A 249,176-nucleotide genomic window follows, 5' to 3' on the forward strand; every position below is an offset into this window, starting at 1 on the left:
CAGGCTCCCCATCTGTTCAGTCGTGTGAGGTATATCTTAGAGGTCTTATTTAAATAAAGGTATGACTGGTAAAGTTAGGATGTTTATCTGTTGTGTTTTGAAGTATCCTGAAAGTTGATATGTCTTCATATACTTCCTTGGTTCAAGTCCGTGAGTGAATAAAATGGAGGGACTTAAAAGCAAAACATACAGAGAGATTCATACATGGAAATGCCTCAGGGTTGCTGTGATGAGGAAGGAGACCCAGTAAAAATGTTCAGTGAATCTGCTGGTGGTGGTGTTACCTTGACAGTTGTTCCTACTCCTATTCACACCGAAAGGCCAGTACCATGAAAGAGTGAGATCGCTGGGCGCATGGATAAACCTCATGCCTTGGGAACGCGGCAGCGTATTTTCTGTGGAGGGAGATACTGACACCGTCACAGACTACTGGCAGCTTTGTGAGTAAGGAGCTGTGTGGACAAAAGACAGACCAGGGAACTTACTTGTGTTTTCAAAAAGCATTTGTGCAGGTTCCTCACAAAAAACTATTCAACAAAGTTACCATGGAATAGGAGTAAATGTCCTGTTCTGAATTCGGTATCTGCTTGAAGGATGGAAGCAGAGAGTATAGTTTGATGGTTACTTTCCAGGGTGGAGAAAAGTCAGCAACGCTCTCCTCCAGAAATGTTTGGGTTTACTGATGTTTTACGCAACAATCTTGGATCTTCATCAATGACCTCGAAAAGGGGGTGCGCACTGAATGACACCTGGATGGTCTGTGTGTCGTACTGTCAGCAAAATACTTATTTTGTGTCAGTATTTGGAGTCTTTCTCAAGTGTCTCACAGCCCTCAGCGCCCTGCGAGACGTGACATTTCTCGTGGGAGAGTCCGAGTCCGCCCTCGGGGAACGCGGCCGGCGCTTGGAGGACCGCGCCCAAATGGGACCGGGTGCTTGCTGCTCCCTCCTGCGGGCAGAACGTCGGTCCTTAGCACCTTCCGAACTGTTTTGTGAGGAAACTCCCCGACAGCGCGTCTAGCTGAGCCGCCACACGGGCGTGCGAGGAGGTCTCGGCGCGGCGTGCCGGCTAGCGGGCGCTGGGGAACGGCGGCTCCATGCTGCCTCCTGCCGCCCGCGGCCCCCTCGGCCTGGCGGCGCCGCCCCCGGCAGCCGCGGGCCGCTTCCCGCCTCCCCGGGCGCGGAGCGGCCGCGGGCTGTGGGCCGGGGCCGGCGGGGCGGGGGGAGCGGCGTCGGACGGGCTCCCTCCCGAGGGCCGCGCTCGCCGCTCCGGGCGTTCGTCCCGAGGGGAGCTGGCAGCGCGGGGTGCCCCGCTCCCACGGCGGGACGGGGCGAAGGGCCGGCGTGCGGGGCATGGCGGCACAGCGGCTGTCTTCGCGGCTACGCGACGGGTTTTGCGGCTGCCAGAGCTGCGCGAACGTTGAACTTTCCCGCTGGTTTGTGGGCGTCCGCGCTCCCCCGAGCAAGCGCTCCGCAGGGGACGGGCGTGTTCCGCCACCGGAGGTTCTGTGCCCGGGTAAGCCCAGGCAGGCGGCAGTGGGGGGACTCGGGGAGGATCGTTCATAGAATCATAGAAAGTTTTGGGTTGGAAGGGACCCCTAGAGTTCATCTAGTCCAACCCCCCCTCAGCGAGCAGGGACACCGCTAACTAGATCAGGTTGCTCAGAGCCCTGTCCAACCTGGTCTTGAATGTTTCCAGGGATGGGGACTCCACCACCTCTCCGGGCAACCCGTTCCAGTGTTTCACCACCTTCACTGTAAAGAATTTCTTCCTTATATCTAGCCTAAACCTACCCTGTTTTAGTTTAAAACCATTAGCCCTCGTCCTGTCACTGCTGTCTCTACTAAAAAGATTGTCCCCATCTTTCCTATAGGCTCCCTTTAAGTACTGAAAAGCTGCAATCAGGTCTCCCCGCAGCCTGCACGAAACAGTTGTATCCCTGGCTGCAAGCGCAGGATCCTTCCCAATAACAGCTAATATAAAATGGTCAGATAAAATATTCCTCCCTTTGCTGCCCATGCTGCAGTAGTTTTGTTTTCAGCGAGAGCGGGACAAACACGATTCACCCAGAAGCGAAAACAAGGGGGGGGGGGGGGGGGGGGGAAGAGGGGCTTGGGGCCCAAAAAATGTATTTTATGTAGCAGTCCTGCGATTTATCCTGGTGGGATTGGCGCAGCCGTCATCAAACGATGAGGATGTAGTTTAAAACCTGAATGCAAAGAAGGCAAGCTGGCTACAATGTGTTGGCAAGTTCAGCAAGCTTGAGGAAACTTACTTGAAGGTTTAAAACACGAGTAGTTACAGTGCCTTGGCTGAGGTGCCGTTGGAGTAGGTTTCTCACACTGGACAAAGCCATGAGACTACTTCAGCAGATCTGCTGAGTATGATTTACGTTTTTCAAGTCGTAACACTCTAAACACTTCCATTTTCTTCCGACGCGTCGTTCAGCAGTGTAGCCTTTCATCTGCGGCCGTGGGAAGGAGTCGCATCGCCCCCCTGCCCGCGTGCTCCTCCGAGGGTGCCCCTGAAACCCTCGCGCTCACCGGAGCGAAACCGGAGGGTTCGGTGAGCCGTTCCTGCTGCGCTTGCTGCTCCTTCTCCGCAGCTAAGCGACCCGATTCCTTGTTGCTTTAATAATCCTTTATTATATCCTCTCTTGGGGGAAATTATTATTTTGCCATCCACACGGCGCTGGCTGCCGGGCGGCGCGGCGGGCCGGGTCGCGGGGGAAGCGGCGTCCGCGGGCTCTGTGACCGGAGGGTCCAGCGCTGCGCGGGCCGGCAGGGGGCGCTGCCGCCCCGCGCTGGCGCCGCTCGCCTCCCCCGGCGGTTCCATTGGAGCAGCCGGAGACGAGTTGGCGCCATTTTGAAGCCGACGGGGGGACCGGGGCGAGCTGCGGAAGGGGAGGGGGTTAGAGGCGATTGGCTGCGGCGGCGGCGGCAGCTCCTCTGCGAGCCCGGAGCGGCGGCAGCGCGGAGCGGACCCGCCTGGGACCAGCGAGGAGAGGCGGCTGCGGCCGGGTAAGGAGCCCGGCACCTCGGCCGCGGTTACCCCCCACCCCGTCCCCGCTCCATTTTCCCTCCGTGTGGCGGGGGCGGGGGGCGCCCGCTCGGACCGAGCTCCGCGGCTGGCGCTGGCGGAGGGGGAGCGGGGGGGGGGGGGGAGACCTCCCCTTGGCCCGTGGCGGAGCCTCTCCCCCCTTTCCCATCCCCCTCGCCCCTTCCTTCGCGCGGCTGCTCCCCTCCCCCCTTCCTCACAAATTAAATTTGCCGCCCCCCCGGGCGCGGCGGGGCCCGGCGAGGGGGTGACCTTGGCGGGGGTGCGCGCTGCCCCTCGCTCAGCGCGGGGTTTGGGGCTCGCATTCACCCCCCCCCCCCCGCCCCAGCCGGCTCGGTGGGCGGCTGCCGGCGGCGGGGCCGCTCGCCCGCCGCGGTGAGCGATCGCGGCTCCCCGGGTGTCCCCTCCCGGCCCCGTGCCCCGGCCTAGTCCCCGCTCGGGCTGCGGCGGGGCTCCCGCCGTCTCGCGCGGCCGTCCGGGCTTGGCGAGGGGACCCGCACCCCTCCCCGCACCCCCGCCCGGTTCGGTCCCTCCGCTCTGCACTTAGCGGTGATCCGCAGCCGGGAGCAGGCGGCGGCCACCGGGGACCCGGGCTTGGTGGGTCCCTACTTGTGCCAGACCCCTTTCTTTCACGCTGGCCTTTTTTATTCTTTTTTCCCCTCTCCTCCCCTCTTCTTTTTTTTTTTTTCTCCCTCCCCCTTTGCACCAGGCTCTGTTAGAAAGCACTCGGGAAGGAAGGGGGGGGGTGGTTGCCGCCGCCTGGTAGGTGTAAAACTATGAATTTTACATCTGAATTGCCAGATGGAGAATGGTTAATTTATAGGTTATATACTGTTTACGTTGAGAGCCTCTGGTCAGGAATCTAAGTCTGTAACTTCACCCCGCTGCAAATAAATCACTATCTGCTCTTCAACAATTAGCGATAGTGAACAGTCCTGGGGAATTAAACGTCTGCAGGAGCTGCAGACCTGGATTTAGTTGTGCAAGCCTTGTTCTGACTTTTATGTTTGCTTCCTGCACGGTTGCTTACTGGGAGCTGTGATTATTTTGTTAGATGTTCTTTTTTCCCGTTTAACACAACTGCTGAAGTATTCTCGTTTTGGTCTTTGTTTTTTTGTGCTTGCTGGATAGGTGCTTTCGCTGTAACTGATTTTGCTGGATGTGGAATAGAAGGAGTGTTGAAAATCAGAGTGGCTTTATAGTTGAAGGCGGGTGTCAAATCACATTTTGTGAAGGAGATAAGATGACGTGCATTCCTTCCCCTTCCAAACTAGTTCAGTTTTCAGATGATAGGAATTGTGCTTGGTGTGTTTTGTATGTAATATAGATATGCCCCAAATATTACATTTACTTGTGTTGAGTAATATCTCAAAAAGATGCGAAACAGCTGAATGTGTGCTATGCTCAGACCACCCTAAAAGAAAACTGATAGTGACAGACAATTGGGTAAAGATAGTTTAGCGGAGGTGTATGTATCGTGTTCGTCACCGGCATTTGAAAGCGTCCGCTACTGCAGAAAGTAGTTCAGCACTTTAATGCTGTAGTACTTGCATGACATCTTAAGTCTGCATTTTGAAGCAAGGTTGTACTTTATTGCTGGGGGGGGGAGGGGCGTGGTTGTGTGTGTGGCATTTTGTTTGGTTGTTTTTTTTGTATAGTTCTTATACGGTAGTATTTGTCTGTGTGTCTCTAGCATTCCCTTTACTAGCTGCTGTACAGACTGGATAAACTGTAGTTCAGTTTTTGATGAAACAGCTAAATAAATTAAAATGGAAAAACACATGTGTAGAACACTTGTATGCTATTTTTTCTTGGGTGTCATATAAATGTTTGGTTTAAGCTATATCTAGCAAGCTTATGAACTTAAATTGAACAAGTCAGCCAAGTCATTATTAAGCTGTAATTAAAAATATAAAAACCAACAGTCATTGCTAGCATTTAGAAAAGCGTAGTAATGAAATATGGACATGACCTCAGGCATTATCCATTTCTGACTCTAGAGCAGGAGGCTCTGTTACCTTGTGTAGATCAAGAAAGATGCGTTTTCTTTTGGGGTACGTTGCTCCCTAACAGGCTCTCAGGTTCTGCTTTTTTCCCTCTGTGTCTATTTCTTTCTTCAGTCACACAGTTTATTTTCATGCAGAAGAGTAAAAGATTGTGTGGGTGTGTGTAGGGGTCTTTTAGTAAGGGATTTGCATTTAAAGATTTTTGAAGTAAATGTGTTTTCTTTAAACCTGAGTTTGGAAGAGGTGATAAAAGCTACTTGTTGCTCAAGGAGAGTTTTCATGGGAGCAATGAATAAGAAAATGTGAAGGTGACCAGTAAAAGCATGCAAAGTAGGAAATGGAGGAAAACATGATACTACAACTTGTTATTTTTCCCTACCAGTTTCATTCTAATACCAGTTTTTCTTAATGTTACTTAGCCCAAGTACATACCTTCCTCTTTCTTGACACAGTCCCCCCGCCCCTCTTCAGACAAGTTCCTTCATTAAAACCAAAAAGTCGTTCTGGTGTGTGGTACTGACAAGTGGTAAGATAATGTATCATACTCTTTTTAACATGTTTCTAAAGTAAAAGTGTCTTTACTGTTAGCACAAAATGTCAGTACTGTACCCTGAAGTAATCTTTGGAAAGACGGAGAGAATTGAAAGCCTCGAAACTAACCGGTAAGGGGGAGCTGAGGAGACTCTTTTTTAAAGGGGCGTGCTAGTGTGATGATCCTTGGTGGCGAAGTGTTGCATTGCTTTACCATTTTTGTAGATCCTCTGGACTATTTGAACAGCATTGACAGATCTGAGAAGGAATCATGTTCAGGCTTTTAAAGACTTGCAAAATACATGCTTTAAAAAAATAAACAACCCAAACCTCTCCTTGTCCTCAGGGGTTGAGCATCTAAAAGTTAAGACTATGCATGTATGTGAATGACATACCTATTGCTCTTCTGTTGGCGACATCTCCAGTTGAATGTAGTCACAGCTCTTTAGAACATTTGCGATATCATAATAAAAATGCTATTAGTGGGAATAGTTATTGTAACACATCTAACTTGAAACAATTTCCTGAAATACAACTAATATTTTAACTTAGTTATGAAGAATCAAAATGTTAACGTCACCACACTTTTTAAAGGTGATTGCTTCTGTCTCTGCATATACTGCTTTTCAACCTTTTCTAAAGTGCGAGGCAGTCCTTGAAGTAGGTTCTGAGGATGAAGATCTCCTTTACTTTGTCCCCATCTGTGGAATTTACTTGTTCACATCCCATTGTAAGCACTGGAAAAAACATTCTGCATCATTTTGCTTGTTTTATACTGCCTGATCTTCAGCTCGGTTACTTCAGCTCATGACAACTTTGATATTAATATGCTTCAAGAAATAATAATAATTTAAAAAGCGCCATACGTCATTGGGAACAGATGGGTATGTTTGTACTAATCACCTTGTGTCTGTCACCATTTATATGGTAGTACCGTAACCAGGGATCGGGACCCCATCTGGGGTTTTCTAATTTAGACTCTGTTCTTTAAAGATCGATTCCAGACAATACTAACTGTGTGTACTTTTTCTCTGACTTAATTAGAAATCCTGGTGGATGTTTCTGCTGCTGAAATGAGATGCTTCACTTGCACATTTTTTAATGGACAAAAAAGACACAAAATTAGCAATCGAAAGTGTTATTGTCTTAATTGCTTCCATTGTGTAGTCAGCTAAGCTACATTTTGTAGCCCTTTTAAAGAGGACTGGATTCAGCTAAAGCATAGTTGTTAACCATTTAGAAAGTAACTGTTGAGTGAGGTTTTCCACCTTTTGTGTAAGTATGCCAATTGGTTGTCCACAACTGCTTTCAAAGCAGCCTCTGGTTCTCTCTGAGACATCCCCTATGTATCCACATTGTAGCTCAGTTTAACAGCAAGAGTCAAGATTCTGAAAGTCTTAGAAAGGGGGGGGGGGAAAACCCCAAACCCAGCAACTACTTAAAAAAAAAAAAAAGTAAAGAAAATGAACAGTTATCCACACTGAGTGCAAACGTATTGCTCATGAGGGAGTATTTAAAAAAAAAAATGTACATCATACCTTTCTGTATGTAGTCTTTGAGCCACCTTGAGTTTGATTGTTCTACTTCTGTTGGTACTGCTTTGATACTTGGATGTAGAGTTTCAGTGAAGACAATCAGATTTCTGGGAAATCTTTGTTTGGCACGACATTTGTTAGGTTTCTGTTCTTAAAAATTGAGATGAGTTATCACTTATAAAAAGTGAGCAGAAGATACTTTCTGGAAACTTTATTAACTGTAGGATTCTCCCCGCCCCCCCCCCCCCCACCTACCTATTGAAAATTTGAAAGAGTTTTCGTGGGGAAGATGTACAGAGGTGGTAGGTGGTTTACTGTTAGGTGTGGTACTATCTCTGGTAATTATTTTGTTGTTTGATAATTCGGTGTGAAGCATTGTGTGTAGTTCATTCCTGTGTGTAGAAATGTAGAATCGTTAAGGTTGGAAAAGACCTCTAAGATCATCAAGTCCAACTGTCAACCCAACACCACCATGCCTGCTAAACCATGTCCTGAAGTGCCACATCTACATGTTTTTTAAACACCTCCAGGCATAGTGACTCCAGCACTTCCCTGGGCAGCCTGTTCCAATGCCTGACCACTCATTCAGTAAAGAAATTTTCCAGAATATCCAATCTAAACCTCCCCTGACCCAACTTGAGGCCATTGCTTCTTGTCTTATCACTAGTTACCTGGGAGCAGAGACCAACACCTGCCTCACTACACCCTCCTTTCAGGCAGTTGTAGAGAGTAATAAGGTCCCCCCTCAGCCTCCTCTTCTCCAGAATAAACAGCCCCAGTTCCTTCAGTTGTTCCTCATAAGACTTGTTCTCTAGACCCTTTACCACACTTGTTGTCCTTCTCTGGACACACTCCAGCAACTCCGTGTCCTTCTTGTAGTGAGGGACCCAAAACTGAACACAGTACTCCAGGTGCGGCCTCACCAGTGCCAAGTACAGGGGCATGATCGCCTCCCTACTCCTGTTGGCCACACTATTCCTGATACAAGCCAGGATGCTGTTGGGCTTCTTGGCCACCTGGGCACACTGCTGGCTCATGTTCAGCCGGCTGTCAACCAACACCCCAAGGTCCTTTTCTGCCAGACAGCTTTCCAGCCACTCTTCTCCAAACCTGTAGTATTCCATGGGGTTGTGACCCAACTTGGCCTTGTTGAACCTCATACAGTTGGCCTTGGCCCATCGATGCAGCCTATCCAGATCCCTCTGCAGAGCCTTCCTACCCTCCAGCAGATCGGCACTGCCGCGCAGCTTGGTGTCATCTGCAAACTTTTGAGGGTGCACTCGATCCCCTCGTCCAGATCGTTGATACAGAGATTAAACAAGATTGGCCCCAAAACTGAACCCTGGGAACACCGCTTGTGACTGGCCACCAACGGGATTTAACTATGTTCACAACATCTCTCTGGGCTCCGCCATCCAGTCAGTTTTTTACCCAGTGAAGAGTACATCTGTCTAAGCCATGAGCTTCCAGCTTCTCTAGGAGCATGGTGTGGGAGACAGTGTCAAAGGCTTTGCTGAAGTCCAGGTAGATAACATCCACAGCCTTTCCCTCATCCACTAGGCAGGTCACCTGGTCAGAGAAGGAGATCAAACTTGCTGTATGGAAGAGACTATAGCATTTTACACCATCAAGTTGTGAAAGCTTTTGTGCGGGATGATGTCTGTGGACACTCTGTGTGCCACCCAGAGCTTTTCAAAGGTCCAAGGGAGACAAATTGTGGATACCTAATTCATGGTATGTAATAAAGTTTACATTGGGTTTTCTTCCTCTGAGAGTATGAACTAGTCAGAAGAAGGCTATAACATTTTGCTTTCCTGGTTTTTGGAAAACAAAGAAAGAATGAATAGATAAACTCTGCAGAAGATTTGTGAGGGATTTTATCAGCGAAATAGCAAGCAGGAGATGTATTTCCCTTCAATTTGCCCAGCTTAGATAATGCAGTCCTTAGTTACTGGAAGCATTTCTGTAACTGAGGGAATGAAGAATAGAGATTTTCATGCATGCATATTTTTCAGAAAAAAATATTCTGTGCTCATTTTTCACGACTGGTATATCTGCACTTTGAGAACTCAAAACATTTTGAAAGTCTCCTCCAAGCTGCAAATGTTGGCTGTATAAGCTCTTCATCAGGGTCTTCGTACGGTGTTCTATATGATGAGTGCATTCAGAGGAACTTCTTATTTCTTAGTGGATCATTGACCCCTTAATCTTCTGTATTACATACAAAAAAGCCTTCAACCAGTATTTAAATTGCAATTTCTCTTTAAAAAAAGGAAACAGTTTTAATTAATTTCTGTCCTCATAACTACATGTTATGGTAGTCTTTAGTGATGATGATTTATATGTAATTTTTTTCAACTTGCTGTGTTTAGGAGTTGGAGCTGGATATCAAACTTGGCTGGCGTATTTTCCAAAAGCTGGAAAATGTGAAATGAGTTGACAGGTGACTGTGGGAAACGAAAGTGATTCGGTGATTTTGTTTATTGAATGTCAGTTTGGAATACTGGAATTCTTTCTTTCTGTCAGTTTCTTGTGATCACAGATAAGTCAGTTTAAAGCAAACTTCAAGAGTCGCTTAGTAGTGTGTTGATTTCCTGGGAGACAGGCTGTAGACCCTGGTTACTTCTGCTTGGCTCAAGAACAGCTTGAGTTTCTTCCATAGTGCTGGATAACATGGCGTACTTTAAAAAGTTGTGCCCGAGACTTCTATGTGTAGGCAAAATTGGTGGATAGTTCTTAAATTTCAGTCTGTAACTCGGGCTACTCATCTATAAATTGGGAAGAATACCGATTTTTATGAATAGTTTTGTGGAAGTGTTGTGAAAACAAGTTAATTTTTATGACATGGCAACGTGTTACAGTGGTGAGCCCTGTATGGAAGCCCAGTAGGAAATCAAGTCTCTTCAGAGTATGGTTTAAACAGGGTGTAATAAGGGACACACATTAAATTGCAAGGAGAAAAATTGAGTAGCTGCTTTGCTTTGAATGAGAAAGAAGTCCTGTGGTGTGGAAGAAGGTAGTGAAGGATCAGGTAGATCAGCTCCTTTGTGAGTATTCTCTTTAATACTGTATAAGAAATCTTAATTCTGATGTTTCCTAACACTTAATAACTGATTTTGCAAATATTTTCATACTCTTGCTGTTCCTCTCTAAGGAAATTCAGTGAACAGATTCACTGTGTGGATGTGCTCCTGTGTGAGTCATTAGGTTGTAACCTTTAGCTATGTGTAGCTACTACTAATTAAAATAATGGAAGGCTATTAGTAGTATTACGTTTTTCTCTGTTAAGTGGGATGAGGTGCAAGAGCTTTTCAGTGGATTCTTGCAAATACTCATTATTGGTAGAAGAGCAGTGTTAACGTGTGATGATTGCACGTTGTACTGCAGGCCCTAGAAAGGATGGAGTTGTGCTGGATGTGTGTTTCCCTCCCACCCCACAGCTGATCTTTCTGCTCTGGTCTCTCTAGTGACTTCTCTGTCTAGTTTGTCGTCTTACCTCTTCAGCCTTCTGATTCCAGTACTTCATTGTCCAGGTAAATTCTACTTCCTCTCTCACCTTGATCAACACTTCTTAGACTTCCAGCCTTCCTAAACTGTGGTAGATAGGGTTTGTGAGGTTTTGTGTGGTGCTTCCCACGCCCTGCCCCCGCTTCCCCTTAACTTTGGTTCTTGGTTGCATGCCTTCTCCCATAACCACGTAACTTTCTAATCCATTTGCCTGATGGAGCTTGTTGGTCCCTGCAGTGGAGATGGTAAAAGTGTGTCCATACGTCAGCTGTTTCCATGCTAAACTGAGCTTTTTGTCTTAAGAACCTGGATTAAGATGGACTGCTGTCGAGCTGAGAGTCTGGCTAAGGTGTGGACAATTCCATTTTTTTTCTGCTAAAGAAGGAACAACATCTGGCTGTGAGCAGACAGGTAGATTAGTGATGGATGCAGTTGTCAGCAGGATTTACAAGAGATGTTTGTTAATCTCGAGCTTTGGCTGTGTTGACTTTCTAACTTTAGGGGAATCAGGAGACAGCAACCTATAACGTGCACATGAACAGTTCTTCAGTTCTTCCACCTTAAGTAATAGGTGGAAACTCTCTGAACTGTCTTACCTTGATTGTATGGTTACAGTCATAGTGCAAGCAGCTATATCTGTTTATTAATACTTTAAAGCTTGCTGCTTTCAAGTGCAAGCCCCGTCCTTTTAACAATGAGTAAAGATTAATTTCTATTGTTTTTTTGTGTTTGTTTTTTTTTTTTTGAACTGTTATCTTCTGTAGGTGTTGCTTGTGTTCCTAACTGTTTCGGTGTATGGAACATAGACCAGTAGGGGGATGTGTAGGGCTTTTTGTTGTTTTGTTAGTGCTGATGTGCTTTAGTTTTCTCTCCTGGGTAGATTTTTGTCCTTCTTGGGGGCCTGGAGTGTATTGTAAGGTACAATTGTACATGGTATTGTAAGGAAGTGATCCAGTCTAGTAAAATAAGGTGTGTGGCCTTACTGCGTATCAGCACAGATCTGAGCATGAGTGAAAGCATGAACTACACACTAATGCACACAAAGAGTTTGGCTATCACTGTGCAGTGAATATGTCATAAAAACATAGGATATTTGAAGTGGGAAGGGACCCGTAAGGATCATCGAGTCCAACTCCCTGCTCCTCACGGGACTGCCTATAACTAAACCATACAACTAAAAGCGTCATCCAGACACTCCTTGAACTCTTAACAGGCTTGGTGCTGTGATCACTTCACTGGGGAACCTGTCCAGTGACTGACCACCCTCTCAGTGAAGAACCTTTTCCTAATGTCCCATCTGAACTTCCCCTGACACAGCTTCATTCCATTTCGTTGTGTCCTAATGTGACTGATGAGTTGCAGCTGAAGGATAACTAAATATTAAGCATTAACTTCAAACAGGAAGACAATCCATGGAGTTTGAAAATTTACTATTAAAAAGGCTGGCATAGCTGTAACAGTACGTACGCTCCTGTTTGTACCTAAGTGAGGATTAAAATGTGTCAATGTATGTAAAGTTCTGAAAGGAGGGTGCAAAGAAGGTAGAGCCAGGCTCTCTTCAGTGGTGCGCAGTGTCAGGAGCAGCGGCAGTGGGCACAAACTAAAACATGGGAGGTTCCCTCTGTACAGGAGGCGTCATGTTTTCACTGTGATGATGGGCAAGCACTGGCACAGGTTGCCCAGGGAGATTGTGGAGTCTCCCTCCTTGGAGATGCTCAAAAGCCATCCGGATGCAGTCCTCAGCAACTGGCTTTAGGCGACCCTTCTTGAGCAAGGGGGTTGGACCAGGTGACCTCCAGAGGTCCCTTCCAACATCAACCATTCTGTGAAAACACAATGCTGCAGGGCAAAATAATGACAAGAGATGGATAACTATTAAAAGAAGTTACAGGAGCATATACATTATTGGCAAAGAGAGCTTACCTGTTGGTCAAGCACAGAGATAGATGTCAAAGGCAAGTTAAGATTTTGCAGATTGAAACATCAAAAGAGTCTTCAGTGTCAATTTTTATTTTAGATGATCTTACTGGTAGGTTAATGTATGATAGCAGATGACTAGACTTTGTCACTTGATGTTTCTTCTAGTCCTGTGGTTTTCAAAACCTGCCACTAATGCACTTAATTCACCAGGCTGTGGTAAGTCTTCATCTAATTTATACTTTGTAAACACAATTATGGGTGGTTCTTCTGTCTTCAGGGACACAGTTATTTTTTTAGTTGGTGGCTTTCTGTCACAGTTTTGCAGAAAGCAAATAAAAATGTTCTAGTTGGAAAAAAAGTTAGACAGATACAAGCCATCTGGGTAGACAACTTCTACTTGTAAAAGACCCAGTTGAATGTGATTTTGGCACTAAGATTGGTGTGTCCTGTCCTAATATCACAGAATGTTTGGGGGTTGGAAGGGACTTCTGTGGGTCATCTAGTCCAACCCTCCTGCCGAAGCAGGGTCACCTACAGCAGGCTGCACAGGACCTTGTCCAGGTGGGTCTTGAATATCTCCAGAGAAGGAGACTCCACAACCTCCCTGGGCAGCCTGTTCCAGGGCTCCGTCACCCTCAGAGGGAAGAAGTTCTTCCTCATGTTCAGACGGAACTTCCTGTGCTTCAGTTTGTGCCCATTGCCCCTTGTCCTGTCACTGGGCACCACTGAAAAGAGTTTGGCCCCATCCTTCTGACACCCACCCTTCAGATATTTGTAGGCATTTATAAGGTCCCCTCTCAGCCTTCTCTTCTTCAGGCTGAACAAGCCCAGCTCCCTCAGCCTCTCCTCGTAGGGGAGATGTTCCAGTCCCCGCACCATCCTCGTAGCCCTCTGCTGGACTCTCTCCAGTAGCTCCTCATCTTTCTTGAGCTGGGGATCCCAGAGCTGGACACAGTACTCCAGATGGGGCCTCACTAGGGCAATGTAGAGGGGAAGGAGAACCTCCCTCAACCTACTGGCCACACTCTTCCTAATGCACCCCAGGATGCCATTGGCCTTCTTGGCAGCCAGGGCACACTGCTGGCTCATGGTCAACCTGTCGTCCACCGGGACACCAAGGTCCCTCTCTGCAGAGCTGCTCTCCAGCAGGTGCGCCCCAAGCCTGTACTGATGCATGGGGTTGTTCCTCCCCAGGTGCAGGACCCTGCATTTGCCTTTGTTGAACCTCATCAGGTTCCTCTCTGCCCAACTTTCCAGCCTGTCCAGGTCACACTGAATGGCAGCACAGCCTTCTGGTGTATCTACCACACCTCCCAGTTTGGTGTCATCAGCAAACTTGCTGAGGGTACATTCTAACTCTTCATCCAGGTCGTTGATGAAGAAGTTAAACAAGACTGGGCCCAGTACTGACCCCTGGGGGACACCACTAGTTACCGGCCTCCAGCTAGACTCAGCGCCGCTGATGACAACCCTCTGAGTTCTGCCATTCAGCCAGTTCTCAATCCACCTCACCGACCACTCATCCAGCCCACACTTCCTGAGCTTCCCTAGGAGGATGTTATGGGAGACTGTGTCGAAAGCCTTGCTGAAGTCTAGGTAGACAGCATCCACGGCTCTCCCCTGATCTACCCAGCCAGTCATGCCATCGTAGAAAGCTATTAGATTGGTCAGGCATGATTTCCCCTTGGTGAATCCATGCTGACTACTCCCAATAATCTTCTTTTCCTCCACTTGCTTGTTGATGACCTCCAGGATAAGCTGCTCCATCACCTTTCCCGGGATGGAGGTGAGGCTGACCGGCCTGTAGTTCCCTGGGTCCTCCTTCTTGCCCTTTTTGAAGATTGGAGTGACATTGGCCTTTCTCCAGTCCTCAGGCACCTCTCCTATGCTCCAGGACCTCTCAAAGATGATGGAGAGTGGCTCAGCAATGACATCCGCCAGCTCCCTCAGCACTCGTGGGTGCATTCCATCGGGGCCCATGGATTTGTGGATGTCCAGATCGCTCAAGCGATCCCTCACACAGTCCTCCTCGACCAAGAGAAAGTCGTCCTCTTTGTAGGCTTCTTCTCTTACCTCCGGGGCCTGAGATTCCTGAGGGCCAGTCTTAGCACTGAAGACTGAAGCAAAGAAGGCATTCAGTAGCTCTGCCTTCTCCACATCCTCCGTCACCAGGACACCCGCCTCATTCAGCAGCGGCCCCACATTGTCCCTAGCCTTCCTTTTGCTGCTGATGTAGTTGAAGATGCCCTTCTTGTTGTTTTTGACATCCCTTGCCAGCTTCAATTCCAGGTGGGCTTTGGCCTTCCTCATCGCATCCCTGCATGCTCTGACCACATTCCTGTATTCTTCCCAAGTGGCCTGTTCCTCTTTCCACATTCCATGGACCCTTCTCTTCCACCTGATCTCCACTAGAAGCTCCTTGTTCAATCTTGCAGGTCTCCTGCCTCCTTTGCTCAGTTTCTTTCCTGGGGGGATGCACCGCTTCTGAGCATGGAGGAAGTGATGTTTAAAGAGCGACCAGCTCTTTTGGACCCCCCTGCCTTTGAGAGCCCTGGCCCACGGGATTCTTCCCAGTAGCTCCCTGAAGAGGCTGAAGTTAGCCCTCCTGAGGTCCAAGGTTTTGATCCTGCTCATCACCCTGCTTCCTCCACGCAGGATCCTGAACTCGACCATTTCATGGTCACTGCAGCGGAGTCTACCTCCAACCTTCACATCCTCCACCAGTCCCTCCTTGTTTGTTAATACAAGGTCCAGCACAGTGCCTTTCCTTGTTGGTTCCTCCACCATTTGCATCAGAAAGTTATCACTGATGCTCTGTAGGAACCTCCTGGATTGTGCCTGCCTAGCTGTATGGTCTTCCCAGTTGATGTCAGGGTGGTTGAAGTCCCCCATGAGAACCAGGGCCTGTGACTGTGAGGCTGCTTGCAGCTGCCTGTAGAAGGCCTTATCAACCTCCTCCTCCTGATTAGGTGGCCTGTAGTACACATCCACCGTAATGTCACCCTTATGAGCCTATCCCTTAATTAATATAAATATTCCTTTATAAGTCATATTGATTAGGAGTGGATGCAGTGTTATTTAGCATAGCATCTGACTTTGCAGTGCAATACCGATGCTTTCTTTTAGCTCTCATAATTCAATACATCCCATTAGCATTTTTTGTTTCATCTGTAGTAATTCTGTATTAAATCATTTGCAAAAGGGTGTGAGGCATTTAATTTTGTATTTTTTAACATTATATACAAAGTTAGAAATGATAAGGAGTGTCAGTTATGTATACAAATTCTGACTTGTTACTAAAGCAACTTTGTGTTGGTTGTCCATCTGCAAAATTTTGCAAAATGTTGGTTTGCTTCTGTGGTACCATGCTAGTATTCTTAAGGTTTTTTTGGGGGGAGGGTTGTTGTTTGGTTTTAATTCTTACAAAAAACTCCAACAAACTTTCGTGGTAAGGCTCAATAAGGCATTTTTTTACCAAATAAATGGTATGCTAAAATAATACGAAGTGTTGTTTCTTCCCAAGGGGCAGTACAATGATTAAACTTGATTTGTGTCTAACGTGTGTCTGTTGTAGTTCCCCAGTGCTGCTTTTGGTCATGTTCCCCAATGTTCGCCATGACTTCCGTGCCATTCTTGCATGTTTTCTTTTCTCCTTTTGTGTAGAAGTACTACAGATGTTAGCCTTCTACAGTTATGTAATGCAAGATGTCTGAAGCTTCTATGACTGTTTTTTGTTATGCTGTTTTGAAAATAGAGTTAATGTAAAGGGATAATAATTCCTGCCTCTACCTCCCATTCCTTTCCAATTGTTGGAGGAAGGAAGCAAATCATTCTTGCTCTACTAAATCTTAAAGTAGCTTCCCTGCTAAAAGAGGGATGTGCAAAAACTGTGGTCGTAGACTAGCGATATTGTGAAATTTTGATACCTAGGCTGGTTGTTAGTTCTTCTCTTGTTTTAGTGAGTACCAGTCTAAGAACTTTCTGCCAGTGTTTCTCATGATTCTGGTAAAAGAAGTGTTTTGTATAGTGAAAGATCTGCTTTTTGAAATAACTATTTAAGTAGCCTACAACAGCAAGATACTAATTTCCTTTGTGTACTGATCAAGTTCCTGCTGTGTTCTAACTTGTATATGTTGTTTCAGTTATCGGCCAGAATGTTGTTCCTTAACTTTAATTTAAAAACTAGAAGTCTTCCTCTAATTATCAGGTTTTCTTCAGTGTAAGCTCTTTATCTTTGAGCTTTTGTGTTATGGTGGTTCGTTTTCTTTGGGTGGGATCTTTCAATATTTCTGGTAGTTACAGTGTTTTCTGCCTCTCTTCCACCGATTCTTCTGACTGTCTCGTTGCCTATGTAGGTACGCTCTTCTGATGTAGTAGACTTTGTGTGCATGATGATAGGTGCTGGTAGTTGTACATAGTATTCGGAGCAAGTTCTTTTCAGTGCCTTAAACTCTATGTTAGATGTTGAGATTTTGGTATTGTGGCGGTTGGTTTGTTTTTTTGGAGTACGTTGTCTAGAAATAATGTTCCATAGCACTAGTGTGTAGTCTTGCAGTGATTTTCTATGCCTGTACCTAGGTAGAGGACCGCCCCTTTAACTCCCTGTTTTTCCCTGAACAGTTGATTTTCTTTCAGATTTATAGCTTATATTCTTGTTTGAGCATTCAAATGCAGTCTTTATACTTATAAACATTTCTATATCTTTAATATTTTCTTTCAGTGTTTTACTGAATGACAATCTGATCCATCTCCACATCCATCCGTCTATGACTTTCACTTTAATACTTACGTAACAAATGATTTTTGGTGCAAGGAAAGTGCAAATTGTTTTATCACAGACTGATCAAACATGAATTGTCCCAGGGTAATATGATAACTTCAGAAGTTACATTTATCCCTATATTTAAAATTCTGACTTTAGCATGCAGATTTTTTCAAAACTCTTCAAATATTATTGCTATCAAACTAGTTCAGCTGTAGTGGCAGTATTACTATTTTGCTCTGCATTGTTAGTGACAGTGCTCCCTTTATTTTCTTCTATTACACCTTAATTTTTAAAGTGAATTAAAATTTTTGAAATTGAGGTGCAGTACACCTTGATTTTTAAGTAACTTTAAAAAGTTTTGCATACTGCATTGGTTCATGACTTTTCAGATGGTGTCTGTGCAGTTGCTTTGATTTGGAAATGTGACAGTCTTAAGTGTAGACACAGTAACTTCTGACTGAATATACCTGTTACCAGTTGTCACAAGAATGAAGTTTTACCTGCTGTTTCTTTGAAAATGGGTGTTCAGCTGACTTCAGGGTTGTTCAAGATCTGCTTGATATCCAATCATTACTATGCAGCAGTACTTTTTTTTTCCCCTTGGTTTTAGCTATTGAAGTGCAATTTTTTCTTTTTTTAGTTTGTTTACAGTGGCCATCTCGGTTTGGCTCCAACTCTCTCTATTTCTGTATTTCCCAGTCTTTGTGGTGCAACTCTCCTGTCTTGAGGGCTCTGATTACTACTTAAAACTTATTACTAAGTGGTTGTTTGAGTTCATTTAGTAGTAGGAAAACTTTCCTTGCACCCTAATCAAGGGGACATACAGCTTAAAACTCAGTTTTGTTCCTTTGGCATGGACATTGCCTGTGACCACAGTGTGGGAATTGTATACATCTCCAAATCACTTCTGCTTTCAATTTGTGCCTTGCAAGACAGAGACCTTATTTATGCACTACTTGTGTCAATTTAATATAAACATTCATCGTCTCTAAATGTTGGCAAAAATACATCCTGTCGGATTCCATACTTGTGTGATGTTGTTTGTGAAACTTAAGTTTTTGTCACGTGTGTACAGGCTGGAGAAAAACCTGTATCCTGACTAAGCGTGACATAGAGGGTAGTTTTGGTAATCCGACTATGTGCATGAGGCTTTCTTGACAGAAGAGGCTTTTTATTCCAAGTGTCTCACTCAGAGCAGTATTCCTAGATGCAGTAATAGTTAATGAGGAGGCTCATACGGGCAAATTTCACTGCTTCTCTTCAGTTTTGTATAGCTCCGATGTACAGATGGAATGTTGTGAACACTTCTTACATTTCTGAAAACCACCTGTATGGGTAATGTGGGTGTGTGCGATAGTTTCATGTGGTGGAGTGGAGGCAGAATTACCCTGCAACTGACCCATGTGCTATTGGTTCACTGTCTATGAAATGCCAAAAGATGTCCAGTACATTTGTGTTTATGGTCTCAACTGATACTGGTAGTTCATTGAGTTACAGTTTCCATTTTTTCTGGGGGTATAAACAGGATTGCAAGTGTGTCCCTAACAAATGTATTTTGAGCACCAGAATATCAGATTTCTCACCAGCACCAGAATGGCAGAGTATCCCCTAAAGAAGCCAGGTGAATACATCAGGGTGAGGTAACATATCAAATGAATCTTCATTCATCAATGGTTATCTTAAAGAACTTTTGTGAGCTTTACAATCTTGCATAATTTTCCCCAAGTGTCATTTGTAATAATTAAATTACCATGCTTCATTCTCAAATCTCATCAGTATTATTTCAAAGAAGTGTGCCTTCACACAAAACACTCGTGTTTCAGTGTAGTGCTGGTTAGTTTGAGTCTTCTGTATGAGCAACCAAGTTAGCTTTTTAATTGTTTTATTTTTATTGTAGTCATAAGGTTAACAAGAAGGATGGGAGAAGTCTGATTTCTTGAGTTAGGTCAACATACGCACTTAATTTTTCATCTTGCTTAGACCATGCCCTTATTGTAGACTCCAGGTATTTTTTTTTTTTTTACTGTATTCTTTCCTAAACTCTATTAAAACCTTCCTAAAGTATAGGCTGTCAAGGCATGGACGTACTCAATAATGACAAGTTTTGTAGGCTGTATTATTAAAATCAAGAGTCTGTATAGAATATGTGTATTTTGTGGCTTTCAGACGCTTTGGGCAGGTTTTCTTGGGGGCAAAGAATATGCTATGATAGTCTGCTGCTAAAGAGTACTGTTTTCCTAAATTTGTATTTGTATTCTAGAGGAGAAGGAAACTACCATCTTTTTAGGTAGCTCTGTCAGATTTGTGATACATTGTTTAGTTTACTTCATCTTGGATTTATTCTTGGACACGACTGAGTCATTAACATTCAACTGAAGATCCTTTACATAGGATATGTCATGTAAGTATTTAGTCAAAGCTGAAGTGACTGATTTTTTTTTTTTTAAATGGAGACTGTCAAGAAAACTTAGCAAGAAGTGTTAGTAACCTCTCTGGTGTAGCTAAACTTCATAGTGTTTGCTAGTATGTGAGAAGTTTTCATCCTTTGAAGGTCAAGGTGAAAAGGCCATTGTCAAAGACTTCATGGCTTTTTCTCAGACTTAATGAAACTTACCTCTGTTCTCTGCACATGCCTTTCTCCCTGCTTCTCCTCCCCACTGGAAAAGTGTTGTCTTTCACAAAATCCTCTGTATCCAAGCTGTACATCCAATACTCCATTTCTGATTTTGTGAGTATAATGACATCCTGCCTATTTGCAGCTCCTCCTATGCATTCTTTTTCCGTTTCCTTAAGGAGCTGTGTTTTTTTTGTGGAGCAAAATCAATTACTTAGTACAGGACTAGAAATGTTTAGTAAGTGTATGAAGTGAAAACTGCCATGCTTCTGTCCAACCAAATTTTAAGTTGAAGCCACTTTGAATGACTGACTTCACTTTTTTTGCAGTATTGCCATTTTTGTAATTGCGCATACTTTGCATTGAGTGTTTAATGCTCTGAGGACTGGTCATAGTCTGCTTGTTATGCACTTGCCCCTCTTTAAGCTTTTATATAGTATGCTTGCATAACATGACCACCTAACAAGCAATCAGGTGGAATGTTTTCCTTAGTATGTGGCTGGAAAATATATTGCAGATGTCTATTTTACTAACATCATATTTTGTCAGTCTACACTCTTTTCTACTTTATGAAACAAATAATTATACTTTTTTAATCTTAACCAGTATTTCTTTGTTCAGTTGTGGTTTTGCCTTTTTCTTTCTCTCTCAGACTCTTTTGCTGTAGTCTTCCAATTTTTATCCACTTGTCATTTCTTTTCGTGCAGCCATGGACAGAAATAAGAAATTATAATTGTAATGCTTGCAGTCTATTTTACTTGGTCTCAGGTAGAAGTATGAAAGCTGAGATCCCACAATAACAGGGCAATTTTTTTTTTCCTTAGGCTGTTGATTGGTTCAGTGGTCAATTCAGTTACGTCGTTTCTCATCTTTTTTTTTTTAATTTTAGACTGGGTTTATTTCAGTGACAATACTGTTTCATAATGGCGAAAAAGAGGCAATTTTATTTTTGTCATTTTTGCTTTTGATCACATCTGAAAAAATGCTGAAATTTACAAGTTGGGTCACTTCCGTCTTGTGGAAGCTGCAAGTGTCTGCAACACCACTGGAGAGAGCTGTATGCAGGGATAAATTCATACTCAGTATTGTCTACTTGCTTAATCTTTGGGAGGCTTTCTCTAATGAAGTTAGAAAAAAAATCTTACCAGCAGTAATGGGGAGTTGCCTGGGATCATTTCCTAACTGATTTCAAGGGAGAGTACTGTATTGTAAGTAAGTTGCTTGAGGTTTCTTAGCATGCATATACTGACTTTGGTGTCGTGGCTTGTCTTACTGTTTTGTGCTTTGTTATTATGTGTTAATTCTTTTCCTGAATCCTCCAAATCCTCTGTACATTTATTGAAAATACATCCTCTTGCACAGTTACTACCTGCACATCTTTTCATCTTCTGCAAAGTGTTTAGTGTTTACTTAACATGTTAATGTAGAAACTTAATGCGCTTTGCCGTATTTTCTAATGAAAGGTTGAAAAACAGCATTTCCTAATTTAAACAGGTGTTGTTACTTGGGTGTTGACTATCAAAGGATTGCCATTAATGAGACTTCTGTAGTGAAACCCAGTACTTTTCTTGTCATTTGCTGCGCTGAGTGTGTTGCCTTTGCCTTATAATGTGGTTCTTCATTCCAGAAGACCTTTAATTAGTGGTTTCTGTAAATTCTTCCTGTATCAGTACTTAGTATATGTAGTGCTGCCTTACAGAAATCGGAAGCTAACATTTTCTTGATACTGTGCATAATACTAGTATCTTCATTTAATGATAGTTAAGTAAATAGTATAATGTAATATAACATTTCTAAAAGAGAATGGAAAGTATTCATCTAGACATTGTATCTGAATCAATATGAAAAATTACTTGGATTTACACAAGTGCACTTGGTCCAACACTCAAGTTCTCTATTGTACTCAATAGCAGAAAATGAAGTGCCAAGTTTCAGCTTGGAGCAGCTTTTTATAGCCAAGTTATAACTCCTTAGCAGTAGATTTATTACAGTAATAGATTTAATTTAGTGGCACTTGCATTATGTAAGTCTTTAACACCTAAGTCACTTCTCATCTGGATCAATTGTTGTCAATCGGCTATACACAGCAGGAATTTACCAGGACGTAAAAATTTTCTGTAGGTGGCTTAAATCATTAAATTATTTGTGTTTTATTAATAGTCGTGCTGAAGTCGGAAGATGCCTGCCTCTTCCACTGCTGTAAGTTGCTGAGTAATCTCTTCAGAGTACCTTGTTATATATTTTGTGGAAATTACAGCTTGACCAATTTATTCATACGTGCTATGTAGTTGAAGCAAAGTTAGTGCTCTCAAAGTATTTGTAATGATTATATTTGTTCATACAAGAATGGTACCTACTGAGGGCACAGAAATAATGGATATTGATAATAAAAAGGAAGTGACAAACAGCATGTTGACAGACGAACAGAACTTTGGAGTGAACTCTGTATTGTGGTTTATGAGATCAAAAAGATTTGACTTCCTCACAATATTCCCTGAGACAATTTAGGGAAAATGTTCTTGGGTCTTCTAAACCATCAAGAATACAAGTTCTCCATGGAATGGCCTATGACAAGGAGAGACCACTGATCGTACTGCTTGATTGTGGAGAATGAGTTGATGAATATTGCAAATCCTGTTTCTTGGGTACCCTTCTAGTTGGAGTGATACGTACTGTGTAAACACATATATTTAAATCTCTACATGCAGCAACTTTTATCCATGCTAGCAATTTATTGAATTCACTTAGGCTTCTGATAGCTCTGCGAATGTGAAGAAAGTGTTATTCCCAGCAGCTCATTGTAAAATGTCTTGCAACCATAGATTTAAAAGTGTGAGTATTTGATTAGGTCAGATTTATGTAAGCTTTCTTGTATGTGGCAATGGACACTCGCAGCCCAGAAAGCCAGCTGTATCTGGGTCCCATCAAAAGCAGAATGGCCAGCAGGTCAAGGGAGGTGATTCTGCCCCTCTACTCCGCTCTGGTGAGACCCCACCTGGAGTCCTGCATCCAGCTCTGGAGCTCTCAGCAGAGGAAAGACAGGGACCTGTTGGAGCAGGTCCAGAGGAGGGCCGCAAAATGGTCAGAGGGCTGGAGCACCTCTCCTATGAGGACAGGCTGAGAGAGTTGGGGCTGTTCAGCCTGCAGAAGAGAAGGCTGGGGGGAGACCTTATTGCAACCTTTGAGTACTTAAAGAGGGCCTACAGGAAAGCTGGAGAGGGACTTTTTACAAGGACACATGGTGACAGGACAAGGGGTAGTGGCTTCAAGCTGAAAAGAGGGTAGGTTTAGATTAGGTGTAGAGAAGAAATTCTTTACTCTGATGGTGGTGTGGCACTGGCACAGGTTGCCCAGAGAAGTTGTTGATGCCCCCGTCCTGGAAGTGTTCAGGGCTGGGCTGGATGGTGCTTTGAGCAACCTGGTCTAGTGGAAGGTGTCCCTGCCATGGCAGGGGGGTTGAAACTAGATGATCTTTAAGGTCGCTTGCAGCTCAAACCATTCTATGATTCTTAAATTTTGTATACATAATTTAAAAATACTGATCTCAAGATGTAACTGCATTGTCATGTCCTGCCTGTGGCAGGGGAAAAGTGACTTAGGTTCTGTGAATCCCCCCGGCCTAAATTAAGGTGAAACTACATCAAAAGATCAATTTAGGCATTTTATTTATAACAGAGGTACCTTGGAAAACATGGAAAGCATTGTCAATGTGCGTTCTTATCAAAAACGTTCCATGAGAAGGAGAGTAAAAGAAACAGAGGAAAAGAAAGAGGGACAACAAAAAAAGATACATCACCACCCTAGGATACCGTGATGATGACAGGCATGACATCTTCTGGTGGCGGGCGCGTGCGCCAGGCTCATTGCACATGTGTCTTTTATAATTCCATCTCTGCCCTTAGTCACACCTCTTGGTGACTTATATGACAATTCTTCCAGAAAGTTTGGGATCTTCTGCACAGGTGCCAGTGGGGCGGAGACATTGTGATGGGTCTCAAGCCACTTCCTCAAATGAACTTTTGTATGACTTCTGGCCATATTTGGGTAAGGCACATCAGAGATGCGGAACTGTGCATCCTCCAGTCCGCCCTCCCCATCCTCTGTTATCTTGTTTGCAGCCTGATGTTGCTGGCAGACCCCCACTGCGTGTGGGCACTGTCCTGCCCGCTCAGGACAGCTATTTGAAGGACTGCCCTGGGGCTGAGGCAGCTATTTTACCACAATGTTTGAGGCATTAACGCATATTAACCCTTTTAGTCTCTGACATACGTAAATAATTATGTATAGTTCAGTGAAAGTTCTGAAAAATAAGAATGATGAAGTTTGTGAAGTTGATCACTTTCTGGTGATCTTGTATGTCTTAATGTTTGAATTCTGGGTTTTTAAACAGGAAGCAATAGGATGACAGGAGACAGGCTTGCAAAGAATATAGTAATTGACTTGTTAAATGTTACTTCATCTCTTGGAGAAGTTTTCTACAAAAATATCTGAAGGAATAAGATTCAAACACGTATGGATCTGTGGAAAAAGTACTGTTGACATATGACTTCATGTATGTTAAGGCATAGTTTGTTTAATGGTTAGCACAGTTAATTAAATCACTGTGAGCAATATGAACTGTCACCCAAACAAAATACAATTAAATAGACAGTGGTTTAAGTCCCCCTTTTAGATTAATGACTCACCATCCTGTAATGATACTTATTGAAAGTACTCCTGAAAGGAGGTTGTAGCGAGGCAGGTGTCGGTCTCTTCTCCTAGGTAACTAGTGACAGGACGAGAGGCAATGGCCTTAAGTCGTGTCAGGGGAGGTTTAGGTTGGATATTAGGAAAAATTTCTTTACTGAAAGAGTGGTCAGGCATTGGAACAGGCTGCCCAGGGAGGTGGTTGAGTCCCCATCCCTGGAGGTGTTTAAAAAACATGTGAAACTTCAGGATATGGTTTAGTAGGCATGGTGTTGTCGGGTTGATGGTTGGACTCGATGATCTCAGAGGTCTTTTCCGACCTATGATTCTATGATTGACCTACTAAATATATTGCATAGGTTAATATGCAAGGTGTCAGTCTTTTTTTATTTGCACGTGTGTAATATTTTTTGCCTCAGTCTTCACTGGTAACCTCTCTCCTCACCCCTCCCGAGCTGATGGACCACAACATGCGGACCAGGGGGGTAAAGTCCCTCCCACTGTAAGGGAAGATCAGGTTCATGACCACCTGAGGAACCTGAATGTACAGAAGTCTATGGTACCTGATGAGATGCATCCCAGAGTCCTGAGGAACTTGGCTGATGCAGTTGCCAAGCCACTCTCCATGATATTTGAAAGGTCATGGCAGTCACGCGAAGTCCCTGGTGACTGGAAGAAGGGAAACATTGTGCCCATTTTTAAAAAGGGTAGGAAGGAGGACCCTGGGAACTACTGACCTGTCAGCCTCACCTCTGTGCCTGGGAAGATCATGGAGCAGGTTCTTCTAGAAGCTATGCTAAGGCACATGGAGGCTAGGGAGGTGATTTGAGACAGCCAGCATGGCTTCACCAAGGGCAAGTCCTGCCTGACCAACCTAGTGGCTTTCTAGGATGGAGTGACTGCATCAGTGGACAAGGGAAAAGCAACAGATGTGATCCATCTGGACTTCTGTAAAGTCTTTAGCATGGTCCCTCACAAAATCCTTCTCTCTATATTGGAGAGATATGGATTTGATGGGTGGACTGTTTGGTGGCTAAGGAATTGGCTGGAAGGTCACAGCCGGAGGGTAGTGGTCAACGGCTCGATGTGCAGATGGATGCTGGTGACAAATGGTATCCCTCAGGGGTCTGTACTGGGACCGGTGCTGTTTAATATTTTCATCAATGACATTGACAGCGAGGTCGAGTGCACCCTCAGCAAGTTTTCAGATGACACCAAGCTGAGTGGTGCAGTTGACACGCAAGAAAGACAGGATGCCATCCAGAGGGCAAGCTTAAGAAGTGGGCCTGTGGGAACCTCATGAAGTTCAACAAGGCCAAGTGCAAGGTCCTGCACCTGGGTAGGGGCAACCCCCGCTATCGGTACAGGCTGTGGGGTGAATGGATTGAGAGCAGCCATGTGGATAAAGACTTGGGAGTGCTGGTTGATGAGAAGCTCAGTATGACCCAACAGTGTGCACTTGCAGCCCAGAAGGCCAACCGTATCCTGGACCGCATCAAGAGAAGCGTGGCCAGCAGGTCAAGGGAGGTGATTCTGCCCTTCTGCTCTGCTCTGGTGAGACCCCACCTGGAGTCCTGCGTCCAGCTCTGGAGCCCTCAGCAGAGGAAAGACATGGAGCTGTTGGAGCGAGTCCAGAGGAGGGCCACAAAATGATCAGAGGGCTGGAGCACCTCTTCTACGAGGAAAGGCTGAAAGAGTTGGGGCTGTTCAGCCTGGAGAAGAGAAGGCTGCAGGGAGATTTTATTGCAACCTTTGAGTACTTAAAGGGGGCCTACGGGAAAGATGGGGACAATCTTTTTTTCAGGGCCTGTTGTGACAGGGCAAGCGTAACGGCTTTAAACTAAGAGAGGGTAGATTTGGACTGGATATAAGGAAGAAATTTTTTACAGTGAAGGTGGTGAAACACTGGCACAGATTGCCCAGAGAGGCAGTGGAGTCCCCATCCCTGGAATTATTCAAGGCCAGGTTGGATGGGGCTCTGAGCAACCTGGTTTAGTTGAAGATGTCCCTGCTCACTGCAGGGGGGGTTGAGCTAGGTGACCTCTAAAGGCCTCTGCCAACCTAATGCATTCTGTGATTCTATGAATATTTATTTGATACTGTTGAGCAAGTAGAGTATGTGTAGTTAAACTATTCATAAAGAATTACATACTTTATAGAAACCATCCGAATATCGAATACTTTAATATATGATATCATGGTCAATAGGCTTAGCTGGAACTCAGTAGTGACTGCGTCCTGCTAATTACATACAGAACTACTAATCTGTAGTTTGTTTATTTGAGTTTGACCAAATTTTGGCAATGGTATTTGTTACTAATTAACTCTGTTTAGGGCAGTAAATTTTCCCATCTATGGTGTGGCTGATAATCATAATTTTACGTTAAATATGATCTTCTGTTTAACTTTTGTCACAGGAGGCTGACGACTTTAATCCACCCTGTTTTAATGTTCAATAAATGCAACTTTCCACTTTTTTGGCTTCTTCCATACTTGAATTTTCCTGTTATCATTGTGCAAAGAGTATGTATTTTGTGGTCTTTCTTTTCTTTGTTTCTTTTTCTTCTACTAGCTTCTTCAATCACCTCCCCTGTATGATTTAGTTTTTAGTTTGTCAAGCTTTTCTATACATACCATTATTCCATGTACTTCTACAGACTTGCTCTTGGTTCCTGATTTCAAGTCTTTCAAGTTACAGTTGCAATGGTGCTGCTGTGTTGAAAGAAGCAGTGCTTAGACATCTGAAGTCCTACTGTATCATTTCCTTCTGTACAAGGAGTGGAATTCATATTTAAAATACTGCATTGGCTTAAGGTATGTTTATTTTCTGTGTAGTTTTTGAATACTTGAGTTAGCTTGTAGTACTGCATAACATAACCAAAGCCCGATTGAATCGTGATTTTCGTTCCTATGTATTAGGATTAGCATTTGTAGGTTATATATTTGTTGAAGTTTCTTGTAAGATTTTCCTTCTTTGTTCTCATATGTCAGTAGAAACAGTGGACATCTTACCAACTAGTTAATAAGCTTATATTCTGGCTGGTGCAAAGCATCTCATTATCCCAAGTGTTTTCTTGCCTTCAAGATATCCATGTGAGTGTTTTTCTTTTTCTTTTCCTTCTGATGGTGTATATGGAATAATATTGGATTTCTGAAAACATTGTGGAAAACTTCTAAAGATTCAGTTGTTAAAAAGTAAAAAACAAGTCAGCTGAGTCTCTTGTTGATGAACCTCAGAGAAACTTTGAAAGAATTGCCTTTTTTCAAAATACTTGTCATCCTCCAGTATATTACAAAAGAAGACAGTACATCTTTAAAAACAAATTTAACAAGCTTTTTGAAGTTCAGTCATTGGATATCACCTCACTGGCTTATGGACTTTAATACTCAGACGTGTTCTAGGTACAGCTGGCCTTGAGGCTGCTGTTCTTACCTGTCACTGTCTTCCTTTTGCCTGACAAAAGTTAACTGAAACAGCTGGTGTAACTGTTATGGGAAATCGCAGAGACTTTCATTTGGCTAGAATCAGGTTAAAAATACTCCTTCCCCCCAAACCCAAACAACAAACCAAAAAAACCAAACCACCTAGATCCTGCTAAGTGTTCAACACAGATTATTTTGACAGAGCAAGCTATCACAGCTATTGCTGCAGTCCAGAAGAGCAGAAGCTTCTACCAGTGGGATGTAACAAGCTAATTAATTCTTATTTAGGTAATGGTTGAAGTCATAACTGTTGTGTAAAGGGGTAGTGTAGTATTGAATTTTCTCTTGTTGAATGATAGGTTTTATTTTTTACTATTTCTTTTAAATGATATTCACCCCCACCCCACAGTACAGTTTACTGTTAATCCTCGAAAACATTCAGGAGTGATCTGCAAATTTTTGTTACACAGGAAGTTTAAAAGGTTATTTATTCTGTTTCATGGAACCTTTTCAAAATTAATTTTTGGCCCTGTAAGATTAGATGTATTAATTTTATAGAAAATTAATTCCTATTTAATATTCTCTGTGTTTCTGAGAGGCATAAGCTATGTACCCTATGTAACTGTAGGTTTGTCAAACTTTATCTTTGCTGTAGCTGCAAAATGAAGTTCAAATGACACTTAGCCTCTTGCCCGGCACCTCTATAAGTGTATTCTTACCAACAATCCAACTTGTATAACCTATAATAGGTTTTCCAAATCTCAGACGGCGGGGGGAAATGCAACTCTGAACTGATGAAGATTGCAGTGCTCCAGAATGTGGTAATACTCTGGTGGTCTAGGTCCTGAATTTGTTACTTCAGAGTCCATTTGAAAAACAGGGAAAATTGGTCAAAGTAGTTTTTAATTTTAAAACTGCTGACCGTTCCTCCTGACTAAAAAGAATGGTTTGTTTTGATAATTTGTGGTTGTAACAGCAATCTTTTTTTCATGGAGGAGGAAAAAAATCTTTCCAGGAAAAAAATCTTTTCCATCTTTCTAGATGGTGTTAGATGTTGGGATGGATTAACCTTGGGTGGCTGCTAGACGCCCACCCAGCTGCTCTCTCACTTCCCCTCCTCAACAGAGCAGGGGAGAACATAAGATGAAAAAGCTCATGGGTCAGATAAATACAGGGAGAATCAGTTACCAATAACTATCATGGGCAAAACAGACTTGACTTGGAGAAGATTAATTTATTGCCAGTTAAAAATAGAGCAGGGTGGTGACAAAAAAAGGTAAAACTAAAGGCACCTTCTCCCCAGCCCCCTTCTTTCCAGGTTCAACTTCACTCCTTCCTTTCCAACTCTTTTATCTTCCCCCTTCCCTGTCGAGCAGCACAGGGGAGATAAGAAGTTGTGGGCAGTTCATAACCGTTCATCTCTCCCACTCCTTCCTCACACTTTTTCCCCCACTTCAACATGGGTCCTAACCAAGAGATGGAGTCCTTCACAAGCTTCTCCAACGTGGGTCCTTCCCATGGGCTGCAGTTCTTCAAGAACTGCTCCCGCATGGGCCCTTCTCATGAGGTACAGCCCTTCAGGAACGAACTGCTCTAGCGTGGGTCCTCTGCAGGATCACGGTCCTGCCAGGAGCCTGCTCCAGCGTGGGCTCCCTTCGGCAGGCTGCAGTGTGGATATCTGCTCCAGTATGGTCCTCAGTGGGCTGCAGGGGGACAACCTGTGTCACTGTTGTCTTCTCTGTGGGCTGCAGGGGAATCTACTCCAGTGCCTGGAACACCTCCTCCCCCTTCTTCTTCACTGACCTTGTTGTCTGCAGGGTTGTTTCTCTCACGTTTTTCTCATTTCTCTCTCTCTCGTAGCTGCTGTGCAGCATGTTTTTACCGTTTCTTATATACGTTATCACAGAGGTGCCTGATGGGCTCAGCTTTGGCCAGGGGTGAGTCCATTTCGGAGCTGGCTGGAACTGTCTCTCTCTGTCCTGAGGGCAGCCCTTGATGTCTTCCCACAGAGGCCATCCCTGCAGCCTCCCCTGCTACCAAAACCTTGCCACATGAACACAATACAAATGTTCAGTTTCAAACCCAGACCTTGGATGCCACTCAGGCTTAAAAGCTTGGTGGCATGTCAGTTGGACATACCAACTGGACAGTTCAGCTTGACTATAGTCTTTGAATTATTTTTATGATGTGCTCCAAATGGGACTATATCACCATGTTCGAATGAGGTTTCCACTGCAGTTGATCTGATTTGACAGCTATCCACCATGGGAAGGGGGAGTTTTGTTCCCCAGTTCCCTTATTTCCTGTTCCTTGCCTTCAGTTAGCTTTGATGCTTGTCATATGTGTTTCAAAACCAATTAGGCTGTTTTTTCTGAGTTGGTGAGTTCAGTTGGTCCAGCAAAGCATCTGATGCTTTTACACATTCTCATATTTGCCCCCTCTGCTCTGCCCTAGTGAGGCCCCATCTGGAGTACTGTGTCCAATTCTGGGGTCCCCAGCTCAAGAAAGATGAGGAGCTACTGGAGACAGTGCAGAGGAGGGCTACAAAGATGATGAGGGGACTGGAGCATCTCTCCTAGGAGGAACGGCTGAGGGAGCTGGGCCTGTTTATGCTGAAGAAGAGAAGGCTGAGAGGGGACCTTCTAAATGCTTATAAATATCTGAAGGGTGGGTGTCAGGAGGATGGGGCCAAACTCTTTTCAGTGGTGCCCAGCGACAGGACAAGGGGCAATGGGCACAAACTGAAGCATAGGAAGTTCCGTCTGAACACGAGGAAGAACTTCTTCCCTCTGAGGGTGACGGAGCCCTGGAACAGGTTGCCCAGGGAGGTTGTGGAGTCTTCTTCTCTGGAGGTGTTCAAGACCCACCTGGACAAGGTCCTGTGCAGCCTGCTGTAGGTGACCCTGCTTCGGCAGGGGGGTTGGACTGGATCACAGAATCACAGAATGGTAGGGGTTGGAAGGGACCGCTGTGGGTCATCTAGTCCAACCCCCCTGCTGAAGCAGGGTCACCTACAGATGACCCACAGCGGTCCCTTCCAACCCCGAACATTCTGTGATTCTGTATTAAGGGGAGCAAAACTCCCTTTTACTGTAATGAGCTGTGAAAATGGATTTAGCTGTGATATATAACATCATTCCATCTGAAAGGTAGGATGGAGGATCTACGTCAAACAACAATAAGAGTAAACTTGGTTACATCTTCTGTGCATTTTTGAGGAGTTCTGGACTTACTGTCATGACGGTGCATTAAGAAATATAACTGGGATAAAGGCGGCATCATATTTTCTGAGAGTATTAGAAAAAGTTACCTCAATGAGTTTTATTGTGTCCCAGCTTTCTCATTGTCTGTTTTTACTACAACTGCAAGTATGTAGCACTTGGTTCAGCTGCTGTGTATACATAAGTACAGAGGTGACAGAAACTGAGTTGGTTTTTCTGTCATGCCTGTTGGATTACATACGATTATATTCATTCTACTCATATTTTCCCCATTTCCAAAAATAAAGATGTTTTTTACTATAGGTGTTCATTAGAAAAGTTATTTAAACGTCAGTGTTAACTTTTTGTTTTGTAGAAGATGAAGCAAAATCTGTAACTTGAGTTGTTCCTGTGAAATGTGGACTGAAGAGTACAAACCACTTTGGGATATTTTTTCGGGGTGGGTGGATGAGTGTGTTTCATGGTCCAGTTTCCTTCAATGTAGAATGCCTTGGCTTGGGCCAGTAAGTCTCAATGATGGTAGGTTACACCATGCTGTTAGGGAGCATGCTTCTAGCCTATCTCTTCTTGTGGGTTCTGGCTGATTTTTATGTCTGAGGTTATAGTTCTGAGATGTTTGAAGTGTACGTAGGTCCTCCTTGTACAGGATGTCAGTAGGAAGAAAATGCTTGATGTGGAATTCACAGTTCCGGGAAGTGGTGACTGTGAAGGAAGTGTTTCCAACTTGTAAATAAAAATATGAAGACAAATGACGAAGCAATTTTAGTTTCCTTTGTTTTTGGTGTTTTTGTTTTGTGGGTGTTTTTTTTGTTTGTTTTGTTTTTTGTTTTGTTATATTCTTGACTTGTAAGTGCCCTGGTAGACTCTTTTTCTAAACTCCTAATTATCCCAACACATGTTGCCTGTTTTTTTCACTGTCTTTTGTATTAATTGCTTTTGTGCAAGTAAAGCTTGCAGTTCAGCTTTGTTCTCTACAGCAGTGGAACTTTGTATAGGTTAGGATTGGTTAGGTGGCAGTCTGTATTTGCATTCGTTTAAAGGGACTGAGTAACTGAGTTGTTTTCATAGTTGGAATTTAGCAAGAAGATACTGTTGCTTATCTGTAATCTTTTGCTTAAAAACTTGGCTTTATGGCGTAGAGGAAAGACTTGCGTCTGGTCTGCACTGTTCTTGTCCGTACTTCGTTCTCTATCTGCTGCTTGTCTGGCAGTATTCGCAAATTAAAATTAGTGATGTGTGGCACTTCAACAGCACAGCTATTTAGACTTTTGGGGAAATTGTGCTCTAGTTAATCATCTGGAAAACACAAAGTCCACTTCAGATGTCTGTTCTCAGAGAATCTAAAAATTCAAACTGCCTAGTATTTATTATTACCAAGTGGTTATAATAATTCATACAAGAAGGTAAGATGATGCTTGGTTGCATCTCTAAGTGTGAAGACCAAATACATTCAGGAGTGGGGGGTTTTAGCTTTTCTGTTGCGTACTTCTTGAGAGTTTTATTGTAGTATAGGACAATCTGTAGGACCTGAATATCAAAACAGTTGCTGTCTGGCACAGTGTAGATCACTGAAAATGATCAAAGTCTTCTGTCCATTTTTTTTCTTTATGTGGGTTTTGTCTGTATATTTCTAGTTGAATTTTGTTTGTGCAGGGCAGGTAAGTTAAGCAAGCTAAACAACATTGATTTCTTAATTTCTTTCCACAGCTTTAAAATCGTGAAATCATGGCTCATTCAAAGACAAGAGCCAATGATGGAAAAATCACATATCCTCCAGGAGTCAAAGAAATCTCGGATAAAATATCTAAAGAAGAGATGGTGAGAAGGCTGAAGGTTAGTGAGCAAGTAACTGTTTGCAGGTTGAAGTTTCTTGTATACAGCATTCAGTGATCCTATTTTCTATCTGAAAGGATTGTTTTTTTTCCTTTTGGGGTTTGTCTTTGCTGTGCTCAGAGGAGGAACTTGTTGGCTACTGTGCCTTCTGTTCTACCACTTTCTTGAAGTGAAATGTCAAAAAACTATTAGATGAGTTAAAAAATTACAAATGGAAATAAGCTATATTAATTTCAAATACTAGTTAAATTTTATTTCAGCTCCTACAGCAAATCAGTGCTTTTTAGAGGTGGTGGTACTGGAAAACTTAAAGAGAGTCATAATTTTGGCAGTAATATGGATGCATCAGAATAAATTCCTTTCATGCATTTGTGCTTTTTGAGTTGTTTATAAACACCACTGTATTCTCATTTTTTTTACCCTGTATTGTAATGAAAGTCTTTGATTATACTGCGTATTTCTCTCTCCTGAATTTCTTGACCACTTTATTTGGCCTAACTCTGCAGGGAGGTTGGAGACACTTAGGGGATAATTATGTTACTACAGTTCTTTATCTATTCATATACTCTCACAAAAGGGCAGGCCTGTTAGTATTGTGCAGAAGGAATACCGGAAACTTGGGTTTGCCCTGTGAAACAGGAGGGAACAGATGTGGGAGAGGAACCTTAACTGTTCTGACAGCTGGAAGAGCTTAATTTGGAGGTTTTTTTTTCTTAAGAAGTAGTTTTAAGTCGTTTGGAGCTACTGGTAAATGAACAAAAACTAATAAAACTCCAGAACACAAGGATTCCTGTCTAGTCCCTTCTGTTCTGTCATCTTCATCAGGATGAATGATCATGATTACAGGAGAAGTATACTTTGCAGGATGGTCCTGTATTTCTTGTCAGCTGTTTATTCTGGGTGTGCATTCATCGGTAGGCAGGCAGAGAGAAAACCACACAGTGTTTCTTTTATGAAGGATTGGATGATTTAGGCTATACTACAAGTGCATAGACCTACACTGTAGACAGTTTCAGGTGCTAAAGAACAGTAGTTAATGAATAGGTGAACTATTAGCCTGTTTGTTTCCCTGACTGCCAAATTCATATAAGTAATAAGGAAGAAGCACTTCTGTGTGGATTTTAATTTACACAAGCTGGCAGGCTGCTGTTTGTTAATAACAATATATTTATATAAACAAGAATTATTGGGAAATTGAGAATAAAATGGAAAACATGCTCAGTGATTTTATATATTAGCATAACTTGCCTCACGAATCTACGCATTTCTGATCCACACCATCTCCAAGTTACAGTAGTTTGGAAAGGAGGTAGAAACTAAATGGTTGGAGTTACAAACTAACACTGGAGACAAAGAAGGTGATAAATATTTCAAAAGATCAGTAGTGTGGGAAGAGCCGTTTTTTCCAGTTTATCTTCATACACAAGAACCAAGTCATCATTTGATGAAATATATTAATTTTTAGACCAGCAGTCTAATAACATATTTTCTATATGTTATAGAACTAAATTCCAAAGCTTATTACTGTGGAAAGATGTAGGAGCCAGAAATATTGAGTAGGTTAAGAAATATGGGCCACATTTGGAAGATACAGCTCCAGGAGTATGAATCATGGTGGTCTGGGTGTGATTTCACACTCAAGAATCCTCTAACCCATTGCTTTGCAGGATGCTAGGAGAACTTGTTTGTTTTTCTTTGTTTTTTGTTAAACCCTGTGACAGACTGCTCTGGAGACAAAATGACTGATTTTGTTGTCCTGATCAGTATAGAAATTCATGTTGTCAGGGAAGAGAAACTGACCATTCATTTCTATAGTAGGCAAAAAACCGTAGTTGTTGCAAGAACTCTTTTTTTTTAAATGAAACAAACTACAGCAAAGTAAAACAATTTGTAGTGTTTTGAGGTTGTGGGAGTGTTTTATGTTTTGTTTGTTTGGGTTTTATGTTTGGTTTTGGGTTTTTTTTGTTTTTTTCTTTTTGTGAGGAGCTTTACTGATATCATTATTCTTGAAAAACATCTCTTCATGCACTGGTGAAATAGATGGGAGTTTTGACTTTAATTATGAGGGTTGTGTAATTAAGTCTTTATTGCCATTTTGTTAATTTAAATGAGAGTTGAACCCCTTAAAATAACTCTGTCTCTGTGATTCAAATAAGAAATTGGACAAAAACGTAATTTCTTTGCTTTGTCAATAGGTTTTGCTCCTCTAAACAGTTTTTTGAATGTAAGAATCCTCACTAACTAGCAGTTATTAATTATGGCTTTTCTTGTTTTTTGTTCTGTTTAGGGTGTTAAGTACTTGGTGTCCCTGATTTTTTTTTTTTTTTTTTTTCTTCTTCTTCTATAACTTTAGTCTACTGGATTTCTAGTAATACTAATGGGTGTTTTAGTCCTGTGAGACAACGCGCATGCTGCTGAGCTGCACTGGATTTATATGTGCTTCCACTGAAAGTGTGTACTCTGCTTGTGGGCAGCACAGGGGATAAACTTGTCCTCAGAGCAGTGGGAGAGGAAAAACCTGAAATTGAAAGAGAAGAGGAGGAAAATAAATTGTAACCCTAAATACTTTAGGGAGAAATAAACATTTTGCATAAAGTTTTGCTGTTTTGAAATTTTTTCAGTGAATGGCTGTAACGGTGAATGTTGTTGTATTTTTTGAGTTGACCAACTTGATTATATGGTTTATCAAAAAGATATGTGAGGTACTACAAGCCAGGCTTTCAGTAACTCTTAACTCTGCTGAGACTTGTGTGTTGGGACAACTGACAGAGGACTTGACTAGGTCCTTCCTGTACCCTGAATAATAAGACACTGGTTACTCAAATGAGTACTGCTGCATTGCTAATACTGCTTCTGGTGGAAGTTGCACAAAACCAGAAAAGGAATTTTCAGTAGGGACTGAAAATTCAGTACGTACACAGAGTATGTAATTTTATGTACTGATGTCTGTCTGTCTTTTTAGATGGTTGTGAAAACTTTCATGGATATGGACCAGGACTCTGAAGAAGAAAAGGAGCTCTACCTAAATCTTGCTTTACATCTTGCTTCAGATTTTTTCCTCAAACATCCTGATAAGGATGTACGTTTGTTGGTAGCATGTTGTCTTGCTGATATTTTCAGAATTTATGCTCCTGAAGCTCCATACACTTCACCAGATAAACTAAAGGTAAATTGAATTAATCTCTTTTTCCACACCAGGTTTTTAAACTGAATGATTGATATAATTGATTAGAACTTCCCCCCACCCCCTTTTATTTCTGGTTCAGCCTAAGCAATCCAAGGTTTTCACTTGATTCTTAGATAGGGTTGTTCAGTCAGGTCAAATGTTCATTAGATAAAGTGATATATAGTGCGTCTTCAATACCTTGTAGAGTTTTGCATTTATATTGAAGAGAAATGTTTTATTGAACTGTCACTGGGATTTGCAGATAGTGGTCTGTTACTTTAGGCATATTGATGTTTCTATAGCTTTTATCATAATCTCTTGCCAGCTAGCTGATTCCTTCAAAAAGGAAAATACCCTTGCTGTTTCCAGTTGAACTAGGAAGAGATGATTACTGTATTTTTATAGATAAAGGCTCTACTGAAACAAAGAAAAAGTATACAGAGGATAATTATTTCTGATATGAACTGGAAAATTCTGCAACTACAGACATCACTGGTCCCACTAGATGGAGATGGTTGATAGAGAGCTGCCGGGTTTGAACAGATCTGCCCTGTTTGTTTCAGAAAAATTTTATTTTTCAATTGCTTTGAGGTTTTTCTTTTTAACTTTTTTTTAATAGAAAACTAACTTTCTTTCTAACTCACAAAATGAAACTACTTCCCATACACAGTGTGAATCTAGTGTGATGATCTGAGTCTTACAGAAAATTTTGCAGGGGAAAAATAACACTGAAAAATGCGTACGTTTTTTTCTTTCCCTGACTGAAGAGTGTGTGTGGGCTTTTTTGTTTTGTGTTTTGCTTGTTTTTTCCCCAGTAGGATGAAAAGATGGTTGTGGTGGAAGGTCTATCTATTACAGTGGAAGAAATCACTCAATTTCTGATGTAGTGGTTGCACCAGAAGGCTTCATTAGTAGGGCAAACAGTACGGTTTCAACTGTAGTACATCCTTTTGTTACCAGACATACTGGGAACTGGAAACTAGGGGTTTCTGTATCTGAAAATAGATGTATTTTCTTAATTCTGAATTGTTGTGCCTCTGGTTACACACTCCCTAGTTAAGTGACTTATTGATTACACCATCTTCAGCTGGAGACAAACATTACTTTTCTCTGCCATGTTATGTTTAAGTCTGGGTTTGAGCTGTTGTGATTTCTACTTCAGTTTTGAGTGTGTGTTTTCCTTTGCTTGTTAGGCTTAGAGGTTTTTTTCTCTTTTTCTGAGTTGGGCTGACAAATGATAATGTTTTTCCTTACAGAATTTTATCTATCAAATGCTACTAAGTTTCGGATTTATAGTATATGGTATTGGAAGATTTACATTACTGATCTCACACTGCCAGTGTAAACATACTACTACTACTTGGGTAGAGCTCTGAATAGACTAGGGACTTCCACTGTCAGCATTCAGTTCTGTAACCTGTGTAGATTTCAGAATTCAGTTTCTTGATGCAGATTTCTGAAAAGTTTTTGAGAAATAAAGAAAGAACAAACAATAGATCTTTGCTTGGCGCTACTGAGGTAGGTTTTGGCAAACCAGTTTCTGCTGAACACAGCGTTTGTGGTTGCAGGACAATCTCTGATACAAATGTTGAAGAGTTCCCTCCACTTCATGACAAAGAGGTAAGAGGAAGAATGCTTGCTCTTGGATTATATCTTGGCAATACTTTTACCCAGTATTTAATATCCTATCCATGCTACAGCTTTGAGTCTCTTCTAGTATTTTTAGCACCAAAGCTGAAGATGGAAAAGGGAAGTGCTGAAAAGGATCATTTCTTCAGAGGGGAAAATGTAAATCGCCCTTGCTTCATACTCTTCAGATCTCTCCGACTTATGCATGGTGCAAGCAAGATACTGAGAGAAGGGATCAGAATTTGAGATTTCCCTCTCTTTTGTCTGTCCTTAGTAGAAGTCTTGCATTCCTTGCTGAATGTTGAAAGAGCTTTGACAACAGGGATGGAAAATGCCATGAATAGGCTAAAAGCAAAACTGGAGCAGGATTGCTCTTGTGGGACCTGGAAACTTCTAACTTAAGTCCTCTTCAGTCTGGGGAAAGCCTAGAGCCCAAATCTAATCTTCTGGGAGGAAGATGTTCTGATCACTGGTATGTGTGAAAGAAAACCACTTGGACAAATGGACTGTGTGCCTGTCTGTCTGATTCAGCTGAGATGGAGATGTTTAAGTGTGTATATGATAGAACACATTCTGGTAGTTGAAGTTCTGCTGTGGTAAAAGCCATTGCTCTGATGCTTGCTGTAAGCCGTTACATGGTTAACTGGTATCAAGGCAACAATCCATAAAAAACATTCAGTGTTCCTCCTGAAGCTGAAGTGCTTTTGTTTTTAGAGTCTGGGTTCTAATGTAGATTTGCTTTATGGAGTCTGATGTGAAACCATATTGCCCACTTTGTGATAGGGCTGCAGCTAAGAAATAGCAATACAAGTTTACTTCATCCTGTGTTCTGCATTTATAAATGCATTTTCACATAGTATGTTCTTTATGCTCAAAAAAGGGAAAACCTTTGGGTTGTATTACACTAGATATTAAAAATTAGTAAGTACTTTTGAGTTTAGTCTATCTTGCTTCATTTAAAACAGGAATTGGAAAAAATAAATAAAAGTAAATTATTACTTTTTTAAGTGATGCCATTATTTATGAAGCATTCAGATGTCAGACATACCGTATATGTATGCCACCCATTAATATAAGTATTCATACAACATACAGTGATGTGTACTGTATAAAAATTAGGAAAATCAGTTTTCATCTCAATAGAGTCTTTGAGTCACGTTCAGTGAGTAAGTGTTGCATACTGAACTAAAGGATAAAAAGTAAAGATACTGTGTTAAAATGAACTGATTGAGATTTATCTGTACAGGTTTAACGGAATAATTATACCTAGGGCATGAGTTCTAAGATGAAGTGGTTCTTGTGTTTGGCATTGGTCATTCTCTGGGATGCTCCCTTTCTTCTTTAGTTGAATCTTATTCTTCACTGAGACTTAATTTGTATGTCTTCTAAACTTCACAGCGTCTTCTGGTGTACCAGTTTTTTAGATGATGGAACTCATTCTGGATGGGCTGCTGACCTGCTAACAACAGGTGGTTCAGGCACTAGGTTTTGAGGGGGGATTCTTCAGACTGGTTTTTGCCTGTGGACTGAATGCTCTTTAGTGGTTGGAGTCTATTAGATGTGTCCTTTGAACTATGTCTTCTGGTTTAATTTCAGCTCAAGAGTCTAGTTCATATACTCTGTAACTGATCTGGAGTGTGAACCAAACAGTGATTCTTCTGGTCATCCTTACTTAACACTTCAAAGCCACTATCTTGATCTAAATTCAAACATTAACGTAGCTGTATCTCTGAACAGTGTGCCTGCTGTGCTTTTTTACCAGGATTACCTAGAACCACAACAAATGCTTGGCTTTATTATTAAGACTGGATTTTGTGGTTGTAGCCGTAGAAAAAGGGAACCCCGTTCTCATCTTTTGTCCATCTCATTATTCTTGGGAGGGCGAGGGGAAACAGTCGTTTGAAAATGTTGCAGAAAAGCTTTCTAGAGTATTTCTAGGATAGTTTTTTTCAGGAGTAACTGTAAGGCTTTCTTGTGTTTATTATGGCAACTTTATACCTTTTGGAATTTGTTTGATTTATACCTAGATTGTTAGATAAAATATTATCGATACAGTTGAGGTTCTGAACAGTTTCTGGTATTACGTCCTTCTGAATCTTTTGGTTTAATATAGTACTTATGAATTTCCAGCTGTTAGTTACCTGAATGTAAAAAGGATTTAAAAAAACAACTTGAGTGTTTCCATTCCGTTCATAATCAGCCATTTTTTCTTTACAACCTGCTTGAATTTATTCTGGTGTGACTTTTTCTGAAGAAGTCTTCTGGTGCTGAAAGTTGCTAAAGCAAGGAGGAGAAACTTGGTTTATTGGTTTTTGCAAGAGACGTGATCTGTGTCAGTGTCATGATGATCGAGAAGTGCACAAACAATACAGTATAAACATAGTAATACTCTGAAGAAAGCTGCAGTTGCTGACTGCTTTTTTTCTCCTTCTTCTGTCAAAACTTACTGCGGTATAAAGTAAAAATGTAAATTCATTGTCCTTCTGAATAATCTTTTGACTTCTGCAGCACATCAGCCAGTTGTAGCTCTGTTTGTAAAGCTGAATGTTTTTCTGTGGAAAAGAAAAAAACTTCTGCTACTGTAGAAAAAGGTTACTTTTGCAACCCTTTAAGAAACATAAAGCATTTTAAAATTACACCTTGACATTCTCTGTGATGTTTTGTAGATCATCTGCTTTTGGACAGTGAAATAGTGTGTTTGTCATTGCTGTGTATTTTGTAGTGATGAATGATACTAGTCATTTTAGAAAGGTGATTATTTTAACTTTGGAAGTTTCATTGCAATTGATTAAACAACTATCACTTCTTTCTCTTCAGGATATATTTATGTTCATAACAAGGCAACTTAAGGGTTTAGAAGATACAAAAAGCCCCCAGTTCAATCGGTATTTTTATTTGCTTGAGGTAAGCTTCATAACTTACTTCATAAGAGCTGTTAAATGTAGTTTTTCAGCTTAATCTTGTATTAACTACTCCTTTTATTTTTTCCTGTCCAATACAGAACATTGCTTGGGTCAAGTCTTATAACATATGCTTTGAGTTAGAAGACAGCAATGAGATTTTTACACAGTTGTACAGGACGCTGTTTTCAGTAATAAAGTAAGTATTGTCATCCCCAGTTGTAATATATTATTGCACAGTTGAGCTCAGATGTTTTAAACCTAAGTGTTGAGTTTATTGTGTGACGCTTAGTTTTGTAATTCAGACTAAAGGTAGCCAGATAAATATAACAAGCTGTGAGTTTTGCCTGTTTTAATTAAACAAGAAACACTGCAAATATGTTTTCTTTTTCCCCCTAAGAAACTTACTTTGATTGTCTTTTACTGTGTTTATTTTGATTCTTGAAATTGAAAGCGAATGGTGCAATATGCAGTTCTAAGAAATTTGGAGGATTATTGCTATAAAAATGTGAGTCAGAAAATAGTGAACACTGGAAGGTACTGCTAGAGATTGTCTAGTCTGCCCCCCTTGCTCAAACCAGGGTCAGCTAAAGCAGAGTGCCCAAGACTGAGGACTGTAGCCAGTTGGATTTTGAGCATCTCCGAGGATGGGGATTCCATGGCCTCTCTGGGCAACCTTCTAGTGCTCAATCACCCTTACATTTAAAAAATTTCCCTTTCTTATGTTTAAATGGTATGTCCTGTATTTCACCTTGTGTCCATCATCTCTTACCTTGTCACTGAACACTACTGAGAAGACTCTGGCTCTGTCTTATTTACTCCCAACATCAGCTGTTTAAGCGTAACGATAAGTTCCTACCGAAGCCATCTCTTCTCGAGGCTAAAAAAAGATGTCAACGCTCTCAGCTTCTCCTTGTATGAGAACTGCACCAGTCCCTTAGTCATCTTTGTGGCCGTTTGCTGGACTGACTCCAGGTTGTCCATGTCCTTTTTGTACTGGGAAGTCCAGAACTGGACACAGCACCCAGATGAAGTCTCACCAGTATTGGGGAGAGGGGAGGGATGTTCTAATACACTGTCTTTTCATGGTAGGAACAGATACAGTCCTCTTACTCTTTTAGAATGATAGTAAATGAATTGCAGAATAGAATCATTAAGGTTGGAAAAGACCTCTAAGATCATTAGGTCCAACTGTCACCCCAACACCACCATGCCTACTAAACCATGTCCCGAAGTGCCACATCTACATGGTTTTTGAACCCCTCCAGGGATGGGGACTCCAGCACTTCCCTGGGCAGCCTGTTCCAATGCCTGACCACTCTTTCAGTAAAGGAATTTTTCCTAATATCCAATCTAAACCTCCGCTGACGCGACTTGAGGCCATTGTCTCTCGTCCTATCAAAAAGGGGGCATGAGATTCAAGAACATTTTGGATAGTAGTATATGCAGCCAAGGGACTTCAGTATTTTAACTTCTAAGACAACTTGTGTTTTAATTATTCTGTTCCTTATTTGGCATCAACATAGGGAGTAGTCTGGATGGAAACTGTATTTTATATGAGTAGTACACTAAGAATTCTTGTTTTTAATTTCAGCAACGGTCATAACCAAAAAGTACACATGCACATGGTTGATCTAATGAGCTCTATCATTTGCGAGGGAGATACTGTGTCGCAGGAACTTTTGGATACAGTGTTAGTTAATCTAGTGCCAGCACATAAGGTAAGACTTAATAGTGGCTTCTTTTTGTGATTTGTTGAACGTATGTATTAAGATACTTAAATTCCATTGAGAGAATGGCTGGAGCAAATGTGTTCCTGTTACTTGTTTGTTTTTTTAAGCAAACAAATAATTATTTAATAGGCATAAAATTCTGTAGTGTTTCATTGCTTTGATTCACTTGCCATAAACCAAAGTATCAGTGGTCATAGTCATCTAAAAACTTTAATGTCATGTGAATTTATACACTTTTTTTTTAATATACAGTCAATACCAGCAGAAGTTTATGTAAAAGATACATATATCATTTGGAAAGTTTTTAATTAGTGTAATGCTGTATCAACAGTCCTAACCGCTGCCCAAAGTGTGTGGGGGGGAAGAGTTTTTCTGACTGCTGATTTGTAGTTGGCTCTGGATTTCAGAAATGTTGATTTGATGTTACTGAAAGCACATTGGTATGTTTATGATGCAGCCAGAGAACTATGTTCAGAAACAATGGTGCCTGAAGAGCCCAAGTGGTAGCTGTCTTTCTTTAATGAATAATGTTTTGTCAAAAAAAAAGTGCCCTGCAAATGAACTGAGGAAAAATGTCAAACTTTGAATGTGTTGTGACACTTAAATGTTTAAAAAGCAAAAGTAGCTGGGTCCTACAGCAGTCTCTTGGGCTACTGTGTAGAAGATGAGTTAAAAGTTGTGTATAACAAAAAAAATCTGAGGAGTTGTCGAGGAAATGTGTACTTAGCTGGATTTTGGACAGTTCTAGCTAACAGCTTTTTTTTTTATTTAAGTGTGTTTAGGAAAGGGCTAAATTTTCTTGTACTTTTTAGAAACTACAGTAACATAAAGTGGGTGTTAATGGAGAAATTTTTGCTTCAGAATGCCTTTTTTTTTTTTTTTTAATAGTGGTGCAGTGGTGTAGCTGAAGAAACTGAGTAGACTTTTCATAAGGTGCTCTCTGAAGAATATAGCAAGTAATGTAACATAGTGTGCCTTACCACAAGCCATCAATTTCAGTAAATAAGCAGCACATGAGTTATTTTTCCAAAGACTGTCAAAGACTAAATGCTTAGGGTAGATCAATCATTTTTTTTCACTGGAACTGTTTTAGCTGTGTCCTTCAAGGGGTCTAGTACTTTTGTGCCAGGACCAGAATGAAATTTGTGTGGCTGAAACTCATATTTTTGAAGCCTTGGAATACAAGAAACAAAAGCAAGACTGTGCAAAATACTGCAGTTTGTATATGCTCAGTTGTTAAGCATCTGTTGTCACCTGTGTTCAACTTGATTTGACTGTACGGTTTTTGTGATTTGTGTTTCATAAACTGATCTTGAGTCAAAGAATTTGCATCCTGTAAGATTGGCTATAGCGTTGGAACAATTCTGTTTTGTACTGGATTTAAAGTTATTGACATCTTAATAGAATAAGGTACTTGGGGTTTTGCATTTTCTTCTGCTTGTTTTAATCAGACTGGCTCTTTGGATAGGATGCTAGTTAATAGCTTGTTTTCTAACTGAAATAGTTTCATAACTTTAAACCATATTCTGAGTACTTTTGCCTTTGTTTTCCTCTTTTTAACCTTTTTTTGTACTAGTGGAAAGAAGCTTCTAATATTTTTCTGTTTAATCTCAATAATTTCATCTAGTGTTTATTTAAAATTTTGGAGCTTACACAGTCATCTAACCACTTTCTGTGGTTACTAATGCCATGTTGGAAGTGTAATGAATTCAGAGTGAAACTTTTTCCACTTGTGTCCATTGAGCACAAAACTACAAGGGGATTAAGGACCACCATAAAGAGCAACTGTGTCTTGGCTGACCTAGTCATTAAGCTGTACAGGCTGTGGGAAAGGGAAATTGAAAAAATAGACTGGGAACCAAAAATGGCAAGTATTGGTGTAATGGTGAGTGGGGAATCCTTATCTAACCAGATTCCCTGGGGACCAAAAGATTGTTTTTGATGAAGCAGGAGGAGCATAGATTTATTACTAGTTCAGGTTTGACAGTGATCAAATCAAGAGATTGTTGTAAATATGACAGCTATGTTTGTAGCAAGTGACATAGGCAAGCGATGTATTTTTAATACAGCTGGATGGAAGGTTGTGCACGTGAGGGAATGTGGCGTGCCCTTGTGAATTGAATGACTATATTCCAGCGAATAATGATGGAGCTAGTATGATTTTTGGTGTATCAACAGTTGTATTAGATAATACTAGGTTAAAGACTTGAGGAGCTTAATCGGTATAATTTATCAAAGGAGCAATCTGTAAGTGTGTATTGGGAACAGAAGGTTCAAACAGCTCCTTTAGTTTTGGATCCCGTTTCCTGGTGGCTGAAATTCAACACTAGACAGATTGATGTGAAAATTATATGAATATTTTTAAGAGTTGTAGTAAGTAGTAGAACAATTTACCAAAGGTTAATTGAGTGTTCTTACCTCTGAAAACGAAGGTCAGTATGTTTCCTGAGAGAAATGCCAGATATGGTCCATAGTCTTGAGTAGTAAGTCCAATAAGCAATGGTGCTAGCAGGACGACGGCAAAAACCCAGGCATAAGGAGCATATACTGCAGGCATGACGTACTGTCACAATGTCTGTCTGCTATAATTAGTAGTCACTGAAGTAGTCTAAAGTGCTTCAGCTCACTTGAGTTTGTCATCCATCTGACTTGCCCATAATAAAAGCTGTATTGATGTAAACCAGAATGAAAATGGCTGATGCTAGTATCTTAAAACAGGTATGTTAGAGTATGCACAGACTTGCTAGAGTAGAACAGCAGGTACCAGATAATTCAATAAAACAGTAAACTTCTCTTGTCTTACCATGTGCTCAGCCCTTCATTTCTTTAATGTTTTTTTTTTTCCTTTTGTGGTTTCCCTTTTCTTCTTTGCTGTGAACTCTACTGAAATCCTTTTGATAAGATTATATTAAGAGGGAATGAAATAAATAGTGAACTAAAGCAAGAAAGGATCAGAAGCAAGAGAGAGGTAGTCAACATGAAAAGGCAAGAAAAATTAATAGTTTTCCCTTTTAATTGTCTTTTAAAATTAAAACGCCTTTATGGCAGTACCTGTAACCAATGTTGTGTTTGTGCAGAGTGTTAGAAGGCAAACTGTACTCTCTTTCCTTGAGTGTTTGCCAGAGTGTTCCGTTTTCAGCCTCAGGAGTACTATGGGGAGTCCCACATTGCACATCCCACATCCTTTACATGCTTATCTTTTTGAAAAAGTGATATTGACAGTTAAATTCCTAACTGTCTCTACTGGGAACTTGCTTAATAATTACTGTTATCTATCTTGGCAACACTTCAGCTGAGCTTTTTCTTTGTCAGCCTGCCTTTAAAAACCTGTTTCCATCCCCCAGCATAACTAGAGAATCTGTTAAAACTGTTTTGTCAAGTGCTCTTGGATACAAATTCTGCTGCTGTGCCATTGATGATAAGAATAAAATTGAAGACCCTTTTCAAATGCCAAGAAAATAATATGTTAAAAAGTATGTTTTTTTTAAGAATATTTGCTCTAGATAGAGACTTATCTGATTTTACTGCTAAAGTTGTAAAATTAAGGACTGGATTGATGCTAGCTAGAAATTTCCTTTTTGAAAAAATAAGTGAGGGACATGCATATTTTCTGTAGTCGGTTTGGATTTTTTTTGCTTTTTCTTTTAAAGGATGAGTACAAATTATTTCACTTTTAATTTATTTGAGCTCTGTTAAATTGGACACTGAGAAACAACTGGAAAAAGTAACTGAAAAAAATCAGTGAGTATGCACTTCCACCACTGACAACCCCATTGTACCAGTGCAACTGATTTTTTGCTCTGTGGTAAACTGTCCTGGAGAGCACTGTCTATCTATACACAAAAATGTCTGTGCCATGCTGCCAGAGAGGTTGCCACTGCTATTTGTGTCTGCAGTAGAAGTTTGTCAAAATTTCTAGAGAACAACAGGTATGAAAAATGAGTTGACAAAATTCTTGATGTTTTCAAGAAGTGTAAAAAGCTTGAAATGCTAGTACTATATACACAGAAATCATTGTGGAAATTGAGATAAAGGAGAGAGCTTATGGTTGACCAAGATGGTCTGTCTTGATGTATTACTTCTGAAGGTCTTCTAAGCATTAAAAAAAAAAACACCAAAAAAAAACCCAAAAAAACAAAACCACGTTCTTTTCAGTAACATTTTTTACTGAAAGCAAACTAGAGGATTTGGGGGGAAAAGGTCTGTCTGTGGCATCTTGCAAGTCTTGTGCTAGATGTTAAATGTAACTTCTCAGTTATCTTGCAGATCTGTGTTCTGCCTTTTCATGGGTGGTTCTTTGGTTTGTCCTTATCAATCAGTACTTATTTCTGCTTTTTCCTTCATAATGATCACTTTAAACAGTGTTGCCAGCTGATGGCTTAGTTACTACCTGATTCACGATTCTCAAAAGCTCATCTCCACTGGGTGCTTACATGCTCTTAGAGGCATCCTGATGAAGGTGATATTTCCCATCAGTAAGGGCTTTCTTAAATCATTTAAAGGTCTTGAAATGCATGTCAATTTTTTTTCCTCAATGTATAGAAAGATTGAAGAGAGGATAATGATACAAGAGTTTAGATAAACACAGAGAACAAATTTGTTAAATTAGGTCTTATAAAATTTCTCCTTCAGGCAAAGTTTAAAGTATCATTGTGGCTATTAAATTAGGCAGAAAGATAGGTTTGACGTTTTGTAAAAGATCTTTGAACCTGTTTGGTAATGGCCTGGGTTGCTCCTGTTTTCATTTCAACTAAGGCAGTGCTACTTTTTCTTGTTTCTACTTTTATCCTGAAGCTGGAAAAGGGAGAAGAAAACTTTCTTGTGTGCTTTTAAGACTTCTTTGACATTGATATTTTCAGAGAGTTTGGCCTCTGGACATTTGAGGGCCCTGGCTATCGGCACAATTAAATCAAGTGCATGGGGCATGGAAAAAATAGCCAACTTTCCTTAGCCAGTTGTGATCTAGACTATTTTTTCTCTTTGCAGCTTTTTTTAGATAGAGTGAAGTGTAACGTAAATACATTACTCAGGGTTGCATATAGCTTCTGCTAGCATTTATCTGGGCAAATAATAAGGTGTTGGGAGATCTTTTGCCTTATTTGGCTTAATTATGAAAGGTCTCTGTTCTTTCAGACTTGCTTTCCTAAGGATATGTGTGAGCATTTATCTTTAATTTTTTAAACTAGTTGTGTAGATGAATTACGGCAGCTCTTTTAAAATGAGCTGCAGTGTGAAAGATACAAGCTGGAACTGTAATTGATGAGAATCAAAACATACCTGCCTGTTGGAGCTCTGCTGCGCTGTTCGGACTTGCTCCGTATGTAAATTGGATCTTGCTTATGATCTAGGGTTCGCTTTTACCCAGGTGAAAGCAGTTTTCTTTGTTTTGGTGGAGGTGAACTGTAGAAGTCAAGAAGGATCAGAGCAAGAATTGCAAATGGCATACATTCCTTGTTATGGTAATTTGTGACTTTTACTTTCTGAATGAACAGTTACAACTCCAGCTAACTAAGAGAAAACAAGTGCTGCAGGTGGAAAGGCTTTTTTGTTTGTTTTTTGTATGAACTATGAAGAGCAATCTGACATGCAGAATCTTCTCTTTTCTGGGACATAGAACAGCTGTACAGTTTTGTAAAAGGACTGCCGATGTTGACCTCTATGTCTTGATTAGATAAGGGAAGAGGAAATTACGATATTAGCATCTTCTGTAAGCATTCAGGTATCTTTCCAGAATTGGGATTTTTGTTCACCTACTGTAGTGGCTCTGAGTAAAATGGATACTTCATGCAATGGATCTTCGTAGTCTTTTGACTTCAGTCACCTAAATTAATTCTGTCAGTTAGCAAGTCAAAGACTTACTTTGTTTAATATTAACAGAAAATGTTAGGCTGTGCCCACTGCTGTCTAGAAGCCTATAGTTTAACATAGTTTTTGAAATTAGACAACACTCTCCATCTCTTTGCAGATCTTCTCTTTTTGAGTCAGATAGCCACAAAGAACAAAGCACATGCAGGCAAAGAAATACCCTGGGTGTGGCAATGCATCTTGTGTTTGCTTTTCACTATGCTAAAAGGAACATTTTTTTCTTTTTATGGATGAGATGTATTTTAAAAAAAACAACTACGAATTGCGCCTTTATACTGTTGTCTTAAAAATACCCAGCATATTCCATTTATAAATTGCAAACACTAATCAAAATTTGGGGAACTATATTTTTACAGAGACTTTACCTATTGAAAGACTATAGATTTTCTGGTATTGAAGACTTTTCCTTCATTCTTCTGTGTTAATCAATTCTGTAGTGGGTGTCACAAGGGCTGAGTTGCATTTTCTTCCAAAAACTTTGGAAAAACAGTTGTGATATAGAAATCGGAGAAAGGACATAGCAACTACAGGGTGGAGAATGTGTGCTGGGAAAGGAAGAAAACAATGGTAGAGCAATAACTCAATTAGACATATGGAAGCAATGGGCACAAACCGAAGCATAGGAAGTTCCGTCTGAACGTGAGGAAGGACTTCTTCCCTCTGGGGGTGACGTAGCACTGGAACAGGCTGCCCAGGGAGGTTGTGGAGTCTCCCTCTCTGGAGATATTCAAGACCCGCCTGGACAAGGTCCTGTGCAGCCTGCTGTAGGTGACCCTGCTTCGGTAGGGGGGTTGGACTAGGTGACCCACAGAGGTCCCTTCCAAACCCTGCCATTCTGTGATTCTGTGAATATTGTGGGTGGTGGTTTTTTATTATTTTTTATATTAGAGTTTCATTAGTTTATATTCTTCACCCTTTTTGCCCATGGACTAAAATTCTAGGTGGTGTTTTCTCTGCTATCTCAGTCAAACAGACTGAAAGTATCTTCAGGAGATACTATGGAGAGGCTGGGATGGTGGTTCACAGATAGCTGCTTGATGCTAGCACAGAATTGTACTTTATACCACAATCCTGTTCAGTGTCTTGCTTCTGTGGTGACTGCAAATGCCTCTGTTGCTTTATATTGGTTTCCTGTTTTTTGGGGAAGCTGATAAGGAGCAGCAGTAAGATGCAGGAACTGACTTCACTCAGTGTCAGGCTTAGATGGACAACTGAAAAGTAAGTCACAATTTGCCAGGAAAGAGTTTCTCAGTAGTATCAGTGGAGATGACAAAGCTCTGTTTAGACTATGTTTGTTTTTACTCTGTTATCTTTACTACTGAAAGTGTAAAAAGAACGGGCTGTTTCTTTCATGATTTTACCAGTACGTAGTAGCTTTAAATTCTTGTATTTATTTTTAAGATTAATGCATGTGCTGAAATTTTTTCTGTTTCTTCTCCCCTCAGAATTTAAACAAGCAAGCCTATGATTTGGCAAAGGCTTTGCTGAAGAGGACAGCACAAGCGATTGAACCATACATTACTAATGTAAGTGAAGACTGCAAACAAATATGGAAATCAATAAATTTTTTAACGGAACTGTATTATAAAAAGAATGAATTGTATATAGTCAAATGGGACTGTAAAATAACTTTTTACAAATTCTCAGTTGTTTTTTTAGAGAACTGTTATTAATGAAGCACTGCATAACCTGTCCCTTTGAGTCTAATCCTTTACTGTATAAAAACTACTAAACTTGTAACAATTTTGATTTCTGAAATACAGTGGATAATTGACTTTCTGCTGTCTTTGGAGACCTTGCACTTCAATCCTTAATGTGACTGGAAGACCAAATGTACTTATATGTATTGTTCTGATTAAAAAAAAAAAAGTATAAACATGTTGTTCCTGTGGCAAAATTATTTTTCTAGTGAGGAGAGGAGACTATTTAGAAGCTAGGAGAAGTGAAGATAGAGCAGAATTTTAATGCCATTGTCACAGGAAAGGAAGACGAAATGGAATCCAAGAATAGATAGTAAGGAAAAAGACCATCAAGTGGATTGAGGGTTGTAGCCCAGTTAAGTGTAGACATCTTAGACATTGCAAGAGAAGAGGGACGAGAGGAAGTAAAGTTCAGACAGGAGTATGCTCTTAATTAAGTTGCACAATAGACAAAAAAAAAATGACACTTTTTTATTTAAAGTAGTTAAGGATTTAGCAGGTCTTAAGGCAGCTATCCAAAACCTCAGGAGCTTGAAAACAATAGAAAATTTTCAGTCTTTTTTTGTTGCTTTCAGACTTGTAACACTTGTGGTACTTGGAAAGCGGGTACCTTCTATGATTTAAAAAAATATTCAGTGAAAACTTCTACTCCAAAACTGTTAGTCAAATCTGCTGTTTGAGAAGGTATTGCTATGTGGGAACATGTTTTTAATGTTCGTCTGTAAGGTCAGATTACGAACTGGGTGATATTTTGTGGGTTTTAAGGAAGTCTGTACAATAAGAATCTTCCTCTTATGCAAAGTATGTACATACAGTCTTCTGTTCTTGGTTTCCCACAAGAGGGAAATATTATGCAGTCTGGTTTCTTTGTTTTGAAAGTTACTTTCTTTCTTAAAACATATTTAAGACACAGTAGGAGTTAGTTGCCTAGCCAGGAATATGTACTTTCTAGGCAACTTTGTGTCCAGAAAGAAAAACTTTTCTGCAAAGACAGTATGGAGTCTTTAACTTGGAATGAAAGTTAAAGCGCTTCTCTGTAATTTTCTAGTTGTTATTACTAGAAACTGATGACTTTGTATTGCATCACCTGTTTGGGTTCACTTTGTAACTTTAAAAAGTGTTAATTTTAATGTTTTTAGTTTCTTTACTGATACGATTAAGCTTGTCAGGTACAGGGGGTTGTGATGTTTATTTGTCCCAGCTTTGGGAATAGGCAACTGAAGTGCCAGTTAAGTGTATTCTGTTGCCTTAGTGGCAGATGGAAATAGTATTAATTTGTTTAGCCACAATTGTCTATTGTTTTAACCCAAAGAGAAGAAAAAATTCCCAAATTATGCCATCGCCCTTACGGGTTGAGGGTAGTATACTCCTATTTAGTTACTTCTTGCCCATCTATTATGAGAGGATATGGTTGAAAGTAGTGTGGAATTAATATATGATATTAGAAAATATTTTCTTTTATGAGAAGTATGAAGCTTCCCTCAAACCTCTGAAGTTTACCAAGAAAGAATAATTGCTTTACAGCTGCGTTATGCTGCTTGTAAATTCAAATTCTGGAACAGTCAGTTATTAATTATTATGCTTTTGCTTACAACTTCTTAACCTGTCAACTGCGTGGTGTAGTAATTAGCCAGTTGTTTCAGTCTTGTTTTAACTAAATGTTAGGATGCTATTAAAGTGATTGTCCTCAAGAGTGAAAGATCTCCAGATATAGTTACATCGTAGAAAGATCCTATGCGCTGGAACTCCTGCAAAGTCGTGTTTCTTATATTATTTGTAGGCTTGCTGTGGTAAACTAAACATCACTTTTTATGTGTTTTCCTTTATGTTTAATATTGAACACAACACATGATATTTTAAGATGGGCCACAAAAATGATCTGAGGGCTGGAGCACCTCTCCTGTGAGGAAAGGCTGAGAGAGTTGGGGCTGTTCAGCCTGGAGAAGAGAAGGCTGCAGGGAGACCTGATTGCAGCCTTTCAGTACCTGAATGGGGCCTAAAGGAAAGAGGGGGCAAACTTTTTAGTAGGGCTTGTAGCGATAGGACAAGGGGTTTTAAACTAGAAGAGGATAGATTGAGACTGGATATGAGGAAGAAGTTTTTAACTCTGAGGGTGCTGAGGCACTGGAATGGGCTTCCCAGAGAGGTGGTAGATGCCCCATCCCTGGAAACATTCAAGGCCAGGTTAGTCGGGCCTCTGAGCAACCTGGTCTAGTTGAAGATGTCCCTGTTTGCTGCAGGAGAGTTGGACTAGATGACCTCTAAAGATCCCTTCCAACCCAAACTATTCTATGATTCTGTGATTTCTACTACAGAATCCTGATCTATGTGTGCCCAATGCTGTCCCCCCCTCCCCCTTTTATTTTTGAGTGGTGAAATAAATGTTGTAGTGTGAGAACGTAGATTTAGTGGTAGAGAAGCACAGGATTTATAAGAGTGTATATGTACTCTTGCTGTTGATTTATAATCTGTTTTATCTTCCAGTTCTTCAATCAGGTCCTCATGCTTGGTAAAACCTCAATTAGTGACCTGTCAGAGCACGTGTTTGACTTGATTCTGGAGTTATACAATATCGACAGTCACCTCTTGCTTTCTGTTCTACCACAGCTTGAATTCAAACTTAAGGTAAACACTTGTTATGTTTCCTATATATTTGAAATGTGTGTGCTTTGACTTTTAATATGATTTTTTAACTGACAAAGTCATAAAATTATTTGGCATATGTTTTACATACAAGTATTAGTATTATATCATCTCTTGTGTTGTTTGAAGAAAAACTCGTGAAAGCCCTCATGAAAGTAATTTACTTCAAATATATTAACGTACTGTGCATGTGTGTCCTGGTTTAGACTGGGATAGAGGTAATTTTCCTCAAAGTAGCTGCTGTGTTGTGGATTTAGTATGAGAAGAATGTTGGTAACACTGATGTCTTTAGCTGTTGCTAAGAAATCAAGGACTTTTTTCAGTTTCCCATGTCTGGCTGATGAGCAGGTGTGCGAGAACTGGGAGGGAGCACAGCCAGACAGCTAACCCAAGCTGGCCAATGGAAGTTTTCCATACCGTAGATGTAGTGCTCTGTATATAAAAGGGGTTGGTTGGGGGGCAGGAATCCTCTTTTCTGTGAATCTCCTCTTTTCTGTGAATCTCCTCTTTTCTGTGAATCTCCTCTTTTCTGTGAATCTCCTCTTTTCTGTGAGTTTAAACTTTTCTGGGAATTTGGTCTCTTCTGTGAGTTTAGTGAGTTATGCAAAATTTGTGAGTTTGGTGACATCCATGAAATTTGTGAGCTCCGTGAAACCCCTGGGTTCTGTGATTGTTGCTTGGGCACTGGCTACGCAATTGGTTGTGGAGTAGCGAGAAAAATGAATTGTATCGTGTATAGCTTGTTTTACATATTTGTAATTATTATTGTTAGTAGTAGTATTTCCTTTGTTGTCTTATTAAACTGTCTTTATCTCAGCGCACAAGTTTTACCTTTTGTCCATTCTCCTCCTCATGCCGGTGGGGGGAAAGGGAAAAGGTGAGCGAGTGGCTGTCTAGTGCGTAGTTGCCAGCTGCCAGGTTAAACCACGACACTGTTAGGCTTTTGATTGGTTTGTTTTTTTCGACTTGCGTCTTTCAAGCAATAACTGATTTTTTTGATGACATGAGAATCTGATCTGTTGTGTTCTTTGGTTTACTTGTGAAGGGCTTTAATATGCTAAGTACCTTGTGCTGCTCGCTGTGCAGAGAAACTACATCTGTTCAGAACAGTGAATTTTGGCAGGGAAAAGTTGGGCTCTGTGTGAATGGAAACTGATGTACTGACAATTTTGTGGAAATAGGAGGTGTGTGACAGATGGAAACAGAGCACTGGACTGCATAAATATGTTTTGTAGTCATTGCTACAATGACTTTTATGATTTTTCAGGCTTATTTTTTATGTCTGAAGGATAGTTTGTGCTAGCTATGTATTTTAATAGTGTTTTTTTTTAACTTTCTGCCATTTCAGAGTGTTTCCATCACTTGGAGATATTCAGTATAACAGCCAGTACTGTCTTTATTCTGCGCTACTTTTATTCTGTTTGTCATTCTACAGGGTTTCTGTGGAAGTAGGGGATTTGATTAGTTTTATAAGTTTGAAAGTGATTAAACTTGAAGGCTCATGTGTAGTGGACAACTTTTAAATTTGTGTGCATTTTTATTATCAAGGACAGATTTTAGGTTTATAGAACCTTTGGCCTGTTCTCACTGCAATATTCATTATCATAATGGCTTTTTCATGCCTATTATTTTTTCACTAATGTTGCCAGGCAGGCACACAACACTTGTTGGATGAGTTGGTTTTTAGTGGTTGTATCTTTTCATTCACATGTCTGAAAGTAGGATTTAATTTACTGTTTGCTCTCAGTGTCTTAAAAGTAGACTTTTATCAGCCCTCAGTTCCTGTTCTTACAGATGTTGAATAGTTATAATTCTTGCTCCAATAAAAACAGTACTTCTGCAGCTGAAGCTGTTATTCAGAAGATTTAATCTTAACTGCTGCCACATCCTTTTTTTTTTTCTTAGCCATAATTGCAGTAAGCTTTCCATCTTTAGGTCCATTTGAAACTGAAGGTTCTTGAGTTGTCTTCCTGCTCCTTCACTGACTCTCATATTCCACTGTTTCAATATGAACTTCTTTTTTGTGTCCTATTTTACCATTGGAATCCGCAAGTTTAGTGACGCAACACTGTCGGCTTCTGCTGTCTGCCTGCCTCCACCTGCCCCAGAATAACTTCTGGTCTCTTCCTTCAACTGGGTGATTTCAGCCCTAAGTACTTCCACGTTTCCTTTGTACCTCTTGGTTTACAACACTTATTTTTTTTCACGGTTGCATTTCTGTTCCTTTTAGAATACTCTTTCTAGATGACAAACCTGTATTTTGTTGCTTTGTATCTCCTTGATCCTTAGTGTAGTTTTCTCTGTGGTCTGAAACCTTGAGCATAAGGTGTTTCACCTTTAGACGTTTGCAAGATCCAGTTTAACAATGTTTTCAATAGACATGTATATTTTGGTAGTTACATTCTTACTGCTCTTATTCCTCCGTGTCTTGTTGAACTCAGTACAGTTTGTGTCTGCTCAGACAGCATGGTATGGCTTCTGTTTGAATCTGCTTGTTGCTTTGGGTGTGTGGTTTTGATGCCTTAAGTAATAAGGACAAATATATGGCTCTTTTGTCCTATCGGCTGTCAAATGTAGTTTACCCCATCTTTTACAGGACAGCCCCCCCCCCCCAGTATTAGGAATAGGATAATCCTGGTTTAAATCCTGAAACACGGGAGCAGGATGCCTAGGGAAGCTGTGGATGCCTCATTGCTGGAAATGTTCAGGGTCAGGTTGGACAGGGCTTTGAGCAACCTGATCCAGTGAAAGATGTCCCTGCCCCTGGCAGGCGGTTTGTACTAGACAAGCTTTAAAGGTCACTTCCAACCCAAACCATTTTATGGTTATAAAAGGAGTTGAGAGGTCTCTAAAATCGTGCTTAAAAGGGTATTTTGAAGTTGAATGTCCTGAAATATTCATGAAATGTGGCCAGCCTCTGGTTTTTCTGAGATCAACACAAGTTTGTTCTTTATGCAGACCTGCCAGCAATGATTACTTTCCGCTCCCAACAATAGCTGTGGCTTTATTCTAAACAGCAGCAGCTAGTGTCAAGCGTTTTTAATTCGGGTCCAGGTAAGTAGTATGCTAGAGTGTTGAGAAGACAGTGTGATTTCAGTGAAACTCGGAGTGCTTATGGTAGAAGGCAGCTAATATTTGGTGTTTTGAATGAGAAGAAACTGGACAGCAGTATCGCCATTAGCTTGATGAAGCCTTGGGTCAGGTGGGTGGTGAGGGAGAAAAATACGCTTGGCAGTCCATACTGAAATATGGGAGAGGAGAGATGTCTTTTTGAATAGAGGCTGATTAATGTTACAATAACCATAGACTTCAGTGAGTTCTGCATATCATTCAGAGCTCGACTAAATGGCTTGGAGTTTTCTGAATTTGGTACATAGTATTGCATCCTTTTCCATATGTGTTGTTTAAGAGCCATGCTTTCTGAGCTCAGTCACCATGGACTCTCTAGTAGGTATTTAAGTAGAAGTTTGTGGAGTATATTTGGGTCAAATGCATAGTTTCACAAGGATGTCCAGTTTTTGTTCCATGAAGTTGTCCGATATGGCTGTTGAATATTCGGATGTGACAATAGAATTCAAATACTAGTGGAAAATACTCAAATAATGGTTGTGGGGTAAGTGGGACCGTTACTGTTTCCTTGATCTTGTAAAGCTGTTTTGCTGCTAGAAAGGTTTGTATTACTCTTAATGCAGATGATGTTGAAGGAAAGCTGTGACTGTCTCAACGTGGAGTTGTCAGCTCAGAGAAGTGTAATTGTCAGAATGATCTCAACTTGCATGCGTTGAACACATGGAAGTGGATGTGTGATCTGTGCTTTTTAAAAATAAATTGAGTAATTGTTCTCTGTGTTTTTGAAAATGTGCATTTTCTTTATAATTGGTTTCAAAAGCAATGAGTAAATAAAATTTTGGCCAGATGGAGTAGACTCATAGTAGACTTCCTCTGAGCAAGACACCAAGTGTTCTTGCTCACTTTAAAGCTGATCCTTTAAAAAAAATATTTTTCAGGTGCAAACTTGGCAAATTTTGCATGAACTCTAACAGAATCCAATATTTTTGATCATTTCAAGGAAATTTAATTAAAAAGAAATAAATCAATTTCTTAAAGCATTTTCTTATGTTTTACTGTAGTTCGAGCTATTCTTATATAAGAGCTGTTATTTTTAAATTCTTTTGATGTTGTCTGAAAAGCCTTTTTGCCAGTGCAGAATGATAAATGGTTACTTTCATAAAGATGTTAAAGAATTTTTAAATTTCTTTTACTGGCACTGCCATGTAAAACCTGAAGAACAATGAAGGTCAGCTCAGTAGGGCACAGGACTTCATATTAGGAAATAAAAATTAGACTTCCATATTGTCAAGTGAGCTGGGCAGAAGACCAACATGGCTGAGCAGGGAACTCCTCGTGGAGCTCAAGAGGAAAAAGAAGTTGCATGATCTCTGGAAGCAAGGTCAGGCTTCACAGGAAGATTACAGAGCTGTGGTTTGTATATGCAGGGAGAAGACATGAAAGGCCAAAGCTTTGGAAGAGAGTTCCAAGAGTTGGAACTGGCCGGTGTTTTGTCAGAGAACAAGGGCTTTTTAAAGTGTGTTAATAGCAAGAGGAGGTCTAAAGAAGACATCGGACTGATGCTTCTTGTTAGATGGTCATCTGACTAACAGGGCTGAATTAAAAGCAGAGACCTTCAATGCTTTCTTTTTGCCTCAGTCTTTGATAAAACTGATAGACCTTGGGCTGCCCGGTCTCCTGAGTTGGAGGACCGCGAGTGTGGGAACAAGGACTTTCCATTTGTGGACACTGAAGTTGTAAGGGACCAGCTGTATCAGGTGAATGTTCACAAGTCCACGGGGCCTGATGGGATTCATCCCAGGGCACTGAAGGAGCTAGCAGATTTTGTGGCAGGACCACTCTTGATCATCTACCAAAGGTCTTGGGAGTCTGGAGAGGTCCCCACTGACTGGGAGCTAGCCAACGTTATCCCAGTTTATAAAAAGGGTGTGAGGGAAGGCACAGGAACTACAGACCGGTTATCTAACCTCAGTTCTCAGAAAAATTATGGAGAAGATTATACTGGGTATTACTGAAAGGCATTTAAAGAATAATGCAGTCATCAGGCGCAGTCAGCATGGGTTCACAAAGGGAAAGTCCTGTTCAATTTGATATCCTGCGATGAAAGGAAAGTGGTGGATGCAGTTTTTCTGGATTTTAGTGAGGTGTTTGATGCTGTCCCTCACAGCATCCTTCTGGACAGGCTGTTCTGCGGTGAGATGAGCAGGTTCATGGTGCGCTGGGTGAAGACCTGGCTGAAGGGCAGAGCTCAAAGGGTTGTAGTGGATGGGGCTACATCTGGCTGGCGACCGGTCACCAGCGGTGTCCTCGGGGCTCAACTCTAGGGCCAGTCCTGTGCAATGTATTTATCAACGATCTGGATGTGGGAGTTGAATGCACCATTAGCAAGTTTGCTGATGACACCAAACTGGGAGGTGCTGTTGACTCTTTTGAGGCACAAGAGGCCTTGCAGAGGGGTCTAGATAAATTTGAAGCATTGGACAGTGATTAATGGCATGAAAATTAATAAGTCCCAATGCCGGATTCTGCACTTAGGATGGAGTAATGCTGGACACAAATATAAACTGGGAGATGAATGGCTGGAGAGCAGCCCTGCAGAAAGGGACCTGGGGGTGCTGGCTGGCAGCAGGCTCCACAGGAGCCAGCCCCGTGCCCTGGCAACCCAGAGGGCAAACTCCACCCTGGGGTGCATCAGACACAGCACAACCAGGTGGTCAGAAGAGGAGATTGTCCCACTATGTTCAGCATTGATGCGGCCTCACCTTGAGAGCTGTGTGCAGTTCTGGGCCCCGCAGCTTGAGAAGGATGTGAAGGTCCTTGAATGCATCCAGAGAAGGTCAAGAAAGCTGGTGAGAGGGCTGTAAGGCATGTTCTGTGAGGAGCAGCTGAGGGCTTCAGGCTTGTCTGGTTTGGAGAAAAGAGGCTGAGGGGTCACCTCATTGCTCTCTACAGCTTCCTGAGGAGGGGAAGTGGGGAGGGAGGTGCTGAGCTCTTCTCCTGGTATCTAGTGACAGGTGGTGTGGGTACGGTTCATAGCTGTGCCAGGGGAGGTTTAGACTGGATGTTAGGAAGCATTTCTGTACTGAGAGGGTGATCAGACGTTAGAACAAGCTTCCCAGAGAGGTGGTCAATGCCTCAAGCCTGTCAGCATTTAAGAGGCATTTGGACAATGCCCTTAATAACATGCTTTAACTTTTGGTCAGCCCTGAATTGGTCAGGCAGTTGGACTAGATGATCACTGTAGGTCCCTTCCAACTGAAATGTTCTATGTTAGAAAAGAATGATGTGATGTGGGATTTACAAAGGCAAATTGTATAGAACTTCATTACTGACAACCTGAAAAAAATTTCTTCACTTTTTTGGGATGTCATTTGGCAACAGTGGGAAATTATTAGCCAAACAAGAGAAGACAGTAACTCCTGTAAGAATGATAATATGGTTAAAGACTTTGAAGGATCGTTCTTGAGAAACTCCATCTATGTGTTCTAATGGTGTATGTATTTTGCTTTCTGTTACTGAGCGCTTAAAGAGAATTATAGTTTAGTTCATTCATCCTTTCTTCCTTCCCTTTTACTTGAGATGCATCAAGAAGACAGATGTTCTGGTCCTGGAGCTGTGTGATTACTGACAAATCTTGTTTGGTGAATGGGATGAGTCCATTTACACTGAGGGGAGCCTTTCCAGCTATGCTTCCTCCACCCAAAGCAAAATGGTCATTCATATCAATGAATTTATGATAACATTGCTGAGACCAAGATGTATACCGCCACCATGATGTTCTCTGGGGCAACTTGAAATACTGAGCTGAATATAAGATAATGCTGATGGAAAAATATTTCTGTGCCGCCTGCCTCTGTGGTTCTGTGCACACATTCCTCCTGTGATTTGGCAGTTTTCTAGTGTTTGCCACTGCTGTGAGTTTTTTCACTATACTTATCTTAAGGACAGTAGGTGCCAGAGACTTAAGTATCACACCTTGCTCTTATCTTAACATCATTCATTTCTAGAACTTAGTGGGCTGCTGCTACCACCACAAAGCATTATCAGCCGGTAACATCTTTGGATGGAATGGATAGAGTTGTTCTGCAAGTCTTCTGGTGACAGATCAGCTTTGGATAACCTGTTGCCTTTTGGACAAGTGGGCTGAATTGTCTAGACATGTAGATCACTTTTCAGGAATTTTAAGGGCATGCTGCAGAACTGGTGCACATTTCTGTGGGAGAATGCAGAAGTGTGATGCTGTTTGTGGACGTGCTGTGCTATCAAGTCTTCTGGACTCTTTTGAGTCTGGCTCGTCTGAGTTGGTCTCTAGTTGTCTTGTGCAATGGAGACATAACCATCTTTATCAGGTGCCAATGGAGATTATCTGTATGCCGTTTTGGTGCTGTCCTTTTGATCATTTCTACATAAGAAAGCTTAAAAGTATGTCTCTGATATGGTGTAAATGGCACATTTTGGTTCCACTTAGTACTTGGAAAACAAGATCTGGTGATTCACTGGGTCAAGTTGCTGAACAATTGTTTCTAATGCAAAGATTCATAGCTAGAATGCTGTGCGTGGTCTTATAGTGGCCATATTGGAAAAACTATCATTCTGTCTTAGAATCCATGCTTCAGTAACGCTTGCTTAAGAAGGGGTCTTTGCTGTCTTTTTTGATGTTTGTGTGGCTGTGGTGATAGACGACTCGGGAACCATTTAAAATTCACAGTGGTGCAGGACTGGATGTCAGTCATGCTTTGTTGAAACTTCAACAGCTTCCAAGAGTATCTTATTGTGGGCACTCCATATGCCCAATGTCTCCCAACTGCTGACCACTCCAACTGATCATCTACAAAGAACTGTGACTGTGCTTATTGGGAGATCATGTCCAGGCTGCTCCCATAAATGTGCTTGGCTTATGGTGAATCTGTATTGTGCTTGGGCTTACGAGAATTACCGAGTTCTGTCTGAGGACAGACTGAAATCTGTGAAGTCTGATGGATGTACTTCTGCTTCATGATTCCTAGGGCTGCCATGCTTCCTTCCATAAATTCTTGTTAGAGTGAAGGGGGAAAGTGCTCTTGATAGTTCCAGTTTTGAGGACCTTCTCCTGTTCTTGGAGGATGCTGAAAGCTCTCTGTGTTCTTGACTTGTTCTTTCAGGGATTGGTCACATGTTTCATCCTGACGTTGGGGTACTCAGTATGACAGTGTGGGTGCTGGGTATTTCTCTCTGATAGTGGTCTTGTTTCTCTAAACTGATTGTTCCTGGTGTCAGCAACTTTTCCCCTAGTTGTATGTTCTGTACATGAACCAGAATTTCCGTGTAGCATCTTATTTCTTTGCTTCTAGGCATTTTGTGATATGTTTTGAAAATGAAGTGGTCATGGATTTCTCCTAACAACCAGGGAGCTTCACTGAGCAATCTCCACTGCTTTCCAGTTGATTGGGCTGCCTTGTTCTCAGCCTCTGTGGCTGACAGAGGTTTGAGGAAGGGAACAAACATCTGTGTGTCTGACTCATTGGCTGACAGGTTCCAGATCTCTTGCTTTCCATTTCCCTGAATTTCTTTTGTGCTCTTCATGTCAGGAAGCCTCTTGATTTATCTTCATGGGATCAGGGTCTTCTGGAAGTTCTAGACTGTCTCTTTGAGTGTGGGAAAAATCCATGGGCTTTCCTGTCAGTGGTCAAATAATTTTTTGACCATATATGGCTGAGTTATGAAACTATTAGTATGGGGCTTGTGAGGGAGCTTAGGTGCCTCAGTAACACGGTTGTGCATGTTTACTATTTTGGATCTAAGCAGTGTGGCCACCTAGTGTTTAGGCACCTTGCCATTTTGATACAACCAGTGACCATGCAGTTTGGTCACGGTGCTGTGAGAATTGTATGTGTTGACTTGGATGAAGAATGAAGGGTTGTTGGCAGTAACCGGTATTCCCTGAAATGTGCAGCTTTTGTGTGCTTTACTCCCTCCGTTGCTTTTTCTGTCCAGTCTATCCCAAGAATCTTTTAAGTATGTTTGAAGAGAATGGATGGCAGGGGAGTTGGAACTAGATGATTTGTAAGGTCCCTTCCAGCCCAAACCATTCTATGATTCTGTGAAATGCAGTCAGGTGTGTGCCGTGTTATGCCATGTACCAAACAGAAGTGGACAAACTAGTTATCCTTCTGGATCTGGCTGGGATGGAGTTAATTTTCTTTGTACTAGTCTGTATAGTATTGTGCTTTATATTGGTGGCTAAAACTGTTGATGGCACAGTAATGTTTTGGCTGTTGCTGAACAATGCTTTGCACAGGTGGAGGCTTTCTCCCACCACCACAGGTAGGCTGAGGCAGGGCAGGAAGTTGAGAGGTAACACGTGCTCAGCAACAGAAGCTCAGGGAAAGGAGGAGGAAGCAGAGGGTGTTTGTGCTCGTGGCGTTTGGCTTCCCAAGCAAGCGCTCTGTGAGCCGAGACCTTGCTTTCCAGCAACTGGCCAGACATCTGCCTGCCGATGGGAAGTAGCGAGCAAATTCTTCAGTTTGCTTTGCTTGTGCATGCAGCTTTTTCTTTATCTGTTAAACTTTCATTATCTTGATCCATGAGTCTTTTCACCTTTCTTCTTTTTCTCCCCTTCCCCTCTCCGTACAGGAGAGGAGAGTGAGAGAGGCTGAGGGGATGTTTGGCTTTTGGCTGGGGTCAACCCAACACACCTTTATAGATGTTATGAAGAAAAAGTTCCTGTGTTCTCAAGTGGCAGAAAGGGAGTATTGTTCAACTCTAACACTCTGTGAGAGCTGTGTCAAATCATGGTTGCTTCTTACTAATATTTTTTTTTTACCTGATTTTGGAAAGGAGTCTGAGGGATTAACAGGAGAACACACACTGAAATTCATTTAACTTAACCTCTTCTGTGAGGGTAAGTCATCTGTGCCTGATCTTGGTATTACAAGGTGGTGTGTTTAGAGATCTAGCATAGACACAGACGCATTATTGGTGCAGAAGAGAATAGAAGTAGGAATGTATTGCTGTGTAGGTCAACTTGTAAAGGAAACTGATATTTCTTGATTCAAATTTGATATTTGAATTTTAGAAATTTGTATTACTGGAAGTGAATACCATTTTAAAGTTTAGGAGAATGAAAAGCTCATGAATAGAGTATTTAGGAAATAACCATTATGAGTCTTAAGTATGTATTTTACCATCCTACTAAACCAATGTGATGTAATGAATAAAATCAGTAAAATGTTGACTTCTGTTATTGTAGAGCTGCCTTGCTTGCTGGATATGGTAGTTAAAATTTTTGCCAAGTTTCAGGTCACATGTCCACTTCTACTCCCAAATCCTCCCAGATCCTCAGTGCTACCTATACTTCTGGACTTATTAGCGATAACAATCTGACTAGCTTTAGCTGTCAATAGTGACAAACCCTCATATGTAGGCAGAAGAGCAGCTGCCTGTGTGTTGGGAGCATGTATGGGGAACTGAAAATATCAGTGTTCAGTGTCAGTTTTAATTGACAAATCATTATGGAATGCTATTAATCATAAAGAGTGTTGGATCATACCTAAGAAAAGAGGTGAAGGATATGATTCTTCAAGCACATAATGTCTCACAGAATGGAGAAGATTAAGATTTTCTTTTTTTTTCCAGAGTTTATGATACTCATTTTTTTTCTCTGTTAGAAAAAGAAGTAGAGATTAAAGTAGAATAAAGGAGAGAGACTGTAGCAGTGATGCATTCATATTTGATAAGAAGTATGGGTTGATTTCTATTACCTTTAGGAGCTTATGTAAGAGTGTTTTAAGGAGACCAACATCTGGGCACAGTTTTGGAAAGTACCAAATACTCTTGGTCCATAGTCACAGATATTCGTTGTTTCTACAAACAGGACTAGAAACGAGTGGGTTGTCTTATAACTGGATTAGTGGCTAATACAGGGAAAGCTCCTTCTGCAGCTAATTCTCTAAGGATATTTCAGTTGGGTTTTTTAACGTGTCTTTTCTTTCTTCTGTATTTCTGGCTGTGTAATTAAGCAGTTCAACATTTAGTGTACTCCTCACCCCTCCACCCTCTCCCTCCCAACCCTTTGAGATGGCTTGCTCTGGATCTGTGTTGGTTAACTAGAGAAATTCAGAGATGCTGAATTTTTAATATTTTGTTGGTTTAAGCAAGCATGGATGGCATGTGAGTAGTGGAGACTGGACTTATATAGGCTACAGAAAAAAAATTAAAATTTTTAACCATGAAGGCACAGAATAAGAATTTGTAGTGTAATGGGTACTTACAAGCTGAAGCTCATCAAGAATAAAAGAGAACATTTATTGTCAATTAAGAGGAGGAAGTTGTAGATGGCTTTCAATAACGCCAATCTTAAGTTTAATTGGAAAAACTGAGTCAAATACAGACAAACGTGTTAATGGATTTACTATTAATGCTGCTGATGCTTAATGCTAAAGTGTATTCAGAAGAATTATAGTCTTTGGTAAAGTAGTCATAAATTGGTGTTAGATTTCTTCATTCTTAACTTCTCTTGCTCTGTTACTTTAAGGATTTTGCAAATGCTTTTACTGTTCTTAGTGAGCTGAATTAAAAGGACATACTGACAAACTTTTCAGCCCATTTGTGGTATTGAGTCAGACAGAAGAAACAGTTGGTCTTTAGGACCGTGGTGTTGTGTTAGAGAACTCTCACAGCTACATTGTGCTCTTATTTCTCATTCACAGTCAAAAGGTGATGTTGAACTAATAAAAATGTCAAAGATAGTAGAAAAGAACAGTATATTAAACAGTCTTTGTCTTTATTACCAGAAGAAAGACTGAAATAATGAGCTGAATAATATCTAGTTAATATAAACTAATTTTAGCTACTCCCATTTCAAGGAAATGTTGCAGCTAGTTGTTATTTTCTTAATAAGCAAAAGAAAAAAATTCATGAGCAGTAAGTACATGCTAATTGCACAAATGTTAGCACACATTTCCAAAGTATGTGTTAAGCTTCAAATACCGTGTGTTGTATTAAACAAGTGTAATGCAAACCAATGATAATAAAAATGTACTGGAGAAGGTCGTTAGTGCTAATTTTAAATATAAAAGAAAAGTATCTGTTGTAACTCATAATTTTTAAGTATTTTTAAGACTTTAAAAACAAGACCAGATCCTGTGCATCTCTGGTCTTGGGTGCTTAATCTGGTGTTCTCTAAAAATGTGTTTTCAGAAAACTTTATTCTTTTTAACTAAACATTTGTAATTAAACACTGTTCTAGAGATCTGTAAACCTTTATGTGCAGACAAATGTAGGAGGAGTTTTGTGGGTTTTGTGTTGTGCTTGAATTTGTGTAAGCTTGTGCAGGCACATATCAGATTTTCTAACAGGATCAGTATCCTGTAAATGAGGGTTAAAAAATTGTATGTATCTGTATTTTTCACAAGGCTTTGTTCAAACTGTTTTTTGTCTCTACATTGTTTCTTGTTAGCACTGCCTTTGTTATTTTGTTTTCTCCCAATAATAGTGAAGGTTTTTGTCTTGACATATACAGTGGTATGCAAGAAAAGTCTGTAAATCTGTGTTATATTTCTAGAGGTGTATAAGTGTATTGGTGTAAAAGCTGTACAGAACAGAACTCTGGTTTTTTTGTGTTTGCATTTTTTTCTTTTTTTAATTAAAAAAGAAATGTGTTAATTTTCCAGAGCAATGACAATGAAGAACGCCTGCAGGTTGTAAAACTTCTAGCAAAAATGTTTGGGGCGAAGGATTCGGAGTTGGCATCTCAAAACAAACCGCTTTGGCAGTGCTACCTGGGGAGGTATATGCTTATTTAGTTCCTTCCTAGGAGGGGAGAAACATTCAATGACGTATAATTCAACTTTTTTTTTTTTTTATTTAAGTGACATACCTAAGTGCGAGTTGTCTCCTGCTGCTTTGTCTGAAATCTGACAGATGATGCTAAAGAGATTATTTTACATACATCTTCTGCATCTGTGTTTCTGCACAGTGAACAATTACAAGTCATCCACTTTTAGTTCATTTTTTTTTTTGCAACTGTCTTTATTGCTATCGTCAAGAAAAAGGAGTAGTTTTATTTTAATTTCTTCACAAGTGAAACTATTCAATGATTGATTAGTTCTAAACCAGCATCAAATGACATTGGCAGTAGCAGGTGATCTTAGAACTGGTTTCGAGGCTTTTATGTACAGTGTTTGTATTCTGGTTTCTGTTTTTTTTGATGGTAGGAGTGCCTTAAAAGAAGTAAGTAGTATTTACAGTGCTGCAAACACACTTAGTCTTTTGTTTTTGAAATATTCTGCTAGTTCGAGATAGAATATAGCTGGAGAAGTCAGGAGAAATTTAAATGTGGCTACTATGATGAAAATGTTTTTGATTTGAGTAAATGAGGATAAATTCTATAAATTACTACAAATGCAATGGTTTATAATTTAGCATTCAATTGTATCAAAACCAGAGTCCTCAGAGAAATGCTGCTTTTAGAAGTACAGGAAACTTAATTAAGGGAAGGCCTTTTGCTTGAAAGTATTTTAAAACATTGCATGTCATCAAAAAATACCAAATCTAACTGGGCCCAAAGGAAAATGCTTCGTTGTGGTAGAATGTAAAGCAATGTGAATACGTGCAATCTGTTTTTCATAGTTAATGTTTTCAGCTAGTTATGAATCACATACATGTATTTACTGTTTTCAAGGGCTTCAGCTAAGTTATAGTAGCTCTGTTATTAAAGGAACCATTCTTAAAATCTCTTGATTTTGAAAACATACCTGATTATTACTAGAACAGTTACTTCTTAAAACTTCTCTGTTTGATAAATAAGCATTTGAACAGCAAAAATGTTCTAAAACCTGATTTTTAATTGATTTAAAACTAAGCATTTTGAGGATAGCTTGAAAATGCGTATAATTTTCAAGAGTTGTTTGTAACTCTCATTACGTCAATAATTATAAAATTACTTATGTCAAAATTAAACATGAGAAAGTACTAGTTTTCAAGCATCAAACTTAATTCAGTGTTTTGAAAGGACTTCATACAGAAGTTGAAGTGATCCATCTTGGAAGAAATTTGTACTAGGCTAGATGCCCATTTGTTTGCTGTCTGTCATACAGTTTAAAGAGAGGACAAATATTGCAGTCTTACAAAACTTGTAGTCACCGATACATGGTTCGTGGTTAAATATGTGGAGCAGTACAGAAAAAAGATAGTTAAAATATATCAGACATCTTTCTCATAAATAGTTGTTGTCTGTCTGGGGGTTTTTCATGTGTATCAGGAGAGGATACTTCTTTTCATGTTCAGAACATGAATTAATAAATGAGTGTAGGAATTTTTTCCAAAGCTAAGGACAGTCTACTTAATGCTGTGAAATCAGAGGTATTTTATGCATGTAACTGTGCATGGGAAGCATAAAAATATTTTCAGAGGTATTGGAGATTGTGTGGAAATAAACTAATTGCTTTGGTAGAAGTGGTGTTTTTGTTGTTGGTGTAATGCATTGTCTTGTTTCTAAATAGGTTTAATGATATCCATGTACCTATTCGTCTTGAATGTGTGAAATTTGCAAGTCACTGCCTTATGAACCATCCCGACCTAGCAAAAGACTTAACAGGTACCAGATTTATCACAACATTAAAATACAATTTTAGGTCTCCTAGAAAAGTCAGGAAGGTTAGTTGTAATCCCAAGTAACGTTGTCAGATGTTGTGGAGGACGTAATTGAGGTTGGAGTGCTAAGTCACAGTGCTGCTTCTCAGGCTAAAGGGCATGAAGAACGCCTTAACCAAAGAGATCGCTCTCCTCCTCTTACAGTATTTGCATTCTCAACTGCTGTTGAAATTAAGCACCATGGGATCAGGCAAAGACAGCCTGGCTAACCTCGTGGTCATGGCATTTATTAATTAGATTGCAGAGCAGAGACTGCAGTTCCACGGAGCCAAAATGTGTAAACATTGTGCAGGCACTGTCTAAAACATGAAAACAGTCTTCCTAACTGACTACAGCCATTGGTTCGTGCTCCTTCAGATCAAACACAGCCTGTGATTCAAGATCTCTGTAGGAAGAAAGCAACTGACGTAGACAGAAGCATTTCGTATTTGTTGCTCCTGATGTCTTAATGAAAAAAGTGTAATTAAAGACGATGGGTTGGTTTGCTGCTTTTTATTCCCCCCTAAGCATATATGGAGACTGTATCTTCCCCTGATTGATAAAATCTTTCTTGTAATTCGTGGAATGTAACATCTTTGTCCATTTGCTCTAAGGAGGGAATTTAAAGGGCTGTTAAGTGCATGGGATTGCTCTCCTGCTTGCTGAGCATTTAAGTCACTCACAAATACAGGCAGGCTAGAGTCATCCCATAGTTATTGTAAAGCCAGGTAAAAAAAAAAAAAGGTTTCTGGACCTTTCCTTAATGGAATGGTAAAGATATTTCCTCTCTGATTATCAGAATAGTATTTTCAAGGGTCGCTTTTTTCTTTTGTACATTGCAAAAAGACTTTGTGCCCCCTCTAATGGTATCCTCTGGGAAATATAATTTTGCTTGCCCCTCCTCTCTCTCCGTGCAGCGCTTATCAAAGTCAAATTGTTGAAAAATTTCTCTGACTCACTGGTGTTTGAGACCAGAATTGTTTTGTGCATTGGCATTGTTCTTCGTTTGTTTTAGTTTATTATGTTTTCCTGTGGAACAAAACTGTTTTTTAAAAAGGTCTTATTTGGATTTAAGATTTCATAACCTCCATAAATGCAAAGCTTTATTTCTTGATGTGCTCTTTCAAGCGCTTGTGCTGATTACCAGAAATGTTAATGGCCACTATGTCAGATGAGACTTGACAATTTTCACTGGTCATTGAACAATAATAAGAGAACAGTAACCTCTGTTTATTTCATTTAGAATAAACTTTGAATTTTCAATGTTTCCTCATGTTCTCAATGTTCTGCTGATGTGTGCTGTGTACAGTGATCTTAACTTTTGTGTGCATTTTCCTACCCGTTTATGCTCCTAAATTAACCTAACCTAATTAACCAGTTCTAAAAAGATGAACTTTGCCATTTTATGCTTTGTTAGCTTGCTGAAATGGCAAGAAGTAGCTAACGTGTTTTGACATTTACAAGCAGAAATCTTGAGATGTTGATAATATATGGTTATTGATACTACCAGATAAGTAGCAATGGGCCAAAATAATATAGAAAAATTGTTTTAAGTTGAATAAACAAGGTTGTGTCTAAGTAAGCGTTATAGCTTGGTCAAGGAGCATGCTTTTAAAGTATGCTCTCGATTTTTGAGTGCTTACATGGCTCACACTGTGGAGTATTCCCAGAGCATGTGAACTAGATTCCTTGTGGGTAATACAGAAGCTCTGGTCAGGAGTGCAACTGATGTGCCCCAGCAGCCAAAGGGGTTGGAGTCCACAGGAAGAGGGTAGTCTCTAGCCTGAAAGAAGACTTTAAAATGTGTATAGTGTAGATATCAAGTTCTCAGCACTGTCTGTTCTGCTCTGAAGATCCAGTTCTGTTGGGTTGTAATGGTTGCTAATGTAGACATGGCCAAACTGTTATAAGAAATAATAAAACCAAAAATGTAGCCCCATAACTCGTATTTCCATAATGCCAGAAATATAAATATTGGGTATTCTAAGCAAGTAGAAAGTTTTATTGACATTCCAGTTAATAGAGAAAACTATTGGTTTCTTACTGTTGATGCTCAAAACAGTAGAAAAACATGTTTTCTGCTTCTGTCAGTGGACTACTGTCTAGAGGAAGAAAAGTAGCTGAAGTTGTGTGTTTACAATGAAATACTTACTCTATTTTTTTCCAGAATATCTTAAAGTAAGGTCACATGATCCTGAAGAGGCCATAAGGCATGATGTCATAGTATCCATAGTTACTGCTGCTAAAAAAGATCTTTTGCTTGTCAATGATCACCTGCTTAATTTTGTCAGAGAACGAACACTGGACAAGCGGGTAAGACATAATTAGTACTAATAATGGCTGTGTGTTATATTTTTCGATTGTAATTCAGCTTTTTAAAAATAAATGCTTCTAAAAAATACTGAACTAATTTAAAAACAACTAATGAAAATCAATGTAATGCAAAAAAATCTGAAGCAGTCCATTTAAAGAAACATCTTTTGCCTCTGACTGGACTGTCACATTTTTCATTGTGCTGTATTTTTGTTTAAGACAGTACGATAAAAAAAAACAGGCTGAAGCACAACAATGTTGTTCCAGTTGTCTAGTTTTAGTAAAATTTTTAAGTCAGATGACACCCTTGTAAAATATTCTAACATTTTTTTGTAAGAGGTTTTGCAAGCATATTTTAAAATGTGTCATAGATTACTGATGGAAAATGTTCCATCCAACGGTAACTAGTTTACCTGCTTTTAGCTGGATCATTGGAACACTGCAGAGCAGTGTAGTTGCTTTCAAATTTGAGGAGTCTTGAAGTTTACTTTAGCTATGTTTCATTATTTGGTAAAATTTGATGTTTGCTGCTTATGTTAAAGCATGGTAAAAAAGGCTGTTGATGGTAAACTTTTAAAATTAACATTATCACCTGATTTTTTTTCATGTGGTGACATGCTTTCTGCTGTTGCACCCATGATACAATTGCAAATACTCAGTATAGATCTGTGAGAAAGGGTGTTGGCGTAAATTTGTGACAATTCGAATTTCAGGAGGCAGACTTGCGTAGTAGGTACTGGTGTTGAAAGGTTTAACATAATAGACTTGATGCAATGTATGTACTAATGGGAAAGTCTTGCATTTAGAACTCAATTTAACTTTTTTTGTGGATTAGATGTAGAACAGGAAGTGCCTGCCAGGAAATTCTGTAGTCTTTTCAGTTTTGAGTTTTGAAGTCTAATCTGGGTACTATTTGTTTTTCTCAAGTGGAGAGTGAGGAAGGAAGCTATGATGGGACTCGCACAGATATACAAGAAATATGCATTACAATCAGAAGCAGGAAAAGAAGCTGCAAAACAGATATCATGGATCAAAGATAAACTTCTGCATATATATTATCAAAACAGTATTGATGACCGGTAAGTCAGTCATGAAAGCTAGATAACTCGTGGATAACTGTGGTAACTTGCTATGCAGGTTTGTTGATTTGTTTTTCCTTTGTGCTTAAGTGCTGACAAGAAAGAGGAGACTTGATAATTCTGTATGTTTTGATCCAGTGCGTGATGTTATACAAGTGCAGCCAAATGTTGTCTTCTATTTATTTTTTATTTTTTCAAAAAGGCCAAAAGTGATTCTATAGGGTGAGAGAGGTTGGAATATTTCAAAATTTTCAGCTGTACTTTACCACTGCTTCAGTAAAGAAGGCTTTTGTTTATATTTCAGTAGCTGGCTGATTTTTATGTTAAAATTATTTTAAAAGATACAAAAAGATTATTTTTAAAATAAAAGATGCTTTAACGAACTTGCTTTAGATGTGCATGTTGTTTCTGTATGCTTTAAAACTGTCTAGTATGTGTAGTGAGAATGGTTATGGCATCTCATTCTACAGAAGGTTAGTTTTTGTGTATGATAATAGCCATGAATTAGAGCCTTGTCCTGGATTTGTGCTGGAAGCGGTGCCTCTGTCTTACCAGCTATAGAGTGTATGTGGGTGTTTGTATTGAAAAATAGGTGGTTGCAGGTGGGGAACTAGTTTGGGAACTACTCTGCCTTGACTAATGAAGACAGTTTTGTTGGCTTTGGAAATGAGCCTTTGGCCTTGACAGCATGATCAGATACAAATGGCATTGCAAACCCATACAAATCCATTCAAAAAATTGCAGCCTCAATCATCTCCAAAATAAGCAATCATTTTACCATGGAAATAGACAGAACTGTCTATCCAATCTCACCCAGTCATGTTTTTCTTAAACTTTGGGATCTTTTTAAGGTGACTTTGGGTTTTGACCACCAATTGTGCATAAGGATTTTCTTCTCATTTTTAGCGTAAACATACATGATTTTTTTTTTACTTATTTACTATGTTCTGTCAATTTGCAAAAGTCATGGGCCTTCTTTGTATTTACGATTGCAACATGGGTTTAGTTTTCCTTTGCTTTTTGCTTGTCAGTCGTTCCTAGGTAACTGGCAGACCCAAACCTTTCTGTCCTCCTGTTTCCAAATAAGGAACTTCTGTGTTATAGCAGAAGCTTTTAATAATTTCCGTGTGAATGTACCTTCATTTTTATTGTGCAAACAAAAGAAATGGAATAAACTCAGGCAATGGGGAAGGGGCTGGGCAGGGTCGAAGGGAAGTCAGCTCTTTCTGACTAGTATCTGAATTCTCGTTCTGGGCTTCATGATAACATAGGATATAATCAACATGATAGTTAATTTTTTATGTTAGGCCTGTTAATTTGGGTCAATCCATGAATTTACCCCAGTACCAACCTGTAGTGAACATTCGCTGATAAGTAAGAGATACCCTTCTCTAAAACCCTTTGGTTCCTATCTAGATTAATATATCTAATTTTGATAAACTCTTTTGTAAACTCTTAAAGATCCTACTGCTAACATTAACTTCGTTTTCTGTAACGATACATTTTTGAATAACCCTACTTTCATATGCAATAGCTGATCTCTAGATAGGTCTGAGAATTTTCGAATGAATGTTTTAACAATTCAAGACCACTTTCTTGCTTTGCATCTGATGTTTCTTAATCCTGTGTTTCAGATTACTTGTTGAACGCATCTTTGCTCAGTACATGGTCCCTCACAACTTGGAAACAAATGAACGAATGAAATGTTTATATTACCTTTATGCAACACTGGATTCAAATGCTGTGAAGTATGTGCTGTTTGTGACTACTTGCAGAATAATCTTCAGTACAATTATTCCTGTAAATCAGTTCTAAATTGTTACAGGTGGCCTAAGCCAGTGGACAAAAGTAGTTTGGGAACTATCAGAAAATAGAATGTAGCAATAGTACTTATTTTTCAAGTGGGATTTTGGGGGGGGTCGGGGTGGAGGAGGGCAAAATCACAAAACGTTACCAACCCCAAAACTAATAGGGTGTTTTCTAACAAGGTATGATACCTTTTAACCATAAACAGCTAAAAAAATGTACTGTCAGAGATCTGGCAAGAAGCTTGAATGCATGTCAGTCCTTTTATGTCTGAAAAGAGATAGTATAGGCAATAGCATTGACTAGCCCTAGATCTTATCTGACAGCTTCTTAATTTACTCCTTTTTTTAGCAGCCAGGATGACTTAAGAGTGGGAAGGAATTACTTCTTTGTCTTTCTTCCTTCAATACGCATTTTACTTATGTTACCTGCCTTCTCGAGCTTAAAATGGGTGGGTGCACATGAATTTGACTAATAACAGTTTTTCTGCTGTAATGTTCACAATTTGACTGAATTTAGTTAGTCTTACTTTATTTTTCATTTAGTAGTACTCAGTCATTTGAAAATTGAATATAGTTTTTTCTCGTGGGAAACTAGAAAAAGTTTTGTATATGAAAAAAATGGCTTAAAATAACCCCAAAGTCTTCAAATATTACAGAAACTGATGTTTGATTCCCCTGCATTTCTTGTATTACATGCCTAGAAATATTACAACTGTAGCAAACTAAAATTAAGAATAGTATAGTAAAGATAAAAAGTTCCTGTTCTGGTAATTTTTAGTATAGGCTAAACAAAACTGCAGAATGACTTCTTATTTGTTGCCTGAAATAACAGGTACTGATAACTTCTGCATTGTAGTTTTCATATGCAGTAGTACTCCTTTTAAAGACATAGTATCTTCAGCTAGTTACGTAGAACTGAATTTCACTTGTGGATTCTGGAAGTTTTCTAAATGAAGCTGTGACTTTTTTTCCAATATGGTTTATTTTTTCTGTAATGTGTTCTAATTTTCAATTTTGTCAAGTATCTCTAATGTGTCTCTTACAAGTCTAATCATATCCACTTTTCACAGTTTATTCATCTGGTAGCTGCTTTCTGTGTGCAAGAAAAACATTGTTTTGAGGATAAAAATCTTAAACATTCGCTTTAACCTGGTTCTTGGAATGTTTTTAGAGGAGTGATTTCAGGCTTGTGCAAATGAGGTCTTTATCGGCCAGACATCAGTTACTACCTACTTATTTTAAAGGCAATGTAGTTAAGCATCTGAAATGAAACTTGTTTCAAAATCTCACTTTGTCCCAGTCTAATATGACCAATTAAATTTTAGATATCATGCTGTTTAGCCTTTGCTCACAGAGCAGTGAGATTTTAGACGATAAGCACATTCCTGAGTCTGAAGTTGAAAAGAATTTGAAGGTTCTTATTGGACAGTTGTGTTATTTATTGATTAGATGACTTTGACAGCTCCTTTTTTTATTTTTTAGAGCATTGAATGAAATGTGGAAATGTCAAAATCTGCTACGACATCAAGTAAAGGATTTAGTTGACCTAATAAAACAACCCAAAGTGAGTTCAATTTATCTTTATCCCACAGTTTTACTTAAAAAAATAAACTGTTTTTCAATTCCATTAGTATGACTATCTCAAGCTTATTTTTAATGATAGATTGAAAATATTGTGGAAGTTAACTGATATTCCATTTGCAGTAGGAAATGTGTATACATTTTGTCAGTAAAAGTGAAGAGGTGTGGTAGAAATTTTAAAAATATTTTTCCAGTCATTTGATACTAAAATATTTGCTTCCAGTGTTTGGAGTTACATCTTGCAAGGATTGTTCTGGCTCTTGAAAGAGGGAAAGAACAGCATATTATTTTTGACTGCCAAATTGAGTAATTAAGAAAAAGTACCTATATACCCTAACTTTATCTTATGTATGATTAGTAACATTCAAGAAATTCGAATATTCTTATCGCAACAGGTTACTCATTTCTCTTCCTTCTTGGAAACTTGCGTAGGAGATACAAGACTACAGCTGAATTCTTTTTTTACAAATTTGCTAAGCAGGAAAAATCAAACATTTATTCAGCATATATGACATTCTCATAAAGTAAAATTTAGATTTCTTTTAGTTATATGTATATGCATGCTCATCGGCGGGGATCAGAAGATGAGATTCTGGATGTAATTTGGAATGTGATTAGAACTTGACTTTAATGCCGAGAGTTTAATCTGGTGCTTTTTTAACAGAAATGCGATATAGTAGGAAGTGTTGCCATGCTCACATTTGCATGTGTGTTTGTGTCATTTTTATTTTATATATATATATATATATACTCATATGCCACAGTAAATTTAATGAGGTTTTATGACTGAATTATCCATTCGCTGGAATTACCTGAACAGGAAGAGTGGGTAACTGCATTTTTACAATTGTGGTTGGATTATCTAATGTATCTGCTTGGAAATGCTACTGTCTTGCAGACAAAGACTTATCAAATCAAAATGCATCACTTACTGTTTCAGTCTCGAATGCAGTGAAATTAATAATTTTGACTTTGTGCATTTAAAACATGCTGTAATGCTTTATTAAATTCTAAGTGCAGTAATTGCTAGTACTACAATACTTCATTGCGTTTCAGTGACTGTATTGAAATATTCTATATGTACTGTTTTATGTTATCTGGTGTAATTTAAATACACTTATGCATTTAAAACTTGGGTTAGTTTATTGGTATTTTCTGCATTTCAGTTGAAAGCAAAATTTCAACTTTTCCTTTGGTTTTCAGGGAGATGTAACGAAAGTTCTTTCTCAATTGTAAAATACCAAAATATGATATGGAATTAAACATGTAGATTTTTATAACTGCCAGCGTAAGCATCACATTCAAAACAGTGTATGCTGTTGACAGGTTTGCATTTGTCCCCATGACTTTCATCGTATCTTTCGCTATTAACTACTGTTTCTCTACACTTCTCTTGAGTAACGAGACTGCATGGGAGAATTTAGGAGCTTGTGATCTGAGATGCTGTCAAGGGCAACGAAATGGTTTTGAGTCAGGGAATTTTAGTTAAGTTGGGTTGATGTCAATTAAACTTTTAATTATTGATTCTGGTATTGAGAAATAAAAGCAAATGAATAAACGCTTAGAGAAACACCCTTTGGTTCCCCTTTGGACACCTCTCTTCTCTGCTTTGCAGTCCCCAGACCCCTCGCTGCATGCTAAGCTCAGTCCCTTTAGTGAGGCAATGGCAGCACAGGAGATGAGAGTCAGGGCATGGTGGTTCCTTTCCTTTTGCTGCTCCTGGTTTGTTACCCACTGCTGCAGCATGGGTTCCTTCACCAGCCGCAGTCCCTTCAGAGTTGTACTTTCTCCAGTGCCTCCTCTCCACCCTTGCTCCAGCAGCTCTTACCCTGGCATCTTTCCTGCCTCTGCTCAGGATTCTCTTCTTTTCCTTCAGCATCTTTCTCTTCTGCTCTGCTCTCCTTCCTGCCCTGGCATCTCTCTTGTTGCCCCTAGCAGCTACCACCCTTTCTTAAATATGTTTTCTCAGAGGCACCATAGAGTCCTCTGGTTGAAGTTTTGGTGGGTGGTGGGTTGGTTTGTCAGTTGCGGAGCTGGCTGGAAGTGGCTTTGACCGGCACAGGAGTCCGTGACCTCCTCCTGCGCAGGTTACCCCAGCAGCCCTTTGCTACCCCAAACCCTGCCTGTTAGGCCCAGTGCAGATGCTTAGCTTTTTTTTACCAAAACTTTTTTCACTGTGATGCTCCTTGAATGTTGGGGGTTTTGTTTGTTTTATTTTTTCCCTGAATTGATAAATCAATTTGTATGATCAGTTCATTGTGCTTGAGATAATTTTTCATAATTGGAAAATTGTTAGAGATAGTGTTTCATAATTGGAGTAGGGCTTCGGGGACATACTGTCCAAGGCAGTAATAATCTTGAGACAAATACCCAGTAGTCATTCAGAGCTGTAGAAACGTTGTTTGCTTCAGGAAACAAAACTGAAATAAACTAGTAACGTTTTAGAGTATAACTGGGTGTTACCGTACATGCTTTTTCACTTTGGTTGAATTTCACCTCCTGGTCATGATTGTCTTAGTTGCTGATTTTTCTCCTGTAGGTATTGTCCCTGTGGCAAGTGTAGGCATTGCGAGTGCTCTCAGGCATGAACGGGGAATAGGACAAGAAGCAGTATACAGAAGTTGCCACAAAAAAAGTTTGATTAGGTAGTAAGGAAAAAACGTGCTGTAAGTGTGATCGAATGTGGGTACAGGTAGCCCAAAGAGGTTGTGAAATTTTCATCCTTGTAAATATTTAAAATGCAACTAGATGAGGCCTGGAGCAAAACCTGATCTAAGTTGGCCCTGCTTTGAGTAGGCAGTTCACCCAGGTGACCTACAGTTCTGGCATCCAACCTGCGTTATTCTGTGATTATAAATCTTTGAACTTTCCAGTCCACTGTTTTTCTCGTCTTAGAAAACCTTTTTGCTCTTTCGCAAAACTCTTCAGGCTTTCCCTAGTGTAAGCACTACTGAGGAGACTGAAAATGTGTTAAGAAACATTCCATTTCTGTTGATCATAATTTCTCCTAATCTGAGACAGAACGGACATCAAACTTGCCTTTAAGATGAGTTACTTCTCTGAAGAGCAAAATAGAAATCAAAGCTCCTCTTGTTTTCTCCTACAGCAATGGTATGCAGTTAAATGAAATACATAGACTTGCCTGTTCACACGTGAAAAAGTGAGTGAATGCTGGTTTGTCTGTATTGGAGTATGAGCTTTCATTTGCTTCAGATACGCAGCTGTTGCTATATTTCCACATCATGAATGCAAGATGATGTAGATAAAGTACTACAGTAGGTCTTCTAAAAAGAAGTGTTTCTTGATCATCTTCACTCTGTCATTATTCAGTGGAGTTATTCTTTTAACTTCTAGTAGTATACTTCTGACTCAGGTTTGTTTGGCTGAATGATTTGTAGTTTGCTGAAATTAAGGCCTTTTTTAATGGAAGCTTTACCCAGCACTTGAAGACGTAGGCAGTATTATAAGACCAAACCAGTCAGAACCAGAGAAACCCCGCAGTACAATTTTGGTATTTTTCTTCTGAGTCACAAGAGGTGCGAATATGGAGATTCTATGTCTGCTGACATTGTTATTTGAATCCTATAATCCAGATCTGATTTCTGGAGTTTTTTTCATTTCTTGTCTGAACAGCCTGTTCAGCTGTGACAGCCAAAAGCCCCGAAAATGACAGCATGCTTCTGACACTAAAAAGTGGTGGAAAGTTCTGTAGAAATACTTAGTGGCTGGAATTATGTACAAGGTGTTCATGTCACAGGACTGAGAGGATGTTCACTAAAAACATTGCTTGTCTTAATCTCATGCTGTATTTTTGTTAAACTGTGATCTTTGAGGTTGCCACTATTCTCAAACATTTCCAGACTTCCCACAAATTGGCTTATTAATTTCTTTTTTTTTTTTTTTTTGACATGACAAAAAATCTAAAATGTAAATATGTTAGAACTCAAAATAATCCTCTTTTCTTTCATAGTACCTAGTCAACTGCAGAACAGAAATTTACTCTGAGAAGTAGAAGGATACTCTTCCTGGAAATAGGCACTTCCATGTATTAGCCAAGGTTACTGTAATAAATTGTAATTTTAATATATCCAAAGCTGATGTGGCTTGTTTGAACCTTATTTGAGATCTATATGCAGATGTCATTAATAAAATGTAAAGAAATTAGATATGCCTGAACAAGACTGACCTCTCCTGAAGTTTTTTCTATCTGCTCCATAATAATTCTAAGACTTTTATAAGACAATATTACCGTCTTGCAGCACTATCTCTTAGTGGCTCATTGCTGATGTGAACTTGATGAGAAGGCCCAGTGTAGGTGTTCATTTGCCTCATTTTAAGTACTTCAGAAGAAAAAGAACTTTTCTTACCAAGATGAACCTTCTGAGTTGACTCGACATTTTCTTGTTTGGAAGACAAGCCTAAAAATTACAATTTTGTCTGTTATAAAGCAAATTCTGTAAAAGACAATTGTAGCAGTGGTGGTGGCGAAACACTGTTCTTTTAAATACTTTTCAGTGAAAGCTCATGAAATATGGTTGTGTCTTATTTAATTTTTTTCTCAGAAGAAAATAATTTGCTAGCTGTAGACCATAATTGATACTGTGTACATGCATGTTTGAAGTTTTGTAGACTTTGTAAGTTGTGTCACCAAGGTTGATGTGTCAGTAGTCATTTGGCAAAAGAGCAGCTTCCTTTATGGTTTGGAAGCTGGTGGGTCTGTGTGCTTTTAACAATGTTGCTGTAAGCTTGAGGTTTCTTTCAGGTTCTAATTCTCATTTTACTTTGAAGATTTCAGAGTTGTTCAACAACACTTACTACACAGCAGTGAAAGAGTTTTTTTTTTTTCTTTCTTTCTTCTTCCATCCACCTTAGAACACTTTTCTGAAGATGATTAGGGTGTTATCTTCACTGTGCAATCATGCCTGACCAATCTGATAGCTTTCTACGATGGCATGACTGGCTGGGTAGATGAGGGGAGAGCCGTGGATGCTGTCTACCTAGACTTCAGCAAGGCTCTCGACACGGTCTCCTATAACATTCTCCTAGGGAAGCTGAGGAAGTGTGGGCTGGATGAGTGGTCGGTGAGGTGGATTGAGAACTGGCTGAATGGCAGAACTCAGAGGGTTGTCATCAGCGGCGCTGAGTCTAGCTGGAGGCTGGTAACTAGTGGTGTCCCCCAGGGGTCAGTACTGGGCCCAATTTTGTTTAACTTCTTCATCAACGACCTGGATGAAGAGTTAGAATGTACCCTCAGCAAGTTTGCTGATGACACCAAACTGGGAGGTGTGGTAGACACACCGGAAGGCTGTGCTGCCATTCAGCGTGACCTGGACAGGCTGGAAAGCTGGGCAGAGAGGAACCTGATGAGGTTCAGCAAGGGCAAGTGCAGGGTCCTGCACCTGGGGAGGAACAACCCCATGCATCAGTACAGGCTTGGGGCGCACCTGCTGGAGAGCAGCTCTGCAGAGAGGGACCTTGGTGTCCTGCTGGACGATAGGTTGACTGTGAGCCAGCAGTGTGCCCTGGCTGCCAAGAAAGCTAATGGGATCCTGGGATGCATTAAGAGGAGTGTGGCCAGCGGGTCGAGGCAGGTTCTCCTTCCTCTCTGCTCTGCCCTAGTGAGGCCCCATCTGGAGTACTCTGTTCAGTTCTGGGCTCCGCAGTTCAAGAAAGATGAGGAGCTACTGGAGAGAGTCCAGCAGAGGGCTACGAGGATGGTGAGGGGACTGGAGCATCTCTCCTACAAGGAGAGGCTGAGGGAGCTGGGCTTGTTCAGCCTGAAGAAGAGAAGGCTGCGAGGGGACCTAATAAATGTTTATAAATATTTCAAGGATGGGTGTCAAGAGGATGGGCCAGACTCTTTTCAGTGGTGCCCAGCGACAGGACAAGGGGCAATGGGCACAAACTAAAGCAGAGGAAGTTCCGTCTGACCATGAGGAAGAACTTCTTCCCTCTGAGGGTGACGGAGCCCTGGAACAGGCTGCCCAGGGAGGTTGTGGAGTCTCCTTCTCTGGAGATATTCAAGACCCACCTGGACAAGGTCCTGTGCAGCCTGCTGTAGGTGACCCTGCTTCGGCAGGAGGGTTGGACTAGATGACCCACAGAGGTCCCTTCCAACCCCTACTATTCTGTGATTCTGCGATTTTTACTGATAATTACTTAATATTTGAAACTTAACAGTAATTCCATAAAAATTCCTAGTCTGTAGAACACTGTGGATTACAGCTAAAAGTTGGGGGGAAAGTTTCTTGGAAACTAGTTTATCTCCCTTCAGTAGCAGGAGATATGTTGTAGAAACATTACTGATTAGAAATATATTCTTATAAACAAAATGTACTTACTGTGTAGTTTTAGCTGGCCGTGAAATTTGTGGTATTCTTTTTTTTTTCTCTTCCATTTACTCTGTGTGAGAACTAAAGGTGGACTTTGTATGTGAAATTTAAAATCTTGTACCAGAAGAATTACTGTCAAGAGGAAAATAAATGAGATAAAAGTCTGTTTTGTGTAATTTATTTTGCTTGTAAGGAGCTGTTGGATGATTTTATATCAGCAATGGTTTCACTGAAATCTGAGCTTCACAGCTATCCTGAAATGCAGTTATGTTTTCTTTTTTGTTGTTGTTGTCATGGTCCCTGATTATTACTTTCACGATTATGCTGCTATCCTCTGCCTTCCCTGTTCAGCTGAACAGGAGTAGCAGTTGTCTCATTAATGACTTGCTCCATTTACAGTAAGGTGGGAACTACTGCTGAGTCTACTCAGAATCAATATCTGATCAAGAAGTTACAGTGACTTTAATGCTTGCCGTTCATTTTATATTGAAAAACAAGGAGACTTTAGGTGGAGAAGAGTTGCAGAAATAACCCGTCTGTGTTTTTTATAAGTTATATTTATAAGTTATATAGAGACTGAAGAGTAGATTGAAGATAAAAATATTTTTCCTAAGCTTATGTGCAACAGTTACTGTAGGTATGATCTACCTTTTGCTTACTGTAACTATCTAGCATTAACTTTGTGGTGGTGGATTTGATTTCTGACACGTTGATGCATTAGCAACATGATAGGTGCTGACTTGTAGGTAATGCATTGTGGAATTTTGCTCGCTTACTATTCAAGTGGAAACATACAACGTAAAATTTTTAATTAATACATTTTTCTTTTGTGACTTGCAGACAGATGCCAGCAGTAAAGCTATATTCTCAAAAGTGATGGTTATAACAAGTAAGTTGAAGTATTTACACCTTCTAAAAATTACAGTTGAAATGTCTTGCTTTTGCTTTAAAAATAATTTGAGATAAGCTTATAACAATTTTTGTAACAGATAAAATTTGTAACAAATCGTGATTAAACACAATGTGAGAATATGCTTTAAAGAATTAAGACAACTGTAAGCAGAGTTACTTCCTTACTGTAAAAAGTCTCTGGCCGTGAAGCTTGTCACATGACACTTTGGTTGCATCTGTTGTAGGCTATTTCAAAATGTAGATGATATAGGGTGTTAGTGTCTGCTTTACCATTTATTATAGAATATATATTAACTGATGCTAACTAACAGCTAAACTGTCTACTGACTTACGTATCTTTGAGTTGTTGGTATTGTAAGTTCTGTTGGGAGAATGCAAGAGTTTGGGTTTCAGTAGCAGGAAGGCACTTTGGAAGCAGAAGAACTGTGTAACCTGAACTCTTGACAAAGAAAAAAACCACCAACTCCAAAGCAACACTTCGTGTTCTCCCCAGCCCACCAGGCCAAAAATAGCATTAAAACCAGTAACAAGAAGAAAAACTTGCTTTACAGTTCTGGAATTTTATTTTTAAATCAACCTTTTTTTTTAAAAAAAGCAAACTGTTCTGGCAAAAAAAAAATACTACTTAAGGCTGTGTACATTTTTGAAAAAATGTGGTGGGAAAAAATGAATCTTGCTGCCTGGTTGGCCATGTTGCAAATCTTTTTTTCTGTTTATTTGTAATGTAAAATTTGCTCGCTTTATAATTTTTCTGATTCTTTTAGTTCTGTGTTGCATTAAAAAAAAATAGTCAATACAGCAAAACAAATAATTAATAGAACTTGTTTTGAACTAACTATCCCATGGTCCTGTACCATTTCCTGTGCCAACTCTGCTTAACAACTACTGTACCAAAACCATGAAACATCTTAAACAGTATACTAACACTTTGTCAATAATTTGTCCTGTTATAATGTAAATATGAAGTTAATATTTAGTTTAAAAAAATGCATGTTTAAAGCTTTTTTGAGAAATTGCAAGCTGTTGTAAATCTGATGTTTAGTGGAGGAGTAATTTAGCAAAAAAACCCTTTTGGAGGTTTTCACCTTTGTCATATCAGGTGATCTGTCTACCAAGTCTATTTTTCTGTGGAGTATAGGCTTTGCATTCCGAGGTCAGCTTCAGCTGTTACGATATTAACAGGAACAAGCAGACTTACTGGAAAATGAGTATGAAGGGAAAAGAAAGCAATAGCCAGGGAAGGTGTGTGGGTATATAAATTTTTAGAAATTGGTGTTCTCATAGACATGTATGCACGTTAAAATGTTTTGTTGGATGTTTTTTTTTAGTTTTTCCCACCCTGATTTGTTAACTTAAACACGCATAGGAACTTTCTTGATGTAGTATTTCAAACTTGTGTAACTTACGATACTAATACTTATTATAATAAATAGTGAATCCTTTTGCTTGTTTAAAGGAAACCTTCCTGATCCAGGGAAAGCTCAAGATTTCATGAAAAAGTTCACACAAGTTCTAGAAGATGATGAAAAAATAAGAAGTCAGTTAGAAATGCTTGTTAGCCCAACATGTTCTTGCAAACAGGCTGAAGGATGTGTGGTAAGAGTTGCTCTTAAAATACGTGAATATTTTTGGAACCGGATTGATTATAAATGTAATTGAAACTTATATTGCAGAGGGAAATAACAAAGAAGTTGGGCAATCCAAAACAACCAACAAATCCTTTCCTGGAAATGATAAAGTTTCTTCTTGAGAGAATTGCTCCTGTGCACATTGATACTGAATCAATCAGGTATTTGTGTGTGTGTGTGTGATGTTGGCCGTAGATTGCAGGGTTGGAAATTGGGGTTTCTGATTTCATCTTTAAACACAAGCAGTAATGGATCATGTGGCTGTAGTTGAAGGCCTGGTGACCTGCAGTATTTTCTTCTATTTCCCTTTGCTGAGGGGTTTTTTGTCTCCTCGTTCAGAATGTAGCCACACAAACAATTGATCTGTCATTGAGCACAGCCCGGACAACCTGTCAGTAAAAATGGATCTGTTGCTGATGGAGGAAGTTTGGTTTGTGACTGACTGACTGACTTATACAAGAAATCCCTGGCTGTGGCTATTAAAAAACTTCATTAAAGCGTTCCACTTAGAGTATTAGCTCTGAGGAGTTCCCCCTCTGAGGAGGGGGAAGTAATTGCTGAAATGATTATTTGACAGCTGTATTTGAGACACGTGGTACCTTACTAGAGACAACTGGTTCTAAATACTGGTAAATTCTTATCTGTTAATTAAAACTATAGTAACTGATTTTTAAGTACTTGAGCTTTTCACTTTCTGCCTGTCACATATACAATGTAATGGAGACATAGCGATTTCACTTCAAAACCTGCTTCAGAAACATTATTCTTAACATGGTTTTTCTTTTGATCTTAGAATAAATATGATGCGTAGCTAGATTTATACTTTAAATTTGAAAATGCATTTTTTCAAATTCACAGAAGCAATATAAAATGTATATTTAAGCTAATATTCACAAGTGGCACTAAGTTGTAATACTTGTTTCACAAGCTACCTACTGACTGACCATCATACAGCCTACAAGCAAAAAAAAAAAAAGTAAAAAGCACATATTTTTAGTTTTGCCACTGGATTGGTCTTCTCCCATCTTTGTAAATTTTCACTAAACTTCTGCTTCTTTTTTGAGACTGTCAGACTGTTTTTTTTAATAGATAGTCATTTTTGTCCAATTGGACAGAAAAAAGAAATAGTTGAAAGACTGACTGGAAGGTCTCTCCCTTGATTTTCTACCAGGGATTTTTTTTGGTGGTGTTTTGGTTTGGTGTTGGGTTTTTTGTGTGTGGTGGTTGTTTGAGGTTTTTTGTTTGTTAGTTTTTTGGATGTACTGAAGGAATATTATGAATACTGTTGAGCCCTTGATAGCAGAGCTGCCTGCATCACTCACTAATAGCATCGTCTGGGTAATCACCATTTCCCTTCCTAGGGTACAGTGTAAGACAAAACCCCAAGCATTACTGTCAAAGTGAAATATACAGGGGAGAAGTTTTTTAAGTTTTTCATCAACTCTTAGAACAGCTGTTTTATGGTGATTTTTTTCTTGATTATAGACTAAACATTGTAAACAGGTTTTGTTCCATCAATTATTAAGAATCCATAGCAGCTAGTAACCTCAGCATAATTCTTACCTGAATTTGTTGCTTGTAATGCTCAAATTCTTTTCTTATTTTGGTCATCCTTCTGAAGTAACGTGTAGTTCTTATTTCATGATGAATAAACATTCATGAACTTTGATTTAGATGGAAGATGAGGGCAACCAGATTCTGTGTGTAGTTGACTCACATTTGTTTTATAAAAAGCTTATGTTTTATATGTTTTAAATAAGTTTAATAAGCCTGTATCTTAAACTTATTACAAGAGTCATACAAAGTGGAGCTGCAATAAATACAAGGCCGTGTTTTTGTTTTTTTCCTCAGTGCCCTAATCAAGCAAGTAAACAAGTCTATAGATGGAACAGCTGATGATGAAGATGAGGGTGTACCTACTGACCAGGCCATCAGAGCAGGTCTTGAATTGCTTAAGGCAAGTATACTTCTGGTGGTCAGTGAGTGTGTGAAACTTTATGAAACAACTTTGTTAAAATAAACTTTGAATTGGTGCTCAGTATCTTTAGTCATAAGCATGTGGTGGCTGTCTGGAAGAATACTGGTTTGGTTTTTGTTCTTTGCTCTTCTTACGTGACACATAAGTAAGCTGATCTTATTTGGAAGTTGTTCTGCAGGTCAAAAGTAGTTGCATGTGTGACATCAGCAGCTGAGTTCTGATTATTACAGTGTGAATTCAGTGGTTTGTGAATATAGTTAAACTACTTTTGGAACTCTACTTGTGTATCAGTAAAATACTGTGGTTCCCCTGAGTTCCTGTTAGACTGGTGTTTTATCTATTTCAACTACATGTAATCTTTGAGACTCAGTTCATGTAGCAAACCCCATCAAGATGTGTTTCTGGGGACATTGTACAAAATTTCTTACTATGTTCTTCCTTTTTGCTAGGAGGAAAAGGGCTGATCACTATGTTATTTACAAGTACTGTTAAAGGCGTGAAACTTTAAATGCAACTACAAAGGGGTTTTTGTTTCACTTAGTGCTTTTAGCCTGAAGTCTTTGACAGAGGCTATATAATGTCAGCTTTGCCTGTACTTGCATAGAAAGGTACTTTTGCAATAGTACCACCTCAGTAATGTAATACTGTTGAGAGTAGTTCAACTGAGGGTTGATTTCAGAGGCCGCAGAATCTAAAGAACACCCATGCAGAGGTTTTCAGAATATCTTAGATCAAGTAGAGCCTTAGCAGGTTCATCTGAGAGCACGTGATTCTTTAGCCAGGTGTGCACGTTTAGATAAAAGGGCAAAAATCCAGTAGCACAAAGATGAATCTGAACAAGAATGAATCATGTAGTGAAGGACTATATATTTGAAAGAAGGCTCCCAGGTCAGTATTTACATATTCGTATGAACTAGCATGACACATTAAAGGAAGAGGAGTAAGATTGTCCTGAAGAAAGTGGTCTGTACATCGTGAGAAGAATCCAGAAATGACAAGTATAGGAATCTGGAAAAGGGAATGCTATACAATGAAGCAGGGAGGAAGGTAGCTTGGTGAAGGTAGAAAACTGTGCATGAAGAAGTTCCTAGATTTTTAGGATAGTTTCTTTGCCATGGGTCAGAATATTATATGGGAAGAGGCAGATAATCAGCAGTCACTTAAAAACGAAGAGAAGGCAAACTTTCAGAGAGGATCAGATAAAGATTTTTTTTTTTTTTTTTTTTTAATGTGAGAGCACTGTCATACTTGCAGACAGAGTCCAAGAATCTGAAGGAGAGGTACAGGATCTGGTAAGCTGCTGTGGAAAGCTTGAGGGACTAGAGACCCTACGGGGTATGTCTATGTTACTGTTTCAGAGTTAGGAACTTCACTTCAGAGCGCAACCAGTTGTTCCACTCAGCAAACAAGCATGAAGTCTGGGAGCACACAAGCTGGATTCCTCTTAGAGAAACAAAATTATGAAATGGGCTGCAGAAACACATGTTGTGTTGCAGTGGATAAAGTGGGTTCAGTCAGTCTAGAAATACTGTGAAGTAAAACCCCCGAAATGGGTTAGCAATAGCATCAATTGTGTTTCTTGTAAGACCTGCTTCTGCTGTAACCTAGCACTTGCTAATGTGGATGTAGCCACAGAGAAGTAGATGTTGACAATAACAGGAGAAGAAATTGAGAAGGGAGAAAGAAGTTAAGACTGATGAGATCATGTGTAAAGACAGAGATGTTTAGGAGGTACTAAAAAAAAAAGTCAGAGAAATGTGGATCATGTGACAAAACCAGGCAGAGTATCATAAAAATTCCAATATGGCAGTGGAAAATGACTCTGGATGGAATATTCTATATAAGTGGACCTTTAAAAAGTATTAACATGGCTTTCATCTTATTTTGGCAGGTACTTTCATTTACGCACCCTATCTCATTTCATTCAGCTGAAACTTTCGAGTCTCTCCTGGCTTGCTTAAAAATGGATGATGAAAAAGTGGCAGAAGCTGCGTTACAAATTTTCAAAAATACAGGAAGTAAAATTGAAGAAGACTTTCCTCATATACGATCGTAAGTTGTATGTCTTACTCTGTTAGAGTAGTGTTCTTTACTATATGGGATTTGGGAAGTTCTCATTCTTTCCTTTGCATGCTATAGTGTTATCCTGCATTCTTCTGGAAGGAAGTATTACTTCAGGTAAAACAAGAGAGAGTTGAATGACTTCAAAATGCAGTCCTTTTTGAAGAATTGAAGTGAAATGAATATATCCAAAGCAGTGACAGCTGATATGTCACTAATACTACTATAATTTTTGTTGTTGCCCTTCAGAATTGCTTTTTTTTTTTCTGAATTAAATATCTGGCAATGTAAAAACATTCTTTGTGATTCAATGGGAATGTGTAGACGAGAATATTTCCAAAAGAGCATTTAGTAACTTGTGCAGATAAAACATTTGTTTTGCCATGTGGTAGTTTACCAACAGAAAACAGAGGGTGTTCTGTTGTTTGTTTTTGTTTTTTTTTTTTAGTTGCAAGCCATGTAAATTACCCTTTTTTCCTTTTGTTGAAGAAATTGTCAAACCAGGGCAACTAGCACTTTTGCAGAAGTGTTGTGTTCTATACAAGTGTATCTGTACTTTTTTGCTAGCTTGATATTTTGGTAGATTTTCAATTTGTGAAAAGATACTTTTTTTTTTTTTTAGTGCTTTGCTTCCAGTGTTGCATCATAAAGCTAAAAAGGGACCCCCTCGTCAAGCCAAGTACGCTATTCACTGCATCCATGCAATATTTTCCAGCAAAGAAACACAGTTTGCACAAATATTTGAGGTAAAATTATAATATTTAAGTTACTTTTTATTAATCTCTTGCATATGTAAACTGAGGGATGTAGTGACAATATGTATGGCAAGCTGTATCAAATTTAGAAAAGAAATTTTTCCCCTTTCACTTTGTTCTCACACAGTTTGGCCTGAAAAATGGTAGTAGCGAGTGTGTTTTAGTATCCCATGATCAGTCAAGTTTAGGGTTATGCACTTTAACAGACAATGGAGTAAAACAAAATGTTCGACTCTGCTAGAACCACGAACTCCTCATGGAAAGAGGAACCATACACCGCTCCTCACTCCCATTAATACTGGCCTGAAGTATTTAAATGGTTACAGAAAGTATGGAAAAACTGAATTATGGTAGACTATTTACATAGATTTTGGAGTTGTAACTGTGAATGTACTTTTTAATTAGTGTCCATCGGCCCCATCTTGAAGGCTGAATCATAGTCCATCACTGAAATTACCACCTTGAGATGTAATACGCCCACTTCTTCAACAAGAAAATACGCTTTTCAGTCCATTGTTTCCCAAATGGTCCTGCTTGAGCTGCCACTTTTTGAACTACCCAGATGTGATAAACATTTTGTCTTTCTTCTTGATTTTTCTTTTGATTTGTAGGAGATTTGTAGGGTTGGTGAATGTGTCTTTAAATAATCAATAGTTCTTTTAAAACTGCATTTATGAAATAAAAACAGACCTGGACAACTTGGTACAGAACTCTCACCCACCCCTCCCCACAATAAGACACAGATTAAATCAATAATACCTGAATTTGTTGCCTTTATTCTAGCCACTGCATAAAAGTCTGGATCCAAGCAATTTTGAGCATCTCATTACGCCATTGGTTACTATTGGCCATATAGCCATGCTAGCACCTGATCAGTTTGCTGCCCCTTTGAAATCTTTGGTTGCCACTTTTATTGTTAAAGACTTGCTGATGAATGACAGGGTAAGTATTTTTAAAACCTTATATTAAGGTGCTTCTCCTGTAGTAAGATACTCAGCGAGTAGTTGTGAAATTATTTGGCTTGTTGATTCTTCTTTCTGTATATGATTACCTGTGGATTTCCATGTGTGCTGTTTGACTGAATTGGAGACACACAGTACAGGAATGGAGATGGTGCTAATTTGGTGGTCCTCACAAAAGCAACAAGGTGTAGGGCACAGCATTTGGTCACTGAGGACTTGTCTTTTGTTAAAATGGGGAAATTGTTACTGACTTCACTCAGTCTCTTGAGCAAGCAAGTTGTGATTTTTTTTTTTTTTTTTTTTAGGAGGTATAAAACATTTGAAACGCTTTCACTTTTTTAATACACTGTTTAAACGGAAGACTGAATTTTAATTTTTCTAGTACTCTGTATTGATAGTGATTATAAAGTGAAAAAAAAAAACCCCAAACCTTCTGCATTGTCAGCCATTGTTTAGGGAAGGATTTACTGTCTTAAACTATGCACTTGAGGATATGGAAACTGGAAAGTACTTGCAAAGCAATGGCTATTCAGCTCTAAAGCAGTAGTTTTCAGGTAACAATAACAAGAAAACCCCTTTCTGTGAAATTCGATGATACTTCAATAGTGAGGTGAGAACAGTATCTCACTTCTGTAATGGTTACTTCTGTAAAATACAGAAGGCAATAAGCTGAGTGCTGCTGTATTGTTCTTAGAAGTAAACAGGGAAGAGCAGGTTACAGCAGGTTTCACTGAAGAATAACAGTAGTGTAACAAAATGTAACATTTGGTTTAGCTTCCAGGAAAAAAGACAACAAAACTTTGGGTCCCAGATGAAGAAGTGTCTCCTGAAACACTTGTTAAAGTAAGTACCACTCTGTTTTCCTGTGGTCGTAGGATCATAGAATGGTTTGGGTTGGAAGGAGGAATGATTGTGTGTGTAGTATTTAATAAAGTTAAATATCTAGATTCCTAAAGCTGTCGACTGTTTTTCTCTGTTTCCTTGTCATCTTTCTGAAAGTAAAAAAGAAGTAACTATTTTAAAATTGAGAACCTTATTGAAATACGCATTTTTAGATTGTCAGAAGAGAAGAATTTGCTTTTGGGAGCATCTACTTCTTTTACTTTTGTAAATAAATTTACATATACACTTCACTGAATTTTTATTATAGCTGATTTTTGGTTTGGGGTTTATTTTTGGCTTAGGTTTGGTGTACAGCACTTAAGTATTCCAGATATTATCACTGTTAAAGTATTTTTTTTTTCCTTCCTATTTAACATAGGAGTTAAATACCATAGAGACTTTGTTTAAAGCCTTCCCTGTTTCGTTTGAATTTGTAGGACATTCCAGGAAACTTTCAGCCTTGTTTGGGAATAAAGAAAAAATAGTTCCTCACATGAATAAATGTGTTACATTGCTTTTCTCTGTGTACAGGGTGTGTTAGATAAAAACCTAGATTTAAACAAAAAACTCTACAAATTTTAAAATTGGGGAGGGGGGTGTTGGGGTTTTGTTTTTCTGGGCTTAGCAATATATATTCTCACTCAGTTTTTCACTCAATCGGAAGCAGAGTTATATTGTGGTAAATACAGCCTATGTGTGTATATGTTTTTAAATGCCCTTTCTTTAGAACAAGGATAGATGATGCTTTCACATTTTCTTTCAGAACTAGAAAGATGCATATACTTTGAACCATGCTGTTTCTAAGTTAGTTATAGCAGTCACTTAATTTACAAAGCCTTTTGAATAAAGTTACTCTGATGGTTTTAGGAAGTTCTTTGCCTTTTGTCCTGAAGTTGTTAAACTCTTTGTAGCATAATACCTCCTTCTCTGCTGGTTTAGTAAGTACTTTGGTTTCCACCTTGGTACAGAACAAGTTACAGGAAATGCGCAGGTGTGTTTGTAGTTATTTGTTACTTTTTGTTCATTTGACTACAGCAAGAATACTTTTCACATTTGCGCAGTTCCATAGTTACACAGTGCACTCTAAAATCCGTTAGAAGAATGCATATTTGTTTTGATTTCATGAACTGCTAGTTAACAGACATGATTTCAGTTCAGTGATTATACATGCAGCTTGAAGTAGTAAATATTAATTGTTTTTCTTAATTTTGTAAATGATTCATAAAGCTGTAATATCTTTCTAAAACACATTTGGTGTTGATAAAACTTACCAATTGGCTTATAGAAAATCTTAAGGCAACTTAGAGTTGAAGCCAAGCCTGAAAGCTGTAAGAAGCATTTATTGGCAAGTGAAAACAGGTTATTGTGAAAATTCATCTGCAATTTTAAATAGCATTTATTATCACTGAGAAACCTATATTTAATGAACGCTGCAGGCCACAGCATTAGTTTATAAACAAATCTCTCTGACAGTGTGTTTTTCTTTACTCTGGTTTTAAAAGCCTTTTTTAAAAGACTCCATTTGTAACGTAACGGTAATATATCTAGTGGGTGATCTTAAAGCTAGCAAGTTTAAGTATGAAAGGCGGAAGGAACGATGAAGACAAAATCCAGCCTAACAGATGTAGACTGATACAGACTACCTTAGTTTTGGATGTAAACCTTAAATGAAATGATGTCTGTAGAGAAATGTTTCAGTGCAGTATTAAATATGAAATGGGTTAGTTATTGTTTGAGTTAGTCTTGAATTCCTACACCTGGCACTTGAGTGTCTAGTCTACAGCATTAATCTCTCTTGACAGTGACCAGTGCTGAATACTTCTGTGCACCCTGCACAGAAGGGTGGATTGAGACTTTAGTAGTAGTAGTGGTATTTCTTAGTTCCTGCTATGTACACTGCAGTAGAAGGTTTGTCATCCTATTTCTCTAGCTGTGCTTGAAGTGGACTTTGTTTCATTTTTCTCTACTGCACAAGCCTGTATGTTCTGTGATATTCCTGCAGCATTTGTGGCTCTGAAAATTCTAGTAGAAACCTGAGCTAGCTCTTGTCATAATGTTGATGTAGTAGGAAGACAGTGTTTCTGAGATCAGTAGATGGGATGGGAGCCCATTATACTTTTACAATGGAGGCATCATGATAGCCTCTAGATCAAAGAAAAGGGCTACAACTATCTGTTGATTATTTTAATTGTTAATTTTAATCTTTAAAATTAATACTTATTCACTACTGACAGCTTATGTAGAGCTAATTAATTGTGGTTTTCTCATGACAAATCAGACTTCAGTCACATTATATTCACTGTCTCATAAAGAAATGATCACATCCTGTCACTTCTGCTTGCACTTCAAATACACATAGTTAATGTTGTGCTGCGAAGTCTAGTACAAAGCAGTCATTTGTGACCTTTGATATGGTTCTGACACATTGTATTTTGACTTTCTTGATATTTTCATGTTGTATATAATAATGTTTAATCTCTGGGGAGAATTCTAGGCTCATGGGACACACTTTGAAACAAGAGCTTTAAGCTGAATATAAAAAAAAACCTGGGAACAGTCAGGCAGTGGAACAGGTTGCAAGAGGTTGCAGGTTGCCAGGAGAGCCTGTGCTGTATCCGCTCTTGGAGGCTTTCAACACCACGATGGATAAAACTGAGACCAACGTGGTCTGACTTCATAGCTGACTTTGCTTTGAGGAGGAGATTGGACTGGAGACCTCCTGACATTCCTTCTAACTGGAATTATCCTTTGATAGTTATGCTATTTGGCTAAAAAAAAAAAAAAAAAAAACAACCACACAAGGGCAGTACAAACTCATGTCATGTTTGTTTTAAGTATTCAGGTAGCCAGAAGCAGTGACTAGGGGAGTTCTCATGCCTTGTACTAATTTCATGGGAATGCTTAATTCTGAAGGGTTGCTGGAATGTCATCATATCAGCAACATCAGCAAAGAAACAGGGAGCGTAGTGGGGTCAGAGGAAAATTCTGAAGCAGTTGGGATTAAGACTTGCTACGTGGAGGAGAGACTAGACTAGATTTGGACAGTATAATTTGGGTAAGGGACTTTTGGAGGGGGAAGAAAGAAGCAAAGATAAAACTGAAATTGCTCAGGAACTGATATATGGGCACAAGATAGCATGTGGCTGTTCCCTGGCTGAGTGCGTCATTTACTTGAAGACCAAATAGAGCTAGCATGTTTCTGTCCTCCCAGCGAACGGGAGGCATTGATGGTACAGGTACTGGTTATGACATGAAGAAACTGAATTGGCAAGCTGTCAGAAGATCTGCTGCTGCTATTGTTATTATGGTGGTTTTTTTTTTATTGCCATTGAAATCTTCTGGTGGATACTTACAGCTGTTTTAGTGAATGACTCTTTGAAGGCTAGGGCAAGACAATTTCATTTCTGTTCCAGAACCTCCATTTGCATTTTGAGTTCTTGAGTGACAAACATCCTACCTCTTGCTGGTGTTACCCATAGAATTACAGTTCTGTAGGTGGAGTGATGGGCTACAGTGCTAAAAAATAAACTCATGTAGATGACAATCCTAGAACTTCGATCTGAAGGGACCATCTGTAACCAGTTTTTTAAGTAGAATAGATCAACTGTATGATGAACTTCATTCGGTGATAGTGTAAATGTTTATATAAAAGTTGTTAGAACTGTCTTTTCCATTAAGGAGAAAATTTGACATTTCCGTGTACAAACAGTGCTAGCTTGCTTTCCACCATACCTCAGTTTTTCCAAAGCTTTTGGATTTTGTGTTTTGAACTTCAGAGTTTGGTGTTTTGGTTTGGATTTTGGGGTTTTGTTTTTCTTTTTTCCCCAAGGATATCTGCTTGATTCAGATGAGCATTTTCATTTTGCTCTAGGAGGATACTGCTCGCTCTTTTTTTTTTTTTTTTTTATCTCTGTTTGCATATGAAAAGAAAATAAAAGGACAAAGGGATTCAAATACTAAACTAAACTTAGTCTCCAAATTCATGCTTTATTTTCACTAAAGAAATGTGTGAAATTATTCAGTATTTCATGATAGCTGCTGGATTGCTGGATTCTGCATACTTTTAGAAGCTTGCCTCAAAACTCTTGGTGTTTGCATTGACAAAATACAAGTTATCCTAAGTAACAGGCTTTGAGGCTTTTCTTTAAATAACCATGAAATAAATATTCTTTTCCAGGACGAGGTATCTTAATACAGGTTGATACTCTAACAGTCAAAATGTCTATGAAGTGTTTTTTAATGTACATGTCTTAAATTTGAACTCAAATATCACATATATAAATAAAGAATATATAGGGATTGTTCAAGCACAGGAATTGCAGGAATATAGGAAGATGAAAATGTGTTCTGCTTTTTGATCCAGTAGCATTTTCTTAGTAAGTATAAATTGTTTTGCCGATTCCACAGTGTTTGGTAGATGTAAGGTCAACTAAGACAATGTTTTCACAAGACAAAATATGTGATGGCTTAGTGGAAGAAACTGTTCAAACTTTAAATGTTGTATGATTTTTGTCTGCTGTAATAAATGCTTGAGACTTTCAATGAGAAGTCGCTGTCTAGTGAGAGTATGTCTAGTTACCTTTCAGTACTTAAATGATGTTTTGCAGCCTTGACAGGCTTATGTTCATAGCGGTAAAAAGCACTTGGGGAAAATGTGTGTGATGAAATTAAGTTAAAGATTATTTTTAAAATGTGGCTTATGGTGTGATTTGACTTCTGCATGTCAAATTTTTTTCAGATTCAGGCCATCAAGATGATGGTTCGATGGTTGCTAGGAATGAAGAACAACCACAGCAAGTCAGGAACTTCTACTCTGAGGTTGCTAACAACAATACTACACAGTGATGGAGATTTAACAGAGCAAGGGAAAATTAGGTATGTCACAGATGGTAATGTTTTGATGTATGTGATGCGGTGGGGGCAGTTTTAGTCAAAGTGGTACTTAAACTATTCTGTTAGACTGCTTAACAGTTTATACATCTTATTTTGTAAGAACTAATGGCAAGCTTGGCTGGATTCCTTCATAAGTTTGCTGAGTCTCAGGGTTTGTAACACTGTAGATATAGCTGTATTTTAATGGTTTTATCTTTATTTTATCTCTTTCTTCAAAGAGCCATTACTTATATTGCAAGAATAAACTGTGTAACTTCCTCTTTCCCATTGAAAATTGGTTTTAATTTTTTTATGCAGCTTGCTCTTCCTGATGTACCAATTGTTTTGTGTGCCAACGGCTGATAGGGTGGCTTTCTTATGAAAAATAATAGCATGTTGCAGTAAACCAGGTGGGAATAGCTAATATATAAGACACTTCTGCTTGAAGGCAGACTTTAATCCCTGGAGGCCTCTAAAGTGAAAGTAAGAGGAAAATGTGTAAAGAGGATTAGGTCTCAATAAATTATTTACCTTTTAGGTGATTGTTAGACAATTTATTTGGTTTTCTGGGTATCTTCTTAATCCTCTGCGGTAGGGGAAGTGACAAGGTGTCAGCCACTACTGCTTGCCAAACACTGAAAAATTGTGTCTACAGAAGTGATTAAGGGCATGGGTGGATTGTACCCGTAGGACTGAAAGGGTTTTACTTTTGGGGTAAAGTTTGATGTTATACAGTGATTATGCAGATAGAACCTATGTTGTGTGTGCAGAATTGCAAACCTGAGAGTTGTCTAGTGTGTTATCTTTGAGGCAACTGCATAGTTTTTCTTAAAGTTCCCTTGTAAATAATTGTTTCATAGTTTTAGTTTCTGTAGTATGACCATTCATGGCAGATACTAGCGAGTTAAGTGGCAGTAAGTTAGCTTTTAAGCATAACTGCTTGGAGCATATTGTTGGCTTATCCAGTAGTTTGTGAATGGATCAGTTCTGTAGGTCCTGTGTGTTTTCATGCTTGGAGTGATGATTATTTACTGTGCATGTTTTAGAAATTTTATTTTCCCACTGTTCTTGTACTCAAAACTAGAAATAATAATAGAAACTGTACATAATGATGTGATCAGTTTTCCATTATTAAAGTAAATGGAGGGCTGGTGATACTTCTAGGGGAGGAAGAAAGCTGCAATGACATGTGAGGTTGCACTGTGTTAAAGGCAACCCTTAACTCCAGAGCTTGGAGCTCTGCCTTTGGATGGATGATGAGCCAACAGGGAGCTTATGGTTTAAGTTTAAAGAGCAGACTGGTATGGGTGACATTGTAGTGGGTGTCTGCTGTAGGCCCCCTGACCAGGAAGAGGAAGTATTTGAGGCCTTCTATAAACAGCTAGAAACAACTTCAGGTTTGCAGGCCTTGGCCCTCATGGGGGACTTGAACCACTCCAATACCTGCTGGAGGAGCAACACAGCAACACAAAACAATTCACGTGCTTCCTGGAGAGCGTCAGTGACAACCTCCTGACACAAGTGATAGAGGAGCCAATGAGCAGAGGTGTTCTGCTGGACCTCATACTTGCCAACAAGGAGGGACTCGTTGGGGGTGTGTAGGTGAAGCCTTGGCTGTGATGGTGGAATTCAGAGTCCTGAGGGACAGCAAGGAGGGCAAAAAGGCACGATCATAATGCTGGACTTCAGGAGAATGGAGCTGGGCCTCTACAAGGATCTGCTTAGTAGATTCCCATGGGATAAGGCCCTGGAGGGAAGAGGGGCCCAAGAAAGCTAGTTAGTTAGCATTCAAGCATCATCTCCTCTAAACTCTAGAGTGATCAAAGCAGAAGGTGAGGCAAATATTTCAGCAGACTGGCACGGATGAGCAAGAAGCTCCTGGCAAAACTCAAACGCAAGAGGAGGGATTGGGAGCAGCCCTGAGAAGAAGCACTTGAGGGTGCTGGTTTATGAGAAGCTCAACATGACCCAGCAATGTGCACTCGCAGGCCAGGCGGCCAACAATATCCTGGTCTGCATCAAAAGAAGCGTGGCCGACAGGTCAAGGGAGGTGATTCTGCCCCTTTACTCTGCTCTGGTGAGGCCTTGCCTGGAGTCCTGTGTCCAGCTCTGGAGCTCTCAGCAGAGGAAAGACAGGGAGCTGTTGGAGCGGGTCCAGAGGAGGGCCACAAAAATGATCCGAGGGCTGGAACACCTTTCCTGTGAGGAAAGGCTGAGAGAGTTGGGGTTGTTCAGCCTGAAGAAGAGAAGGCTGCGGGGAGACCTTATTGCAACCGTTCAGTACCTGAAGAGAAGGGGCCCTACAGGAAACCTGGAGAGGGACTGTTTTCAAGGACACGTAGTGATAGGGCAAGGGGTAATGGCTTTAAACTAAAAGACGGCAGATTTAGATTAGCTATAAGGAGGAAATTCTTCACGATGAGGGTGGTGAGGCACTGGAACAGGTTGCCCAGAGAAGCTGTGGCTGCCCCCTCCCTGTCAGTGTTTAAGGCCAGGTTGGATGGAGCTCTGAGCAGCCTGATCTAGTGGAAGATGTCCCTGCCCACGGCAGGGGGGTTGGAACCAGATGACCTTTAACGTCCCTTCCAACCCAAAGAATTCCATGATTCTACGAACAGAAGGAAACACTTTCTCACTGTGAGAGTGACTGAGCACTGGCACAGGTTGTGGAGAGAGATGGTAGCATTTCCATCTTTGGAGATATCAAAAAGCCATCTGGATGCTGTCCTAGTCAGCCTGCTCTAGGTGACCCTGCTTGAGCAGAGGGGTTGGGCTAGATGACCTCCAGAGGTACCTTGCAACTGTAACTATTCTGTGATTTCCAGTATGGCATTTTGGGAAAGCTCTAAGCTGCAAGGAGGGCAGGTCTCCATCGTCTCTGAGAGCACTATACTGCCTACGCTAACCACTACTCTCAAATCCTGAAGCAGAAGAGATGATGTTTCAGTCATGTTAGTTCTGCATGAAGCTTGCTGGTATCTCGCTGATACTTCCTGACCTTTATTCTTCACACTTTGAGAACGCAGTGAGGATATCTTTTTTTCTGGCAGTGCTTACTGTGTCCCTACTGTGCAAATCTGACACTACTTCTTCCAAATTAGAGTAATCTTTGGAAAGAATAAAATTGTCTCTTCAGTACAGAACATAATCTTTTAAACTATACTTGATCTGAGGTCATTCTGTCTAGAGTCAATTTTTGTGTCCGTGTCTTGCAGGTGTCTTTTAAACAATGTATAATTTGCTAAGGATAACTGAATTAAGTGGAGGTACAGGATGCAGGAGACACTTGACCTCATGTAGGCCATTAGTCATGTTGTAATCATCTTGGTGTTACTGTCCTTATCAGCCATAAAAATAACTCTGTCCCAATGCCTCTTTAAATCTACACAACTGTACTTTTCAGTGACAGTGTAAGGGAATGGGATTTTTTACATTTCGAAGTGTGGTTCAGCCTAGAGGGTCAGGTGAAGGCAAAGTCCCTCTTGGACAACAAACAAACAAATCCCTACTCTTGTTCTTCGTTCTCACTTTGAAATAGTAGGATTGATGGCTTTGTTGAATTGCTTTTGAGAGAACTAATTGCTCTGAGATCTTAGCTTACGTAGGTTAAATCCACTAGTGTCAGATTTTTTCAATACTGGATTTTGTCAATAAACAGTATCTCAGCCATCCTTTCCAGGTCTTTTTTTTCATTTTAGAAGTCATAAACAGTCCTAGAAATTTGAAACTTGAGATTACACGAATTTTCTATTTGTGGTTAGTTGAATCTTGCATGTCTTTGTAGTAGGATTTGAATGTGGAAAGAGGGGCAGGCCACTTGGGAAGAGTACAGGAATGTGGTCAGAGCATGCAGGGATGCGACGAGGAAGGCCAAGGCCCACCTGGAATTGAAGCTGGCAAGGGATGTCAAAAACAACAAGAAGGGCTTCTTCAACTACATCAGCAGCAAAAGGAAGGCTAGGGACAATGTGGGGCCGCTGCTGAATGAGGCGGGTGTCCTGGTGACGGAGGATGTGGAGAAGGCAGAGCTACTGAATGCCTTCTTTGCTTCAGTCTTCAGTGCTAAGACTGGCCCTCAGGAATCCCAGGCCCCGGAGGTAAGAGAAGAAGCTTACAAAGAGGACGAGTTTCCCTTGGTCGAGGAGGACTGTGTGAGGGATCGCTTAAGTGATCTGGACGTCCACAAATCCATGGGCCCCGATGGAATGCACCCACGAGTGCTGAGAGAGCTGGCGGATGTCATTGCTGAGCCACTCTCCATCATCTTTGAGAGGTCCTGGAGGACAGGAGAGGTGCCCGAGGACTGGAGAAAGGCCAATGTCACTCCAATCTTCAAAAAGGGCAAGAAGGAGGACCCAGGGAACTACAGGCCGGTCAGCCTCACCTCCATCCTGGGAAAGGTGATGGAGCAGCTTATCCTGGAGGCCATCATGAAGCAAGTGGAAGAAAAGAAGGTTATCAGGAGTAGTCAGCATGGATTCACCAAGGGGAAATCATGCCTGACCAATCTAATAGCTTTCTACGATGGCATGACTGGCTGGGTAGATGAGGGGAGAGCTGTGGATGTTGTCTACCTGGACTTCAGCAAGGCTTTCAACACAGTCTCCCATGATATCCTCCTAGGGAAGCTGAGGAAGTGTGGGCTGGATGAGTGGTCGGTGAGGTGGATTGAGAACTGGCTGAATGGCAGAACTCAGAGGGTTGTCATCAGCGGCGCTGAGTCTAGTTAGAGGCCAGTAACTAGTGGTGTCCCCCAGGGGTCAGTACTGGGCCCAGTCTTGTTCAACTTCTTCATCAACGACCTGGATGAAGAGTTAGAATGTACCCTCAGCAAGTTTGCTGATGACACCAAACTGGGAGGTGTGGTAGACACACCGGAAGGCTGTGCTGCCATTCAGCGTGACCTGGACAGGCTGGAAAGCTGGGCAGAGAGGAACCTGATGAGGTTCAGCAAGGGCAAGTGCAGGGTCCTGCACCTGGGGAGGAACAACCCTATGCACCAGTACAGGCTTGGGGTTGACCTGCTGGAGAGCAGCTCTGCGGAGAGGGACCTTGGTGTCCTGGTGGACGACAGGTTAACCATGAGCCAGCAGTGTGCCCTGGCTGCCAAGAAAGCCCATGGAATCCTGGGGTGCATCAAGAAGAGTGTGGCCAGCAGGACGAGGGAGGTTCTCCTTCCCCTCTACACTGCCCTGGTGAGGCCTCATCTGGAGTACTCTGTCCAGTTCTGGGATCCCCAGCTCAAGAAAGATGAGGAGCTACTGGAGAGAGTCCAGCAGAGGGCTACGAGGATGGTGAGGGGACTGGAACATCTCCCCTACGAGGAGAGGCTGAGGGAGCTGGGCTTGTTCAGCCTAAAGAAGAGAAGGCTGCGAGGGGACCTAATATATACTTACAAATATCTGAAGGGTGGGTGCCAGGAGGGTGGGGCCAGACTCTTTTCAGTGGTGCCCAGTGACAGGACAAGGGGCAATGGGCACAAACAGAGGCACAGGAAGTTCCGTCTGAACATGAGGAAGAACTTCTTCCCTCTGAGGGTGACAGAGCCCTGGAACAGGCTGCCCAGGGAGGTTGTGGAGTCTCCTTCTCTGGAGATATTCAAGACCCACCTGGACAAGGTCCTGTGCAGCCTGCTGTAGGTGACCCTGCTTCGGCAGGAGGGTTGGACTAGATGACCCACAGAGGTCCCTTCCAACCCCTACTATTCTGTGATTCTGTGAGTTTTAATCTATACTAAGCATGAAAAAGAGTGTTTCAGTGTCAGAGGACACTGGCGGTTGCTGAAAGTATTGATATTAGATATGAACCTGAATTGAGACTTTTCTGAAATGCTGTCTGCGTTTTCCTTAAACTGACGCTTGCCGAGAGAAAAATTAAACTTCGGAGTTTAGAATGTCGTAGTTCTGTGCTATTGATAATTTGCGACACCATCTGATATGCAGTGTTTTCAGAGGTTGTATTCAAAAGACACCTTATTCCATGGAATATGGAAAATGCTTAGAAAATTGGACACTAGCATTTATCCTCTGGAGTAGAAAAAAAGTGTTATCTGCTAGTTTGTAAAGTGAGAGAAGGTTATTATGCACCAGATATGTTTTCAAGGTGCATTTATTTGGATTATCTTTGTGCAGCCCTCCACAGTAATTAAGGCTGCGGTTTGCACTTAGAACATCTTTCCACACGGTTGCACTTCTGTTCTCATTTCAAACATCTGGTCTTCAGCAATAGCAAAATCACTCCAGAAGACAAATGTCCAGCTATCTTGTAGAGAGCTTGTGATAGAACAAGGGCATCCTTGGTAGCAATTTTCAAAATTATTAGAAGTAATCAAAAACTGCAATTATATCATACAGAAGCTCATATTTCAGCCCTAATAATTGTGTGTTTTGGGATAATGCAGATCAGAAAGTTTTTGGCTGTAACAATTTGACCAAAAATAAATTCTTAATGAAGAGTTTCTTCTAAAATAATCCGTTTGGGGAATAAGACAGATCTGATTTTCATCTTCAGCTGTAAGAATGATATTTGCAACTGACACTGCCCTCCTCTTCCTTCTGACAGCAGACACACATGCTTGTGGGTATTTCTGTGATACATACACTCTGTAAAGATTTGGCCAACTTTTGTGTTGACATATCTTTGATTCAATTTTCAGAATTAAATGTTATCACTGCCAAAGCTTAGGAAGATTGAAAGTTCTTAATTTTATCCTTTGCTTTGGCTGAATCACTCTGTACTTGTAAGTCATTATTGCTCAGTTGTGACTGGAGTGCAAGAACTGAATCTTTATTGGGTTCACTTATCACAGTAGATGCAATTTCAAGTGAAATTTGGCATTTAAAAAATAGACATTATCACATTGATCTTCATGCCTTGTTTGAAAGTTAGTGCAGCTTTTGTCCTGTCACTTAGTTGATTGTGATCTATTTGGGTTTTTTCTTAAATGTGGTTTCCATGAAATACTGAGGTGTGTATAAAGCCTGATTAGATAAATTTTAAGGTTTAAGGTCATTAGTAGGCATTTTTATCATGCATTCTGTGTTTAATAATTGCTTTTTATCTCACTCTTTAAATGCTTTATACAGTTTTCATGATAATGGATTTAAGACTACAGTGTTTGCTCTTCCTAAGGATAAAAGACATATGATTAAGAAGTTGAACAGTGTATGTCCTGCTTAAATGAATAAGTATTTCTAAATAAGAATACAACTCGATTCCTGCTCCAAGTTGTCAAAGGAAAAAGAATACTTCTGAATGTCATTCATTAGTGTTTTAAGTGAGATGCATAAAACTTCTTAATTCTTTTCTGTTTGATCTGAAGAAATGCAGAAGTAATATACTTTACTGAAATTTTCTAAGAACAGTGAGAGCTCAACTAAGTTTATTCATGCGCACATTAAGTAGATATCAGTTTGCAAAGCTCGTGTGAAGACTTCTGGTATTCTGATAACCTTTGTAAATATGGTTGTATATTACAGAAAACCCCATTCATCTTTTGATATGAAAATTAGCAAATAGTTGGAGTGTTTTGCTAGGCTGGAGTGCAATTTGGGTGTGCAAGTCAAGTAACAATACTTTCAGCATGTTGAAAATTTTTTCACTTGCTAAATCCTTTTTGCTGTTGTTTTAAAATACAGTTCACTTAGTCACCAATCATAATATCTAATTAATCTTAATTTATGTTGACTTGCAGCATGGATTTTGAGCTATTGTTGCTGGAAAAAGTTTGGCAACTTTGGGGACTGGGAATGGGCTGTTACTTTCACTGAGCCCCCTGCTGAAGGAAAACCAGTATACTGAACAAACTATCTTACAGGCTAAATGAGGTCTATGAGGGGCAATTTGGATTGTGCTGGTCTACTGCACAGCTAAACAGTTTCACGCCTATATGGAACTTCTAGGAAGTTTCAAGGAATATTTTCATTGCTAAGTTGGGGCAAGGTAATAGTGATGTGGTAATAGGTTGTAAAATGTAGTGCATTGAAACTGCTTTTGGTTTGAAGTTCCTTCTGCTGTTGATTTGGGAGGTAGGGGTGGTGAAGTCCATGGAAACTTTTCCTTCTTTTTAAAGTACCTGTTTTTCATCAATGCAAGCTTATCGGTATTTAATTAAGTAAAATAATTACATAATGTTTTACTAATTAACCTTCGTAATCCATGTGCTTGTTTTTCAGTAAACCTGATATGTCTCGGTTGAGGCTGGCTGCAGGCAATGCTATTGTGAAGTTGGCACAAGAACCTTGTTACCATGAAATCATCACCTTAGAACAGTACCAGCTGTGTGCACTAGCCATAAATGTAAGGAAATTAGGTGGGACTTGTGGGTTATCAGCAAATGTATGAGTATATGTTGTTTATTCTGTATGTTGTGTATACTTCTCCTAAACTGATTTTATGGAAAATGTTCAGCCTTGGCGTGAACTAATTTTCCCACTACATATCCAGAATCAGTTTTCAGGATTGAGAATTACATCTATAGTACTGGGCTGCCCAGTGGAGGAACGCTAACTTAAAGTAGTGAAGTGTTAGAATATTGATAAACCAAGGAGTTTGGCTAAAACATTAAAATCTGTGACCCATTTTAAATGTCACAAGATTTGAAATTGGCATCTAGTATTAGAAAATAGAAGGTATAGCTTCTGTGTGTACCTTGTTTATTTTCATATAGAGTATCTTCTTAAGCGGCTGCTTGTGGCTTGGATGGGTGTCCTCTTTGCTGGGTAAAAAACTGGCTGAATGGCACTTGGGTCACAACAACCCCATGCAACGGTACAGGCTTAGGAAGAGTGGCTGGAAGGCTGCTGGGCGGAAAAGGACCTTGGGGTGTTGGCTGACAGCCGGCTGAACATGAGCCAGCAGTGTGCCCAGGTGGCCAAGACAACCAACAGCATCCTGGCTTGTATCAGGAATAGTGTGGCCATCAGGAGTAGGGAGGTGATGATGCCCCTGTACTTGGCACTGGTGAGGCCACAGCTGGAGTACTGTGTTCACTTTTGGGCCCCTCACTACAAGAAGGACATGGAGTTGCTGGAGCATGTCTAGACAAGGGCAGTGAGGCTGGTGAGGGGTCTGGAGAACAAGTCTTGTTAGGAGCGGCTGAGGGAGCCGGGGCTGTTTAGTCTGGATAAGAGGAGGCTGAGGGGAGACCTTATTGCTCTCTACAGCTGCCTGAAAGGAGGTTGTAGTGAGGCAGGTGTTGGCCTCTTCTCCCAAGCAGCTAGCAAGAGGACAAGAGGCAATGTCCTGAAGTTGCATCAGGGGAGGTTTAGATTAGATATTAGGGAAAAATTCTGTAGTGAAAGAGTGGTCAGGCATTGGAATAGGCTGCCCAGGGAACTGCTGGAGTCGCTATACCTGAAGGTATTTAAAGGTGTGTAGATGTGGCACTGAGGGGTATGGTTTAGTGGTGGACTTGCCAGTGTTAGGTTAATGGTTGGACTTGATCTTGAAGGTCTCCTCCAAGCTAAATGATTCTGTGATTCTAAGTGCTTAAGTTGTTTGGAGTTAAGTACAGTTAGGCTAGAAAAATCATTCATATACCAGAGTAGGACAGTCTGTATTAGGCTTGTGTATTGTTTTAACATTGTTTATGTGGATTTTAAACTTCTGCGTTCCTGTGGAAAGCAGCCCTAACTCAGTCTCCACATGCTATGAGAAACAAGAGAAATGGAACAAAACTTTAAATTACTTAAGCAGATGAAACCTAACAAAAATGCATCAGAAATTCAGTGATAATAACTGGAGGTCTTTACACCCAAAGAAAGGAGAGATACTTTTCAGTCTTCCTATTCCAAAACCTAAGAGAAATGTTATTCTTGTGTCAAAATGAGTTTTAAAGATTTTTACAATTCTGGAAAAAAGTAGTAGAGAAGAAAATGACTACTTATTGTAATGACAGATAAGATCTGTCTCCATTCTGGAAAGGATACTCTATCCAGGTAATCTCATGCCAGACTAGCCTTGCCAATATAGTATTTGCACGTTCTGTTTTCTTCTGATACCACTCATCAAAAGCTGTTCATTTTCCTCCTGTGGCAAATTGTTGTTTATTGCTAAACATGAACCTTGCAGTTCTGTACCAGAATTTGCCTTGTCCTGTGCAGCTTGCTGTAGGTGACCCTGCTTCGGCAGGAGGGTTGGACTAGATGACCCACAGAGGTCCCTTCCAACCCCTACTATTCTGTGATTCTGTGACTCTTCTCAGTATGTTTGGTGCAAGCTCCTTGACCTCCATTCCATCATTGTCTCTCTTTTTTGCCTATTTTCCAGCTGTATCAGTCTTAACTGTTTGTAGATATTGGTAACAGATGTGTTGTCACCTTTTTTTGCTATCTTGAGGTCTTAACTGTTACCTCTCCTCAAGTCTTGAAGGGGAATTTTTGAAGGGGAATTTTGAGAGGTGAGAGAGAAATTAGAAAAACCTAACAGGGTCATCAACATTTATAAACAAGTTAGTATCAGATCATACTATAGAATCATGGAATGTTTTGGGTTGGAAGGGACCTTAAAGATCATTTAGTTCCAACCACCCCTGCCATGGGCAGGGACACCTTCCGGTAGACCAGGTTGCTCAAAGCCCCGTCCAACCTGGCCTTGAACGCTTCCAGCTAGGGGGCATCCACAACTTCTCTGGGCAACCTGTGCCAGTGTCCTGCGACCCTCATTGTGAAAAATTTCTTCCTTATATCTAGTATAAATCTGCCCTCCCTTAGTTTAAAACCATTACTCCTTGTCCCGTTACTATAGGTCCTGCTAAAAAGTCTTTCTCTGTCTTTCTTATAAGCCCCCTTCATATATTGAAAGGCTGCAATAAGGTGTCCCCGGAGCCTTTTCCAGGCTGAACCACCTCAACTCTCTCAGATGTTCTTCATAGCAGAGAACCCTCTGATTTCCAACCCTCTGATTTCCAACCCTCTGATCACTTTTTGTGGCCCTCCTCTGGACCTGCTCTAACAGCTCCGTGTCTGTCTTGTAGTGGGGAGTCCCAGAGCTGGATGCAGTACTCCACATGGGAGTCTCACGAGAGTAGAGCAGAGGGAGAGAGAATCGGCTCCCTTGATCTGCTGGCCACACTTCTTTTCATGTGGCCCAAGATACAATTGGCAGGGGCGGCAAGTGCACATTGCTGGCAAATGTCCAATTTTTTTATTCACCAGTATCCCTAAGTCCCCCTCTGCAGAGCTGCTCTCAATCCATTCATTCCCCAGCCTATATTGATACTGGGAATTGCCCCGAGCCAGGTGCGGGATCTTGGCCTTGGTCTTCTTGAACCTCATGAGGTTCATGTGGCCTCTCTCCTCAAGGCTGTCAAGGTCCCTCCAGATGGCATCGTTTCCCTCTAGTGTATCAACTGCACCACTCGGCGTCATGCACAAACTTGCAGAAGGGTGTACTCAATCCCACTGTCTGTGTCGTTAACAAAGATACTGAACAGTACCAGTATTGGCCCCTGAGGGACGCCACTTGTTAGTGATCTCCATTTGGACATTGAGCTGTTGATGGCAGTTCTTTGGATGCGGCCATCCAGCCAATTTCTTATCCATTGAATAGTCCATCTGTGAAACCCGTATCTCTCCAATTTAGAGAAAAGAATGTTATATGGGACCATGTCAAAGGCCTTACGGAACTCCAGGTAGATGACGTCAGTTACTCTTCTCTTACCCACCTATGCTGTCCCTCTGTTGTAAAAGGTCACTAGATTAGTCAGGCATGATTGGTCCTTTTTGAGGCCATGCTGGCTGGCTGTAGTTGCCTCCCTGTCATCCATATTCCTTCACATAGCTTCCAAGAGAATCTGTTCCACTGTGGTATCACTTTTGTCACGTTTTCTCCCCACTTATTGATATTTCTTTGCCTCTTGTGACCTTCTTGCATGTTTACTAGAATTTACATTGTAAACTCTGTCAGGGCAGAAATTTTGCCTTTACTTTTCTCTGCAGCTCCTAATGGATTTTGAATACTTATGAATAACTTCTTTAGATCTTCTTAAGATTTTCTGCAGTTTCCTTTCTCTGTGCCAGGCTGTTTAATTCAGATCCTCAGATGCAGAGTAACTGTGATTGTTTCAGTGACTCTTGCACTTCTGAGTGGTACTGTATTAATATCCTATGGAAACCATCTACATTTGTTTTTGAGATACTTGCATGTGTACATGCAATGTTTAGTATTAGAATCCATTTCTTGATGGTAGACACCTATTATTCTAAAAGTTTATTCATTCTGAACACTGTGATGTCTAGCCACAGATTAGGACATTGAAGTGATGTCAAGGCCAACTCTAGTATTATATAATTTCAGCAAATTTTCTTTAAATGGACAGATCGGGAAGCAGATTAAACAAAAGACAAAGGTTAATTTTTTAAGTTTGTAATGGTGCACAGGTTCTGCTACAGTTCCATGCTGGCTGTTTTTTTCTCTCTGAGACTGCCATTTTGTAATGTGGAATGATTAGAGCGCAGAATACATAATTGTCGTTTCTAGTCGCTGTATTAAAGTTGCACTGGTAAAGAGAGACCTTACGATGATTAAATGCATGTAATTTTAATAATTTTAAAGTGAATTATTTATGTGTTTGGCCAAACCTGTAAGGTCACCAGCAGTTAAGTTCTTTAATCTGCAGAACAAATTTTGATGTCAGCAGAGCTTCGTATTGGAATAGAGTAGAAAATTATTGAGCATAGTGTTCAGCACTTCAGTGTTTAACAGGCTTTAAGACCAGATTTAAGATCTAAGAAACTTTGCTGTTGAAAATGCCATTTTAATTGTATTTAGAATAGCTTTTAAATTGCTTAAGTTTCAGTTTTCTTTGTCAACTCAGTGTTTTAATTGTTTAAGCAAGTCTTTGTCCATTTTCAAGAATGAAGAGTTGTGTCTGAGGGGTACATGCTGCTTTGCAATTTATTTTTTTTTTTTAATACTTTTAAATGGTGAACTTCTGATGAATTGGCGTTAAATTCAGAGAAGTAGATATGTAAAATTGGGCTAATGTGTGGTGTTTAGTTGTATGCTATAAAGAAAATGTAGAACTTGGTTGAGTTTGGTCTCTTCCTCTCAGTGAACAAGTGTAACTGAGCTGAATTTAAGGTTATTATCAATATTAAAAGATAATGGAATAAAAATTGTTCCAATTTGTGTCACAACACTCAGTAACACTGAACTATACCTTGCTTTGTTCTCCGAGTCAAGGAGGACATGCTTCCTTGTCAGTACACCAACTAGGCACAGCTGTCTACTAAGCTTTCCAAAGGCTTTAGACTTAGGTGATGTTACTGAGCAAGAAGGGGGCTGTATCTTAACCTTCTACTGGGGGGTGGATTTGGTATGAACAGGGAGTAGATCTTGAGTAGGTCTCGTGGTTTAGGTTTGTGGTCTTAGGTTGCTTCAGCTCTGGCTACTGGAGGCATTTCAAGCTTTCAGGCCATAGAGGAAGACTGGGGAAATGGGGCTGGATGAATTTCTTCTGGATTAAAGTTTTGGGTGGGGGGAGAGGGAGGCTTGTTTTATCTAATACATGATCTCTTTTGATGCTGTTTGCAAATTCAGCAGAGTCAATGTTAGCCGCGGCTAGGTTTTGTCTCTGCACTTGCTCTTGGCTGATAGCTGGAAACCTATCTTCAGTTCTTTCTGGTTTCAAAACTGTCATTTGACTACAATAGCTTTTATTCCTGTTAATGTTTTTTCTGATATTTAGAGATAACAGATCTTTGCTGTTGACCTTTTTTTGGCAGGTTAAATATGCCAAGCTTCTTTGGTGGTCTTGTTTACCTTATGCTTTTCTGTACATATTCTTGTAACTGTTTTTTGCTCCTGTTAACCTTCCTTGGCCTGTGTTACTAAATGGTTTGTGGTATACTGAATTGTCTCTTAATGTATGTAGGTTATTTTCATACAGATAATTTTAAAGTTCATATCTTTTCTGGGAATACGTTGTTCAATAAACAGTAGAAGTACGTTTGCCACCTTCATATTATTTTACTTTGTGTTATTTGGCAACTATTAGACATGGGTTATTCTTTTCCATCATCAGTCATAGTTCATAGGTTTCCACAGTATAACAGAAATGCTTGGACCTCTCTTCAGCATTTGACCTTATCTTATCTGATCATTCTGTTTAATTTTATTCAGTTTCTAATACTAATGACTTGACGAAAATTAATGAAATTGCAGTAGTAAAATCAACACAGTTGTTACTGGTGGCTAAACATTGTTCTGGTGCAGTTGTTTGACTTTGGCTGCACAAAGTAAGTTGTCCTAGTGTAGACAATTTCATTAACTTCATGCCTCACTGCTGTGCTAAGTTAGACCTTGGGTCCTGAGTCTCATATCTTCCTGTACAATTTCTGAACCTTATTTCTTCTCCTGATCTTAATGGAAGCTTCAACTGATTAATTCAATTTCATTGCTCTGAATTGGCATTAAAAAACATTCTTACAATTCCTATGGTTCTGTGGCTGCAAGGTCTGAAATTGATTTTTGGCATATTTACTTCCATGTTTTATTTCACAGTCAGTATTACTTTTTGAAAAGTTTACTGTTATCTTTTCTGGTTTTGCCTTTTTTTATTTTTTTAATAGGATGAATGCTACCAAGTGAGACAAATATTTGCTCAGAAACTTCACAAAGGCCTTTCTAGACTACGGCTGCCACTAGAGTATATGGCTATTTGTGCACTGTGTGCAAAAGATCCCGTGAAAGAGAGAAGAGCTCATGCTAGGCAGTGCCTTGTGAAGAATATAAATGTCAGAAGGGAATATCTGAAGCAACATGCAGCAGTCAGCGGTAAGAGACTAGAAGTTGCTCTTTGGTACAAGTGCTATAGGTAAAATGTAAATGTGAGTAGACTGAAAATATTGATGGTTTTCTGTTTTTATACATAGAATGGCTGTAAATTTCGCTTTACAGATGTGTAATGAAAACTCAAAATAGAGTCCAGATATTTTTTTTTTTGAGTTTTGTAACAGGCATTTCTGAGATCTTTCAGTTTTGTTAAAAGCTGTGCAAATGTTTATGCCTAAGTATATTGGAAGTGAAGTATATTGGAAGTGAAGTAGATTTTCAAGGCAGTTATGTGTACTGTTTGAACTTAATGGTTAATTATGTGGTAAGTGAAGTGACAATGATTAATTTTACTTCAGTAATTAATAATATGCAACCTTAATGACATAAATGCTGTACTAAATTGACTGTCTCTGCACTGCTATATTGAGTAGCTTCTTATTTTGTGTTATGCTGGCAAAGGGCTATATTTGGAGGCACTTCAGGATGAGTTCATGTAATTTTTTCTTCCCAGTGCCAGCAGTCTAATCATGGGAATGCTGTGTAAGTTATAATGGAATAATGTTAGCTTTTTTTCTTTTATAAAATCACTCCTTTTCCCTTTTGACTTGCTCAAAGCTACATATGTACAGTATGACGACACTGGTATATGGTCATGAAAAAGTAGACCTTTATGAAGAGCTATGGGCATTTTGAGTAAGAGTGTTTGAAAGTCTTATTTCTTTGAAAGATTACTAATGGTTTGGCCTTTGTGAAATGTAGGGGATTTTTTCATCTAATCTTAAGAACAGACTTGTTTTGTAAATCTGATCTCACAGATGCTGTCAGATAACTGATTTCCATCTGCATTTATGAATCACAGATTTTATATTAGCCATGTTAGTCAATGTGTGCCTTAGTCCCCATAGACTTTGATCAGACAATAAGTCTGCAGAGAAATCCTGTTGTGTGTTGTTAATTATACTTAAGAAAAAAGAGCGTGCTTTTCTCCCTCCTAGTTAACACGTAAAAAAGAAAAATCAATTGACCAAACACCTTTAAGTCATCCGAAGACTATTCCTCTTGAAAGCTGAGAACTCTTTAGTTATGTAGGAGGCAAGTACAAGAATTCTCATATGATTAAAAGTGCTGATTTGCTAACTATATTGATAGATGCTGCAAAGTTACTATCAAAAATCTGTAAAAAAAAAAAAAAAGGGGAGCCTAAGTGCATGTGGTTCTTTTTAGTAGGACCTCAAAGTGTGCCTGATGATTGATTTTTGTGGTTTTTTTTTTTTTTTCTCTGCCTAAAGACTTACCTTGAGTGATGCCATTGATTTGGTACGTACTGTAATCCTTGAGGAATCTGGATTAAATCTAGATTGCACGATTTTTTAAGGGTTACAGCATTAACTTTGTGACATTCAGATTTACCAGTCTGAGCTTTTAACAAATAAAATACCTTGAACTACTTGCATCTTAAAAAATCATTGCTGTAGTACAGCTGAAGCTCAGTTCTGGTATTTAAATGTGTATGTGTCTTCCTTTATCATTCTTCCTACTGGCTGTGCAATAACTCAGAGTAGTAATGACAATAGTACCTCCTTTAAAAAGCTTCCACACAAAACTAGAGGTGAGAATCTGCATCTTTGATTAAGCAGCTATTTTTCTGAGTATATGAACATGTGATTTGGTGATACGCTGATACGTTTTTTTTCTTGAAAACTTAGTACAGGTGAGGAGGACATATTTCAGATATTTTGGGGATTTCAGCATTTGTTGAAAAGAGGGTAAACTACTGTATACTTTGCCTAAGGGAAACTTCTAAGGACTGGTACCAGACAGTAAAAGGCCTCTTTCCTCCGCACTGACCTTTTACAGGCTGGCAGGAATTACTCTCAAGGCCGCTTAAATTTGCTAAATGCTATACAAAATGGAGGCCACTCCAGAGGAGACTTAACTTTGTTTGTGTACTGTTACTGATATCATCTGGGTGGAGATTTGTGTCTTGCATAGGAATCTTCGTTTTCTAAGGCTGGGCTTTTACTTGCAAGTCAGTAAGTGGAAAAATTATGAAAGTAAATATTAATTTTTTTAACGTCTTTCTTTCCTAAATGCTCGTAAAGGTCTGTTATGAGGGTTTTTGGCACATTGTAGTTTCAAGTGCTGGTAGTTCATGTCTGTAAAGCCACCTCGACTTTCGGGTTGTGTCTTTCTTCATTAGCGATGAGAAAAGAATGTATAAGTACTATTTTTTTCTCATGACGGGTTAAATATTATATGTTTCAGTATTTGTCCTTTTCCTGTTTTGTCTGGATCTGGTTCACTTTGTCTTCCAGACCCAGCTGGAACTATTACTATAGTTATATTAGAAATTGTACAAGGCAGGAAGTTAATGAAACACAGAGTTCATGAGCTCTTGATGAGCATTCTATTGAAGTTGCTAATTAATACAAATAATAGCAGGTTGGTTTGCCTGGGACATGTCTAAGGCAAGCCAATTTTGCTAGTGTTCTGAAAGCATAATGGTGTTCTTTTTCTTGCCTGCCGCATCTTTATTTTTTTTATTTAATTACGCAAACAGCTGCTGGCTAAGATGCAGGACAGTGCTTGAAGTGAAGGGTGTTTTTAAAGTTAACAGTGGAATGTCAATTGAAACACATTAAAAACTGCTTTGCAAAGTACAGTGGATTTCAATTACATAAATATAGCTTGAAATAGAAAGAAATTGAGTGATTTTATTGTTTCTTTGAAACCTTATGATGGCTTACAGTCCATGTAGTACAGATATTACTCTTGATAATTAACTGCAACTGCAATGGCTGTCTAAAAGTGTATCCTTGGAACTTCACAGCACTATCATCTGTGGGCCTTTATTAATTTTGAACACTTTCCTTGCTATTATGAATGAATCAAAATATTTTGTGTAGGCTATGCGCTATTCGTATTTATGAAGACCTTTAAGAATGGGATAGAGTAAGACTTGACTTATGCACGGCAATTATTTAGTCTTCTGAAATCTACAGTAATAATGTATTTTATTTGATGTGCACAATATTTGTCAAGCACATCTCATACGCATACATATATTAGAGATAAAGTTGTCAGTGTTGTAATGTATTTCACAGTAACTTTTAAATAGTATTGATATAATGATTTACATATGTCTGGACTTCTTATTCATAACCTAATAGGGGGCAGTTAAAAGCTTACAGAAAGAAGATTTTCCAGACTTGGTCATGTCTTTCATGATCACTCACTAGCTCAAAAATGTGTTTTTTCAAAAGCAGAGCCAGGAATTTCCCTTCTTCCTTCAGATGGTGCACTCAAGTGTTTATCCATAGGCATGTTAATACTATGAGTTTGCATTTGTCACAAGCACTCAAAATCAGATGCTTGTACCATAGTAATATACACAGAATACAAGCATGCCTTCCTTGCCTACCGTCCTGCCTGTTGCACAGGGGTACAGGTTTAATGACTTGGGTGTGCTGCGCATCCTCCAGTTCCTCTCGATCGTTAGGCTAAAGAAAGCATTGTGGATGTTTTCTGCAAAATGCATTTTGACATTTAGTGTACAACTTGTCCATTTGTTATTGGTGCCCTGTGGGATATGACCTTTTTTGTTCTGATTTTTGTCATCAAACTTTGAGGTGCTGAAGTTCACTCTGCATAGTGTTAGTTAGGTCAGGAAATTGTGTTTTACCTTATGGAGTGTGTATTTTGTGAACATAACTCTGAGAGGGCATTTGGCAGGAATCCTAACTTTTTGAATCCCTGAGGAAATTAGGCCATCTGACTGTCATGACCTAGGAAAAACTTTCTCCTGCAGTCCTTGCTTAGGACTACGTCAAAGTCTTAGAGGATGCTAGAAAAAGTTTTGAATGCTCTGAATGTCATAGTTTAGTCATGCTGCTCTGTTGAAGTGAGATTGAGCCTTTCAGACTCAGTCCACTACTATTTTATTATAGCTTTCATGTTACCTCCTGTCCCTTCTTTAAACAGGTAAGGTAGGCAGTGGATTTGGAGAACGTTGTGGCAATTTGACTGCAAAGCCCCTGCAAAGGGCGTTTCTTTCTGTTGTGTTGACGGCAAGGCTGTACACTGCAATGTCCAAAGAAAGAACAATAGCTTATCCTGCAATTGTGCTCATCTCACATCTTGCAGTTAACATGGATTTTGTGATCTATCTTCAGTTCTGTTTTTCAAAGTCTTTCAGAATACAGGCTTTAAACTGAAGAAAGATTTGGGAGTAGCGGGTGGCTGTAGCTGTATTCTCAAGGTAGCTATAAAATATGCAGCCTTGAGTGAGAGAGACTTAAAATCTTAATTTTTGCATGCATGAAACATCTGCACATCTACCGTGAGATGCAACATTATAAAGAAATGACAGGCCTACATGTGCCTATACTTTATCTTAATGTATGCTGACCTTAAATTTTGCTTTTTCCTCTGTAGTAGAAAAGCGTATTTCTTGGTATGTAGACTTCTGATGCATCTTTCTTCTGTTTTTCAGAGAAACTGTTGTCACTTCTACCAGAGTATGTTGTTCCTTATACTATCCATCTTCTAGCTCATGACCCAGACTATGTCAAAGTCCAGGACATTGAACAACTCAAGGACATTAAAGAGTAAGACTACTTTTAATAATTAGAACAATCTGACTTTATTCTAAGTGAAATTTTAGTTCATTGTGGTACCCTGATATACTGTCCAGTGCACATAAAAGTGGCAGTTATTTCTGTAAAATATTGTAAGAAACAGTATCTGTGCTTTTTTTAGTGCTCTGGTATCTTACAAAGGAACCTTCACCTTCTGCTCATCCTACCTTCATTTTTTTAATCTAAAGAATTTGTTTCCCAGAGTTAGACTATTTCAAATTCATAATACTAGTGAAACCTAGAGTAAACCACTTCCTCAGATGTGCTTTTTAAAAGAATTTCTTTTGTATTTTTATTCACGAGGAGTGCTGCATTTCTCCTTTAGGTGCCTGTGGTTCATACTGGAAATATTGATGGCTAAAAATGAAAACAACAGTCATGCGTTTATCAGAAAAATGGTAGAAAATATCAAACAGACTAAGGATGCTCAAGGACCAGATGATCCAAAAATGAATGAAGTAGGTGGTACCTTTTTGGTTGGAAATTGCATTTAACTGTGGCCTGCTTCTGGAATTGAGTTGCTTTTTGTTTACACACCAACTTTTAAATGCCTTTTGATAGAATTGTATGTGGGAGTTGATAGTTTATATACTGTAATGATTGTATTTATTGTAGTTCAGATGACAGTTATTCTCCTGTACTTCAGTAGATAGTGCACATTTGCAAGGGAGTTGTAATAGTTTGCAGTCCTTCTGTTTCTGTCTCAGAATATTAAATGCTAACTTCAGTGGATGATTTAAACAGTAAACATTATGGTTTACATATATTTAAAGTGCTTTGTAGTATTTCATTTTAAAAGTGCAAGAGTAAGCTTAGTATGCGAAGAAAAATACATGCACTAGATGTCTCCAGTGTGTATTGTGTAGTGAATGTATCAAACTCTGATCTTGTTTTTGAGGTGTTTTCATCACATAATGTACAGATTTGACACTTTTCTGCTTTTCCTACAGAGATGAGTGTTTTATGGGTGGTTGTTGTTTTTGGGTTGTTTTGTGTTTTTTTTTTTGCTATGTCTTTGAAACATGGTATACACTATTCTGAAGTGTGGAAAGATCGTGAAAGCTAGCTCTCTTCATCTGCTGGGCATACAGTGCTTTTCTCTTTACCTCCTATATTTTAGTACCCTATGATACACTGTTTAAGATGATTGCTTCTAAACTGAGTTCTTGTGGTCCTGTGCTCAAAAGATACTGTCTTTTGTCAAGATTTGCGATTAACTTGTGTTGTTTGGGGTTTTTTTTAATTTTATTGTTTACAGAAACTATACACAGTCTGTGATGTAGCAATGAATATAATTATGTCAAAGAGTACTACATACAGTTTGGAATCCCCTAAAGACCCTGTACTTCCAGCCAGATATTTTACTCAACCTGACAAGGTATACCTTGGCATTTAATTTTTCTTGAGATAAGTCTGTTTCAATCTTTATTAGTTGTAAATGAGGGATTTTTTTCGATAGTTCTTGTAACGTCAGACTTCTCCCTATTATAATGTCGTTGAAAATTTATGTATGTGTGTGTTTTCATAAATATTTATATATGTGTACACATACTGTTTTCTCCAGGTTCCCGAGATATTGTTGTTCAGGTTTAAAATTTCAAAAGCATAAATATTGTCAAGAAAATCTTTCAGTACTACTTCCAAAATGTATATATGTTGTTCATTGATTTTTGCTGTGATTTCCCCCTTCCTTTACAGAATTTCAGTAACACCAAAAATTATCTTCCTCCGGAAATGAAGTCTTTTTTCACTCCTGGAAAGGTATGTATGGTGTCGGGGTTTGGGGGGTTTTGTTCTTGGTGCTGTGTTTCTGGTTTTGTTTTTGGTGTGGAGATTTTTTGTTGTTGTGGTTTTGGTTTGAAGGAAATTAATGTGTAGTTAATGAAACACTTCAAGTTTAAGAAAATCTATTGTTTCTACCCAAAGGGTTTATATGCCAAAGGTTAGTAAACAGAGAGAAGGAGATAGCTAGAAGAGAAAACTACTACTGTCTATACTGGGCTGGTGGCAATAAGAGGCAAAGCCTCTTAGCGTCAAAGTGTTTAAAAAGAGAGAGTTAAAACAAACAAACAAAAAAACCAAACAAACAAAAAAACCCAAAAAACACCCCATAATCTTTGACAAGTTTGCAAAATGGTTAACTTTTTATTCTGCAGAAAACTGCGATATTGCATATGAAGTGACAGCTGTGGAAAACTAATACAGATTGTTTTAAAAATCACATAAATTAATCTTTGTCAAAGCTGAATACCACTTTACAGTATCTGAGAAGATAACTGACTGTTCTATGTTTATATTAATTTATTCTTTCTAAATATGCATTGTATTGAATGGCAGTGTTGTTTCTTCACTAAAACTAAAGCCAGGTACTCTTTAGAATAACATTGAAATCTAGTAAAGGAAAATACAAATTGTGGTTTTAATCTGGATTAATGTGTCCTGTTCTAGATTACAGGAGAACATTCATTTGCTACCTTGCAAAAGAAATACAAGTGCAGCATCTTTACTACCCTTAACTTTGCTAATGAAGCATTAGCTGTGAGCTAGTACCTTACTAATAGAGGAGGAATGCAAATTAGGAACAAATGCATGCATACAGGAGCATCTTCTCGATAAGAAGTTGAAAGCCAGCATTTATCACTGTATTGACATTTGAGTATTTGAACTCCATGAATTAGAGATTTACTTCTTATTGAAAACACAAAAGTTTTTGAAAGGAATTTGTGTGTATTCACATTTCAGATCAGTAGTCAATATTGAGTTCTCTCATCCTGTTTTTGACATAAAATATTCTTGCTAGTTTGCCCCAAACTTAGGTGAACGGTGACAATATTAAACAAGAAACATTATTCATGCTATCATGAAAAATCACAGAATCACGGAATGTTTGGGGTTGGAAGGGACCTCTGGAGGTCTAGTCCAAAGCACCTGATCTCTGACTTCCCTTATATGAGAAATTCTCCAGTCCCTTCTTCATCTTAGTGGCCCTTTGCTGGACTCTCTCCAGTAGCTCCATATCTCTCAAATAACCTAATTTGAAATTCTTTTCAATCCTAAGGTAGCTTTTATATTATTTTAAATTTCTTGCACCAGGTACTCTAGCTCCTTTTCTGTTGTTTTGAAATTTTGTAACAAAGAGCAGAGGTGTATTTGACCACCAAAAATTTTCAATTACTTCACCATCATGACAGCAGTGTGGAATGAGAGTTGGTCTAGGGATTCTTATTTTTGGGAACAGAAGACTAGTCTGAGTGGATGTTAATGGGGTGGATGTGAGCAGGGAACAGTATCTGAGGGCAGCACAGCTTTGAGCGTAGGTTCTGTGGTAAGGGAGGAGCTGTTGGTGCAGGACCTGTTAGTGTTAGTCCCTCCTTAGTAGGAAGTCCAGTCCAGTGTGAATTTGAACATCTCTGCTTTTGAGCTCTTTCTGTGTTTGCTTATTGGTTAACATAAAGTTCTAAACTATTAGATTTAAGTTTTTAAACTGGATTTAGTTCTTCAAGGCTTATTTTTAGAAAGGATATGCTGTTTTTCTTGTGCTCAGCACAGTTTGAATCTTTGCTTTGAGTGTAAAATTCCCTCCAGCTATAAGAAGCATAACAAGCACATCCATGGTGCATATCTCTGAAAAAGGCACACTCAAAGCTGCTATGATATGCGTGTTGAACTTTTTTTTAGCTGTCACTAACTTTAGACATAGCTAGAATCTAATATTGAAGTGGAAGATGGATCATCCTAGAGGACATGGTTTAGCAGGCATGGTGGTGTTGGGTTGACAGTTGGACTTGATGATCTCAGGGGTCTTTTCCAACCTTTATGATTCTATGGTAATGCAAAATGTGGGGAATGGTCTTCAACACTTTTGTATGTGAGTGTTTGGCATAAAGCTGTATCCTCTTCAGGAGTAACTGAACTCTTTCACCTCTCTCAAAAGTTAGTTTGAGCTGGAGGTATTTGGCATGTCTGAAAGATAATCCACTTACATGAATAACCTGAAGCTCATCAGTGTCTGGAAATCTTGGCAACTATTAAAAGCCTAACATTTTTAAACCTGTGCATGAAGCATCAGAATCTTCTCCACAGCGTTTGATTTTTGAGGCTCTCATTCATTCATTCCCAGTTGAAACTAGTATGGTTTGCCATTACAGCTAAGCCAGTTCCATGGCTTCTTAGCAGTAGGATAGCCCTTTCAGCAATTTCTGTTTTGCTAGTACAGATGCTTATCTGATCCAAACGGTGAGCTGGTTCAGGCAGCTAGATCAGCAGAAAGCAAACTGCACAAAAGTCCTGAAGCGGCTTACTGCAAGGTCAGGTGAGCGCCCAGTACTGCCAATAAGAGAAGAACTGAATATAAGAGTAGAGAGAAGATTTCTTAGGCAGCTAGCTGTTTGATTACAGCTTTGTCAACTTCTTTCTGGTGTCTGTTGTAATTTTCATGTGAAAATATTTATAGCTTTGTGTTAAAATGAAGATATTGATTGTTGAAAGTGAAATCTGTGAATATACTAAGCATAGTACATGTTAACAATATCTAAATGTGTAGCTTAAAATAAAGGAAATATATTTTTGGTTTCAGCCCAAAGCAGCCAATGTTCTTGGAGCAGTTAATAAGCCTCTTTCGTCAGCAGGCAAGCAGTCTCAATCCAAATCTGCACGAATGGAAACTGTAAGCAATGCCAGTAGCAGTTCAAATCCAAGCTCTCCAGGAAGGATCAAAGGGAGGTTGGTAGACAACAAAGGAGCTTTGATATTTCAAGTGTTTGTAATGGAAACTTTGAATATTTCTGTAATGTTTTCTAAGTGAGAAACAGAATTCTATTATCTTGTTTTGAAGTAAAGTTATAGTACCACATTGGTATAACTGAAACCGTGAATTTGGCTTTCTAACCCCAGAAATAAATTTGCTTAAAAAAAACAAAAACAAACCCCACAATCAAATCACATCCAGAGTTGGCTGTAGAAGGGAAGGAGAGCCTCATATGTTTATTTTATTTTATTTTTTTTTTTATGTATAACACCACCACCACCCCCTTATATACATGTGTATATACACACATACGTGTGTGTGCATAAGTACATCTGCAGTTCCCAGGAACCTTGTGGCTTGCTGTAATGTTAACGGTGTCGTAGACAGTGAGGACTGGTAGGTTATTGCGGTCATCTCGCATGACTTCCTCCTCTATAAATTTGTCCTGCACTTTGCTGGACTTCGCAGATAAACATTTTTGGATTTTAGATTCCTTCTGTGATGAAGAGGGGAATGTGCTGTAATTCTAGAGAAATTGTCTTCTAGTTAGCAATCTTTAAAAATTATAGCTTATTTTGTGTCATTTTTTTTAGGTTATTCATCAGTTACTGTATCTTATTACACTCATTTTTTAACTGGAAGTCACATTACCATTATTTTTTTCACAGCCATTTAGAGATTGCATAGCCCCCGCTATACATATTTTCTCACATTAATTTAAGACTGTGAGGAAAAGTTATGTTTGGAAATAAGACTTCTCATTTGGTACTTCTGTGACTATTTAATATATATAATACTAACTTTAAATGTAGTACAGTATTTGACAAGAAATACTTCTCAACTCCATGGAAAGTCCACATAAAGGCTTATTTCTTAGAAGTCACACAGGTTCACATGCAGAGATACGTTATTGGCTGAAGACAGGTTGGAATCCAGATTCTTCTCTGTATCCAGTGGAATGAATCTGAGACAAATACTGTTCTAAATCCAGTTGATTCAACAAAAAAATGCTGCACTTGCAGCCTAACCTGTTTTGTCATCTTCATGATCTCCCCAGTTCACCTGAGTTAAACTGATCAGTGTTTTGAGTGGAGGTACCAAAGAAGAAGAAAAGTCCCCTGGAAGTGGTGATAATGATTCAGCATGCATGGTATTTTAATTCAGTCTGACTGAATATACACAGGCAAGCTTGCATCTGTTAAGATGATGTATAAAAGCAGAGCTTCCGATTACATCACGGTTATTACAGATTTCATACTTGTAGGAGTGAGAATGTCTGTCTCAGTCTCTGCAGTGCCCAGGCCAGAGAGTTAAGAGTTTGTGTATTTGAATACCACTTTCCATTTCAGCGCATAGCATATTTATTTTCATTAAAAAATGTGCACTGTTACTTAAAAATGTTGCTTCTACCTACCCCAGGGCACATAAAACGAAATGACATTTGTATATTGGCTTTTGTGTATTACATTTATCTGTGGGTCTCGGTGTTTTACATACGCAGGAGGTATTATTGTCTGTATTTACATATATAGAAACGGAAATAAAAACGAAAATGCTCGCCTAAAGAACAACGGAAAGCTTAGGGATGAACTGGTCTCTGAAATTTAAATCTGCTGTTTTATTGCCTGAACCTCACCATAGGGAAGTGTGTGTGCGCTTTAGCTGATCTATCTGTGGGGATCTGTGATTGGTATATGAAAGTGTATGCAAATTAATATAGAAACACACAGATCTCTCATAACTCAGTAAGGCTCTTCTGTTTCAAAAAGCTGCTTATCTTTCCCAGTGAAAAAAAGAAAATTCAACTTGGCTTATGATTGACACCTTTGTCCTGAGACTTAGATGTTCTTGCTTGTGATATGTGGTGGCTATAGTGGGCAAAGTGAAAGGTTCTTACTGCAAGATTGTTCATGGTTTAGGAACAGATTTCTTCCGAAGATTTTTTGTTCCTTTTTTTTTTTTTTTGTATGATTGCCCACTATATTATAATAATGAGGAGAATAAATGTTTATTTGTTCTAGGCTTGACAGTACTGAAATGGACCACAGTGAAAATGAAGAATTCACACTGGCTTCGCCCTTACCAGGGAAGAAAACTGACAAAAGGGACGACTCTGATCTTGTAAGGGTGAGCTGTTTGGTTGCATTGCAGATGTGTCATTTTAAGTCACCAGGACTTTAAAATAAAAATTAATGTGGCGATACTTGATATCATTCAAGAAAATACGCTGAAACGTGAAACTGAGTTGATGTTGTAAACAACTGGAAAATGTGTTTAGAGTTGGATGTGAAAATGCAATTTAAAAAAAGGTTCAGTTTGTTTTTCATGTGTACATTACATTAGCTTTGCATCATACTGACAGTTTCTGTAAACTTACAAGATCACCAGTTATGATTAGCAGGACATTGGTAATATTGTCAGGGATAGATTCTGCTACAATTAGGTTGATGGAATTAGTCCACGATTTGTCTCATTCTCAGGATTTGTTGGTGAAGCATTTGGGCCATTGTTCAAGTTGATAGCTTCAGTGGGCTTCTGTTCCCCAATATACAGTAGAGATTTTTTTTTTGTGGGGGTTCTTGATGTTTACTTGAAGTATAGCTTTGGAAGAATTAATTGGATTAGTTTGAGAATGATCAACTGTACTGGGGTTTTGGGGGAGTGGTTTAACCTGTCTGAAATGTCAGATCGCCTCCTGAAGTAGTAGAATTCTGTATCATACATGATTTTTTGCTAGTAGCTAGCAAAGTGATAATACCTCATTACAGCGTTGATGCATTATAATTCTTGTCTTTTTTTGTACTGTACCATCACTGGTGCTAAGACATGTTCTGCTTTTCCAGCCCAGATGTGTTTTCCTTTCAACAGCTGTAAGGAATAGCAACTGTTTGTTCTCTGGTTATCTAGAATACTAAGAGAGCATCATGATTGGATTTAGAAGATCAAGGAAGAGTTATCTGAATAGCTGTATGGATTCTGGTTTCTTGCATGCAACTTTTACTGCAGTGAAGGCAGCAAAATACTTGGTTCTAAATGCCGGGTATCATAAATAGAAGTTGCACCATGATTTTAAAGCTGTCTGTGTATAATATGGTCTTCAACAGGTTTTTAGGGCAGAGTGAGATAACTGATACCTATAGATCAGTGCAATCCTTTAGGATGTAAAATAGTCTTAATGATGAACAAGCATGTTGCCTATGCTGTTAGATAAACTGTTTGTGAGAACATTGAACCCCAAGCGATAGCAGAATGGTGTCAGTGCTATGCTCTTTCACAGTGTCAAGATCATTCAGGAGAAATTACATGTGCGTCTATCTTGGAGAGAGATTTTAGTGAATGACCACTAACCAAGGCCTTTGAAAGTGGTAGCCTCGTGCTTACTAATTCTTAGTGATGGATCTATGTATTTCTGTAGGTTAGTAATGCTGAAGGTTCCTAATGAGGATATAAAAACTGATTGGGACTCTCACTTGAATGTAGTGATTTAATATGTTAAAGAAATTATAAACAAACTAAATATTGTCTCAAGCAGTATTTGCACCTGTATCAGAATACAGAAAAATAAACCACTGAAGAAAATTGTAATTGTATTGTGATTCTAAGAGCCGTTCAAATAATAACCAGAATTTACTAGTGGTATGTGAAGTTCTTCTTTGTGCCTGAATAACAGCTGGCAGTCTGTAAATTTGGTAGTATTTGGGATATGCATAAAAAAGTAATACTAGAAACAAGATCAGATTTGTTGCAATTCGATTTTCTAGAATCCATTACGGATGTCCTATATCTGATGTCACTGGTGGTTTATTTTTGTCTCTGACATTTCTCTATTCTTCCGTTATGTCAGTGTTGCATTTTTCTAGGTTGCTTGGGACATTAGCTACTGACTAGTAAAAATGCCCTGAATTTTTGCTTGCTTTGAAGTGCAAATAACCATCTTCTGCTGTGGTATCTTGTGGGAAAAGCAAACTGACTTATAACAAAACCAGAAAAATCAGGAATCTCTTGTGTAAAAAAAAAAGAAAACAAAAAACCACCAAAAAAACCCAGCTCTGATGCTTCCGGTGTCAATAGGTCAATTTATCTGTAAGCCTTGAAAGGTCTGAGAGTCCAAACAGCTGCTGGCATGTAATTAATGTTTAGAAGCATCAAGTTGAATTGGTAACCAACAAAGCTAGGTGATAAAGCAATTACTTCTCCCTGGAAGTGTTCAAGGCCAGGCTGGGTGGGGCTTTGAGCAGCCTGGTCTAGTGGAAGGTGTCCCTGCCCATGGCCGGGGGGGTTGGAATGAGCTGATGTTTAGAGGTCCCTTCCAACCCAAACTATTCCATGATTCTTTAAGGGCTGGGTGGGTTTTTTTGCTTTGCAGAGCAAATGTTGAGTTGTAGTGCAGCTCTGACAGCAGTGCTTCGGCAGCTACCACTAACTCCTGTGCTTCCTTGTGCAGTTATAAGTTCAGGTTGTCCACCGTCTTCTGTATTAGTGTCTTGCCACTGCCAGCACAGGAGCCAGACACAAGCACCCTGTAGCTTACAACAGAGCTGAAACCACAAGTTGACAATTCCCATCTTCTATATCTTTATATTTTCCCATTGATGAAAATGCCGCTGTGAATGTTCTAGCCAATTCTTTGCCACAGCTGAGGATACAAATGAGGAGGACCTTACACACTTCACTGTTTTGACTGCTTACCTTGAAAATAATCTTTGAAATGGATATGTTAGATAATCTTAGCAGACAGCTTGTGTAATGTGCAGACACTTCGTCTTGCTAGGGAAAGTTTCTGTAGCTCTTGTGTATTTGACAGTTTAATATGGCAGTTTAATTTTTTAATTTAAAGATGCAATCTTACCTTTTCAGTCAGAGATGGAGAAGCCTAGAGGAAGGAAGAAAGCAGCTATCACAGATTCAGAAGAGAAACTAAGCATAGATGACCTGAATAAATTGGGTCAAGAGCAGAAACTTAGAGGTAGTCAACGGGGAAGGAAGAGACCTGCAGTTGTTTCAGAATCTGATGAAACACAATGGCAAGAGGAAAAAAGGCTAAAAGAAGATGTAATAGAAAGTGAGGATGAACAGAACAGTCCACCAAAGAAAGGGAGAAGAGGACGCCCTCCCAAAGCAAATAATGGGGCAACACCAAAGGAAGAACCAGTAGCAAAGTCATCAAAAAGGAGCAAAAAAAAACCACCGCCAGCAGCTGCAGCAGAAGAGGAGGAGGAGGAGGAAGAAAGGCAAACTGAAAACATTGAACAAAAACCAAAAGGCAGGCAAAATAGGACACCGAAAAGAGCACAGCAGAGGTAAGCCTGTCGTCTTGTAAGCTGCATCTTTTTTATCCTTGGACATTAGTTATAATTTGATACTTTGCAATTTGGGTCTTCCTCAAAACAGAGCAGAACCATCTGAAACTAGTACAGTTGAATCAGCACAGTCTACGCCACAGAAAAGACGAGGAAGGCCATCAAAAACACCACCATCACAGCAAAAAGAAGTGTAAGTGGTGAATATTTTCTAAATTTGTGTTTAGTGAAAATTAAAAATACGCCTCTGTGCCCCCAAACAATCATTTACTGAAAATATTTCAGAATATTTTGATTGACAGTTAAGAAAATAAATTGCCATTGTTACTTCTGAAATGTTTTCCCTACTGCTTCTCCTAGAGCATCTCAAACCGGAGCAAGAGGCTACAAGTTTAATGTGCTCAGGTAGCATATAAGTGGCTTTGCTCTTCTAGGAGAAAAGTCATAAAGCACATGAGGGCCTTGAAGATAGGGCTTTGTTAGGACTTCAAGGAGCGAAAAGTGCTCCCATTTGTTTTGGACAGGGAGGAAGAATCAAATTGTCACTGTGGTGAAACAGTATTGTGGAGAATTAGGTTTATTTTGGTTCTTAAAATTATTGTTCACTTTCTGATTTGTGGCCTTCTTACCCACTTGAGTTATTTCCAAATGAATGAAATGTGCTACAATCTATGAAGGATAGTAGATCTTGAAAATTCTGAGGTGTATTAAGCTCCAAAATAAAGGTAAACTCTGTGGCTAGCTTCATTTTCTTGCACCGACTGTAGGAAACTACGGGTATCTCCACCTTTTCTGTACATGTATATGTGATATACGTAAAGCAGAGGTGTACAAGTGGACAGGACTTAGTTGCCCACCGGTATCAAACTGCAGCTCATGGAGCAGATTTGCAAGATGCTTTTCCAGAAGCTGGTGATAAAGTTCTTAGGTCACCACTTACACACATCTTCAGTCGGGCATTTTGTATTACTCTGTTGTTGTTCTGGTTTCCGGGCTTGGTTGGCATCATGTTGATCTTCCTCTGGCAGTTTAACGTACCAATTTGCCTGTCCCTGAAGATCTTCCGTACCAGAGATCTCTGCCTGAACAAGCTCAATTCAAATTCCAGTTTCACACCAGATGGCGTGTTCTGGCATTTTGCACGCACAATATCCCAGGCTTTCCAGTGTTCCGTTTCCCTGCCTCAGGGCAGACCTCTCCTGCTCCTTTACTTTGTAACCAGAAACACAGGTCCAAACGCTTTCTTGGTTGCTACAGAAGTCACTGCTACATGTGCAGTGGAACAAGAGCTGGAAACTGCTACTGCGGTGCAGAGAAGATGTGCTGACAAGTTATTGCTGGGTGATGTGGCATTTGTCAAAGATGCCCTGAAGATTGAAAGAATTTGTCAAAGATGCTACTTAAGTAGCTTCTGATTCACTTCTTGGTGAACTCAGTGTGTTTCTTTACCCTGTTTTAAACAGAAAGTAAACATGTGTCAGTACACATGATCAATGACAGGCATAGCTCTCGTTCACGTGTACGTACATTGTTCCTGGCATGAGGAGCCCAAGTAAGTTGTTCCAGGGTTCAGAGTTCTTGGGTCTATTCTAGATTTCATCCAGAAAACTATTGTATGTATTTTTATTTTGTGTGACCAGACCACACAAATTTTGACTGTCCTATTTCCAAATCTGCAAGAAAAAGGTGAGACCACAGTAATTCCTCAGTCTTCAGAGTGCATTGTAGTCAGACCTTTCTCCCTTTTCTGCTGTTATTGACAGCAGTTTGACTGAAGGGAGCTGATAGACTGAGCCGCACTGTGTACTACAAGATAGAATATATTTAATAAAAATGCTTAAAGCTTTCGGGGCTCCTTGGGGATGGTTTTGGCATAAGAATTTGGGATTTTATGTATGAGGTGACAGTGTATAACCTATTTCTGATAGCTAATTGAGTTACAAATTAGTGCATGTGAGCTGGCTTATTTTTGTAATACGTGAAAAGATGAACCTAGCTTGTAAATAATTATTGTGTTTCCTTTTGAGTTCTGTTGCTTCTGTCAGTCTTGGAAGGCTTCAGTTGGGCTAATTTGTATTGTTTCTCAGAGGATGTCATGTTGGTTAATTGGTGCTGAAACCCCCACTATGTTGTAATTACTATCTGCAATTCAGAGATTTTATCCTGTACAGATTTTCGTGTGGTTCTCAGGACTGAAAATTGCCAACATGTGTGGTTTGGTGCTGTCAGAGTACAGTTGGTTTGGACCTGTATGCCCTCATTGGGGATTGAAGTGTGTTTGTTGTCTGCCTGGAACAGAGTTTCTGGTTTAATGTCATCGATAAAGTCACCTAGTTTGGGTGCACCAAGACTGCATCTGCAGTGAGCGGGATGAGTTAGTGATTTGGTTCTGAACCGTGCTAATGACCCAAACCAAAATAGTAATGTGGGTACAGCTGTGTAGTTTTGGATACATATCTAATTGGACGCTTTTTTTAGCGGCATGGGGGGACTAGTTCTTGTTTTAGGTAAATGGGTGCTTTTTGCTTGTGGTTCAGTTCCCATGACAAACACAGACAATTTAAGATATTGTTGACTGATTGTTGATTATCCTGATAAAAGTATTATTATCCTAATTTTCCCTAGCTCTTAGCATGAGCTAGCTTGGAAGATTTGCGTTTCGGTTCATTATAGTGTTAATTTCATAAATTTTGTTGCATATAAATTCCTATAGAAGTAGAGGACATGTATTCATGGAATTAGATAGAAGGAAAAAAAAAACCCAAGTATTCAGTCTCTGGCTGTTTGGCTTTTCCTGTGCACTGGTTACTGTTGTGTCAGCCTTCTTTGGCCTGTATTCTGGCACTGAAGAGAAAAATCTGTCTTGTCTATAGAGGCAAAAGTTGTTCAGCTTTGTACTCCTAGCCCTCTATTCTGGAAGACTTTGGTTTTCAAATGCTGTTGTCCAGCTTCCTAGTTCCACTTCTTCTGTTCCATGTATGGATGAACCAGAGAGGTCTGTAAGGCAGAAGTATTGTATAACATGAAATTCTAAGGCTGCTGTTCTTGTGAAGTAGAATGGTTGCTCTCATACGGTTTATACATGTGCAGATCCTTATAATGTGAAACTAATTTTGATTTTTCTTCTGATTGTAGTCGTGCGGGACGTTCCAAACAAGCAGCCAGTAAAGAGAATGAATCTAGCGAAGAGATGGACGTATTCCAGAGTAGTTCACCTGTCAGTGATGACATTCCCCAGGAAGAAGTAATGGAAGAAGAGGAAGTTTCCACAATCAATGTAAGAGAAATGCCTGAGATTTTCTTTGTGAGTCTTTGTGGTGTCCTCAGAATGACTTCTCCTGTTCTTAGAACTTAACCTTCCTCTTTTAAAATGAATGAGGTGGTTGTCAGCAGCCACTGTTGTGTAGTGGTGCTGCACTGTATTTTCCCAGAGAAGCTGCTTTTCTTAGAAAACGTCAGATTTTGTCAAGTATCTTAACTTTTCTGCCTAGTTTTTGTTATCTGTCTGCCTCAGTTGTGTAGTACCTCATGGGAATGATTTTCCAGGTAACTCAATACCCATTTTTCTTAGCTAGATACAATAGTGAATAATATTTCTTGATACAGTAGCACTAAATGAATACTACTGGAAAAGAAGTATGGAATCTTGGAGAAGAATCCTAAACCAGTTTCTTCCTTTTACCAGCATATGCAAATATGTTAAAATAAGTTGATTTTTAGATGTATTTCCTACAAATACGTCAGTAATTTTAGTAGCAATACTGAAAATGTAACTGTGAATGCCTTCACGCTTTTGGACACCTCTGATGATTGGAGCATCTGAGTATGTGAAAACTCTGAAAAAGGAAACTAGATTGTTTTTGAATACTTGAAGGACACAGGCTCAGTAACATCAAACAAGGTTATGTCCTGGTCATTGACTGAGACTTGTACCAGTGATAAAATGAGTAATGAATGACACTGTATACAGTTACTCAAACATTATTGTGAGACTAAGCATTTTTTTACATTTTGAAGTGTGTTCTTGATTTTTTTTTTGAATTTTTTTTTCTGTAAAAACATTTAAAATAATTTTTCTTCGAACAGGTCCGTCGTAGAACTTCCAAAAGGGAAAGGCGATGAGTGAGCATGTAGTTACCAGCCTTCCAGGTGAAGCTTTGAAGAATGCTTTTAATATAAAGCTTGAGACTGAATGAAGCTGTTAGTGCACAAATGGGGTTGCTGAAAAAAAAAGACAAAACCTATTTTACTACCCCTGCATTTGCAGTACCTAGGTCACAAGCTTTAGCCACACACATGTTGATATCATTAACTGTGGATTTTTGTGAAGTGTAATGTGCGCTGGCTTTGTAGACATATGAACTAAAGAAGAAAACTGTAAATAGTTCTTTTTTTAATGTTTCTGACTTCTAAAGTGCTTGTATAGCTTTTATCTGCGGCTTTAAACTGACAGTACCCCACTGTTTATTGGATCTATTGATTTAAAAAAGACCAGTTTGTTGAAAATTGATCTTAAGCAATATCTGTCAGTGTTCGTATTTGTACTCTTGTTGACATTTAACTGTGAAAAAAAAAAAAATCAGTTGAACAAATAGTGCCACTTTCTTTTGCCACTATTTGTTGAGAAGAAGGGAGAAAAAAAAAAAAGTCTTTGTTTCCTTCATGAATCTAACCCAGTGTTTACCTTTAGGCACCTACTTATCATCAGAGGTGCTAAATTACTTTCTTTTACAGTTGAACAATGTTGAATAGAATAATAGAAGCGATGCAAATTGTGAAAGAAGTTGTTTGACTTGTTTTACGCCTCAGTATTGATGCCAGACTTTTCTGGACTTCTAGTGGCATTGAAAATTCAAAAAGGATTTAAAATATTTTAATTTTAAAAGTGTGTTATTAAATAATGTACTGAATACCCTACCCATTTTATCTTCCCCATCAGTTTTTATTAATCTACTGTATCAATAAAATTCTGTAACTGAGTTTTTAATAGTCTAGTATGTTAATGTGTATAGATATTTCCTTCTGAACATGATGTTCACAAAGAGCAAATTATTACTACATTATAATATGAAATCTGATATATAAACATTAGTGAAAATACAGTTCTTATTACAATGTAAAGTTAATCACAAAGAAAAATTTTATTGATGCAGTGTGTCTTTATAAAGCTGTTCTTGAGAGCCAAGTGTTTTGTATTTTATAGTGAAGTTGCATGTTTATGAAAAAGTGCTGAAAATGGGATGTAATGTTTTTTTTGGAAACTCGTATCTAGCAGTAGTATATGGTAGGTTGCCTCATGAGAGAACCTTTTATTGAGAGTTTTATTGTACTGTTTTGTTTTGTTTTTGTTTTTTGAGCCAAATTTTTTTTGGTATGAAGAGCTGTTTTTGTTGAATAGCCAGCTGTTGGATATTGCAGCCAAGGTGTTCAAGATCTGAATGAAGCTCCATTTTTTTTTTTTTTTTTTTTTTTTTTGTGCTGCCATAAAGAGATTGGGTTTTTGGGGTTTTTTTTTTTTTAGGTATAATCTGCAAACAAATAGAAGCAAAATACTTAAAGCAGTATCCTGTATGCAGTTTTACAGTTTACAAACTGTGTTTTTGAACCAAAATATATAGGTTACTACACTATGCTTAGCCAAGCACATATTATAATTTCAGCTGCTTTTCTCCCTCTGGTTCCCTACGGTTGACAAAGTGAAAAAAACAATTTCTAGCTTAAGAAAATTTTATCTCATTGAATAATGGAGCATTTTCATATAATCCATCAATAAGTTATAGTTGCAAGGTGGCCTGTAAAGATTAGAGGAGAGGATAATACTAAAACATGAATTTACCAATTTCCAAACTGTAAGATCACTAGTAAAGAAACCTTTAGAGTTTTTTCATTATGCTTTTTTTTTGTTAGCAGTGGAAAAGGGTTTGATAAACAGTGTGATTATTCTGACTCAGCTTAGCTTTCTCCCCCCTCCAGTGTTCAGCTTTTCAACATTTATACCTACAGATAATGGGGGAAATGGTGCCTAAAAAGGCAATTATGGTTGATTTGAATTGACTTTTAAATAGTTGGCACAATGGAACTGGCTTACGTATGCTTCAGCAGTGCAAATGCAAGTTGTTAGGAGTTTTTTATGGTGTAAAATGATTGAAAGCTAGCTTTATATTTTCCTCTTTGACAGAATTGCACTGAAAACATTTATGGAAGATGTACCTTTAAGTCCATTTTATACAAAAATATGAAAAATTGATGCTGAAACTGCTGCAGACTCTTGAGGCTTTATGTGCATAAACATTGTTAGGTTAAACTTCATCTCGAATATTGATGCACATTACTGATCATTGTTTAATGTAAATTTAAACTATAGTTTTGCAATTTAAATGTTGATTTCTTGGGTTATAATGTGTAATTCATTATTTCTTGAGAAATAGGCACAGCAAATTTCATTCTTATATTCAAACCTCTTCTAAGTTCATTCTCATCTCATACAAAGAAAATGAATATTTTATGTACTAACATTTTGAGACCTACATACAGTAGCTACAGTAGAGTATAATTATGTATAAAAGATAAATTGCTAACATTCAGTTAGCATGCTCTTCTGCAATGATAATGTTAAGTTTATAAAAATGTACTGTATTACATTAAAAGATCAGATTGAACTCACTGTAACAAGTTCCAGTATGAAATTTTTGTGAGATTACCGAAGTATCTTGCTGTACTTAGCAGCAAATTAAGTTTACTTGTGTTACACTTCCTTTTCTTGCTGCAGTGCAACAGGACACTTAGTGATCTGTAGTTCATATGCAAAATGCAAACAGTGATTGTAATCTTGATACTAGTGTTGAAGAATAATTCACTCAGTGATTCCAGAAGCATGGGATTTTTGTATTTGTCACCAACTGAGGTAATTAACACTTAGGTCTAGCTAATCCACTAACAGGAAGGAAACATGAAATTGCTTGAAAGTTCTAGTGCGGGTACACCTATTCCACCTAGGATAATCGAGAATCTTGTATGAACTATACTTCAGTCTGGCAATTGACTTTATTTTCTAGCAAAATTGAACCTTTTTTCAAATATTTTCACGTATGCTGTTTTGACGTTTCAATCTATGTGAACAAAAAAATTAGAATTTACAAAAAGCATTCATATTAAAGACATTTCCACTGAAAATGAATATGCTCAATTTGTAACTTGCAAAAAACTTAGACTTGAACATTAAATACTCCATTCCAGCATAGCATTTGTCATCTGATATTCTATAAAAACCACCACATTTTTTTTTGGATGTGTAGGTTTTTTCAGTTTATCAAAGCCTACTTGTGTGAATGCACATAATAGGTTTTGGATCCTACAAGTTTACATCCCTGTGGTTCTGTGGGGTTAGTTCTTAAATACATTCTCCCTATGCAAATAAAAGCACAAAACCAGCTACGCTGATATGTTTGAATATTCGAACGCTGGTGCACACAGGGCACATAATGTGTCTTGAAACTGTATACCCCAGACATACAAAATTCTGAGTTTGTGGATGGAAGTATTTTTAAAACTTGTCTGTGTTTATCTTTTTAAATATATGTGTGTATTGTAGAGATTGATACATCTCTACCTCATCAAGGTAGGTGCAGTACATATTTTACGACAAATTTTTTAAAAAAATACATTTGGGTGTGCCACTGTTTGCCGAAGGCAGTGTGTCTACAAACACATGATGAAGATGAGTTCTAGATGGCCATCCCACTAGTCTGGTGGCTCTGTGATGACCAAAATGATAAAACTGACCTGACCAAGACCCTCCGTCCAGTCACCCATCAGGAGGAGGAGAAGAGCCTGAGTGCGTTCTTGACTCGTGTTATGCTCACAGATTGCCATTCCAGTCTTTGCATCTTTGTTGGTTGTTGCCTTTACAAAAGATGTTTACTAATTTAGGTGCAATTTCCTGAGGCTGACAGAAGTGACATATTCCACAGCCATCAGCAGACTTCCTGCTGTGTCAGGAGGTTTGTCCAACATACTTAGGACACGTGCTCCATTACGTACAGTACAGCTTCTAGTATTTTGTTGCTAGTGGAACAGTAAGAAGCTGAATGTTGGCAGCTGGGATAGAAATACAGAAGAAGAAAAAAAAAAAAAGATTTGCATTAAAGTTCTTCACATTCTGCTGTATAAAAGATCTGACCTCTGGACAGAGTTCACTGAGTGCCATTATGTTTGTATAGGCAGGATAAACACAGTATATAGTCTGGATGACAAGAAGATTTCATGCTTGCATTTTTTTCAGTGTCTCACTACAGTCATGATGTGGTTTTCAGTAGCACTTTCATTTCTGTGAAGAAGTTTGATATTGTATATTCTTTTGAGATAGTAGCATCATATATCTATGTAAGAAGGAAGAAAGTCTCTTAAATACTGATTTCTAGCCCTGCAAATCAATATTTCAGTAATCGTGATAAGTTGGAACTAGTTTTAACATACAGTTTCTTTGGAGAGTGGATAACCTCTTATAAGGCATTTTATTTGGCTCGCCAGGTTTCTGATGACATGCAGTACTAAGAGAACACGTGAACTTAGTAATAATCTAAGTAGTAACAACTTCTGTTGGTATTGGAATATAAAAGAATGTGTTAGAAACAACATTCTTGCCCTAAAAAGCTTTTTCTTCAATATGTTGAGAGGACATGCTGATAATGTAAAACAGCTTTCTTCTAAAGTCACAGCACCTTGAAATAGTCTGCTTTGGAACAGCTGACTTTTTGGTAGATACGTTTTAAGCCTTACAGATTTCCTTGTTCCTTGTAGTATGTTTCTATTCAGCAAAATTCTTGTAAACTAAAGATATTTTGAAGAACAGAAGAGTGTTCATCCATAATAAAACAATAAGATGTTAATTTTAAGCAGCGAGGGGTTTTTTTTTATAGCCATGTCTATAGATGCAGTAACATGTTAGATGAACCTGACGTACACCGCCATTTCTCTGGAGCCTTCAACGTGCAACATACTGAAAGGCAGTAGAAGCTGCCTTTGTGTTTTCCCCAAAAGGCATTTACTGTTGTCCTTCCATAACCATTTCAGAAGAGAAGAGCTGGAGGAGAAAGGGAGAGAAAAACGATGGACTTTTTTACCTTCTATTTATCTTCTGCTATATTCTGTATGGTTTAGGTGATGGGAAAAACAATGGTGTGTGGAGGTGTGTTGGGTGAAAAGTGGGATATTGGAGGCGAGTTATTAATTTGAAAGGTGCTGGAGAGATGAGTAAAGGGTGGAGAATCAATAGGTAAATGAGATGGGAAGGCAGCTACTGGATACCAGATGACCAGTGATAGGAGTCTTCTATTCAAGGTGGAAGCCTAGATGAGGGAAGTTAGTGATGATGATGGTATCATTATTAATATTTCTTTGGGAGAACTGAGGATATGTTGCTTTCTTTGATTTGGAGGAAAAGGTTGGAGTGTTGACATACATGTGAAAACATGCATAGAACTGAGACTAGTGCGCAGAGTGTGTTTGTGGAAAGAGGGTGATAGCTGCTGCTGAGGGCAAGTGTCATTAAGGAATGTGGAACAGTTAGGCGAAAGAGGATTCTAACCTCCATAGGTAGGAAGTTACGGTTAAGGCAGCATCTTTTTATATGCAGCACTAAAAATGAGACAAAACAGGCCAAGATATAAGCCATCTGGAAACAAGAGCTGTCAAACCTGCCTGATACCAACAGCCTTCGCAGGCGCACGCTGCAGAGAGCAGCATATAACCATCAGTGATGGTGTCTGCTACTGTGCCTCTCACTAAGTCTTTCAACATGACCTCTTCTTAGCAGCTTTTTGTGAAACCCTGATGACCCAGTCTTTCCTACTAATTTGAATATAACTTCTTAGCAGCCTGGGGCAGTTCTCCCCTTCCCTCACATATAGATGTCCTCTCCTACGGGACTGCGGGCCTTATGCCCAGTCGTTGCTGCTTTTCATTCCTTTCAGTGGGCCCCAGCCAGCCAGGCTTCCCAGTCTGTCTCATTTGTGACATCAGCTCTTCACTGAGAGGGCAGTCCGTCACTGGCACAGCCTCGCCAGGGAAGTGCTCATGACGGCACCAAGCCTGTCAGAGTTCAAGGAGCATCTGGACCATGCTCTTGGTCCTATGGCTTATCTTTAGGTAGTCCTGTGAGGAGCAGGGAGTTGGACTTGATGATGCTTATGGGTCCCTTCCAGCTTGAGAGATTCTGTGGTTCTAAATGCAGCCGTCATGCTGCTTGTTCCACAGCCACCCAGTTGCGAAACAAAAGCAGCTGTCAGACTACTACCCAACTGCAGCGCGTATTGGAAAAGGTGTGTACGAGTTCTGCAGTTGAACTAGGAACTAGTAGTTGAACTGCTGCTACATTTTGATATCTCAGTTTCCCAATGTCTAGAGAACCAAGCTCCTTCCAAAGTTAGTTATCCCCAAAACTGTGAAGCCAACTTCCAATATCCTGCCTGCATTATCCAATGAAATGGCATGTCAGGACCCCCCTGAAGCGGAAGGAGCCGACTGTGTGCTCCCAAATACAAAACGGAGTGTAAACCAAAAGGAGGAATAATTTGGAGGGATTTTGGCGGAAGTTCAGTTCACTTCTTTGTGTTAGGGAAGAAGCAAGTCTTTTGTAGGAACATGAAAGAAAATGAAGATTAGTGCAGCAAGGAAGATCGTTTTGCCAAACCATTTTCTTGCATTCATGGAAAGGACAGGAAAAGTTACTCAAAATTTGTATCACTTCAGCAACTTTTAATTATTATGTACTTGGATACTAGCCCAACAGATGTGTGACAGTGGGTTGTGGGATATAACGCTACTTCTGCTTGGGATAGTATTTTAGTCTCTGCAAAGATTTAAAAGCTAATTTTGTGTTCTTCCTAAGCTGCTCTGCTACTTGTTTGTTTTTTTTATGACTCTGGCATTTAATGTCAGATAAGTATCTATTGCCTGTTTTCCATTTTTGTATTTATCCAAAATAAGGAAGTGACAGATTGCCATAATACAGAACTAGTGTCACTTAGTGCTGTCGTATTTAGTTTAGATAAAGTACTTGATGTATCAGGAGAACACTTTAAATCCAGACTTAATTCATTAATTTGTTTAAAACTTGTAACTCTGCTGTCTTGGTTTTTGTGGTACTATTTGATGTTGAATTTGGAACATAGTTTTCTTTTGTATTGTTTTCTGTTTATGCAAGTTGGGCTAAAAGAGCTAATTATGATTTGCCTAAAAAAGAGAAAGTATTAGTAGTATAGAATATGGAGTGTGTTGCTGCTACGTATCAGAACCTTCACCACAGACAAATATTAGATGTTGTTTAGCCTCAAATACTTGTTTTCGGTGTGAACGAGTTGTTTCTCTTGGAGCCTGTGGAGCTGTAAAACAGCTTTCAGCAGTCAGGGCCTTCCTTCTGTTTGATACACATACACTCACACATACGTTGTTTACAGATACTAACGCTTAGCATGAAGCAGCAAAATGAAGGTGGAGCTGTGAAGTACTGTCTATGTAGTATACATAGAATTGCAAACCTTTTGTCTCTGACTATGTATATGCACATTTAACCGAAATAACTTGTGGCTGAAGGCTGGAGAACGTTTTTGCAGTCTTTGGGAAGCTTTACTGCTCCGTTCTCCCTCGCGTGCTGTGTAAGTTTGTATGGACAGGGTGCCTAATGCCATGTTTGTTTCTCTAAATTTCCTGATGAAATGGCTTTTTGTGTGCCCTTTTTCGACCATGTGGTTTGTTGTCTTATTGGCAACTGATTCTCTCTTGAGACTGTCTTGATGGGTTTTACTGAGGAAGGTCTTCTGTCTGTTGTCCTGACCCTACAGGGGCTCTTGTTTACGTGGGGAATAGTTCTTGGGCGAAGTTCAGTCTTTTTATCTCCATGCTAAGAGAGAGAGGGACATGTTTCAAAGATTACTCTAGAAGAGAACCACTTTTTCAGGTCCCTTTGCGTATCTAGGTGGGCCTGGGCACACTCCAGTTCTCAGAAGCAACAACTTTCTCTATTGTTAGTGCTAAAGAGAGGGAACATTCTTCTGAAGATACGTCACTGTATCTCAACACATTTCCTTCTTATGCCGATATGCCCAGAGATGTCTCAGCTAAAGCAGGGGCTGTAGTGGCACAGCGGATTACAAAACCTATCTTTTGGAGCTGATGTGGCTTTGGCCTTCCCAAACACGGACCGCATGGGTGGTCTGGAGGTCATTGTTGGCTTTCCTGAGGAAACAGTACTATTATTACAGTTTCTGTTCTCAGCAAGAAAAAGTAGTCCGTAGTACTGAAGCCATCCCTGCATAGGACCCACCACCCTATTTAAATTCAAAACTGGTGAGCACTTTTAAGTGGTTGTTAAGTAGCTGGGTCATCCCATTTTGTTACAAAGGGATTAAAAAGACCAAAAATGTTCCTCAGTCTAAATTCATGGGATGAATGACTGGGACAACTGGGGGGGGTTCTCAGGGTGGATCCCTTATTTGAACCTCTGGTTTCCATGTTCTTGATAATGAAATGTGATGTTCCTGATAGCCATTGCCTCTGCTAGACACAGGGAGATACTCACCCTCACGTCCCTTCCTGTCGTCTTTCAGCAACGTTTCTCTTCCTCTATCGTGTTCATTTCAAAAGCAGTGGGAGGCCAGGAAACTGCTTCAGGTCTTTTTCTTGTGAGCCTTTTGCTTTTAGGTCTAATTTGTCTGTCACAGTCTTGAGATCAGAAGGCATTTTGATTTTTTTTTTTTTTTTTTTTCTTTTAACTGCGTAGATTCAAACCTTCAGACATCTTTTACGCTGTTCATTTCCCCTGCAGGTATTCTGTCTAGGTGTTCTGCTATTTCTAACCAATGACTGTACCACAGAATAGCAGTCTGTGTCCAGGCCCTCTGCAAAATACTTCTCAGAGGCCGGTGGTCAGAGTGGGTTCTGCCAGGACTCCGATGGCGCTTGGAGCAGTACTTGAAGATCTGCTGTATTGTGGTTATCCCCTGCACATCTCCATGCAGCCTCATCCGTGCTTTCACATATCTAAAGTCAGATTTTGCCACGCAAATTTCACCGCTAGAGCTGATGGGGGTCAACTGGTGCACTGATACTGCACAGCGCGGGGCTACGAGGATGGTGAGGGGACTGGAGCATCTCTCCTATGAGGAAAGGCTGAGGGAGCTGGGCTTGTTCAGCCTGAAGAAGAGAAGGCTGAGAGGGGACCTTAGAAATGCCTATAAATATCTCAAGGGTGGGTGTCAGGAGGATGGGGCCAGACTCTTTTCAGAGGTGCCCAGTGACAGGACAAGGGCACAAACTGAAGCACAGGAAGTTCCATCTGAACATGAGCAAGAACTTCTTCCCTCTGAGGGTGACGGAGCACTGGAACAGGCTGCCCAGGGAGGTTGTGGAGTCTCCTTCTCTGCAGATATTCAAGACCCGCCTGGACGTGGTCCTGTGCAGCCTGCTGTAGGTGACCCTGCTTCGGCAGGAGGGTTGGACTAGATGACCCACAGAGGTCCCTTCCAACCCCGAACATTCTGTGATTCTGTGTACGAGAGCCGCCTTCTGTGCTTGAAAGTCGCTAACTGCTACTAAACTGCTAACTGCACTAAAAATGGTGTAACGTTTTTATGGAGTGCGTGCCCACTCACGTGAAGAGAAAGTAAGTTAGTGTATGCATAGCAGGTGATCTTTGAGAGGCAGGAGATCCCACTTGTTTTTCCTGCCCTTTGGTATCGACTGTGGATGCATTCCCGCACCTGAGAGGTGCTGAAATGCTGAGCAGGAGAGGAGAGAGAATCTAGAACGTGACAGCTTTGTGTATGGCAAGGGAGAACTCTCCTGCCTCACGCAGCAGGGAGAAATACAACCCGGTAAGAACATGGTTATTAAAGTAACAGATGTGTGCTTTTATGTCCTTTCTGCCGTTTCTGTTGTTAGTCACCTGAGGCATCGGATGTTCTAATTTCCTGCAGAGTAGGGACTGAAATGGAGCAGTTTTGTCACATGTATGTTGATGAGAGAGGGCAGTCGTGAGTATATGCTGAAAAACCCAGGTGTTCCTTGGTCTTAGGTTCTGTGCACACCAGTGCGTGCATTCATTGCGAAGAATGCCAGTGCTGGTTAGGTTGTGCCTCATATTTTCCCTCTTACACCTTTCCATGTAAGGAAAGCCGTACATGTAGGCTGTAGTGAAGCCGACTGTAGTGAAATGGTCCTGAAAACACGGTTGCGAGACTTAAGCATAGTATGTTGTTTTCCTTGTTAGAACCATGGTTCTTCCTTTTCTTCCTAGGGCATAGCCTGCTGTGGAGATAGTCGTAGTGGCTGTGAGGGGAGAGCTGCCAGACTAGGGGGAAAGTTCAAGTCCTCACAGGAGAATGGAGCGCACTGCTGCTGTCCGTAGCAGGCAGCATCTGAGTTCAGTAAAAGACTGGCAGTAGCCACGGAAGACTCCTCAACGTGATGCATTAAAAACAAAATCAGCACAGACGCTCTGTCTGTTTGGGGGGTTTGTATCTTCTGTATCTTCTCAGTTTCTTCTGATGTTTCTGCTGTGGGTTCCCATCCTCTCTGTGCTGTTCCTGCTTGTTAGTCGTGTCCAATAGCACAGTTACAAATGAGGAAAAACAAGTTTATCTCAAGAAAAAGCCTGTCTAAAACCCTCTAAGTTCTGCCTATTTTGTCAACAGCAGATGCGCTCTGCTTTTTGCTGTACGTTCGCTGGCCCACGAGGTTTTGGCGAGCAGCAGTGATGAAAAACAGCCCCTGAGAAGGAAGGTTCATCTCCCAGCATCACTGGAACGTGTACCTGTTTGCACAGATCTGCTGTGGCTGAGAGCCAGAGCTATGCAAGAGGAGAACTGAGAACAAATGAAAAATGGTGGAGTGGAGTAAGGGCACAAATACACTTTCCAAACCCTGAGAATATCCTAGGAAAAAAAGGGGCCCAAAAAAAAAAAAAGCGTGAAGTTGCATTCTTGTAGGTGGCCTTTTTAAGTAATGCATCGAATTTGAGATATTGGTGGTATTCGGGTGATTTATTCAGAAAATGTCTCTGAGTAAAAAATTAAAAGCATTTCAGCCCCCTGCAAAGAGGAGTAACTTCACTGAACACTGCATGAACAGTCACATGGCGACCAAGTCACACAACACTTTCCCTCCTGATGGGCAGCTGTATAAATTCGCATTGCTGAAAGGAGACTGGGAACAGGTTTAGATTCTAGCAATGTGGTCTCGCTTCAACAGTCCCCTCAGCTTAGGGAGCTGGTGTCCAGGGGAGCGCTTGGGCCAGCTGGGGTGAAAGGCTAGGGGATCTTCTGCTGAGGTGGAGCAAGAGGCCGAGGGGGAGACAGGCTGTTACAGAGATGCAGAAGAGGCACGGATCAACATCAGCTTTCCAGTCATGGGTTTAAATGTGCCACAGTGGATGGAGCTGGCAGATGAGGACATGATTCCTGGAAGAGGCTGCAGGCTTGACTCTCCTGGATGTGGTCCAGGTGGTAATCTATAGAGCGTTTTAGTCCAGGCCATGTTTGCATTAGGTGAGACAGGGAATGGGCATTCTGGCTGCTTGTACCAAACCATGAAGATTTTCTCTTGCACCTATAATGTAGAGCCTACTTCTGGGCTTAGGAGGTGTCAGTCAACCAGATGGGTAGAAACAGCAGTTGGATGATTGGACTCGGAAGGCAGTGGTTCAAGGGCTACTCTGCCTCAGGGCTGGTGGCAGCTGGGGTGCCACAGGGATCTGTCCTCGGATGTGTTATGTTTAACATCTTTACAGTGACCTGGAGGAGATGGCAGAGCGCATGCTCATGAAGTTTGCAGATGACATGAAATGGGAGGGGGCAGTCAATATGCTGCCGTACAGGGGCACCTAGAATCCTTGGAGGAATGGGACCGCCTCACGAAAATCAGCAAGGACAAATGTGAAGTCCAGGAAGAACCCTTGGCAATGGTACAGGGTTGGGGACTGACTAGTTTGGGCAGCAGATCTGCTGCAAATCCCCTGGTGGCATTGGTAGACAGCACCGTGGGATGTATTAATAGGCACAAAGCCAGCAGGTGACTGGGAGGTGGTGAGTATCCCCTCTGTTCAGTACTTACTAGACCACATCTAGATACTGTGCTCAGTTTTGGTACCCCAAGAACACAGAAGACTGATAAAGTCCTGTGAGTTCAGTGGAGATCCACCAAGATAAGATGGTCCAGGCCCAGAGGACAGGCCCTGTGAGGGGAGGCTGGCAGAGCTTGGGCTTTCAGCTTGGTTTTGGGGGACCGAAGAGCAGCATGCTGATACCTGCAGGGAGGTTGCTGAGGAGATGGGCCCAGGCTTTTCACAGCAGTGCGTGGTGGGAGGAAGGGAGACAGAGTCAGAAGCTGAACCTGAGTGTGAGGCTGGATGTGAGGAGAAACCTACGGAGACAAACTGACCAGAACGGGATCAGCCAAGCAGCAGAACGGGTTACCCGGGGAGATTATCCAGTCTCCCTCAGGGATTTCCAAGAACCAGCTGCGTAAAGCCCTGAGCGACCTGGCCTGACCTCATGGATGACCCTTCTTTAAACTGGATTTTGGACTACAGACCTCTTTGAGGTCCCTTCCAGCCTGAATTACCCTGTGACCCCATTCCTGTGACCGCATAGCTTATGAAGTGGGAATCACGAAATAGGGAAACTTTCCCTGCCTTGGCAAATTTAGGTCACTCTATTACAGCATTCATTTTTTATTCCACGTACCATTTAGCATCACCATAGATCAGTGTTAGCATAGTTTAGAAGATGATAAATACAAAGCTAATAGATTGGTTCGTCTTATTTTTTCTGACTTGTGTGGGTTCAGAATAGCTTATGGTACACTTGTGCACGCAAATATGCCTATACCTGCATGCCTGCACGCATCCGGGCAGCTTGAAGTCAGATTTTTACTCGTAGCTGATTCCTAGTTACTAGTAGCAGGAATGTATGCGTTGTTGTGTTAATGCAGTACGTATTGTTATTGCAAGTCATGTAGTACATTCACGGGCCCTGTATGGCCGTGGGCTTAATTCATGATCCACTGACTACTTAATTCAAATCTCAAGATACTGTGGTGGACTTTGGATCTGAATAAATGAAGAACTACTTTAGCATAGTCAGATTTGTTTAAAGAATTTCTATATTATGTGATATGGCAAGATGAATATTCTTCGATGGATGATTGCCAACACTTGAGGCAGACTCGGGTTGCTGGAGACAGATATTCGAGGAATTGCATGTCTGTCAGAGGCAGCCAACAGGCACAGCAGTTTGTGCAGCAGTTTCTGGGCTCTGCTTTGAAGACTTCTGGATGTTCTGAGAGTTCCTCCTGGGGTTGGTGGAGGACTTCCAGAGCCTTTTGAGGAGTATCAGTGTGCTGCTGCAGGTGAGAATGCTGCAACCTCGAGCAAGTCCTGAAAAAAGGGCGCTCTGAGCTCCTGTGCAGCTGGTTCCTGGCCGAAGCGGACACACACACGGCTTTCCAGCAGGTATGGGGCAGCCCTGTACAAGCGCCGGCTGGCCGAGAACATGGCTCTCCACAGCAGCAGTTGTGCAGCACAGAGCCAGGGACCTCGCTGTGAGCAGCATTCGTGTGCTCTGCCATGGTGAGGGTGTGCTGCAGAGCACAGACCCCAGCAGCGCTGGGCCAGCTGCGACATCAGCAGCCTCGGCCCAAATGCAGCTCCACAAGGCTGGGGCTGAGGGATGCTGAGGACCTCTCACCAGGGCTGGGGAGATGGGCTTTTGCCCACAGGAGGTGGGTGTGTGGGAGGGTCGGTGTTGCCAAGTAGCAGAGCTGTGGGAGGAAGGCAGTGGCTGCACAGCATCAAGGATGACAAGAAACATCAACCAGACCTTCTCCAGGACCCTGGTGCAAAAGCTGCACTCGAGGAGGTACAGGCAGAGTCTGTTGGGTGGGAAAGCAGGACTCCCACTATGACGAAGGCTGTGAGCTGGTGGCTTCTGGCCCCAGAAGCATGGCTCCTGCTGCCCCTGCAGATCTGCTGCTAGGGAAGAGATTCAGTGTCTGGCAGTAGACCAGGGGCTGGAAGCTGCTTCCAGTGCAGCTCAGTACCTCAGCTGGCAGCACTGGGAGACAGCAGTGAATGGGAGCAGTGGGAGACTTTGTCTGCTGATCCAGCCTGGTATCTAGGGATGCTTGCTGAGGGCTTGGATCGTGCTTTTCCATGTGGGCACCAACAATGTGCGTGGGGAGATTAGGAACGACAGGGGAGGGAGATGGCGACCCACCATCAAGTGATGGATCAGGTTGGCAAGTAAAGGGAATCAACACAAAAAGAGCTGAAAGGGGCCGATTTTGAGAAAAGGAAATACCTGCAGCAGAGCTTTATGGGGAAAGGTCTCATGCATGTGGCATGATGAGCAAACAGGAGAAATTAGAGGTCTGCGTGCAGTTGCAGGGCTATGATCCAGTTCAGATCACAGAGAGTTGCTAAGATCCACAACTGGAGTGCCACCGTGGATGGATACAAGCTCTTAAGGAAGGTTAGAACAGGAAGCTGAGGAGGGGGAGTTGCCCTGTGTGTGAGTGCATGGAGCTCTGCATGGGACAGATGAGGAGCCAGCTGAGAATTTACCGGTCAGGATTAGCAGGCAGGAAACATGGGCAACATTGTGGGTGTCTGCTACAGACTGCCTGATCAGGAAAAAGTAGTACCTGAGGCCTTCTTTTGACAACTGGAAGAAGCCTCATATTTGCAGGCCATGGCCCTTGTGGGGACTTCAGCCACCAGAACTTCCTTCCAGCCTGAAGTATTCTGTGATTTGGTGTTATGCATCTGTCTGCATTCGGTGTCTGGAGCATCTGCCCTATGAGGCTGAGGGAGCTGGGCTTGTTCAGCCTAAAGAAGAGAAGGCTGAGAGGGGACCTCAGAAATGCCTATAAATACTTTAAGGGTGGAGGTCAGGAGGATGGGGCCAGACTCTTTTAGGTGGTGCCCAGAGACAGGACAAGGGGCAATGGGCACAAACTGAAGCACAGGAAGTTCCATCTGAACATGAGGAAGAACTACTTCACTCTGAGGGTGATGGAGCACTGGAACAGGTTGCCCAGGGAGTTTGAGGAGTCTCCTTCTCTGGAGATATTCAAGACTCATCTGGACAAGGTCCTGTGCTGCTAGGTGACCCTGCTTCGACAACGGGTTTGGACTAGATGACCCACAGAGGTCCTTTCCAACCCCGAATATTCTGTGATTCTGTTACACTCTGCCTTCTAGGAAGCCTGTAATGAAAATACCAGTCACGGGAGCCAAGCACTAGATAATTACATAAGAAGTTGAATGTTTGCTGTAGTTGAAGACACTTAGATGATTTATTTCACTGTATAAGAACCAAGGAGTATGGATATCTGGAGCCTGGCCTTGCTTCGTGTGCCATATTCTTCCCCGTTAATGGGGACGGTAGCGTTTTGGCTGCTGCAATGGGCGTGGCTGCTTACAGCAGAGGCAGCAGGTTAGACTTTTCCTTTTCTGTCACAAGGAGACAAAATTTTAGCCCCTGCATCTTGAACAGAAAGCATTGCCTTCTCTCCAGCGGTCTTTTTATCCCTCTAAACTGGCTAAATCAAGAGATTGATGGCAGAGCTGCTCTGCTGGCAAGAACTGGAGATAAAAGGCTGATGGAGCAGCCTCTGCCTCATTGCAAAAAGGTTTTATTTGAACTCATGGTTTGTTTTTTCACCCAGTCCTCTCCTATAGCACTTAAGACTCCCAAGAGTTATGTTCACGGGTAAATGGGGAGTTTTATTAAGCAGACAGTACCATAAGCAGGACTGCTTCCACTAATGTGTCACTCCCTAGGGATAAGTCTGTGTGTTCCTTCTTCACTATAGGTCTCATCTACTGAAGAAAAAACCCTCAAACCAAAACAAACCCAACGGGCTTTTTCCTGTGCTACGTATGTCATAGTTATTGGTAAGGTTTTTTAACTTTCCTTCCCACAAGGATGGTTTAGGGTTTCTTTTAGGATGTGGGAGGTGCCAGAGTGTGCGATGTGAATAGCAGAAACCAGGTCAAGCACAGGGGTTCGTGACCGAACTGGCATTCGCTGCAGAGAGAGGCTGAGATCAAAGAACAGAAAAGTAGTTGCACTGGGAAACTACTGTACAAGAGAGACAGACTGCCTCCAGGCGTGGCCAGAAACGGGTGCCTAGGGAAAAATAAGAACAGGGTAAGAGTATATAGTAACTCCCCCAGACATCCACATTGCTGTGAGCTGTTTTCAGCCTGGAGGATTTGCTGAGCTTGTTACAGCTTAACCATTTAGTAACTTGCGATGCATCTCTCTTCCAAGTCCAGTCTCGCTTCCAACCCACAAAAACTACACACGCAGGGTGCTCCTTGGCAAGCAGCTACTGCCTCTGGTTATGTGTCTCTGAATCCAGTTCCTACCACCTCCATTTGACCACCCCTAGGTCTGGTGGCAGAAGATATGCTGCATGGTCAGCCCTTGACCACTCTTCCCGTGCCACTTAGACCTTTACAACACTGCTTTGGTTATCTGTGTTTTGGGGTATTTTTGAATGCTATAAAGAAGCCATCCCTTGTCTTTCAAAGAAGACAACAAGGACAATCAAACTTTTTCAGTTCTGCTATTTCATTTTGACATGATGAGACTGGAACTTCCCCCAGTTTTGGCATAGTGATGGTTCTTTATTCCTTCTCATAACTCCTACCACTGGGTTTTCTTCTTTGAGCACTGAGCTGCTGTTTCAATGAAAGCACATACCAGAACGCTGAAGTCTTGCTCATGAATGGTAACAGTCAGTTGAGAGTGTATCAAGAAAATTCCCTAGCTATGGGAGAAGTTTAGTTCCTCTAGCAGGGATTACAATCCTCTGCCTTACCCAAGGAAAGTTTACAATGGCAGATGATGTGAGGAGGAGTGACAGTACTTCCTCGCACCTTTGTTTCCTTTAAATACTGGCTGCTCCTCTTTGCCTCGGACAGCTGAGCCCTCTTGCTTAGGATCACGAGCGCTGTCTGAGACTGAGGTGTCTGCACTGGCCACAGCGTTGCAGAAGCAGTAGGTGAGCCACCACTTCATTACCCAAACCCAGAAAAGAATTTCTTCTTCCAAAACTGTTCAGTTTCCCTTTCACCCTGTGTTTCTGTTACAGACCTTCAACCTATAATATACCTCAAAATTTCTCAGTAGCTCTATTACCTTGGTTACATGCAAATTTTTACAAGTTGTTGGATCTCAAAGTTTATTTAGGCCTTGAAAATTGTCTGCCACAACAGCTGCTTTTGCCACTCGACTATCACCATGGAATTTTTGTAGGTAACTGCTCTTTTCTATTTACTCTTCTGTTCAAAGATTAATTGTCTGATTTTGCAAGCCAATCTTTGCTTGCACCAAAACCAGTAAGATGTTTTTTGTTTTCAGTAGGAACAGAAAACTGTCCAAGAGCAATTTGTATTTCACCGAAACAGTGGTCTGGTTTTTGTACCTATAGAAAGGGTGTGCATTTCTCTCTTGCGTGAACAGTATAGTATTTAATGAACTTACTAGCTGCTAATTACAGAATCACACAATGTTAGGGGTTGGAAGGGACCTCTGTGGGTCATCTAGTGCAGCACACTGTCGAAGCAGGGTCACCTAAAGCAGGCTGCACAGGACCTTGTCCAGGCAGGTCTTGAGTATCTCCAGAGAAGGAGACTCCACAACCACTCTGGGCAGCCTGTTCCAGTGCTCCGTCACCCTCAGAGGGAAGAAGTTCTTCCTCGTGTTCAGACGGAACTTCCTATGCTTCAGTTTGTGCCCGTTGCCCCTTGTCCTGTCGCTGGGCACCACTGAAAAGAGTCTGGCCCCATCCTCTCGACACCTACCCTTAAGGTATTTATAGGCATTTATAAGGTCCCCTCGCAGCCTTCTCTTCAGGCTGAACAAGCCCAGCTCCCTCAGCCTCTCCTCGTAGGAGAGATGCTCCAGTCCCCTCACCATCCTCGCAGCCCTCTGCTGGACTCTCTCCAGTAGCTCCTCATCTTTCTTGAACTGGGGAGCCCAGAACTGGATGCAGCACTCCAGATGGGGCCTCACTAGGGCAGAGTAGAGGTGGAGGAGAACCTCCCTCGACCTGCTGGCCACACTCCTCTTAACGCACCCCAGGATGCCATTGGCCTTCTTGGCAACCCGGGCACACTGCTGGCTCATGGTCAACCTGTCATCCACCAGCACACCCAGGTCCCTCTCCGCAGAGCTGCTCTCCAGCAGGTCTGTCCCTGCTGCAGCATAGAATGACTGTGATACTGTTAGCTAGCAGCATACAGAGAATGACTCTAATACTGTGATAATCTGCTACTAAATAATCAAAAGCAAAACTGCGTAGGCTTGTAACACCTGATGAGGAAAGACCTCACTGGTAGTGCCACTCTGTTAGCAGGATCTCCCTGTATTTCAGTTAAAAATAAGCAGGTTTCTTCCTGGCTGACTACTTTAAAAGTTATGGTCAGCCCTGCAGCTGTTGTCTGTTTACGCTTCTGTGTCTGTCTGTTCCATGTTGTGTCAGTGTTTAATATTAATAAGATGGGCTTCGTAGTCTCTTTTTTTTTTTCCCTAAGTAAATACACATTTCTAAAGGCTCTTCAGAAACAGGCCTGGTTGTGTACATGACGTAATAGATGGCTGAATGTGACCAGCAAGGAAAAAGGTGCCAAACCCCCCTCCCTGCATTTCATGTTGCTGTGAACATTGCCTGAAGGTGTCCATGATTCTGTTGGGGAAGATAATGCCATGCTGTTTTTTCTCTTGGTTACTTTAGTACAGATGTGCACACCAGACTTTGAGAGACTTGAGGGCTTCGTCCTCTGATCAGTGGCAGAGAGGAGGACTGAGCCATAACGGCTCAAAATGTTTTGGTAGTTTCTCTAAGGCTGGATAACAACATCTTCACGTTGGGACACCCCGTGGCTTATGGCGAGAGAGATCTGGGGAGCCAACTTGTGGTGGCCTGATCTGGGGACCTGAGCAATTGCACCCGAGGGTGGGGTGTCCCCCCTGAAGTGGCACCAGGAGGTCGCTCCCAACCCAGGGAGAGGTGCAAGAGGACACGTGTCTGCGCCTTACCCCTTCTTCACTTGAACAACAGCTCGTGGCCCTTCGGGTTGGGCTTTGGACAGGGTCGCCGGGCTGTTGGCGCTGTGCGTGTGGCCAGAGTAGCGGTTCCCCATCTCCTCCCACGGGAAAAGGCACTGGGTCAGGCAGAAACCTCCGTCAGGTTGGCTCTGCCCTGCAGACCCCAGCCGGTCTCTGCTGATCTAGCCCATCCATGCCGTAACTGCACTCCACACTATCTGCTTCTGCGAGATTTATATGTTTAATTAGCGTGGTTTGATGTGGGGGGTGTGGGTATAACCGATCGCATTCTGAAAGTAGTTCCTGCTACTGTTTTGAATGTCTGTGTCTATAAATCCAAGCCTGTTAACATGTGTCAGGTTTGGCACTGTTTCTGAAGTGTTGCTTTAGATTAACATCGACGTTGTGTATGTATTGAGTCTTTTTTTTTTTTTTTTTTATCTAGGAAATTAATGTTATCGTTGCGAGCGACAAACAGGGTGTTTGAAAAGGCGTAAGGCTGAATTATCAGTGTGGCTAGTGGGCGTTAACATGAACTGCTTTCTCTGTTATTTCAAACCAGTGAAATTGCTGATAAGGGGCTTTGAGTTAGGAGAAGAGCAAGCAAGCTTGGTGCCTCCACTTTATAGGCAGGCATCCCCTCTTAGCTATGCATTATGGATCATAAGAAATAGTTTAAAAGCACAATATGCAGACAACACAAAAATATTTGGTCATCTGATAATTATTTTGATTTCAGTGCAGTCATTTAAAACTTTGGTACTTTCAGGAAAGGATAAATGTGGATGGTAAAGAATCTGTACAAACAAAGGACGTATAGGGGAAGATAGGGCATGTGCACAAGGGTTTTAAATAGAAAAACAGTCAGCGATTAATCTGAATGGTGCTGAGTAGGACAATTGCCCAGGGAGGTGTGGAAGAGAGCTGGAGGGAGCACACATTCTTGGGTACTCCTGTAAGAAGCTGATGAAAGGAGAATTACTTAAAATAATTTAAATATTGACTTATGTTCTGGGTCATTTTCATCTGACTCTGTGGAAGTTCATTTTTACTCAGATTTTAGTCGAATCTATGCATGCTGTTATTCTAAAGAAATATTATTTTCTCAAATACAATGTTTACAGTTTGCAAGATGATCAAACAGATGGTTTAAATTTGCTCTGATGCTCTGTGTTTTTTCACAGTCTCTTTGTAAGTTAAATAAACTTGAAAATGATCTGTCTAGAACTGTGTCATTTCCCAGACAAGATAGCTGCTTGAGGACATGCCTGTCTTCTCTCTTGAAAGAGATAATCCTCATCTTCAGTAAACAGCGATGACTGTGGTTCCCTGCCCTCCCAGGGCTTTTGCTTCTCTCTCTGCTCTCCAGAATGAACCCATGACCTCACTGCCTCCTACTGTAGCTTCTAAAAGAGGTCCTTCATCGTCCATTGTCCATGGACATCGTCCATGTCCTTTTCTCTTCCCATTAGTCACCCTTACAGTATGGGATCCTGCCTTCCATGCCGAGAGGGAGCAGGGAAAATGCCGGGCAGCGTGAAAGAGGCGATATTCCCAGTGTGACAGAAGCGATATTCCCAGTGCGCATCTATTCAGAAGTGCAGACATTTCCTCTTAGCATCCTGCCAACTCTTCAAAGCCTCTTTTTCCTTGCTGGCGAACCACCCAGTGGAGCCCACAAATGATAGCCATGTGGGCCATCTTCTGAAGGGCTGAGAGCGTGGCTGTTTGTCCCACTCGCTACAGGCTGGTGCTGGTTTCTGAACTAGCTCAAGTTTGTTCCGACCAGCTGGTTTCAGTCCTCTCCAGCAGGCAGTGCTGCCATAGCCCCCAGTCTGCCTCTTGCGCAGTGAATGCAGTTAACAAAGACCTTCTGATGTGCTCATGGAAGCCCTGATTAACTAAGCAGCTCCAGAAAACTTATTTATGCACGACAAAGCAGTGGGGGGAAAAATTTTTTTCATTTTTTTCTTTTTTTTTTTTTTGTTCATTTTGGGACAGAGCTGCAAATTCAGCCTGGATTTGCTGTGCACATCGCTGGAGACATTTTAATGAGATATGTCTGTTGTCATTGTGCTGAGGGAGATCCAGGGGTAGATTCTCATCCTTCACAGAGTTTGTCAGGCTGCTAGGCTAATTCCTTTCCGTATTTAATTTAGGCAGAGAAAAATGAGATTGTAATTGCATACCTTTGAACTTCTTCTCATAGTTGTTGTCTCTAAATCACTGTTAGTACAACCAAATTGTTCCTCAACATAAAGACTAGCCAAGAATATTAATCTAGGGGGTCTTTATCTTCTTTGCCTGGCATAGAAATGCAGTGTCAGATAGGAGTGTAACTACATAAAACCTGAAAGTTCCTTTTTCTTTCCTCTCCACACCTTTTATTTCTCCTTTCCAAAAAAAGGCAAAGCGGACTGGGGTAGAGATCATTCTCTTTTTTTTTTCTTATTTCTCTCTCTCCACTCTTTATTCCCTTTTTTTGATGGAATCAGCTTCTTTGCTCTTTTCTGATACATATTCTGCCACTCTTTGGGGATACTAGTGACAAGTAGGATTAAATACTATTGCGATACAAATTTCTTTGCTGCTTTTAGCAGCAATGGAACAGTCCAAGCGGTGGGCCACTTCTTCACCCCTCTCCTGCTTTAGAAAAGGCCTCAGGAATCAGATTTTCCTGAGCCAAGGTAGTTGGAGGGCACAATTCCAATGAGACCAGGATAACAGCTTGTAACTGGGGTAAATCTAGTGTTTATCCCATGCTACTATCACAAGTTGCTATGAGCTCTGTGTACAGTCTGTGGGAGTGGGCATAGTTGATACCACTGTGGTTTGGAAAAATTAGTAGGCAAAATAAAAACCCTTTCATTTTTAGGGTAGTGTTTGCAGTGAAAAGATCAAGGTACTTTCTTTTAAAAAAACGTGCTTACAAAGGGTGGTGTATTTTTACAAACTTGTGTAACCATGTTTGTATGCCTATGAATAGGGGCTCTGCAAGCAGAAGGAACCAGCTGTCAGTTCACTGCGGGTTGGAACACGTTACTGTCTGCCCAGGGAGACAGCAGGACCTCGCTGGGTATGCAGGTGTTGGGAGTGCTGGGAGGAAAAGGCAATACTGGGCCGTAACAACCTTCTTTAGGTTTATCTTCCGGTCTATTTTTCTGTCTCCATGAACGGATAATGTAGCCAGTCTTGCAGGTGCCATGGATGCCATAAAACACACTCTACTCGTTTTGGTGATTTCCCTGTTACACTAGGCTGGATTTCCAAATGGCAAAAACCCCCATTTTCAGTTCACAAATAGAGTTCTAGTAAGGAAAAGTATTCAGTGAAAGTATCATCTGCTCCAGAGGGGGAACGAAAACAAATGCATACGAATGTAAATATTTTTGGTGCTTCAGTTGACGCTTTCCTGTCAGCAATAAGCAGAGTTCTTGTAGTACTCATGGGATAGGAGAAGGGAAAAGATCCACAGCGATTCCTGCAGCTTTTATATTTCAATACGTCTGTGATCACAAAGCCTTGCGCACACGACGCAGGGGCTGAAGCTGGGCCGAAGCCTCTCCTGAGCGGTTCAGCTGGCAGGAGTCATCTGGCAAAGGTGAGCCCTGCAGAGATTGCACACCTCTGACCTATCTCTTGGGTTATAACTCGCCAGATCTCCCAACTAACGGGTGTGCTGTCTTTTTTGTTCCAAAACCCCCTGGTTTTGTTCTGTAACAGCTAACTTGTCTCTCAGTCATTGGGGGCAGTGCTCCATTGACTCTGTTGAGTGTGACCTTGGTTGGGGATTTATTATTTGCATTTCCATACTCCTAAGTAAGCACTGGCAAATGTGTAACAACAGCGTTTGCCTGTTACAGGAGTCTCTGGTGTCATCCAAGGTGACAGGCGAGCCAAGAGATGCGGGAAAGCTGTTGGCCAGACTGCTCGTTGGAGAAATGCCGCTCGCAGCTCAGTTTCTCGTGGGTTTATAAATGGTCGAGGGATTTTCATGGGCTGCCTGCTTCATGTGTTCAAGGACCTAATCAGCCTCTCAGAAACGGACATTTTCACGTTTTTCAGGGAAGTGTTTAGGGGCCGGTAAGGTAACGAGGGCCTAGACCAGGGGTGGTGCTGAGGCCACGCGGAGAGCAGCGGGCCTGCTCTTGGCGAGGTGAGGGTTGCTGGCTGCAGCCGGCGGCGCCGCTCCTGAGGCGGCGGCGGCGCTGCCGGGGGAGGAGGAGGAGGGCCCCTGCGCTACGTTTGTTACTCGCCACGCGTGCCGTGGGGCAGCCGCGGGCCTGCGCCGGGCCGCCGTCCCGCTGCCCGCACGGCGGGGCCGGGAGCAGCCGCCAGTACCGACCGCGGGCGGGGGGCGGCCAGCAGCGGCGGCCGCGGGGGGAAGAGCGGCCCCGGAGGGAGAGCGGCGGGCGCTGGCGGCGGGCGGCAGGTGGCGCTGCGGCACCCGCGGCGGGGCGGGGCGGGGCGGGTGGGTCCCCGCCACTGAGGCGGTAACGGCCGCCTGAGGTAATAACGGTCTCCGGAGGCGCGGCCGGAGAGCCGCCGTTCGACGGGGAGAGCCGTGAGGTCCTAAAACGCGACGCGACGCGCCGCGGTCACGGCTTCACGCCGAGCTGCAGAAAGCTCTCGAGTGCCTTTGCGCTTTTCTTTCCCTCGCTGAGATGCGCAGCGCGCGTCTTGACGTCCGCCGGTACCGCAGGCAGCGTGGAGGGCCGAGAGCGGGAACGGGTCCCAGTTCTTCCGCCCGTTCCTGTCGTGGCGCGGCAGAGGCTGCTGCAGCGCTGAGCTCAAGCTGCGCCGCCGCCTTGAAAACCGGCGTGTCACATTTTCATGGAATCATAGAATCATAGAACGGTTTGGGTTGGAAGGGACCTTAAAGCTCATCTGGTTCCAACTGCCCTGCCATGAGCAGGTACATCTTCCACCAGACCAGGCTGCTCAGAGCCCCGTCCAACCCGGCCTTGAACACTGCCAGGGAGGGGCAGCCACAGCTTCTCTGGGCAACCTGTGCCAGTGCCTCACCACCCTCGTGGTGAAGAATTTCTTCCCAATATCTAATCTAAATCTGCCCTCGTTTAGTTTAGAGCCATTCCCCCTTGTCCTATCACTACACACCCTTGTGAAAAGTCCCTCTCCATCCTTCCTGTAGGCCTCTTCAGGTACTGGAAGGCTGCTATAAGGTCACCCTGAAAAAGTATTTTCAGTACTTTTATACATGTTGCAAAGGATAATGGATAATCAAGGAGTAACAGCTTTAAACTAAGAGAGGGTAGATTTAGACTAGATACAAGGAAGAAATTTTTTACAATGAGGGTGGTGAAACACTGGCACAGGTTCCCCGGAGAGGTAGTGGAGGCCCCATCGCTGGAAGCGTTCCAGGCCAGGTTGGACGGGGCTCTGAGCAACCTGGTCTAGTTGAAGATGTCCCTGCTCACTGCAGGGGGTGTTGGGCTAGATGACCTCTAAAGGTCCCTTCCAACCCAAAGCATTCTACGATTCCATGATTTTATGATACTTCACCCTACAAACTGTGAGACGGGGTGGCTCTAAGTTAGGTGAAGCAACAGCCTTGAATCTCTTCCCGCCTCACCGAGGCTGTTAGCACCTGGCATTTGCCGAGGTCTGTGTACTCCCCAGTACAGGCTTGGGTGAAAACAGGTTGGAAATAGGAGGCACACAGCTTTCAGACTGGGACGTTTTTACATAAAAAGATGTTGGTTTTGTACAATGCTTTTTTGTTCTCTGAAGCTGCTGAATCATCTAGTATGCAGCATGTGACATTAAAGTTAATGGCTCTGGGTTGTAGAGCTGTTCTGCTTTCCTTAATAATGTTAAGGGGGGGGGGGGGAGTAAAGCAGGTGACGTTTGTTTCAATTTTTTTCATTAAAAAGCAAACAGTGCAGTCAAGAAAATTAAAATGAACTGGAAAAACACGACCTTGAAGCAGAATACACACACACATGTGAAGGGGAGTTTGCAGGTAAGTTAGTTTCTCACATATTGCAAAGATATGCATGTTATCAAGTACAGATATCCAACATATCACACCACTATTTGACATTATAACATGCAAGCACACCATTTCCATTAAAGAAAAAATCAAACCCCAAAGGCTGTCACTGTAAACTGCTTTTAGTTGCTCTTCAGAGTAGAAAACTTTCATATTTTTTCCTCCGTAAGGGGGGGAAAAGTCAAAAGTTTACATGGTTTTCAAGGGGCTACTTTTCGCACTAGAACGAAAACCTATAAAGTACAGTATTTCCCAAGAAAATGTTATGAGCAACTATGTTTCAGAAAATGAGCAGGCAAACCAGATCTTGGAAAGAGATTGCTGTTCTTCAGATTGCCCTACCCACTGTGACTGTAACATCAGTTTCAGTTTTACCTGCTAGAAATACGCAACTTGATTTTAGTGAGGCCATGACCTTCCCATTGGATAGACACCAGTGAGAATTATGCTGCTCAGTACTGACGTTTGTGTTTAATGATGTAAGTTACTGAGATAGCAAGGAAGTGCCATAAAAATGGTCCAACATCTAGGAAAGAAACCTTATGGGAGAAGACTTACAGAGCAAAGCTTATACAGCTCTTTGGAATGATGAAAGGTGTACAAATAAAAGCTACCTTATTATGGGGGGGAGTATTTCAGATTTGGTAGTGTAGCTGAAAGATAATGTACTGTCTGGAAGTCACTTGTATGAGCTGATCCATGAAATCATGGTTCTCCTCACGGTAAAGCAGCTGGAGAGGGAACCAGAGGGACAGGTTTGTGTGGGTCACCACTGCTGGGTCCAGAGGGACCACTTCTGGTCCTGGGTGAGAGTGACCAAGAAGAGGTTGATGCTGACCTGTTCTGGGGTGCTCCTGGAGATAGCGACACACGATTTTCCACAGCAGCAGCACAGGATTCAAAAGACTGGCCATCCCCTCTCAACAGAGAAGTCTCTGTGCTGAGATGGTCCTTCCTGGGTTGTCAAAGCAGCGCAATGCCGTGGTGGAAACAAGGTCTTAACTGTTCCTGTGGGAGGCCTAGGACATGCCAGAAGATCAAAGCAGATCTTCTGTGTGAAGGTGCTCTGACCTGTCTGGTGTTACTCTCTGGACTGGAGAATCATGCTGATGCTTTTTGTATTCTGTAAACACTCTCCTGTGGAGGGGACACTAAGTGAGGAGGGGGGGAGAAGAGCTAATTACCCTGACTTCATCTCTGCCCAATTTCCTCCCTGATTAGACAGGGCTGACACATGCCTTGCATGGAGATTAAAGCTACTTTGTCATGGAAAATTGTAATTAGGGCTGATCGTGTAGTTCTGTAGAGGCTCTGATGAACCTGGTGGTAGCTCCAAAGAGTGCAGTGGCTGTTTGATTTGACATGCATGGCAGAACCCTGAATATAGTGATAAATCTGACAGGCCTTTTAGCTGGTTTAAAAACAAAAGCAATGGCTAGATGTTGGGCACTTCCTATTCCTTAGCTGTCAGAAGCAGTCTTGAGAAGGCAAGATTTTTCTATTAGTGCTTCTACTTTTCTGGCCTATTTTCACCAATGAATGTAAGGAAGATGGAAGTGAGTGAGGAATAAAATTTGTAGGGACAGAAGTTAGCTTTTCCAAAGCAGTATTACATACAAGGAAAATGAAAAGAATGAGACTTTAGAAATATGATCTTTTTTTTCCTTTTTTCTAAAGGAAACATTAGAGCCAGTGCTGGGCTCACCCATGATGGCAAGCTGTTGGCAGAATGGAGCTGAACCCAGGTCCTGTGCACGTGGTGGGGCTGCATTCCTCAGTCCTTCATCACCTGCTAAGTTTCAGCATCCATGCAGGGACAGGAATGACTCTCACACATTGATACAATGCACAGTCGATCCCGATTTATTGGTCTGCTTGCATGGTTATATACATTTTTCATATCTGCACACGCGATCACGCTTATTCGGATAGGCTACAGACATAAATCACGCGCTGTTCACGCACCCCATATTCCCTTATAATTGGTAACTATGCACTAACGCCAATAGCAACAGACCGCCTGCACGTCCTTGAACACATCTTGTTTTTGCTAACCCACATCATGTGCACTGTCAGAACTTTCTCAATTGTTATTCTTACCTGTCCTTTCCAGCGGCCTGTCCAGCTATGCTAACTGTTTCGCTTAAGCGGCCTAGTCGTGCTAACTCTCAAACTGCATCGACCCCAACAATCACCTGTGCTCTGGGAGTTGGCTTCTAGCACTGTGGCAGGCTTTTCATGAAGGACTCCTCAAGTTCTGGTCTCCAGTCAGGTTGTGACCCAGGAAGAAGATCCATTTCTCATTTAAAGCTTCCCAGGTTAAGCTTAGTTTGTCTGTCTCTAAATATGGGTCACAGTGGAACTCTAGAGTGCAGCACACATCAGGGAGCCCTACAGAGATGGGATTGCTCACCTCTTTTGGGCTAGTGCTGATACCGTAAGTAGGCAAAAACAAAGAATCTGTAAAAGTCGTTTGGGAATTTTAGAAAGCAAGCATTCTTTATTGCAGCGCCGGATGCGCGGGGCCTATTTCTTCCTAGCGTGCATACCATGTATTGAAGCAGGCATTTCTTTATTCATTTTCTTATCAATGTTTCCCCCATGGGGCAGTCCCGTGTTGCTGATTGATTGGTTACATCATTTACACAACACTTGGTCAGCATTTTCACACTGCGCATGTTCAGTGAGCAGGGTCTGGGGGTCTTTCCCCCAGGGGGTGTGATTTTTAGTATTATAATGTATTGTAATGAAGGATAGGTTACTTTTGGATACTACTTTTTGGCCAGAACCAGCCAAAACTAGCCAAGTGCTAACAAGCAGTCTTCTCAGGATGTTCTTACCTCCTTCAAGGGCAGTTCCCTTGATTTAAAGGTTCTTCTTGGCAGCTTGAAGGCAGAGGTTTCAAACACATTCTTAAATCTTATCCTAAATAAGCAACAAAGTCCTGCTATTCTAACTATACTAAGGCTTTTATGATAACAGTGCTGACTTTCCTCCTTTTACTTTATTTAGCAGCAGAGGTGAAGGAACTGGCTGAACTGGTCTCTGCCTTTCAGACGAACATCTAGCACAAGAAAACCTGCACTTGCCCAATGCCATTTTTTTAAAAAGCTGTCTGTCCCCTTCTGTCCCCTAGTGCTGGGCTCCGTCACAGGTTGACTGTCAGCAAAGAAGCTGTCCCTGGTGTATGCAAAGCTTTGGGAAGAGAAGGAAGCTCAGAGGACCTGCAAAACTGGCAGCGCTCACAAACTGCCAATGCCTTTCCCCCATCTCCAGTGCTTCGAAGCCAAGGTCTGGGCTCAAGTATGTCAGCAACAGTCTCATCACTGCCAGATACGGAGGGCATACCGCTTCTGAGTTCAGTGTGCTACTACATCGGTAGCAGCAGTGTTCCTTTTGTTACAGCACGGTGCTACTGACACCTGGGCGCTGTGACCTCCTATGTCCTTGCCAGGGCTGCTGCTTACCGGGATCTGACTCCCTGTTCCACGAGAGCTGTGCCTCTGTTGTTCCCAGGCACATGACCTTGTGTTTGTATGCATTGATTCTCAATCAAATTTGAGCCTCCTCTGTCCACATCTAGCTTTGAGCAAGATCAGAGCACAAGATAGGCCTAATGCTTATTGATTAAAAAAAAAAAAAATTAAAATCACTTTTAAACAAGGTTGCACTGGCTCCTGAGCTCACTGGGAGCAAAGTCCACTTTGAAAATCAAGCTCCTATGGAAGCTAAAATGAACACTTTGTAGTGCTCCTTTGCATTAAATCCATCTTTTCAATATAGAAGAGAGCCAAGAAAATAAGCAGGAGAAATGTTTTAGGCTCCCATGCAGAACAACAAGGAATGCAATCTCCCTCTCATTGTCTCTTCTGATTAGGCTGTTCTGTTTAAGATGTGATGTGGAGCCAACTTACAGCAAAGCAATTTCATTTCTCAGAGGTGAGAAGGTCTGAAAAGAGAGGACCATCAGAAATGGCAAGGTACCAAGTGAGACATATACAGAGTATCAAATAAAGCATAGGCTCCCCCATCTCCTCTGTGGTCAGTCCTCTACTCCTGCCGAAGTGAAACGGGATAGTGTAGAAACACTGAAATACACTGGCCCTTGAAGCCCCAAATCTTATGCTGAGGGTACTAAGCGCTGCACTTCAGGCTGACATGTGAGTACTCCTCAGCATGCGAAGGCTCAGGGTTAAAGTGAAGCCAGGAGCTGCCTCGTGTGCTTGTAAGATCTGCCCCTGTTCCTGTAAGGAATACAGTTCTGTGCTGTCTTGCTGAGAAGAAAAGAAGAACCACAAGGTTTGTTGTAATGTTACTGGTTAACAAAGTTCAAGGGTGAAAAAGGCAACAGGGATGGGATGCTGACAAGAAATAGCATGAGCAGCAGATGTGACCTCTCAAGCCAACTGGCCTAACTGGGAGAGAGCTTGCAGGAGCACAAAAATGCTCACGTTAGACCAAGCTTTTCTTCAGACTGCTGAAGAGCTGTTTACGTGCTCTGCTGGTTGCCTCTGGCCAATTTTAATCTTGAGAGTATGCCTGCCTTGTTCTCTGCTTTGATCTCTTTCCTTCTGAGTCAAAACACAAAGATGTTATTAAGATAAATTAGTAAAAACAGCTCAGGAACTGGGTGGGAAATGCTGATCATCATCTCCCCTGGAGATAAAGTAATCCCCATGCTCAGTCAATTCAGAGTATGCAACAGTCCCGAACGACTGCTTTGAAACATGAGAAAACAATGGTGCTCTATGAATTGATTGCATTTGGCCTAATTATAGAAGACCATTGGATAGGAGTACTTAGAAATAAATTGGAGAGAGTGCTAGAAATGTGCAGTCCTGAAGAGGCTAGCATGGGCTGAGTAACCTTTATGTTGTAGCATTAAATACCCTCTCTCTGTGCAGGCCTGGTTTCATTAACTGTCACAAGTAGAGGAGTGGAAGTGCTCTGGAGAAAAATGCTATATAAAGCCTAGTAAAGAAAAACACGTGGGAGTGTCTGAATCACATGGCGATGTTTTGAGAGGAGCCCTCAGGAAGGATTTGCTTTTGAGCAAAATGAATGAAAGGTGCTCTTTGGGCTTTTTGTGCGTGCAGTGCCTCTGTGCTCAGGTAACAGACCCACTTGGGAGCACACAGGTTAAGCTGGTTAACTTGAACAATTTGAGATGACAAACACCCTGAGAAGAGAAGGTAAGTTCAGGTGTTATTCTGAAGAGAGAAAAGACTAATAGCATCAGGTATTCGGAAGATTCAGATAATAATTCCACTATGAAAGCTCTGACTTAGACTACAGCTGTAATTCAAACCACTCATGAAACAGCTACACTTCTCAGTAATTTCTACTTCTAGAGTAATCACTAGTAGAAACAATCACCTTTTGCCATAATTTTTCCTAAAAGGTAAAGAATGCTTTGCATATTGCCTATTCACCAAGATCAGTGCAAGTCTGAGATTTAATTAATGTACAGTTGCTGTGATTTCTATAATTTATGAAAGTCCATGAACATCTACCAGTGCCTGCAAACCTGAAGGGCAAACACCAGATGCAGCATAAAACACCAGGAGACTTTGCAGAAAACAGGATGGGGTAGTATTTCAGTGCAGACAGCAATGCTCATAACTTTGTGTTGAGCCTACCAGGGAACCTAACCCTGTTAAACAGAAAAAAATGAGGGTTTTTTTGGGTTGTGTTTTTTTCCTGTGGTAACTCCAAGGCTCCGCTTTGACCTGCAGGCCTGATGAGAAGCTGCTTTCCTAGTATCAGAGAGTAGAAAGCCTAAGCATTTTTTGACAAGCATCTGCTTAGAAAAACTTGTACTGTAGAGAGCAGTGAGGAGCAATTGTAAATATAGGCGTCGCTGAATCTAGAGTGAAATAGAAATAGTATAATTGGGAGCTGGAATCAGTCAGGATAGGGGGAACACAGAATTTGAGGAAATGCTCCCTGGAAGTCAATTAAATTGGACACGTCTGTGGCCTTGAACTTTCAGTTAAACATAGCTGAATTGTCATTGGCCTCAAAATTCTATTCAGTCTGGTCTGAAAAGAAGAATAAGTGAACTGAGCGCAAGCAGGATGTGTTTCCAAGGCATAGGAGTTATTAGAAGAGTGTGGTAGGGAGCTGCACAGTAGGAGCTAGTTTGAAGCCGGCAAGGTCAGGACTAAGGGAAGAACAATAAAGAAAATACAGCATGAAGTATTATGATTTCCCCCTCCTTCCTCTTTTGTCCTAGGCTTTCCCCAGAAGGCTGCTGATGAAAAGCACAGCATCCCAGTGCTCACTTCCAGAATGTGATTGGCTTGCAGCAGAAAATGGGAGTAAGGAAGGTGGAGCAGCTTCTTTCTCACAGCTCATCCAGCTGTACACACAGCGCTTGCTTCAGGTTCACTGGGACCTAGTGTTCAGGGCCGATGCAGTGTTACAGTGCAAGTTAAAAGTGTCCCTGTCAGAAGTGACAAAACCAGCTTGGAGGTGACTTTTGTGCATAATAAAATAGTAGCTTGCGTTTAAATGGTACGGGTTGGCAGGAGGAAGATCAGCCCCACGTCACAGATTACCAGTGACTTCTTCAAGGTCATGCAAGGAACTGCCAAAGAACCTGGAAGAGAACCCAGTTAAAGTGGCTCCTAGGTCTAGAGGCCTGTTTATGACTCAATATTAAGCCAGGTCCTGCTCCTGAACAAACACTTTCCTGCATGGTTTTAGCTGGGCTAGAGTGTGTGGAAATAACAGTCACCAGCAAAAGAAACCTTCTAAGTTTTTTGTGCAAGGTTTTTTTTTTCTCTCCCTTTTAAAGCGAGCCGTCTTTCTTCAAGGTAGGAAGGAACAGTAGAATCACCACTTAGCACAGCTAGGTCAGGACAGATACAGCTGTTACTGGTACTGACAAGAAGTTAATTACTTCTGAGTAAAAATAAAGTGACTACAAAGAGGAGTCTGGGTGAGGCAGTTCGCTTCTCCAGCTGTTTGTGAGACATTGTGACTATGTGGTGGAGCTTGTCAAGGATGGACTATCTTTGTAGACTGTCGTACATCCAGACTTTGTGTAGCCCTGTAGCTCAGAATTTACTGTATTCATGGTAACACACATTGCTGTTGGTTGTAACAGGCCAGAGGTTTTTCAGGAGCTCAGTAAGGCCTCAGGGTTTAAGGCTTTGTCTGGGCTTGTCTTGGCCTGCCTGGAGCTCTGCTTTAGCTTCTTTAGCTGCAACAGCCATTTCCTAACCACCAGGTGACTGTTACACAACTTGTTCTGCTTCAGCTTAGCTTTGTACAGCTGTGTGGTATAACCACAATTTTTATTTAGCTGAGAGTAACAAGTAGTAATTTTATGTAGAATGAAGAATGTAGGACCCTAGAAAACCGATGCAGCGTAGAGGACTATAAGCATGGTATCATAGCAGAGGCCTCAAAAGGAAAGCTACTGGAGGCACTGCAGAGGCGCACAGATACGAGATGCCAACAGAGGGCATAGGATGATACTTGAGACCCCAGAGCTATAAACAATGCATCAGTGGTCAATGGCTAATAGTTAAATAAAGGCAGACCTGGAAATTGAGTAAAACTGGTTTTAGGGGTAGTAAAAAGAACAAAGTATCCAGTGTATGTAAAACCTCATATACGGTGTGAGGCCAGTCACCTTAGGATCCAGGTGGGCAGTGCAAGGTAGGAACTAAGAGATGTGTGTAGCAGTTTCACCTGTATAATTTTTGAGACTTAATAGCATTCTCTTTTTTCTTTTTTTTTCCTATAATAATTAGATCAGGATTAATAATTCAATGACTGCAAGTTAAAGTTTCAGTGACGGTAACAATACATTCTTGACTTTGCTCAAAAGTCGTGTCTCTTTCTGTCTGTGATAGGATTTTGACTGTAATACTTTGAATAAAGTGCATCCAAATGCCTTCCTAAAAAGATGGTCATCACAAATTCAGAATACTCAGCAAAAATCTATGGAGGTGAAATGGCTCAGAAATTCCCTGAAGTCAATACTACATGTTTTCCTTAGGTATTTATTTACAGGAAAATGAATTGCTTATTTGTTCTGTAGGAGGTGAAACAATGTAATAAAATTCTGAAAAGGCATCCCTATGATTTAGCGGTTTCAGTCAAATTTATATCTTTTATGAAGGATATTTGTTGCCAATACTTCAATAAGCTTTGCAAAACGTTATTTACTCTACACCATATGTTTTTGGTGGAAGGGAAGGTGAACGGATCACTGATTATTAAGAGAGAAGCTCAGAAATTGTTTGTTATTGATTTATCCGTTACATACAGCAAATATTTCATTCAGATATTTCACGAGGCTGTATTCAAAATATAATGCATTGTATTTTGTTTTGCATCACAGCATGGATATGCTACAAGAAACTTGCAATAAAACAAGAGTTATTGTTATTTTTAGAATATGATTTGAATCAAATGCCTTTATACTGAAGTTTGGCACACGTGCTGTGACTTTATTTTCCCTGAGCAAATATAAATATTAACATACCTTATCATAAGACAAGCCTCTAATTAAAAAACATTTTTATATGTAATTTACAACAATCTGGTGGATTTATTGGAATATGCCCTCATTTTCTAGTTCAAATATACCTCTTGAAAAATCTTCTAGTACATCAGTCAAATTTGCTGATACAGAAATTTTCATTTGATGAATTTTAATGACAAGTTTGACTTTATATAGAGAGATCTCCATAACTGAGACAAATAATAATAAACTGAGTTCTAATTCTGATCGTGCAGCTGTTGGTTATCAAGTAATTTCCCATTAAGATACAGCATGAAAATTTTACCACTGAGAAATGTACATTTTGAACACCTGAATACTTTGAGAAGTAGAGTTCTGAATTAATGCCTGACTTGCAAAGATCTTGTGATGCAACATCCTTTTTCCAGATCAGTCTTCTCTTGCAAGTATCTTGGGGTTTGAGCTGCAGCTCAAATTTCTTGCCTGAATTCTGGTACTTGGCTTGCCGCTTTGTGTTGCAGCACTGGGACTTTGGCCCAGAGAAAGGAGGACAAGCAGTGATGGATTTACTAACAACATGCCATGTCTTTTCAAATTGCAGGATTGGACAAGTTAGCTTAAGAGCCCATAAAGATTAAAAACCCAAGGTGAGGACGTGACCAGCCACCCTCATTAGGTATTGCTGATGCTGCACAGGAAAACTTCATTAAGGACTGTGTAGTGGTAGGTCGTATCGAAATATCTTGCATGAAGTGAACCAGTGTCTCTTCTTTCTGCCTGCCCCTATGGAACTTGTCTGATTGCCTCTGGAAATGGAGTTTATCAGCTCTTACCCAATTCCCCTGTGCTGCCAGCCCAGACCACAGAATGTAGCTGAAAATGAAGATGTCATTTGAGGAGTTCCAATTTTCACTTCTCTCTCTCCCCCTGACACTCCAAAGGCTTATGAGGCCTGCAAACATCTTCATGTCTGAAGAATATTTGTACAACATCTATCATCTTGCTGAATGCAAAGGAAAATAGGAATTCTCTACTGCTAAGCAGTCAGCAACTCCATAGTAAAGTAGTTGTGCTGAGGATCCACGTGTGTACTCTTAAAAAGAGCTTTAGTACACTCAGCACATCTCAGTAATAACACGAAATTATTTCTGGTTTTTGCTGTGCTTCCCATTTACTGCAAAAACTTACAGATGATCAAGTAATGATAGCAAATGTAGTTTAATAAATGCATTGGAGCTACCTACAAGTTAAGAAAAAAGTAGTTAATTTGCATTTTGTTATCTTCCCTGCTGTTATTGATGGCATCCTCTGTACTGGACCACACCTCCCTCCCTCAGACGGTGTCTGCTACCGTAACACCGGTCTTTCTCGCTGAGCCGCGGAACCGTACTCACCCTGCTCGCAGCTGTCCTGTGGCTTGTGAATCATGCTCCAGACCTGACAGTGCCTCCCAGGGCTTCACAGGGGACTCTGGGGGCTGTTACAAACCTCATCAGAGCCTCTAGCCTGCTCTGCAGTTTTTCAGGGCAGATGCAGCTGTTCTGTGAGGTGCCCACAGCTGCAATACATAACCATCCCAGATAGGGGTGTAGCTCTAATGGGCAACCAGAGTCAAAGCAACTGAGAGTCTTGCTGCTGTGTAAAAGTTGGCTTTGTCTGAATCCCTTCTTCCACCAGCTGACTTTGCTCTTTGGACTCCTGTTCTCCTTCCTCCTGCTCCTCCCTCTGCCGTGGGCAATATAAACAACCTCAGTCCTGGCTCTTGTCAGTGATAGCAGCAAGAAAGAGCTGCTCTTTCTGCACAGACCAGATGCAGTAGAACCAGAAGGAAAAAGAAAAGACTGCCTCTTCCTTTTGTTCTGAGCATCCTGTGACAGCCTAGGATCGACCAAGATGTTGCTTGCTGTGTGCATCTGTCTGGAAACATATCTGGGTAAAATTTTTTTGCTGGTCTGCCTTGAAAGTGGCAAAGGCTGGCAGCTTCTCTCTGTTTCGGAGAGAAGCTGCATCCTCCTCCAGCATGTGCGTGCTTTTTGTGAAGGAATGCGGGCTCCCTGACTTGCCTGCCTTGTGAATTACCTGAAATACACAGTCGATGGATAGCACCTGTCAGCACAATACACTAGACAGCTCCAGAGAAAAAAACAGTTTAAATAATCATCTTTCTCCCCTGTGCATCAGGAAGAGTGATAAAAAAATTGAGATGAAAGACTATTGAAGCCTTAGGACATTTAATCTCTTTTCCTTGGGGCAAATGCAGATCTCTTTCCTATAGTAAATACATTTCAAGCTGTTCGATTTTAAATTCATTTAGTTACAATATTTCTGAGGCTTCCCTGGAGAGGTTATTTTGTAATTTAATAGATGCCACTGTTGGGCCTTTTTTTTTTGTTCTAATTTACTAACCAGTCAGTGGTTTTCATCTTTAAAGCACATTACAGACATTAAATAATCTGTAGACAGTTACTGAGAGGTAGCTAAGCCACCACCTCTCACCCTGAGCCTTTCTGTTAGTAACGCTCCGGGAACTCCATTCAGCTTAACTCGGACATATTTTTCTGCAGTTAAATGAGAATTTGTAGTATGGTAAAATGGCAGGTCAGGCACAGAAATTTTTTCCTTTCTTGTGTTCTCATTTTAAATGGTGTGCAACTTGCTCGTCATTTCAGATATTTCCTAACTTTAGCCCTAATAATGTGCTTCTTTTGCCAGCTGCATCTCATTGTTCGGAGCTCTACCCCAAGCAACACTTCTTCCTTCACCTTTTGAGGTGTGCGAACAGTGCCTGGATGATTGTCTGATGTGCCCTTGTCATTGCAGGGCTCATCTCCCTCTCCTCGTTCTGTTGTGCCTATCCTGCTTCTGAATGAGGCCATCTTCTCTGCTGCCATCAGACGTGTCTGGCACCTCTGAGGACCAGCTTGTAGTCACATCTGTGTTTCTTCTCTCCTCCCATCAGCAAAAGCTGCTTCATTGCCCAAGGCAACTAGAAAAATTGCTGCTGTCTCTCCTACGTGCCACTCTATGTAGAATGGAAACTCCACTGAAGCTCAGAAAAACCTCCGTGTCTAAATACCTGAGGAACTTATCAGAAAGACACAGGTCTCAGGAGATGACACCAGTGCCCATTAATGTCCTTCTGGGAAGAAAAAATTTGCAAAGAAACTCTATTATTTATTGTCAACAAATTGAATGTCTTTTGTTAGCCTGTTGTCCAAAATGCCCCAGAGCTGGCCATGGGCCCTGCTAAGTTGCCCTTGCCCAGCCTGTGTCCTTGTATCCTCACCCTGGCTGCTGGGCTGCAGGTGAGGAGTCTGAGGCGGGCAGGGATCTGCCCAGCTCCCTGCCCTCTGGGAGTCCCTCTGCTTTCTGCATGAACCTGGAGCCGGTGCCAATGTGGGATTTCAAATGGATTGGTCAGAACGACACGTTTCAGGTCAGAAAGCCTGGGAGGCTGCTTGTGAGGGTCACGCGGTGGCCCTGTCTCACCTCTTTGGCAGCTTAAACAGAGCCCCAGACAAAACCAGCTATTATTCTTGGCCACTTGTGTTTAAGGGCATATATTTGCACTAGATTTTGACACGGAGATATTACAAACCAGCTCTTGACCGGGACCGTGGTCCTCTCTCTTCAAGCAGCAGTTGAGAGTGCTGCGTGCTTTCAGGCAAGTGCCTGTGCCTTGGCTGTGTGAATTGTCCTACATTTCTGCTACCTTGCGATGTGTACATGACTAAAAATAGCATTGGCCTTTTAGCCGTCACACTGCACACCGAGCTCTTACCTGATTCTGGGCAAACAGCCGGCACATTGTACCTAGGAACTTCAAGGTAGCGATCAAAAGAGCATTTGTCCACTTTGTTTTCCTGCTAATTCCCTTTGTAGATTGGGCTGTCATTTTAAATGTAGCAAGTGCCTGTGTATTCAGCTTGCACCACTCCAGATGGCAAGTTCACCTGTTTTGCATTTTATAATCTTGTATTTCAGGGCAGTGTTTAGAACTGTTGCCTTTTTAATAGTTAACTCCAGGACAGAATCACGCACTGCCTCAAATGCAATAAATAGCTTCAAGGAGTATTTGCTACAGGACCTCGGCTTTTTAATGTTCTAGTCTGCCTCCTGTTTTCGCTTGGGTTAGCCTGCACAGTGCAGAGCTGTATGTTACCCTGACACACCTGGCAGAGCCGATCAGGGTTTAGTCTGATGTTGTATTTCAGGTCAGCCGGAAAAAACAGTTTCAGTCACTGTCATAAACATATTCAAGTCAAAGTTTGAAAGAAAAAACCTCTATATCTGGATTATTAGCTAATATCTTCTCTGCCGAATGCCATAGAAAAAATACTGCCCATCAGCTTACTGACCATAAAACTGGCATTTGAATTTTGGGACGATGATTTTGGATGAAGCTCCGTACCCTGCACAGTTTCACAGATAGTACATGCCTCCTACTGGCACCTCCTCTGGGAGGTTTGCACTCAGTTTTGGTTTTGTCAGCAAGACGAACGCCAGCCCTCCTGAGCATCGTAAGTCCTGAGCCGGTATGTTCAACTGACAAAATCCTGAAGTCGTGCTACCGTAGCTGTTGCAAATAGACCTCCAGAAGCTGTTCCATAGCCTGGGAGTGTGAATATCTGTCCTGGGTGAAAGTGATGGCACAGGACAGTTTTGTTGAAAAGCGGTAGATGCAAGCGGGATGTCTGGAGGTGCACCCCGCTATCCAAAGCCGAAATGCACAACTGGATGGAGACCCTGTGGCATGAACAACGTTGGACATTTTAATGTTATTCCCTGATTTGGGGGTCTCTGCACTCTTGCTTCCATCCTTTGTCTTCCCTGCTCTCAAAATCTGTGCAGCCAGGCAACAAGACCTGTTGGAGTAATTGGGTTTTACTTCAGTTGTTTATATTAGCAAAACTAATGAAAGCAAAACTACTGCAAGCAATCTAAAAATGGTCACAAAAACTTGATTTTCAGTGTTATTCTGATCTAGGGCAGGCAGAGAGTTTCTAGTGACATAAATCAAGGCACTGGAAGTAGCAGAAAATGTATAGGCAGGTGATCATGCAATTAAAATGCATGGTACATATAAAATGATCATAGCAAAACATTCTATTAGCATTCAGTCTGTATGAATTTTATGATTAATTTTGTAATGTAAACAGAAAAATCGCAGTGTTTTAAATTTCCATTAAAAGATGCCAGAACTAATGACCTGTCTGTTGCTCTGTGGTACAGGGCTAGAAGGAGAACAGATGAAATTTTGCTGTTGCAAGGGACTTGACTTTGAATATGCTTGCAGAACAGACAGTGGCAACAAACATCCCCCAGGCTGTTTGGCCTGGCTATACCTCTTACTCTCTGGCACAGTGTTAAGCGTGTTTTTAAGTACGTATCTCTAAAGTATGCCTGCCCTGAGAAGAGCTGCTTTGCTTTTCCTGTCTTTGACCTTAATTTCCTTCCCTATGTTTGGCACTCCTGGGAGGGAATAAAAGGGTTGAAATCACCACTACTCACACTGAGTTTAGCAGTATTTGCAAGTACCGTTATAACTAAATTATCTGTCCATCCAACCAGAAAGGCTAGAAAAAACTTAGAAAATTCTCCCTGACACACCAGCTGGGACTGCACTGAAGGAAGCACTGCAGATGCTTGACTGGGTCAGATCTGTTTATCATGTCTGGTTTATCCTTTCCTAAGATAAACATCGCACGCCAGCCTCTTTTCAAAGAAAAGTGTGTCTGTGCCTCCAGTTGTTCTCCTTACCACCTCACCATGTGGTTTAACCTCTGGTCATAAAACCCAAAATGAGTTAACTTAGAAAAGAGTGGTATTGGTCAAACATGGACCGTACCAACGTTTGAAGATCACGAAGACGGATGTTTACAAGGCTCAACACCAATGACACTGAAATGGACACTTTGTGCTAATGGGATGACAGCTAGTGAAGGATAAGAAGTAAAGTTCACATTTATACAGCACACAGCTGGAACGTTCCCATGAATCTTCAGAACTTTTGTGCTCCACAGCTGTGGTTTGCCGGATAAGAGATCTCAGTTTTAATGAGAACCCTAAAAACAATCCCTAAAAGCCCCCCCTCTCCAGGGTACCTCAAGCTACAGAACATTTCCGTAATACACAACCAAGTGGCTCAATCAATATCCTGCAGGATGAACCTTGTCCCTGCAGGAAAAGGGACAGGGCTGCTCTGCCAGTGACTCCTACCCTAACAGCTGATTGTCTTTGTGCCTACTCTCTGGCCAGGGAATTACCTATGAAGGGTCTGGAGAAAGAGGAAGGGACAAAAACCCTAATGCTTCTAGTACAAAAGCCCCCAAATTTCATGCGCTACGTGAACAGCAGTAGTAGAACAGCAGAGTTGAAGGGTATTGCCAATGTGTTATATAAGGCATGCAACTTCAAGCACCATGTTAATAATGTTTCTATTACATTTAGTATTGCAGCTTAAATTTAAGAGCCAGATTTGCTCAGAAGGTCAGTATAAATAATTTAGAATATTTAGGGGAGTCATGAGAAAAGTATTTAGCGATTTTTTTTAAACTACGCAGCAGTTTTATATTTGTTGCCATGTTAATCCCTCATAAACATGTTTTCATTAGCATTCTTTTTTATTGAATGCAAAGATTATTGCAAAAGAAGGTCATAACAGAAGTTTTATACCATACAAAATTGCAAAGCAGCCCTGCTAACTGTGTGTGCTAATTACTGCCAAAACCTTACTGCACAGATGCCAAGGAAAATAGCTAGCAAGACTGCTGGAACAAGGACCTTCACAATCTGCCCAGGTGGACCTCAGCATCACATGTATGGGCAACCAGAGTGTCTGGGGGCTTCCCCATGGCTTGTGTGCAAGTAATGAGGGAGCAGTTTGAGGGAGATGAGAGCCCCACAAATGACAGAGCTGCCATGCTTGGTGGACATGGTTAGGATGGAGCATTTGCATCCCCAGTGGAGTGTCCTGTTCAGTGTGAACAGTTGTGTTTTCATTCATTTCAAGCCCTCTGTATTCATCAGGTTTAATAGTTAACGAATAACTTTTAGCAAATTCTATGCAGCTTTTCCGTGCTCCACCTAGGACTGGGGCCCCATTATTCGGGAAGAAAATACATTTAATTCCCTCATTACTGGATGGCCATGTACATACAGAAGGATATAGAAAGGCATTTACTTTTTTCTACATAGAGAAATTATAGAGCCTTAAATAAACTCCTATTAAAATCAGTTTCATTAGAGTAGCACAACTCTCCTGGATGCATATGGACTAGTTAACACCTGGCTAATACTGATGTTTTAGACGTCAGTGACAGGATGAAGCAGGCAGTTTCCTGTCTTGCGGCGGTGCTGTGTGCATGAATTGATTTTTGTAAACTGCCTTGAAAACCTGTAATAGGACACGTAATACGAATGTGTTATTTATGTGCTTTTTTCTGTGAGACTTAAAACCACAGAATTTTGCTTTAAGACCAAAGATATAGTAATTATATAGCTTTTTAGCTTCTTAGGGGATAAAAGGATGGGTTTATTTATTTTAGTATCTATATAAAGAGTAGAAAACGTGCCTACATTAGTACAATTTGCACATGAAACAGTGACAGTGTCATGTTAGCTGGTTCTCAGCACTTGAATAGACTAAGGCATTCCTGAAATTAACAATCAATGTTTAAAATTAATTTAATTTAGCTGGTGCTAGTGATCTATAATGAACACAAATTCTCTGATGAAACATGGGCAGGTGTGGATGTTGGGAGGGAGCAAATGCAACGATTTCCTTTTGGTGTGTGCAGTGCTTGCCTTCACAGAATCACAGAATCACAGAATGTTCGGGGTTGGAAGGGACCTCTGTGGGTCATCTAGTCCAACCACCCTGCCGAAGCAGGGTCACCTACAGCAGGCTGGACAGGACCTTGTCCAGGTGGGTCTTGAATATCTCCAGAGAATGAGACTCCACCACCTCCCTGGGCAGCCTGTTCCAGGGCTCCGTCACCCTCAGAGGGAAGAAGTTCTTCCTCATGTTCAGATGGAACTTCCTGTGCTTCAGTTTGTGCCCATTGCCCCTTGTCCTGTCGCTGGGCACCACTGAAAAGAGTTTGGCCCCATCCCCTTGACATCCACCCTTAAGAATCTGTAGGCATTTATAAGGTCGCCTCTCAGCCTTCTCTTCTTCAGGCTAAACAAGCCCAGCTCCCTCAGCCTTTCTTCATAGGACAGATGCTCCAGTCCCCTCATCATCCTCGTAGCCTTCCTCCTTGCTCCAGGTGTGTGAGCCGCTGGAAATTTTCTTCTGGTGCTCTTATGTATGAGCTCTTCAACTATGTGAGGGGGAGAGAAAGAAACAGACAAGGAGTTCTTGCTGAAGGTTAAATATCATGGCCCTATCCAAGTACAGGTGCTTTTCCCTTTCTTTACAAATCTCCTCCCGCAGTGCTAGCTGCTGGCTTGGGCAGTCAGACCACTTGCTGACCTTGGGCAGACCCATGGTAACAGGGAAGTTAAATGGCCTGCCCGCAGTCAGAAAGCAGAGTGTCTCATTCCCAGAAAGTTCCTGCTCTTTAGCCTCAAGACTGTTTTTCTTTTGCAAAGGCAGTTGCCTCCCTGCCTAGGCAAGAAATTCGCCTACTTTGATGTTTACAGTCTAAAAAAAGGGGTTTTCAATCTGTGCTCAGACTGCTGAATTCTGCTGATGCTTTCTAATGGATCTGTGACAGGTGTTGAGGAAAATCAAAGTTAATATCACTAGGCTGAACTGCACTGTACTTGAATCCTCAGTCCCCCAGGAAAATTTTCAGACTCCCACATATTTAGAAAAGATGGAAAACCTTTGTCCTGAGATTGTAATTTGTGGGAGCTGGAATCCTATGAGTAAAAATCTGCAGAGTAAATGTATCCCCCAGCCACCTCCTAATGCCCCAAGAGGTTAAATTCTAGACACTTATTTTTATAAATATTGACTCCTTCAATAGTAGCTGTTTCAATCTTTGTAATTTAATGTGATTAATATTTGTGGTAAAGATTATTAATTATATAATCCAATATTACAGTCATACAATCATACATTGATTAGAAATATTCCAATGACAGATTAAATTCTGCATTGTTTCTTATGTCACTTTACTACATCTTAGTATTGCAGTGCTGAAATTTTATTTACTTTCCAAAACAAACAACTTTCTATGTATTTCTGAAGCATGGTCAGTAGTCTTAAGTCTTTCTATTAAATTTTGCTTTTTAGAATTTGCGCAGCGCCTAATGTGGTGAGTTTATATAGACCAGGACCTGTAGGAAGTAAATCTCTGGGCAGCCGCACAGACGATGAGGTAAAGTTGGGTAATGCCCATTTCTTTTGTTAACAGGGAGATGTGCCAAGAGGGCAGTGATTCATTCTGTTGTCCCAAACACTGTGTTTAAGTTTCTTGCATTCAGTTGTGTAATAAAATCTCCCCCTCCTACAAAGCAGCACTAGCTCAGCATCTCTTCCAGGAAGAGTGGCCAGAGTAGTCAGTAAATGGCTTAATTACCATCAGTGCTTTGAAAGTATTTTTCAAATTTTGGTGAAATTGTTTGGTTCACAGGTTGGTTTTTAAAAACTGCCTCTGTCAGTAGAGATCAGAGTAAGGAAATGACTACAGACAGGCTTGAACCACAGAAACTGAAACAAAAACGCAGCCTTGAAATTCTGCGTTGTTTATGTTCAGGGCTCCCCATCATCCGGTTGTAGTGAGGGAGGGCAGACAGACACCTGTTTGGATTTCTTTCCAGTTTTTCTTAAATACAAGAACAATTTCAGATCTGGGAGTTTGGTTTGGGCCCATTTGCAGTTACAGCGATATACAGCTGTGGAGGAGCAGTGACAGAAAGCCAAAGGTTACACGGAGGAGTATTTATTCATAGCTACAATGCAGGAATAGGCAGGGTGTGGGTAAGGTTGCTTAGCAGCTGTATTCACACAGTCCAAGCTCTGCTGCGTTTTGGTCGAGGATGTACCGTGCTTTCTGTTAAAGCAAAGCTATTCATTGTGTAGGAGGATATATTTAAAGAGAGAACAGCTTACTGGGCTTTTCTCATAGTTAAAGCACAGTCACTTTCCACTTACTGCTTTTCGTAATATTCAAACTGAAGGCAGGGCTGACCACATGAGCCTGCTTTTGAACCAGTGCTTTTTACAAGAGGCTGTCTCTTACAGCTTTTGCTCTCCCTGTCTGTCTTTGAATCTCATAGCCTGTGTGATGGACTGATGGCCAGACCCAGGCCGCCACAGGCACTGGTGTGACCAGCTGTGAGGCGCCTGGCCATCTCCACCTGAGTGAAGCATTTGCTGCTCTCCGCTGACCTGTGCTCCTCAGGACTCCTGCTTGACAGGTGCTTGGAAGCAGCCTACAGGGATCTGACACAGAGGTGTCTGCAGTGCCTTCTGTCCCCGGCAGCCCATCCCATCCTTTCCACTTCTTCCTACTGCTACTTGTCTAGCAACTGCTCAACAACCATAGTTCATAGTTCAGTGACCTTACAGCAGCCTTCCAGTACCTGAAGGGGGCCTACAGGAAGGATGGAAAGGGACTTTTCACAAGGGTGTAGTGATAGGACAAGGGGGAATGGCTGTAAACTAAAAGAGGGCAGATTTAGATTAGATATTACGAAGAAATTCTTCACCATGAGGGCGGTGAGGCACTGGAACAGGTTGCCCAGAGAAGCTGTGTCTGCCCCCTCCCTGGCAGTGTTCAAGGCCAGGCTGAATGGAGCTCTGAGCAACCTGGTCTGGTGGAAGGTGTCCCTGCTCATGTCAGTGGGTTGGAACCAGATGATCCTTAAAGTCCCTTCCAACACTTACCATTCTATGATTCTATGATTCTATGATTCACAGGTACCGAGATAATTGGCACTGGTTTAAACTGCCAAGCTGTAAAATGAAATGATCACAGAATCACGGAATCACAGAATGTTCGGGGTTGGAAGGGACCTCTGTGGGTCATCTAGTCCAACCACCCTGCCGAAGCAGGGTCACCTACAGCAGGCTGCACAGGACCTTGTCCAGGCGGGTCTTGAATATCTCCAGAGAAGGAGACTCCACAACCTCTCTGGGCAACCTGTTCCAGTGCTCTGTCACCCTCAGAGGGAAGAAGTTCTTCCTCATGTTCAGATGGAACATCCTATGCTTCAGTCTGTGCCCATTGCCCACTGAAAAGAGTCTGGCCCCATCCTCTTGACACCCACCCTTAAGATATCTGTAGGCATTTCTGAGGTCCCCTCTCAGCCTTCTCTTCTTCAGGCTAAACAAGTCCAGCTCCCTCAGCCTTTCCTTATAGCAGAGATGCTCCAGTGCCCTCATCATCTTTGTAGCCCTCTGCTGGACTCTCTCCAAATGATGTATACCAAGAGCTGGCTCAGAAACTGTGAAGGTGTCCAGGCAGCTGTGGGGCAGGAACCTTTGCTGTCCATCCTGCAGCAGCTGAACCGTGCAGCAGGATGGGAATATCCAAGAAAGGAATGGAGCTTATTACTGGGACAGAGATCTGTTTGTAATTTCAGCCTCCCCATTTGAAAACAGAGCTAGCAATACCAGCAGGAATTTTAAGGGTGTAAAGTCTTGTATTAAGACTAGATATCACTACAGAACCTCACACATAAGCAGTATATAGGCTGGGAATAGGAAAAAGTTAGCGGTGAAGTCACTCGCAAAAATAAGGGTAAGCTGTGTCTTCAGTTTTTCATGTGTAGCCTTTCAAGGTTCCGATATATAATATTTTTCTCTTTTTATCTTTGTTTAAAATGAGCTGTTTTCCCCTTGTTGGCTCAGTGCGCGTGTGTGCATGGAACTTTAATAGGCATGGAGGAGTCACAGAAAGGCAGTAGGGAGGGATGGGCAGGTGAGACTCATATTCTTGTTAATGATATTTCTCTATATTACAATTCTAACAGTAAAGATGACGGTTATTTTCTTCTGTTGCCTGGCATAATGCATTTTGCGGTGTAGGAAGCAGACTATGGCTCTTCAGGGGAACTGGCCACAGCTCATCCACAGCCTCAATTACTGCTCTGAATATTGCATATCCTCTTGTGTGGCATCGTATCTCAGTGTTCCTCTGCTGGCTGCACATCACCTGGGCTCTTTATTTTTCCCACATGCCGCCCATCAGAGAATAGGTCATACACATCGGAAAGTGTCATGAGAAACAGTGCCACCTCCTTCTTCAAATATTAAGAAAAGCTGAGCAAGGAAACTAACTTTAGAACGTGTAGGATGCAATTGCTCCCTCCTACACTTTTAGCTGCCTCTTGTCTTCCACTGTTGTTTGTAATCCGTGCATGCTCTGGCATGTGGGACCAGGAGAGGCTGGGGGTGGAAGGGTGGACAGTGGATGTCTCTATGTCTGTGTCACTGAACTCAGCTGATGAGAGACCTGAGGCAGAGAGGGTTGCCTGGGCCTGTGGTGCGTGGAAGAAAAGATAGATCTGATTATGGATCTGCCCAACAAAACACCGCTCTGCTTTCCAAGTGGTAGGGATCTCAGACAGGCTGCTTGCCTTAACATCCCCTCTGCATCAGGAAATAATCTCCTAGACTACCCTGAAATGACTCTTGGTCTTAATTTAGTGTCCCCAGCAACTTCTACAGCAGTGTGGTAGTTCAAATGGGAGGATTCATACATTAATTTTCTCTGTTCCCCGATGATCTCTATACCCAGGTGTCTGTCCTGGTGACAAGGCCTGGAATAAACATGTGGGGGAAATTTTTGAGGAGTCTTTATTACTATTTACATTGTGTATCACCACTGAGACGTGTTCAGGGGGTCCAGAAGTAAAATGTCTCTCTTTGCAGCTCCTAAGGATGTATGAATGAAGAGGGGTCAAAACAGACAATGGTTGGGTTTGGCTTTGGTGGTTTTTTAGAAAAATCTGTTAATAGTCTATTGTTGGAGGCAAAAGGCATTGTGAACTTAGTTTAATAAACATTTTATTTTGGAAGTCATCATTCTGTAGCAGATACTACAGACAGAGATCTTTCCTGGCTCACTTCCAGACGCTAAAATTAAGCGAGAATATGTATGTGCAGAGAATAGTTTCAGAAGTTGCCAGATGAAAAGCTGAAAACTGAGCATTTTTAACAATCTTCTCCCCAGTAAAAAAGGAATGTTCTACTTCGGCTCTGTTCTGATATACTTTACTCTTCTAGAAGCAAACCGCATAATTGCTCCAGTGTGTTTTTTGTTTCAGGTAAGGAAGGACGTGGGATATGGCTGAGTGGTTGTAACACAACCCTGGTAAGGTGGATGTCTATCTTCTTTCTGTGCCTCATCGTCCACTGTACTAAGACTGTATCAGATATTTACAGCAATATAACCGCAAACAGCTATGTCTGTGCACCAGATGTACGTATTGGTATTTGTATGAAGCTAATTGCAATGAGTTATAGAATAGAATCGCAGAATCATAGAATCATTCAAGTTGGAAAGGACCTTCAAGATCATCAAGTCCAACTGTAAACCTAACACTGCCAAGACCACCACTAAACCATGTCCCTAAGCACCACATCTACGCACATTTAAATACCTCTAGGGATGGTGACTCCAGCACTTCCGTGGGCAGCCTGTTCCAATGCTTGACAACCCTTTTGGTGAAGAAATTTTTCCTCATATCCGATCTAAATCTCCCCTGGTGCAACGTGAGACCATTTCCCCTTGTCCTATCGCTAGTTACCTGGGAGAAGCGACCAATACCCGTCTCACTACAACCTCCTTTCAGGTAGCTGTAGAGAGCGATAGGGTTTCCCCTCAGCCTTCTCTTCTCCAGACTAAACAGCCCCAGCTCCCTCAGCTGCTCCTAATAAGACTTGTTCTCTAGACCACTCACCAGCCTCATTGCCCTTCTCTGGACACGCTCCAGCCCCTCCATGTCCTTCTTGTAGTGAGGGGCCCAAAAGTGAACACAGTACTCCAGCTGTGGCCTCACCAGTGCCGAGTACAGGGGTACCATCACCTCCCTACTCCTGCTGGCCACACTATTCCTGATACAAGACAGGATGTTGCTGGCCTTCTTGGCCACCTGGGCACACTGCTGGCTCATGTTCAGCCGGCTGTCGACCAGCACCCCCAAGGTCCTTTTCCGCCAGGCAGCTTTCCAGCCACTCTTCTCCAAACCTGTAGTATTCCATGGAGTTGTTGTGACAGCCAGAGCAGTCTTCTTCCCCACTGGCTTGTCTTTTGGCATATGGAGACAGCCTGCTCCTGCGCCTTTAAGATTTCCTTCTTCAAGGATGTCCAGCCTTCCTGGACTCCTTTGTCCTTCAGGACTGCCTCCCAAGCGGCTCTGTCAACCAGGTCCCTAAACAGGCCAGTCTGCCCTCCAGAAGCCTAAGGTAGCAGTTCTGCTAGCCCCTCCCCTTACTTCTCTGAGAATCGAAAACTCCGTCACTTCGTGACCGCTGTGCCCTAGATGGCCTCCGACAGTCACATAACCTACAAGTCCTTCTCTGTTTGCAAACAACAGGTCCAGCGGCACACCTTCCCTAGTTGTCTCCCTCACCAGCTGTGTCAGGAAGTTATCATCTTCCACGCACTCCAGGAACCTCCTGGACTGTTTCTTCTCCACTGTATTTTGTTTCCAGTAGACTTCTGGTAAGTTGAAGTCCCCCATGAGAACAAAGGCTAGAGATTGTGAGACTTCTCTCAGCTTCTTATAGAATATTTCATTTGCCTCTTCATCCTGGTTGGGTGGTCTATAACTGACTCCCATCATTGTATCCACCGTGTTGGCCTTTGCCCTGATTCTTACCCATGAACACTCAACTCTATTGTCACCATCATCAAGCTCTAGACAGTCAAAACACTCCCTGACATACAGGGCTACCACCCTGTCTCTCCTTCCTTGCCTATCCCTTCGAAAGAGTTTATAGCCATCCCTTGCAGCACTCCAGTTGTGTGAGTCACCCCACCATGCTTCCGTCATTGCAACTATATCATAGTTTTCCTGCTGCATAATGGTTTAACAGAAGATCTACTTATTCTGCTTTGCCACTTACCTTCCAAGTGGCAAAGCGATCTCAGACATCAGTTGGCCACCACTGACTTTCTCTTAAGATGCATGCCTTAAGTTTCTGGTTTTGGTTTCATATTCAAGTCCAATCTGTCTTTTATTCACTCACTATGCACACAAGTGCCTGGAAAAATCTTCACCATTTTTCCCATGTCTGGAGACTTCACTACTACTCTGTTATGGAAAAAGTCCTTACTTTCCATAAGTCGTAGTGGTCAGGTTCCTCTCTGAGGTTGTTCTGACGTGTTTCAATTTTTCCTTGCTAAAGGAAAATATTTACTTGTTTGTTATCAGCTGTAAAGTCAAGGGTTGACTGTTCACAGAAATAAATGACTTTTATTATCAATGCAATTCTTTTTTCCGAAGCCTGAGGAAAACCACTTGCAATGGAAATTGTCAATGGCTATTACTGAAGAGGGGAACAAAAAGTTTCCTTTTTATTATCTGTCCTATTAATAGTTACCAAGAAACACAAGGTGACAAAGTAGAAAAAGTAGATAACATCAAGTCATGTTTTAATCTTATTTAGTCCCTCATAATGATGAACCAGAAGAGACCCTAATTATGCAGTTACATGACTTAAATAGTCTTGCTATTCTAGATAATTACATTTGCAACATGCCTTGAAAGTGTTAGCAGAGTTATGGAGCTGATTCTAAACTAAATTTCTCCTTTAGTGCTTCCATACAGAGGCAGTGATACATCTCTGTTTGAAAATGTGAAATTAATTTCTCAAGCAGTGGTAACACCACTTTTTTGACCTTAAGGCTATGCATGCTTCAGACATTGTTTATGTCTGTCCTCACATTTTATTCAATAGGGGAAACAGAAAAGAAGGTTTTCATATGTCACCCAAAATGGAGCCAGTTCACCCAGCAGTTGTACCCGAAGATCTTAGTGCTTTCAACAAAATTACATTTTGTAGGTAGGACACTTCACTGATGTCTGGATTGCACTCACAGCTTAGTCATTTCCATCCCAGTAATCAGGCAAAACAGAAAACATGACTTTATATGATTTTAGTTTGAGCATGGCAGAACAGTGATTTGTTGTTTCAATACTGTCTCACTAGGAACTTCCTCTGCCTTTTATGTATTGTGGAGAGGATGGAAGTGCTAATGCCTGAAAATTTAAGCAAATGTTTTCCTTCCGATTTTAGTTCTCTTTCCTAACACTCCTTAATATTTATCCATTTTTATCTTTATGGCTTGAAATTACAGCAATTGTTTAGCAATAATTGAATTGTATTTCCTGTTTTGCTCAGAAATCTTTTGTGATTTAATCTGTCTATATTATATAAAAAGATCTTGGAATGCCAAGCACAATGTGGAACTCAGAAATATAATGTATAATAAATGATAAAGTGCATAGAAAGACATAGGATTTCAGCAGAAATACAGTGGGATACAATGAAAATCTCATTTCCTCAGCTGCTTCTCCCATCGTATTTTTTGTTTATCCTAGAAGTCATTAGAGTCAAATTACCTTCTTATGCATGGGGATTTTATAAGGGAGAAAAAATTATTTTCAAAAAATGTCCTTTCAAAAGTCTCCCTGGTTGATTGTACTCACAGGGAACTGAAAAGATTCATCCTTCTGCAAATGCTCCTTCATTTGATTTTCTGATGGTGGCAACACTTCAAACTTCTAGTGGTTTCAGGGCCAGGCTTTAGTCCTCCCTTTTCTGGCACGTCCAAAAGATGGGTGAAACTGCTGGATCAGTATGAAACTCTGCACCATCTGTTTTATTACAGTGAAAAGGTCATAATCTGTATATATGCCTCATAACTCAGCGAGAAGAATGGATGCAATATTATCCTGTGTATTTTTCTTCCATGTGGTGCTTTTCTTCACTGTGCCAAGTGCCTGCAGGTAAAAGAAAGTGACAGCATTGCAGGGAAAACCAGTGCGCTCAAAAGGCCACCTCATTCCTGCTGTCATGAAGACGGTACTTTGTCACCATATTTGCTATCGCGAGTAAAGTCCTTCCTTGTCCTGTCCCAATTCACTTATTTAGCCCTTTGAGCAAATCAGTGTGAGAGGCTGCACATCAGTATTCAAGATGCACCATGAAGGGAGGAATCTGGAAGGGGGGGCTTGGTTTGTTACCTTTTGAATGGGACTGAAATTGCTGAGTACCTAGTTCTCATAGAGCCTTTTTTGTCAAGGGGTCTCAAAGGGTTTCACAAAATTTAACCGCATTTAGCAGGTGATAAATTTCTGGTGAAAGAAAAGTGAACTATTAGCCATCGGCAGTGCCAAGAATAGGTCCCACTCTCGTCCTGCGCACGGTTTCTCGTCTCACCGGGAGCCGCGGGAAGAGGCCTGTTGCACCACGGCAGGGGACACGAGTGCTTTCCCCGGGCTGCGGGCTGCGTGCCTGGTGCCAGCCCCCACCCCTCCGGGGTCACTGCCGGAGGCGGCTGGCCGTGCCCTCACCCAGCCGGGCATCCCGGGGAGCGGGGCGGCCCGCAGCGCCCAGAGCTGCCCCCCGAGTTCCTGCATACCCGAGCCGCCATCTCTGCATGGCACACTGGTAGCGGGGTTGTGCACAGGACCCTGAGACTTGGCGGCAGCGTTGCTCTTCCAAGGGAGGTGATGAATTTGCATGGGGGGCCTGTGGCAGCCAGAGCTTGGCAAGTGCTGTGCAAGGCCGGGGGCCGAGTGACTCAGGGAGGCTGTTAATAGTCTCCGTTGAGAAGCTTATGTTGCCTCAACAACACGGATCATTAATTTCGCTTTTTAATCATGAAGAAAATACCTTTGTTTGATGGAATGTTTGGGACAAAGTCAGATGTAAGAAATATTTCTGTTTTTCTTACTCCTACTGCATTAGCTATAAACTAAGTCACCAAGCTCTTAACTACCCTCTTTTTGATAATTTAGAGCTTATGAAATGACTATATCTGTATGTATACAAATCAGTATGCTGCTAAATCATTATTTCGAGTTGTACTGCTTTCTGAGCAATCTGTGTTTGTGTATGAGAAATCTGGAGCAATAAAACACATAATACAAACAAATTAAAGGAAGTGTTACGGGGATTTACCCAAGGCATTTATCCTGCCTGCATACCAGTTCCTAATGAAATTATGAGGAAATAAGTGGGATTTATTTGTGCTGCTAATGTTCATTATTGTCTCCCTTTTAAAAATGTTCACTACAATATTAAGACACCTTCTTCTCAAGTTCCCTCTCTCTCTACAAGGTCAGTAGACAGTACTGTAGTTCTCTACTCAGTTCCTTTTTCCCTTTGTTCTTTCTCCTAAAAATCAAACACAGTAAAATAAGCAGCTTCCAGGATAGGCTGTGATTCAGTAGGGTATAAGCAGAGCACCATGCACAGAAAATTCAAAGTGGCCTAAGGATGGGTTAAAGATAGGAGGCAAAGCTGTAGCTGTGTTTCCACCACTACTTCAGGCAACGAAGAACATAAATAGGTGTTGGTGGCCAACCTAAATCCTTGTTTTGTCTTAGATGCAGGTGGTTGTCAAAGAGTCACCAACAATAGCAGGATTTGCAGCTCTTCCTGAGGGTCTGCGTGCAGCAGCCATGGTGCTTTGCCCACAGAGGCAGGGCTGGAGCCCAGGCAGCTGAACCAGAGCGGCCAGGACTTGTGCTGCAGTCTCCGCAAGCCTGCTGCTACCAGCACCACTCTGTAGGAAAAGGTGACCGTGCTGATTTTTGTCTCTGTTGCGAATGATAGTTACTGCATCCAAAGACGCACAAACAGCAGCTGCCTGCTCCCAGGGTCAGATGTCACCCCGAGCGAGTATGAGTGAATGCCTCCCTGGAGACCCTCGCTGTTTCCTGACAAAGTACAAGCGCCTTTTTCATGCCCTTGTTCCCTGTTAGGCTGACAACACCTGCTCTACCACCGCCTGCCTCTCACCTGGATCCCAGCCTGTTCCGCCTGCCAACGTCTTCCTGGTGCCAGATTAAAAAATGTCTTCCATGTGTACTGAGCCCTGCACAGCTTTCTCAAAAAAGGACATCCTGCATTTAGGTAACTGAGGTTATTAATGCTGAAAATCGATGCCAGTTTCATATGTTCAGAGCCTTTTAATGTTATGTTCATTAAAATCTCATCATGGTGGATTTTTTCAGTAAAATCTTTGAGAGGCTTTTTATATCAATAAATCCTAGAAAGCCTTTTAATATCAAAATTAATCTTATGAAGTCCTTTTTAATATCAGCATAACTCCTGAAGGCTTTATTAACCATAAAATACTTGTCAATGCAGTTTCTAAATTTATTATGAGCCACAGAAAAGTAATAACAAAAGTACAAACAAGCAGTGCATTGCAAAACATGAATTACAAAAACTGTTGCTGTCTTAATAACCTGAAACTCTAAAAAACACCAGAAGTGTTGTGGTGAACCTTAAGTACAGCCCTGGAGAATGTAAAATGTAATATTACAGAGAGAAGATGGCTGAACAGGGACACAACTATTACAGGACAAGAGTGAGTTTTCTTTGGCCTCAAGTAAGGGCTCATGCTCTCCCCACTGTGTAAAACAGCAAGCAGCACAGTGATGAGTAAGATCCATTCATATGGTTTATAATTCCTCACAACATCTTATATTGGGCTTTATCTTGCTCATTTGTCATATTTACTATAGAATATGCTCCAGTGCTGACAGCAGTGTAAATGCAATTACAATACATCTACATCTCCTGTTGCCTGTTCTGCTGCTGCTCTTAATTAGGTACTTTCCCATTGGAGTCTGGCAATGTACGGTTTTTGAAGTGGTAAATGAAATCATAGAATCACAGAATAATTTCAATCAGAAGGGGGTCATCTAGTTCAACCTCTACTCAGAGTGGGTCCGACTAGATCAGGTTCCCCAGGTCCTGTCAAATTTCCAGTATCTCCAGGGAAGGATTTTTTTTTTCTTCATATCTAGTTGGGGTTTTCCTTGGGCCTGTTGCCTCTTGTCCCATCACTATCTGCCTCTGAGAGGCGTCAGGCTCTTTTTTTTCTGTTGAGCCTTTTAGGGCTGAGAAAACGGCAGCTCACTCAGCCTCTCCTTGTACGTCCGGAGCTCCAGTTCCCTGACCAGTCTGGTGACTCTTCACCTGACTTGCATCAGACAGACAGCACAAAGTGAGCCTGACAATGCTATGGACCGGGGAGATTAGACACTCCTGCATAGAGGAGAGTATGGGAGGAAAGGTGGAGAAGAAGTTACTGTTTACAGGTTTCCTAAAAATAGGAACAGACTCTGGAGATGATCCATCCAGACTAACGGGGGTGCTGTGGAAACTGAGTGAAGTAACTTCTGCTCTGCAGGGACACTGCTTACCTCAGCCACTGCCAATGATTACCTAATTTGATTGAAAAGAATAAAACAGAAGAGATGTTCAAGAAGCTTGTGGAGGCCTCTTGGAAGCATAGGATGGTGGCTTAGAGAGGTGAGGAGTTCTTGAGATGAGAGAAGAGAAGGATTTCAAGGGCAGGAGTAAATGGGATGCACCCTGAATCTTGAGAATTTTAAGGGATGGGCTCCCTGATCCACCAGTTTTGGTGAAGCCTAAGAGGCTTGTGTATAGTCTTGGGATGACTAAAACGAATCTGGCTGCTGCAGGGGGGTAATATGAATGCACAGGGATGCACAACAGACAGTATGAACAGCCAACATGGGCTGCTGGGTAACATACTCCAAAGCTGCTTTTGGCCTCCAAACTTCACCCCTTCAAACACAGCACCACAAGGATCACCAACACCAGGATTAGAGGCACACGAGAGGGGAAATGTCTCCCTGTCAAATTCAGTCTCCTTGTACCCAACTATTGGGCTGTGACAGTGATGCTCAGGATCCCAGTCACCTCAACGAGAAAAGATTTCTCCCATGGCCTCAGGTCAGCTGCAGGTCCAGCCAGAGCCTTCTGCTCCCTTTCAGTGCTCTTTGTTCTGCTTGCACACCTTGGGATGTTTCAGACTCTGTATTTTGCACTTGTGACCCATCTGCTTTGATGGTGCTTTAAGGACAGTACGATCAGACTGTTATCTGCAGTCAAGCTTTGTTTTACCACCTGAGAGGCTGCCTCTAACATACATGACATAAGCCACACGTAGACAAGGAGCCAGCCATGCCTGGGGATTGGGCTTTCAAACAGACCTCGCAGTAAGCTGTGCTGGAGGTTGGCAGTGGCAGAAGTTCTTGAAATGTGGCAGCATGAGTGCTGTGGGTTCCCCAGGTCCATCACGCACAGCTGCCCCCATGGCTGATTGGCATGCGGCACTCTCACTGAAATTCACACCCTGCACAGCCAGGAAGGCCCCCATCCCTCCCCTCCCTGCTCATCCTCCCTGCCAGGAAGTCTCAAACAACACGTCAAAACCTTCCGGCTCTTTCTTCAAGGCAGCTGTAGATAAACATGTTCCTGGTAGTTATCGCTGAAGGGTGTTCCGGCTGTTGGAAGTGCTCTGCCAGTCTTTGAGCCTCTGCCTGCCAGCTCTCAGCCCCGCTCACTCTCTGTCTGCAGGTGGTGCAGGAGGCAACATGCCATCTTCATTCAAGGCAGGTACTGCTCAGCAGCCTCAAGCCTTCTGTTTAGTGCTGGCCATTTACTCCTAAAAGCAGTCTCTGCTGTCCTCATGTTTGCATGATAGTTGAACAGTTCTCCATGAGCTGCAGCTGTCCTGCAAGAAGTGTCCTCAGACAGGGTGGTAAAGCTTGCGCAGATGGTCCCAGGATAAGAGACGGGATGATAACACCATGAATATCTATGCTTTGGTTAGACTGGCAATCACCCTCCATTCTTCATCTTTTTTTTTTTTTTTATTTTGGGGACTGGTTGAATACCCCTGATAATTCCAGCACCCAAAGCATTTTTGGGACAAGCCATGTTGTCATTGTGTTCCAAGGGCAGGACTGCTGCTGGTGGCAGTGACCTCTTCCCACTTTAGAAACTCCATGACATTGTACAGAGAATGAAGGGGCATAAAAAGAGGCTCCGGTGAACTTGCTTTCAGTGTCTGCCAGTGTGTGTAAGTGGCAATCCAGATCCTTTGTATTTGGGATCTTTCCAGCAGAAGAATTACTCTTTCTCTGTGGCCCAGGAATAGTTGTTTTAATTAGAGTATGTTGGCGGGTTTTGAGGTGTAAAAATTGAAACTGTAAATGGAAGGATTATTTCGCTTTCACCTTGTGTGGACTTCAGCACGTCTGAAAGCTTGAGGGCCACATTTTCATTGCTGCCTATTCGACACAGGAAATTTGCAGAGTTGCACTTCAGTAAAAACGGTCCAGTTCTGCTTTTCTTCCTTTGCAACTGGCAGAACCACGGCTGCTCTATGCCTGTGTGAAGCATGTTCCTTCTGCACAGGGCACATCTCTTAGCAGCTGGCTTGTGGGTGTGTGTACATCAAAAAAATTCACTTAAACATGTTAAAAAAAAAAAAGACAGGTTCATTTTTTTTTGAGGAAAAATCTTCAACGATTTTTCTTTCTCGCTCTCCCTAACTGTAACAGTTGTGTGGAGGTGTCTGGCTTGCAGCTTAGGGTGCTGGTGCTTCCCCACTGAGGAAGATCCATCCTTGCAGTCAGAGTGAGATGCTGGCATAGCACAGATATAGCTCCACACTTTCCCTAAAAGAGCCTGTATGCATGGCAAGGCATTGTGTCGTCTATCAGCTTGTGAAAAATCAATTGTGAAATCTCTGCCATGACATCTCTGCCAGTGGAAAAGGCAGCCTGAATTTTACAGCACCGACCAGATGAAGTCATGACTGAGATGTAGGGTAATTTTTGCCTCTTTGAGTTCATCTCAGTAACCATCAGATACGATAAAATCCATCCAGTAGTACACATGGACCTTCCTGTAAAATTTACATTATTTTATTTTTCAGATAGTTTCCAGTGTCCCCCAATTAAACCAGCATTTTTACTGTGGTGCACGTACTGCTCAACAGATGAGGCTTTTTCCTATTTGATTCATGTAAGTTCGTTTCAGCTTCGAATTTTTAAACAAGTGTAATAAATTGTGACAGGCCACAGTGTTCACTCAACATCTGGATGCTTTTGTACATTTCTCAGCTCATTATGATAATTAATACCAATTTACTGTGTTTCTGAGATTTCTACAGGCCATCTACATTTCTAATATTTCTGCCCTTCACTGGAATGAGGAATTTTTAAATCCTTTTTCCCAACTAGGGTTACAGGTATGTTAAAGGATATTATAAATTTTGAGATGACTTTGGCTCATTGTGAGCTCCCAAAAGCTGCCATGTGTTCCCGTGGTTGCTGTGCCCTGCAGCCCCTTCCCAGGGTCCCGTCGCAGTATCTGCCTCCCTTCTCCCAGCAGTGGGGGCATCTCCAGCTGGCAGCTGTACAGGTCTACACCAAACCCTGCTGGGATTTTGTGCGGACATCGGCACTCGAATTTGCTCTGTTTGTCTGCTTAGATCTGAGCATGAAGACAGCACTCTGAATGCAGAAAGGTCACCGCTATTTGCAGTTCCCCGTGAAACTAATTATTATTGCTGTTTTCTTAACTTCTGTGCTCTTGTAGGACCTCATTGCAATGTTCAGCCTTTCAGAAGCTTAGATAAAATCATAAAACATACATAGAAAATGTTTTTTGTACCAAGTGAAGCCCTGAGTCTGTATTTTAAGCCATTTGGCTGGAGTGGGGCCACCTCCACGCAGGTACTGAGGACTGCGTTCAGGAGCGGTGCTTAGCAGTCACTAGTGTCACTGAGCCTCTGCTGCTTAGTAGCTCAAGGTATATCCAGTACTATCCTATGAAAAGGTTCAGAAAGCGGATAAATCATGACAGAAGTAGAGGTAATAGTAGTACAGTCCTTGAAAACTGCATGAAGACTCTCCTTTTCCAGAGATCACCTAGTCTTCATCATGCTATCCATTTTGACTGCTGTATGCCTGTTTCTTGGTGCAATAGAATCTAAATTAGGGCTTTAAGCTCATCACTAAAAATGGAGAGCAAAGAAATACCCTGCAAATCCAAGTAAAAATTCCAGAAAATTATGCCTCCCTTTTCAAAGACTGGCCACATGCACTCATTTCCGGGAACGCATCCTCCTTGTACAGAAAGTGGGCTAAGCGGACAAGGGCAAAATTTACCTTAGAGACACTGATGTCCTGCAACAGGACCCTAATGTTGGCTCTGTGAACTGTCCCATGACAGACCACGTCTCCTCACTTGTGACTGTGACCCTTAGAGACCAGCCTCCTCAAGGGAGAGCTACTCTATGAATCCCTCTCTTAATGTCAGTGGAGACTGTTGCTTTCCTCCTGCCTGACTTCTAGTCAGAGCTATGTAAAACATGCACAGACTTGTTGGATTACTATACATCACTTAGTTGAAGTCTGTCCCTTATTTTCTGAAGCGTCCCTGAGGGTGATTACTTCTCCCTTTTTTAACGAGTCATCACTTCATCTGCTGCATGAGTAAAAGGTGAGTTGACTCAACCCAACTTTTGCAGAGCCCTAGTGAACAATATATTGATTAAGCCTTGTTTTCAGAGTAGAGAAACCCAAGGTCATAATAAAAACTAAAGAGAAATCAAAAAAATTCTCTTCTGTCCTTGAGCTGTCCTTAGACTTTACTGAAATGCGCATCAGTGGGAAGAATCGCAAACATAGTTTCGTGTTTCTGGTTTGACTATTAAACACGTTATGAATAGCATTAATGAAATTGTAACGCAGAGCAAAAAGACTTATGGAAGTGTTTTACTTTTAGCTTACGAACACTTGCCACACACGAACATTACATAGTTTATTGCGAGATGGGTTGGAGTTACAGAAAAATTTTCTAAGCCCAGTAATGTATTAGCTCTTTCCGGTCTGACCTTGATCATTCCCAGGTAGACCCTTCACCAGTGCTCTGTGGAAACTGTCACACAAATTTAGCAACTTTGAAAAGGAAGGATAATGAACTGTTATGAGCTGCTCTGTACTGACAGCAGGAGCACTTTTGGAACTAAAGCTATAGCAGAGTGAAAGCCTCTGAGCTCCGTGGTAGAACTACAGAGACAGAAGTTTTCCCTTGGAGATTACCAAACCGACCAGGAGTGAATCACAGCGGAGACCTGAGGGGAAGACACTCTCAAATAAACCTAATGTGAGGGACTCACTAAGAGTTTGCTGGAAGTCTGCAGTGTGAAGATTGAAGAGCCTGGTCAGAAAAAGAGGAAGATCTGGGAATGACTGAGAGAAGTAGTGCGAGCAGTTCCTCTGGAGGGAGTTCTGAGTTATGTTTGCCGAAGTCTGCTTCATCTTCTCAGCAATTCTGTTTGAAATAAAGTTGTATGTACTGATCTTAAACATCGTGATTTAGAGGTATGCACAAAGAGCACATCCTAAATTGTTCTGACTGTACGGGTATATGTTCTACAGCCTGTGAAACACAAAGCAATACATTGGGATGAATTTACAGGAGAGCTGAAGTCTACCCAAAAGAATTACACCTAGTATTATCTGAGTTTGATTCCTCAAACCACTAAATGTCAAAATGCTTTTCATAGTTTTTGACTAAATAGTTGAAAGGGAAATCATCCATTGTATGATTATTTTTAAGACAATAATAAAGCAGGAGAAAGAGAATGAATATTCACTTCCACCCAACTGCGTGTCTCCCATCATGAAAACATCCTGTGGGCAACTCATCATTTGACCTTGACACCTTTGCATCAAAAGTCTTCAACTGGTTTTTCTTATCTACCAATGAAATTTTAGAATTTCCAGAAGTTATTTTATTTTGTTAACATGAATACATAGAAATGTTGAGTCATATCCCCTCTACACCCTGTCATTGAAAGGATCTGAAATTGCTTTTCACTATGGAAGATGAGTGTATGTTAAGTAAAGATTTCCTGGTTGACATATGAAAAAATTTAAAGTTATGTAAACAGAGATAATGATGAAGAGAATTAAGTACCTAAATACTATTTAAATTTATTTCATACTATATTCCAAATATTTAGGATACATCCTTAAAATGAGAAGCAACAGATCCCATATACCTCAAAGATTATGACTTATTGTGCTAAGTGAAGAGTAATTTACTATGGTGAATTGGCAACAGGAAGTCAAAGATCTGGGGGATGGTTCAATGACATTTTTGGAAAAAAAATTTGATGCTTTAGGGAAACAGAGCCAGCACAGAAAGAGGTTTGTATGTGGAATGTGTTGTGTTGAGGTTGAGTGGTATGTATGAGCCTGCATCATAAAACTTGTGTTTGATCTTTGAAGAATAACTATCTCAGCATCAAAAAGCTCCCCAAAATTGTGGCACTTCTAGGGGCTTTCATACCTCAAATGCAACAGCAAAAAATTATTTTTATTGTGTAAACAGAAGCACATAGATTGCAGAAATCTGCTACATATTCTTTTTAAAGCTGACCTTCCAATTAAACAATTTCAATCGTATCTATAAATGCTTTTATTAACAGATTTAAGAAAAAAGATATATAGAAATAGATAATACATTAAAATAGATGTTCAACACAATTTTAAACAACATTCAGCCCAGTTGAACCCTTTGCATTGTGATTTCTGTACCATTTCTCCACAGGCACTACCTTTTTCCTGGGTGCCACTTTAATAAAAAGAACTGAAGCATTAGATCTGAGGGCAGGGCATCCTTATATTGTATCTAGAAGGATAAAACTCCAGTTTCATGTTACCTAACTTAAAAGACTTAACTGAGATATCTAGGTAGGCTCAGCCTAGGTTACTGGAGAAAGAACATCCTTGAGAGAGGGGAACAGGGACACCGTATACCAGTGGTAGCTCTTGCTTTTCTGGAAGTGGATGAAACATGAACTGCTTTTCTGCATATTAAGAAGTTAATACACTACTATCTGTGAAACAAAGTTTGATTAATATATACACATCTGTTAAAAATGTGTATATAACTACCAGTTTTACAGTTTCATGGGATATAAAGAGTCCTTCCAAATAGTTCAGAAAATCATAATGTATTAGAAGATGCCCTCATAAGGAGGTTTAAGCTGGAAGGTGGCTTTGGCCAAGAAAAAATGACACATGTTTTAGCAGCTTTTCACCAATCTGACCTTTAGATATGCAGCTGACATTTTGGGGGTGGGCATCAGGAGACATTTTTCTTAAAATCGTTCTGATACTGCATACATGTGATCAAAACATCTGAAGAATAGTTGTTACCATAGGATAGATGTCTATTCTTTATGAGCCTGTATGTGCCTGTTTGTTCATTGCTTTACAGTAAATTGGCTTAGCAGGGTATTAAAAACTGAAAGGTAAAAAGTTAAGAATCAAACTGAAATAGAGAACCCCAACCCAACCAGATTTAGTAGCAAACTCGAAGTACCCAGCAAAACGAATGTGCATCAAACTGCGCTCTCAGCAACAAAAGGAAATGAAGTGAAACAGCCTGTGCAGTTTTGCCAATGACTGCTTTCATGGCTGGCAGCAGTGTAAGACCTTACGAGACATGTGAGAGAGCATCAAAATGGGGAAAAAAAGAATCCTAGTCTCAGCACCCATGCATTTTACATAAGGGAGAAAGATTAAGCTGTGCCTGGATGTGCTGCACTTGAAAGTAATATATTCATAGGAACGTGTTTTATAGCACTTGATCTTGTGGCATCACTAGCATTATGTTCAGATAATTCCCTTGCCCTACTGGAGGCAGTGCTGACATGGCAACAGATTCAACATGAAGAGCTGGCTTACTTTTCAGAAAGATAGGCTCTCTCCCACACAACACAGCCGAAAGCAGCAGTTACAGAGGGCTAGGAGGGGAACAAAGAGCTGCCAGAACCCAAGAGCTGCCAGGCTGGACAGGAACCAAGATCAGCGTAGTCCAGAGCCAAGCTGTGATCTAGTACCAAATACCTCAGTGGAAGCCACCAGAAAAAGGCACATGACAAGTATGGGATACTTTCCACTCAGAAATGTCTCTTCTATTTGTGGTGGAAACTGGACATCTGTGTATTTAGGAATCCCCTTAGCCACAGAAATAGGAGGGTTTCCAAATCATCCTGCCATTAGTTGGTGATAATGCCAGGTATTCTTTATCTAAAAAACACAAGCCTTCTTCAAATTATCGCAAATTCTTGGCCACATCCTCCAAGCTTTTTTGTTAGCAGCACAAGAGGAGTCTAGCTGAAGCACCTATGGAGGGTCCAAGACACCATGCTCTTTTCAAAGAACAAAATGTAACACTTTCATAATGAAGCTAAGCCTGAAACAGCAAGCATCAAGAAGAAAAGTCATATTTTCAAGGAAAAGATGTACAATATATCTGTAGTAGATACAGTCAAATCATAGATGGCCAATGGAGAATCTCCAGTTCTCTGATATCTTTTTTTTTTGTATGTGTATTCTTTACATCTTTTACAAAGCTTGGAATATTTGTTTAGATTCTCTCTTCCATGACTTGTGCAGCTCTCTGCATCTTGTCAGTGATAGCTGTGATGATGTTTAAGGGAAGCATTTATTTTTTTTCATGGATTTAATTCAGCTTTGAAGTCACATATTTTCTTAAGAGGAATCTGGGATTGCTGAAACTTGTTCTACTGAAATTTGTGTTTTGTTTGGGCACATTCTGTATTTGCCTTTTGGTTGTTGCTGCAATTTTTATGAGATTCATAGTACTAGGGAACAGACAATTTTTTTATAGCTTTTGGACTTTTCAGATGCATGTACTTAAACACATGCACACATATTAGAAATATATAATATACACTATACACGTACATTATATGATGTGTATGTAGAACATGTGCATAATATTTCCAAGAAAAAAGCATACTGGACATTTTATCTGACTGTATTACATATGTCAGTTAAACAATGGTTTTCGGCACTTTTTTATTTCTATGTTTTGTATTTTTTTATGGGTGGAATTTGAATGTGAAACAGGACCGTATTTCTTGAAGAGTTATCTGGCTGCTCATTTAGTCTCTGTTTAGCCACAGGACAAGTGATTGCAAAGCCTTACATTAAACACTGCTTCCTGCCAAGAGCAGAAGCTGTTCAGTATCCACTGAATTTGGTGGGAATTTAGGACCTGAAGCACCTTGCAAGAATGAGCCATAGTCATCACCTACCAGGGTCCCACACCACAAAACAGAAGACACCCTGTGACTCTGCACAAATTAACGTGAAAATCTGGAATTTTGTGGTGATGGGTCAACAGAGATGAAGATCAGAACTGGCCAATGTGTAGTGCTACATCTGTATTGGCTTTCATAGCTGGGACTGAGATGAGGCTTGAGTTCATGGAGATAAGAGGTTTGAGTCATTTGCTTCCTTATTGCCCCTGGGAACTCCGGGGAACCTGGAGAGCTGGGTGGGCTGGGTCCAGGCTGTAGATGCTGTGCAAGTTAGCACATAGGAAATTGGGCCTGGATCAACAGGGTGACGTAGTCGTAGACACACCTGCTTCACATTCCACCATGCCACCGACCTGTGGGGTTAAGTGTTTGCATTCACCAGAAGAATCAGCCAGGCTATTAAAGTACTTTCGTGTCTCAGTTTCATAACTCAGAATTACCTCTCTCACGAGGTACGGCCATCACACTGGTGGGTGGAAAAGCTCTAACTCAGCCTGGTGTCTGCTCTTTGGTGTGTTTTTTTTGATTCATGTGTGGAGAACACTGCTTTAGAGGTTAGCTTAGTTCTCTGGGAAGTAAAAGGGTTCATGGTCCACGTCATCACACCACAGGGAACAGAAGTTTGGCAAGATGGCATCGATTGAACATTATGCACAGAAAAAAGAGACTTCCAGTGCTTGGAGGAGGTGATCTGCAGGCTCCAGGGTGGACACGGTATGGGATACAAAATGATGGGGGCTTTCAGGTATTTTATCCCTTGCAGTTTCCATTAAATAGTCTCAGTCGTTACAACGCGAGCCTTTTCATTGCACAGCTTGATTAACTGTCACACCTCTCTAGAGAGAAAATATATTTATTTTAAAGAAATTGTGAATTAAAATCCAGAAGAATATTCCTTAGAAGTGTGAAATGCTGATGGATGACTCTGAAAGTCAGAGGACACGTGCTCCTCTCTGCTGTCTGGCATGAGATGGATGTGTTGGGAGGGGACAGGGTGTTTTCCCCCTCCTCCACATTGTGAGCAGCCATTGTGGCAGCTGCCTCCATGCCCTCTCAGACGGGGCTGTACCCTGTGCCAGAGGGAAGGGGGAATGAGCTCCAGCTGTGGCTTGCTCTGTCCTCTCCTGCCGCATCCCACAGGCCTGCTCGAGGCTGTCCCAGAAGGTACCCTCATGCTCCTGCTCTCCTGCTGGGATCAGGAGGGGAAGACCAGGGCAGTGCCCCAAACCATCTCTGTCACTGTGACTGCTCCCCTGGTTTCATCAGGACAAACCCGTTGTGATGGCACCTTCAGCGTTTCCCGAGACGCAGGATTGACCATGCCTCCTGTGCTGCAGGCAGCCTCGATCCAACAGAGCTCTGCAGCTCAGGCTTCTCTTTTTTTTCTTATGGTAAATTACTGACATAGGACATGCTGAGTAATTCACTGGATTGCCTGCAGACTTGATTAGTTATTAAAGATTAGCTAATTTCACATCATCCTGGCCTCCCTCACTTGTTGCAGGAAGCAAGCTGGCTCTGGAGAGCGGGTGGGCTCCCGGGGCTGTGGTGGGGTTTGGGTCAGGGTGGTTGGTACTGCGGGAAGGACCGCACACGCCGGCTGAGTGCCCCGTTGTACTGCCGTAGGGGCCTGGGGGCGAGCATCAGGCCCAGCATGGAAATGTCCTGGATTAAAAAACAGGAACAATTTTCTCCAAGGAGGACTTTTTTTCAACCCTTGTCCTTTCATGGTTCCAGTTTACAGCACGATGCCACAAATGCCCTGCCACAACTGAGAAGAAAATGGGTTGCACCACGGAGGCGGGACGGGGTAGGAAATTCCTAAGCCTGCTTTTTTGTCAAAGAACAGTATATTGGGTAATTTTACCTCAGTGCAGGGCAACAGGTCAGTGTCAGATGCTGCAGTTTACAGCAGGTCTCCTACTCTCTTACATTTCTTACAGCTGCACAACCATTGACACTAATGTCAAGGGAGTACTAAATACTAGTGTGATGTGTGGTCTAACTGATCATATAAGGGCAAATCAAACTAAAATCAGCCCCAAAATTACCTCTTCCCTCTTCCTGGTACCTTGCTCAGAAAAGTTAGAGTTTAGTGTGTTTTTTGTTTTGTTTTGTTTTGTTTTGTTTTTTTTTCCAGAGACTGTCAAATCTTTGCACGCCTTGAAAAATGGAAGATTGGTAAAATCATTGTTGCTACATAGGAGTTGTAGTGTGGATCCTGACCTGGAGAGATGCCGTTGTCTTCAGCTGATGGTGTCTTCATCTTTTTTGTGCAAAGCAACAGGAGCTTGCAAATAAATGTCAATGTTTGTTCTCTTTTACCAAGAGCAGATGGTCTACTTTTCTACACTTCTAATGGTGAGGAAATGGCCAAATAAACGAAGAAGAAATTGTCCATCTAGCGAAACTACTGGTCCAGACATGCTGGAATAGGAAACAGAGCTAGGGAGGACTGATTACAGTATCAAACTTGGGTTCAGGACTGTGAACGGTCTTTCACACTGTGGTTTAAGGCCCTAAAGACATGGTTCATCATAACGCACTTCACTAGTCTCTGTTTATTTTCAGGTGACAGTATGAGTTAGTAAAACAGCCCCAAAACTTACTTTTCCAGCACATTTTCCCCTACCAGGAGTCCCTGCAGTTGACAGGGATGTTTGCAATGGGCAAGGATGATGTCTCAAGCTGTGGTTAGTGAGGGAGATGGCTGACAAGACTTGCTCTGCCTTGAGTTACAGCTCTGTCTATGAGGAAGCTGAGGATGTGAAGTTGCTGATTAATGACATTTTCAGCAAGAAATACATCTTCAACACATATTTTTTTAAAAGCCCCAACGTTTATTTATACATTCCTTTACTATGTGAGAATATATGCAGTTAAGAGAGTACTTCAAAGGCACTTTCATGTTTTAAGAGAGAGGTGTCAAATAATGCTGTAGAGAGGTGTTTTTCCATCTGTTTGTATGGTGTTTGTTTTTATGTTGCATTTTGTGGGGCTTTTTTTTGTAATCCAAGCTATTTCTGAACTGATTATTTCAGAACTGTGGTATCTGTTGCTACATACTTCGTGTCTGTGGTGATTATTTGTCTGAATTCTTCTACTCTAGTCAAAAGCCACTAAGAGTCTCTCTAGCAGCAAAATAAGTGGTGACCTGAGCTAACCTCTGTGCATGGGGCAGCTTGGGGTGTAGCACACTGTCCATAGAGGACCTGGGGAAGAGGATTACTGTGTAATGAGGTAGTGCTATCACAAAGGAGCTTGTAGTAAGTTTTTCATTATACCATGAGCATCCCACAGCAATCTCTGTCCTTGGGAGAAGTTGTCCCCTTCGCTGATGCCTTCTGACAAATTCCCAGGGGAAAACTGTCACTGAATACTGATTATCAGTGGTAGGGACCACAGGCTCTGAGCACTGTGGAAGCCTGAAAAGGACTTGTGAGGCAGGTGGATATTTCTTCCAGCCTTCTCCTGTGCCTGCACCATGCCTACATCTGACATGCTCATGAAGATCTCTGGTGGTAGAATCTTCACCATATTTTACTCTTGTACTGTGCTTACTGCTACAGAATTTTTCCGCAGCTGCTCTCTGGATCTTCTGTTCTGCAAGTCAAGTCCACTTCTTTTTTGTCCAGTCTGACACAGATTTGGAGATCTCTTTGCAGGATCCTTTTACATTCCTGAAAGCTTTATTATGTTCTTCTCAGCCTTCTCTTTAGGGTAAGCAATCCCACTTCATTCAGTCTTTCCTCATACGACATACCTTACAGACCTCTGAGCATTCCTGTTCCTCTGCCTGTTCACCTCCTTCTGAATCACAGTGCCTATGACCTTCTGAGTCTTCAAGCTACAGTTCTGTTTTTATGTTTGAGCACTGTGGTGTCTTTTTTCACAACAGAAAGGACATTGTTGATTTAAGTTCAGCTATCGCTCTGTCCTAATCCCTAGATCACTCCAGCACTTTGGCTGCATAACAAACGGTTTACCCATTTTGTATTTTTTAATGATCATTCCTTAAAAATGATCAGAGGGCTGGAACACCTCTCCTATGAGGAAAGGCTGAGAGAGTTGGGGTTGTTCAGCCTGGAGAAGAGAAGGCTGCGGGGAGACCTTATTGCAACCGTCCAGTACCTGAAGGTGGTCTACAAGAAAGCCGGAGAGAAACTTTTTACAAGGGCATGTAGTGATAGGACAAGAGGTAATGGCTCTAAACTAACAGAGGGCAGATTTAGATTAGATATAAGCAAGAAATTCTTTACTCTGAGGGTGGTGAGGCACTGGCACAGATTGCCCAGAGAAGCTGTGGATGCCCCCTCCCTGGAAGTGTTAAAGGCCAGGCTGGATGGAGCTCTGAGCAACCTGGTTTAGTGGGGGTGAAACTAGATGATCTTTAAGGTCACTTCCAACCCAAACCATTCTATGAATCTATGGTGCCTCACTGGGTGCAGTAACTTGCATTTCCCTCTGGAGAGGAACTTTTTTTTTTTTTTTTTAATGTATGTTCGATTTGTCACAAACACTCTGAGTTTGTCCTCCACTGGACAAAGTTCTGTTACTGGGGGAGAGTGTCCAGTTTAACCTTTCTGCAAACTAATTAACATTGTTTGTCAGAGACCAGTACCTTGGGTATTCGGGAGACATTTCTCTTTCCCACTGGGAGACAAGCTGACTACTTCTATCCTGCCCATTTGTGGGTTTTTTATAGTGCTAAGATCCTTTAGGAATCTGCAGGGTGCCACATGATAACTATTCACAAACTGCAAGCTATGCCATCTATCATTAGTAGTCACCATGCTATTTACTAACCAAAATGTCTTTTGCAACAGACCTTAGCCAGTTACTTTACGGTCAAAAGACAGAAGTAAGCTTCCTCCAGACAGCTGGAGACAACGAATGTCATCCTGAGGCAGGCACATAAATCAGATCAGCTGAATCGTCTGAAAGTGCCTGTCCCTCTGAACTGGCTTAAAAGGGAGCATGGGATGACTGTCTCAGACATAGAATCCCAGCCCATCTTTTTGGTCATCATTTTACTCAGTGGAGTGAAAAGGCTTCATGAAGAACCTCCTTTTCCACTGACCTGGGAAGAGGTCTCTGTTTCTGGTTGTGTTACCGAGATGAATGTAATAAACTATCAGCTATGAGAAACCACTGCCTTCTAGATTTGTGACTATAGGCTTGAAATTAATGCATTAATTATGTTAGTGCTCTTTACTCCAAAAAAGGTGATCTATTCAGCGGAAAGACCACTGAAGTCTTTCTGTAGATTTCATTGTAGAACCATAGAATCGTAGAATGCTTTGGGTTGGCAAGGACCTTTAGAGGTCATCTAGCCCAACCCCCCTGCAGTGAGCAGGGACATCTTCAACTAGATCAGGTTGCTCAGAGCCCCGTCCAACCTGGCCTTGAACGTTTCCAGGGATGGGGCCTCCACTGTCTCTCTGGGCAACCCGTTCCAGTGTTTCACCACCGTCATTGTAAAAAATTTCTTCCTTCTAGCTAGTCTAAATCTACCCTCCATTAGTTTCAAACCATTACGCCTTGTCCTATCACATCAGGCCTTGCTAAAAAGATTGTCATCATCTTTCCTATAGGCCCCCTTCAAGTAATGAAAGGCCACAATAAGGTCTCCCTGCAGCCATCTCTTCTCCAGGCTGAACAACCCTAACTCTCTCAGCCTTTCCTCACAGGAGAGGTGCTCCAGCCCTCTGATCATTTTTGTGGCCCTCCTCTGGACCCGCTCCAACAGCTCCATGTCCTTCTTGTGCTGAGGGCTCCAGAGCTGGATGCAGGACTCCAGGTGGGGTCTCAGCAGAGTCGAGTAGAGGGCAAGAATCACCTCCCTCGACCTGCTGGCCATGCTTCTTTTGATGTAGCCCAGGATATGGTTGGCCTTCTGGACTGTGAGCACACATTGTCAGGTCATATCGAGTTTTTCATCCACCAATACCCCCAAGTACTTCTTGGCAGGGCTGCTCTCAATCCCTTCATCCCCCAGCCTGTATTGATACCAGGGATTGCCCTGACCCAGCTGCAGGACTTTGCACTTGGCCTTGTTGAACCTCATGAAGTTCATGCAGGTCCACTTCTCGAGCTTGTCCAGGTCCCTCTGGATGCCAAACCATCCTTCTGGCATGTCAACTGCACCACTCAGCTTGGTGTCATCTGCAAACTTGCTGAGGGTGCACTCAATCTCGCTATGTCATTGATGAAAATATTAAACAGCATCAGTCCCACTATGGCCCCCTGAGGGACACCACTTGTCAATGGCATTGAAATTCAGCTCCAGGTGCGCCTTGGGCCTCCTGACCCCATCCCTACACAGTGTCCCTATCCTCTTCCCGATACCTGTCCCTGCTTCCACTGCCTGTGCAGTTGCCTCTTGCCCTTCAATTTGACCAGCAGGTCTTGACTCAGCCATGCTGGTCTCTTCCCTTGCTTGCCTGATTTCTTACACCTGGGGTCTGAGAGCTCTTGTACTCTATGGAAATCAGCCTTAAAGATCTGCCAGTTCTATTCTTTCCCTGAGGACTATTTCCCAGGGGGTCCTATTGACTAATTCCTTGAAGAGCTGGAATTTGACTTTCCTAAATTTTAGGGTCCTGACTGTACTCCTCACCTTTCCCATATTCCTCAGGACTATGAACTCCACCAGTGTGTGACCACTGCAGCCCAGGCTGCCTCCAGTCTTGACAGCACCAACGAGGTCACTTTTTTGGTGAACATCAGGTCCAGTATTGCATCCCCTCAGGTAGGAGTGTCAATCACCTGGCTTAAAAAGTTATGCTCAATGCATTCTAGGAATCTCCTGGGTTGCCTACAGCTCGCTGTGCTACTTTTCCAGGAGATGTCAGGGTGGTTGAAGTCCCCCAGCAGGGTGAGAGACTGCGAGCACGACGCCTTCTGGAGCTGGAGGAAGAAGGCTTCGTCAGTAGGCTCCCCTTGATCAGGTGGCCTGTAGTAGACACCAGCCACAAGGTTCCCTTTGTGGCCTCTGTTTCTGATTCTTACCCATAGGCTTTCAACCTGCTCGTGACTATTTTTCAGGGACAGCTCTTCATACTGTATTGATTTCTTGATGTAGAGGGCAACGCCTCCACCCCTCTTTCCCCACCTTTCCCTTCTGAACAGCCCGTAGCCATCGATAGCCACACTCCAGTCATGGGATTCATCCCACCAGGTTTCAGTAATGGCAATCAGGTCACAGCTTTCTAGCAGCACAGTAGCTTCCAGCTCCTCCTATTTGTTGCCCATGCTGTGTGTGTTCACACAGAGGCACTTTATCTGGGCTGTTGGCCGTGTCACCTTCTTAGAGGAACACCCCTTTGTTTCCCTTGGGGTGTTTCACAGAAGCTTTCTTGTTGGCTCCTACTACCTCAGGAGCTCCCAGTTCATCTCTGCAAGACTTTGACTGTGCTGCAGTGTCCCCAGCATGTCCCGGGCAACAGACTGAGCCCATACTAGCACACCATCCCTCTAACCACTGTGTATCATCTCACAGCTTCTCACTGGCAAGCCTAACATGTTCCCTCTCCCCCTTCACATGTAGTTTAAAGCCCTGCCAATGAGCCCCACAAGCCCCTGAGCAAAGGCCCTCTTTCCGCTTTGAGAAAGGTGGCTCCCATTTGACGCCAGCAAGCCTGATGCCGTGTAGGCCATCCTGTTGTCAGAAAACTCAAAGCTATGTCAATGACACCAGCCACGGAGCCATGTATTAATAGATTGGGTCCACCTGTTCCTTCCAATATTACCGCCCACAACTGCAAGGAGGAAGGAAGAAATAACCTGTGCTTCAGATTCCCTCACTAGCCATTCCAAGGCCCTGAAGTCTCTTTAATCATACTTGGGCTACGTATTGCAACTTAGTCCCCACCCATATGGAAGAGCAGTAACAGGTAATAGGCAGTAGTCTGAAGGCCGTATCAGGCTAGGAATTTTCCTAGTGATATCTCTCACCCAGGCTCCTGGGAGACAGCAGACTTCCCTATGAGGAGGGTCTGCCCGACATATTGGTCCCTCTGTTCCCTTCAGGAGGGACCGTCCTGCAACTATGACCTGTCTTTTCTTCTTTGTGGAGGTGGTAGTAATATGGGGGGTGGGTCTTTCTGGTCTCCGCAACTCCTCTGGTGTAGATGGATCAACACCCACATCGTCCACTGACTGGTACTCCACAGCTAGACCCTCATACCTATTGTACAGAGGCACCTGGGGAGGTGTGGTGGGCAAGGAAAGGGTTCAAATGCTGCCCTGATTGTGGACTTGTTTCCACTTGCTGCTTCCCTTTAAGACCCTGCCTACATTCTGGTGAGAAGATACTGGATCCCTTTGATCACGGCCTTTTTCTGGTGGCTGTGCTTGTTCAGAGGGGACTCAGTCAGTAATCAGAAAGGTTTTTCAGCAGAGGAAAGGCACATGTTCAGACAAGGAGAGGAAATTACTTCATGAACAGCATTAAATTTGTTTCTTTGATGGTCATTTGGTAAAGGCAAGTTGCATTAGTTTAGCTCACTCCTTTTGTTGATGCTCTTGTTCCGTGCATTTTCCTGGTGTGCGTTCTCCACTTAGGAATGGAAATTGCTCCAAGTCAGTAACACCCTACTTCATGAACAGTTCTGATTTCAATGTAATGGCTCAGGAACTGTATATAGAATAATAAAGAATAACCCAATAATGCAACATATAATACCATAATAATAGAATATATTTTATATATGTGTGTGTTTGTGTATATATACACGTATCTCCCTCAGACCCTTTCTTATATACAGATTCTCTTGCCATCTGTACTATTGTTGTTGGAGTAAGCCTGCTGGGGAATGCTCAGGCACTGCCTTACTGACAGTACACATTTTTCCTTGCTACTACACTCATTATTCACTGACTGTAGCAGCGGTAAGCCTTCCATCCAACACAGTTCACTAGAGACTCTTGTTTTCCTCTTGCGATCAATTCCTCAGGAGTCTAGAAGCTGCAAGGAAAGATGCTTTGAAACTTGGTTTTCTTTTTGTCAAAGGGAGTTGTGCCTACCCTATTCACAGTAGTTTGTATCAGCAAATTTCCAGACCTGTCTATATTGTTTCCAGACCTCACGCTACTGAGAGTTGTGAGACTCTGTGAAATGACAGAAATTAAAATGTCTATTTATAATAGTCATAAAGCTATATAAAAAAAAAAATGGCTTTTCAAGGGGATAACTGTCTAATCAGAGGACAGAAAAACTCTCTACAGGGTAGACTGAAGTTGTTCCCAGGCACTACTAATGTTGTTATGTTTGTGTGTTTTGCTCTGTAGAGAACTTAAAGACTCTGTCGCATGAGGTACTCTAGAAATATAAGATGTTGCCATTGATTTCTACAGGGATGATGCATCAGTTGGCAAAACTTCATCTATTATAGCTATATTTCAAGCTCTTGTATGTGAAGTGTAAAGGCTTGAATTTATTTGTCATCCAGTTCTTTCACAATGCCTGCAAAATCCCCTTTGACCTTGAGAAACTCTGAGTTTGGGGTTTCCAACCCGAGCTGGCAATAACAAGACTGGGGGATATGCGGGTGGGATAGTGGTCCGTGTGAAAACCTGAACTTTTCAGTGCCCGATGATAAGATCATTTCATCAGGGAAAAGAAGTCACTGATATCTGACATCTTCATTGTCAGGTTAAGCAACGAGGGAGAAAATCGGCTCATACAGGTGCTTAATCTTCCCTGCTCCCCAGAGGACTGGCTGCTCACAAGCAAGGTCAAAGGCAGGTGATAGCACAGCCTGAGAAAGCTGACCCTGTCACTACTTGAATTCTACCTGAGCAGGAAATAAATGTATGTTTGGGAATGCAATGTTTTTTATTCTCCACTGAAGTATGTATGCAGTTCACATTTGATCCTGGGCCACTGGCTCTAGGTGGCCCTGCTTGAGCAAGGTGGTTGGACTACATGACCTCCAGAGATTCCTTCAAACCTCAGCCCTTCCGTGATTCTGTGATAATACCTGAAAACCACACAAGCTCCCTACCAATTTTTCCCTGAATTGAGTTGGGGATTCTGACTGAAAGTCCGGTAACTCTTTCTTCTAGCATCAGCCTGACATTAGACTCCACTTTGTGTTGGCGTGACGACAATGTGCACAGTGGGTGTGTGTCATGTTGCATATGGCACCATAACTTTTACTAAATGTGTGACAAATGCAGTACAATATGAAATATTGTGAACCAGCTTAATCATCTTATCAGCTTAACAAGCTAAAATGTATTTGATGATGTTATCTTTGCTTTTTATTTGTGCTTGTTCATTTGCAATATTCAATCATTTGCAGTTGGGCTGCCTGTTGTCAGTGCAAGTTGGTTCTGCTGAATATTGAACTTAATATAATTTGAGAGTGTTATTAAAGATGATGCCTGGTCTATTAGTTTCATTTTAATGTGTTGGACGTCTTCACAGAGAGCTTTGTCTTAGTGTCCATTACGGGGAAAGATTAGTTTCTAAGCAAGCTGCAGTGCTGCAAGCTACATTTTCTGAGAGAAAGAGAGAAAAACAATTTAGTAAAATATATAGCCTGTCTTTTCCTAGTCTATGATGTGAAGGGTCTTTCAAAGACTGAACACATCACATATCAGTTGATATAAACAGGTCACGCTACATGCCATGAATTTTCGATTGTGTGTCATTTTCATTTATTTTTCCTTATTTTGAGTAGCATCCCTGAAGTTTAATCATGAAAAAAAGCTAGTTGAAAAAGCCTAGTGGATTTATCACCTAGCAGGTATTTGGTGACAGCTCTTGCCACAGGGATTATAACTCTTCTCTTGTCACTTTCTCCTTGAGCGCAAGCTACACAGCCTGGGAATTTAAAATGCCAGCTAATGAGAGATTAGAAGCATGTAATTTTTAGAACCCTTGTACTGTCAGGAGAAAAAATAATACTAGGTTTCCTCTGTCATTCACGGCAACCTGATCTAAATTAGCTGGAGAGACTGCAGTGAAGGACACTTCAGTTTAAAAGTCTTATTTTAATGTCAATGACGCGGCATTTGCTGGTCAACCTCTTTGTCTCCCGTGAAGAGTGACAGGGCAAATTCAGCTCTGGAGGTGGCTGGGAGCAGACCCGGTTGCTTTCTGGGCTGCAGGCTGAGATGCAGCGCAAGGTGTGGTGCGTGTGTGCACCACTGCGCATGCTAATTGCGTGCTTTAGGCTCTTCCTATACAGAGCTCGTTAGCAGTAAGGACTGGAGATTTTGGCATATGTGGTTCCAACTGATCTTAAAAAGGTCTTAGAGATGTGACTTGCCAAACAGCAAAGGAGATGGCAAAAAGTAAACGTCGGGCCATAACCACCACCTCCGAAGTTCAAATAATGTGAAACCTGTGTGTAGCTTTGTCCTTTGGGACCAGCTCAAGGTTTTATCCCTTTTTCTTAGTGATGAGATTAGTTTATTAATGTAGTGATAGCTTCAAAATACTTTTTTTTTCCTTTCTCCCCATTCTCACCATCCTTTTCTGGGTGACTCACTGATCACTCTGTTCTGTGCTATAGGTGTAAGTGAGGGTTATCTTTTAGGACCAAACACTCAGCTGCAACAAGAGAAAAGCATTACACTACATGCAAACAATCATTAAGTACTTTGAACTAAATGAAAAGCCTACATTACCAGAAACCGTAATCCTTTGGATTTTTTTTCTGTCCTCTTTTGCTATCTCATGTCGAAGGAAAAACTGGTGAAATTTATTGGGAATTTTATTTTCTAGCTGTTTTGGCAGACTTTGCTTTGCTTTCACATCCCTCTTTAATAACTCACATAATTTCTTTTGGGATTTTTTGGTGAAGTTAGCACTCTTTGCCAAACTGACTGTTTGGAGAGAGCATATCTGGCTACAGGCTGCACTTCAGAGGTCTTTCAGACTTTCTTGTTTGTTTCTTAGCAGAGACCAGAACAATTTTTTCTGAAGACTTTGATACAGTCTCTGGTCTTTTATTCTGGAAAGTGCTTGTAATGACGAAGTCCCAGTGTGCTGGGTGAGAGGCTGGTGAGGAGTGCTCTCTTGTGTCCTTCTCTTCTTTTTGGGGTGAAGGGTTCGAAAGTCCTTTCTGGGAAGGGAGGGAAAAATCCTAAACCCAAACCACACCCAATCCCTTATGCTTCTGACAAGTGAAAACCAGGGCCCCTAGAGAAAATTTTTAGAAGGTGATTTTGTGAGTATTCACAGAATCACAGAACGGTAGGGATTGGAAGGGACCACTGGAGATCATGTAGTCCAACCCCCCTGCCAAAGCAGGGTCACCTACAGCAGGCTGTACAGGAACTCATCCAGGCAGGTTTTGAATATCTCCAGAGAAGGAGACTCCACAACCCCTCTGGGCAGCCTGTTCCAGTGCTCTGTCACCCTCAGAGTGAAGATGTTCTTCTTCCTCATGTTCAGATGGAACATCCTCTGCTTCAGTTTGTGCCTGTTGCCCCTTGTCCTGTTGCTGGGCACCACTGAAAAGAATCTGGCCCCATCCTCTTAACACACACCTTAAGATATTTATAAGCATTTGTAAGATCCCCACTCAGCCTTCTCTTCTTCAGGCTAAACAAGCGCAGCTCCCTCAGCCTTTCCTTGTAGGAGAGATGCTCCAGGCCCCTAACCATCTTTGTAGCCCTCCGCTGGACTCTCCCCAGTAGTTGCTCATCTTTCTTGAACCGGGGAGCCCAGAACTGGACACAGTACTCCAGCTGGGGCCTCACTAGGACAGAGTAGAGGGGCAGGAGAACCTCCTTCAACCTACTGGCCACACTCCTCTTAATGCACCCCAGGAGACCATTGGCCTTCTGGGCTGCGAATGCACATTGCCAGGTCGTGTTGAGCTTCTCATCAACTAGCACCCCTAAGTCCTTCTCCTCAGGGCTGCTTTCCAGCAGGTCAGCCCAGAGCCTGTACTGGTGCATTGGGTTTTTCCTCCTCAGGTGCAGGACCCTGCACTTGCCCTTGTTGAACCTCATCAGGTTCCTCTCTGCCCAACTCTCCAGCCTGTCCAGGTCTCACTGAATGGCAGCACAGCCTTCTGGTGTATCCACCACACCTCCCAGTTTTGAATAAGTTGAATAAGACTGGGCCAAGTCCTGACCCCTGAAGGACACCACTAGTTACAGGCCTCCAACTAGACTCAGCGCTGCTGATGACAACCCTCTGAGCAAGCTCTGCCATTCAGCCAGTTCTCAGTCCACCTCACTGACCACTCATCCAGCCCACATTTCCTGAGCTTCCCTAGGAGGATGTTATGGGAGACAGTGTCAAAAGCCTTGCTGAGGTCAAGGCATACAACATCCATTGCTCTTCTCTCACCTACCCAACCTGTCGTGCCATCATAGAAAGCTATCAGATTCATCAAGCATGATTTCCCCTTGGTGACTCCATGTTGACTACTCCTGATAACATTTTCCTCCACTTGCTTAGATATGACATCCAGAATGAGTTGTTCCATCACCTTTCTAGGGATGACCATCTTGTAGTTTCCTGGGTCCTCCTTCTTGCCTTTTTTGAAGATTGGAGTGACTCTGGTTTTCCTCCAGTCCTCAGGCACTTCTATTCTCCAGGAACTTTCAGAGATGATGGAGAGTGGCTCAGCAATGACATCTGCCAGCTCCCTTAGCACCGATGAGTGCATCCCATCAGGGCCCGTGGATTTGTGTGTGTCCAGTTTGCTTAAATGGTTTATAACCTGATCTTCCTCGACCAAGGGAGGGTCTTCCTTTCTCCAGGCTTCTTCTCTTACCTCCAGGGACTGGGATGCCTGAGGGCCAGCCTTAGTAATAAAGACTGAAGAAAAGAAGACATATTCACTGAAACCCTTATTCTAACTAAGCTCAGCAGGCATCTTCGACAAGAGACAGCTCTGGCAGGAGTTGTGTAGGGTGACTACAGCTGTTTCTACCCACACATCTGTGAAATCAACTCTTCACATTTCCAGCGTGGGTCAGCGAGATATATATACTATGCTTCTGCATTTGAAAACAGAGTCTAAGGCCTATGTTATTTCTTGCCTGTTTTCCCAGGGTTCTCTTTAGAGGACTGATGTTAAAAGTTACGAAGAGGTTTGGAACACAGTTAGGAGTTAAAATGGATAAAAGCATGAAGAAATGTTATTTTAAAAGATCTCATCTTCCACACTTGTAAAGAAGAGTGTTTTTAGCAAAGGAGCGCAAGAAAAGGTCTAGTAGCAGTGGCAGGTGACAAACCACTTTGACCCTGAATTCATATATCATCCTTAATACAGTGATTCAAGCAAGTAGGATAAATAACTCCATGCCCTTGGGACACAGACTGCTGTGCACAGCGGGTACTTTCCAGCAATGCGGATATTCTGTCCAATCTCCTCAGAGACACAAAGACTCTGGGCAGAGCTCAAACCCTGTTGTAAACACAGTCGAGACTCCTTCTTTGGTATTCAGCTATTTTAGCTGACATCTGTACTAATTTATCCTTTTTTGAGTCTGTTCCGCTGGACTGCTGCCTACGTCTGGATTGCAGAATGGAGTTACACAGGAGTGCTCTGAACAGATAGATAAGCAAGTGCAGTCACCAAAAGCAGAGCACTTTTGACAACTTCAGCATTTCCAAGCACTGATTACTGGCAGTGGCAATAATTTCTAATGTACTCCCTGCCTGTAGGTATTGACGTGTTTGTTCTGATTCTCAGTCTTTGTTTAGGGCTGATTACTGTGATCACTTTTTCTGTGGTAGGTTTGCACATCAGCAGTTTAATTGCAAAGACAGTTCTCTCTTAAATGTCAGTTTGCGATATTTTTGCTGTCCCTGTAGCCATTAATGCCTTTGTACTGATTCACCATCATGGTTTTACACAGTAGACCTCGCTACCAGCCTTGACATCAATATTATTTGTCCTTCTCATTTAAAATAGGAAAAAAGAATAAAGAGCTCCTGTTCTCCCAGCGATACGAAAATGTTTGTGTCATGTTTATGTATGTACACTTACAGTTGTGTGTGAGGAAGAGATATATTCATGAAAATGGGGGACATTTATTTTGATGAATGGCAGTATGTTGCTTAGTGATTCATCAGGTCATGTCACATTGTCACTAAGCAACAAGATGTGATCTGACAACACTATGAATCCTTTTTTATGTGGTTACTGGTTTCTTAGAAGTGCAAATATTTTTTTGCCCTGACCACTAGTAATTAACTGTGAAATTCTTTTTAATGCTTTTATTTTCACTGTTTCTGTGGTTGTTATTTAGACTCACTCTAGTGTGTCATCATTGTCCTCTTCTCAGATATCCCAGAAGGCAACACTTTCAGTTGCTCCAAGTGTGAATTACAACTATGTGAAACTAAAAATACTGTCATTTTTATCACTTTAGGTTTTGTGCCCTTTTAGATTTCATCACTTGCACTTCAATGCTAAGCGGTGAGAGTCATTCACTGTGTCAGTTCACTTATCAAATGACAAACATTTTTTTAGCTTGGGTCATGATTTATTAGGTAAAAATAACTGTGCTTTCATATGACCCAGAATGAAAAGGAACTAGTGACTACAATCAGTAGATGATGCAGGTAGCCAGACATGCTACTCCTGTGATCCACTTGGTCCTTCTTCCAAGCCACCCTTTCTCAAAAGCTGGAAGATATTTTTCTGAGGTGAGCACTTTCCTCTTCATACAAGCTACTGGCTGTGTACTTTTTGGAGTGAATGGTTGACTCAGATGCTACTCAGCCTTCGAGTGTCTTCCACACCATCTGCAGAAATGTCTTGTGACTCACAGGAGTGACTCAAGTGTACAGCCATTCACTCACTTGAAACCTTTTGAAAATGGATATCCTGTAATGTGGACAATTTGGTGGGAAAGTTAATATAGCTCTAACTTGCTCAGAAATTTCCAGTTGTCTGCCTTTGCCTTCCTCTGTGCTGTCCTGAGCATCAGGACTGAAGAAATGCTGTTGCTTTGCAGTGGAGGGAGTCCTGCACCCATGTGCTCTTCATAGCTTGTGGGTTTTATAGGAGCCCCCTTGGCTTTATGTCTTGTGTGACAGGGAAAAGTCAAGAAATAAAAGTGAATGTTTCATGTTTGGGGTCCACTTGGGTCACTTGGCCAGAAGACACTTGCTCATCTTAACTGAGGTTGGGAATAAGGTAAATATTAATTCCAGGTGGCATACTGATGAATTGTGCATAGAATGGGGATGTGGCTAAAAATAGAATTGCTGCCTTTCAGTAGGAAAAAAAAAAAGATTAATAAAAGTTTTGAAGGGCAGGAGTAACCATTAACTGAGCTGGCACCCTCCCAGCCTTTCCTTGCAGAGTTCCAGTATGGTGCAGTCTTGGTTCTGGTCAGGCTTTCTGAGCATTATTGGAGTATGAATGTCACCTAAATTAGAAACAAATTAGGCAGCTCCTGCAAGCTGAAAAAGTAGAACCAGCTGTCCTAAAAGAAGAAAGAAAAATTCACTTGAAACTAGGGCAATTTTACATTTTGTTCAGATGTGCGAACATCGGCATTGCCCTCAGATGCTGCCGTCTGTGTGGGTGATAGGCAATATATTTGTATTAGTAGCTGCCAACGTGATTTCAGTGCTGTGGTATAAGCTGCTTCTCTTGCGTACGTATGTGTGCTGCTGTGTGAAGCCGATCCAGGTGAAGTTAGCCTGCTGTGCCTTCATCACGTCTCCCCCACCTCCCTGCGGCTGGGTCCCCTGCCGCAGGCTGTGCAGGCGAGGAATGGTGGCAACTGCCCTGAGTGTAGTTGGTGTTGTGGGGGAAGAGGACCAGGCAAGGGAGCACCATCAGCTCCGACGGCTGGCAAACCCGTCCTGCAACCTCACTGACCCTGCTCTGAAGAGGTTAATAATTACAAGACGGTTGATGTCATACCTTGCAGGGGAACATTGTCAAGCAGTGTGGTATGGCAGCACTTTCCACGTGTTACCAGAGCAGTCACTGACTCTTGGTCCTCCCTCAGCCCCCCAGCAGCATTCCAGGAGAGCTCATCAGGATTTGGCTTCCACAGTCCAGCACAAGTGAACAGCTTCTTGCGGGGAGGCATCTCTTTTTACGAATCCCCTCCTTGAACAAACACTGTCAATACAGAATTGCTTGTTGCATCTCATGTCTTTTACAAGGTTGTGTTCACTGCACCATACTTCTCCGAAAAAAATCAGAAAATAAATGTGCTGGGTACATAAGCCTTGCTATGTGGAGTGCTTTAAATCTCATGGTAACAGTCTCTACCCACAGATCAGAGGGGAAATCTAGTGCAACGATGCTCAACTTGACATAACCTCTGCTTCCTGCTTCCCCTACCCCTTCTCAAAAGATGAAAAGTGAAATTCTGACTCATTTTAAAACTAATTTTTTAAAATAGCTCCTTAGACAGGCTCTGTTGGGCTCCATTTACCAGAGCCCTATATTGCATACATATCCCTTCTCAGATTAGCCCACTGATTGAAAGTCTTCAAGGAAGTATAAACTGATGTAATTTATATGCTGTAAACTGATGTAATTTATATGTGGTAGGAAGCTCTAAGTTGTTCCATCATGGATTCACTTCTTCATTTATCTCCAGGGTTCAGAATATATATCTCGGGGTGGAGGGAGGGGAATTCAGACTTTGATCTTTTACAGTTGTAATAGCTCAGAAAGGATTGGATTGGACTGGACTGGATCGCATTGCATTGCATTGGATGGGATTGAGAGTACACAGCCATCTTAAAATAGTAGGGTTTGTTCTGGAAAAGGAAGAAGAATGCAGAAGCAGCCATGTCAGCCGTAATCCAGTTCAGTACCTGTCTGACTGATGGATGATGCTACCAGGTCACAGCCCAGTAATACCTCACTTGCACAGCAAGAAGAAAATTCTGGGTGCAGTCCTGGTTCCTGAAGCTCACTGTCTACACTGGTAGTGTTAAATCAGTGTCAGGCCACAGGCTCCAGCACCTGTAATCACCCATCCTGCTGGGAACAGTCCTTATGACCATTGTGCCCAGGACCAGGGCTCTCAGACAGGTCTAGATTTAGCGTGGGCTGGGAATGATTTCCAGCAGGCTGCTTGTCTGACACAACCTCATTGTGGAGGCCAAGGGAGTTGTTGACTGGCTGTGGGCTGCCCCATGCCACACAGCCCCAAGACCAAGGAAAGTCCCTCACACATGTAATTTGCTGGAATGGATGCAGTCATGGTCTTGGGAGCACACCTGGTTTCTTGGAATACTTTGCAGATTTGCTGTGATCACCAGTGTAATTAACATTGGTAGCAAACTCCTCTGCATTTTCTAGGTCCTACACACTGAAAATGGCTGTCACCATCCATCTTCCAAGAGGGAGCAGTGCTTCTATGAGCTGGTTGGGCTAGGCACAACAACAGCCATTGTAAAAGACAAGAAATCTGCCAATATCCTTCTTGGACTTGATGGGAGAAGATATTTCTAGAAGACTCTCCAGCAACAAGTTTGCACAAGAGTTTTTATTTCTTTTTGGACTGCCACGCAAGTTCTAATAAAATGTTCCTCCTTCAAACAGCTTTCTGGCTAGGAGTGCAAGTGTCTAACATATATTAACCAGAATCAGGCAGTCGAGTTTTATCGCTTCTCCTGGGGTTTTGTACTGAACAGCACTGAAAAACATTTAGGAGACAACAGCAGAAAAGAAAGAGATGGTCTATTTAGTTCAGCAGCAGAAAGAGTTGCATGAACCCTCTGCCTGAGCTTCAGGCTGGACTGGTGCCTCTTTCCAAATTCACCATGGACCAAATCTTTCCTTCTGTCTGGACAACTTCAAGCCTGGAGGGAGGAGGATGAAATCAGGTGGATCAGCAAAGGACCATTACTTGATGAATGAGGCAGTAGTGGTGGTTCCAATGTTTAAATCGTTCTAGCTGTCACTTGTTCATCAACTAGATGCATTGTTCAGACACCAATGGACACTTCTTGTCCAGGTGCAAAAGCAGCTCCCTCTGGGATTGCTAATTTGCAAAAGGTTTTCTTTGAAATACATCACTATGAACAACACATAGGGATTTTGAGGAAAGTGTGTCTATTTTAATCTAACTTTCTTGTGAGCTAACACATCTATCTTTTGTGAGCTCAGAACCTGTTTACATCTTTAGTGTCACAGCATTTGCTTGTGGTGTTTCTTTATCCTGGAGGAGCAAGCCAATCAAAGCAGTCAGACTGAAGTTCCAAAGCTCTCTGTTCTGTGATCAAATCTTTACGAGTGCTAAATTGCCTCTTAGATGTATCACCTTACTGTTTCAGTTGCTAGGAAATACATTTTCATTTAATTTCTAAGAAGAACAAATAGTTAATGGAGATTAATTGGATGAGACAGGAGCAATTAATTTAAACATCCAAGAATTCAGAGGTCTGTTAGAGCAAGGAGGTTGGTTGTAGCTGATAACATTTTGTAAAGTTGCAATTAGGATAAGATTTCTGGTCTTGTTCAACATCTTTATCAATGACCTGGATGAGGGGATTGAGTGGTCCATCAGTAACTTTGCAGATGACATGAAGTTGGGCGGGAGGATAGGAAGGCTCTGCAGAAGGACCTGGACAGGCTGGATCAACGGGATGAGGCCAACTGTATGAGGTTCAACAAGGCCAAATGCCAGGTCCTGCACTTGGGTCATAACAGCCCCATGCAGTGCTACAGGCTTGGGGAAGAGTAGTTGGAAAGCTGCCTTGCAGAAAAGGACCTTGGGGTATTGGTTGACAGCTGGCTGAACATGAGCCAGCAGTGTGCCCAGGTGGCCAAGAAGGCCAACGGCATCCTGGCTTGTATCAGGAACAGTGTGGCCAGCAGGAGTAGGGAGGTGGTCGTTCCCCTGTATTCAGCACTGGTGAGGCTGCACTTGGAGTACTGTGTTCACTTTTGGGCCCCTCACTACAAGAAGGACATTGAGGTGCTGGAGTGTGTCCAGAGAAGGGCAACAAGGCTAGTGAGAGAGAATAAGCCTTAGGAGGAGCGGCTGAGGGAGCCGGGGCTGTTTAGTCTGGAGCCCTCTTCAAGGAGCTACTGGGAGGAATCCCGTGGGCCAGGGCTCTCGAAGGCAGGGGGGTCCATGAGTGCTGGTCGCTCTTTAAACAACACTTCTTCCATGCACAGGAGCAATGCATCCCCCTGAGAAAGAAATTTAGCAAAGGAGGCAGGAGACCTGCATGGTTAAACAAGGAGCTTCTAGCGGAGATCAGGCAGAAGAGAAAGGTCCATGGAATGTGGAAAGAGGGACAGGCCACTTGGGAAGAGTACAGAAACGTAGTGAGAGCATGCAGGGATGCGACGAGGAAGGCCAAGGCTCACCTGGAATTGAAGCTGGCAAGGGATGTCAAAAACAACAAGAAGGGCTTCTTCAACTACATCAGCAGCAAAAGGAAGGCTAGGGACAATGTGGGGCCGCTGCTGAATGAGGCGGGTGTCCTGGTGACGGAGGATGCGGAGAAGGCAGAGCTAATGAATGCCTTCTTTGCTTCAGTCTTCAGTGCTAAGACTGGCCCTCAGGAATCCCAGGCCTCGGAGGTAAGAGAAGAAGCCTACAAAGAGGACGACTTTCCCTTGGTCGAGGAGGACTGTGTGAGGGATTGCTTAAGTGATCTGGATGTCCACAAATCCATGGGCCCCGATGGAATGCACCCACGAGTGCTGAGGGAGCTGGCGGATGTCATTGCTGAGCCACTCTCCATCATCTTTGAGAGGTCCTGGAGGACAGGAGAGGTGCCCGAGGACTGGAGAAAGGCCAATGTCACTCCAGTCTTCAAAAAGGGCAAGAAGGAGGACCCAGGGAACTACAGGCCGGTCAGCCTCACCTCCATCCTGGGAAAGGTGATGGAGCAGTTTATCCTGGAGGCCATCATGAAGCAAGTGGAAGAAAAGAAGGTTATCGGGAGTAGTCAGCATGGATTCACCAAGGGGAAATCATGCCTGACCAATCTGATAGCTTTCTACGATGACATGACTGGCTGGGTAGACGAAGGGAGAGCCGTGGATGTTATCTACCTTGACTTCAGCAAGGCTTTCGACACAGTCTCCCATGATATCCTCCTAGGGAAGCTGAGGAAGTGTGGGCTGGATGAGTGGTCGGTGAAGTGGATAGAGAACTGGCTGAATGGCAGAACTCAGAGGGTTGTCATCAGCGGCGCTGAGTCTAGTTGGAGGCTGGTGACAAGTGGTGTCCCTCAGGGGTCAGTACTGGGCCCAGTCTTGTTTAACTTCTTCATCAACGACCTGGATGAAGAGTTAGAATGTACCCTCAGCAAGTTTGCTGACGACACCAAACTGGGAGGTGTGGTAGATACACCAGAAGGCTGTGCTGCCATTCAGCGTGACCTGGATAGGCTGGAAAGCTGGGCAGAGAGGAACCTGATGAGGTTCAACAAGGGCAAGTGCAGGGTCCTGCACCTGGGGAGGAACAACCCCATGCACCAGTACAGGCTTGGGGTGGACCTGCTGGAGAGCAGCTCTGCAGAGAGGGACCTTGGTGTCCTGGTGGATGACAGGTTAACCATGAGCCAGCAGTGTGCCCTGGCTGCCAAGAAGGCCAATGGGATCCTGGGGTGCATCAAGAAGAGTGTGGCCAGCAGGACGAGGGAGGTTCTCCTTCCCCTCTACACTGCCCTGGTGAGGCCTCATCTGGAGTACTGTGTCCAGTTCTGGGCTCCCCAGTTCAAGAAAGATGAAGAGCTACTGGAGAGAGTCCAGCGGAGGGCTACAAGGATGGTGAGGGGACTGGAGCATGTCCCCTATGAGGAGAGGTTGAGGGAACTGGGCTTGTTCAGCCTGAAGAAGAGAAGGCTGCGAGCGGACCTTATAAATGCCTACAAATATCTGAAGGGTGGGTGTCAGGAGGATGGGGCCAAGCTCTTTTCAATGGTGCCCAGTGACAGGACAAGGGGCAATGGGCACAAACTGAGGCACAGGAAGTTCCGTCTGAAAATGAGGAAGAACTTCTTCCCTCTGAGGGTGACGGAGCACTGGAACAGGCTGCCCAGGGAGGTTGTGGAGTCTCCTTCTCTGGAGATATTCAAGACCCGCCTGGACAAGATCCTGTGCAGCCTACTGTAGGCGACCGTGCTTCGGCAGGGGGGTTGGACTAGATGACCCACAGAGGTCCCTTCCAACCCCTACTATTCTGTGATTCTGTGATTCTGTGATTCTGTGATTCTGTGATTCTGTGAAGAGGAGGCTGAGGGGGGACCTTATTGCTCTCTACAACTGCCTGAAAGGAGGTTGTAGTGAGGAAAGTGTTGGTCTTTTCTCCCAGGTAACTAGCAATAGGACGAGAAGCAACGGCCTCAAGTTGCACCAGGGGAGGTTTAGATTAGATATTAGGAAAAATTTCTTTACTGAAAGAGTGGTCAGGCATTGGAGCGGGCTGCCCAGGGAGGTGGTTGAGTCCCCATCCCTGGAGGTGTTCAAAAAACATGTAGCTGTGGCACTTTGAGACATGGTTTAGTAGGCATGGTGTTGTCGGGTTGATGGTTGGACTTGATGATCTTAGAAGTCTTTTCCAACCTACGATTCTATGAAAATTATACAAATTCAACAAGATATTCCTCTTGGACCAGCAGGTAGCTTTTTTAATCCGTACACATCTGTAAAAAATTTTTTTGATATAACCAGTCAGGAGGGATGACTTCCTGTCCCTTGTGTATGTGTGGATAACTATCCATAACCACATGCACTCTAATCCTTAGTGGGACTTGCTGTTTTTGTCAAACCCAGAGCTGCTTTTGCTGCAGCCTTGAGCTTCCTAGCCTATGGCCAGCAAGCTGCCAAGTGTGGAAAGGCCTCAAAGGCTGGGAAGGCTCTGTCTACACACCTTGCCTTTAATAAGGAATGTGATGGAGGAATAGTGCAGAGAGACAGACCTGCTCCATGTCCTTCCCTACCCACAAAACATGCTCATGAGGAAAGCCAGTGCTTCAGTCTGGGAGGCAGCAGCGCTGCCCGTAATGCCTCTCCCTCCACCACTGTCTTTTCCCAAAGGAGAGGCTTGAGCACAGCAGCACTGCAGTGCTACTTTGGCATCTCCGTTGGTCCTAGTGAGTCTGAGGGGCAAGATGGGTCCTGCCAGCATGGCCCCTCATGAGGTGTGTATGAAGGCCAGTTAATCTGCCCTGATTAGCTTGATTGTGAGTCCGAGGTGAGGAAAACCTCCTGCTGCAGGATATTGTATTCTCATGGCAGTGTCTCCTTGGGGTGAGGAGGAAGCCATGCACCACTGAGTCTTGTTCCACTGTTGGTGTTGTGAGTGTCTGGGTGAAATGAAACTGCATCAGTAACAAGCAACATTAATCTCTTTAATCTGTGTCTTGTCTTTGTGGAGTTAACTGGTACATATTGTATTGAAAACTAGAGTATCTCGGTGACAGGAAGAGGGATGAAATCAGTCTCGCTGATGGAGCTTAGCTAGGGATAGCTGGTACATTTATTGCCCCCAGGTGTCTACGCACTCCCAGTTCATGAATGTCTGACTGCTCAGAAATCAGGTTCAGAGCTCCTCAGTTGGTTATTTTAAGAGAAATTATCATTGATTTTGAATGTCTTAGTCCATAATTTGAATCCTGAGAATCTGTTTCAGGAGAAACTCAGACGTCCGTGTAAGTGGAACCAATAATTTTGACAGCCTTTCCAAGCTGAGCTGTACTTGATTGGCACTCAGAGGTCTAATAAACCTAAATTTTCCACAGACACATCCCACAGACCACTGCCATAGAAGACAGACACGTAAAGGAAAGAAATGCGGTTTAGGGCAAAATGCAGAAATTTGAAAGGGGTTAGTGACAGGGAATGGTGGTGATGTGCTGCTGGAGTGACCACATGTCTCTGGAGGGCTGAACTTAAATCTTGCTTGGATTTCATCACAGGCTCTATTTGTCTGTGCCACAAAACAGCTGACAAATACTGCCTAGAAAAGATCCGGAGTTGGAGTCATAGGAGATTTGTAAACTAAAAGTTCTGAGCACTGGCAAACCTCCATGGACACCCTCCTTGACGCATACCTGGCACTTGTCAGTACTGGTACAGAAAAGGGCCCATTGCTGTGCCTCCCCGCCTCAACCCAAGGAAAATTAATGGGAACTGGAATTAGATTACTGTCTTATATGAACCAGTGGAAAATCTGAATCAGCCCAAATGTAGAGGTGGAGAAGACAGTTTAGCCCTGCAAGCATAGCTCATGTTTCAAGATAACTGTCAAGGTCTGGTAGTAATTCATTCCCCCAATATTGGAGAGAGGAGCCCTCAGTTGTTGGGTCTGAAAGGTTTGACAAAATGTTGATCTGATGTCAAGGAGCAAGGTAGATTCCCCTCCCAGTGGCATGACTCTGTTGATAGGAATGATTTTTCTCTCTGTCACCTCTGAATGCTCATTTTTTTTTACATGAATATTTTGTTCTTTTAATTTTGAGAGGGTACAAATTTGATATGAGAAAGGGGAGGGAAAGTGGTGGGAAAGGAAGTCTCTTCAGCAGCTTGCATCTCTCACACATGGTCAGAAACATCTTGCTGTGCTGTACTGGGACCTGTGAGTTCCCATTGCTGCACTGTGGAAGCAGGAATTGGAGGTTCACAGTTCTTCTCTCCCATTGCCTCAATTTCAGATAGAACTGGTCTCTTCTTAGATTGCATGGAGTTAACTGATGTCTAGGGTGATGCCAGGTGTAGGTTGTATATTCCTAGAGGAGAGTAGGAGAGAAAGCTCATTGTGAATTAAGAGCATTTGCCCTTCAAACTTTCATACTTTTTACCATGTATTCAGATTTTTTTTTGCAAGTGCACATTTATGATTTTAAAAGTAAGTAAATGTACTTGTAAAACTCCAAAATATACTTTCATTTGTGATCTAAAAGGAAATACTTAATGTAAAATGTGGTATTTTTATATTTTGTCACAAGCAGAAGCCATTAGGTATTTTCTGTTAAAAAACAGAGAAAAAGTAATGCAAACCCACAAGATTTCAGCATGCTGCTTCCTATATAAGCAATGCAATATTGGTAGTCAAACCATGCACTCCACAGCAAGCACCCACATTTCTCTTTGAAAGAAGGGGACATTGTTTTCCATTGGTTTTCAGTGCAGGAAGGGTAGATACTCACTTATTTCCTGTGCCTACCTTCATATTCAGATTATTTACTGATAACTTCCTTAAGATTTGGTTAAGGCTAGAGATCACTTCAAATGTCTAACTGCTTTCCCAGAATTTAGCCCTAAGTGTGGCTGGAAGTCTCTGTGCAGTAGTACACCCTGAAGGATTTCTTGCCCATCTTCTTGCAGGTTAAGTTTGGCAGCGTACACCAAGAACAACCTTGGCATTCATGTCTTTGGCATTACTGATTTCAGCCCTAGCTTAAAAACGGAACCGAAATACTGTGGGAATACAGAAAGTTAATATGGCTTTTTTTCTCCCTGCAGGGTGAAATGATGTTTCCTAGTTTGAGCATGTGCAGCCCCATAGTATCCTCTGCAGTCTGAAGCAGCACCGGAATGGTTTGGAGATGCCTGTGTTCTTTGAAAAGCCCTCTAAACACCTCAAGCTACACCATGGTAAAGTGTGTGGTCAACCTCACACTGCTTTCCATAGGTCATCAAAGAAGCTGCAAACTTCCAAAATTGCTGGGAAAGGATGGGCTTGTGGCAAAGGCAGTGTGCTCTGGTGTGGCAGCTTTGAGTTTTCTCCTCTTTTAACTGGGACTTCATGTAAAATCACAGATAATTGCCTATGTAATTTAGCATTGGTAATTAATTTCTATACATTTTCTGGGCTTTAGTGGCACAGATGCAAAATACAAAAATTGTACTGCTTTTCTTTTGGCCTTTTTCTATTTTTCCGATTTAAATCTAAAGCCTTCAGAGCTGGGACCATCTTTGCTATTTATGTATACATGGACCCTCATGAGGGCTTACAGTCTCAGCTGGGATGCAGCGGCATTGCTGCACCACGAATATTTAGCAATTATTTACAGTAATTGTTCCTTCATGGAGATGCACTGAAACATGGCAAAAAATATTCTGGGAAAGAAAAGCTTGCTATCAGCTGGCTGAGTTGCTTGTACTGGCCTGCGTAGCAGTGCAAAGTGGAATTATTTTGCTTTACACAATTGTTCTTGTAACTAAGGAAACTTCAGAGCAGCTACTGACTTACTGTTAATTTGTTTGCTAGTTAAATTTTCTGGAAGGAACAAAGAAAATAAAGTTGGGGAAACTAGAAGATCAAACTGGGCACATTAATTATTTCTCTTTCTTTAGTTTATAACTGAGATGCCCTGCAAGCCTCAGCAAATTATTGTTGAAACATCTGAAGCATTAACATAAAAAACTTTAATTGAAAATATATCTCCCGAGAATTTAAGTTTTTCAGCTGTGGGCGCAGACCTCCAAGATTTTGATACATATTGCTGAGGGCTAGTGCACTGGGACACATAATCTTCTGCAGAGCAGAGACCTCGCTTTTGTCCCCCATAAAGGGAAAGGCAGGAACAAGAGAGAGGACCTCAGCACACAGCTATTAGGAAATTTACCATAAAAACATCTCTCAGAAAAGCTATGCATATTTGTGTTGGGTTTTTCAAAAGAGCTCAACAATACATCTGAACATGGAAATAAAAATTAAAACTTGTATTTTTTTAGTCATTAAAAACTTGCTGGCCTGTTTTTTTTTCTTATTTTATTTTCGTAAAGCTCATAAAAAGTTTGGATTCAATTTGGAGTGCAGTTTTAAGGGCTGAACTCTAAAACTTGCAACAGGGTTCCCAGCAGGAGATGCTGGGTTCAAACACTGTTGAAAACCCAACAGTCAGATGCCCAGATAGGTGCTGATCTGCTCTGAAAAGTCATTAAGATGACCAGATGTCCTCATTCATCTGGAATGTGGGTCCTCATCCTGGCAGCCCAAAGACTTTCTTCGAAAACCTGTTTTAAAGCAGGTTTTCCCCATTTTCTTCCTCCATTCCTTAGGAGAAGAGCAAGCGATAGGCATCAGCTCCCAACTGGGCATAACTGAAATGATCTCCATCATAAAATATGGTTCAGGAAATATTTTTACAGTGGGACCTTGAGCTCACACAGAGATCTGTCCCTTGAAATGTAATCAAGGCTGAAGCCATGCCCTAGATGTCCCAATACTGGTTTTCTCTAATTTGTGTACTTCGGATGAATATTTTGTAATATCTGAAAAGATACAAGAAAGAGCAGTTCTCAGCCATCAACTGATGTTTTTTCTAATGAAGTTCCTCAGAAATCAACACTAGCCATGCATCTAGCCAACAATTTTATCAGCGTTCTGGAAGTAAACCACAAATAAAATTTCGACTATTTGTGAAGTGCTACAGATGAAAGCAGGTCAGCCACATTCAGCAGTATGAAGTACTTGGTCATTGCAGGAAAGAGTCACTCAAAAAACCTATCTCCTTCTAAGAAATCCAAAGCTTTATAGTTAGAAATAAGAAATTTAGACCATTACCTCTACAGGAGCTATGAAAACATTGTGGAAATCATCAAACAGCTCTTGAGGTACAACACTATAACAAAGAAAGCTAATGCAATTAACAAATATAGGACAGGGAACGGGAGAATGAGGAAGTGATTTCTGTTTTGTATGTGACATTATTGAGACTGATATGGAAAGGCTGCATCTTCTGGGCAGTTTTTTTGGAGGATCTGGAAATCTGTAAAGCTCCAGAAAGGAGCATAAGGAAAGCACAATGTTTTCTACTCACCAGCTTCAACAAGGGACATTCTGGCTAGTCCTAAGAAAAAGTTTTTTTTACAGTGGTGATGACCAAACACTGGTCCAGGCTGATCAGCGAGCTGGTGGGATGTCTGTCCTTGGAGATACTCAGATCTCAACTGGTCACAGCCCTGAGGAGCCTGCTCTCCCTTTGAAGGCCACCCTGGCTCAAGCAGGGGCTGGGAGAGGGAACTTTGGGGTTCTTTCCAGCCACAACTCTTCTGTGATGCTGTGGTTTGTAACCTGCAAAAACATTTTACCCTTAGAGAAAAGTTTTTGAATTCAGTATTTAACCAGCTTGTCTTAATGGTCAAGTGAGCATACCTTCACTGGGAAAATACCTGATGTCAAGGATGGGTTTTGGTAGTATTCAATTTTAACTTAAGGCACCCAAATTTAGATGTCCACAGCAGTGTCTACATACAAACTTGCTATCACCAGTCATCAACAATGATAACACAGGAGGTCTAGAAATATAGGATAAATATGGATGTCTATTGCACATGTTTAAAATTTGCTGGCATTAAATTCTACCCTAAAATGCTCCTTAATCTGGTAAAGACTTCAAAAGAGCTGTTGTGTGGAAACTGAAGGCAGTTAAACTAAAAATAAGGAACATATTTTTAATGGAAAGGATGATTACCCCTTGGAGTCAATTCACCACGTCTTACATCCTCAGCCCAAAACCAGACTGTTTTAGGAAAGAAATACATCAAAGGTTAAAGAAATCAAACATTCTTTTTTGATAACATAGGTACACAGCTAATGCTGACACATGAGCTCAGAGGAGACAGTCTCATGGTTCTCTTTAGTCTGAACTTCTACATATCTAAGAATGAAGTCGTTACTTATTGTTGTCTTTTACAAGCAGAAGCATTAGGTTTTTGGAGCCAGCTCCAGGTCCTGTGTTGATGTGAGTTAGTCTATGCTTAGCCAAACTACAGCAATTAAAGACCTCTGCTAGAAGAAGGTGAGCTAAATGAAATGTTCCCCTGCCTGCTCCACCTTGATGCAATTTACCTGCTGCCTAGCAAAAGAGACTGCAGCACATTTATGCCTAGTGGGAAATTTCATTCCAGTAGACAAACCGCAGCATACGGTTATGACTTGTCTGCTTTACCAATGTGCAGATAACTTGGATGTGGTGATCTGAAAGGTAAAACCATGGAGATTTCCTTCTAGCAAAGCACAATTATCTGATCTAGTAAATGATATAAATGTCTTGAGTAAGATATTCAAACTTCTGACCAGAATACCCCTGCCTATCATGTCCTACACTCTCCAGACCTAAAACCTGGCTTGCAAATTCTTTAGAGAAGGGACCATCCTTTTCAGTGTTGGGTCTACTTGCAGAATGGTGCTGTCATAGATAATAATCATGCCGGATGCAAATTCATTGACTTCAAATGGCCAGATGGCCTTAACCATATGTTTTTTAGTCCAGCAGCAAAAACCTGGCTTCATGGGAAGGTGTAAATTTTGTAATGTGCCCCATTCAGGAAGACATAAATTCTGTAAGCTTAACTTTTAGTTCTATAAGGTAAACTTGTGGCAGAGCGTGTTTTTAATCTTAGTAATTTTGTAGTTGCCTTATGCTCTAGAGCATGAAAACTTGTATCTCTTTCAAAAAAAAAAAATCCACCTAATACAGATATGGATATTCTCATGACTTCAGTACACCTCTAAGCTTATTTTATTTTTTTAAATCGCATAAATTATTTTCCTCCTTAAAAAATTCTGCTGACAAATTCCCCAGTTTGTTTATGATAAAGTATTTCTTCTGTCAATAGTAATGTGATGTCTTTCAATGACATTAGAATGCCTTTTATATTTGCTCTTGAATGGAGTCCTGTTTTGCCTTCTCTTTTCCCTCCAATTTCTTTTGCTCTGGATATCTGCTGATATTCTATCAAATGGTAGGATTTAGGCATGACAGGGATCTTCAATAAAGTTCAGGCTTGGTGCTGTGCAACCCCAGAGACGAATCTGATTTAATCCTTCCTGTCTCATGCAGGTATGGATATTTGTATCACCCAGATCGCACAGGAAAATTTTTATCAGCAGACCTTGGAGCACTGTACAAATGATTTTTTTTGTCATCTCCTCTGTTTTTCTTTCATAGAAATTGAAATGCAGAGAAGTGAAGTGACAGAGTTTTCTAGGGGCAGACATGGGATTAGAGCCCGCACTCACTTGACACCTCTGCTCCGAGCTGCCCACCTGACTTTTCTGCCTCCTGCCCTCTCTGACAAATACCATATATATTGCAGCAGCTTTCAGCCCAGTCATTATCAACTCTTTATTTCATTTTTTTTTTCAAATGAGCGGAGCTCAATTCCACTTTGCAGATCAATACTTGTTCCTAAATAATGTCCATCTGCAAAATGGGTAACATGGCTGTTGTGGTGAAAGGATAGTTTTCTCTGAAACCAAAGACTCCATTTGGGTGAGATGGACAAAGCCTCTCGGCAGGCAGCTCCCAGCATGAAAGTCAAAGTACTGATCTAAAGCATCAGATATCTGATAGTTACGGGAAATATCCCAATTTGATTCCATCTATGTAGGGGTATGGTTAACCAGACCAGTGAAGCTGAGAAGGGTTGCATTTAAGGGACAGAGCATAAGGTTTGGACTCAGGCTTTCTTTTCAGTTCTGCTTTTAACTTGTAGTGTAAATGTGAACCAGCTTTTTAACCTTCCTATAACCACATTTTCACACTGAGGAAATGTGAACAGTATTTCCAAAGTTTTAAGAAGCTCTTTGAAATCCTTTGCTTTTAAGGTATCAGAGGTCAGTATTTGTGTTTGTTGTTTGAGTATATTTTTCCACAGTGATCCATGGAGAAGCAGTGGGTAATGCAAGGCATTTAATTCTCATGAATATGTAACCCATAAATATCTAGAACCAAATAATAAAAGGTTCAGATTTATTGAAGACCATAGGAAAAACGGAACATGCTACTGTTTTATATTTGGTGCACTTAGTTTAAAAGAAATAAGTCAGTTTAATTTGTGTGTATGAAGTATGCCTGACATTTTCTGTCCATTTTAAACTGTAGGATATAAATGAACAGTATTTCTCTTTCTGCTGTTTTTGGGACTGCATTTTCCCGATTTCAGATGTGATGAACTAGGAAACACTGAAGCTGTTTGCTTCATTTTGTTTGGCTACTCTGACAAACCTCCTATCACAATTCACAGGTTTTGTCTATTGTGGAAACGTCATTAAAGTCTCTGAGCTTTAACAAGCATCTGTACTTCAAAATAAAAAGAAATACCATAGAATAACCAATACAACAACAAAGCACAGAATGGAAGTGGCAGAGGTACATGACATATTCTTTGCAGTGACGTGCCATAGAGTTCTGTCTTAATTTCCTGAGGATGTGCTGAAGTTCAACATTTTGAAGATAAGTGACCATTTTCTGTGATTTTTAAAATTAAAATCTTTAAAAAGCACCCAGTAGGCTTACCAAAGATTGACTTGGAAACTAGATTATCTACAAAATTCCTTTTGCATTGTAGTCAGTGAACCAGGACAAGACTGAGAAAAACAAGTCCAAGGCATGTACACAAAGTGTGTACAAAGTGTGTTTGGCTTCAGTGATTAGTAGGACTCTGAACCACTGTCATCCCATTAATTGTTACCTTAGGTAAATACATTTCAGGCTACTGCAAAAATTAAAAAAATAAATGCTTATAGTGTCCTCTTTGACCTGTCCTAAATATTAAAATTCATGGGTGGTGTGTAGGGATGCATAGTGGGATCCTTCAGGATAGTTCAAGCCACGACTGAAGGACTGTCTGGTGTGCTTTGGAGGCTGTGCACTTCAACATCACTTCAAAAGTCCCTTGGCTGAGAGAAACATTTGCATTGTAGAGGGCATGATGCCACATATAGACAGTTTGTTCCCAGTGTTGTCACTGCAAGCTTCACACTGATTTGGATGAAAGTAGGACTGGGCTCCTCAGTAAGCTCATACAATACTTCGAGGAACAAATACTTTTGACTCTGTGCTTTGTGGGTGTTCTTTACATCTACAAAATATACAAGTGCATTTGATTGTTATTTGCATGAACTAAAAGTGAAAATTAAGATATTCTTTAAGTGTCTGTCTTGTTTTCTCTCCTGGGTCAGCTAGAAATATGTTGCTAGGACTGGGATGATAGCCCGTACCACTATGCCCAGTCCTCTGAGACAGATGCTGAAAGTATAGAAGGAGATGCTAATATACGGCCAGGGATATTGTCTTGGAAGCAGGAAATGGTTTGCAATGGTAGAAAAGAATATAATTCTGTTCTGAAGCATTTCATCATGAAACTTTCTATACTTGAATCATACAGAAATTCCACATGCAATAATTCTTACAGCAAGTATACTAAAAGGAGAATGATAGATTAATCTCATGATACTTTATAAAAAGTTAAGAACTCCGTAAAGGCATAACTATGTGAAAAAAGGACATTTTAATTTTTATACACTGGGTGTCAGAACACAGCGTATTCTAGTTGGTCCCCTCTAGTCTTAAAATATGGAGCTTAGCGTGTCAGATAAGCAGTTATGGTTTAGAAACTGTATAGCATTCAATTTTTCTTGATTCATCCAGAATATCTAAGGAGCTTTTTCATATGTGGATGAATCTTCTTGTATATCTGCTTTACCATTGTTCAGTCTTCATCTACAAGCTCCTTCATAGCAAACTTTCTTGTAATGAGTAATCGAATAGTTAATAATTATTACATGTTATTTGTTATGTAAGTTTTTCCTTTGCTTGCTTTTATTTTGGTATAGCAAATGTTGTTCTACTAGGAGATACAATGTGACTGTGAACAATGATTTTTTTTCCATTTCTAGAATTATTAATATTGATTTACTAATAATATATTGAATTTGGTCCAGTGAATTTACTACCATGGTGATTCCTGTTCCTTCTTGTTAGGAAATGTATTTCTTTTTTAATTCAACTGTTGAAAAAATATTCTAATTGAAAACAGTCAGTGAACAAGGGAATATATACTGTACTGAAAAATATTAAAAATCACAAATAATTGGAATAAAACAATGGAAGAACAATATGAATATGCCACAGAAGCCCATTTTTAAAATCTTTTAATTGTATCTTAGTATGAAGACTCAATAATCCTCAGTGTATATTAGTGAAATGGTCTCCCTGGTCACGTGAAGGAGCATATATGTGGAATACTTTTGCTGGCAGCCCAGTTGACCTGCCTTAGGTAGCCAGTTTTTAAAATTGCTACACAACATCTCTCTAAATGAAAAAAAAAAAAAAGCCTTGACAGCTCAGCGTATCTTGTCTTCACCCTGGAAAATGTCCAGAGCTCGCTGTTAGAGGCAAACCCCATGATATCAACAGCTCTGCAGCAGCCTGTGCAGGTGAAGTGTCTTGCTGGACTGTGCTTTGGGGCTCAAGATTATCCTAATGATGTCTGATTATGGACACTTCTTTTCCGTTCCATACATAATCATTTTTATTTCAGTTATGTAACATTTGTATGAGACAATAAGAAACCTCCTCAACCTTGGGAATTCTTTCAGTGTTATATTTCCCTACCATCCAGGTAGACAATGCTGTACGTGCAGTGGTCCGATTTCCACCTGCTACTGGGGAAGGTGGAAGAAGAGAAAATGTTCAGAACTCAGACTTTATGAAAAGCGTGAAGTCTTGTGCATTTATTCTTTAATGTGAGTCAATATTCACAGTTGTTATTTTATGGCAAGCATGGAATAAATTTGTATTTTTATTAAAAGGAAACATAATTCTAGGGTGAAAATGAAACAAATTTGACAAGGAGCCTGTTTGAACCTGATCGTTTTCAAGTGAGGAGAGAAATGCATACTGACTTCAACAGGCACCATATCAGGCTTTAAATATTTGTGACATTGAATTATAACCTTGATTTGTTTGCCATCCTTCATGTGGAATACTCCCAAGGATTTTTTGATCTGTGCTGTTATTTTTAGTGTCTGCCCAGTTTTTCTAAGAAATATTTTCAACTGCTTCTTACAATTTCCCTATTCAGTTTTCTTTAATTCATAATCTATCTGGGAGGAATATTAAAGGAACTAGACAGGATTAGGATCTCACTGTGCCCTCCAAAACCCAAAAAGGTGGCTCTTGTGCCCAGGAGACTTGCAGCTCAAGTAAAAAGGCCTAAATGCACGTGACAGTGATCTATGAGATTTCTGTGGTTTTGGGTTGTAATTCCATGAGAATCATTACTATTGAATACTAGCATTAGCATAACTGCATTCTGGAACCAAATGGGTTTCCCTTCTGATCTGTAGGACATGTAAAATGACCTACCTGAGCAATTCTTGATTGTATTCTGCCCCACCGGATTACCTGGAGAAGCAACAATTTATTCTACAAGTCACTTTCATGTCAAGTGTTTTTCTGATTTCTTCTCAGACTTCAAAACACCAGGTTTTGATCCAGACCACAGACCAGAACTGGGGTCTTAAATTTACTCACTATCTTCCCTGGATGTCGTAGTTCCCTGAGGGCCTTGAAATTTTTTTGCCAGTCTTGATGATTGCTCACCAGCTCTTTTAGAAAGAACTGGTTATGAATCTCATGCTCCCAAGAGAGTAGATCTTTATACTGCCCAGATGTGGTTTGTCTTCTTGTCCATGCTGACCACTGTTGTTTTTCCCAGTAGTCTTAAGCTTCAGGATATACAGACCAAAGGTCTCATTATAATAAACTATGGTTGCACCTGTGTGAAGTTCAAATTTGTTAGAACTTGCAGGCCAAAGTTCAAAGGCGCTCAGCATGATGAGACTGAGTGAAATCCAAAAGCATCACAAAAATGGTAACAAAAGTGATAACAGGAAGCTGTTTCAACTAATGCTATAATTTCTGGCATGCAGAGAAGCTCTATTTTTCTCATCTCAGTCATCTTTCAGAATAGCTAATCAGGAGATGGAATAAGGATGTACACACAGGCTAGTTTCAAATATTTAGCTCTCTAATATCCTCATCCCAGGGATACTGAGCATTTTTCTGCTTTCTGGGCAACATATTTTTTCAGCTCAAATCATAAAGCAGTAGCAATTAGGCTTCACTATTGAATTTTCTCTTCTCCCACTCTTGGGCACCATCACAGAGTATGCAAAACAGAGAATGAAAAGCAGGAATTGTCTTGCTACTAATGGAGCAGGCAGGTGGTAACCCCACTTCCCGTTCCTGATGTGTATCAGTGATGGAGAAAGACTGTAATCATCCAAGTCAGAACAAAGTGCCTTCACACAAACCAGTCTCTGAATGGTGCAAAACGATGGTTGCCTGGCAATCTTTTTAAGCATTTGTTACTGCTAATTTGCTATGTATTTTTCACACAGCACCATTCTTAGATAATTACTGTAGCTGGTGCCATAGAAAGGAATCTTTAATTGTATATATTAGATGGTTTTGCTGATGAGATTGCCTGCTAGCAATCTTCTTATTGTCCTGTGATGATTCCAAGGGATTGTTTCAAACCACGAACATGATCTGGAAGCCTGGGAGTTATTTGATCAGAGTTCTGATTTTGGCAACAGCAAAACACATTGCATGGCATGTGAATGGCAAAAACCCACTGTGTTCACATATCACTGGCTGTTCAGTAGAGAAATGACGAGAAACGATGTTTACCTCAAGCAGATGCTGTTAGACTGTACTACTGTAAAGTGTGACAGAGGTTCCTGCAGTCAAGCTATAACCATACACAGATGGCTATCTGGACAATCTATTAGTTGTCCTACAGAATATACTGAGAGCGTTGCTTTAGTAGATAACTGTCACCTGAGCTACTATTGCTTCAAATTTCCCCACCTGCCAAATGCTGCTACAGCTGACACACATACTTTTTTAATATAACTTCATTTTTCACATTTTCTCTCGTCATTAGCTTTATTTTCGTTTCCATTTTCTCATCCGGATCTCACCTCCTCATCTCCCCTTTTTTCCTTTTCTCATACCTCTCTTTTTTCTCCTTGACTTTCCTCCTTTATCTTGTTTTCTCTTTTCCTTCACAGTTACCTTCCCTTCCCAGTATTTTGTCCGCTCTTCCTTTCTTGTCTTTCACCTTCCCTCTTTCTTCTTTCTACCACTACATTCTCTCCTTCTTCCTTTCTACTCAGTACGTTAATAAAACATTTGACCATTTAAATATTTTCTGTCTCTGCTCTTCAGGCTTCTGAATCATTGCTATAGTCCTACCAAAACTTAATTACCACATCAAAACGAAGCTGTCCTCATTTAGGCAGGATTTCAGCCTTTCCGGCTTTTTTTTAAACATGTTTGACCTAATTAGATGTCCCATTTAAAATTATACTTCTAGAGAAACAGGAGGAAATTGTACAAGTTGTTGCCAGGATATTGAACATGTCTTACATAGAATTTGAGAAATACAAAAATGTCAGAATCTTTACTGAAATCATGTCCTTATAAAAAACTTACAAGCGAGTTGTAGGTGTTGAACTAATACTGATGGTTAGATATAATAACATCCTGCTTTTAGGATAATAATACTCACTTTCCCTATCAGGTAAATATGATCATTTTAATGTAATAAGCAATAATTGTGTGTCAAGACCTGTAATCACTACACTTTATGACAGTGAGCATTTTTTTACGATCTATTTGCAACAAACCCACTTTTTTCCATCACGTACTTTTTATGACCTCCTTGTTCCTAACGAGAACTAATGTTCACTTTCTGCAGAGTCCACATAAGACTTGTATATAATAAACTAGTGAGTGCTATGATTTCCCTTCTGTAAGTACAAGTTTTTTCATTCTCCAGCTATGAAGTCTTTGTGTGTATGCTTATGCTATAACTGCTTGTTATTTTAACTCTGGGTTTAAGTACTGTGACCCATTCATAATCAGTACTTCAGGTCCCTTCCAGCCCCATTTCTGAGATGGTGAGTCCCCAGTTATTAAATCTTTGTTAAAATTAAGACTGGCAGTAAAGTGAAACGTTTTAACTATCACTCCTGTTAATCAGTAGAATAATTAACTTAGAAAAATGGAAAATTCAAAACATTATGGGAATTGTAATGAAGACTACATGTCCTTCTGAAATATACAGGGATACTCAGGCTGACAGTCGTAGCTTGTTTAGGAGAAAGAAAAATTTCTTCTTCTGCAGGCAGGAAACTCTCTGGTGTGTGTTGTGTAAGAGACCAGCACGGTGGGGTCCCTCTGACCTTAAAAACTACAGGCAGCAGCTTCTGATGGCTTAATTCTGTTGACTTGGATAGAGTTAAATGAGCAGAGAATTTATTACTGCATCCAGTTTCCTTAATCCCTGGGAACATTCGGATGCCTCAAAGGTATGTCTTAAAACTCCACAGCATATCTTTAGTGTATAAATAAGACAGGTTGCTGTGAGAGTGAAGTACCTTACCTGCTCCCTTCTGCAGCTGAGCTCCACAGGGCAGTAAGGATCCTGGCTTGCATATTTGCAAGTCTCTGAGATAATGACTTATAAAGCTGATATATTTTTCAGACCCTTTTTAGTCTCTGCCTGAGATTCATTTGACTCTGCTATAAGAAAAAGCTAAAAAGATATTTCTTTATTTTTAATGAACAGTTCTATAGCTGGAAAGGCTGGGAATCGAAGGATTGTGGGAGAAGATTAGGACCAAATGAATAATGTTGTAACTCTGCAAACACTAACTGTGAATAGGCTACATTAGGGTATGTTGTCCGTCACTCTTTCTACATGTACAATACCTATTCAATAATCAATGCCCTAAGACCATCATATTCAGCAGAAAGGCAGCCCGTGCTGCATATGCTAATTTAGCTGCATAGAAAACACGCACTTTGAACAGAGGGAGATTACGAAGTTACCACGCACGTTACTTTCACTGGTCACAGTAGGATCCCTGCACCTTTCAATGTGCCAGATCAATTAATCAGAGATTGAATAAGCCTCATTGAATATGTTTCTTGGCTCTGGTTCATTTTCTCTTGAAGTCCTCAGGCATCTGTTTACTGCCTCCAACTCAAGGGGGAGCAGACCGCTAACATGAAACAGAGCACTTCCATGCCAAATAGCCTGAAGCCAAATGGCTCTGGATTATGTATAGTATTCAAAAGCAGAATACTGATTTCTTGAATGGTAAAACCTGACAGAAATGGGGCTTCGTTTGACTGGACCTTGCAGGTATAACAGTAATTTAAGTGTGCAGTAATGCATTTCAAGAAGACGTTCAACTTCTTGTGGAACTTAGCATACAAATTTGGTTCTTTTCAGTGTTTCCTAGCTCTTTTTCTATATGACGGCTGATGTAATGCATTTTCTGGTGAAGAAAACCACTCCAGAAATAGCTGCTTCTTGGTAGTCTCGTGTTTTATCTGTGATCACTGAGCTTGTTCCACATCTTTCAGGATGAGAAACAGCTAAGTTCCAATTGTTACAATAAAGCAACCACTACTAATTAGTGGCTGTAGCTGTCTATCCTGAGGTTGGAAGATCTTTGTCTTATTTTGGCATATACATTCTCAGCATTTCCTCTCTTCTTGGTTCCTTAGCACAAATGAGCAATATGTGAATGACATTTTCCCTTCAGACTAGCAACTTTCTGAGCTTCACACATGGCAGCAGGAGCACTAACAGCAAAAAAAGCCATAGGCAGCAAAAATCCCATAAATTCTTTAAAACCACCCTCTCTTTTTGCTATACAAGATGTATATCCATAAAGGCAGTCCCTTTGCTAGATAGTAGAGTGGCAGATTTTCCATGAAGTACAGAGCACAGCTAAATATTGTTCATTAAATACAATTAAAATAAATAGTTTTTTCCATATCATTTTGTGCAGTAGCAGATTAGCTGTGGGAAGCAACTTATGCAAGAAATGATACCGCATATTATGGGAGCCGTTAAAGTAAATGGTGCTATTATTCCATTAATTTAAATGGAAAATTAGGGTTGTGATAAACCATTAAGAGACTTTGCTTTCAGCAAATACATGCTGAGACTTCTTTCAGAAGCTAAGAATCTTGGACTGTTCCAAGCAAATAGCATTTGGGAGACAAGTGGTCATATACTGAATAGCCTCATTTTTCATTGGCTCACCATCATCAGCTGGAGGTGCTCAGCATTCGTCAGTGAAATTGAGGTGGCTGAATGGCAGAACTCAGAGGGTTGTCATCAGCAGCACAGAGTCTAGTTGGAGGCCTGTAACTAGTGGTGTCCCCCAGGGGTCAGTACTGGGCCCAGTCTTATTCAACTTCTTCATCAAATCACCTGGATGAAAGGACAGAGTGTACCCTCAGCAAGTTTGCTGATGACACAAAACTGGGAGGAATGGCTGATACACCAGAAGGCTGTACTGCCATTCAGCGAGACCTGGACAGGCATTGGGAAGAGAGGAACCTGATAAGGTTCAACAGGGCAAATGCAGGGTTCTGCACCTGGGGAGGAACAACCCAATGCACCAGAACAGGCTCTGGGCTGACCTGCTGGAGAGCAGCTCTGTGGAGAGGGACCTCGGACTGCTGGCGGACAACAGGTTGACCATGAGCCAGCAGTGTGCTGTTGCTGCCAAGAAGGTCGATGGTCTTCTGGGGTGCATTAGGAGGAGTGTGACCAGCAGGTCGAGGCAGGATCTCCTCCCCCTCTACTCTGCCCTAGGGCGGCGCCATCTGGAGTAGTCTGTCCAGTTCTGGGCTCCCCAGTTCAAGAAAGATGAGGAGCTACTGGAGAGAGTCCAGCGGAGGGCTACGAGGATGATGAGGGGACTGGAGCATCTCTCCTATGAGGAGAGGCTGAGGGAGCTGGGCTTGTTCAGCCTGGAGAAGGCTGAGAGGGGACCTAATAAATGTTTATAAATATCTTAAGGGTGGGTGTCAAAAGGACAGGGCCAGACTCTTTTCAGTGGTGCCCAGCGACAGGACAAGGGGCAATGGGCACAAACTGAAGCATAGGAAGTTCCATCTGAACATGAGGAAGAATTTCTTTACTCTGAGGGTGAATGAGCACTGGAACAGGCTGCCTGGAGGTGTAGTGGAGTCTTCTTCTCTAGAGATATTCAAAACCTGCCAGGACGAGGTCCTGTGCAGCCTGCTGTAGGTGACCCTGCTTTGGCATGGGGGTTGGACTAGATGACCCACAGAGGTCCCTTCCATCCCCTAACATTCTGTGTGATTCTGTGTGCGTGAAACACCAAGTGGCTGCAAAAATGAGACCCTGTACTCCAGAGATATGTTTAGGACATGTGTCTTTTCAGAGATAAGTCATGCTGTTCATGGATGTTTCCAGGAATGAGCAATTTTTGATAGTGTGAAAATCTCTGTTGCAGAGGTATTGTGTTTTTTTAACATGTGTATTTTAACAAGTGCCTGTTGAACGAAGTGGTTTGTGACCTTCCAAAAAGAGTTCACTTTGAAAGTTACTGTCCTGAAGTACAGCCTGTCTCACAGCGTGGCAAACTTGTTAGCCAGTGTGAAAAAAAGAGGTCTTTCAGTGCTCTGTGAATGGTGGATATAACACCGTGACATTGTTCCTAGACAGACACGGCAGAATTTGTCGTTGCTGCCAATTGAATCTTGAGTTTCTCCATAGAAAATTTGAGACAATGCAATGTTATTTGAATAATTAATGCAACTGAATGCATATTACAACAGTATTTCTACTATTTCTTGATTATTTGTATGGTAGCATCCATATACTAGAACTTTACTGTGGTAGATACTGTACAAACGTGAGAAAAATTCCATTGCTTTCATATACTTGTTTTTTTTTTTTCTGTCTGAACATGAAAACAGATTGCTTAGAGAGCAACTGGACTCTGCCTCCCTGGAAACTCAGCTGGACAAAGCCCTGTGCAACCTGCTCCTGCGTTGAGGTCTTGAGCAGTGGGTCCAAAGGTCTCTTCCAGCAGAAATACTGTATGATGCTACTCTGAGTTATAGAGATGAGATGTGTAGGAAAAAAAGAAGAATTATGGTCTGAACTTGTTTTTCTATATACCCAGTGATACTTATCACATTCCTTGACTCCTCTCACAAACTCAGTTCCAGTCAGGCTGACTAACTTTTACAGAATAAACTTCTGAATGTGCAGAAAATTGAGCAAGCCAGGACCCCAAAATTCCTCTGAACCACCTCTCAACTGCAGGTGGAACTTTTTCCTATTTGTGGTTTAAACACACCAGTAAATTCCTTGTTTTGCAATGTTTAGGGATTTTTTTGCTGTGACGCTTGTTGGTCACATGAATTTCCAGCAAAATAAAACCAAGGTGAAGAGAAATGTCCCCCTCACCTCAGGTATGAAGAGGTTCTCTGGCTGTGCGGCTGTGCCGTGTCCCACAGATGCTTTCTGTGTGCGTTTGCAATAGCTGGGAGGACCTGCTTTACTTGTATCCCCTTCATAAGACCGGGGAGGCAAGACCACAGAATCAGCAGACAATTAGGAATGCTCTTGGATTTGAAATTCTTGTATCTCCCAGATACGATACTAATAGTATTAGTTCTGCTTCCGTATCTGGCGGTATCTGGTGCCGAATGTAGCCAGGAAAATACTGTACAATGCATGGAAAAGTTTGAACTCTGAATATCTTTAGGGTCATCTGACTAGTTTCGTGTTAGTGCCAGAAATCCATTTTTCTGGACTGTTGAGGAAGAAACAGAAAGTAGGAATGTTGTGTGAGAAAAGTCATGAAAACCCTTCCACCACTTCTCAAAATAACTATTTTGTTTTAGATTGCCAAAACACTGTTTTGCCATTATTTTCCTCCATTGCTTTGTGGAATAGAAAAGCAACTTTTTAATGCCAACTACTGTTTTCATTGACTCTTTTGCAAGTTCAGAAAAACTCTACAGATCTGTTCTTTCTAGTAATTCTAGCTCTGCTGCATTAGAGAGTGGGTCTAGGTCAAACAGTTGCAATAGAAGATGTAGAAGCTCATACCCATTCACCATTACCAATGGGAGACTCCAGAGCTCCCTTATGTGTTTCCCTACCTCCAGTAGATATACAAATGTGAAGTATGATGTTAAGTCTCCTCAAGGTCACTGGAAGCCATGGCCTTCACACCATTACCAGTTCAGTTCTATGATAGTGCACCTAATGCCTGTTTTACACCAGAGGAGAATCCATATTATCTCTGAGTTAGGACATAGTTAAAGTTGCAAATATGAGACTTTTTTTAGTGCTGTCTTTCTGCTGTTTCTCAAAAAATTCCTCTTCACCACTTGTTTCATGCTGGCAGTGACTATATTTAGTACCTTTTGTTCCACATGGAAGGGAATTTATGGTTCCCAGAGCTCTACAACAGATGGTCAAAGTTTGCCAAAATGCTGGCAAATGCATTAGTTAGACTGGAATCAAAGTTGTCTGCAAACACTACTTCTATGCTATTATTTGTTACAGTCGTGAGGTTTTTTATGCTTTGATGCATTAGGGAAAAAAGCAAAACTGCAAAGCATAATGAAAAATGCTTAAAAAATGCACAGATGCCATTTTAATCTTCAGTAAGTTTCCCTATTGTATATCCAAACAAAACTAAAAGAGTTTACAGGAAATGCTCCTTGCTGTGGCTTAGCTATTGAAATTAATGGGACTGTAATACCATTCAGCTGCTTGAAAATGGAATTTATCTTATCATACTTTCTGGGTGTAAAGGAATGTATTAGGCAGAATATGTCTTGCAAAAGGATTCCATTGTAGTGAATGCGGTATTCATTATTTTTCCTAGACAAGTTTATTTTAGAAAAAGAAAATGAATACAAATGGGTTATTGAAAGTCATTCATGAATTCACTCAATATTTTGAAAGGATAAGAAAAATATGTCATGGCCATTGCCAGATAAAATGGATATCTTTAATATTACAGAAAGATGGTTATACAATACAGGCTGATCTCTTTCCTGACCCTTACTACAATTTGCCAAGTTGCTGAGGATCCGCATTGTGGTTTTGTAACTCATGTCAACTGCAGAGTGCAGCTCCTTTCTTCAGGAGTGCACTAATAAAAGACCCATCTGCATTTCAGGTTCTGGTCGGCACAACACAGCTTTCATTTTCACACACTTGCCTTTTATACAGGCAGGAAAGGAAGGAAGGGGATGGGAGTTGTGCCTGTCACGTCAGTTTGTACTTTGGCAGCTGAGGAGGGAGAATATCTCATGGGCTGGAGGACAGCAGGTAGCTATTTGCTTCCTGCGAGATGATGGGATGTAGACCCCTTCCTATGCCTTCTGCTTTGTGCAGCTCTTACAGTTTAAAATGCATCCTGCCCCACATGTAGTACAGCATAAGGCTGCAAAAACGGGTGAGGGGAGGGGTGGAATAAGAGAAGTGAGAAAAACGCAAGATAGTCAGAAAGTAGCAAAAGCCAATTTTCTGTAGGCGATTCATCCGATTAACATTTTCACCTGACTCTGTGGAAGTATATGAGGACTTGGGTCCCAGTCATGTAATACAAAGAATGTAAAGACAGTCCCTGATTGTTAAAGCTTCTTGCTATAGGGCCTGCTTTGTGGCATTGGGGGTGAAAATCTATGCTTCGGCATAAACTTCACTAGCAATTCCCAGCTCTGTGCAGCCTTGAGAGGTGCAACGGCAGAACTGCATAAATCAACTAATTTGCTGGTTCAGGGACAAAAAGGTGAAGAAGAATCACTAGTTTATATCATCAGAAAAAAACCCCACCTTTTATTCTTTTGTCACTGAACCGAATGTGTCAGGTGTAACAAAATCTAAGGAATGAGGCCATCAATTTTCAGCATCAGTGAAGGGGACATGTGCCTTTGTAATGCTCCAGCGGCTAAGTCTAATGAAAAAAACCCCCAAAACACCTTCAAAGCCCTTCAGCATTCAAAAGCATGTGCCTCACCCTACCCCTCCCAGAAGAACAGCTCCAGCACAATGCTATTGTGTATATCAGGTGGGCTGCTTTCATCTTGTAAGAGGTGTCCCATAGGATATAACAGGCACCCAGAGCTGCTGAAGCAAGATTTGCAACTCATATATCCTTTCTTTTGGAAATGTATCTTATTTACCGGGTCGTAGGTGTTGCGTTATAAGGGATGGAGTAATTTGGCAGAAAGCAAACCCCCTTGCTTTCTAACTCTCCTCACTGAAGTGAGAGGCTAGGTGCGGCTAGGTTTAAAATCTGAGTCATATCCAATTTGCCACTACCAGTCCAGTCACTTTTAATATGTATATTAAACTACCACGATTCTGGATACACTAATAGTGGTCTGCACCTTCAGTCCAGTCGTGCTCATGAACGAGCACGGTGGCGCTTAGGGTTAGGTCGTGTTCAGTGAGAAACTGTGACAACTGGCTACTTAAACAGTGCAGTTTTATTTGTGCAACAGTTATATGGGTTTTTTGAATTGCCGGTGACAGTGACTGTCTGCAAGAAAGCACATGAAAATATGATGCTATTAAGTATAAAACACATGAAAAGGTTATAAATAATACAGCCTGGCTATAAATGTTAGGGAGTAACTCTCTAGAGAGATTTCAAAGATTCCCGAGAAAAGCGCTTAGTCTCTCACCCAAGATGTCCCAAGGGGGGTAGAAGCAAGGCTCAGCCCCATCGGCTGATCCCGGTAGTCAGAGGCAGTCTGAGGTGGAGTTTCCCTTGACTTGCTCACAGTGTTATCTTCTTCTCCGAAAATCCCCTATTTCCCTGGATATTTTTATATCCTTTCTATCTTTAAGGTGGAGTTTGAGTGACTGTAGTCATACATACCTTTTATCATGTTTGGTGTAAAATTTTCGTGCTTCATGTTTAAAGGTATTGTTTACAAAAAATCGAGGACGCAGTCTCATAGAGGAGTGGTTGGACCTCGGAGGCAGGTAGCCTTCGGGATGGAGGTGTGTTTTGGTATTAAAATGATATTAAAATGAGCTAAGTTCATGAAAAGATAGCACTTTGGCAAGGTTTCGAAAACCTGTTGGTTCAGGGGACCAGATGAACTGCTTATCAGTTCTAGAGGACCACCTCTTCCTGCTTTATCATCATGGAGCACGGCCACGGAATCTCCACTCCGCTCCATCCTCTATTGTATGTTGCAGGGAGTTGCTGTGTTAGTGGATTCCTCGCATGCCTGCTGCAGTTGTGTCCCATCCTCAGGGCTCCTTTTGATTTTATGCTTTTCCTCAACGGGTGAACAATGCTATGTTTTTCATATAAACTTTAATTTTCAGATGTAAAACCTTAATTTTGCTAATAATTCCACAGTAGGGAGAGGTGATAGATAGATGTGGAAGATGAGCACCTATACCGTAGTTACTGCTTTGACAAATGGAAATCTGCTTTATCAAAGTGGAATAGTTTCAACAAAGTAAGATATCTCAATGTTGGTCTCATCCTTTCTCCTAAAAATTCAATGAAAAGCTGTTTAGAACCTGCTCAGTATTTTTGGTTAAAATGCTTCTTAGATACTGGCCTCTTAGCTTATATTCCTTTAACCATACCACTTTCCAATGCAGCTATTAATAAAGCATTCTTAAGATATCCAAACAACTCTATTTGTGGGCCCCTCATGTTTGACAGAGGTCTTCTTTTCAATTACACACTTCCTGTGTATTTTGACTTCATTTTGAGTGATGGTACATAGTAGAAGTTTGAAGTGGTGTGTTTGAAATGTTATAACAGTAGGAACAGGCGAAAATGAGCTTCTTGTGAATCATGTACCGTTATGAGACATCAGCTCCCCTGAACTCCACTGTGACTTGCATAGAATCATAGACACATCATGTCATCCAAAGCCCCCTGCCATGGGCAGGTACATCTTCCACTAGACCAGGTTGCTCAAAGCCCTGTCAAACCTGGCCCTGAACACTTCCAGCAAGGGGGCATCCACAACTTCTCTGGGCAACCTGTGCCAGTGTTTCACCACCACCATCATAAATAATTCCTTCCTTATATCCAACCTAAATCTATCCTCTTTCAGTTTAAAACCATTACCACTTGTCCTGTCACTACAAGCCCTTGTGAAATGTTTTTCTCCATCTTTCTTATAAACCTCCTTCATATATTGAAAGGCTGCAGTAAGATCCTGCCCATTGCTTTGCTACTCTAGACTGAACAACCCCAGCTCTCTCAGTTTTTCTTCATAGGAGAAGTGCGCCATCCCTCTGACCATTTCTGTGTTCCTCCTCTGGACCTGCTCTAACAGGTCCATGTCTGGTGGGACTGCATGCTACTAATTTCAGGAGTTGCTCTGATTCTTCCTTCTCTCCATCGTCCTTTGAAAACAACTGTCTCCAGGCCTACTACGATCTCCCCCAAACCTTTCCTCCTTTGCAAAATAGAGAGCTCAGCACACCCAGCTTAGTGCTGCTTTCAGAGCTCTGCAGCTACAGGCTTCCAGGGGCAGTGGGCTGCCAAGGGGCTCGCAGCCCCCACTGGCACTCGCTGTCATGTTGCACGCCCTCCTGGCCTTGGGACGTGGTGGTAGCTGCACGGCAGTTCAGTCCCATACCTTCTTTCCCCCTAGGAATGTGGGGACTGAATCTGCCCTGCCACTGCTGAAATGATGGCATTTAAGAGGACCAATGGCTCAGCAGGGGTACCAGGATTTCCCCTATAAAGATGCTCTCCTATTCAACCTATTCTCTTAAATGTTAGAGAAAAACTCTACAGCAATTTCTATGCAGACTGAGACATGGGAATGACATTTGATCTGTTTGTGCATGAACAGAATGAAAGTCAGGACACGAACCATGTAGGTGATAGGGCCAAAGAGATGATTCTCGTAATTTTATCCAATTAACAGCAACCATGCTTCTGAGCTACAGCTCAACTTGCAGAAAACCAAACTAGACTAGATTTCACAATTGCCATTGATGAAGAACTCAGCACAAACGGGTTTTCAATGGATAAAAATTCCATTATTTATCAGGTGAACTTGTTGAGATTCAGCTTCACCAATAAACCTTCTCTTTGCAAGATTCGCTCTGCTGCCTTGCTGTTGTCTGTGCAGATACTTTGACTGTGATCCAGCCACCTTATAACCACTCCTTTCAGCTATGGAGTTTGAGATGCTTGAGCTTTTCACTCAATTTTCTTGTCTTCTCATCCATTTTAATTTTCTCAAAATTTTTGCAGTTAGGTAGCTTCCTTCTTGGACTGCACACACCAGTCCAGAGCTGGCTATTCCAGGAGCAGTTGTGGCAACGCCAAATACAGCCGAGAGCTCCCACCAGCTGGGAAGTTTTCTGGACACTGTGCTGGAGTTCAGACCACTGGGCTTTTACCTCCTTAGGCGTCCTCAGGTCTCATGATGCTGTAGCATGACCTGTCATTATCACCTGCAGCAGCTGTCACCTGTTAGCTGGGCACAGTTATTCAGGTTGTTGTTTTTTTCTGTGAAGTATACCTCACCAGTTCAGCCCACTGGTAAGTGTCAGGCCCTCAGCAATTTATGCACAGTGTTTCCCCAAATTTCTCTATTGTAAGCAAGCTGGAATGACTGAATACCCCTGAATAAGGGTAGCAGATAGTCAGCATAGGTTTTGCACAGGATTCTTAAACAAACTACTTAAATGTTGGGGGCAACACACTAGTCAAAACAAAGATTTCCCCTCTTTGCCTTCATTTGCCTTTCTCAGCACAGTGATCTGCTGGCTTTTCAAAATTGGAAGAAAAAGAGAAACCAAGTCACATTTGGAGGTAGTGCAACAACCCTTATAGCTAGAGGAGACGCAGCGACTATTATATAGCTTGTGCTTAGTGAATATTTGACTCAGCCTTACATTTCATCAAGCAAAGAAGGGAAACATGATCTAGATGAAATGTCTGTGAAGTGAGTGCAAAAGTATTCAGAAAGTTTTGTTCACAATATCATTATTTGTTCCCTGCCAAAAGAGAAGAAGGTATTGACTGCCGTTCTGCAGAGGGTCTGCCCAGCAACTGACACTAATCAATGGGATAGTTGAGTGGAGACCACATTTTTCATTTTGCAGATGATCTTGGGACTGCAAGGCTACCAGTGAACTGGCTCAGGCTTCAAAGCGATCCTGATAAATGCGTGAAAACCATTTGACCTTTCCCACCTCTGCCAATTCAGTTGAACAGAGGCAGGCGCATCTGACTGGGAAAAGCTGCAGGAAGGGACAAGACTTATTTGGCAGCAGCTCTGCAGAAAGCGAACTGAGAGTCACAGGGGATCAGAAGAACATCATGAATCAGCATTGTGCAAAAAAGGCAAACATCATATGGAGATGTATAAATAGGAGTCTTAAATACAGGCCAGTTAAAATAGTCCCCCAGCTCCATTTGGCACTTTAGAGGACTTCGCTGGCATAAAGCAGTTCCTGATTTTGTAACTAAAAAAAAAGAATCAAAGATTTTTATCTTTTTTTACCAAGAGAGAAGAAAACTGAAAGGATAATACAAAATCAATGGAATGAAGCAGAATCAAAGGAGTTCAATGTATTAGCTCTTGACGCACGTCCTAATGACAAGGATAGTGAGCACCGGTAGGTAGTGCTGGCTGGGAGACTGTGGAGTCTCTGCTATTGGATATTTTTAAGAACAGGTTAGCCGAACTGATGTTAGGAATCTAACTTGTAGAAGAGGTGATCCTACCTTTTGGTCAATGGATAGATTTCAGGGAAGACACATGCTTTCAAGAGCCTTCCCAGGTCTACCTCAGCCTTTCTCTGATTTGGCATTGGATGAATGACATGATACTGAGAATGGAGACATGTGGCTAGGAAACCGCAGCCGGAGACCCGGGTTGTTGATGGGAGAACAGGAACAGTCTCAGCACCTCTGTACTGGCCAGAAGGTGACAAGGAGATGTGGAAAACACAAAAATGATTGCGCATCTATGCCACATGTGGCCCATTTTCTTATAAATAAGAAAAATAGTAATATGCCAGCTTGAAAATAAATTGCATGACTTATATTGTCTTTTCTACTGCATAAGTAGTGCTGTAAAAGATGGACACATGCTAATACTGAGCCATTTTCTTCTGGGGCTTGACCTTAAATAGCTTTAGAAGAACTCATACAACAACAGATTTGCAAGATAAAAATTCAGCAGCTCTCCAAATGCTACTTGCATTTCACAGTGTGCAGAAAACAGTCTAACTCTTCCAAAACCTCAGTGTTTTGATATGCAGATTCACTTTCGTGCAAGGCCAGCAAGAAAATCACAAGCTCTTTTTATCCAGCCTGAGCGAAAGAAAAATGTATTTGACAGCTGGCCTTAAATACATTCTCCTTAATGATTCCAAGAAAATTTAATTCATCTAAAGCTGTTGATTATTTCTTCAAATACAGATGGAGAGCAATACCTTGAAAATCTACCCCTTACAAGTATAAAAAATGAATGCATGGGGGGAAGGTCTTTCTTTTACAAGGTTTTCAAACAGCTCTTTTCAAGGGATATAATACCTATTTTGTAGTACACGATATTATCTCTACAGTTCATGAAATGTAAGAGAGAAGCTTTATATATTCTTATAAAGGTGTTATGTACTACACAGACAGAGTCTAGACTTTGAGGAGTCACCATGGATCCAAGCTAAACAATCTCTTCCTTTGCATACAGTCCTAATAATTATCAGAGGCAAGAGGCTAGTCAACAGAGCAGATAAAATATCTTCTAAAATATATTTTAGTAGAATTTGAAAGAATGGCAACAGCCATGGATTGCAAGGCACATTTCTAGAAAGTACCAGAATACTTCATCAAATAATTCACCGTATTTGGGTCTACTTAATCATTATTTTCTCTCTGTAGGTCTAGTTCCAGCATACAAGAATCTTTTATTGTTGTTATCAATAGTATGGATTGTAGAGTTAACCAGACTAAAAGTTTAAGAATTCATCTAAATTCTTACAACTGTATCAGAGCTTTCCACATAGTTATGTGGAAGCAAAACCGAGCTCTTTATCACAACTCAACTCAAATCTGCCTCTACTTTTAAAAAATTACAGTAGATTTGATGAAATGTTATACATGTTTCTGTGTTTATATGTACCTTTAAGAGAGAGGACAGTAATAAGAATTTTACTGAACACCCATATGTACACATTCAGTGTGCTATAAAATATCTGATTAAATCTAAGCAAAGGAGAACATTAGAATTAAAAACCACTTCTTTCACTTCTTTTGAGACTGGCATAATTTTATTAAAATGAATGCAGTAGAAATGTACAATTTGCAGGAACTAATTTATCTTCTCTTTTTTATTTCTTGCAAAATCATAGGAGGCTTTTAAAAGTCATTTCCTCTGCAGAAAATAGGAAATAAAATACAGTAACTTTTATTGCATCTGGAGAATATAGTTTCCCCGACTGTGTCGTTCGGTGGTAGTTACATGACTCTTCTAGACATGCTGACATAAAAAAACCCAACAATTTTTGAAGGATGAAAAAAGAAATTTTGGGAATATATTTCTCAGGATGTCCACATCGAAGACTGCAGTACAAAAAAACTAATCTTTTTTTGAGCCATCATTTCTAATATCATGCAAGTAAAACCTATTAGCAAATGAAAGAAGCAAGTTAAATATATTCTTACAAGGCAGGGCATACTGTGCATGCAAATGAGATCATATATAAGCCCAACTCTTCCCATTCACTGAAATATTACTTTGGAGCTCTTTCAGAATATAAAGTACAGAGAAGCATATATAGCATTCAGATGTCCTCTAAACAGATGAAATCTTATTTTCCTTTGAAAACAGGGGTTTTAATCAGCAGTGATTAATCTCCAGAAGGAAATGAAATTGATATCCACATTCCACTAATTAAAACGGTTCATATATGCTTACACAACTGTTGCAGTCTTTGTTCAGTCTTTGTTCAGTAGAGGGCCAGAAGTGTCTCAAAGGAAGCTGCTGCTGGACGTATCTCTCTGGTAGACGCATCCACTCCTCAGTGCTCCTCTGGGCTAGAGAAGAAGAGGCTCCCATGACTGAGCAGAAGTTTGGAGGCCACCTACACAGCAACAGTGGGTCAGCTGAGGTTGAGGTTCAGTTTCAGTTCATCCCTTCTAGGAAGTCATAGAATCATAGGTTGGAAAAAACCTCTAAGATCATCAAGTCCAACCGTCAACCCAGCACCACCATGCCTGCTAAACCATGTCTCAAAGTGCCACATCTACACGTTTTTTGAACTCCTCCAGGGATGGTGAGGACCACCCTGGGCCACTTCCCTGGGCAGCCGGTTCCAATGCCTGACCACTCTTGCAGTAAAGAAATATTTCCTAATATCCAATCTAAACCTCCCCTGAAGCAACTTCAGGCCATTGCCTTTCATCCTATCACTAGTTACTTGGGAGAAGAGACCAACACCTTCCTCACTACAACCTCCTTTCAGGCAGTTGTAGGGAGCAGTAAGGTCCCCCCTCAGCCTCCTCTTCTCCAGACTAAACAGCCCCGGCTCCCTCAGCCGCTCCTCCTAAGACTTGCTCTCCAGACCCCTCACCAGCCTTGTTGCTCTTCTCTGGACAAGCTTCCAGTATTTCAATATACTTCTTATAGTGAGGGGCCCAAAACTGAACACAGTACTCCAGCTGTGGCCTCACCAGTGCTGAGTACAGGGGCACCATCACTTCCCTACTCCTGCTGGCCACACTGTTCCTGATACAAGCCAGGATGCCGTTGGCCTTCTTGGCCACCTGGGCACACTGCTGGCTCATGTTCAGCCAGCTGTCAGCCAACACCCCGAGGTCCTTTTCTGCCATGCAGCTTTCCAGCCACTCCTCCCCAAGCCTGTAGCACTGCATGGGGTTGTTGTGACCCAAGTGCAGGACCTGGCATTTGGCACTGTTAAAACTCCTACAGTTGGCCTCGGCCCATCGATTCAGTCTGTCCAGACCCCTCTGCAGGGCCTTCCTACCCTCGAGCAGATTGACACTCCCACCCAACCTGGTGTCATCTGCAGACTTACTGATGCAGCTCTCAATCCCCTCATCCAGATCATTGATACAGATGTTAAACAAGACCGGACCAAAAATTGAGCCCTGGGGAATACCACTGGTGACCGGCTGCCAGCTGGATGTAACTCCATTTACCACCACTCTTTGTGCTCGGCCATTCAGCCAGTTCTTTATCCAGTGAAGAGCACACCCATCCAAACCATGGGCAGCTAGTTTCTCCGGGAGGATGCTGTGGGGAACAGTGTCAAAGGCCTTACTAATGTCCAGGTAGACAACATCCCTGCTGGTTTGTCTTGCAGCACATGGGGACAGTCAGCTCCTGTGCCTTTAAGACTTCCTCCCTGAAGAATGTCCAGCCTTCCTGGACCCCTTTGCCCTTCAGATCCCTCTCCCAGGGGACCCTCTCAACCAGTGTCCTGAACAGGCCAAAAATGACGCTGAATATGAAACCCCGATTTGAAGTGGATGTCACCAAAGAGGCTGTCTACACCCTACAGTTGTAAGATAAGGAAAAGCACAAGTTGTTGTGAAAAATAACACCAGCTCACCATGCTCCAGCCTCAGTAGCTAAAAAACAGCTGGCTGCACCTAACATGATCTCCCACCAGTCTTACTGTAAGTAGTCGATGAGTTGACATCAGTGATGAAGACCCTGGGGTGAACTACATTCCCGGGCCAAGGCTCAGGACATGAATTGTGTATCCTTTAACTCCTTCCTTTAAACAGCATACATGTGAGAATTAAAGAATCCATAACCTGTGTTTTACCAAGGTGCAGGGGTGCATTTCATTCAGTCAGAATTCAGAACACTGAAAAAAGCTGCACTTGTTTAAAAATAATCAAAAGACAGATGTCTGGTTAATGAAAGGGGATGGTAAAGAATAGAAAAATGTTATTCTTTAAGAGGCTTAGTATAAAGAATAAGAAAAAATTTATAAGAGGCTAGGTAATGATTAGTGAATATTATAAACATGTTACATGGCTACAGAAAATCAGTATATTGCATTTTGGAAGACAGCAAACAATGTTTTCAAAGCAACATATCAGGCCCCATGGTAAGAGAGTGACTCTAAAGTAATAGTTTTAATCTATTAAAGCCATTTGTAATTGGATATTTAATACAAAATACCACCAGAAAAAAAGATTAACAGCATTATCTATGACTATATCTGATACAAACAATACAGTATGTCTGAGAAGAACTTTCATGTGTATGAAAATGAAAGCTGGATAGGAAATATTTGCAAAGCGTTCTTGCTTTGCTTCAGAATGAGCCCTGGACCTTCTACCTTAATCAGACAGAAATCAAGCAGACAAAAGAATTTTAAGTATTGCAGTAGGGACGGGCTGTCAGCTAGCATCAGTATGAAGACATTAACGTGAAGGTCAGGTGTTCCTGCAATACGAAGTACAAAATTCACATCTGTTATGATAGTTTGTAAGGGGGAACAAACCATAAACTTAGCAAATGTTCATTTATGGCAGTATAGTTACGAAAGGTATTTTTGCAGCGCTGAAGGAAAGCATGAGTGACTGTTCTCCACCAGGTATGAGGCTTCATTTTTTTGTACTGATCTTTCGGTGACAAATTTCATATTTAATTTCTGACTGGCTGCATGCATTTTTCAAGGGGGGTGGTTACACTGCAAATGGATATATGATAATTCAAAGACTGTGACTTACAGCTTGTTATATCCTTTGCGCAAGGCACGCTGATGCTTAGATTATGCTATCTACTCTTGTACCTGGTCGTATGAGATAACACCGTTGTTAAGCAAGTCACGCTTACTGTCTTGTTGCAGCATGTTCTTTTATTGCAATGGCATGCTTACTTAGCAATTTTGAAAACCTGGAGAAAATCTGAAATGGCTGCGCTCCTGTCAAGCATGAAGGGATAAAATCTGTGAGGCAAAATCCTCATATTCTCACAGTTCACATGTTGTTTCTCTAGAACATGTCTGTGCTTTCACAGTCAGTCACTCACTTGGAAAGATTAAACACTTTTTCCTTCTTGAGTCCCTTCTCCATTTGTAGCTGTTCACATCTTTGGAATACCGTGTTCTGAAGGTGTCTGCTGCCAAGCGGTTTTTGCATCCATTCTGTGTCTGGCTGCAGTCACAGGATGCAATCAGCTACCAAATGGGACAAGGCAGACCAGTGTCTGAATCTGCTCTGCTGTATTCTGACAAGAGGCATGAAATTTTGTTTCTTTTCTTGTACACTGGTGCTCTCATCACATTGCATCTCTTTGGCAATGGCACTGCATGTGCCAGTTGTGACCATTGGGCTGCAAAGCAAGTCTCATTTGTGGCCAGCAGGAGTAGGGAGGTGATCGTATTCCTCTACCCAGCCCTGGGAGGCCACACCTCGAGTACTGTGTTCAGTTTTGGGCCCCTCACTACAAGAAGTATATTGAAATACTGGAGCGTGTCCAGAGAAGAGCAACAAGGCTGGTGAGGGGTCTAGAGAGCAAGTCTTAGGAGGAGCGGCTGAGGGATCTGGGGCTGTTTAGTCTGGAGAAGAGGAGGCTGAGGGGGGACCTTACTGCTCCCTACAACTACCTGAAAGGAGGTTGTAGTGAGGAAGGTGTTGGTCTCTTCTCCCAAGTAACTAGTGACAGGACGAAAGGCAATGGCCTGAAGTTGCTTCAGGGGAGATTTGGATTGGATATTAGGAAATATTTCTTTACTGCAAGAGTGGTCAGGCATTGGAACGGGCTGCCCAGGGAGGTGGTTGAGTCACCATCCCTGGAGGAGTTAAAAAAATGTGTGGATGTGGCACTTCGGAATATGGTTTAGTAGGCATGGTGTTGTTGGGTTGACGGTTGGAGTTGATAATCTTTTCCTACCTATGATTCTACGATTCTATGATTTTCTCTCTTGTTTGTAAATGAAAAACTACTCATCCCAGCACAGCTGGGTGAAAAGAATACTTTCCTTGCAGGTAGAAAACAGATCTTTAAGTCTTCAGACAGAGTCAGGCACATCCAGAAACCTCAGTCTTCATTTCCCACAGCCAAATAAGTGAGCCAAACCAGAAGGCTGTTATGACTTAGGCTTCTCTAGCTCTTTGATTCTTTGATATGAAAATTCCATCTGTATCAAAGCTGCTATGTACGTTTCCATAAAAAGGCTGTGGTTTTGATGAAGATGCAGTTTCTGACCAAAAACACTTTCTGTTGGAAAATTCTCAACCTATCTTATAAAATACCATTTGGATGACACACTCACAAAGATAAAATCACCGTCATAATAGCTTGGGGTTTAACATATATTTGCCAGCAAGAAAGGCTAATATCCAAAAATTTTCAGCAGTCATTTAAAGAAAATTGTGCCTCATGTATCTGAACTTGTTTTTGAAGTAATCTTCTGAACCTGGATATTTAATGAAATCCTTTCTGTGGCATCATTAGGGTCTTGAGCTCTGGAGACAAAACTTTTGGAAGCTTCTGATAACCACCACAACAACTTGCATTATTCCAGTGCCTTTAATCCCTTTCCAGAGCTTCACATTCACATTGATGATGTCTTCACTTTCCCTTCCTCCCTCAGAGCACCAAGAAAAACGTTCACTCTAGGTAAAAGTCAAGATGGTTATAGATTGTGAATTTTAAAGAAGCAGTTAAATAGTATTAATAAGTACGACAGACAATACACTACCAACAAAAGTACTGTCAAGTTTTAGGGGTTTAAAAACAAAGGAAACTTGTGTAAGAGAATTTGTAGGTAAACTTTGCAAATCTAACCATGGGAAGGAAAAAGCACTGCTCTGCTATATAATGGTAATCTCAAGTTATCACCATTTAGCACCAGTTTTATCACCACTGTTTAGAAATATGTCATGCACAAGTGTACACACTGAATTTCTTCCCTATCTTGTTTATGGTCATGTAACTTTCCCAGAAGTGAGAGGATTAGTAATGTTTTTAAACTTTGACACATGGTAACTACACTGTTCTTTTAGACCACGTATATAATACATGCTGACTACTATATTTTTTTCCCCTCTCTTAACATATGTGCGTCATAACTTTTGTTTACTTTCCTGAGCCCACTAGCAAAAATTTTTACTGCATCATCAATGTGCAGTTGCCCAGGTGGCCTGATGAGAGCTTTTCCTCCACCTTCCTTCCCTCACAGTTCCAGGGACCATGAATCTCCTGGGCCTCATATGGACCCGTCCTATCCCTCCTGTCAACAACACCTGGGATTTTCATCTGTGCTGTTGCTGATACTGAGAAATAGAGTTGGGAAGTTCAGTCGCTGTGTGCAGGTCAGCATCACGCAGTGTCTTGGAAGGGAGCAGAGGAGGGTAAAGGGGATCACATCACAGCAGTAACCGTGGTAGGTCTGTGTGTACGATATTACCCCTTAAGATGCAGCATGATCATAGAATCACAGAATCATTTAGGTTGGAAAAGACTCTTAAGATCATTGAGTCCAACCACAAACCTAACGCTGCCAAGTCCACCATTAAACCATGGCCCTAAGCACCACGTCTACATGTCTTTTAAACTCCTCCAGGGATGGTGACTCTTACCATTTCCCTGGGCAGCCTGTTCCAATGCTTGACAACCCTTTTGGTGAAGAAATTTTTCCTAATATCTGATCTAAACCTCCCCTGGTGCAACTTGAGGCTGTTTCGCCTGGTAATCCAAAGTAAAAAAGCAGGTTAAAAGCTGGAAAAAAAGTTTTTAAGGACTTACATAGATGTTTCTACCCATTTTCAGAAATCTGCCCAGCATTTTGAGCATGGGAAGATCTGTCCTTTGAATAGGAGCAGGTGGAGTAACATCTCATCAAACACCAGTTGGGAAGGCTAGATGAATTATGGAGATGTTTTACTGGTTATTGGTGCATGTGTAGATTTAAAAAAAAAAAATAAAATCCTGGTATCAAGCAGAAAGGCATAATTGTACTTTTAGCCATTTCCATGCTGCTGAAGGAATGAGAATAAAAGAGACTAATTCCTGTGCCTAGGGCTAAGTAGCACCATTTGGCTCGGGTCCACAGTGGTTATGGCTGCTCCCCTTTGTAGCAGATTTTTCTTGCAGAGAGTTGTCCAAAAGCAGAGCCAGAGAATCACAATTAAAGAGTGAGGTGATTATAGGATGAGTGTGCAAGCACACCACAGGTCTCTCATTTACCAGTACAGTTGGACCTGGAGGTTAATCTAGGACAGAGTAGCTCCAGCAGGACCACCTTTGTTTTATTCCCTATAAGGCTACTGGATTACTTCACTCAAACAGGGGTCCTGTGGGTGACCAAAGCATTTCCCAGTTCCAAACAGGTACAGAAACTAAAATCCTTTGCAAAAAAAAAGATAATTTTTAAATATTTGAGTCTTAGAAAAGAAAGTTCCTTCTCTTTTACCAAGATTGTAAACCACATTTATTCTAATTTTTATTTTCCTTCTCCATAAGTTTGTCTCATGCCTTTGGTGCCCCCCCCCCCCCCCCAATCTCTGTTTGTGTGTATCTGGGGAGGGGTTACTGGAAAAAGAAGGTGCATGTGAGAAAGGAGAGAATTGGTGGGATATTAACCACATAATTTTTATTGCTTATGATTGAAAGAAGTAGATTGCTGAAGCAGAAAAGCTGGGTGTTGAGGAGGAAGGTTTTGCTGCAGATGTACAACAGGAAAGCTTCTCCCTTGCCTTCTCCTTGTCCAGTGCTAGCTGCAGAGTCTGGGGCCAGGAATTTGCTCCACAGGCCCTTATGTGTGGCCTCCCTTGCCCCTGGACTAGCTCCAGTACTGAGAGACTAGTCTGTTAAACAGGCTTTACTACAACGCTTCACTCTTTTTACCCAGCTATTTCTATTATGGTGTAGGTGAAGCTGATAAAAGACACACCTTCCAGGTTACACAGTTTCACAGTAAAGAGCCTTCCCATCTTTCTTTAATGAATGACCACCTGCCCCTAGGTATTTAGCTGACATTTGCTGTTTAGAGAGGCTACTCGGCATCACCATTCAGTACTGCTCATATACAGGTCCAGTAAAATAGTGGCCAAAGGAAGCCTGGGCAGTGAATTGAGAAGAAAAATGGAAATCCTTAACATAAGCTAAAGCAATAATGTAAAAGCATGTGCGAGATGCTGCTGTGGAGTGTGATGTCCTTTCATGAGATGGGTGGAAGAAGTGATTGTTTTAAATATGGTATGGCCTGGGACTTAGGTGAGGACGGGGAGCAGGGGAAGGTGCAGCTGAAGCAATGATATGTGTGAAATGAGATACCTGATCTGTTCTCACCGCTTTGAAAGAGGAGTTAGAAATGAAAACGTTTTGTGTTAGCCCCGGGGAGGCTGCAGAGGGTTGTGTCAACACCTTGTTACAGGCAAACATGAACCGCCTCACCAGTTAGGTCACGAGTGTGTAAGGGGCATGGCTGGAAGACAGTAAACCAGGCAGAGCCTTTGCCACCAAGCCAAGCCTGTCAGCATTTTTAAGAGACAAGAGCAGGGCTGCAATCTCAGGAGACCAGATCCACCGACCTTGAGGTCTTACAGCGCTGACTGCACCGACAGCTGTGAGACGGGTCTGGAGGATGCCCTTAGCCTTGGGAAGCATGCTTTCCCCGCAGCGTGAAATTTTGATGAGCTTTTTTCAGAGATACCTGCCACACTTTGAAAAATCACCATTTTCCTGCTTTCATTTGTGATCCTCTGGAAACTGCTGCTGGCCTGCTGAAATAACAATAGCAAGCACGCTAAGACAAGTCTCGCACAGTGCAGGCGCTGATACTCTGTCCTCACAGCACATCCACTGTAAGGGAACATCCAGAAAAGCCACTGCATACAGAAAGGAGACTCTCAGGAGGCAATGAAAATATTTTCAGCTTTTTAAA

General features: G+C 41.5%; 1 protein-coding gene across 3 annotated transcripts; it reads left to right on the top strand.

Annotated features, from left to right (window-relative positions):
- Window positions 1-2,922: 2,922 nt before the first annotated feature.
- Window positions 2,923-132,898, top strand: PDS5B (PDS5 cohesin associated factor B). 3 transcript variants are annotated; one of them, XM_075420258.1, is made up of 35 exons: window positions 2,923-3,020; window positions 32,973-33,098; window positions 36,061-36,264; window positions 40,711-40,797; window positions 40,895-40,992; window positions 42,388-42,514; window positions 49,837-49,917; window positions 52,576-52,716; window positions 65,454-65,569; window positions 67,284-67,378; window positions 69,581-69,726; window positions 70,654-70,805; window positions 72,440-72,553; window positions 74,096-74,177; window positions 81,367-81,415; window positions 82,895-83,034; window positions 83,112-83,227; window positions 84,918-85,023; window positions 86,936-87,096; window positions 87,728-87,851; window positions 88,644-88,802; window positions 89,597-89,665; window positions 94,443-94,579; window positions 102,751-102,874; window positions 109,150-109,354; window positions 113,847-113,961; window positions 114,317-114,449; window positions 115,250-115,369; window positions 115,690-115,752; window positions 118,568-118,713; window positions 120,760-120,865; window positions 123,596-124,038; window positions 124,130-124,231; window positions 127,174-127,315; window positions 128,125-132,898. In XM_075420258.1, exons 2-35 carry the CDS (start codon window positions 32,991-32,993, stop codon window positions 128,158-128,160), a joined length of 4,347 nt encoding a protein of 1,448 aa, XP_075276373.1. In that variant the 5' UTR covers window positions 2,923-3,020; window positions 32,973-32,990; the 3' UTR covers window positions 128,161-132,898. The 3 variants fall into 3 exon arrangements, with proteins under 3 accessions (XP_075276373.1, XP_075276382.1, XP_075276392.1); XM_075420267.1 differs by having other exon boundaries at window positions 120,760-120,859; XM_075420277.1 differs by lacking the exon at window positions 124,130-124,231.
- The last annotated feature ends 116,278 nt before the right edge of the window (window positions 132,899-249,176 follow it).

The sequence above is a fragment of the Opisthocomus hoazin genome, chromosome 1, assembly GCF_030867145.1.
Source record: "Opisthocomus hoazin isolate bOpiHoa1 chromosome 1, bOpiHoa1.hap1, whole genome shotgun sequence".
Lineage (NCBI taxonomy): Eukaryota > Metazoa > Chordata > Aves > Opisthocomiformes > Opisthocomidae > Opisthocomus > Opisthocomus hoazin.

Coding starts and splice junctions, on each gene's coding strand:
- PDS5B (XM_075420258.1), top strand. CDS start 32,991: ATGGCTCATTCAAAGACAAGAGCCAATGATGGAAAAATCACATATCCT. Junction 67,379..69,580: donor CCTAGCAAAAGACTTAACAG/GTACCAGATTTA, acceptor ATTTTTTTCCAG/AATATCTTAAAGTAAGGTCA. Junction 120,866..123,595: donor ACGACTCTGATCTTGTAAGG/GTGAGCTGTTTG, acceptor TTACCTTTTCAG/TCAGAGATGGAGAAGCCTAG.